This window comes from Canis lupus, chromosome X (genome assembly GCF_011100685.1).
Source record: "Canis lupus familiaris isolate Mischka breed German Shepherd chromosome X, alternate assembly UU_Cfam_GSD_1.0, whole genome shotgun sequence".
Taxonomy (NCBI): Eukaryota; Metazoa; Chordata; class Mammalia; order Carnivora; family Canidae; genus Canis; species Canis lupus.
Window position 1 is genome coordinate 19,919,536 of NC_049260.1, and position 288,358 is coordinate 20,207,893.

General features: G+C 44.2%; 4 protein-coding genes, 3 long non-coding RNA genes and 1 other non-coding gene across 15 annotated transcripts in view; 5 read left to right on the forward strand and 3 right to left on the reverse strand.

Moving 5' to 3' along the window:
• Nucleotides 1-26,619: 26,619 nt before the first annotated feature.
• On the reverse strand, nucleotides 26,620-46,800 carry LOC119878098 (transcription factor SPT20 homolog). The gene is made up of 4 exons (XM_038588771.1): nucleotides 46,718-46,800; nucleotides 43,713-46,563; nucleotides 41,996-42,113; nucleotides 26,620-26,815 (listed from the first exon to the last, which is right to left on the reverse strand). The coding sequence occupies exons 2-4, from the start codon at nucleotides 46,543-46,545 to the stop codon at nucleotides 26,620-26,622; spliced, it is 3,147 nt and encodes a 1,048-aa protein (XP_038444699.1). The 5' UTR covers nucleotides 46,546-46,563; nucleotides 46,718-46,800.
• A 19,923-nt stretch (nucleotides 46,801-66,723) lies between these two features.
• Nucleotides 66,724-72,497, forward strand: SUPT20HL2 (SUPT20H like 2). Its single transcript, XM_038588772.1, has 4 exons — nucleotides 66,724-66,806; nucleotides 66,961-69,841; nucleotides 71,411-71,528; nucleotides 72,440-72,497. The coding sequence occupies exons 2-4, from the start codon at nucleotides 66,979-66,981 to the stop codon at nucleotides 72,495-72,497; spliced, it is 3,039 nt and encodes a 1,012-aa protein (XP_038444700.1). The 5' UTR covers nucleotides 66,724-66,806; nucleotides 66,961-66,978.
• Nucleotides 72,498-78,506: 6,009 nt separating this feature from the next.
• LOC119868414 lies at nucleotides 78,507-151,924 on the forward strand. Its single transcript, XR_005386194.1, has 3 exons — nucleotides 78,507-78,865; nucleotides 148,428-148,584; nucleotides 151,633-151,924. It is a non-coding gene; the product is annotated as an uncharacterized LOC119868414 (long non-coding RNA).
• LOC119868413 lies at nucleotides 126,299-127,531 on the forward strand. Its single transcript, XR_005386193.1, has 2 exons — nucleotides 126,299-126,540; nucleotides 127,241-127,531. It is a non-coding gene; the product is annotated as an uncharacterized LOC119868413 (long non-coding RNA).
• On the reverse strand, nucleotides 137,977-138,063 carry LOC119868655. Its single transcript, XR_005386631.1, has one exon. It is a non-coding gene; the product is annotated as a small nucleolar RNA SNORD35 (small nucleolar RNA).
• Nucleotides 151,925-158,536: 6,612 nt separating the features above from the next.
• PDK3 (pyruvate dehydrogenase kinase 3) lies at nucleotides 158,537-232,834 on the forward strand. 2 transcript variants are annotated; one of them, XM_038587102.1, is made up of 12 exons: nucleotides 158,537-158,826; nucleotides 180,210-180,351; nucleotides 184,162-184,233; nucleotides 187,792-187,976; nucleotides 189,473-189,562; nucleotides 202,775-202,852; nucleotides 210,293-210,369; nucleotides 211,696-211,797; nucleotides 212,183-212,293; nucleotides 215,917-216,030; nucleotides 217,352-217,491; nucleotides 222,243-232,834. In XM_038587102.1, exons 1-12 carry the CDS (start codon nucleotides 158,721-158,723, stop codon nucleotides 222,271-222,273), a joined length of 1,248 nt encoding a protein of 415 aa, XP_038443030.1. In that variant the 5' UTR covers nucleotides 158,537-158,720; the 3' UTR covers nucleotides 222,274-232,834. The 2 variants fall into 2 exon arrangements, with proteins under 2 accessions (XP_038443030.1, XP_038443031.1); XM_038587103.1 differs by having other exon boundaries at nucleotides 217,352-217,483.
• Nucleotides 232,835-240,251: 7,417 nt separating this feature from the next.
• PCYT1B (phosphate cytidylyltransferase 1, choline, beta) overlaps nucleotides 240,252-288,358 on the reverse strand; it is a 131,512-nt gene continuing 83,405 nt past the window's right edge. For 5 of the 7 annotated variants that reach the window (XM_038587105.1, XM_038587107.1, XM_038587108.1 and 2 more), the window contains exons 4-8: nucleotides 286,213-286,364; nucleotides 283,455-283,533; nucleotides 272,694-272,836; nucleotides 269,871-270,059; nucleotides 240,522-244,089 (exon numbers count right to left, since the gene is read on the reverse strand). In XM_038587105.1, coding sequence (XP_038443033.1) covers nucleotides 243,877-244,089; nucleotides 269,871-270,059; nucleotides 272,694-272,836; nucleotides 283,455-283,533; nucleotides 286,213-286,364 — 776 coding nt within the window. In that variant the 3' untranslated portion in view covers nucleotides 240,522-243,876. The other 2 variants (XM_038587109.1, XM_038587110.1) reach the window with 2 other exon arrangements.
• LOC119868416 lies at nucleotides 244,795-276,842 on the forward strand. The gene is made up of 3 exons (XR_005386196.1): nucleotides 244,795-245,032; nucleotides 271,609-271,753; nucleotides 276,216-276,842. It is a non-coding gene; the product is annotated as an uncharacterized LOC119868416 (long non-coding RNA).

Below are 288,358 nucleotides of genomic sequence, written 5' to 3' on the forward strand. Positions count from 1 at the left end.
GCATTGAGTCCCACATTGGGGGGTGGTGTCTCTGTTCAGTGGGGAGACTGCTCTCTCCCTCTCTCTCAAATAAACCTTAAAATAGTGTAGCAAATTAAAAAGCTCTGTCTTCAAAGTCTCAATTTCTTTTCTCCCTCCGCCCATGTTCACTGTCACCTGAGCTCGACCTAGCTTCCTAGTTCACTAAGCAACATTGAAAGGATTAGAAGAGAAGTTCCACACGTTCCCGGCCCCACAGCCACCCTCCACCTGCATCTACGTCCCCTCCAATCAGACGGATGACTTGTTCATGCTCCTGGCTGGGAACAGTCCCTGCACCTGCGCACTAGACTCCATCCCACTCAAGGCCATGGCCATGGCGCTCTTCTCTCTTCACTGCCTCAGCAGCTTCCTCCTCCTGGGCCTTTCCCATCAGCATATACATGTGCTGTTACTTCTTCTCTACCAACTACTAGCGTGGCAGCCATTCGTGGTCTCTGGGATCCGGGCTTCTGTTCTTCCAAGAGCCCACCCAATCAGTTTTGTCCCCATCTCTCTACCAAAACTGCCCTGGTCACAAATGACCCCAGCTGCCAAGTCCAGTGGTCACTTTTCAGTCCTCAGCAGTGGCATTTGACACGTTGAACACTTTCTCCTTGAGACACTTTCTTCCTTGGCTCCCACAATACCCCACTCATCTCTTTCGTATTTTTTAAAAATATTTTATTTATTTATTCAGGAGAGACGGAGAGAGAGAGGCAGAGACACAGGCAGAGGGAGAGGCAGGCCCCACGCAGGGAGCCCGACGCGACCCGACCCCGGGTCTCCAGGACCACGCCCTGGGCCGAAGGCAGGCGCCAAACCACGGAGCCACCCAGGGATCCCCCTCGTCTTCTCTTTTTCGATGACACTTTCTCATCCCGTCGTTTGTGGGCTTCTCTTCAGCTTCCCAACTTCCGAGTGTCCGAGGGGCCCACAGTTCAATCCCCGGACCTCTCCGGCATCTGTTCTCACTTTCCGGGGGATTTCATGAGCTATCCCAGGGCTCTGAACCTCGTCCATATGCTGCTAACTCTCCAACCGATGCCTCCAACCTGGGCCTCCCTCCCAGACTGCGGCCCTGCACAGCCAACTGCCTCCATCTCCACTGGTGGGCACCCCCATTATTTGTCCCAGACAGAGTCTCTGCCATACAACACCCCACTCCAAGCTACTCCTGCAAACCTCCCCATGTCGGTGAATGGCAGCTCCAGTGGTTCAAGCCAAAAACCTCCGTGTCTCCCTCCACTCCCTCCCTTCTCTCACAACCACATCCAGTCTGCCATGTCCGTTCTGGGCTCCACCTCCACACCGCACAGAATTTGAGGCCTTCTCCTTGGCCTTTCTCCTTCCCCCGACCGCGACCAGGCTGATCCGAGCCCCTGCCACGTCTCCTGGCTTACTGAAGCGGCCTCCCAGCGGCTCTTCGTCCTCAACACACTAGCCCGTGATCTTGTGAAAATCGAAGTCAGGGGCGCCTGGGTGGCTCAGTGGTTGAGCGGCTGCCTTCGGCTCAGGGCGTGAGCCTGGAGTCCCGGGATCGAGTCCCGCATCGGGCTCCCTGCAAGGAGACTGCTTCTCCCTCTGCCTCTCTCTGCGCCTCTCTCATGAGTATCTAAAAAAAAAAAAAAAAAATCGAAGGCAGATCCATCATCCTTTGTTGAAACCCTCCCTACCCTTTTACCCAGAAGAACTCCGAGGCCCCACGAGTTCTGCCCCTTGGCCTTCTGGTCCCTTCTCCCTTCCTCTTCCCCCTGTTTGCTCGCCTCCAGGCATATTGCCACTCCAAACCTTTGTGCCTCCTGCTCACTCCGTTTTTCTCCTTCCTGGAATTTACTTGTGTGGCTCACCCCCTTTCTGATTTTTTTTTTCTCAAAAGCCCCCTTCTCAGCAGACTGAGCGGAGCAGATCACCCTCCACAATGTGAGTGCTGTTGGTGTGCAAAGTGGCCCCTGCGTGAGGGGGCGACGGGAGACAGGAGAAAGAGGTCGGCCGTTCCAGGTCTGGGTGGCAGGTCTAATAAGCAAGGGGAGCCTAGGAGGCTTGGCTGGGGCGCTGCAGGACGAGATCTCCACACCCCCCGCCAGAATCTTAGGAGTTGATGTAGAGGCTTTAATGGGACTCAGCCACGTATCCAGTCCAGACGGGCTCGGAAACACCTTACCCTTTCAAGGGTGTGCCCTTGAAACTGGGACCCGTAAGCAGACCGAACATTCCAAGGACAGGGGAGGGAGCCCGCTTGAGGGTCACCTGGCGGTCATGTCCTCTGGATGACCTCCTCCAGCAGGGTGGGCCTCGTTCAATCAATTGAAGGCCTTAAGTGAAAACGACTGGGGTCCTCCCAGGAAAAGGAAAGCTGCCTCCAGACTGCATTTGGCCTCAAAACTGCAACATCAACTCTTCCCTGGGCCTCCAGCCTGCTGGCCTGCCCTGCGGATTTCAGACCTGCCAGCCCTGTAATCACGTGAGCCAGTTCCTTAAACTCTCCTCTTCCTTCTCTCTCCATCCTGTTGGTTCTGTTTCTCTGGAGAACCTTGAGGAATACTGGTTTTGGTTCCCTGGCCAAGTTAACTACAATTTCAATATTTTATCTCCTGACATCTCCTATTCCCCTTTCCCTGCTTTATTTTTTCTTAGGACATGTCACTATCTAAGCATACTACATATTTTACTCATTTATGTGTTGCCTGTAAATGACTAGGATGTAAACTCCTTTGTAAGTGTATCCGTTTGGGGATTCCAGAAGATCAAAGTCACATATATAAGAAAAATGAGAAAATACATTTTAGCCTCTGTCTTCTATGTAGTGCTCAAGAAATATTAGTTAAACTAATGAATAAAAAAAATAAACTAATGAATAAGTGAATAAATCAATGTATGAATCATTGATTGAGTGGATGACTGATAGGGAAGTGGCCCCTGAAATGGCACCTACCCAAGCCTGTGAAACTTTCAGCAATTCGGTGGCACAAGAGAATGCCCAGTGCCCTTGCCAGGCTGACACGATTTGCTGCCCCGACATGAAGCATGCCATGACCCATTGTGACTCTAATAGCTCAACTGAGTCACAGCATATTCCCTTTTTTAAAGGCCCGTTTTGAAGAGGGAGGGGAGTATTCCCAGAAAAACAACTGCTAAACTCTGCTATCTTCTTTTTTTTTGGGGGGGGGGGCAATTTTAGAATTGGCTTTTATCTATTCCCAGCTCAATGAACGGGAGTGAGAGAAGCCCCCTGAGTGTGGCTGGACTGGATCTGCCATCGGGGCAGGGCAGGTGTCATTCCAACTTGTAATCTTAAGAGGCTGCATTTTATCCAGCGCGGATCTGTGCTCCAGTCACAGCACATCTTAACTGACTTAATTCCCGTAACAACCCTAAATGGTAAGAACTGTTAGTGTCTTCCTCCTCCCCAGTTCACAGGCAGGAAGCAAGCAGCTGAGAGCTTGGAGCTCACACAGCACTACTGAGGGTTGGACCAAGGGCCCCAGGACCCCTGCTCTTAACCATGACTCTCTAGGAAGAAGGTGTCCTCAGCCTGTTACTGGCTGAGGAAATAGGTTTGTAAGGGTCAGGGTGGGCAGAGGTGCTGAGGATCCTTATGGTTTTGTATAGGACTTGACCAGAAAATCGTAAATTTGCCAACCAGGCAATTAACAAATATTTGCTAAGCATGCGCTATGTGTTTGAGAGAAAGAATAAACTTCAGTCAAAGCAGTTCAGTGGCTCCTTCCATGCCCCGGATGCTGCTGCGAATCACGAGCAGGTGAAACCTGGCCCCTGATCTCAGCGCTTCCACTCCAGTTAGGAACACAGAACGGATGCCAAAGACCCACATGATGAACAGAGCGAGGCGGCAGTAATATTGGAGACATCCTGACAAAGCAGTGTCCACATGTCTGTGACATGGTGAGTTCCGAAGCGATTGGAGTGGTAGGCGGACGTGGCAGGATTTGGTCAGGGCGTACGGATCTGGGCAGGAGACACTGCAGGGCTGGGCCCCCCTTAGGAGCAGCTGGAGAGCACAGCTGTGCACAGGGAGGTTTTCTCAGAGCCAGCGGCGTGGAGAAAAGCAAGAAAAGCAGCTGGGGCCTAACTGAAGTTACTTAGGAACGTGGCCCTGGACTATGATCATTGCTTCTGATCCAGAGCCAGAAAATTCTGAAATTTGGGGGAGCTTATAAATTCTCCTTTCTTTGAAAAAAAATTTTTTTTTGATAGGCCCACCAGACTAAGGATCAAAATACCTAACGGTAGCCAGAGCTTCAGTCCTTATTAATTATGGGATATCGGGCAATTCATTTGGCTTCACCAAGCCTCCATTTCTTCACCTGACAAATGGGGAGGATAATGTGAACCTGCTCACAGGACGTCGTGAGGACCATATGAGCTCATGCTCATGAAGATACACCATAATTCCAAAGTTCTCTATAGCTTCTAGAGCATATTTCGTTGTAACCGGCATGAATTTGCCCACAAACTTAAGGATTTGAGCACGTGAAGTCTCTTTTTATTTCCAAATGCAGTTAAGATGGATTCAGGACCCCATGTGCCAGGTGGAGAGGAAATCCAGTGTCAAATGTGCTGGCCCTCCCTGGCCCTCCAGGTGGCCTGAGGACATTGCAGGCCTCACAGTGTCCCAAGGGAAGATTCTAGTTCACTGGCACTGCCACCAGGCTACATGCTGCCTCCTGCTGTCAAGAGGAGCACCAGTGCTGTTGGCCTCACCGCTGTGGCATTTCCTGGGCCCAGCTTGGTGTGTTGTGCTTCCTCAGTGATTTGCTCACCTCGGGCTACTTGGCTCGGGCCACACAGGCTTCCATTGGTCACAGGTCTCTGCGTCCAGGCGTAGGTGTCCACACTCTGTGACACTCACGGCTGATACCCTTTATCTAGCTTTCGGGGTGGCCACGGGGCCAAAGGGCTCCTCTGATGTCCCCCAAAGGCAACAGACAGGCCATAGCTTCTCTCAAGACTCTGAGCTTGTCTTCTGCATTTTCCCCCCATCCTACCAGGCACTTTCTCTCCTTTGACCCTTAAACACACGAGACTGCTCCATTTTCTGGATACCAGCAGTTAGTTTGCTCGGATAAGACTTAGCCTTTCAAAGCACAGTAAGCTTATTTATATCATAGATTTCCCCCCCTTTTGAGAATCATCTTCCCTAAGGTGGCTGAGATGACTGACGAGCCAGCTGAGTCCCAAACCCAAGTTTCTTCTCTGACAGAACACTGCTCTATGTGTGTCGTGTGTATTTTTCCTTCCACCTCTTCTCTTGCCTCCCTGCTTTGATATTTCCTGTGACATTCTGGGTTCTATGGATTTTTCTGCAGCTTTTGTTACTATAACAAAAGCAGACGCACTAAGAACCTGGTGTGAATTAGCCTCATGTATTACCCCTTCTCCAGGACAAGTGACGTCTCAGAATTTGGCTCCAAAGGAAAAAGCAATTTTCCACAAGGCTAGAGCTTAGGCTTTAAGCCTTCATATGGTGTCCATTTTAAAAATAGCAGCTTTATTGAGATATAATTCACACAGCATACAATTGACCCATTCACAGTGTACAATTCAATAGTTTGGGGGCACTGGGAGGGCTCAGTTGGTTAAGTGTCCAACTCTTGCTATCAGCTCAGGTCTTGATCTCAGGGTTGTGAGTTCGAGTCCACTTTAAAAAAGTATATAATTCAGTGGTTTTTAATATATCCTGATATGTGTAATCATTACCAGTCAGTTTTAGAACATACGAATCACCTCAAAAAGAAACCATGTATCCCCTGGTTAGCATCCTTCTCCCTCCCGCCACCCCATCCTTCCCAGTCCTTGGAACAATTAATCTTTCAGCCTCCATAGAGGTGCCTATTCTGAACGGTTCGTATAAATGCAATCAGAGTACGTGGCCCTCGGTGACTGATTTCTTTCACTCATGTAACCTGTTTGAAGTTCATCTGTGTTGTAGCGTGTGTCAGCACTTCATTCCTTTTGGTGGCCAAATAATATTCCATTGTATGGATAGACCACACTCATCTGTGAGTGGATTTCTGCATTGTTTCCACCTTGTGGCTGTTGTGAATGGTGCTGCTGTGACCATGTGCGTACAAGTTTTTGTGTAGATGACAGTTTTCATCACATGGCATACATTTTAACCCTTTAAACGAAGTGCTTTCTAAAGCAAAGTCTGCCCAACCCTACGTTCACAGTCAGACTGTGTGAGAAATTCTTTACTGCCTGCCTCATGGCTCCGAGCCCTCACTGCTCCAGAAGTGGATGTTCTTGCTTTTTCTTTGCTGTCAGGCCAGGAGTGAGTATCTCATAATTCTGGATCAATTTCTTTGCCTTTTGCAGTCCTTTTTCAGCTAACTTCCTGTTATTTTCCCTAAAAGTGGGTAACAAACTTTGTCAGAAGTATGTATAACTAAAGCACTGATAAATATTTAGCTCAATAAATCTTTGTTAAATGAACAAATAAATGGCATAAAGAAATCAGTGGTCTCTCGGGTCCTTCTTCCACAGACCAAAATGCATGAACATCATGACAATAATTTCAGGGGCTCTGAGGCCCCTCTTGCCTCTGCCAGGGACAGTTGTGTTCCAGGGAGTTGAGGTTGTCAAGAGAGCAGCTTTCCGAAAAGCACAGCAGTGCTGTATCCATTGTTTTGCAAAAGACAGAAGAATCGTAAAAAATTAAAAAGGCAATTTTGGATTGGGAGTTGGAGACTGAGATTCTGTAGACTGACCAGTGGCTACCAGTATGACTCGGGGAAGTCAAGCACCTCTCTGGGCGTCTGTTTTTTGGTTTTTAGTGACATAAGATTGGATTAATGGTTCTTAACTATTTTTTGCTTTGCAAAGTGCTTTGAAATTCAGATGAAAGAAATGAACTCTCTCCTACGCAAAAATCTGTGTATGGTTTTCATGGTCTCTCTGTGACCCATCCCCAACCCTCTCAGTTAAGACCCTAATATCATGCCCTGGAGGATCACTGTGGTCACTTCCCATTTTAAGTGATGGAAATTTCAGAAATTTTAAATGTCTGCTTTAGGAAAAATGTGAAGGGTGTCGAGTCATTCCTAGAGCCTTTAAATTGTATGACTTCAGGAAACTTACTCAGAAACTCTGTTCTAAATACAGTGTTTTAAGTTTAGAACATGAAGTCTGTTTCTCTGCTGGGAGCTCATTTACAATTGTTAGTTCTCTGAGGTAATTTTTACATAAGAAGGAATGTGCTGCTAATGTTTACCTGGTAATTCTATAATCAACTAGTTTACCAATTGTGCCCAAACAACCAAATGATTAATTCACTTTGAAGTGGTTCTGTTTCAGAATGGAGGCAGCTGGGACGCGTGGGTGGCTCAGAGGTTGAGCATCTACCTTTGGCTCAGGGCGTGATCCCAGGTCCTGGGATCGAGTCCTGCATCGGGCTCCTCATGGGGAGGAGCCCTTGGCCTATGTCTCTGCTTCTCTCTCTGTGTCTCTCATGAATAAATAAATAAAATCCTTAAAAAAGAAAAAAGAGCAGAGACAGCCAAGTGAGAGACTGTGGAGGTGGCTGAGTGCATCTGAATCCCACACACAGGCTTCTGTGTTGCCGTCTCTTCCTTCTTTTGTCCCCCTTGCTCTAAACCCAACCTTAACCCCCTAGTGAGCACCTTTCCGCGCTGGGCTCCAGTAGATTCCACCGTGCTGCCCTCTCTGGGGCCCTAGGTGTGGCCTCACTCACTGGCTTAGCCAACCAGTCCTTTGGGTCAAACCAATGATGTTTGGCCGCTGGCACCCCTCAAGCGGCCTTGACCTCCACTCACAGTGAATGACACCTTTGACTCTGGGGACAGCGCTCCTCCTCGGAAGCTGTCATGCCCCAGGACTTTACCTGGAGAACCTGAGCAACTTAAGGCAGAGTAGAAAGGAGCTAGATAAATCTAGAGCTTTCGCTTCTGAATTCCAACCAGCAAATGGAAGCCCCTGGTCCTCCTCTGGCCCATGGGATGAGGACGAGGGAGCACAGTGGCTGCGGAGAAGTCAGTGGGGGACTGGAGCCCTTCCTCGGTAACAGGCACCACTGAGGACGACGCTGGAATGGAACAACGTGGAATTCAATAGCAATGTACATGACATGCAGTGGGAGCCAGATGACTTCACCACAGCTAATGTTATTACAGTGAATATAAAAGGAATTAATGATTCACCATGGAGTTACTTTCCTCCCTGCCCCCAACACCTTTTCTTCAGCTTTAACAAACTGGTCTGGAGCCAAGTGCGACATGAGTTTAGTAATGACTTTAAGCACCATTTACGCTGCTATCATGGCAATTTAAATTGTCACTTTCTATTAAAAGGTCTACCTCAGAATGGTTTTAAGTGAAAGCGTTCCACACTGACAGTGCAATTAAACAAGAAAAAAAAAAACCCTTTCTTGGGATGTCAGCGCAAACGCATTTTAAATAGTGGTTCAGCAGTGCCTTGCTAATTTAAACTACAGTATTGCTTTCTATTAAAGAATAGAAGCTGATTTAGGCTTTTCTCCCCTCCCTGTACTGTGTGACAGTTTGAATTGGCATCGTGTCCCAGTCAAAGCCCCGATGTGCCGATGGGGTCTCTGAGCCTAAAGCGTGCCCCTCCCAAGGCAGGCATTAAACCGAAAGAATTTACTCATGTGATGGGGAAGCATCACCTCTCCCAGCACCAGCTTTTAAAATTGCCCTTTTCTGATCCAGTGGCCTTTTTCAGCCCGTGGTCCACCTGCTTATCAGGGACACATCTGCTGAGTTCTGGGGCCGGGGAGGGGGCTGCTGCAGGGACTGCTTTATCAAGGTGACAACTTCCTACTTCGAAAACGGATGATCAACTCTAGAGAAAATTTAGTGTGGAAAATAATTCTGAGTACAGGTGGGTGAGTCTCTCTCTTTCAGATTTCTGAGTTTAGATCTCGAGGTGCTTTATGCATTTCCCCAACCTCTTCTGCAATTCAGCCGAGGAAAGACAATTCAGGCACTTTAGTCTTTGAATACATTTTAACACGTAAACGGTAACGGAGCACAAATGTTGAACGTGCCAGTACAAAATAACACGTTTTCCCCACCTCATTTGTCTTCTGGACTCCTGTAGCCCCAATAGTCCATAATTCCCCGGCATTTGGCTTAGATAGATTCCAGCTATCAGAGAGAATAACACAATTACATTCTTAGATGTTGGTGCCTTAAATTAGAAGTCGAAGAATATTTGAACAGCAGGAATGGCTGGCATTTTATTTTAATGGTCTTGAAGCGCTTCCAGCCTCTCCGAGAGTACCTGATGTCATGAGTAATAGTCTGGCTTTGAAGCACATTAGCCTTACCAGAAGTAAACGAGGCATAACATTTAAGTTGCTTCTGTTACATTCTCAATTGATAGAGTTATTGCTCTGAAGGACACCAAGATAGCATCTTGAGAAAAGTGTCCCGATGATGGTTATAGAGATGCAATTTTTTATGTCTACACAATTACATTTCTAACTTTACCACATTCCACACTTGACTGCCATGGAAAAGATGATCGATGTAAACCCGGTCCTTACGAGAATACTACATAAGCTACCGGGATCGAAACTCATTTTTATTTTTACAAATTAGGCAAACTTTCTCTCAGTTCCATTTTCTTCCTGTTAACGTAACAGACGTTTGTATTTCACCTCGGGGTGACTGGAAACCGAAGAAATGGCCCCGCTGATTTGGGGGCGGAGGGGAGGCGAGAAAGAGCCGCCTCACAAAGCAGTATTACTTGTTGAAAGGTGGAGGTCTGAGGCAGGGAGAGATGAAGAGAGAGTTGGAGAAACTTGCCTTGGAATACTGCACCTAGAGAAAGTGGAGAGATCTTTGAAGGCCCTCCCTCCGGGGGGGGGGGGCACCTGGGTGGCTCAGTAGTTCAGCGTCTGCCTTTGGTCCAGAGCGTGATCCCAGAGTCCTGGGGTCGAGTCCCGCACCGGGCTCCCTGCATGGAGCCTGCTTCTCCCTCTGCCTGTGTCTCTGCCTCTCTGTGCCTCTCATGAGTAAATAAATAAAATCTTAAAAAAAAGAAAAAAAAGATCCGGGGAGGGGGGCAGGGTGAGGGATGTCCCCTTGCGGAGGGCTTCTGGAGGCAGCTGGAGTTATAGACTGCCCACACTGTCATCAAGCAGATTCAGGGATCCCTGAGAGCAGGTTCTGGTGTCCCCCGTCTCTGTATGTCCTGCAGCCCCTGGCCCCGGGGCCAGGAATGGGGCAGCACCCAACATCCAAATAGCGGCTCTCAGTTGCCTTCTCTCTCTGCCTCCGATCTGGAGGATGAAATGGACTTGGGATATTTAGGTGCTCTGGGATAGATAAGTGGATCACTCAAAATTTTAGTATCCTTTTGTGACATTGCAGGCATCGTCCCATGGACATTTTCACAACACGGTCTTGAATGGCTGGCCGAAGGTGACCTGGAAAGAGGACGCTTATGTGTAAATTTAGGTTTGAGGAGAGCAGGGAAGAGAAAACCATGAGGTTGCTCCTGTCAATGGCACAGACAGCCACAGGCTGGGCTAAGCTACCGGGTGTAGCCTTGCTACAGATCAAGAAGCACATTCCATCCCTAGTTAGGGACACTCCCAGCTGTGGAGCACAGAGCTGGAATTAGAGGCCAGTGGGTGTCAGTTCTCACCAATCCACTTGGCTAGCTCCATCTCCTCCTCCCACGAGAGTCTTACCTTTTTCTGCCCAACCCAGGACTCCTTTCAGCTTTCCAGCAGCATTTGCAGGGTCACATGGATAGGCTCTTTCAGGACCCTGGAAGTGTCATTTATTGAAGTAGAGTCCCAAACTTACTAAAAATGCCAGAATTTCCTTTGCTGGCTTTCTTTGTACCACTGTCACCGTTGTCAATTTCAAAACATTTTTGTCCCTCCTAGAAAGAAACTCATACTCTTTGGCAATCTGCTCCCCCACTCCAGCCCTCCCCCAGCCCTGAACAATCCCCTAATTTACTTTCTATTTTTTTTTTTTACCTAATGGGGACAGTGCATGTAAATGGAATGATATAATATGCAACCTTTTATGTCTGGCCTCTCTCACTTGGCTTTCTTTTTTCAAGATTCATCTACGTTGTGGCATGCATCCACACTTCATTCCTTTTTATTGCCAGAGATTATTCCATTATATGGATATACCACATTTTGTTTATTCATTCATCACATAAGGAACATTAATTACATTTGGGTTGAATTGTGTCCCCCCTTCCCCCAGCGAGGTGTGGAAGTCCTAACCCCCAGAACCTCAGAGTGTGACCTGATGTGGAAGCAGGGTCATGGCAGATATAATGAGTTAGGATGAGGCTGTACTGCGCTAGGATGGGCCTTTCATCCAATATGAGAAGAGACATGGAGGCATGCATGCCAAGGACAACACTGTGTGAAGGCAGAGGCAGGAGTGCAGTGATGTAGTGGAAAGCCAAGGAACACCAAGCCCCCATCAGAAATTGGAAGAGGCAAGGAAGGATTCTCCCCTAGGGTCTTGCAAGGGAGCCTGGCCCTGGCATCACCTTGATGTCAGACTTTTATTAGCCTCCGGAACCATGAGAGAATAAATTCCTTAATTTTAAGCCACACAGTTTGTGGTACTTTATCATGGGAGCCCTAGGAAACTGATATAATGGGCATTTAGGTTGCTTCCATTTGAGATTTGGTTTTACTATCGTGTACGTAGTAGGTAAGAAAGAATGCTCTTAGCCCATGTCTAAGCTCTTAGAATGTCTAAGCTGATTCACACAACAAGCATGTGAGGTAGGTCTAAGCCTTCCCATTTTTTCCATCAAAAACCTGAGGCTCAGGGGTGCCTGGGTGGCTCAGTTGGTGAAGGATCTGCCTTCGGCTCAGGTCATGATCTCAGGGTCCTGGGATTGAGTCCTGCATCGGGCTCCCTGATCAGCAGGGGATCTGCTTCTCCTTCTACCTCTGCCTCTCCCCCCTGCTCATTCTCTCTCTCTTTCAAATAAATAAAATATTTTTTTAAAAACCTGAGGTTCAGAGAAGATGGGAAGTCACCATCCCAGGATTTAAATCCAGGCTTTCTGGGCAGCCCGGGTGGCTCAGTGGTTTAGCGCTGCCTTCTGCCTGGGGTGTGATCCTGGAGACCGGGATCGAGTCCCACAGAGTCCCACATCGGGCTCCCTGCATGGAGCCTGCTTCTCCCTCGGCCTGTGTCTCTGCCCCCCGCCCCATGAATAAATAAATAAAATATTTTAAAATAATTAAAATAAATCCAGGCTTTCTGACTCTAGTTTCAGTGCTCAGTAAACCAGAATGCCAAGCAAGTTATTTACAGCAGGAGATACAGCTATGCCACATAGCTCATCTTTCCCTAAGGAAGATATCCTAGCAGTGACAGTAGCTAGCATTCCCTGACTATGAAGTGCCAGGCATTGTGTTAAGTACTTTTCTCACAGGAGGCAGACACTGATAGTTGCCTACACAGTATCTTCTTCCTTATTAAAAGAAATCTAAGCTGTCCAGGGTTGTGACCGTGCTGGCTGAAGACTACATTTCCCTGCCTTTATTGCCAGCAGTGGTGATCAAGTACCACAATTCTAGGCAACACAATTTATGTAGGAGTTGCTATGGATCTCCAGTGTGGCAGAGATAGCTCTCCCTGCAGAGGTCCATGCTCCCCTTCCATGGCCTCGAGATGTTGCTGGGAGGAATTGTTCATTGAGGGTCTATATTTTCTGGATCCCTTTACATTTCTGTGCACCCAGGCAACTGAAATCTGGCCAATAAAATGTGAACAAAAGTCTAGTACTTCAATTCTAGACCTGATCCATAAGCCTTTCTACACACTTCCCCACGCTCTATCTTCCCTCTTCTGCCGGCAGAATTTCGTGCCTAGTGTGACCCTGGAAGCCCCATATTCTAAATGGGTTCTTACGTGACTGCACTGAGCCAAGCGGCAACCTATCCTTTTCCCCTAGCCCCTACCCTCCACTATCAACTGACCTTGGCAAGGATGAGAAGTAAATGCCCATCATGTTAATCCACTGATAAGTGGGTTTTTTTTTTTTTCGTCATAGCACTTAGCCTGCGCTGACTTAAACATGTGGGAAAGTTTTTGCTCTCTTGATTCAATCACTACTCTTTCCTCCTTTTTGCTGTTAAGGTTATGGGTGTGATGGCCGAGGCCACAGTAGCCATCTTGGGATCATGAGAGAAAGATCACAGGAACCAAAGACCTCACCTCCAAAATCTGTGAGCCCTGTACCCAAGGCCAGCAACTATCTACCCTGGGCTTCCTAGTGAGTGAGAAAAATGAATCAGCTGGTCTGCTGGAGCTACTATTTATTTTTATTTTAATTCCACTACAGTTAATATATTGTGCTCTATTAGTTTCAGGTGTGCAATATAGTGATGTTGAAGCTACAGTTTAGTCACGGATTCTGTTGTTTGCAGTCCAGTACAATCCCTAACTGATACAATCCATTCATGCAAGTAAGCCTTACCCAGCTCTTCAGAGGCAAGTGCTGTTACTATTCCTATTTTACAATAAGAAGTTAGGGTCACCTGGGTGGCTCAGTCCAATGTCTGCCTTGGGCTCAGGTCATGATCTCAGGGTCCTGGGATCCAGCTCCGTGTTGGGCTCCCTGTCCAGTGGAGAGTCTGCTTCTCCTCTCTCTCTCTGCCACTCCCCCTGCTCATGCTCTCTCTCTCTCTTTTAAGTAAATAAAAAAATCCCTTAAAAAACAAATATTTTGTTGACAATCATACAACTAGATAAGCAGCAAAAACCAGGGTATGAATCCTTAGGCCATAGAGCCAGAATATTAACCAATATATCATATAGCCTTTAAGGAAGATTTTCCTAAATATGTCGCTTGTTTATCTTATATGACATTGTTCCATAAAAACTCAAAATCCTACACCCAAATTCAACCATTTATTTTTTATTCAAATATATTGATGGGTCTGTTACTATAGATTCACATGTCACTGTTGGAAGACAATGCTTCACGAAAGTGAGCATAAGGACTAAGAAACAGGCTGCTTCATCAATGCAACATTTAATCAGAACTATATTATCTTTTGAACTTGCCATATGAGCAAGAAGATAAGATTGATCATATAACAAAAGAATCTCCTAGTGGCTGAGTCATTAGGTTGGAACAAATGACTCAAAGGCAACAACTGAAAATAATCCATCAAGCTTTCATACTTAATATGCACTTATTCTTTTCTTAATCTAATTCTGCTCTAAGAAATAATTTGTCATGCTTTGATGCCTAAAATACTCTTTTCTTGATCTCAATCTCCTTCTGTAGCATAAAAGTGCTTCTCTTCTTCCCTTCTCTCCCATACTATGCCACGTGAATGTCTAGAAGCTTCCAGGAATTAAAGAGTCAGCCCAAAGCCTGGACTCTCCAGAGGTAAACTAGGTGTAAGGAGCAAGTAGAAAGACAGCCCCCCGGAGGGGAGGAGCATGACCTAGTAGATAACTTGAGGTGGCTCCCTAGCCAAGAAGCCAGTGATTCCCCTCGTCACCAGGAGTTGTCCCTTTAAACTCCTTCACTCTTGGGGCATTTCAAGGTGATATCCCTTGGAGGGAGTGTTTGTATGCGTATTTCTATCTCATTGCCTCCAGGAAGCTGTCTGGGGTTGAGGCCTAACCCAAGCTAGGGCAATCAGAATCTCTCTCGGGCAATGGGCAACGTGAAGGTTCAGTTCCGTGAGACCCAACCCCCATGTGGGTTCTAGCACAGCACAGATATAAAAGCTCAGAAACCATGAGTGGCAGGTGTGCAGAAAGCTGATATGCAGAGAGAGAAGAAAGAAATGGTTGTGCTGAGAAAAGCAGGAGGGAGGGAGAGAGAGAGAAGAAAGAGAAATACCCCCAGCTTTCCAGAGACTTCAGTTTCCTGATTTTAGTCCCTTTCTGTGTTCAGGGCTTAGGTTCCATAAGGCAGACGGAAAGCCCTCTCATGGATTCTTGTTTTGGTTTGTTAGCTTAAGTGGGTTTTTGTATTTGTAACCAGAGTCCTAATTGGTGCACATTATGAGAAGGACTTGAGTGATAATTGTGTCAGCAAAAGCTAATGGTCACAGTGGACACATTAAGTGAAAGCTGACATGCCTTTTCTCCAAAGCTGCAATCAACCCTTAATCCTGCAGAGCTGCATTACCTCTGATACGGATCACCCAGTCCCTTCCTTCTGCTCCTCTTTCCAGTCATTCATTCGATGACTCCACAAATATCTGGAGTGTTCCTACTGCGTGCCAGGTATGCTCTTAGGGGCTGGGAACACAGCTGTGAATCAGAGAAAGTCCTTTCCTCATGGAGCTTCAATTCGAGTTTGGGGGGAGAGAGAAGACAAACAGGTAGATAATTGTTAAAGAGGAAATACATAGATGCAGCAACAGAGATAAAATCGTCAGGGAGGACCTTTGTGGAAAGGAGTGGGCGACAGGATAAGGGAGGCAGCCGGGCAAGGCACCAGAGAGAGCCCAGAGCAGGGCAGAGCCTGTCATGCTCCGGGAATGGGTAGCAACTAGTGTGACTGGATCCTGGTGAGGAGGAGGAGAGGGACACAACTCCCGGCTGGGACACAGCAGCAGCAGCCAGTTCGCATGGTGATGGTTGAGGAGTTTGGATTTTACTCCACTTGAAATGGGCAGCTACCGAAAGGCTTTCAGCAGAAAAGTGGTTTATAAACCACCATGTGGGAAGATTACTCTGGCTGCTGGGTGTGTGGAATGACTCGAGTGGGTGAAAGCGGAGAGGGAGGCTAATGCATTTGGGAGGCACCGCAGCGTGGAGGTGCGACTGCCTTGAGGGCTGGGAGCTGGCTGGGCGCTGGCAGGTGGCTGTGGGCGGGGTGAAAAGCTGGTGACCGGGAGTTCCCTCCTGGACGCTGAGTTGATTAAAGGTGAGGGCGAGTGCAAGGAATTAGGTGTGAGGGATGATGGGAAGGAAAGAATCAAGGTTGAGTCCAAGTTACTGGTTTAATAAGAGAGTAGATCTGGGGGGGCCATTTCCTGAAACGGAGGATACTGGACAAGGACCAGTTTGGAAAACTGGGAGTTGTTGTTGTTTTGCAAGGGCTCACATTTTGGTGACTACCCCCTGCTGAGGTTGAGGAGGGCAAGAGTATCATACTCATTCAAACGGAGGATAATGTATGTGTTCCAGAAGCCAGTCCACCAGGGCAGTCTGAACTGCAGGGGAGGTTTTCAGTCTCTAAAAGACCGTGTGGACCGAAAGTTAGGTTTGCATCTCTGGAGGGGCGGGAGTGGAGGGGAGATAGAGACACACACAGACACTCGAAATCACACAGAAGAGAATGTGAGGCTTGTCAAAGATTATTTGTCATGGGCTAAATTATCTCTGATAGAAAGAGCACAAATTCTATTTAAAAGACAGGCAAGTATCAAAAAAAAAAAAGAAATCTTAATCTTACCATTTGGAATGATGTGGATGGAACTAGAAGGTATTATGCTAAGCAAAATAAGTCAATCAGAGAAAGATAATTATCATATGATTTCACTCATATGTGGAATTTAAGAAACAAAATAGAAGATCATAGGGGAAGAGAGGGAAAAATAAAATAAGATGAAATCAGAGAGGGAGAGACAAACCATAAGAGACTCTTAACTCTACGGAACAAACTGAGGGTTGCTGGAGGGGCGGTGGGTAGGGGGATGGGGTAACAACTGGGTGATGGGCATTAAGAAGGGCACATGATGGAGTGAGCACTGGGTGTTACATGCAACTGATGAATCACTGAACTCTACCTCTGAAACTAATAATAAAAAAAATAAAAAAACACACGCAGGTATAAAACCAGTTGACTTACTGCGGTGTACACAGTTGCAATGTGTGTACCCCATACACAACATACAGATTTCAAAGGTTGTTTGCAGTTGTGATTTTCAGAAAGCAGTGGCTCTAATCTGGCTGCACATGAGAATTTTCTGGAGAGCAGTTTAAAAAGACCAATGTCGAAGTTTCACTCAAGACCAGTGATTCAAAACCATTGGGGTAGGGAACAGCTACCAGCACACAGTTTAAAACTCTCCTCGGGTTGTTCCAAGGGATAGCTACTTCATGAAAACCATTGGTAAAAAGCAATTTAAACATGACTCATGACGTTTGAAAAATGGTCGTTTTGGTAAGCTGTTAGCCTTCAAACAATGATTCTAAACTAAGCAATATCTTGCACCCAGATAAGGCACAATTTGTCTTGATTTTTCTGAGTGCTTTTTCATACCACGTGGTATTGTGTCCCTCATTCCAGTGCAACTTTTCAGAAGGAAATCTCCCTAAAGTAAAACCCACCAGCCAATTTGTGTCCAGACTACCAGTTGATTTATGACTTCATGTATTACTTTTCAGCTGATTGATTCTACTAGAGATGGAGCCACCACTAACCATGAAAAATTTATAAACTTTCCTCACGACTTTGTCACATGGAAGCTTCTGGTCGCCCTCAGTTTGGAACACTCAGAGGCTTGCAGAGCAAGCTGTTTTCATGGTCGAGCGTTTCACACAGCCTGGTTGAGGTCAGAACCACATTCCTGGGAACATTGCCCCTGCTGAACTATGAAATTTCCTGATTAAGGAAATGAGAGGAAATAAGGCATTAACTAGCACCTACGCACAGCACACAAACTTGAGGAGTTCTTTTTTTCTTTCTTCAGGAGAATTAAAAACAGAAGATGCTGCTGTTACAATTCTCTGAAATAAGACGACAAAACCAAGGATGAACATTTAACAGCTGTTTTGGAATGGATTCTGGGAATAAACAAAAAGCTGCCTATGGTTTCGCCACAGTTAAAAAGCACAGATTTGCTGTGATTCATACGGTCTATAGCTCGTAAGCTGAGCCAAAGAAATGATGCCAAGAAAAGACAATGACAAAGGGAGAGGCTTAATCATCATGACAGTTGCAATTATAATTAAATGTAAACTTGAGAAGAGGATTGCTTCACTCTGGCAAGAAGGCCAAGGTTTGGTGGAAGTCTACAGCAAGTGGACCAAAGGCTGTTGTTAAATTTCTTTCTCTACTCAAAGAACTTCCAACTTTTACTTATTATTAATATTTATAAAGTACAAGAAAAGAAAATAATATTATTTTAAAGCTGGCATGAGACTTCCTCTTAGAATGTCCCAGGCCCTCCCTCCCCCCCCAACTCTCTTTTATTTTCTGCCTGCTTGCCTTCCTTAAATTTTAAAAAATAAGCCAGTTTAGAGTAGAAGCCGAGATATCAGAGGGAGGAATGCGAGCAAAACTGCCTGGATGAGACAGGAAAGGAGTTTGTGTTTTGAACCAGATGGGAAAGGACAGAGCCAAGTAAAACGAGGAGAAAGTGGAATGAGCAAGATGGCCAACGATTGGGGGTGCACTGTGTAACCCCCAAATCTTTGCGAAGTTCCAAACATACAGACTGTTTGTGCCGGGGAGGTGGTTGGGGATCTTGCACAGCTTCTGGCAAAGCATCTGACCTTTGGCAAGGAAAGGAGTCAGGAACACACACAGGAACAAGTCAGAACCAAGAAAGAGGGAGTTGAGAATTTGCAGGACTCAGGGGGAGGGCTGTGGACTCTCATTGTGAAACTTGTGGTTTCAGCCAAGTTTACCTTCATCTCCCAAGGACAGCCAGGCTTCATCTGGGATATATTTGCAAGAATTGGGAGTTTTCCTTTTAAGCTATGTGGCTACGAAGCCATGAGTGGTTTTTCACTGAGATCTCTGCCCTAGATTTTAAAACTCATACCTGGAATGATGATTGAGTTTCTGTGGGGTGCGTGAATCCATGATGCCCACTTCCCAATTCTGACGGCATTAGGTGTCAGTCCAATAGGTGAGACAATATTCATCATCTGACAGACCACCAGTCCACCTACCTGGGACCTCTAGAAGCATACTGTGTGCTTTCTTTGTTTAAGGCATGGTGCTAGACACTTGAGTGTAAACAAATATGCACAAGACATGGATCTCAGGATCTCAAGGAGCTTAGTGTCATAATGACAACTGTAGTGGGTTGAATTGTGCCCCCTACCCCTTTAGGGTGGACCCTAAATCCATGTCTATAAGGGACAGAAAAGAAGACGTAGAGAAAAGATGTGAAGATGGGGGTGGAGAGAGACTGAACTGCAGCTGCAAGCCAAGGAGTGCTAAGAGAGGTCGGTAGCCACCAAGAGGCTGAGACAGTGGCATGGAACGGATTTTCCCTTGGAGACTTTAGGGGGAACCAGCCCTGCCCACACCATGATTTGGGACTTCTGGAACCCAGAACTACGAGAGAATATGTTACTGTTGTTTGTTTTGTTTTTTAAAAGATTTTATTTATTTGACAGAGAACAGAAGGAGGTGGGGCAGAGGGAGAAGCAGATTCCTCGCTGAGCTGGGAGCCTGACATTGGGCTCAAACCCAAGACCTTGAGATCATGATCTGAGCCAAGGGCAGACACTTAACTGACTGAGCCACCCAGGCACCTCTATTGCTAGTGTTTTAAACCACACGGTTTCCTCAGGAAACTAATAAAGCCCTCCCCTCTACTGAAATAGCTAGGTGCCATTATCAAAAAAAAAAAAAAAAAAAAGAAAAAGAAAAAAAAAAAGGAAAACAAGGGTATTGATGAGGATGTGGAGAAGTCTGAACCCTCCGCACTGTGGGTGAGCATGTAAAATGGGGCAGCCACTGTGGAGAACAGTATGGAGGTTCCTCAAAAATTAAAAGTACATCTACCAAATTGAACACCAATAAAAAATAAATTAAAAAAAAATAAAAGTACATCTACCCTATAATCTGGCAATCCTACTTCTGGATATCTCTGAAAGACTTCAAAGCAGGATCTCGCAGCACTGTTTGCACACTCACGTTCATCACAGCATTATTCACGGTAGCAAAGCAGTGGAAACAATCCACTGAAATGTCCACGGGTAGATGAATGGATAAAGAAAATATGGGGCAGCCCGGGTGGCTCAGCGGTTTAGCGCTGCCTGCAGCCCAGGGTGTGATCCTGGAGACCCAGGATCGAGTCCTATGTTGGGCTCCCTGTATGGAGCTTGCTTCTTCCTCTGCCTGTCTCTGCCTCTCTTTCTCTCTCTGTATCTCTCATGAATAAATAATAAAATCTTTTCAAAGATGTGGTCTATACATATAATGGGATATTAAAATTAATTAAAAAGAAGGAAATTCAGTCACATGCTACCACATGGATGAACCTCGAGGATGTTATATTAAGGAAAAGAAACCAGTTTGCACGGGGACACATACTGGATGATTCCACTTATGTGAGGTATCTAAAGTAGTCAAAATAATAGAGACAGAAAGTAGAAAGGTGGTTACCAGGGGCTGGAGGAATTGGTGGTTAATGTATATAAGGTTTCAGTACTGCAAGATGAAAAAGTTCTAGAGATCTATTGTGCAATGATGTGAGTATGCTTAACACTACTGAGCTGTACACTTAAAATGGTTATCATGGTAGATTTAATGTTAAGCATTGTTTACCGCAAAAAATATAGCTGATTACCAGGCATAAAGGGGGAAATGGCCACAGTTAGAGTATAGTAAGGTGCTTTGGAAATTTGGATGAAGAAGAGTTGACCTAAGGGTGGTGGGAGTGCAGGAGAGGAAGCAGCCCAGAAAAGGTTTCATGGCGATGGCAACAATTGTGATGGATCTTCAGGGACGAAAACAGGATTTTGGCATTCAGGGATGGGGGCAGATGTGGAGTAGAAAAAATCACTTACATGCAGATGGCCAAGTTGAGTACCAGAGATGAGTGTGGTGCCCAGGACTGCCGCTAGCTGTTATGGTGCCTCTGCGCAGAGCAGAAAAAACGCTGCTTTCTCCTGAGTACCTGACATGGCAAGCAGCGCGCAATCAGGTTTCAGCCAGGGATCCCTTTGCAGTTCACCTTCTGCAGAATAGAATTAGTTGTCATAGGTCCACACACCAAGATAAGCAGCTCAGTTTGGGGCATAGTGAATTCTATGTCAGCAGGACATCCAGGTGGAAATAGGAAGCAGAAAGCTGAAAATGTAGGACCAGTGTTTGGAGGGAAGTTTAGGATTATAAGTGTAGACTGGGGAGTCACTTTCATCGTGTTAAAACTTTAAAGAATTGGTCATATGGTACCAGGTAATTCCACATCTATTTCCTGTGGAACGCTGCTGGGGCCACCAAGGAGGCAGACAGCGCCCTCTGGTGGAAATATGAAAACACTCCTTATCAATACTGCCCACCCTCGCTAAATTATTTTGAACAAATACAGTTCAAGATCATTCTGCTTGAGCAGGTATCCCTTGCTGCCTGGAGTCTCGCATGGGTCTGTTTAGCCCTGGCTGTGCCAGACACTGGGACTTCCCTCTCCTCCCTGAAACTGTATTCCTGCTAAGTGTGTCTGGGTCCAGCAAGAAATCAGGCACACTCTTCACACTATTTCACACTTAGGTACTGAGGGTGGTTGGACTAAGCAGAAATTACCAGAAGCCGGGCAGCCTGGGTGGCTCAGCGGTTTAGCGCCACCTTCGGCCCAGGGTGTGATCCTGGAGACCCGGGATCGAGTCCCATATTGGGCTCCCTGCATGGAGCCTGCTTCTCCCTCTGCCTGTGTCTCTGTCTCTGTCTCTCTCTCTCTTTGTGCCTCTCATGAATAAATAAATAAATAAAATCTTTTTTTAAAAAAAGGAAAAAAGAAATTACCAGAAGCCTTGATACTTTGCCCCTTAGAGCCTAGAGACCAGCCAAGCCTGGGAAGGCATTGTCCCTGGCCCTGAGGGCAGCAGGTAAGAGCAGAGGTCCTAAAGGTTGTTTGGTGAAGCTGCTGTACAGTTAATAGCCAGCTACATCTCCACAAACAATTCTGTGTCAAGCATTATTTTTTCCCTACTTTACAGTTGAGGAGACTGAAGTTCAGAGAGGTTACATAACTTTTCCAAGGCCACACCACTAGTAAGAAATGGCCCCAAGCAGAACTGTGTTTTTAAGTTTAAGATATAATTCTAAGCTCTGTAAAATGCAGTGGTTTTTAGTACATTCACAAAGGTGTGCAACCATCATCACTATCTCATTCCAAAATGTTTTCCTCACCTTAAAAAGGAACTCTCTACCCCTAAACAGTCACTCCCCATTCTCCCGTCTGCCCAGCCCTTGCCAACCACCAATCTGCTTTCTAGACACTTCATGCAAATGAAATCATGCAATGCGTAATCTTTTGCAACTGGTTTCTTTCACTTAGTGTAGTGTTTTCAGGGGTCACCCATGTTGTAGCATGTGTCAGTGCTTCATTCCTTTTTATGGCCGAATATCTGTTGTACCGACAGGACACAGTTCTTTTATCCACTAATTGATGCATGTTTGAATCATTTTCACTTTTTGGCTATTATTATCAACAATGCTGCTATGAACATTCATGTACAAATTTTTGAGTGAGCACATGCTTTCAATTCTCTTGGGATACACCTAGGAGTGGGGTTGCTGGGTCCTACAAGAGCTTTATGTTTAACTTTTTGAGGACCTGCCAGATGGTTTTCCAAAGTGGGTGCACCATTTTACATTCTCACCAGTGATAGGTGAGTGTGCCAATTTTTTCACATTCTCCCAAGCACAACTGATTTTCAAACTCACTTACTTCTTCCTTCCTTAAACATGTATTTATTGTTTACTGTGTACCAGGCACCATGCCCAGCTCTGGGAGTTCAAAGTTAAATATGCCTCCTGCATCCATACTCTAGAACTCCTGAGGCCAGGGGAGACATGGCATATTTATTCTTTTTTTTTTTTTTGGCATATTTATTCTTGCACAAGGGTCCCTGCTGCATGCACTTTGCATGGTTGTCCCAGCCTCAAGTGTCACTTCTCACAAAATATAAAGATGAACTGTTAAATTCATGCTGACAACTTAAATTTTTTCTTTATTTAGAATGACGTTAAAGAGCAAATGACACCATGACATGTTAGAGAGAGAGAAAAAAAAGAAAAGAAAAAAGAAAGAAAGAAAGAAAGAAAGAAAGAAAGAAAGAAAGAAAGAAAGAAAGAAAAGGAAGGTAGGCAGACATACTGTGGAAGAAAGGAAAAAGCTCTATACTTTAGCAGCTGTAACGGCACTCATTTGCTGCCTTTTGAACAAGGGGTTCCTCATTTTTGTTTTGCCCCGGCCCCCACAAACCCAGGCTCCATACCCGGCCAAGGCATGGAGTACTACAGCAGGAGCACTCTGCAGAATCATATGGCAAAGGGTATGGATCCAGGGAGGGGTGAAGAATTGAGCCCTCTGTGTCATTTGCCACAGCCTACGTCTGATGGCCTGGGAAATTATTTTGTGAGGACAGCAGGGAGTGGAGGCTCTCAAAATGCTCAAATCTGTAAGGTTTCTTCTTGAGCGTGGCAAAGGATGACATCAGGTTCGGCAGGAACTGTTGGCCATATGTAGATTCTATTTTATGTTTATAAATGCAATCTAATTTGGAGCCAATTGTTTATCTCTGAACTTCAAACACAGGAAGGTCTTAGCTGGTCTTGCTCACTGCCGACATCCTTGAGACGGTTGTTTTGTTAAAGGAGACCATAAATTATTCTGGTTGGAGAGTCGCTTGAGCAGTGAGGCAGGCTGGCTAGAGGCGACAGTAGAGGAAGTCAGAGAGAATGACTTCTTCCTTGTCCCATCACGTTGATAGTCTCTTCTTTATGTAAGACTTCCTTACTATTCTTTTTGTTTCCTAATTCAATTTCAATCATTTTTGTTGTAAATGGACTCAGAAATTTGGTGGGAGATGCAGACACATGCCCAAGGTAACTAAGCTAGTAACCAGAAGACCCAAGGCTAGAATCCGTATCTTCATAGCTTTCCTTTTATTTGGAGAGAATTGCACTGTATATTTATGGACTGTTAATCAGCTTTGCAAATATTTTGGGGCAAGGTGGGTTTTTTTAAAAGATTTTATTCATTCATGAGAATGAATGAATTTTAAATATTTTTATTTATTCATGAGAGACACACAGAGAGAGGCAGAGACATAGGCAGAGGGAGAAGCAGGCTCCAGGACCTGGGACCAGGATCACAACCTGAGCCAAAGGTAGACGCTCAACCACTGAACCACCCAGGTGTCCCTGGGGCAATGTGTTTTTATTATTTTGGTCTTTTTTCCACTTCACTAAGATATAAACTTTTGTCCAGCCCAAAAAAGTTTAGTTTGCAAAAAAAACGTTATCATGGATTGTTTAAGACTTTGAAAAAGTTCTTCCTTAGCAATTCTATTAACCATTAGACAAGAAATTAGAGAAACAACCCCTCTGTCTGCTTAATTCAGCTCTTCACAAGCATTTCACTTAGGAATATGTGTTTCCAGCCCAGAAATGATTAGTAGATGGTTAAATTACAAGAGGAGGGAAAATTAACATTTTGAATGAAAGGGTATATAATGAGAGATTTTGAAGTGGAAGAAAATTGCTCACAAAGAGATAGGATTTTGAATGAGACAAACTGGTCTAGCTCTTTATGTGCATTACTAGTTTCAATCATTACATTTTGAGGTCCTTTTCAGTTCTGGCCAGTCTTAACCGGCTGAATGCTGCAGAGGTTTGCTGGAGTTACACTGCTAAAAATAGAGGTACAGGTATCCCCCGCTTTTCAAAAGTTTGTCTTACAACACTTCGCTTTTGTGAAAAGCCTACATTAATACCTGTTTTCCCTAACCACAAGAAATCTGAAGAGGATTTTTGCTTTAATGGAAAAAAGGTGGAATGTGAAACTAGGGTTCAGCATTTGTGTCACAGTGAGCCTGAAAGAGGCAGCTCACACCCTGAGTGGCAAGAGGGGCCCCACCAGGCTCCTTCCCTGGAAACTACACTTGGCATCAAGCTGCCAGAGCTTTGAACTGGGTCTGTTAGTACCTGTGCTTTATCTCGATTTATTTTGTGGATCTATCAATAAGATGTGTCCTAAGGTATCAGAAAAGCCTAATAGGTTATTTTTGGGGTCAGAGAATGCTCAAAAAATTTTCCATATAAATTAACAATAATTGCTTCCCCAATTTATGCCATTTTGGCTTACAAAAGGTTTAATAGGAATGCTCTACTTTTGGATAGTGGGGGAAATGTGTACGTTGTCCAGATAGTTTCCCAAGAAGGTGTGCAGCCAATTTGATGGTATAGAGGAAGGATAGAACTACTCTGTCTTCCTTCTCTCTTTTATTCCTTTTCTTATTATTGGGCCCAGAGTGCATCTGGTCTGTAGGGACATGTGCCTTTGCCTACAAGGACAGAAGGTTCTGTGGCCTGGGAGAGCCAGGCAGAACTCTGGCTAACTACTCAAAGAAGCTCTAAGGGGTCATGGGGATCCTCTAGGTAAAGCCAGGCAACCTGGTTAGGTGTATGGTTTTTCAACATATCAATATGAGACAGCCTCTTTGGAACTTGATCCTACTAATGTGGTGACCACAGAAATCATTGAAAATTCTCAGGGGCAAAATACTGGAATATTTTTCATTTATCCACTCATCTCTCACATATCAAGCAAATGCCTCACATCTGCTGGGCAGGAGACACCTATGGGAGCTGCCCAGTCATTCTGGCAAATCCACACACCTGGAAGGGTGAGGGGCTCGTGGGTGACCCTCAGCTCTGAGGATGGGCTGGGGGGTCAAGACTCTTCTCTTCTGGGCCTCTGATGGACCATTTTGAGGTGGATCTTCTACAGGCCCTCAGGTGGGCCCCGATGCAGATGAGCCACCCTTGCAGAAAAGGGATTACTTTCCCCAGTGAACTACCTGTCTGTGTGATGTGACCATGGGATCTGCATTTGGAGAGAATTAAAGCTGAGACTCAGCATTTCCATCTGTTCAGGAAAACTGGATAAGGGCAAGGGCATAACTGAAATGTACGTGCCATCAGAAGAGACTGGCAGACATACAGTAGAAGCAGCCTGTTCCAAACACATCCAAGTAGATTTCGCAGGATCTCCTGGTGCATCCATGAATGACCCTTGGTGACTGATGCTGCTGTTCAAGGGCAGAACACCCTAACTTGTGTGGACCTGGACTCTATAGGTTGACATCCTGCAAGGGCACTTGGGTGGCTCAGTGGTCAAGCATCTGCCTTCAGCTCAGGTTGCAATCCTGGGGTCCTGGGATTGAGTCCCACAGTGGGCTCCCCACAAGGAGCCTCCTTCTCCCTCTGCCTGTGTCTCTGCCTCTCTCTGTGTGTCTCTTATGAATAAATAAAACAAAAAACATCCTGCAGGCTGATTTAGTCTGTCCTTGGCCTAAAAGAGGGACGAGAGTGAAAAACAGCCCTGCTGGCAGCTTGGGCGTGATGTTCCCAGCTGATGATAAATAGCATTCACAGAAGATAATGTCCAGGGAAGGCCACTCTGTGACCACTTTGGGAACTAGACAGAGACAAGGCCTCTCCTCAACCAGGAAAATGATTAATGATCCCCCACCTCTGAGCAATGAGACTCACTGCTGCTCCTTTACCAACGACAGTTGTAGCCTTTTCTCAATTTTCCCACCTCTTAAATAAAAATGAGGTCACCTGATGACTATATTGCTTCCGCCTCTTGACAAGTAATTCAGAACATGTCCCCACTTCCTTAAACTCTCCTTAGAATCCCCCAATACTTGCCTAAATCCTGCAACAACCCCTCCCCACCCCTTCCTGCCATGCCCCGTGGTTCCCAGAGTGGGCTCTTCCAAGCTGCAGCCAGAGACCTGCAGCGGCCTGGTCTTGACCGCAGGTGCGTTCCTCCTGGCGTTCCGTCGCTAGGCACCTGTGCCGGCTCCTCCGGTTCATTGCCAGCTGATTAGCCTTGGAAGCGATGCTAGGGTAAAGAAAGCAAATGTCACCATTTACAAATGTCTGCTGGTTTTTTTTTTTCTCTCTCCTCTTTATCTGACATAAATCCCGTCCTTGCCTTTGTTACATGGAATTGATCTGTTCCGTGGCTCCTTTTGTATACATGCAAAATACTGTGCTGCAGTGCCCTTCTGTGCTTCTCTGCATCAGTTCCCACTGTCAGTTCAGACGGTTACTGAAAACATGGCAGCAACAGTGGGGTTTCCCTGTAGCTCCACATAGTGGATACCTTCCATTTCATAGCATGCAGCTCCTTCCAGTGCCCCTCCACTGTTTCTTCCGACATGGGCTCCAACTTTTGCTTAACTCTCTTCTCCTCTTTGCAGCCCACCAGAAAGCAGGCGGACAAAAAGAATCCCCAAACTCCAAAACGACATCCAAAAAGCCTCCAACTTGATTTGGCAGAGTGGTTTCCCTCCCACTCAAGCCTCTACCTTAATACTTTGCTTCTTTGCAGACCTAAAGGCTCATTAATGAATGAGAAATGGAAACTAACCTGAATCCCCAATAATAGAATAGTTAAGTATAGTGCATTGGCTGTGTAGACTATCTTCCAGCTGTCAAAAGAGGCAATTAAGGCAATCTAGAAACAAGGAAAATTGTTTATGAAAAAAATATTTATGAAAATTAAGCATAATACAACAAATGGTGAATAGCGTGATTACAACTAGGTAGCAATCATCTGTGTGTAGCTCAGGGCACCTAAAAGGGGTACCATTCAGGATTTATACTAAGTGTGACGTGATGGCATGAGCAGTAGGCCTGTCCAGGCTCTATTAAATGAGGGACAGGGATCCCTGGGTGGCGCAGCGGTTTGGCGCCTGCCTTTGGCCCAGGGCGCGATCCTGGAGACCCGGGATCAAATCCCACGTCGGGCTCCCAGTGCATGGAGCCTGCTTCTCCCTCTGCCTGTGTCTCTGCCTCTCTCTCTCTCTCTCTCTCTGTGTGTGACTATCGTAAATTAAAAAATAAAAATAAAAAAAATAAATAAATGAGGGACAGAGGAGTCTGATGGAGAGGATCAAGGCTTGGAACTACAATGAGGTGAGTGAGGCACCTGCACAAAATTTAACAGCGCAAACAAACTTCAGTAATCAAGACAAAAGTAATTTAATGTATATTTTCAAAAATCAGAATTAAGGCAAAAATATATAAATCTAGAGTGAGCACAGTATCAAAAATTTACCTGCTCTTGTTTGGCCCAGAGAGTGAGTGCCTCAACTGCCTCATCCTAGTCCCAGCCCTGATAAGGACAGTGACTAGCCATGTAGGGCCATTGGTCCTCTCCCACCATTAGGACTGAGCTGCATTGAGAATGAGGGCCACTCCTTACCCCTAAAGGAAGGAGAATCCAAATGCACACTTCGTTAGGGAGCGGTAGGTCAGCGGAAAGATGTTTCCATGTCGTGGAATGTCGACTTGACCTTCTAGGAGCTTGGGCCAGGACAAGAAGATCTAGCACATATAAGTGCCCCACCATGCAAATCTCCATAAAGAACTACTCTACTCAAATAACCTAGTTGAGTGACTCTTGGAGATTCTTTGAGTGTGAAATGGAGGCATGTCTATGAATCAGAAGCAGCAAAGGACATCACTATAGCAGCCTAGGGTCTCTAGGGGGTACCAATCTCCTTGTAGGAGCGGAGGCCGAAGGATTTACATTTGTGTGAAAATATGTGCAGAATACCGGAAACTAAGGAGCTGGAAGAGGGGCATTTGGAGATATTTCTGTATATTGTGCAGGTTGGCGGTGGGGGCTGATCTAGAGAGATACAGTCTTGTGATTGTTGTAAACCTCTTGAGCAGCCAGGCTGGGGTGGCCTGTGAAAAATCAGATTCTGTAGGCAGATAGGTAAGGGGTATGAAAACTTGTAAAGTTTTCTTAGTGCTTTAATGTGATCTTTTCAGTTAATAAAAGGGAAAATGAAGAAATATCACATCCACCAAGTTACCTATGTAAACTTTGGCACAGTAACCTGGACTTGAGCAAACTTAAATGACAATATCTCACATGATCATCTGAGCAGGTAATCTGTGAGGTCTTCTCAAGATCAAGGTCATAGCTTTCCTTATGGTGTTCTGACTAGAAAATGCTAGGTCAGGTTACCCTGAAGATAAAATGCCTGCAAGGATGAGGCCTAAAATAAACATTCTGCATTTAAATTTAAAACAAACTCAGAACAATAGCAAACTATGGCCAGTGATTCTAATGTGTAGTCAAGATTGAGAAAAACCTGTGAGGCCAGTGCTGTCCAACAGAACTTTCTGCAAGGATGGAAATGTGATACCCATGCTGCCTAATAGAGTGGCTCTGGAGCACTGAAATACAGCCAGTGCGACTGAATTTTTAATTTTGTTCAATTTTAAGCAATTATAGTTTAACTGTCAGTAACTGCATGTGGCTCGTGGTTCATGGCTTGTGGCTGCTGTATTAACAGTGCAGCTCTCCTTGCACTCATGTTCAAATTTTGGCTGATGTTGGGGCCACCTGAGGAACTTGGTAAAAACACAACGGTCCAGGCTGCATCCTGCTTTAGCAATCCCAAGACTCTGTGTTCTTTATTAGCTAACCAGGAGATTTTCTGCAGCAGCACTTGGCAGACTTATTGGTGATCTTGGCAAAATGCAGATTCGGATTCAGTAGGTCTGCGATGGGACCAGAGAGTCTGCATTTCTAACTGGCTGTCATTGGTGCCCATGCTGCTGGTCGGGGGACCACACTTTGGGTAGGATGGCTCTAGATCCTGATCTTATTTGTTTCTTCTTAAGATAAATTCCAGAGTGGATGCTGTTATCCATTTTTGAACATTTTTCTTTTTTCTTTTCTTTTCTTTTTTTTGTTTTTTTTTGAACATTTTTCTTAAATTGAGACATAATTGCTATATAACATGTTAAGTTTAAGGTGTACAATGTGTTGATTTGATACATTTATGTATTGCAGTGTGATGACCACCATAGCTTTAGCTAATACCTCTGTCATGTCATGTAATAATTATTTCTTTTTTGTAGTGAGAATATTTAAGATCGAATCTCTTAGCGATTTTGAAGTCTGTAATACAGTATTATTGACTACAGTCAATATGCTGTGCTTTCACTCTTCGGAACTTTTTCATCTCCTGGTTGCAAGTTTGTCCACTTTAATAATATCTCCCCAGCTCCCCCACCAGGGGGAAGAGGTGTCTGGGACACCAGCTCCTCTTTGACTTCCCTCCTCCTGTTAGAATCAGGCCAGCTACATTTCATCCCCCCACCCCAGTTTCCTACACAGTGAAAACACCAGGAACACCTGGAAGATTAGAAAGAGGTAGAAATCCAAGGTCGCAGTGGCATCCACTTCATGTCTGTATTTTGTGCAGTGCATTTTTTTCATAGTTTACTGGCTGTTCCAGAAAAGAAAGCCCTCCTCTCTCTCTCTGTTTCTTTATGTGTGTATGTGTGTGTGTTGAAAGGGACAGTCACTATGCTTAGTGAGAGTGTTGTTTGAAAAATAATCTAATTGCCACAGATGTCCATGTCTGAAAAATCAAAGCTCTGCACAGTTTATGGCACAGAAATGAGATTTGACCTGTATTTGTCATATTAACCAGTTATATTTCCTATAGATTTTACTAAAAAGTCCCTAAAATCATTGCTAGGACTTAACAATAAGTATAGATTCCCAATTAGTTAAAGAAGGGAAGAGGGGATTTTTAGTGGGTCAGAAACCTCACATTATCTTTTTTTAAAAAAGATTTATTTATTTATTGGAGACAGAGAGCACCAGCAGGGGCAGCAGCAGAGGGAGAGGGAGAAGCAGACTCCTCACTGAGCAGGGACCCTGATGCAGGGCTCCATCCCAGGATCTTGGGATCATGACCTGAGCCAAAGGCGGATGCTTAACTGACGGGGCTACCCAGGCACCCCAAAACATGACATTATCTTAACATGGACTGCCTTTTTAAGTCTCAGGAAGTTAAATAGATCTTTTGATGGGAAATCATGGGCACTCTCTTTTTATGTGGACATATCGGTATGTTGCACAGTGTCACCCATACACCAGATGGCTGCTCCTTTCTTAATGCCACTCCATTTAGATAAAAGAACCTAATTCTGCGCTGTGTTTCCATCACACTCTGCTACAAACTGCAGCTGCAGTTGTGTGGAAAGGCCGTGGTCTCCCCTAGCCACCCTGTGGGGAAGGGGCTATTGTCACCCAGGTCCTATCTTCTCTGACCCTGGAGCCAGCCATGGGTGGAGTCTGCCCAACCACTGTTGCTAGGGTCACCTTTACCTGTATATTGGCTGAGACTTCCAGAAATTACCATTGCCCACATTCCTGTTCTTCCTCTACTTCCTTGGTCATTCCTCAGGCTCCCATCTGAACTTTATCTCTTTCCAACCCAGAAACATTGGCACCCTTCCAGACTCAATCCTAGGCTCTCTTCTTTACATATTTAGCTGCTGTGTTGCTCAAGACATACCAGTTTTTTTTTAAAGATTTTATTCATTTATTCATGGGAGACAGAGACAGAGAGGCAGAGACACAGGCAGAGGGAGAAGCAGGCTCCATGCAGGGAGCCCGATGTGGGACTCAATCTGGGACTCCAGGATCACGCCTTGAGCTGAAGGCAGACACTCAACCGCTGAGCCACTCAGGCGTCCCAACATACCAGTTTTTGACACTTGTTTTTTTTTCTTTTCTTTTCTTTTTTTGTTTTTTTTTTGACACTTGTTTCTTGAACTGTGCCTTCAACTGTTCCACAATGTCCCTCTTCGGCCCTTGGAGATTCTTTCATTTCTTTCCCCCCATTTCCTTTTTTTTTTTTTAAGATTTATTTATTTATTCATGAGAGACATAGAGAGGCAGAGACATAGGCAGAGGGAGAAGCAGGCCCCTCGCAGGGAGCCTGATGTGGGACTTGATCCCAGATCCTGGGATCATGCCCTGAGCCAAAGGCAGACGCTCAACCACTGAGCCACCCGGGCACCTCTACTCCATCCTTTCCTTTTTTTTTTTTTTTCACTCCATCCTTTCCTGATAGTAATATTGTCATTTCTGGTTTTTATGGCATTGGCTTGCTATCTCGTATTTCTTATAAATGATTTTATGTTTGGGTTTGTTTTCATTTTTTCTTAGACTCATTTTGACATTTCTGATCATTTGCATTTACTAAAATGATTGATATGCTTGATTTTATTGTTCCATGTTGTATTTATGTTGCATCATTTTACTTTTGATGGTTCTTTTCCTTTCCTTTTGCTTTTGCGAAGTTGCTGCCTGTTCTTTTTTGTCCTTGTTAATTTAGAAATGCCATTGCACTTTTCCATTCTTTTAATGGCAATTTATTCTCTGGTATTCTTTTTTTTTTTTTATTCTCTGGTATTCTTAATTGGATATTTTTTTTTTACCATTATTTGAAAACCAGACCCCTCAACTCTTTTCTCACCAAGACAGACCCCTCAACTCTTTTGTCACCAAGACAGGTTTTTTCCTTGCAACCCTACTCCAAGAAGATGAGATTGTTAGACTATTTTAACTTTCCTCCCCCCACTGGCCTTAGTTGACAAATTTCAAATGTTCTTTCTCCACCCTATCTCTATGTTTACCACATCAATGCCTAAGTGACCCCGAAATAGTTTAGTTCTAGATTATTATTAAAATTACCATTGCAGCAACTTCTTTTAAGAATCCTTACCAAAAAATCCTTATCTAGTACTCATATTACATATTCCAAGATGTTCATTTATGATTGATTTAGATGAAACCACATATTACTTATTCTCAGACATCTAATCATTATCCATTTAAACTTTAATACTTGAGGCCTCTGTTTTTGTTCATTCGTCATTTGTTCATTCGTCATTTGGTCTCAAATAGGTCATGTGGTTGTTAACATTTTTTAATTCTTAAAAAATGAAAAAAAAATTTCATTTACCTTTTTTTGTTGATGGACGAATGAAATTCTGGCTGTATATAGGGTTCTGGGATGGTAGTCCTGCACTCTTGAAAGTCTAGATATTATTTCAACATCTTCTGTCTTCTAGGACTTTGTATGTTGTATTAGAGAAGTCCAACACTCATCTTATTTTCTATTTGTAGAAAACTTACTCTTTCTGAGTGGAAATTTAAGATTTATCTTTTAGGGATGCCTGGGTGGCTCAGCAGTTGAACGTCTGCCTTTGACTCAGGGTGTGATCCTGGGATCCCGGGTTCGAGTACCACATCGGGTTTCTTGCATGGAGCCTGCCTGTCCCTCTGCCTGTGTCTCTGACTCTCTTTCTCTCTCATGAATAAATAAAATCTTCATTCATTCAAAAATAAATAAATTTTATTCATTCATGAGAGAGAGAGAGAGAGAGAGAGAGAGAGAGAGAGAGAGAGGCAGAGACACAGGCAGAGGGAGAAGCAGGCTCCATGCAGGGAGCCCGATGCGGGACTCAATCCTGGGTCTCCAGGATCAGGCCCTGGGCTGAAGGCGGCTCTAAACTGCTGAGCCATCCGGGCTGCCCGAATAAATAAAATCTTTTTTTTTAAAGATTTTATTTATTTTATTAATGAGAGACACACACAGAGAGAGAGGGAGAGACCAGGCAGAGGGAGAAGCAGGCTCCATGCAGGGAGCCCGACGTGGGACTTGATCCTGGGACTCCAGGATCACGCTTCGGCCAATAAAATCTTTAAAAAAAAGATTTATCTTTTATTCTTGAGACTTAGAATTTCACCAAGGTATGCCTAAGTATGTATATCAGCTATTGCCAGAATGATGCTATGTAACTACCACAAAAATCTCATTGGCATTAAATTATAATTCTCGGTTACTCACACATCTACAAATCTAGGATGGGCTTGACTCTGACATTCAGGTTGGGCTCAGGTCGGCTTGATGTATTTCTCATCCTCCTTGAATCAGGAGCGTCCCAAAGCATGCTCTCCTCCTGGCAGAAAGCAGAAGGGGAGGATGTGAAAATAAAGGAAGCTTCATTTAAAATGAGGTTGAGGGATCCCTGGGTGGTGCAGCGGTTTGGCGCCTGCCTTTGGCCCAGGGCGCGATCCTGGAGACCCGGGATCGAATCCCACATCGGGCTCCCAGTGCATGGAGCCTGCTTCTCCCTCTGCCTGTGTCTCTGCCTCTCTCTCTCTCTCTGTGACTATCATGAATAAATAAATAAAAATCTTTAAAAAAATAAAAAATAAATAAAAAAAAAAATAAAATGAGGTTGAGAGGCCCTGAAGGGGGAGCTCTGGGCACGCCTGACTGGCTCAGCTGTGGTGTGTAATTCTTGATCGCAGGGGGGGTTGTGAGTTTGAGCCCCAAACTCACATGATTACTTAAAATCATTTTTTTAAAATGATCCTTAAAAAAATAAAGGGAGAGCTCTCATGCATGTACCATCCATTACAGCCTGCATAACCAGCAGCAAGAAGGAAGGTAGGAATTACCTTGACTAGGGAAGACATTTTGCACACAGGGTTTTCATCTTTTGCTTTAACCAAAGAGAAGTAAGTTCCCTTCCTGTCTCAGCAACAGCACTAACCAGGGCTTGTAGCCAATGAGAAATCACCACAACCTGAAACTCTTGTTCTCCAGGGAACTTCTGTTTAAAACAGCCCTCCCCACTTTCTCTTAAAACCTAATAAAAGGGATGCCTGGCTCAGTCTGAAGAGCATGTGACTCCTGATCTTGGGGTTGTGGGTTTGAGCCCCAAGTTGGGTGTAGAGATCCCTTAAATAAATAAACTTAAGAAAAATTCCAACCACCATAAAAAAAAAAAAAAAAACTAAGAAAAGCTGACCTTCCCTTCATCTCCTTGGGCTTACCTAGGGTTCACCATGGCTTGTATGTTTGGGTTTGTTTTCATTTTTTCTTAGACTCATTTTGGCTTGTATGTTCCAAAGTGCAATTGTTCTGTTATTCCTCAATAAACTAATTTGGCTAGTAAAATAACTGGTTTTTCATTTTTGAGGTTGACAATGGTGAACCCACTGTGCAGGTAAAATTCAGGCTTCTGCTTGTATTACGTCCATTGACCCAAGTGAAGCACAACCAACCCTAAGTCAGGAGCTCGGAAGTATAATCTGCTCCTCTGTGTTAGGTGAAAGGGAGGGAACTGGTACTTGTTTGCACAGGTAGTTAATCAGCTATAATTTGTAGATTACCTACTATGATTCTCATGGAACCTACTGGAAACTTGGTGTACTTTTTCAGCCTGCAAACTTGGGCCTTTGTTTTGTTCAAGGAAATTTTCATTTATTTGCCTAATTATACTTCTCCTCCAGCAGTTCCCTCTCCTTATTGATGGCCTATTTTTGCTTGTTATGTCTCCTAGATCTGTCCTCCACCAAGACTCTTAGTTTTTCCCTATAAGCTCCACATTTTTTGCATTTTGAGATATTATACTTTGAGATATTTCTTCTTACTAATTCTAGCTCCAAGAGTAGCCATCCTCTTCTTTAATTCATCTGATGTATATATTTTTTTAAAAACTATGTTTGTTTTTTTAAAAATATTTTATTTGAGAGATAGCAAGAGAGAGAATGAGCAGGAAGGACAGGGAGAAGCAGGCTCCCCACTGAGCAGGGAGCCCGACATGGGGCTTGATCCCAGCACTCTGGGATCATGCTCTGAGCCGAAGGCAGATACTTAATCAACCTAGCCACTCAGGTGCCCCGTATCTTTTTTTTTTTTAAGATTTTATTTATTTATTTATTTATTTATTTATTTATTTATTTATTTATTTTTTATTTATCTATCTATCTATCTATCTATTTATCTATCTATCTATTTATTTAGAGAGCGAGCGAGAATGAGTGGAGGCAGAGGGAGAGAGAGAATCTCAAACAGACTCCAGGCTCAGAGCAGAGCCCCATGTGGGGCTCCATCCCAGGACCCTGAGATCATGACCTGAGCCGAAATCAAGAGTTGAATGCTTAACTGATCGAGCCACCCAGGCATCCCCATCTGATGTTTCCTTAAGTTTGAAACCACAGCATCCAATTTCAGAGAGTTTGTACGTGTGGGAAGAGGTGTGCATGTATAGGATGACCAACTTACCCTGGTTTGCCGAGCACTGTCCTGGCTTTAGCACCGAAAGGGTCACATCCCTGGAACACTCAGTCCCAGGCAAACTGGGACAGTTGATCACCCTGATACTATACGTGAATCTCTTTAAATCCTAGTTTTATTTTTTTAATCGTTATCTGTCTTCTGTAGCAATTCTGTTTTTGCTGGGTGTCTGTCCTGTTTGATCTTTCTCCTCTGGCTGCTGGGAACTCTTAAGATGTCTGGTTATTTTTCTTTATCTACTGTATTGAGACCATTTGGGTCTCGCCTGTCATATACCAGAGCTTGAAACAAATTCAGCTACTAGCTTTATTGGGAGAGAGAAAAACTTACAAGGCCAGGATAGCAAGAGGAGAGAAGGCATGGATCCCTTTCCTCCCATCATCCAGCAGAGGAGAGTACCAGTGCCACCATACTTTCCTAGATACACAGTGTGGGTTCACGTTCCAATAGAGGGACCTGCATCATTATTGCTCTTCTTTAGAACAAGCATGAGAAAACAATTTTATCAAGGAAGGGATACACAAACTGCTTGGGTGCCATGCAGTCTGGAGCTAGACACTAGATATTTAAAGGAGTTGTCTCAGAATTTAAGCCATCAGCACCTGAGGTCTGCTGGGAGACACTTTTCCTGGGTTTCCCTTGTTTCTGCACATTTTGTGAACAGAGGCACTGACAGCTTTTATTCTGAGATAACTTTCCAAGGAAATTTGTGTAATGAACAGCCTTAGGAGACAGAGATTGTGTCTCCATATGGAGCCAAAGAAAAATTTGTTGACTGGTATCATAATGTCTCCCTTTAGGGCAAAAATTGGGCAGGTTTGCTTGCAGCTCTCTTTAAGATCCTGGTATTTCCTAAGCTTGGTTCCTCCCCTATGACACACCTCCACTGCATGTGCAGCATCCACTTGGGCCTGTCTCCGAGTTGCCCCAGTGGGACGTGGCGGGGCAAGAGAACCAACGCAAACATGAAGCACATGCTGCCTGTCGTGCTACGGGTAATAAAATCCTTTGCCTTTGACCCAATGTTCTTGTGATTTCTGCCAGCATCTAAGAGATTAAAGCAGACTCACTGGGATCCCTGGGTGGCGCAGCGGTTTAGCGCCTGCCTTTGGCCCAGGGCGCGATCCTGGAGACCCAGGATCGAATCCCACGTCGGGCTCCCGGTGCATGGAGCCTGCTTCTTCCTCTGCCTGTGTCTCTGCCTCCCTCTTTCTCTCTGTGTGACTATCATAAATAAATAAAAAATTTAAAAAAAAAAAAAAAAAATAAAGCAGACTCACTTGTTGGTTTGCAGGCAGGGGAAGTCTCGTACCCTTCCCAGTTCTCACCAGAGCCTGTTTTGGTGACATGCTGCCCCATCAGAAATCCTTCAGTGGAAGCTTCCTCCACCCTGCTCCCAGCAAACCAGAATGAGGTCACTTTGGGATAATTATGCTCATTTCACTATAGCAGATAACTGGCAACTCCAGGGTGGTAGATCATCTTTGACCTTTATGTGGAGAAAGTCCCACTGTACGATAAGGTCATCTTCTAAGTATGATTTATAAGTATTTTTAAAAAGATTTCATTCATTTGAGAGAGAGTGCATGAGCAGGGCAGGGAGTGGGGAAGGACAGAGGGAGAGGGAAAAGCAGATGTCCCACTGAGTAGGGAGCCCCACGTGGGGTTCGATCCCAGGACCCTGAGATCAGGATCTGAGCCAAAGGCAGATATTTAACCAACTGAGCCACCCAGGCACCCCTGATTTATGAGTATTTTTCTATGAAAATAGCTTTATAAACAGCGGTTATATCTAGCCCTAGTTATTCCCAGTCTGACCCTGTAAATTTATTAAGCAGCTCCAGCTTAATGGTTAAGATTATGGGTTCTGGAACCAGGCTATCTAGATTCAAATCTTGGCTCCTCCCTTAGCTAGATTAGTTACAGTATCCTCTCAGCTGTCTCACTTGAAAATGGAGTTTACAACACTAACCACCAATAGGGTCATTTTGAGGATTAAATGAATAATGCATGTCTTGTAAGCAGCTCCTTGGTGGGCTGCTGTGATAATCATTAAATAATCTGGCCGCTATGTACAATTTAAGCAAGCTTGATCATCACCTGTTGTCTTGCTTTTATGAGATAGAGTAAAATTAGCCTTGCTCTGCCCACTCCATTCTCCCAGGTGAGAAGGCCAGGCCTGGGGAGAGGGGTCTGCAGTTCTCCAGCCCGCCTGGGACTAGAAGAATGTTCCTACTACCAGGGAGCAGTATTATGAAACTTGCTTGGCCCACATCTAAATTACATTTTCTAACATATTAGTGTCACTTTCAAAGAGAATATATTGATGTCCAACAGTCTGACTCTGAATCTCTTTCAGTTGGTTCCAACCTATGGCAGAGATGGCACCAACACATAGTTAAATGATAGGCTGTAATCTGTCACTTCATCTGTACGTCTTGGGGTCTCTCCAAACATATGCTGAGCCCACTGTGGATGGGTCTTTGTCTTGTCCTCAGTGAGGCAGCTGAGAGGGCAGTGTGAGAAAGGACATGGTCTCTTACCCCAAAGGCTTAGGTCCAAATCTGGGCTGATCCTTGATAGGTAGGTGACCTTTAGCTCCCAATGCCTTGTTTCCTCATCAATAACTGTACCTTCCTTAGACAGTCCTTGCAAGGACTGAGTGGGAAGAAATCCTGAATTTTATAGCCTACGTGTTTCTCAAGATACAATTAAAACAGCTAAGTAGGGCAGGCCTGGTGGCAGCGGTTTAGCGCCACCTGCAGCCCGGGGTGTGATCCTGGAGACCTTGGATCGAGTCCCATGTCAGGCTCCCTGTGTGGAGCCTGCTTCTCCCTCTGCCTGTGTCTCTGCCTCTCTCTCTCTCTGTGTCTCTCATGAATAAATAAATAAAATCTTTAAAAAAAATGAAAGCATTAAAAAATAAAACAGCTAAGTACATTTATCCTGTAGATGAAATACCGAAGTTCTGCAGATGAAGGATTATTTTATGGAAAAAGATATATACTTGAAACACTACTGAGATTGTCAAGGACGTCCTCATCCTTAGTAGTGAGAAGAAACTCGGCTTCCACTAATGAATGGGTGGCCGGGATGCTATTTCAGGAGGCAGCACACAACAAAACCAAAGACAGGACTGGTATCGGTTGGAAGGTGGGAGAAGTGGGAACAGGACCCTGGAGACACCCTATCTAGCAAGGCCCCTAACATGTTCAGTTACCTGTAGGAAAACAAAAGTTTCTTAGGAGAAGTGAATGTTCCTAAGATTTTCTCAAAATAGAAATTGAGAATGGGATGAAATATTTTTATTTTAACTTATCATTTATGAGGTAAGTACACATTATCTGTGCAGATACACATCTCTGGACTTCAGGGGCGGGGGAGGGGCAATACATTTCTATCTGGAAACTTACCTCTACCAAGTTGTGGTCTGTGTTCTACTCGTGATAGGGTGACAAGGCACTAAAATCTCGAGCCTTCTGTTCCCCAATCTATTTATTATGTACTCATCTTTGCATATGTACCCTGCATTGTTTTATTGAGGCTTTATTTACTGGGAATGTAGCATAAATTGCTAAAGGATGAAATGACATGAGTTATAAATAAAACCAGATTCTAAAGAGCCATTTTTCTTTACTTTGGTATCTGTATTCTCATCCCAGCTGAGGCCTAACACATTACCAGGTATGTGAGAAGTCCTCCGTACACAGGTGAGTGAATAAATATACTGTGGGATTTTACATCAAGGGTGCTTACCCCTTCCTATTCATCCGTGTGGCAGTGGCATCAAATTACCAATACTGATGGGATGATTAAAAGGAAATGACCATATACCACAATGGTAATGTCACACAAAGCTGAATTTATTTACTGGCCTGGGAAGGAAGCGCCACATGACTCAAGGCCAAGTTCACCTATGTCTCCCTGTAGCATAACTGAACCCTAAACAACATAGATTTACGTCTCTCAAGTCCATTATATGCATATTTTTTCGAGAAATACCGTAGACTACGGTACATGTATTCTGTCCTCCTAATAATTTGCATGATATTTTGTTATCTCTAACATAGTTTATTGTAAGAACACAGCATATACTACCAATAATAAACAAAACGCATGTCAGTCGAGTGTTTGCATGATCGGCAAAGCTTCTGGTCAGCAGTAGGCTATGAGGAGTTAACTTTTTGGTTAGGCAAGAGATACAGACTTTTTGACCTCGTGGGGACTCGGCGCCCCTAACCCCCACACTGTTCAAGGGTCACCAGTACCGAGAGGGCAAAAGGAAAGAACTACATCAAATCAGGTGAGATTCGCAGTGCAGGTGTCCGGTTGATTCCTCTTACCGAGCGGTCATTACACTGGCTCACTCGTGAAAAGTGCAGGCACATGCACAACGATGTCCGGGACGGGTTACCTAAGGGCCCTAGCAGGCTCAGCGTCACGCACGTGGCAGAGCTGACTCATTTCTTGAAGTTGGTCGAAATCCCCCCTTACCGGGGCTGGGACAGCAGGCCCAGGACAGTCGGGGTTGATCAAGCAGGAAGCACCAGTTCCCTGCCTCTTTGTTCATCTCTTTTGGGCTGCCAGGCAACACCTCCCTTTTCTCCTAGGGCAAAAGGCAGGCAGCATGCATGTGTACATAGAAAAACACATTATCTGGCGACAGGGTGCCCCTTAGAAAACCGTAATGGAATGAAATATGAGAAGCTCTCAAGAAACTACATGTACACCAACGCTCCTAGCCAACGGTACTCACAATGGCCAAGAGGTGGAAGCAACCTACACGTCCACCAATGAACAACGGGTAGACACAATGTGCTATATGCACGCCAGGGAACGTTCTTCGGCCCGACTAGAACGAACAAAGCCCGATACGCGTTACACCACAGGCGAACCTCAAACACCTTATGCCCAGTGAGACAGGCCAGGCAAGGAAGGTCACGTGCCATCTGATGCCATCATCAGCAAATATCTACAACAGGGAAGTCCACAGACACAGGAAGCAAACTGGTGTTTCCGGGGCTGGGGGAGGGGAGGATGGGCAGCCAGGGCTTCCTGGCTCCAGAGCTTTCTTTGGGGTGACGAAACTGTTCTGGAACTGGAGCTGGCGGTCCCAGAGCGCTGGAAGCATAGTCAATGCCACTCAGCTGTACGCCTGAAACCGGTTACTCGGCGCTTAGGTGAACTACACCTCCAAAAAAAGAAAGGGGAAACAGCAAGAACTTCAGGGATATCTTGAGCCCCACTGAGACAAGCAAGCGGGGACAGACAGACACGGGGGAGCCGGGGCTGCTGAACAACTGATGGCCACCAGGAAGAGACAGGGAGAAAGAAACACGGGTGGAAGGGAATAAAGGGGAAAGGAGAGAAAATGAGTGGGAGGAAAGGGAGGTGGGCGGGGGTGACTGGGTGACGGGCACTGAGGGGGGCACTTGATGGGATGAGCACTGAGTGTTATGCTGTATGTTGGCAAACTGAACTCCAATAAAAAAAATATATTAAAAAAAGAGAGAAAGAAACGGGTGGATTCCGCTTCGGAACCTGACAGAGAGGTTGCCGACACTTGAAGAGCAAATAAAGCAAGCTCATTTTCGAACGCTTAGCTGTTTAGCGCCCGCAAATAACCTGCAGTTCTAAAGCAAGTCAACGACTGTACAGGGAGGAAGCGAGACATCCCACAAGTGCCTTTTCAAGGCCAGCTTGCACCTGGAGGAGAGGGGCTGAGCTCTGCGGGGCCTGAGGGGGCGCGGGGACTGGGGGGCACTGATGCTAAAGCAGCAGCCCGGGGCCACCACCAAGCAGGGCGCCCCTGAGCCACGCTGCCCATTGGGAGGTCTCCCACATCCTCCACACAGGCCTGACAAGCACATCACCTCTCGGTGGGCGTCACCTCTTCTCTCAAAACGCCTTTGTAAAAACTGCAGTGACCACACCGTGCACAGACCTTTTAGAGCACACACCAAGGCCATTCCTCTCAAAGCTGTCTCTGGTATTTAATAGGTCACTTCAGCACAGACTATGCACAGGGAAACCATGTTTAGAAAGCTACGACCTTGGCGTCCCACGCGACAACGTGGGCGAACCTTGAGGACGTCCCTTACTGGCTGCGCGGAGTGAGCCAGTCACCAAAGGACACGGCTGCCCCGCGATGCCGCTTCACCCAGGTACCCGAGGCGGTCCAGCTGCGGGAACCAGAACGGAGCACGGTGGGTGCCCGGGCTGCGGAGAGGGGGAAATGGGGAAATGGGGAGCTGCTGCTCCGCGGGGATAGAGTTTCGCTTTCGCAAGAGGAGAACCATTCCAGAGGTCCTTCACGCAACGACGTGAATCCAGTCAGCATCGCTGAACCGCACACTCAAAAAACGCTGAAGCCCGTACACTTCAGGTCAGGGTTTGTAACACATCTAAAAGTTTTCAGATAAAAAAAAAAAAATACCAGGTTTAAATGACTGCTAGTTGTCGTTTTATCGTTTTCGAGAAATTATAGGCTTTAGGACTTTATTTTTTTTTAAGATTTATTTATTTATTTAGGATAGACAGAGAGAGAGAGAGAGAGGGGCAGAGACACAGGAGGAGGGAGAAGCAGGCTCCACGCCAGGAGCCCGGCGTGGGACTCGATCCCGGGACTCCAGGATCGCGCCCTGGGCCAAAGGCAGGCGCTAAACCGCTGAGCCACCCGGGGATCCTCAGCTTTAGGACTTTAGACTGAACCTAGTGTGGAGCTGAGGACACCGCAGAACATTCTCCTAAAGAGAACTCAGTCTACAGCTACAACAACAAAGCAACACAATCCCAGGTTCTTAAATCGCTGCCTTGTTTCTACATAACGCTCATGAGGTTGTGCTTCCGTAGAGTTTAGACATCTCACCGTAAAATACCGATACCTTATGGAAAACAAAAACACCAAAACCACCCAACGTGAAGTCAAAAATCGGGAGGTCACCTGGGTGGATGCTCTGGTGCTTTTATTTATTTATTTTTTTTATAAATTTTTATTTATTTATGATAGTCACACAGAGAGAGAGAGGCAGAGACACAGGCAGAGGGAGAAGCAGGCTCCATGCACCGGGAGCCCGACGTGGGATTTGATCCCGGGTCTCCAGGATCGCACCCTGGGCCAAAGGCAGGCGCCAAACCGCTGAGCCACCCAGGGATCCCGCTCTGGTGCTTTTAAAATAGACAGAAAATAATGCAAGACTCAGAACTGGGGAGGGGAAGGCGGGTCTCTGGTCATTTTACCTTTGGACTGGCTTGCGGCCTGCTGGCCCTGAGGTGGCCCAGGCATCTGGGCTGCTACCATGGTCACAGCTGCAGGGCCCTGCAAGATTCTCAGCTGTTGTACCTGCTTCCGGAGCTGAGGCTAGGGCTGGGGCTGAGGCTGGGGGTGAGACTGGGAGTCAGACCGGGGCTGGGGGTGATACTGGGGCTGGGGCTGAGGCTGGGGCTGGGGCTAGGGCTGACCCTGGGGCTGGGGCTGGGGCTGGGGCTGGGACTGAGGCTGGGGCTGGGGCAAGGGCTGACACTGAGGCTGGGGCTGGGGCTGGGGCTGGGGCTGGGGCGAGGGCTGACACTGAGGCTGGGGCTGAGGCTGGGGCTGGGGCTGGGACTAGGGCTGAGGCTGCAGCTGGGGCCCTGCAAGATTCTCAGTTGTTGTACCTGCTTCTGGGGCTGGGGCTGGGGGTGATGCTGAGGCTGGGGCTGGGGCTGGGACTGAGGCTGGGGCTGGGGCTGGGGCTGGGGCTGGGGCTGGGGGGTGAGACTGGGGCCGGGGCTTCAGCTGGGGCTGACCCCGGGGCGGGGGCTGGCGCTGGCGCTGGCGCTGGGGCTGGGGCTGCGACGACGACGCAGGGGACAGCTGCAGTGCCTGCAGAGGACGAGGCTGGCTCTGCCCGGGTGTTCTCTGGCTCTCTGCAGAGCCGAGCTGTGCCAGCGCCGACACCGCTGCCTGGGGCTGCGGCAAACTGCCTTCTGCACCGAACTTCACGAGCACGGCTGGCTGAGCAGAAGAGGCCGCTCTTGGACTCGCCGCACCTTGCGCACTTGACCCCTGTGGCACTGGCTGCGGAGGGCCGGGAGTGAGGGCTTGCTGGAGTCGGTCCTGGGGAATCAGCTGATAGACCTTCTGCTCTGGCTGCTGCCCGGCGTTCAGAAGGAGCGAATCTTGCCGAAGCTCCAGGAGAGTCACTGGCCTGAGGCCTGAAGCGCTTTTTAAGAAAAACTGAACGCGGACCGGCGGCGCAGAGGACACTGCCTCTGGTGGCCGAGCTCCCGAGGGCGCGCTGCTGGGCTTACTTGCCGCAGGAGCCGCGGAGCCGGCGGTAGAGCCCTGCCTGGGGCTGCAGGCCCCCGCCACAGCCTGGGCTCGGCCGCCAGGGCCCGCCGCTTGGACGACGACGCTGCGGCCGGCGGACGTGGCCGTGACCGGGGTGGCCGGGCTGCTCTGGGAGGAGCTGGCGGGGGACAGGGTGGTCGTGGGCAGCCTGCTAACTCCAGCGTCCTGAGTCACAGAGGATTTCTGGGACTTGACCGTGACCGGGGTGGCCGTGGTTCTTGATGAGGAGCCGGCGGTGGGCAAAGCGCCTGCAGGAAACATGCTGACTCGAATCAGTTCCACAGCGGACTTCTGGGACTTGGCCGAGGCCGGGGTGGCCGGGGTGGCCGGGGTGGCCGGGGGCCTCTGTGAGGAGCTGGCGGCGGCCAGGGCGGCTGCAGAGAGCGCGCGAACTCGGATCGCTTCCCCAGGCGGCGGCTGGGACTTGGCCGAGACCCGGGCGGCCGGGGGCCTCTGTGAGGAGCTGGCGGCGGCCGGGGCGGCCGCGGGAAGCGCGCGAACTCGGATCGCGTCCCCAGGCGGCGGCGGCGGGGAGTCGGCCTCCCCAGAGGGCCGCTGGGAGTTGGCCGAGGCCGAGGCCCCGGCCCAGGCCGAGACCGGGGCGGCCAGGGCGGCCGCGGGAAGCGCGCGAACTCGGATCGCTTCCCCGGGCGGCGGCTGGGAGTCGGCAGGGACCCTGGGCGCCAGGGTCCCCTGCGAGGAGCTGCCGGTGGACAGGGCGGCTGCGGGAAGCGGGCTAACTCCAGGCAGGCCCACGGAGGGTTTCTGGGAAAGACTGGGTGGCGCCGGAGCAGGAGCGGGAGGTGGCGACTGAAGGAAGCTGCTGGCCTCCTCCCCTGGAGGAAAACTGTCACCTGGCCAGCTCTCTCCTGAGCTCCAGGGAAGTCTGATGCGCAGAGGTGGGTGTCTGACGCCCTTCCCCAGGACTGGAGACCAAACCGACACCGCCGCCGTCGTCGTCGTCGTCGTCGTCGTCGTCGTCGGCTGTTGCGCTGGTTTCCCGGGAGGAGGCCCGCCGGGGCCGGCTGAGCCGCTGGGGCCGGGTGACCACGCGGTGGCCGGGCCCCGGGCCTTCTGCTGGCCCACCGCCTCCGGCCGAACGACTAGCCTCCCGGCGTCAGCCTTGGACTCGGGCGGGACGCGGTTCGGACGGCCATCTGTGGCCGAGCGCGGAGGAGACGTCGGTCGCTCACGGCCGGCTCTGTGCCAGGGCCTTCTCTGTCCACAGAAAGGTGGGTTGCTCGGCGGCTGCGTGGAGGCCGGCTCCGTTGTCTGAGGCTCACGGCCGCCTTCATAGCCAAACACACCATCGTCTCTTACCTCGGGGGCTGGCCAGACCCCTGCAGGGGAGACGTGGCATCTGGCCGGCCTCTTCCCTCTGGCGTATTTCTGCACATCCACTTCAGAAGGGACGGCCAAGTCACAGGGCCTCCGTTTCCACAGATCCACACAGCTCCCTGCTTTAGAAATCTTGAGGTCGTACCGCTGCCCGGCTTGGCTTTGTCTGCTTTTTTTGCAAGAGGCCCATAGTCCCAGCTCGGGAGGAGGTGGGCATTGAGACAGCTCCTGCTGGCGAGTCAGAGAGGGTGCGGAATACCTCCTGAAGCTCCTTTTCATCGGGCGAGTGTTCATCTTCTGCTTGTTATAGAGCAGCCTGTTTGCAGCGCAGGCTACTGACAGAGAAGGGTCAAGACACAGGGGTTCGGCGGTGGCCAAGATCAGCTGGCTCTCAAGCAACAGTTTCTCTTCCTCGGTCCACTGCTGGCCGTCGCTGGTTATGGACTGCATGTCGCAGGCTAAGGTCTGCATCGTGGGGCGCAGGAGAACGTGCCTGGTCTGGTAGCCGGCAGGCTCCCCGTGGCTGCACTGCCTGTAGTCCCGTACCTGTGCTATGACACACCCACAGTGGAAAATGTTAACCTGAGATTGTTCCAGGAGATCCACCAGGGCAGGAGGCAACTCTTCAGCATCCAGGTATTCGAGCAGCTCGCCTTCCTCGTAAGGCAGCCGAATGGTCTCCGAGCAGGAGCCCTGCTTCCCCTCCAGCATCAGCGAATATCCCTCCCCTCCTGGGTGTAGGTTGACCACTAAACACGCCAACGACTCTCTCCTAACCAGCTTCTCTAACAAGTTCGCGTTGCTTCTCAGTTCCTCCGTAGCCTCGGGCTCTTTCCCACACTCTTCCACGTAGATGTCATAGAGCTTTTCAAACAGAGAGGCTGCCCCACTCGACGAGCATTTCCTTTTAGGAGGCCTCTGCTGGGCACTCGCGATGACATAGTCCGCACGGTCCAGAGCTCGTTCTACGGCCTGCTGCATCGTGCTGCAAAAGGGGCCCTACAAAGTAGAGAAAACGCAAGCGCCTTGAGGACTCTACTTCCATCTCTCACGTCTCGCAAGCGCCGCAGCTGCACAGCGGGAGCCACCAGCCTGACTTGCAAATGGTCGGCCAGAAGCCCGCCCCACGAAAGCACCACGCAACGCAACGTACCTGGGATTCGGGGAAACAGCTACACGTGTTGGAGCCACCAGGGCGCCGCCTCTGGAGTCGCTGGGGGCTGGGCCGGAAGTGGATGGGAGCCCCCCCGCCCCCCTCCCGGGCTCAGTGCCCCTGCCTCCGCCCCCCTCCCCGCCCCCACCGGAGCATCTGCTTGTGCGCACGTGCGCTCTCTGCAGGCCACGGGCGGGCGGGCGGGCTGCAGGCCTAGCCCTCCAGGCCTAGGCCTCCTCCTATTGTGGCCTCCGCCTGCAGGCCACGAGGCCCACCGCCCGCACCTCCACCTCCGCGGCAGGGCCAGACCCTTGCTTTACACTTAACGCCCAAGGCACGCAACCGATCCGAGGAATACGCACTCCCCCCCCGCCCCCCCCCCACACACACCCCGTAAGGTCCCGGTCCACGCCAATTTGCGCAGGAAGGCGGCTTCGGGGAAGCCTTGGAAGCTGTTCCTTTCTTTTCTTGGCCAGCGCTTCACCCACAATCGTTCACGGTTTGAGTCTCCTGTCGTGAACGGCAGGGCTGCGCCTGGTGCCCATCACCACTTGAACACACCCCACAGAGTCCACGTGTGTGGCTCCTGCCTACGTGGAGGCTCGCTGTACTTGGTGCAGGCGTCAGAATCCCTCCTTGAATCTTCCAGTGATCTCCTGCCTGGTGGTTGTCATGTGGATGTGCGCATCAACGTGCCTTCCTGATACTTCAGTATTTACCTCCTACTTCCCTGTGTAGCACAGTAAGGGCGTTTTGCAAAGGATGCCGGAGGCAAGTCGCGCCGGCTGGGAATTACAGTTCGGGATTAAACTATCGGTTTGAAATAAATAAATAAATAAATAAATAAATAAATAAATAAATAAATAAATAAATAAATAAATAAATAAATAAATAAATAAATAAATAAATAAATAAATAAATAAATAAATATCGGTTTCAGAAGCTGACCTGCGCGTGGATGGAGCTGAGAGCTATTGTCCCGGTGATGGCAGCGCAGTTCAGTGATCACTCTGACTTGTAGACCACAGCCAGGATCCCAAGGCTGGATTTGGAGGAAGGTGATTAGGTCGTAGGTAACTGATGGGCCCTCCTTTTCCACTGCCTCCGCTGCCTTGAGATGTGCGGGCCTTTGGGGACAGGTTTCATGTAAAACAGTCTCTTGAGGGGGATCCCTGGGTGGCTCAGCGGTTTGGCGCCTGCCTTTGGCCCAGAGCGCGATCCTGGAGTCCCGGGATCGAGTCCCAGGTCGGGCTCCCGGCATGGAGCCTGCTTCTCCCTCTGCCTGTGTCTCTGCCTCTCTCTCTCTCTCTCTCTGTCTGTCTCTCATGAATAAATAAACAAATAAAAGATCTTAAAAAAAAAAAAGAGTCTCTTGATATTGACCGGAGACATAGCGATATACAAGATATTCAGAGAAAAGTCTCACAAAGGTGAGGAAGCCAAGACCAGTGGGTGGGAGTCCCAAACTCCGCACAACTATGCAACCGGTGTGGATCTTGACCAATGGCAATGATGACAACTGTGTGGATAGTAGATTCGGTCGAGTGAAAGGGGATTGACAACTTTTCGCCGGAGAGCTCCTGAGAGATGGCCCTGTATGGGGGACAGACGGGAATACTTTTGTGCCGGCCCACCAACTGTCTTTGGGCAGATGGATACTTGGGGAGCGCCTCAAGGGGGCTTGAAATCAAGTTGAGTTCCTTAACTCTTTCACACATCCTCCCCGTCTCTCTTTTTTCCACCCCCACTTGCCCGAATTGAGGCTAAGTACGAGACTGGATGGCAAAAGCCTATTTTTCTATGCGGTAATCCAGCTCTCCTCCTGGAAAATAAGGAAGTCCGCGGCTTTTGCCGGGCGGCTGCTCCCGGCCCGGGGAGCGGACTCCCGGCTTCTTAGCACGGCGAAGGAGGAGGGCCCGGACAGGGGTGAGGCCACCAAGGGGGCCCGGGGCTCGAGGTTGAGGGGGTCCTGGCTCTCCGGGTGGCGCCGGTGCCATCGGGGTCGGTGCCCTACGTGCCTTGCCCGCCCCGCCTGCGAATAGGTCCCTGGCCGCCTGCCGCCTGCCTTCCCTCCCAGCTCATCTCTCTCCCCTCTTTCCCCCGTGTCTGTGCTCCGGCCGCAGTCACCGCAGTCACCGCAGTCACCGTGCCGCGGACAGCCTGACCCTTCCAGACACACACACACACACACACACACCCCAGCCAAAGCCTGCTGCTGCTGCTGCTGCTGCTGCTGCTGCAGAGAGGCCCCTCCCTGCTCAGGCCCCTGCCGTTCTCCACCTCTTCACCTCAGAGGTCCCGCCCTGACCTCTGACCTCGGAGAAGCACGTCAGTCTCCTGCTCTCCTGCTCGCTGCTGTTCCACCCAAGCACACGTGCCCCACGCCCTGTGAGGGCCAGCCACCACGCCGGAAAGGAGCCGAGCGTGCGCACCGTTTCTGCTCACCCTGTCCCTGGGTTCTCTGAGGGCAGAGGCGACGTCCCTTCCATCCTTGTGTGGTCACTGACTCGGGCGGCCTGCACTCGGCTCGAGGTCGGCACCGCCGAGGGAAGGGATGATCGACTCCACGCTCTAGTTACCTCAGCTCCAGGCTCCTCGGAATCTCGGCAGGTAGATGTATGATCCCCCTTTCAGAGACGAGAAAGGCACCCACAGCCAGGTCTCCTGGCTCTGGTGCTCTGGACCGTGCCAGGATTGCCTGAACCTGGGCACCTGGACACGCGTCGCGTGGGGGCTGCCTGCACGCTGCAGGCCATCCAGCAGCATAGCCTCCCCGGCACCATCCATCCACTGCTTGCCGATAGCCCTCACCCTCGGTTGCCATAACCAGGAATGGCTGGATATTGCCAAACAGTCCCGGCCGGGGGCGGGGGGCGGGGGGGGTCGGCAGCATCCTCTGCTGCTCGAGAACCACTCGACCGTAGACCTGCCCTGTACACCATGAGCGTGATTCGGATGCAGCCCCTTAGCCCACGTCCCGGAGTATTTGTCACCAGGCAGACAGGGGTATCTGCCACCCTGTCACAGGATGGACCAGACCTGCCGTGGCCACACTGGCTGTGTCTTAGCTTGGCTTTCCCCAGGAGTGTGCCCTGAGGAGAGGATCTGAGTGCAAGTGGTTCATCTGGGAGCTCATCCCCAGAAGCAGCGGTATGGGGAAGGGGATGCCTTGGGAAAGAAGACCACGACGGGCACGTCCGCGGGCAGAAGACCGCTGTGCGCAGCTGTCCCGGCTGGGGAGCTCCGGGAGGGGGCGGGGCGGGGGCGCGACAGTACCAAACAACTGTCAGGTTCTTCTCCCTGGCACTGTTCCCCGTCACTCCAGGTGGCCACCGGTGCTGACGTGGCCACATAATACCCTCACCCGGAGAGTCCCGATCGCTTGCACTAGTCCTCGGTCTGCGGAGGCAACGTTGAGTACCGTGGGGATTCGGGCAGAACACGGCGGCATCGGCTCCACCCACGATTGAAGCTGGGTGGGAGAAGCGGGCCGTTGCTCCTCAGTGCTGTAGAGAAACGTGTGCTCTGTGATATCATCTGGCCGTTTGGAGAGATGAAATGCTACTCCATCCGAGTGAAATGGGCCATTTCATGGGGGGGAGGAGTGCGTGTGGGGGTGGGTGGGCGTGTGAGTGAGTGTGTCAGCTCTTAAAGCCACCAGGGCGGGGATCCCTGGCTGGCTGAGAGGTTTGGCGCCTGCCTTCCGCCCAGGACGCAATCCTGGAGTCCCGGGATCGAGTCCCGCGTCGGGCTCCCGGCATGGAGCTTGCTTCTCCCTCCTCCTGTGTCTCTGCCTCTCTCTCTCTCTCTCTCTCTCTCTCTCTCTCTCTGTGTGTGTGTATCATAAAAAAAAAAATAAATAAATCTTAAAAAAAAAAAAAAGTAAAGCCACCATGGCCTCCAACCGAAGTGGTGGCCCTCACCTTACCCACCCCCCCAGGCCTCCTGGCCACAGGTGCACTGGACGAGGCTCCCACCCTGGCCTCGCGTCTACCCCTGCGTGCGTCAGTGGGCCTGGCAGCGCTTAGCGTGGTTCAGCCATCCCCCTCACTTGCACTCCCTAATTGCCTGGTCTTCCCACAAGATGAGGGGTTTAAAAAAGAATTGCTCTGAGTGCACACCGTCCTTGGAGCCCTCCAAGCACGTTAATGAGCACGCTGGCTGATTATAAGGACTCCGATGGCTGCCCTCCCCTACGGCAGCCTGACCTAGATGCACACGCTGAGAAAACTCACGGCCAGGCTAAGATATGCTAGTGGGAGAAGAGAGTTCAGTTAATTGCAAGATAATTGAGCTAATTTACAATTAGCAAACTGGTTTGTGCCATACCCATTGAGGTCTAGGTCTAGATTTTGCCACCTCTCCCCTGCTGCAGCTAATTAGAGGGACCAGCCACAGAATGTGGACTACAGGGAGCAAGCGAAGGTGAAGATACGTTGCTTGTTGGCCTCATCTCTGGTTAACCCTCCATCACTTGCCCCGAGACTGATGTGTCTCTCCTGTGATCAGACCCCAAGACACGTTAGAGCGAATCCCTGGCAGATGGATGCTGCAGCTCCGGGAGAGCGCAGGACTGGAGGCCCCTCCCACAGCCCATGACAAAGATGGGAAGGCAGACCTTACCCCCAGAAGCATCCTGCTAGGGAGAGGGCCCGCTGCAGTGGGATTTTCCAGTGGGGGGGGGGGCGGGGGGGGGGGGGAGATTGGGCTCCCAGTGCATGCCATGCTCCGCGTGCAGCATGGGCACGTGGGCGTCTATGGCCAAGGAGCAGGGTGGGAGTCAGTGGGTGGAAAAGCACTAAGGGGAAACGTCAGGGGGTATGGGGGATTCTGGCTAAACAGGCCCAACAGGATTGTCTGCTGAAGACAGGCCAGGGTGATCAGGCTGAGGCTGGGGGATGGTGGAGGATGCGAAATGGGATTGGGTATGGAGGGTGGGGGCGCTTCTGGTTAAACGGATGGAGCAGGGTTCTTGCCCAAATGGCCTCCTACAAGGAAGTGCCGGATGGGCCTAGGAGAAGGTTGGGGAGCCTGACTGAAGTTTGGCCAAGTAAAGAATCTCTGTCACCATCAACTTTTAATTATGAAAATGTTCCTTATTACAGTTACAAAGGGTAAGATATACTAGAGGAAGAAGAGAATTGAATTAATTGCAGGATAAATACCCTAATTTGCAATAGTAAACCGGTTTGTTCCATGCTCATTGAGGTCAAGTATGAATGTTTTTTATTAAGTGTAATATACAGAGAGTAAAATTTTCCTTTTTCAGTGTGCAGACCCGTGAGTGTTCAAGAATGTTTTCAATTGTGCAATCGCCACTGCAATCAAGGTATAGAACTTTTCCATCATCCAAAAGAAAAAAAATTCCCTCATGCATATTTGACGCAGATTCTCCAAGACCCAGAGGCCATATCACTTTGTCTTAATTAGTGTAGTTTTATAATTTATGAGTTTTGAATCAAGCAGTGATAAAACTCTCACTTTATTCTTTTGAAAAGTAATTTTGGCTACTTTCATCCTCCTCTTTCCAGGTACATTTTAGAATCATCTTGTGAATTTCTATAAGTTGGAGGCCTAACCCCTAGTTCCACTAATTATCTCTTCCCTTGATCAAGTCACTTAACTCTTTTGTGTCCCTGTTTCCTCATTTATAAATTCAAATGATGATGATGATATTTTGAATTTTAAATGGCAATCCATATAACCCTTGTCCATATAACTATTCCTGGCACATAGCAATCAATAAAGGTCAGCCATGTTTTTCCTTTACCACTGCCCTTTTGAGTCCCTTAGCATCCTTTTCTTTTCTTTCTTGGGGACAGTGGGGAAGTAATGAATGGTTTGAAGAGAAATAGTAACTTGTTTAGCACATTAAGTGGAGCCTTGTGAGGGCAATGGGTTAGCATGGGATGAGGTTGGGGACAGGAAACAGGTGATCAAGTGACCACAGTGACCTCGCAGCTGATGAGGTCAGTGTCAGTGAAGCTGGCAAGGAAATACTTGAGTTATTTCTCAGTTCAGCGGTACTTGAGAAGTAATTGGTTATAGGAGTTGAAAACAAGGAAAGAGTTGAATTTGGCTCGGAGCTGCTAGCTTGAAGAGATTGAATGGCTTCTCGTGGCTTATATGGTATCATATATAATTCACAATGTTTTTTTGTGTGTCAAAATTGTAGGAAGTTGGGGAATAATGCCATTCTTCAAAATGTAAACTGCCCTAACAGCAGGGATTGCTATTTTTGCCCACTATGGCTTACCCAGGGCATAGCACATGCCTTGCATATAACTAGGTACTTGCAGTAGACAGAATAATGGTCCCCCAAAGATGTCCACATCCTAATCTTTAGAGCCAATACATATGTTACCTTCCAGTGCAAAGAAGATTTTGCAGTTGAAATTAAGCTATAGAGCTTGAGATGAGATTATCCTTGTTCTCCTGGGTGGGCCTAATATTATGACAAGCATCCTTATAAGGGAAGGAAGGAAACAGGAAATTCAGAGAGAGAGGGAGACGCCAGAAGTTGCCTCACTGCCAGCCTTGAAGATAGAGGAAAGTGCCATGAGCCAAGGAACACAGGCAACCTCTAGAAGCTGGAAAAGGCAAGGAAATAGATTTTCCCTAGAGTCTCCAAAAAGGAATGTAGCCTTGTTGACATTTTAATTTTTGCATAGTGAGATCAGTTTCCAACAGTTGACCTCTAGAACATTAAGATTATAAATATATGCTTTTTAAAAAATATTTTATTAAAAATTTATTTATTTATTTATTTATTTATTTATTTATTTATTTATTTATTCATGAATGACAGAGAAAGAGAGGCAGAGTCACAGGCAGAGGGAGAAGCAGGCTCCATGCAGGGAGCGGGAAGTGGGACTCAATCCTGGGTCTCTAGGATCACACGGCGGGCTGTAGGTGGCACTAAACTGCTGCACCACCAGGGCCACCCAATATGTGCTGTTTTAAACCACTATGTTTGTGGTTATATGTTATAGCAGTGCAAGACAATGTGTATCTGTTTTATATGATAGATAGTGCTGAGAATTTGTGAAGACCTGTATTCCGCAGCTGCAGTTTGCTAAATCTAAGTTTGCAGAACTCCATACCTCTCTAACAAAACTTGGCTGTTTGCTAGCTGGAATTGAGAGGGAGAAAAGGTGCGTGCAAAATGTGCATGCTGCCTTTCCCAGAATGTCTGATGCCAGCCTTTTGTAATTCTATAAAATGTTTTGTTTCCAAAATCTCAAAACTCAGAAACAAGTAAGAGATTTAGGGTCTTTGGGGAATGCAAAACCAACCGCAGAAGAACAATATGGTGATAGGAACTCAGGCTCTGAAACCAGACAGGCCTGTTCCATATTCCTGGGTTTGCTCCAGTTCTGTGAGTTTTGATGAGTTTTAAAACATTTCTGAGTGTCTATTTCCTCAACTATAAAATTGAGACATTAGACTTTGAGAGATTTTGAGGTGTGCAAACAACTCTATACAGTGAGCACTCAATAAATGTTAGTCATTGGGGCAGCCCGGGTGGCTCAGCGGTTTAGCGCCACCTTGGGCCTAGGGCGTGATCCTGGAGACCCGGGATCAAGTCCCACATCCGGCTCCCTGCATGGAGCCTGCTTCTCCCTCTGCCTGTGTCTCTACATCTCTCTCACTCCCTGTGTCTCTCATGAATAAATAAATAAAATCTTTTTTAAAAATGTTAGTCATTGTCATTCTCTGAAGCTAACTGGAACTGAAGAGCTGGTAATCTCAGTTTTCATTAAAAACTTAATTTACACAATCTCCATTTACATCATGGGATTATCTCTGTCTCTGGTTACACCCAGGGCAGGGAGATGGAGTTGTGGATGTTAAACTGTGAATTGAGGGCAGAGAGGAACTGGCAGTGTATGTGTTGAGACAGTGACCAGACCAAATGGCCTACAGAAATGGAACATTCTCCCCGCCACCCCTACCCCCACCCAGACCTTAGGAGAAAATGGGAAGTTAGTAGCCTCCACCTCCTCTATCCAATCATCAGCGGCCTGTAAGAGGCACACCCTGAAAATATCATGAGCAAAATATGCCTTTTGATTTTGAAAGACAAGTCTTCTCTTTCCTCTGTAACTAAAATGTGCTGCCTAGAAGCCTTGGGGCTTCCTAAGATTTATATGAAATATGGCAGATATTCAAGCAAGAACTTTAAAAATCACAGCTTCTGCTTTTTTTTTTTTTTTCCTATTTCTAATTATTCCTAAGGTGAAGCGCTTATTCAGGTGTGGCTTACAGTCCATTAGAACCTCAATTAGCAGATCCTCAAAACACTAGAAAGAAGAAAATGAATGGACTCAAAAGGTATTCATATCCAGGAAACTTATCATGAAAACAAAATTTAGGGTCAGGATTCAGAAGCAAAGCAAAATCAGTGTCATCGTTCCAAGACTCAGTTATGTCTATTGTACCATACCTGCTGAGGTCAAAAAGCAGACTCGTGCTACCACTTAGAAAGATTTCTAAGGACAAGAGCTAAAATCAAAATCTTTTCATTATCCAACATCCAACACCTAAATGCATAGATTGCATAAGTTTACAAGAATTAGCAAATGTAGCTCGGAAAATGAAAAGTGTGCTTGGTGCCTAGAAAAATAAAATAAAAAAATAAAATTATATTCATATATATTTATACAGATATATATTTTATAATTTTATATATCAAAATCTAAAATGTTGGATGTAAATGTTATTTAGACACTATATATAAATATATGACATGTAAATATACATGGCAAATACAAAGATATAATAGAAAATAGCAGGCCTTGATGTATATATAATTTTAATATTTATATCAGTTTAACATTTGAAATTACATATATATTCAAACTCACTATTTTACCTTACCTGAAGAAGTTCCTATAGACAAAGTACCTCTTATTTAGTCATCCTACATTTTGAAAAGAATAAAAAAATATTTTTAAAAGAAAAAAATTGTGTCATCAAATCCATTTTAATAAGGCTGACTAATGTTACTAAGTATATAACACTGTCTAATACCAAATTACAGTCAAAATGCATTACTAAGAAAAGATGATAACCCCAACTATAATTTTAGTTTTGTCAGATATAAAAGCTGGATATGACTCCTGGCCTACATTTTTCTGGAAATATCGTTCATTATCTGTTCATCTGTCTCAGAGAGTCAATGCCTTGTGCCATTGCCATTTTGATAACAATCTGCTCCTTACAAGGCTGAGGTATGAAGATGTCATTTCTTATAAAAACCTCTCACATCCGGTGTAACCCAAGCGCTAGTTTCTCCCTACTCCCCTCAAAAGAGCACTTTTTTCTTTTATTTTTAAAGAAAGGGGGATTTGTTATCTGTCTGCTCCAAAGTCATCTACTTGGCACCTCCTTTTCTGCTTTGTGAGCTCCTGCTCTGGGCCACCACCTATGGCCATGTCTTCCTCCATGTGACAATGCTATCATGGAGCAGAGGAGGGTGATACTGGGTGGTCCACACTCCTTGTAAAGACCTGCCCTGATTCCCCGACAACAGCAGGTGAGAGCATGTTTTAAGACTTTACTGACCAGCTGGGGATAATTTAATGGGATCACGAAGTAGAAAATACTATTTAAACTGGATGCTAAATATGACTCCTCTCATAGTCCAGAGGGCATTAAACACTTCATTGTGGAGGGTAGGGTCCTTTTGAGGGCACATCCCAGTTCTCAGCCCTACTCTCAGGCCCATTTTCCTCTGTCTCTTCCAAAGAGAATGTGAGAGCCCCCTTCTTGAAATACAGTGTTCAAAGCCACAATAGAAAAACTCCAGTGCCCACCCTCAGGGTTAGTGCTGTGCTAGAGTACATCAACTTCTGTGGTGTACACTCTTTGAGCCCACCCAGGTCCCCTGGGATCCTGTCCACAGTTCCTCCACCCTTCTCCCCTGGCTTTTGTGTGCTTTTGCTTCTAATGACCTGTACCAGAGACTCTTTTTGGAAGACTACTCTTAGGTTATTGGAATAGCTTTGAAGAGCCAGAGCCAGAAAGAACCAGAGATAGACAAGGACAGGAGTGTGAATGCCCAGCTCCCTGGCCTGAAGTTGGGACAAACTCTGAGTCATAACTCACACTCCAGAGTTCTCCCCCAGGTTAGGCTGAACTGGGTCTGCCTGAGGTCACACTCTTGGCTTCCTCTCTTTCCTTGTCCTGCATCTGTCAGTCACTCCCTTAAAGGTCTCCCTGGAAGCACTTACTTCAAAAAAACACTTGTAAATGCATTCTTATTTCAGGGTCTTCTTCTAGGAAACAGACCTAAAGTACCTCTCCACCCATTTTCAGGTACAGTCAAAGGCTCTAAGATTCTTGAGCAATACATTCCCAAAGTCCAGCAGAGCGGCCCAGGGGCTCTGGTGTGATATGTCAAATCCTTTTGAGTGGGCTTTCCATCAGGGTGGGATGAAACTGTGCGTGTTTACTATTCTAGTTTCCAGTGGGTAAATTCTGAGCAAAATAAACATCTATCCCAAGGACAAAAAAAAGAAAATCTTAGCAATAGTAGATTCAAATTGTAGATTTAAACTTTCCCAAAACCAATGCAACTTGCAAAGAGGCACTTTACTCAAAATTAAATTATTGAATTAGGCTGAGCAGATTCTATCCCCCTCCTCTACTTCCTGCCCAGATACCGGTGGTACATAGAAAATGTGTGGAGAAAATAAGCCCATTATGTGCCCTGCGGAAGAACAAGCCATCTACCCTGAGGGCCATTTTTAGTAGTGCAAAGGCTCGATGGGGGCTTTGACATGAACAATTTTCTTTTGTCTGATCAAATGGTTCTCAAAATGTGGTGCCAGGACCAGTGGCATCAGCAGCATTGGGGACCTAGTTAGAAATGCAGATGCTCTGGACCCCACCACAGACCTATGGAATGGGAAGCTCTGGAGTTGGAGGTGAACCCAGTGATTTGTGTTTTAACCAGCTTTCCAGGGGTTCTGATGCATGCTTCAAGTTGAGGACCACTGCTTTGGTCCTCAGACATTTCCTCCCTTTAACCTTTGTAAACATTTTTTTTAATTCTCAGAGAGACAGTATGACTGGCTGTTACCAAGGGGTTTCAATCCTTGACAGGATCATCTATGTCAAAGAGAAAGGATGAGTAAAACCAGGGGAACTCTGTGAATTAGGAGGCCTCCACAGTATGTGACTATTGAATCTACCATTATTCCCTGCTCTGGGAGTCATGGACACAGTCATCTGTGATGTACTAGAATACAATGAATGAGGTCACCCAAATATAGTGGTCTCCTTGTGTGATTTCAAAAAATGGAAGCAAAGCACATTTCTCTGCTTTAAATTGTTTGGTACTGCCTAATGTTGAGATGAGTGCTAGTCCAATGTGTTCTTTTTTTTTTAAAGATTTTATTTATTTATTCATGAGAGACACACACACACATAGAGAGAGAGGCAGAGGCAGAGGCAGAGGGAGAAGCAGGCTCCCTCTGCCTATGCAGGGGGCCCCATGTGGGACTCAATCCCTAGGACTCCAGGATCATGCCCTGGGCTGAGGGCAGGTGCTAAACCGCTGAGCCATCAGGCGTCCAGTCCAATGTGTTCTTAAAACATGACTATACTTATCCCGCTTTTGTACATACTATTATAATTGCATATTTACTTTTTTTGTCCCTATACTGGAAGCATCTCAAAGATGGAGACTGTTTCTTGTTCACTTTTGTATCTCTAATGATTGTTAGGTGACCAATAAATAATTCTTACATGTTGAATGGGAAAAAAATATGAGCCATCAAAATGATGTAATAAATCCCTAACTAGAAGAAAGTCCTGAGATTAGGATTAAGGGTTAGTTTATTCCACTTACATAAGGAACTCAAGGCAGCTCTAATCTAGACCCAAGTAGACCCCAAAGTGCTTTGTGACCTGTAGTAGGGGAGAGTGACAACAATGGAAACATTTTGCAAAGGACAGGTCTCTTTTCTTCCCTTCCCTCCCTTCTTTCCTTCCTTTCTCTCTCCCTTTCTTTCTTTCTTTTTGGTGTTTGCAGAGCATGAACTCTCCCCGCCCACCAGTTATATTGAGATATAATTGGCACATAGCAATGTGTAAGTTGAAGGTGTACAACATCATGATTTGCTTACATATATTGTGAAATGATGACCTCAATAAGCTTAGTTAACAACCAGCATCTCATATAGGTACAAAAAAAAAGAAAGGAGAAAAAAAATGAGAACTCTTAGAATCTACTCTCTTAATAACTTTCAAATATATCACACAGAAGTGTTAACTATAGTCGTCAGTTTGTTCATTACAACCCCAATTCTTATTTATCTTACTGGTTTCGACCATCTTCCTCCAATTCCTGATCCCACTCCCCACTCTCTACCTCTGGTAACCACAAATCTGATTTCTTTTTTCTCTGCGAGTGTGTTGTTTTTGTTTTTATTTTTATTCAGATTCTACATATAAGTGAGATCAGACAGTATTTGTCTTTCTCTGTCTGACTTACTACACTTGGCATAATGCCTTCAAGTCTTATCCATGTTGTTGGATTCCTCATTTTTATGGCTGAATAATATTCCATTATGTTCCAATAATATTTCACCACAATTTGTTTATCCATTCATTCACTGATGGACAAGAAAGGTTTTTAATTAATGTTTTTAATCTTAAGTTGATTTTACCTCACAAAGGAGAAGTGTGTGGTAGCTTTTTCAGGCCTCAGAACAAACATTGAGTCATTAGAATCTAGTATTTTACTGAAAGGAATTTATACTATTTCCTGGGTTCTCAAGCCCTTTGTGAAGCTTCAGCTGGTGGGAGGACAGGGCAAGTTTTGAGGGAAGGGTATATGAAGACTGAAGAGTGACAATGTAAAGGCGCTGGGAGAGCAGAACAAATACAAGAAAGGTGGGCTTGTGCTGGGGGCAGGGCACCCTAGACCTCTGCCAAGCAGATACTTTGGGGATGGGGAGACAGAGAATGCTATACGTTTTTTTTTTTAAGATTTTATTTATTTATTCATGAGAGACACACAGAGAGACAGAGACACAGGCAGAGACACAGGCAGAGACACAGGCAGAGGGAGAAGCAGGCTCCACACAGGGAGCCCGATGTGGGACTCGATCCCGGGTCCCCAGGATCATGCCCTGAGCTGAAGGTGGTGCTAAACCGCTGAGCCACCTGGGCTGCCCGCTATATGTTTTATTTAGAAAGGGAGTTTTAAGTTAAGGACCATTTATTTTAAGGGACAGAAATGTAAAACTATCATTTAAATTGCCTTCCAGGAATGGAAGCATGCAGCTAATTTATAAGCAGAAAAAAGTAAAACACATAGAAGGAAACCATAATGTGCCACCCCAAAAAATGCCACCTTGGTGTAAGGCTTGTTTTAAGATGAAGGCAGTTAAGAAACTTTAAAGAAGAAAGAGTTCTCTGTCCTCCCAACATCAACCTAGAATCAGGGCATGAATTTCCCTTTGTGAAAGTGTTTCTCCTCCCCTCTCCCATTCTAGAAGAGAAAAACCACCTTTACCACTAAGACAGAAAGTCAGCCCTAGGATGGATCAGCATAACTAACCTTACTAAATATCCCTTATCTTTCATTTGTTGTCCCCATGTAGTTACTATCCCACAAATTACTGCTTGTAGGAGCCCAAACTTCTTTTCTTTTGTTTTGTCCCTTTTCCACAAATATATCTATATCTATATCTATATCTATATCTATATCTATATCTATATCTATATCTATATCTATCTATATTGTGTGTGTGTGTGTGTGTGTGTGTGTGTGTGTGTGTGTGTGTGTGTTTGATAAAATGCTATATAAGTCCCTGGGTCTAACTGCCTCCTTGGGGTTTTCACTTTTTTCTCTGTGAAGCCCCCATGTGCATATGTAATAAACATTTTATCCTGTTAATTTCTTTTGTCAGTTTAATTAGCAGGCCTCAGACACTGAATCTAAGAGGTTATAGGAAAAGTTTCTCCTATCCTACAATATTGTCTTGGATCCTAGAGAAATGGATTTTCTTCAGACGTGGAAATGAACACCATCAAGTTGGGGTTTTTTTCTCCACAAGTTCTGGATTTTGTCTTCCATTCCTTTTGTGTGTGTGTCCATCTTAGCGCTTACCTGGATTTTCCCAGTCACTGGCACCTATGTGATTTAGATCATTCCAGGCTTCCCTGTACATATCCCTTGGGGAAAATAATGATAAAGGAAATATGAAGACTTTGAGATTTAGGACTAAGTTGACTTTACTGCTGGACAGGAGAGGAGAAATCTGACTGAATACAGCAGGATTAGGTCCTGTGAGATAGAGTCCACAAACTGTGAAAGAATAATTCAAAGACAATTGAGGTCCTGAGGATTTACTCACATTTAAAAACTACACAAGGAAAAAAATTAAAAAAGAAACTACACAAGGGAAAGCAGACCACAAGGACAGTCTTTCAGAAAAAAAATAAGGATGAGACTTATAAAAGCAAAGCTGGAAAGATTCGTGAAGACTGATCGAACAAGACAAAACTTGTCAATTCAAGATTGGTTCATTGGGATGAAGCTGGTCAAGGGCCACTTACTGAAGCCCAAGTCTGGCTGTGGTTTTTAGGAACCGTGTGTAGTCACCAAGTCTGTAGGGTAACCCCAGATAATGTGCTTGAGTGTTAGCCTGCAAAGACTCACAGCTTCATCATCAAGACATTTTCCCAGAAGTTTTCCATTAAGTAGTTGTTCAGTTCATTTTAGTTGGGCCCTGACCACATGCCCTGTGACAATTGTCTGTATTCTCCCAGCTTAGGATCCTACAAATCTCTTATATTAAAGGCCACTTTTGTGACTTTGATCAGGAACATTTCCGTAATTGTGAGTTGATGGGGACAGAGAATTTTTAATATATATATACATACTTGAGGCCCAGTGAGGGGCTTAACCTCATAATTCAAAGATCAAGAGTCACATGCTCTATTGACAGAGACAGGCACCTCATGAAACAGAGATTCTTTACGTGGCCAAACTTCAGTCAGGCTCCCCAACCTTCTCCTAGGCCCATCCGGCACTTCCTTGTAGGAGGCCATTTGGGCAAGAACCCTGCTCCATCCGTTTAACCAGAAGCGCCCCCACCCTCCATACCCAATCCCATTTCGCATCCTCCACCATCCCCCAGCCTCAGCCTGATCACCCTGGCCTGTCTTCAGCAGACAATCCTGTTGGGCCTGTTTAGCCAGAATCCCCCATACCCCCTGACGTTTCCCCTTAGTGCTTTTCCACCCACTGACTCCCACCCTGCTCCTTGGCCATAGACGCCCACGTGCCCATGCTGCACGCGGAGCATGGCATGCACTGGGAGCCCAATCTCCCCCCCCCCCGCCCCCCCCCACTGGAAAATCCCACTGCAGCGGGGCCCTCTCCCTAGCAGGATGCTTCTGGGGGTAAGGTCTGCCTTCCCATCTTTGTCATGGGCTGTGGGAGGGGCCTCCAGTCCTGCGCTCTCCCGGAGCTGCAGCATCCATCTGCCAGGGATTCGCTCTAACGTGTCTTGGGGTCTGATCACAGGAGAGACACATCAGTCTCGGGGCAAGTGATGGAGGGTTAACCAGAGATGAGGCCAACAAGCAACGTATCTTCACCTTCGCTTGCTCCCTGTAGTCCACATTCTGTGGCTGGTCCCTCTAATTAGCTGCAGCAGGGGAGAGGTGGCAAAATCTAGACCTAGACCTCAATGGGTATGGCACAAACCAGTTTGCTAATTGTAAATTAGCTCAATTATCTTGCAATTAACTGAACTCTCTTCTCCCACTAGCATATCTTAGCCTGGCCGTGAGTTTTCTCAGCGTGTGCATCTAGGTCAGGCTGCCGTAGGGGAGGGCAGCCATCGGAGTCCTTATAATCAGCCAGCGTGCTCATTAACGTGCTTGGAGGGCTCCAAGGACGGTGTGCACTCAGAGCAATTCTTTTTTAAACCCCTCATCTTGTGGGAAGACCAGGCAATTAGGGAGTGCAAGTGAGGGGGATGGCTGAACCACGCTAAGCGCTGCCAGGCCCACTGACGCACGCAGGGGTAGACGCGAGGCCAGGGTGGGAGCCTCGTCCAGTGCACCTGTGGCCAGGAGGCCTGGGGGGGTGGGTAAGGTGAGGGCCACCACTTCGGTTGGAGGCCATGGTGGCTTTACTTTTTTTTTTTTTTTAAGATTTATTTATTTTTTTTTTTATGATACACACACACAGAGAGAGAGAGAGAGAGAGAGAGAGAGAGAGAGGCAGAGACACAGGAGGAGGGAGAAGCAAGCTCCATGCCGGGAGCCCGACGCGGGACTCGATCCCGGGACTCCAGGATTGCGTCCTGGGCGGAAGGCAGGCGCCAAACCTCTCAGCCAGCCAGGGATCCCCGCCCTGGTGGCTTTAAGAGCTGACACACTCACTCACACGCCCACCCACCCCCACACGCACTCCTCCCCCCCATGAAATGGCCCATTTCACTCGGATGGAGTAGCATTTCATCTCTCCAAACGGCCAGATGATATCACAGAGCACACGTTTCTCTACAGCACTGAGGAGCAACGGCCCGCTTCTCCCACCCAGCTTCAATCGTGGGTGGAGCCGATGCCGCCGTGTTCTGCCCGAATCCCCACGGTACTCAACGTTGCCTCCGCAGACCGAGGACTAGTGCAAGCGATCGGGACTCTCCGGGTGAGGGTATTATGTGGCCACGTCAGCACCGGTGGCCACCTGGAGTGACGGGGAACAGTGCCAGGGAGAAGAACCTGACAGTTGTTTGGTACTGTCGCGCCCCCGCCCCGCCCCCTCCCGGAGCTCCCCAGCCGGGACAGCTGCGCACAGCGGTCTTCTGCCCGCGGACGTGCCCGTCGTGGTCTTCTTTCCCAAGGCATCCCCTTCCCCATACCGCTGCTTCTGGGGATGAGCTCCCAGATGAACCACTTGCACTCAGATCCTCTCCTCAGGGCACACTCCTGGGGAAAGCCAAGCTAAGACACAGCCAGTGTGGCCACGGCAGGTCTGGTCCATCCTGTGACAGGGTGGCAGATACCCCTGTCTGCCTGGTGACAAATACTCCGGGACGTGGGCTAAGGGGCTGCATCCGAATCACGCTCATGGTGTACAGGGCAGGTCTACGGTCGAGTGGTTCTCGAGCAGCAGAGGATGCTGCCGACCCCCCCGCCCCCCGCCCCCGGCCGGGACTGTTTGGCAATATCCAGCCATTCCTGGTTATGGCAACCGAGGGTGAGGGCTATCGGCAAGCAGTGGATGGATGGTGCCGGGGAGGCTATGCTGCTGGATGGCCTGCAGCGTGCAGGCAGCCCCCACGCGACGCGTGTCCAGGTGCCCAGGTTCAGGCAATCCTGGCACGGTCCAGAGCACCAGAGCCAGGAGACCTGGCTGTGGGTGCCTTTCTCGTCTCTGAAAGGGGGATCATACATCTACCTGCCGAGATTCCGAGGAGCCTGGAGCTGAGGTAACTAGAGCGTGGAGTCGATCATCCCTTCCCTCGGCGGTGCCGACCTCGAGCCGAGTGCAGGCCGCCCGAGTCAGTGACCACACAAGGATGGAAGGGACGTCGCCTCTGCCCTCAGAGAACCCAGGGACAGGGTGAGCAGAAACGGTGCGCACGCTCGGCTCCTTTCCGGCGTGGTGGCTGGCCCTCACAGGGCGTGGGGCACGTGTGCTTGGGTGGAACAGCAGCGAGCAGGAGAGCAGGAGACTGACGTGCTTCTCCGAGGTCAGAGGTCAGGGCGGGACCTCTGAGGTGAAGAGGTGGAGAACGGCAGGGGCCTGAGCAGGGAGGGGCCTCTCTGCAGCAGCAGCAGCAGCAGCAGCAGCAGCAGGCTTTGGCTGGGGTGTGTGTGTGTGTGTGTGTGTGTCTGGAAGGGTCAGGCTGTCCGCGGCACGGTGACTGCGGTGACTGCGGTGACTGCGGCCGGAGCACAGACACGGGGGAAAGAGGGGAGAGAGATGAGCTGGGAGGGAAGGCAGGCGGCAGGCGGCCAGGGGCCTATTCGCAGGCGGGGCGGGCAAGGCACGTAGGGCACCGACCCCGATGGCACCGGCGCCACCCGGAGAGCCAGGACCCCCTCAACCTCGAGCCCCGGGCCCCCTTGGTGGCCTCACCCCTGTCCGGGCCCTCCTCCTTCGCCGTGCTAAGAAGCCGGGAGTCCGCTCCCCGGGCCGGGAGCAGCCGCCCGGCAAAAGCCGCGGACTTCCTTATTTTCCAGGAGGAGAGCTGGATTACCGCATAGAAAAATAGGCTTTTGCCATCCAGTCTCGTACTTAGCCTCAATTCGGGCAAGTGGGGGTGGAAAAAAGAGAGACGGGGAGGATGTGTGAAAGAGTTAAGGAACTCAACTTGATTTCAAGCCCCCTTGAGGCGCTCCCCAAGTATCCATCTGCCCAAAGACAGTTGGTGGGCCGGCACAAAAGTATTCCCGTCTGTCCCCCATACAGGGCCATCTCTCAGGAGCTCTCCGGCGAAAAGTTGTCAATCCCCTTTCACTCGACCGAATCTACTATCCACACAGTTGTCATCATTGCCATTGGTCAAGATCCACACCGGTTGCATAGTTGTGCGGAGTTTGGGACTCCCACCCACTGGTCTTGGCTTCCTCACCTTTGTGAGACTTTTCTCTGAATATCTTGTATATCGCTATGTCTCCGGTCAATATCAAGAGACTCTTTTTTTTTTTTTTTAAGATCTTTTATTTGTTTATTTATTCATGAGAGACAGACAGAGAGAGAGAGAGAGAGAGGCAGAGACACAGGCAGAGGGAGAAGCAGGCTCCATGCCGGGAGCCCGACCTGGGACTCGATCCCGGGACTCCAGGATCGCGCTCTGGGCCAAAGGCAGGCGCCAAACCGCTGAGCCACCCAGGGATCCCCCTCAAGAGACTGTTTTACATGAAACCTGTCCCCAAAGGCCCGCACATCTCAAGGCAGCGGAGGCAGTGGAAAAGGAGGGCCCATCAGTTACCTACGACCTAATCACCTTCCTCCAAATCCAGCCTTGGGATCCTGGCTGTGGTCTACAAGTCAGAGTGATCACTGAACTGCGCTGCCATCACCGGGACAATAGCTCTCAGCTCCATCCACGCGCAGGTCAGCTTCTGAAACCGATATTTATTTATTTATTATTTATTTATTTATTTATTTATTTATTATTTATTTATTTATTTATTTATTATTTATTTATTTATTTATTTATTTATTTATTTATTTATTTATTTATTTATTATTTATTTATTTATTTATTTATTTATTTATTTCAAACCGATAGTTTAATCCCGAACTGTAATTCCCAGCCGGCGCGACTTGCCTCCGGCATCCTTTGCAAAACGCCCTTACTGTGCTACACAGGGAAGTAGGAGGTAAATACTGAAGTATCAGGAAGGCACGTTGATGCGCACATCCACATGACAACCACCAGGCAGGAGATCACTGGAAGATTCAAGGAGGGATTCTGACGCCTGCACCAAGTACAGCGAGCCTCCACGTAGGCAGGAGCCACACACGTGGACTCTGTGGGGTGTGTTCAAGTGGTGATGGGCACCAGGCGCAGCCCTGCCGTTCACGACAGGAGACTCAAACCGTGAACGATTGTGGGTGAAGCGCTGGCCAAGAAAAGAAAGGAACAGCTTCCAAGGCTTCCCCGAAGCCGCCTTCCTGCGCAAATTGGCGTGGACCGGGACCTTACGGGGTGTGTGTGGGGGGGGGGGCGGGGGGGGGAGTGCGTATTCCTCGGATCGGTTGCGTGCCTTGGGCGTTAAGTGTAAAGCAAGGGTCTGGCCCTGCCGCGGAGGTGGAGGTGCGGGCGGTGGGCCTCGTGGCCTGCAGGCGGAGGCCACAATAGGAGGAGGCCTAGGCCTGGAGGGCTAGGCCTGCAGCCCGCCCGCCCGCCCGTGGCCTGCAGAGAGCGCACGTGCGCACAAGCAGATGCTCCGGTGGGGGCGGGGAGGGGGGCGGAGGCAGGGGCACTGAGCCCGGGAGGGGGGCGGGGGGGCTCCCATCCACTTCCGGCCCAGCCCCCAGCGACTCCAGAGGCGGCGCCCTGGTGGCTCCAACACGTGTAGCTGTTTCCCCGAATCCCAGGTACGTTGCGTTGCGTGGTGCTTTCGTGGGGCGGGCTTCTGGCCGACCATTTGCAAGTCAGGCTGGTGGCTCCCGCTGTGCAGCTGCGGCGCTTGCGAGACGTGAGAGATGGAAGTAGAGTCCTCAAGGCGCTTGCGTTTTCTCTACTTTGTAGGGCCCCTTTTGCAGCACGATGCAGCAGGCCGTAGAACGAGCTCTGGACCGTGCGGACTATGTCATCGCGAGTGCCCAGCAGAGGCCTCCTAAAAGGAAATGCTCGTCGAGTGGGGCAGCCTCTCTGTTTGAAAAGCTCTATGACATCTACGTGGAAGAGTGTGGGAAAGAGCCCGAGGCTACGGAGGAACTGAGAAGCAACGCGAACTTGTTAGAGAAGCTGGTTAGGAGAGAGTCGTTGGCGTGTTTAGTGGTCAACCTACACCCAGGAGGGGAGGGATATTCGCTGATGCTGGAGGGGAAGCAGGGCTCCTGCTCGGAGACCATTCGGCTGCCTTACGAGGAAGGCGAGCTGCTCGAATACCTGGATGCTGAAGAGTTGCCTCCTGCCCTGGTGGATCTCCTGGAACAATCTCAGGTTAACATTTTCCACTGTGGGTGTGTCATAGCACAGGTACGGGACTACAGGCAGTGCAGCCACGGGGAGCCTGCCGGCTACCAGACCAGGCACGTTCTCCTGCGCCCCACGATGCAGACCTTAGCCTGCGACATGCAGTCCATAACCAGCGACGGCCAGCAGTGGACCGAGGAAGAGAAACTGTTGCTTGAGAGCCAGCTGATCTTGGCCACCGCCGAACCCCTGTGTCTTGACCCTTCTCTGTCAGTAGCCTGCGCTGCAAACAGGCTGCTCTATAACAAGCAGAAGATGAACACTCGCCCGATGAAAAGGAGCTTCAGGAGGTATTCCGCACCCTCTCTGACTCGCCAGCAGGAGCTGTCTCAATGCCCACCTCCTCCCGAGCTGGGACTATGGGCCTCTTGCAAAAAAAGCAGACAAAGCCAAGCCGGGCAGCGGTACGACCTCAAGATTTCTAAAGCAGGGAGCTGTGTGGATCTGTGGAAACGGAGGCCCTGTGACTTGGCCGTCCCTTCTGAAGTGGATGTGCAGAAATACGCCAGAGGGAAGAGGCCGGCCAGATGCCACGTCTCCCCTGCAGGGGTCTGGCCAGCCCCCGAGGTAAGAGACGATGGTGTGTTTGGCTATGAAGGCGGCCGTGAGCCTCAGACAACGGAGCCGGCCTCCACGCAGCCGCCGAGCAACCCACCTTTCTGTGGACAGAGAAGGCCCTGGCACAGAGCCGGCCGTGAGCGACCGACGTCTCCTCCGCGCTCGGCCACAGATGGCCGTCCGAACCGCGTCCCGCCCGAGTCCAAGGCTGACGCCGGGAGGCTAGTCGTTCGGCCGGAGGCGGTGGGCCAGCAGAAGGCCCGGGGCCCGGCCACCGCGTGGTCACCCGGCCCCAGCGGCTCAGCCGGCCCCGGCGGGCCTCCTCCCGGGAAACCAGCGCAACAGCCGACGACGACGACGACGACGACGACGACGACGGCGGCGGTGTCGGTTTGGTCTCCAGTCCTGGGGAAGGGCGTCAGACACCCACCTCTGCGCATCAGACTTCCCTGGAGCTCAGGAGAGAGCTGGCCAGGTGACAGTTTTCCTCCAGGGGAGGAGGCCAGCAGCTTCCTTCAGTCGCCACCTCCCGCTCCTGCTCCGGCGCCACCCAGTCTTTCCCAGAAACCCTCCGTGGGCCTGCCTGGAGTTAGCCCGCTTCCCGCAGCCGCCCTGTCCACCGGCAGCTCCTCGCAGGGGACCCTGGCGCCCAGGGTCCCTGCCGACTCCCAGCCGCCGCCCGGGGAAGCGATCCGAGTTCGCGCGCTTCCCGCGGCCGCCCTGGCCGCCCCGGTCTCGGCCTGGGCCGGGGCCTCGGCCTCGGCCAACTCCCAGCGGCCCTCTGGGGAGGCCGACTCCCCGCCGCCGCCGCCTGGGGACGCGATCCGAGTTCGCGCGCTTCCCGCGGCCGCCCCGGCCGCCGCCAGCTCCTCACAGAGGCCCCCGGCCGCCCGGGTCTCGGCCAAGTCCCAGCCGCCGCCTGGGGAAGCGATCCGAGTTCGCGCGCTCTCTGCAGCCGCCCTGGCCGCCGCCAGCTCCTCACAGAGGCCCCCGGCCACCCCGGCCACCCCGGCCACCCCGGCCTCGGCCAAGTCCCAGAAGTCCGCTGTGGAACTGATTCGAGTCAGCATGTTTCCTGCAGGCGCTTTGCCCACCGCCGGCTCCTCATCAAGAACCACGGCCACCCCGGTCACGGTCAAGTCCCAGAAATCCTCTGTGACTCAGGACGCTGGAGTTAGCAGGCTGCCCACGACCACCCTGTCCCCCGCCAGCTCCTCCCAGAGCAGCCCGGCCACCCCGGTCACGGCCACGTCCGCCGGCCGCAGCGTCGTCGTCCAAGCGGCGGGCCCTGGCGGCCGAGCCCAGGCTGTGGCGGGGGCCTGCAGCCCCAGGCAGGGCTCTACCGCCGGCTCCGCGGCTCCTGCGGCAAGTAAGCCCAGCAGCGCGCCCTCGGGAGCTCGGCCACCAGAGGCAGTGTCCTCTGCGCCGCCGGTCCGCGTTCAGTTTTTCTTAAAAAGCGCTTCAGGCCTCAGGCCAGTGACTCTCCTGGAGCTTCGGCAAGATTCGCTCCTTCTGAACGCCGGGCAGCAGCCAGAGCAGAAGGTCTATCAGCTGATTCCCCAGGACCGACTCCAGCAAGCCCTCACTCCCGGCCCTCCGCAGCCAGTGCCACAGGGGTCAAGTGCGCAAGGTGCGGCGAGTCCAAGAGCGGCCTCTTCTGCTCAGCCAGCCGTGCTCGTGAAGTTCGGTGCAGAAGGCAGTTTGCCGCAGCCCCAGGCAGCGGTGTCGGCGCTGGCACAGCTCGGCTCTGCAGAGAGCCAGAGAACACCCGGGCAGAGCCAGCCTCGTCCTCTGCAGGCACTGCAGCTGTCCCCTGCGTCGTCGTCGCAGCCCCAGCCCCAGCGCCAGCGCCAGCGCCAGCCCCCGCCCCGGGGTCAGCCCCAGCTGAAGCCCCGGCCCCAGTCTCACCCCCCAGCCCCAGCCCCAGCCCCAGCCCCAGCCCCAGCCTCAGTCCCAGCCCCAGCCCCAGCCTCAGCATCACCCCCAGCCCCAGCCCCAGAAGCAGGTACAACAACTGAGAATCTTGCAGGGCCCCAGCTGCAGCCTCAGCCCTAGTCCCAGCCCCAGCCCCAGCCTCAGCCCCAGCCTCAGTGTCAGCCCTCGCCCCAGCCCCAGCCCCAGCCCCAGCCCCAGCCTCAGTGTCAGCCCTTGCCCCAGCCCCAGCCTCAGTCCCAGCCCCAGCCCCAGCCCCAGCCCCAGGGTCAGCCCTAGCCCCAGCCCCAGCCTCAGCCCCAGCCCCAGTATCACCCCCAGCCCCGGTCTGACTCCCAGTCTCACCCCCAGCCTCAGCCCCAGCCCTAGCCTCAGCTCCGGAAGCAGGTACAACAGCTGAGAATCTTGCAGGGCCCTGCAGCTGTGACCATGGTAGCAGCCCAGATGCCTGGGCCACCTCAGGGCCAGCAGGCCGCAAGCCAGTCCAAAGGTAAAATGACCAGAGACCCGCCTTCCCCTCCCCAGTTCTGAGTCTTGCATTATTTTCTGTCTATTTTAAAAGCACCAGAGCGGGATCCCTGGGTGGCTCAGCGGTTTGGCGCCTGCCTTTGGCCCAGGGTGCGATCCTGGAGACCCGGGATCAAATCCCACGTCGGGCTCCCGGTGCATGGAGCCTGCTTCTCCCTCTGCCTGTGTCTCTGCCTCTCTCTCTCTGTGTGACTATCATAAATAAATAAAAATTTATAAAAAAAATAAATAAATAAAAGCACCAGAGCATCCACCCAGGTGACCTCCCGATTTTTGACTTCACGTTGGGTGGTTTTGGTGTTTTTGTTTTCCATAAGGTATCGGTATTTTACGGTGAGATGTCTAAACTCTACGGAAGCACAACCTCATGAGCGTTATGTAGAAACAAGGCAGCGATTTAAGAACCTGGGATTGTGTTGCTTTGTTGTTGTAGCTGTAGACTGAGTTCTCTTTAGGAGAATGTTCTGCGGTGTCCTCAGCTCCACACTAGGTTCAGTCTAAAGTCCTAAAGCTGAGGATCCCCGGGTGGCTCAGCGGTTTAGCGCCTGCCTTTGGCCCAGGGCGCGATCCTGGAGTCCCGGGATCGAGTCCCACGCCGGGCTCCTGGCGTGGAGCCTGCTTCTCCCTCCTCCTGTGTCTCTGCCCCTCTCTCTCTCTCTCTCTGTCTATCCTAAATAAATAAATAAATCTTAAAAAAAAATAAAGTCCTAAAGCCTATAATTTCTCGAAAACGATAAAACGACAACTAGCAGTCATTTAAACCTGGTATTTTTTTTTTTTTATCTGAAAACTTTTAGATGTGTTACAAACCCTGACCTGAAGTGTACGGGCTTCAGCGTTTTTTGAGTGTGCGGTTCAGCGATGCTGACTGGATTCACGTCGTTGCGTGAAGGACCTCTGGAATGGTTCTCCTCTTGCGAAAGCGAAACTCTATCCCCGCGGAGCAGCAGCTCCCCATTTCCCCATTTCCCCCTCTCCGCAGCCCGGGCACCCACCGTGCTCCGTTCTGGTTCCCGCAGCTGGACCGCCTCGGGTACCTGGGTGAAGCGGCATCGCGGGGCAGCCGTGTCCTTTGGTGACTGGCTCACTCCGCGCAGCCAGTAAGGGACGTCCTCAAGGTTCGCCCACGTTGTCGCGTGGGACGCCAAGGTCGTAGCTTTCTAAACATGGTTTCCCTGTGCATAGTCTGTGCTGAAGTGACCTATTAAATACCAGAGACAGCTTTGAGAGGAATGGCCTTGGTGTGTGCTCTAAAAGGTCTGTGCACGGTGTGGTCACTGCAGTTTTTACAAAGGCGTTTTGAGAGAAGAGGTGACGCCCACCGAGAGGTGATGTGCTTGTCAGGCCTGTGTGGAGGATGTGGGAGACCTCCCAATGGGCAGCGTGGCTCAGGGGCGCCCTGCTTGGTGGTGGCCCCGGGCTGCTGCTTTAGCATCAGTGCCCCCCAGTCCCCGCGCCCCCTCAGGCCCCGCAGAGCTCAGCCCCTCTCCTCCAGGTGCAAGCTGGCCTTGAAAAGGCACTTGTGGGATGTCTCGCTTCCTCCCTGTACAGTCGTTGACTTGCTTTAGAACTGCAGGTTATTTGCGGGCGCTAAACAGCTAAGCGTTCGAAAATGAGCTTGCTTTATTTGCTCTTCAAGTGTCGGCAACCTCTCTGTCAGGTTCCGAAGCGGAATCCACCCGTTTCTTTCTCTCTTTTTTTAATATATTTTTTTTTATTGGAGTTCAGTTTGCCAACATACAGCATAACACTCAGTGCTCATCCCATCAAGTGCCCCCCTCAGTGCCCGTCACCCAGTCACCCCCGCCCACCTCCCTTTCCTCCCACTCATTTTCTCTCCTTTCCCCTTTATTCCCTTCCACCCGTGTTTCTTTCTCCCTGTCTCTTCCTGGTGGCCATCAGTTGTTCAGCAGCCCCGGCTCCCCCGTGTCTGTCTGTCCCCGCTTGCTTGTCTCAGTGGGGCTCAAGATATCCCTGAAGTTCTTGCTGTTTCCCCTTTCTTTTTTTGGAGGTGTAGTTCACCTAAGCGCCGAGTAACCGGTTTCAGGCGTACAGCTGAGTGGCATTGACTATGCTTCCAGCGCTCTGGGACCGCCAGCTCCAGTTCCAGAACAGTTTCGTCACCCCAAAGAAAGCTCTGGAGCCAGGAAGCCCTGGCTGCCCATCCTCCCCTCCCCCAGCCCCGGAAACACCAGTTTGCTTCCTGTGTCTGTGGACTTCCCTGTTGTAGATATTTGCTGATGATGGCATCAGATGGCACGTGACCTTCCTTGCCTGGCCTGTCTCACTGGGCATAAGGTGTTTGAGGTTCGCCTGTGGTGTAACGCGTATCGGGCTTTGTTCGTTCTAGTCGGGCCGAAGAACGTTCCCTGGCGTGCATATAGCACATTGTGTCTACCCGTTGTTCATTGGTGGACGTGTAGGTTGCTTCCACCTCTTGGCCATTGTGAGTACCGTTGGCTAGGAGCGTTGGTGTACATGTAGTTTCTTGAGAGCTTCTCATATTTCATTCCATTACGGTTTTCTAAGGGGCACCCTGTCGCCAGATAATGTGTTTTTCTATGTACACATGCATGCTGCCTGCCTTTTGCCCTAGGAGAAAAGGGAGGTGTTGCCTGGCAGCCCAAAAGAGATGAACAAAGAGGCAGGGAACTGGTGCTTCCTGCTTGATCAACCCCGACTGTCCTGGGCCTGCTGTCCCAGCCCCGGTAAGGGGGGATTTCGACCAACTTCAAGAAATGAGTCAGCTCTGCCACGTGCGTGACGCTGAGCCTGCTAGGGCCCTTAGGTAACCCGTCCCGGACATCGTTGTGCATGTGCCTGCACTTTTCACGAGTGAGCCAGTGTAATGACCGCTCGGTAAGAGGAATCAACCGGACACCTGCACTGCGAATCTCACCTGATTTGATGTAGTTCTTTCCTTTTGCCCTCTCGGTACTGGTGACCCTTGAACAGTGTGGGGGTTAGGGGCGCCGAGTCCCCACGAGGTCAAAAAGTCTGTATCTCTTGCCTAACCAAAAAGTTAACTCCTCATAGCCTACTGCTGACCAGAAGCTTTGCCGATCATGCAAACACTCGACTGACATGCGTTTTGTTTATTATTGGTAGTATATGCTGTGTTCTTACAATAAACTATGTTAGAGATAACAAATATCATGCAAATTATTAGGAGGACAGAATACATGTACCGTAGTCTACGGTATTTCTCGAAAAAATATGCTTATAATGGACTTGAGAGACGTAAATCTATGTTGTTTAGGGTTCAGTTATGCTACAGGGAGACATAGGTGAACTTGGCCTTGAGTCATGTGGCGCTTCCTTCCCAGGCCAGTAAATAAATTCAGCTTTGTGTGACATTACCATTGGTGGTCTTTGTTTATTTCCTTGTAATATTCCTTACCAAGGTGTGTACTTCATGGAATGTGTCTTTTGAGGATATTAACTACCTTTGTTTTGCGAATAAAAGTGAAATTCTTTTTAGCATCTTGAGAACCTGGAGACTCTTCTTAACCATACGTCAAATTCATCATCTTAGTCTAAATTAGATTCATGCAGCCTGTGTATTCATGACTTAATGACTGACCAACATGCAGTGGTTGTTTTAAAGTAGTTGGCTCCAGAATTTTCCCATGGGGAGCAAAGAAGATGGTCCAGGAGATGACCATCTAGGAAACTCCTGGGTGGGCCCATATAGCAGGACATGTCTGGCAATTGGGGCCTCTGTGACAGGCCGGAGTATCTCAACAGAATTGTATCTTTTTTTTTTTTTTTTTCAAGCAGAATTGTATCTTTTGAATGGTACTTGCAAGCGCAGAGAAGGGTCTGGTTCTAGGTCACTGCTATCCAATAAAAATATAATTTGGGCCCCACATATAATTTAAAATTTCTAGTCAGGTTTTATTAAATAAATAGAAACAGAAGTAATCACCCTTAATAATTTACCCAGTATATACAAAAGATTATCATTTCTACATGTAATCAATAATTTTTTTAAAAAAAGATTTTATTTATTTATTCATAAAAGACACAGAGAATGGCAGAGAGAGGCAGACATATGAGAAGGAGGCTTCATGCAAGGAGCCCGATGTGGGACTCGATTCCAGGACTCCAAGATCACGCCCTGAGCGGAAGGCAGACGCTTAACCACTGAGCCACCAGGTGTCCCATAATCAATAATTTTTTAAAGATTTTATTTGTAAGTAATCTCTACACCCAATGTGGGGCTTGAACTCACAATCCAGATGTCAAGAGTCCCAGGCTCCCCTGAATGAAACTGCTAGGCGCCCATATATCCTTAATGAGATATTGTACATTCTTTTATTTTTACTAAATCATCTTCAAAATCTGGACAGTTACAGCCTGTTTTAATTCAGATGCTAGATTTTCATCAGAAATACTTGATTTGAACTTAGGTTCTTATAAAATCTACAGTTGAAAATGTAGATTCATCTTCCAAGCATACGTACAAGTTTTCCAATAATTGGATCAAGTATCAGTTTTTAAATTTTAGTTAAAATTAAAGAAAAATTAGTTCCTCAGTCTCACTAGCCATGTTTCAAGTGGTCAGTTGCCACATGTGGCTGTTTGAATAGCGCAGTTCTAGAGGGACAGCAACAAAGGAGATCTTAGAAACTGTCTAAGGCCTGAAGTGGGTAACTGTGCTCTTTGAGAAAAGGCAGGAGCCAATCAGCGGAGCGCACAGTTGGAGGGAGCATGATCATGCTGATTCTGTGTGCTAAAGCCAGAGCTCCCAGAAATCCTCAGGGCTTCTGGTCACCTGCAGCAGCAGAGAGCAAGTGGCCCCCACCATGGGGCAGGGAGAGTAGTAGAGCCTGGAAAACAAGGGCCAGCTCTTTCCCAGGCTCTGCCCTGCCATATTCAAAATGCTAACGAGGAGGGTGGAAACCATCCCAATAGTTAATTTTAACTCACCTATCCCACCTCTGCCCACAAGGAGCTTGAAACCTGCAGGAATTCAACAGAGGGAACACACTACGTGCTCTTTCATTCCACTTCCCTGTTCATTTTCTTGGTCTCTTGCTCCTCAACCTACCTGAAGCCAGAGCAACCATGAGTTGGTACTGGGAGCTGCAGTGATGGGTACGTGGAAGCTCACCATATCATTTTATTTTGGCATATATTTGTGATTGGCTGTCTATATCCATTTGCACAGTGAAGTTCCTGATATTCCCACGGCCCTGTGACACACCTTGCCTCATGCCAACCTTTGTCTTGTGCCAGAGTCCTGCCTGGCCCTCGGCCTACCCTTGCTCCTTTCCTGCTTCACTCCCATAGCCGCAGGCAGCAAAGGGTGTGCGAGTTAATTGTTAAATTCAGTTCAACAAGTTCCTCATTAGGGACAAATTACCTGAGTTTGAAATCTGCTAATTTTCCAATCAGAGTGAGTGTTTGCACTTGTGATTTGGAAATAATTACCATATGGTAAAAGCAAAACCTAGGTGGGGATTACAGTAAAGGTGAGGGAGGACAGGAGCTTATTTTGGCATCTTCCCCGGTAACTCGAGTTAGCATATGCAGATTAGTTGAGGTGCCTCTGGGGTTTGGATGGGAAAGCTCACCTGTAGCACTGTTTTGCAAAGGCTGTTTACTTCTTGTGCTAATACTCCTGGAAGGTGACCTTGGCCTTAAAGGGAGATCTGTGTGGCCTTTATAGGCCTGAATTGCTTCTGGAAAGAGGAGAGGCTTGAATTTAGCTGTTTCGTCTACAAATACCTCTGTGCTTTTGCTTTAATTTGTCATCAGTCTAAAGCTTCTGCCTGAGTTACAAATGAAAACACTTCCTTGGGGGTGGAAGTGGGGAGTCTCCATGTCTTTTGGGTGATCTTGCAATGGATGGATTCAGGAAAAGCTCATGTGAAATCATTTGAAGAAATGTGGGATAAGAATGTGAAGTGTGGAAATCTGAGTAACTTTCAGTCGATTTCTCCCAGTCCCAATTACTACTGTATTACTAGTTCGGCACCCTTGGAAAGCCATGGGAAAGAATAGTCAGGGTTTTGGGGAATTGACAAGCCACTGCAGAAAAACCCCTGAGACTTTGCTTTTGAAATTTGGAGGCCAGAAGAGCTTGTCTCCCATGAGAAGGCAGTGTCCCCCTTCCTTCCTGGTAACTGGTGTTGTACAAGTTGTCAGGTTTCGCTTTATACCTCAGCTGACAGGAAACTCACAGCCAAATCTGAAACCGAAACCACCATGTTTACATTTATGGTTAGCACTTCAGCATACCTTGCTCTTTTGAAATGTTTGATTTCTCTTTTAGTAGTTCTTTTTTTAAAGATTTTATTTATTCATGAGAATACACAGAGAGGAGAGAGAGAGAGGCAGAGGCACAGGCAGAGGGAGAGGGAGAAGCAGGCTCCATGCAGGGAGCCTGAAGTGGGACTTGATCCCTGGTCTCCCGGATCACACCCTGGGCTGCTAAACCGCTGAGCCACCAGGGCTGTCCCCCCCCTTTTTTTAAAGATTTTAGTTCTTTTTACTTGTCTTTTGTCATAGACTACTTCAAATCTTTTGTCAAAAGAAACCGGCAACAAATGCCTCTGCACAGTTGTAAACAAATCTATAAATAGTAGCTTCTATTTGTTTCTATACATTGCCTCTAATATTTTTTTTAAAGATTTTTTTATTTATTCATGAGAGACACACACAGAGAGAGGCAGAGACATAGGCAGGAGGAGAAGCAGGCTCCCTGCAGGGAGCCCAGTGTGGGACTTGATCCCCAGACCCTCCCCCATCACGCCCTGAAGGCAGTCGCTCAACCACTGAGCCACCCAGGTGTCCCACATTGCCTCTAATCTTAATAACCTTGCCCATTAGGTATTATGATCTTCTGAGGACTGAAGAAACTGAGGATCACATAGGACTGGCCTGAGGCAATAAAGGTATTAAGTCGGCATCATTGGTATTTTCTGTGTCCTTTCCACATCCATGCCTGTGTCTGGGTACAGGTTGCTGATGTGTTGACCGGTCTCAACTCAGTGGTGGACTGCATACATGAAACTTGTTTTTTCCAATCACTGCTTTCAACCCTGTGGCACCACGCCTCCTTTCCCCTTCTTTCATGACCCCTTGGGCATATCTCGTAATTGTCAGGGTTACCTTGGTTGGTAAAGCTGATCAATCCCAAGTGCAGTTTTAATATTATTATCCTCTGGTCTTTGGGGCAGAGAGAGGAGGGAGACAGAGGACTTCTGGGAGACAGTCCTCCTCTGGCTCTAAAGCTCTCTGATCAGGGGATCCCTGGATGGCTCAGCGTCTGCCTTCAGCCCAGGGCGTGGTCCTGGAGTCCCGGGGTCGTCCCATCCCACATCAGGCTCCCTGCATGGAGCCTGCTTCTGTCTCTGCCCCTGTCTCTCTCTGTATGTTTCTCATAAATAAATGAAATTAAAAAAAAATTAAAGCTCTCTGATCTAGAGAGGTGCCCTGCAGGGTGGCGGGGTCTGCGCGCTGGGGGCTGTTCTGTCTCTCCTCTGGGCTCCTCCTCTGGGGCCTCCGTCAGCGAAGGGCAGCTGTGCCTGCTGACTCTCACGCCCTTCTCCCGGTTCTGTCTCCCATCTCCTGGGCACCTCCTAAGGAAGCCTTGTGCTCCTCCCTGTGCAGCCTTGGGAACTGCCTACGTCCTTTTTCCAGCTCTGCGGGCTGGGAGCCACGTTCCCATTTTCTTTCCAGGTACAGGACGCCTCGGTACTTTTTGAGCTTCTCGCGCTCAGGTATCTCTTGACCACAAGGGGGCACCAGACTCCAGGTTCACGGACTGCACACCCCGGAGCTATTTGTTCAGCCCGGGCAAGAATTTCCAAAGCGACCTCTCCCACGGTGGGCCCGCGGGTCTGTGCGGCTCAGCGAGGTTCCAGGCAGGAAACGGGGGGCCAACTTTCCTGTCGCACAGACCTTCCCGCTGTCCTCGAGCAGCTCCCTCAGGGTGCCCCCCCTTACACGTCTGTGGGTTTGGGGGAGCAGGAGGGCACCGCAGTGTCTCCTCTCCCCGCTCCCATTCTGCCCCAAGAGCAAGCAGCCTCCGGCCCGGGAACGCTCAGTTCCCCTCCCTCCCACTGCCGTCCCGTCGTGGCGACACAGCACGGTGGTGGTAGGCCGAAGGGGACAGTGAGCTGTGCCAGGGCCGGTTGTGCCATTTCTCTCAGTCCTTTTCTCTGAGCGGCTGCGGCTGCCGGATTGCCAAGTTGGAGCCCTTCTTCGGGGTGTGGGAGCCTCGGACGCTTCGGTGTCCGGCCGGGGGCTTGGGCAGCGCGGGGCCCGCGGGAAGAGCACCTGCGCGCCGTCGCCCGCACCCACGGCCGGGTCCCCTCCTTCTTTCCTCGTCTCCTCCGAACCTCTCTGGCTCTGCCCGCCCAGTTTCCAAAGGGAAAGGGCCGAGGTCTACAGCCGGTGGGACAGTTTTCCCGAAGGACGGTTCGGGGTGAGTTTTCGGCAGAGTTTAAGACTTGATTGACAAGTCAGCGGCGGAGGCGCGGGCAGCTCGGGAAGCTTTCGCCCCCCACCCCTATTATCGCTCTGGGGGGGATTCTTCGATTCTGGGGGGAAAAGTGCTGTTCCCTCGGAGGTGCAAAGTGGTGTGCAAAAATAGCTTCAACCCAAATCCCCTCCCGCCCCGCCCCCACCCAGCAGGCTTGCTCTCGGCTGTAAGCAGCTCTTCACGAAGCCTTGGAGCTTCTGTGCCAGAGGTGGAGGGGGAAGGGGAGATCTTAACTCTTATCTGGGGCTGTGCATCTTTTTCTTACTCTGAGAGACCAGAGTTATTCTGAAAGTATTATTATTTTTTGGCGCTGTTTGGAGAGTGTGGCGTTTGAAGGTGAGATTATGGAGGCCTATGGTTATCAGCAATGATGACGTCTAGGGTAAAACCATGGCAGTGGCCGCCTGTAGTAGCTAGTGAACACAATCATTGGAAGAGGGCCAGACTATTGGAAGACTCATCTATCTATAAGGACACTGAAATCATAGGGAATTCTTATGGTATAGTGATGAATCAGGCCCTAGAATCTTCAGAGCATGCAGGGAAGTTGACTTCCCACCATGTGGAGGGAGAATGGTTGGTGTTAGGGGTCAATTAGATCAACATATCCCTTGATGCTGGTTGTAGGACACTTCTTCAATGTCATCTTTTAAATATTGAGAGCATGCTTACATTGAAAGGCCTTTTGCGGGATCCCTGGGTGGCGCAGCGGTTTGGCGCCTGCCTTTGGCCCAGGGCGCGGTCCTGGAGACTCGGGATCGAGTCCCACGTCGGGCTCCCGGTGCATGGAGCCTGCTTCTCCCTCTGCCTGTGTCTCTGCCTCTCTCTCTCTCTCACTGTGTGCCTATCATAAATAAATAAAAGTTTAAAAAAAAAAAAAGAAAGGCCTTTTGCTTGATACTTTGGATGAGGAGTAAGGCACATTCTCCATCTAAGTGGGATTGAAGCTTATCCAGGGAAAGTAGTTTGTAACTACGTGAGGTGATAGATGGGAACTAAACATTGCGGTTATCATTTCACAATATATACATATGTCAAATTATTGTGTTGTACACCTAGAATGAATACAATGTCATATGTCAATCATATCTCAATAAAGCTGGAAAAAATAAAATCTACTCAGAGACAAGGGAAATACACACGAGTATAAATCAAGGCGACTATGGCAAGTATCATTTAAGATAAATCTTTCCGAAGGAATTGGGGAAGAACTCACAAAGGAGGTGACCTTTGGGTAGATCCTGGCTTGGATTTTGATAGGTTGAGATGACTATGGGAAGAGGTGTTCTTAGCAGAGGAACACTGGAGGATGATGTATGCAGAGGGGGAGCTGTCTGTATAGTATGTATAGTATGGTGTATGTGCAGAGGGGAAGTGAAGGATAAGCCTGGAATGATCGATTGCCTCCATATCCTGGATCTTCTCTTAGTAATTTAAATGAAACAAAGAGTCCACTGTTTGAATAAAGAATCCAAGGGAGGACAGATTTATAACACTTTCATGCCTGAAGGGAGAGAGAAATTCCAAAGCTCTTCCACTTAACAAAGATATCTGACAGATAAATTTGTCACTTTATGGGAAACAGGATTGATGATTTAAGTATTTTTATTAGCAGAGTGACACATTATTAAATAAGATGACCATAGCTGCAGACCTTTAGGTGTTATAGGTTCTATTTTGTAAGACATAGCAACAAACACTGATATCCAGGTATCTTAAGGGATACGTTTCCTTACAAATAACACTTTAAAGGACACTTTCATAGTAACAGAAAACAAAACAGGATCATGGCCTTTCACTCAAACCTCCATACTGGCCAGGAGAATGGGCCAGATATTTGAGTAAATGTTCCCAGTTGTAATTTCGTGACATGATTCTGGCTTTGTGCCACACAATAAGTGTCTGCTTCTCTGCACCTGTAGGAAAGGAACATTTTCTCTTTATCTTTCTGAGATTTTTCACCAGCAGTTGGGCTGACAGTTTTAAGATTAAGCATTAAAATTCCAAGAAGCTTAAATCTTAGAATAGGAAAAAGAAAAAGGTTATCGAGTAGGTGAACAAATTAAATATGAAATCGATAACATTAGGGTGAACCATGTGAAATTGTTGATATTTGACCATTTTCGCCCAATTAAAATGGCAGAGTTTCATATGGTTCAATCTAGTACCTACAGTTTCAGTCTTGAATGCCAGATGAAAAATGCGAAGTTAATTCGGTTAATACTGAGGAGCTGCCACTGGAGGAAAGTGCTGTGATTGGAGCTACCGTTTAGCACAGTTGGTCTGGTAGGAATGTGAAGGAGGGATTGGACTGGGAGAGACTGGATTAAATGTTACTTTAATACCCATCATACTTGAAATATACCCCTAGATCTGCATCCATAGTACAAATTGATGGAGAAGCTAAATTAGCTTCTAATTAACCTTCTAAGTTAAAGATTGAGAGTTTAAATGTCTCCGCAGTGATGGGCTACAATAGGTGGCCTGTAAAAATGGGTTTTTATGCTCCAGTAGAATCAAGTCTTGGCAAACTGTTCTATCAGCTTGATTAAAAGAAACACTTTTAATGTGTTTAAAATGCCTGGGTGGCTCAGCGGTTGGGCATCTGCCTTCAGCTCAGCGCATGATCCTGGAGTCCCGGGAATGAGTCCCACGTCGGGCTCCCTGCATGGAGCCTGCTTCTTCCTCTGCCTGTGTCTCTGCCTCTCTCTCTGTGTCTCTCATGAATAAATAAATAAAATCTTTAAAATAAAAATAAAAGAAACACTCGTCTGCCTACATCAAGCGGGAAAGGAGGCATCTTCAAATCTGTGGCTTTCCATGCTTGCCTTCCTATCATACAGCTCCCACAAAGCCTGCTGAGACACCCTTTCTCGAATCCTTTTGAGAAACAGGTTTATATCCACAGATAATACTGTGAATGGCAGTTGCAATTTTTAATACTTTTTTGAGGACAAGGCAGACTGACAAAGGAATAAAATCCCGTGGGAATAAAATCATAGGGCTTTTTGGGCAAGCCTGCAAGTCACAGAATAAGCTCAATAGCCGGGAATACTCTTACTTCGTTATTTCTCAAACTTTGGTGTGCATCCAGGATCACTGGGGGCCTTGTTAAAACACAATTGGCTGAGCCCCACCCTCTGAATTTCTGATTGAGTAGATCTGGGTGGATGAGGCCTGAGAATATGCGTCTCTAACAAGTTCCCAGCTGAGGCTGATGCTTTTTCTGGTCTTGAGACCACACTTTGAGAATATACTGCTGTACTCTCCGAGGAAAGGTCTGAATATGCCTGTGAGAAGGGGGCGCTACTTCTGAAGAAAGAGAAGCATGAAAGGTTAAAAAAGAAAAAAAGAAGGATAGAATACTCAGGTAACTGACGTCATTCAGGTTGGTCTGCATGAGTGAGCCCTGAGAATTAGCATTTCTAAAAAGTTCTCAGATACTGCTGCTGCTTCTAGGCCAGGGACCACCTGCACTCTGAAAACCACTGTCTGTGTGCCTATTACATGCAGTCCTCCAGGGTGAGTGCCCTATTTCCAAATTGACATCTGAACTATTTTTGGAGACCCTTCAAAAATTGGGTTTCTCTGGGCAGAATGCCAATTGTTTCCCAGTGTCAAGACCTTTATCTTAGTGAAATGGGTATAAAAACAGCGGAGGACCCTGTGGGAGTGGGGAGGAGGCAGGAGAGCAGTTTCATCACCTAATATTCTCTTGCTAGAGACCCACGGGTTCCCAGGTCGCCAGATCTCCAAAGCTAAATATATATCCATGTTGAATATCTTAAGCAATAGAGAAAACAGGAAAATATCAAAGGGGATGGTCAAGATACAATGTTATTAAGATTTTTTTTTTTTAAATCTGCTGGCTGTTTGCTACACTAAAACCTTCTGAAAGAGCAAAACTATGATCATTACTCTTTGACCTGGACATTCTTGGGAACAGGAGAGCCTGGGTTTTACAAGAATCAACCTGCCTTCTGGAACACAATTCACTTCATAAAAATACCATGTGTGTTTTCTTTGCTATTCCTGGGGCGGGGGGGAGTACCAGTTTCAGAATCTCTTCCTCTAGTTAAAAATGATGTTATCAGATATCTGCTTAATCAGTAACTGTAAAATACTATGTTATTATATCAAGAATGAGCTTGGAGACCTCAAAATGCCAAAGATAGTTATGGCAGAGAGTGAGGGCCAGAATGAATGGAGATATAAAAGCACCTCTATTTGTTCACATTTTGAAATTATAGGGTTTTGGGGAAAATATTATCCAGTCTTCCTGAGAACTGGCAGGATTCTAGTTGCTATACCTTCTTTGATGTGTTTTTGAAGCAAAGCTTAAATATAGTCATAAAGAAAGACTCTGGATCTTAATTTTTTTCAATTCCCATGATGACTTTAATGTGGTAGTCATTCATTGAGGTGATTAAGGGATTGAGTAATTAAAGGGGTAGAGTTTGCCTTAAAATCACTAGCATGACCCACAGATAGCATTTCTCCCTGTTATGTCCCAGTACCTAGGACCATGCTCCAAGTACAGAATTATCCTTGACTAAATTAGGCTCTCTGGACTACTGCTTCCCATTTCCCATCAGAACCTGTCTATGGAAGATGGATTCAGTTGCAGAAAATTAAGTATGAGTGTATGAATGATAGTACAAGTTTGTCTTTTTAGTCATCAGCTATATTGATTTTCTCAGCCATTATCTCTCTGAAAACTGTCTTTAGAAAAAGAACATCAGCCAGGTGCCCTTTCTGGCCAGTATAAGGTCAAATTTGCTTCCTTTGGTCATGGATAGAGAGCCTTTTAATCAAACTTTTCATTGGAGGAGTCAAGGTCAATGTCACTGAGAATCTGTAAAGTAGGTTTGCCAGATTAAGCAAATAAGAATACAGCACCCCCAATTAAATTTGAATTTCAGGTAAACAATAAATTTGTATTTTAGCTATGTCCCATATGCAGCTATTCAAATTTAAATTAATTAAAATTAAATAAAATGTAAAATGCAATTCCCTAGTTGCACTGGCCATGTTGTCAAATGCTACATGTGGCTGGTGGTTACTGTATTGGACAGTGAAGATTAGTGCACATTACAGAACATTTCCATCACCAGAGAAAGTTCTGTGGGACAGTACTGCTCAGAGTGAGCCAGGAAGAGATGTTCTTGGAGCTAGGTCCCTCAGCAGATGGTTTCGATCAGCAGGCTCTTGACATCCCATCTCTTTCTCCTTCACCGACGAAAATGCAGATGATCTCCAAAGACCACAGAGAAAGGGACAGTCCAACCTTGTGCCCATTTGTGGGGCTGATCACTCAGTCTCTGGGCAGAACCAGTTAAGTTCTCTGCCTAGCATTGCTCCTGAGAAAAACAGATCCTTCCTATTTGTGTGGGGCTTTGCAGATAATGGGGCACTTCTAAGTCCACATGGGATTTTATCCTCGAAGTAACTCTGGGTGGTAAACAGGCCCCTGAAAGACATGGGAACAGGAAAGTGAAACTGGTGCCAGAAGGAGTCGCCTCATGCTGTGGTACAGGATTTCACATTTGAGCAGGCACCAGAATTCCCCGGAGGGCTTCTCAAGATGCAAATTGGTGGGCCCTGCCCCCAAGTTCCTGGTTCAGTAGGTCTGGGCTAGGGCCCATGAATTTTGATTTCTCAGGAGTCCCGGGGTTCAAAATGCCAGTCCAGGGACCACGCTTTGAAAACTACTGCTATTGTGCCATGGTCCTATCCCAGCCTACTGATACAATGAGTTAGGGCTTTTTGTTTTCTCTGACCCGGTGGACTCCTTACCCTATTAGGACCATTTGACCAGCTGTGTCTGTTCACTGATTTGTATCATTATCACTTTTATCCTTTGTGCAGCTTTTATCCATCTGCTGGTTTGATAGTAAATCAGAGTGGAGGCATCAGCGGAGTCGAAGCTGACATTCTCTCCCTGACTCTGCATCGGACTGTGGTGTGCCCGGATTGTGATCTGGCCAAGCTCACTGGGTAGATATTTGAAGTTTTCATTTACCTATACACAAACTAAGCATCAGAAAGGAAAAAAAGGGATCCCTGGGTGGCGCAGCGGTTTAGCGCCTGCCTTTGGCCCAGGGCACAATCCTGGAGACCCGGGATCGAATCCCATGTCGGGCTCCCGGTGCATGGAGCCTGCTTCTCCCTCTGCCTGTGACTCTGCCTCTCTCTCTCTCTGTGTGTGACTATCATAAATAAATAAAAATTTTTTAAAAAGCCAAAAAAAAGAAAGGAAAAAAAAAGGCAATAACTTGCCCAGGGTCACAGACCTAGTGAGAGGTGGAACCAGGATATGAATCTGAGATTTCCAACTTCAGTTTTGGTACCAACAGATGCCCAGAGGTTTGTGAGAGTGTTCTGAGGTTTGGGATTTTTTTCAAATGGTAATGGAGTCTGTTATAATTTCAACTGTAAAGGCCTTAGATGTGGATTAGGTGTTCTCTGCAGTTTGTGGAGATTAGCTGGACCTGTTCGGGCATCAGCCCCTTGGTTGCTTTATCACCCTGCTGACTGCTTCGCATTAGGGTGGTGGTTTTCACCATTTTATGGCTTCCAACTATTTTTATTTTTTTTTTTTTAAGATTTTATTTACGAGAGAGAGAGAGAGAGAGAGAGAGAGAGAGAGAGAGCACTAGCAGGGAGGAGGGGCAGAAGGAGAGGGAGAAGCAGATTCCCTGCTGGGCAGAGAGCCAGATTCTGGGCTCATCCTAGGACCCTGAGATCAAGACCTGAGGCCCAAGGCAGATGCTCAACCAACTGAGCCATCCAGGTGCCCTGCTTTCAACTATTTTTATTCCCTTGTTTAACTTGTCCTCACAATGGATTATTGGTTAGAGAGAGGAGGCATCAAGAATATGAGTTAGAATAGAATGAGCTACTGAATAGTACACTTAAAAATGGTTCAGATGGTTAAAAAGAAGAGAATGATCTATTTATGAGGGACATAAAAATGATAATTCTCTATTTTGACCTCAGATCTATAAGTTATATTCATATTATCATTTCTTAATATATCAGGGTATCTCTAGTTCTTCTAAACAAAAGTGAAAAGGAGAAATTTTTATCCAGTTTGGCTTTTCCTTTATTGGGAATAAAATTATTCAAACCCACAGTGTGTTATTTCTGGAGAAGTACTTGCAAATAGCAGCCAGAAAGTGCTCGTGTCTCCTCTTTTAGAAACAAACCATGAAAATTATAATAATAAAGTAATTGATTTTTTTAAGTGCAAAATTCAAGAATTCCAAATACCAGGTCATGGAAGCTGTTCGGAAGGCGGTAACACATAGTTAAATTTCAGTCTAGATATTAATACACATTTGGGCCCAAACACAATATTGATGTGTCATTTTGAATTCGTAGCTAAGCCATGCTCTTTCTTGCATACTGAATTTAAAATAACTTAAGCAGCATTGCACCACTTGTTAAGTGTGGAAGAGTCAAACTTTGTCCTTGTATATTATGAATATTATTAAAGAATATATTAAAATAGAAATTATAAAACAGTCTTTTTTTTAAAGATTTTATTTATTCATGAGAGAGAGAGAGAGAGAGAGAGACAGGCAGAGACACAGGCAGAGGGAAAAGCAGGCTCCAAGCAGGGCACCCAATGTGGGACTTGATCCCAGGTCTCCAGGATCACGCCCTGGGCTGAAGGCGGTGCTAAACTGCTGAGCCACCGGGGCTGCCCTATAATACAGTCTTTAATAGTGTACTAATCTAGGGGGGCCTGAGTGGCTCAGTCAGTTAAGCATCTGCCTTCAGCTTAAATCATGATCTCTGGGTCCTGGGATTGAGCCCCAGGTCAGGCTCCCTGCTCAGTGGGGAGCCTGCTTCTTCCTCTGCCTCTGCTCCTCCCCCAGTTTGTGCTAGCTCTCTCTCTGTCAAATAAAGAAAATCTTGAAAAAATACATTTAAAAAATAGTGTACTGATCTAGGTTTATTTTTTAAAAGTTGCTTCTTCTTATATATCATGGTAAAGTAACAATGATTTAGCATTTTCATGGAGGCTGATGAGATGACAGATTACTATGAATGCACTTTATAAGGATCGAGACCCATAAGTGTGGGGGGACTTCTATGTAGAGAGTAGGTTGGTGTGTGTCTGACTGTGTTTTCTGTTAGTTGGGGCTTTTGTGCTAACATTTCTAGTACAAGTAATAGAAATCTAAATCAAGCCAGGTTAAGCAAAAAGAGGGGCTTATTGGCCCAGTAAACTGACATGTTCTCAAGGGCTCTAAGACATCCACTGTATCAGAAGGCTCTCTGTCCTCTCAGCTCTGCGTCTTTGTGTTGGTCTCTTTCTCCCCTAGATATTCTTCTGTGTAATTGGGGGAGTGGGCAAAACTCACATCATGCCGGCAGAGAAAAGACAGCGTCTCTCTTCTGTCCATGGACAAACAGATGATAGGAAGGAAACAGAGTAACAAGAGGAGGATACAATTCCGGGAAGAATCCCATTTAACTCTACTTGCTTCATGTCCCCACCTCCAGTGACTGGGGAGGTGGGCTGTTAGGACTGGCCAGGCCTTGATGACATGCCACCTTGTGGGGCGCTGGTGGGCTAGAGCCCATCACACAGTGGGAGAGAGGCAGCTTCCAGCATGAAGGGGCTGTGGAAGGCTGAAGGCAGGCTGAGGTGCTAGACAGAGACTGGCTACAGACAGTGGCTCTGGTATGTGTGGAGTCCGGATGCCTTCAAAGTCTCCAGACACCTTGGATGTCTGGGGGAAAACAGCTTGCGCTCCTGAGCTGGACATTCCCCATTTTCCCCTCCGGATCTCCTGGGGAGAATGGCTGCTTTCTGGTTGGGTCCAGTCAGCACAGACACCAGCAAGAGATTGGAGGCAGAAAGTGAGAGGTATTGGGGTATTCCGCCCCCCAACCCTGGCTTGCTTCCTGCCCAACTGGCTTGGCTACCAGCCAGCAGCCCTCTCCCTGAGCTACAGCTTCTTCCAGTTTTGGGTGACTTGCTCTGTCCCTTGCCCCTTGGGGCCTAGGAGGAGGCAACTTGCCTCGGGTGTGTCCCTACGCCTTGTGGATTGCCTAAATTTAACCCTGCCCTCCTGTTGGACTCAGGCTCTTCATTAGACTCCCCTCAGTTCCACTTCTAAGGGCACCGTCTCTTTCCTGCAGGACCCCGCCCTTCCTCTGCACCAGCACACTTCTGGTCCTCCCGGATCCTCTCTCGCAAATATTTCTGAAACATTCCTGCTGAAAGCTTACGTATTCATCCAGGTCCACCCTGCTCAGGACTGTCACCTCAGCTGCCCTTTGGCGGCCAAGGTTCATGGTCTTTGGATTTTTGCTCCCTGTGGCAGCAATGGATGCAAGCTCCTGCTTTTTTTCTCCAAAGACAAACTCATAATATTTAACACATTCACTGAAGGTGTAGGGGTAACCCAAAGAAATAAGGTAGAAGAGGAAAAGAAAAGAGTGTGAAACTCTCCCTAGAGTGTTGTGTGGTGCTTTTAGGAAGCACTCTCTGGGACCTGGGGCCCTACATGAGTCTCTTTCCCTGGGCCAGTTTGCCACCTGGCCTGTGACTTTGTACCTCCCACCTTCACCCTGGGAGTAGGCCTGATTAGCATAAGTGAGTTCTTTTGAGGCACAGTGGAGATGGTGTATTGGCAGGAACTGACCACTCAAGGTTTAAGGAATTTAACTGATTTTAAGAGAGGGGTGGACCCATGGCTGCTGCTGTTGAGTTCCTCCCTAGAGGCAGAGAGAATGTAGACTAGACGGTTAAAGACTGTCAGCTGTGTAAGTCAGAGGAAAATGCATTTAAAATACAAAAAAGGAGATCCCCGGGTGGTTTAGCGGTTTAGCGCCTGCCATTGGCTCAGGGCATGATCCTGGAGTTCCGGGATGATCTATGCAGTCCCTGCATGGAGCCTGCTTCTCCCTCTGCCTGTGTCTCTGCCTCTCTCTCTCTCTGTGTGTGTCTCTCATGAATAAATAAATTAATAAAATCTTAAAAAAATAAAATACAAAAAAAAGGGGGGAGAGGGGGCACTTTGGTGGCACAGCCGGTTAAGTGTCTGACTCTTGATTTTAGCTCAGGTCATGATTTCAGGGTTGTGGGATTGAGCACAGAATCTGCTTAAGACTCCTCCTCCATCTCCACTTCATGCTCTCTCTCAAATAAGTAAATCTTTTAAAAATATAAAATATGAAAAAAATTTTCTGGATCTGTCGCCCTGGAGATGCATGCAGATGGGGCCCAAGACCCGCATTTTGTTTTTAACCAGATATGTCTACAGTGAGAGTGAAAAAGTGTGTTGTGTAATTTTGTGTTAACTCTTCCATTTCCATGTCCTTTGTGGGCCAGGAACTCGGGCAGGTGGGTGCTGGCAAACAAGATGGGATATGCTTGGATGTGTTTGATACAGATAATGTTTCCGCACATGAAGAAGCAAGGCTGCAGCCCACAGAACTCAGGTGTGGCAATATTCCCTGGAAGCCAGAGGGGTCAGGAAAGAGCTTCCCTCACTGCATCCTCCAGCCTGCATCCCAGGCAGCAAATTAGGTCCTGCAAATTAGGGCCGACATGAATGGGATTTGAGTAGCAATGTGTAGGAGTCTATAGAAGCTGGCAAAAGAGAAATAATATTATTTAGTCTTCAAGAGAAAAATCAGCTATGCTAGCCTCTGAAGTAGCACTCACTCTCCAGTAAGGATTTTCTGCAGTGATGGACATGTTCTCTGTCTGTGCTATTCCATTCTGGTAGTCACTAGCCACAAGTGGCTGTTGAGCACTCGACATGTGGCTACTGAAAAGTGGGACTGAGGAAATGAAATTTTAATTTAATTAAATTTAAATTTAAATAGCCACATGTGGCTACAAGCTACCAACTTAGACAACACAGCAAAGTATGCAAAATGTATCTTGATTTAGGGCAGAGGACTAGGGGATTGACACAGGCTTGGGTTTTGCTCATAGTCTTGAAGTTAAGCCAGTGTACACACAATGTGGTTGTATAGTATTCAAGTGTTGGACAGCCTACTGGTTGTGGTGTGTGATGGTGAAGGACCAGGAGGAGGAAGAGAAAGTCTGGGGCTGTAGCCTGAACAGGTGGTTGAAGAAAGTGGACTGAGGACTAGGCAGGAGGAAATTAGTGAATAGCATGATTCACGATATAAAGGTACATAGAAGGGCTTGCCCCAGTCTAGGGGGAAGCTGCAAGTATATGACAAATTGGTCCCACCCTCAAGGGGCTTACCACCTTCGGGGTTGAGACCAGACCTATCCATATAAAGCGCATGGTGAGCAAGAAAGGTCAAAGTTATGCCAAGCAAATAAACACATAAATAAATACAGCGTGATCAGAAAAGGGAGAGATCCAGGTCAGCCACAGATATTAGAACCAGACTTTCTGGAAGGATTGCTGGTTGTGTGACCTTGGGCAAGTCACTTTCCACCTCTGTGCTCACTTTCCTCATCATGAAGTGGAAATGATAAGGGTGCCAATATCACAGGGTTGCTGTGAGAATTAAATGCTGTAACAGTCATGAAGTGCTTAGAACAATGTTTGGGATGCAGTAAGTGCTAATTAAGTCTTAGCTATTACTAGAGGGGACAAGAAATGGCAGAGGATGGAGAAGGGCATCAACTTTCACGACCTGCAAGTATGCAGGCATGTTCTTTAAATATCACTGAAACCACTTGTGAACAATTTGATACTGAGCAGAAATGTTATTTATGTTGTAATTAGCTATTTTTAAGTTCACTTGCATAGCAAAAGTCAGGGGGAGAAAAGTAAAATAGATTTCCGATAAATGTCCCCAGAAGTAGACCCTGAGACCATGATTCAGGTATAAGTGGTTTTTTGAGGACGAGCTCCCAGGGGCACTGGGAAGGGCATGGCAGAAGCAGGCCAGGGAAGGACAAGAAGCCAAGCAATGGGTGATCCTTTTTTTAAAAAAATGTATTTCCAGTATAGTTAACACACAGTGTTATATTTAATTTGAGGTGTACAATATAGTGATTCACCAGTTCTATACATTACTCAGTGCTCATCATGGTAAGCACCCTTAATTCCCATCACCTATTTCACCCATCCTCTCCACCTCCCCTCTGACAACCATCAGTTTGTTTTGTATAGTTAAGGGTCTATTTTTTTGTCTCTTTTTTGTTTTGTTTCTTAAATTCCACATATGAGTGAAATCATGTGGTATTTGTCTTTCTCTGACTTATTTCACTTAGCATTATATTCTCTAGCTCCATCTGTGTCATTGGGAATGGCAAGATTTCCTTATTTTTTATGGCTGAGTAATATTCTATTGTATATATACACCACATCTTCTTTGTTCATCTATTGATGGACACTTGGGCTGTTTCCATAATTTGGCTGTCGTAATAATAATGCAACAAACATAGGAGTGCATATCTCTTCGAATTAGTGTTTTCATGTTCTTTGCATAAGTTCCCAGTAATTACTGGTCATATGGTAATTCCATTTTTATTTTCTGAGGAAGCACCATACTGTTTTCCACAGTGACTGCACCAGTTTGCACTCCCACCAACAGGGCAAGAGAGTTGCTTTTTTTCCACATCCTCACCAACACTTGTTGTTTCTTGTATTCTTGATTTTAGCCATTCTGACAGGTGTGAGGTCATATCTCATTGTGGTTTTGATTTGAATTTCCCTGATGATGAATGATATTGAGCATCTTTTCATGTGTTTGTTGGCCATTTGTATGTCTTTTTTTGAGAAATGTCTGCTCATGTCTTCTGCCCATTTTTAAATTGGATTGGTTTTTTGTGTTGAGTTATATAAGTTCTTTATATATTTTGGATACTAACCCTTTATTGGATATGTCATTTACAAATCTCTTCTCCCATTCAGTATGTTGTCATTTAGTTTTGTTAGTTTCCTTTGCTATGCAGAAGCTTCTTATTTTGTCCCAATAGTTTATTTTTGCTTTTATTTTCCTTGCCTCAGGAGACATGACTAAAAAAATGTTGCTATTACCAATGTAAGAGAAATTAATGTCTGTGCTCCCTTCTAGGATCTTTCTGGTTTCAAGTCTCACATTTAGGTCTTTCATCCATTTTGAGTTTATTTTTGTGTTTGGTGTGAAAAAATGTCCAGTTTCATTCTTTTGAGTGCAGCTGTCTGGTTTTCCCAACACCATTTGTTGAAGAGACCTTTTCCCATTGCATATTCTTGCCTCCTTTGTCAAAGATTAATTGACCATATAATCATGGGTTCATTTCTGGGCTCTCTATACTGTTCCATTGATCTCTGTGTCTATTTTTGTGCCAGTACCAAACTGTTTTGATTACTATAGCTTTGATTACTATCTTGATATCTGGGATTGTGATACCTCCAGTTTTTTTATTCTATTTCAAGATAAGCAAGGGATGTCATGCCTGGGTGGCTCAGTCAGTTAAGCATCTGCTTTTGGCTCAGGTTATGATTCCGGGGTCCTGGGATTGAGCCCTGTGTCAGGCTCCCTGCTCAGTGGGGAGCTGGCTTTTCCCTCTCTTCCTCACTCATGCTCTCTCTCTCGCTCTCTATCTCTCTCTCAAATAAATAAATAAAATCTTTAAAAAAAAAGATAAGCAAGTAAGTAAGGAATGATCTTGAGTGAAGTCCCAGCCTCAGGGAAGCTCTTGAGGGTAAATTATACCCCAAGAGTTTATCCCAGATCCAAGCAAGGCAGCTGGGCTTTTAGATGCCCATGCCTGGCAGTCACTGGCAAAGCTCCTCTCTGGGAAACCTAAAATTCCAGGTATATCTGCCCTCTGCACAATGGGCGAAGCAATGTCAGAAGCTGGGGGGGGGTGGTGGTGGGCAGGAAAAGCACACAGAACCATGGGAAGGGCACACCAGAACAGTGAAAGGCCCAGAAAGAACAGAGGAAGCACTTGATGTTATCCACTAAGTGCTATGGGTTTTGAATAAGAATGAGCTGTTAATGTGTGGGAAATATCAGAAAGGGAGACAGAACATAAAGACTCCTAACTCTGGGAAACGAACTGGGGGTGGTGGAAGGGGAGGAGGGCGGGGGGTAGGGGTGAGTGGGTGACGGGCACTGAGGGGGACACTTGACGGGATGAGCACTGGGTGTTATTCTGTATGTTGGTAAATTGAACACCAATAAAAATTATTTTATTAATAAAAAAAAAGAATGAGCTGTTAAGTGTTTGGGGTAAATTGATGATGCTGATTGCTATCTGCTCACACATCTGAGTACCAGATCTCAAACTTCACACTAAGAGATCCCTTGAGGAATTGTTTAAAATGTAGATTCCCGGACCTCATCTGCAGACCTTCTGATTCAGTTGATAGTGCTCAGGAAAGTTCATTTTCAACATGCTCCCAAGGCAGATCAGATGTGAGGATCCTTGGGAACAAGTGCTTAGGGGCTGGTGGAGGCTGCAAGAAGGCAGTGAGGGTAAGGTGGTCAGGCTGGGTAGTAGGCAGGGTCCCCAGGAGGGCTTTATCAGTGCAATCAGGTGTCCACTCATGAACAAGCGTGGAAAAGCATGGAAACCACTTCATGAGACCCCCTTCCTGAGAAGGCTCCAAGTGAGATGGCTAGTCATGGATTGGAGAGGCTGCAGAACAACTGTCCCCACTAGTCATTCTGTGAGCCCTGAGGGAAGGGACAATGTGATTTCCACAACTACAATTAGGAGGTGTTTTAAGTTGAGTCCCCCAAAGGCCCTGAGACTAGGATTCAGGTGCAAGCGGTTTACCTGGGATGTGATGCCAGGAAAGCCTCAGCAGGGAAGTGAGGAAGAGACGAGAAGGGAAGGCAGTCAATACAGGGTAAGTGATCAGTGTCAGTGAGCAGGTTGCCACTGTGGGCCACCAGGTACAGTCCTGCTGGGGACATCTGGGAGACCATGTTGCACTAATCTCTGAATTGTCCCACTTGGCAGTGAGAGGCTTGGTTATTTTGCCATTACATCCCTTTTTCTTTTTTAGATTTTATTTATTCATTCACGAGAGACACACAGAGAGAGGCAGAGACACAGGCAGAGGGAGAAGCAGGCTCCATGCAGGGAGCCTGACATGGGACTCGATCTCGGGTCTCCAGGACCACACCTGGGCTAAAGGCAGCGCTAAACCACTGAGCCACCGGGGCTGCCCTACATCCCTTTTATTAATGGTTGAGGGCTGTTCCTTGGAACATCTGGCCTACCCTGGATTTGTAGGGAGCACGTTCAGTGGCTGAAGAAGCCCCAGCAGAGTTTCAAACACTGGCAATAAAACATTATCTACATGGGGAGCCTGGGTGGCTCAGTTGGTTAAGCGTCTGCCTTCAGCTCAGGTCATGATCCTAGGGTCCTGGGATCGAGCCCCGTGTTGGGCTCCTTGCTCAGCAGGGAGTCTGCTTCTCAGTCTGCTTCTTCCCCTGCTCATGCTCATGCCTTCTCTCTCTTTCTCACTCTCTCAAATAAATCTTAAAATAAAAAACTGTCTACATGTGTAGGACTGGTGAGTGCTGAGTCAGTCGGGCAGGACACCAAATGTGTCTGCTAGTGGGACTGGGAATTGTTCATGTTACTATAAGGACAATCTCTCACACTCAGTTGCTTGCTGCCTGCAGAGCTTGTGTGAGGTGGGTCGGCTTGTGTGCAGCTAGAGGGCAAGCTTTGTCTGCAGCGGTGCTCAGTTCCTCAGCTGTAGGCCCTGATGCTTTCAATTGGCCTACTCAGCCTGACGGGATTTCCAGAAAAATCTCAGCCAAAGAATTGTAAGAGACCCAGGCCTCCAGTTCGTGAGATTCCAGAAGACTTGCGCTGCTGGTGCTCAGGAATCAGTGTTCCAAGGTAAGAAGGAGGCCAGAGTTGCCACCCACTCCCTTGTACGTTTTTTTGTTCACTCCATTGATGGATCTTGGAGCCATGCCTGGTTCTCTGAAGATGCATCCTTGCCCCCATTGTGCCAGGCTGAGCCGAAGAGGAAAGCTGTGAGATGTGGCCAGCATTTGTGGCGTTCCTTCTGGAATTGCCTTTTCTACCCATTTCTTCCTAGTTTCATCTCCGGTCTTGATCATTCACTGCTATCTCTTTGGTTTACCTTTCATTACCTTGCGGTGGTGGTGAAGGTGTGAGAACTGATCCACCAATCCTAGTTGTCGTTAGGGAGGTGACAAAGTGATGGGAAACAGGAGAAAAAGGGGGTGCCTGGGTGGCTCAGTCGGTTGAGCCTCTGCCTTCGGCTCAGGTCATGATTCCAGAGTCCCGAGATCGAGCCCCGCATCAGGCTCCCTGCTTGGGGGAGAGAGCCTGCTTCTCACTCTCCCTCTGCCTGCCACTCTGCCTGCTTGTGCTCTCTCTCTCTGTGTCAAATAAATAAATAAAATCATAAAAAAAATAAACAGGAGAAAATGACAGGGACAATTTGACCTAGTCAAGAAAATGATCCCCAGGCATGTCCCCAAGAGTTTAGGAAAGAAGATTTGTAAAAACTTAAAAATATAAGGGCATGAGTTCATGGCCAGAAAGTCCAAAAGGTAGAGATGAGCAAGGGAAAATGGTTGCTAAAACTGTTCATAATACCGAGCCACACAAGGAGCTGGAGAGCAAACAGGCAGATCTAAGGCAGCCATCTAGGCTGCAGAGAGGGCTCTCCAGTAGCTTTGATTTTCAAGGGATATGTCTAAAAGCAGAAACTTGGCATCCTTAAAGGAAAAACACAGAGCATGCCATAAACTTATCAGAAATCAAAAGACTAGACTAAGCTCAGATCTGAGAATGATACTAATGTAGCTGTAAAAAAAAAAAAAAAAAAAAGCTTTTATGCTCTATTTGAGCCAGAAATAAAATGAGGAAAGAATAGGTCTGCTTGGGATGAGTGAAATGATTAAAACAAATGTCAGGGAGAAAGGACCACACAACTCCTGGTTTGTTTTCCCCTTTTTTATTATTGTTTACTAAGGGAGTGCTCTTTAAACTGGAAAGGGTAAAAGACCCTTGGTTAAACCAGAGGTAGGGGCAGAAATAGGAAAGAATCACTGCCGTGTATAGAACAAGATCAAGTCAGGAAATGTGCAGGTGGAAGGGACTGTCATGGCGGGTGGCGTATGCAGTTTTGTAGGTCAAGTTTTCAAAGAAGCACTGCCACAAACAAAGGGAGAAGGTACTTGAGAAATGGAGGTTCTGAAAACCATGGCACATGAATGAAAGCTATCGGTGTGGGGTGGGTTTAACCAGGAAACAGGGAGGCTTGGGGGAAGCACACCCACCCTAGCACCACATGTGCTACTGGATGCCATTTAGAAGAAGACTAGGCTGTGCTATGGTAGGGTAGGCGGTGGAACTAAGCTCAGGGGGTTGACATTCTAGGGAACCACAGTCCAATTCTATATTAAAACTTCCAAATATTTAGAAGCAATTACCATTGAACATCTGCCTCAAAGCAACGATGTGTCCACAACAGTGAAGTCCAAAATGAGAGTAACTGAGCTGGTCAAGGCTGTTGTAGACAGAATTTTTTTTTTTTTTAAGACAGAATTTTCTTACAGGGTATGAGGGTTAGCTTACAATCTCAAGCATTCTTAGCTCTTTTAGGCCCTGGACTCCTTTGAGAATCTCATAAAAAATAGGGATCCTCTTTATATGAAAATGCTCACGTGTGCCAACACACCACTTTTTATATTCAGTTTCAAGGAGTTCACTGTCCCTAAAGCAAGATCATGGTCCCCAGGTTAAGAAGCCCATAGCTCAAGGGATTCTTCTGTTTCTAAAATGCAGTGATTCTAAGTCCTTTCCCTAGAAGTTACATTTTTACATTTTCACAGATCTCTTCCCAGTAGCCTTTTGTGAACATTTCATGGCTCCATACCAAAAAAAATAAAAAGGGGAGCAGTGCTGATTTCATGAAACCAGCTGAGTGTTCAGGACAACCCAAGATTTTTTGTTTCCTAATGTATGATTTCCACCTTGTGGCAGCACTTCCTCTCAACACCTGTGTGTTCGACACTTAACATATTCGAGCCAATGCCAAGTCCCAAAGGTTCAACTCTCTAAATCTGGAAAGGACTGATTCCAAGTTGTTTGCCTTTTGCTTCCAGCTGTGTCTGCATCAGGTCAAAGCAGTGTTGTAATACATAGAAGCACCACCAGATGGCACCGTTGGGAAAGTCTTGCTTTGCAGTTGGTTTCTTAGCTCTGACGTCTATTCTAAACATAGCCCGGTAAAATGCTTGGGGAAGTGGGGAGAGAATCTGGAAGGGAGGAGGAAAAACACCAATGACAGGACAGCCCTTGCACTTTCCTGGGTTTTGATATACAGAGACAAGCCTTCATTACTTTCATTTCTTCTTTTGGAGGCTGATGCATAGATTTATATAATATATAAGCATTTCTTTCATACACATACATATATTTTCTGCCTCTGCTGATGCTCCATGTGATTTAAAAGCTGCTCATAATTTGGACGAAGAGCCTGTTCTTCTTTTGGATTGTAAACTTGCACATTCATCTTTTTATTGCGTCTGTCCCCTACTTTAGTTCCAGTAAGAATATTGAGTTTGCACAGAAACATCACAAAAGGGCTTTCTGGGAAGGGAAAAGCTCAGTTAGATCAGCTCTCTCTGCTGTGAACACTAGGCCAACTGGAAAGAAGATCAAAGGGAACAGAGAGGGCAGAGGTGGGCTGGGGTGGAAAGCAAGATTTTTTTTTCCAATTTTTTTTATTGGAGTTCAAGAGCAAGATTATCTCTGAAATTGACATATCTGTTCAATCTTCTCCCTTGCTCCTTCCAAATTTTTCTTAAAAAAGAGTTTTTAAAAACCCCGCAGTCATGCTACATGAAGCCTCATGTTTCCATTTCTTACTTTACTGCTTGGCGTGGTGCTTGCTGCCAGTTGGTGAACTTACTTAAGAGAGGGAACAGTGTTGATTAGAGTACAGTTATCTTTTTTAAAAGACTTTATTTATTTATTCATGAAGGACACAGAGAGAGAGGCAGAGACACAGGCAGAGGGAGAAGCAGGCTCCATGCAGGGAGCCCGACGTGGGACTTGATCCCAGGACTCCAGGATCACGCCCTGGGCCGAAGGCAGACGCTCAACCCCTGAGCTACCCAGGCACCCTTAGAGTATAGTTATCTTTGTTGAGAAAGAGACCTCCATTGGTTTGTGCTCTTTAGCAGGCAGCTAGCAGAAATGAGCAGCTCAAAACAGATGCCATGTTTCTTTGGGGCATGGCTTTGGCCAGCCCTCTTTTCATTTTTGTACCTGCAAGTGGAAAATCCCCACTTTAATGAGCTACATACCCTGTGGAAAAAAATGTTTGACATTACTCAGTAGAGGAAAGCCTTCTTTCCAAGTGTGAGAAGTAATGCAGAACCCCACTAAATTCAAAATGGGAGATTCTTTTCTTCCTATATTTTATTTCAAAGATAGTTCTGTTAGAAACCTGCCTTTTTGAGTAAAGAGGCATGAACAGAATTCCAAAGTGGTAGAGCTGGGAGAAAGCAGGCATATTGCCAGTTAGAGGGCATCTTTCTTGGCCTGGCTCTGCCGGGTGTTACATGGAATGCAGAGATTAAAGAGATACTGTTCCTCTCCTCTAGGAGCTTCCAACCTGGTGGGAAAGACAAACATAGAGAAACCCTATGTTATGCCTGGAATTACACTTGAGTGCCAAAAGCAAAATAAAAATAAAGTACAGCTCTGCTTGGCTGGGCAGGGCTGCAGCAATTGAAAATCTACTAAAAAGTAGACTGTTAGTGAAGTCAAATTATCCTTTGTCTTTGAAATATAAGTTACTGGCTGGATGTGGGCTATTTTTCTTCTTTTTTATACTTTTCTGTTTTTTGTAAAATTTCTAAAATAAGCATGCTTAGATTTTTTTTGCCCTCCTTATAAAAGAAAGTGAGAGTCTGAAGAGGAGAATGTATACCTTTTTTTGTAGTACTCATACTATGTTAACAAAAGCAAACACTTATTTGGTGGTTACTATGGTGCCAGGTACTGTTCTAAGTGCTTTTATATACTAACTCATCTAATCCTCTCAGCCACCTTATAGGAGAGGTACTCTTATTAAACCCATTTTATAGATGAAGTAATCAAGGTGCAGAGAAATTAAGTAGCTTCCCTGAGTTACACCAGGATTTAAGTGGCTGAGTAGACTGGCTCCAGAGTTTGCACTGCCAAGTTTAGCTAACATTATAGAGGAAGAGTTTTTCCTCCTAAACTAGTTTTCTGGGCAGCCCGTATGGCTCAGCGGTTTAGTGCCGCCTTTAGCCCAGGGCCTGATCCTGGAGACCCTGGATCGAGTCCCATGTCGGGCTCCCTGTGTGGAGCTTGTTTCTCCCTCTGCCTCTTTCTCTTTCTCTCTCTCTCTCTCTCTCTCTCCTCTCTCTGTGTCTGTGTGTGCGTGTGTCTCATGAATAAATAAATAAAATCTTTAAAAAAAAATAAACTAATTTCCTGGGTAACTGAAACTTGTCATTCTATCTCAGCATTGGGCTGGAGAATGACCCATTCCTGGAGAAGGATGGCATAGGAAGGGAGATGCTGGGATTGGAAAGTCATATCCAAATGGCTCAGTGACTTGGAGAAACCTCCAAGTGGAGACCAGAGAGTTTCCAGCTGGTTGGCTTTGCCTGGCGAAAAGAGTTCTGGTCTTATCTAGAAAAGCAGCTGACTCTGGGAGGGAATATGAAGGAGGAGTTGCTGCAGGTGAGCAGAAGACCCTAGAGAAAGGTATTGGGGTTGGGGTTGGGATCAGAGTCATGTAATAGGATTTCAGCTTAGAAGGCTGGCTAGAGTGGTGTTTGGATTGGCATTAGGGGTTTGGGTGATTTGAGTTAAGGTTTTGGGTTAGTGTTAGAGGTTTGGATGAGGGTTAGCTGTTAGGAGTTAGAGTAAGGTTTAGGGTTAGAGGTTAGATATTTGGATTAGGAGTGATAGTGAGTGGTAGGGTCCGGGAAGGCAGTCAACATCCAGTTCTTCTGAGGGCTGTGAAAGCTCTTGCTGCTTGTTGGGTCTGGGATAAGACACAAGAATCTCAGAGGGTTATTTTCCAGAGCAAAGCAAGACCCCAGACCAAGGAGGACCTCATGATTACAGCCCACCACATCAGGTCTCCTATACAGGCAGAGCTTGGGCATGAGGAGAGGTCCGGGTACAGTAACCGGGATGCACCCACAGTCAGGTGGCCTAGTGCAGTGGGCAGGGTTGAGCTGTAGGGTAAGATCCAGGGTAAGTTTCTATAATTTAATTTTTAATAATGACTGTGTTTAACAACTGGCCTGCCAAATTCCTGAAAATTTAACAATTGGCTCTTGCAAGGTGGTACAAGTCTGCTTTAGCACACCACTGGTCTGACCCCATATCCGATTCTTTTTATACTCACCACAGCTATCTCTACATCATGGAAGCTTCTAGTCATACCTGAACTTCCAGGAGGAAATTGGGTTCTTAGATTTCATCCATTTAGAAGGGAAACAGAAGTATGTCCGTCACAGCACTCTAGTTATGGGCATTATAGAAACAGGTATCCTACAATTTAGTAAAAAAAAAAAAAAAAAAAAAGGAAGAGGGGCTCCTGGGTGGCACAATCAGTTAGGTGTCTGCTTCTCAATTTTGGCTTGGGTCATGATCTCAGCATCATATAATTGAGCCCTGTGTGGAGCTCTGTGCTCAGTGGGGAGCCTGCTTTTCTCTCTCTCTTTCCCTCTGCCCCTCTCCCTGCTCATGTGTGAGCGTGCGCACACTCTCTCTCTCAAATAAATAAATAAATAAATAAATAAATAAATAAATAAATAAATAAATAAAAAGGAAGCAGAAGGGTAAAGAAGTGGTACATACATAACAATAGAATATCACTCAGCCATAAAAAAGAATGAAATCTTGCCATTTGCAACAGTGTGGGTGGAGCTAGAAAGTATAATGCTATGTGAAGTAAGTTAGCCAGAAAAAGACAAATATGTGATTTCACTCATATGTGGTGGAGGACGCATGCTGAAACCTCCTTCCACATGCAGTGACACCCGCACCGCTAGATATGCTGCCTATGCTGTGTGTCCAGGCTAGTCTTGACTGGGCCTGAATTTAAGAAGCAGGTTGAGTCTAGGTGTATCCCAGGTGTTGCTCATCCTCTTTGAACTAGCATGTAGACCTGGGGCATGTTCTGCTCGCAACATTGGCAGAAACACAAGGGGAAAAGCCCAACCATAAAGGTACATTTCAGGCCTTGTTTGTATTACATTTGCAGACATTCCATTGGCCAAAGTAAGACACATGGCCAAGTCCAGGATCAACGGGGTGGGGAAATATACTCTGCTTCTAGTGAAAAGAATTACAAAGCCTTAAGACAAGGAGTACGATGTAGGAAAGGGTAAAGGATTGAGGACAATAACTGCCATACCACATGTTTACCAAACGGAACCACCTAGGGATGAGCTTTTGCCCCTGAACTCATTATTCAAATCTGTTAAACTAACAAGCCTATATAGACAGAGAAAAAAGATAATTCCCATTCTAATGTACAATACCACAGAAGATAGAGCTCCTCAAATCTGGTATCTTTGAGCAAACCTTTTCTAGCTCCTTAAGGCTGTAACATACATATCTGAGAATGTGTGGGGACTGGCCCTTCCTCACATATCCATCATTGGTCAGCTATTTACTGGTCTGGCCAGTAATTTCCCTTATTAGATGCCTGTCATCCATCACTTTCCACCTGTGATGGCCACGCCCACCTCCATCCCAAGGGGTGACAAAGATTCTCTCCTTGATCAAACTTGAGTCAGTTTCCTCCGAGTTCTCTTTTTGACTAGGCCTTGGCCTTAGGCTTAGTCTTGGCCTGGTTAGTCCAGTTTTAGCAAGAATCCTGCTGAGTCAATTTACTGAAAACCCCCATCCTTGGTATCTGATCATCCTTGATTTCTGATCAAATTTCTCCATCTCCACCCTTGACATCTCTCATCACCCTGGCCTGCCTTCAGCAAGAATCCTGTTGAGTTGGTCTAGCAAAGATCCTGCTGGCCTTCATGTTTCTTCTTAGTAATTTTCTATCCACTGACCTCACCCTACTCCTTGGCTATAAATTTCCACTTGACCTTACTGTATTCAGAGTTGAGCCCAATCTGTCTTCTCTCCTGCAAAACCCCCATTGCAATAAGCCCTTTCTTGAACAGCCTTCCTTACCATCTTTTTTTTAAAGATTTTATTTATTTATTCATGAGAGAGACACACACACACACACACAGAGAGGCAGAGACACAGGTAGAGGGAGAAGCAGGCTCCATGCGGGGGAGCCCAATGTGGGACTTGATGTCGGGACTCCAGGATCACGCTCTGGGCCGAAGGCAGGCGCTAAACTGCTGAGCCACCCAGGGATCCCCCATACCATCTTTAACAAGTGTCCAAATAATTTTTTTTAACAGGAGTGAAGGAAGAAAGCAGGAAATTCTAGGGGCTGCAGTGTTATGGTATAGCGGGCACACAAAGGCTTAGAAGACCTGGGTTTGAAATCCATACCTTTGCTAACCAGTCATGTGAATTTGAGGGAACTTCTCTGAATTTCAGTTCTCTCATTAATGAAATGGAGATAATTCTACATATCTTACAGGATGTTGTGTGGTTTAAATATTCAGAGTTGTTAACACCTAAAATGTTGCCTAGCATGTGGAAGGCACTTGATAAATGGTTTTAGTTGGAAAATGACATCACCATCATGTCACATGTCACCATGCCACAACGTATGTTGGGCATATTTTCAAATCCAGATTGTAACTCCAAAACCTGTAGATGTGCATTAGACTGTAAGCCATTTTCCAGGAAAATGTCCATTGTCTTCCATGAAGGCTTAAGGCATAAGCCAGTGTCAAGATGTCCTTGACCTGCCCTATAAAGAGCTCAGAACTAGTTTTTCTGCACCTGGAGACCACCTAAGGGTCATTACACCCCTACCCTGGTTCTCAGCCTCTAATCTTCCTTCTTGCCCACAGCTGGGTGATATGACTCTACGCACAACACACACACACACACACACACACACACACACACACACACCCCTTTTCTGCATATGGGTACATTTTCTCCAAAATGGAGCACATGCTCTACGAAGGCACAGGCAAGGAATTCTGGGAGATGATGACCTTTAAGACTTAGAGTGACTCCTCACTGCCAAATATGGAATGAACTCATTTTCTACTGCCTTGAGGGGTAATTGTGCCTTATTAAAAATACATTGACAGCTGGTCTGAAGGGAGTTTGAAATAACCCTTGTCTCTCCAACCTTACCTGCAATTCAACTCTGAATAGAAAACAGAAACAGAATTAGTAATCCAAAAAGAAACACAGGGTTGAGAAAGATTGGAATACTAAAGGAAGGTCACTGGGCTCTTCAGAGGTGGTAAACCAGCCAGCTGGGGATAAAACTGGTGAAGAATATTCTGTGAATATTCCCATCTCAGTATTTCTACCTGACCCTACTTCCATCCTACCCCTTCCACAAAAAAGAGAGATCAGTCTTCCTTTTTGCTTCACCAAACTAATAATATACAGAGTTTGAAGGTTGCTGGTAGAGAGATGGGAAAATTAGCATAAGAAAGCCAAGGTACTATCAGCACCAAGCCTTCTTCCTGAAATTCAGGGTTAAAACCTATTGAAGTAGATCTAGGTGACACAGGGTACACACTGGTGGTAGAGAATGGCATCAAGGATCTTGCAATGCAGTTAGTATGCAGTGGTAGGCAAGACTGGAGCAGTGGGCTGGCTACAGCTTTGAATCAGAAGTGGTATTCCATACAACATTTTTATACTACCGTTGACTGTTTTCCCTGTGCTGTATTTTTCATCCTCATGACATTCATTCCATAACTGGAAGGCTGTATACCTCCCACTCCCCTTGCCCATTTTGCCCATCCCTCCACCACCTTCCCCATTGTATGGCGACAGATGGTAGGTACACTTGTGCTGAACATAGCATAATGTATGGAGTTGCTGAACCACTATGTTGTACATCTGAAACTAATGTAACAATGTATGTCAACTATACTTTAATAAAATTTTTTTTAAAAAGTGGTATTCCCAGGTCTAGAGCATGGGGAACCAATGAATTTGTGCCAGTGCAGTCCTTCTGAGGACAGGCTTAGCCTGGAAAGTGGCCATGTGGATAGGTCCAAAGAGCCCTGGCCACTGGATTTGTTCTTTTTCATATCATGCGACTTAGTCTACCACCCCTTCTTGGGGAGCTATAGTGGGAGCAAGTGGTCTCATCAACTGCACTGTTCTCCTGGCTTGGTGGTCTCATGGCAAACTGGTGGTGATTGCAGTGTTCTCCAATGTCAAGAGGGTTCTGACTCCCACAAGGAGAGGCAGGAATTTCCAGGCTAAAATCGCAAGGGATTATTTTTTTTAAAAGATTTTATTTATTTATTTGAGAGGGAGAGCACAAGGGGAGGGGAGGGGGGAAGAAGAGGGAGAAGCAGACTCCTTGCTGAGCAGGGATCCTGATGCAAGGCTCCATCCCAGGACCCTGAGATCATGACCTGGGCTGAAGGCAGACGCATAACCAACTGAGCCACCCAGGTGTCCCTTATTTTAAACTTTTGAGGAATCTATTTTTTCCACTATTTTTACAATACTATCAATGGTGTACACTACATCAATATCTTTGGGGTAAATATCCAGGGACACTCCCCAATGTTCATAGCAGCAATGTCCACAATAGCCAAACTGTGGAAGGCGCCACCATGTCCTTTGGCAGATGAATGGATAAAGAAGATGTGGTCTATGTATACAATGGAATATTACTCAGCCATCAGAAAGGACGAATATCCACCATTTGCTTTGATGTGGATGGAACTGGAGGGTATTATGCTGAGTGAAATAAGTCAATAGGTGAAGGACAATCATCATATGGTTTCGCTCATACATGGAATATAAGAAATAGTGAAAGAGATTATAAGAGAAAGGAGAGGAACTGAGTGGGAAAAATTAGGGAGACAAACCATGAGAGACTCCTAACTCTGGGAAACAAAGGGTTGCAGAAGGGGAGCTAGGTGGGGGGGATGGGGTAACTGGGTGATGGGCACTAAGGAGGGCACTTGATGGGATGAGCACCGGGTGTTATATGTTGGCAAATTTTTTAAAAAAGATTTTATTTATTTATTCATGAGAGACACAGAGCAAGAGAGGCAGAGACACAGGCAGAGGGAGAAGCAGGCTCCATGCAGGGAGCCCAACGTGGGACTCGATCCTGGGTCTCCAGGACCAGGCCCTGGGCTGAAGGCAGCATTAAACCGCTGAGCCACCCGGGCTGCTCAATATATGTTGGCAAATTGAATTTAAATTAAAAAAAAAGAATTTATGCAAAAAAGAATCTTAATTATATCTATACAGATTTGCCCAAGCAAAATAGAAAAAAGTAACAAAAACACCCTCAAAAACTAGAGGACATCTCACAAATAAATGTAGGAGAATTAAAAACAAAACAGTGTACAAGGGTTTCAGTATTTCCCTACCTTACTTAAATAACACTTGTTATTTTCTCTGTGTTTTTTTTAATAATGGTCATCCTAGTGGGTGTGAGATAATATCTCATTGTAGTTTCAATTTGTATTTCTCTGATAGCTCATGATGCTGAACATCTTTTAATATGCTTTTTGGCCATTTGTATATCACTTTTGGAAAAATGTCTACTTAAGTTCATTGCCCATTTTTAAATCAGGTTATCTCATTTTTTTGTTGTTGTTGAGTTATAGGAGTTTTTAAAAAATATATTCTGGATACTAACCCCTTATCAGATAGATGATTTGTATATATGTTCTCCCTTTCCTTAGGTTGCCTTTTCACTCCATTGATCGTACCCTTTGATTCATAAAGGCTTTTAAATTTGATGTAATCCCATTTGTCTATTTTTACTCTTGTTGCCTGTTTTTCTGTGTGTATATATGTCATGTTCAAGAAATTATTGCCAAATCTAATGTCAGGAAGCTTTTACCCTATGTTTCCTTCTAAAAGTTTTATACTTTTGAGTTTTACCTTTAGGTCTTTAATCCATTTTGAGTATTTTTTATAAAGGTCTACTTCATTCTTTTGCACATGGATATTCAGTTTTAACACTGTTTGTTGAAGAGTCTGTCCTTTCTCCATTGAATGGTCTTGGCACCCTTGTCAAAGATCATTTGACCATATAAGTTAAGAGTTTATTTCTGGGCTGTCTATTCCATTGATATATCTGTCTTTATGCCAGACCTCACTGTTTTGGTTACTGTCGTTTTTAAAAAAGATTTTATTTATTTCTTTGAGAGAGAGAGAGAGAGAGAGAGCATGAATGGTGGGGGGGGCAGAGGGAGAGGGAGAAGCAGACTCCCTGCAGAGCAGGAAGCCTGATGTGGGCTTGATCCCAGGACCTTGAGATCATGACCTGAGCCTAAGGCAGATGCTTAACTGACTGAGCCATCTAGGCGCCCCTGATTACTGTAGTTTTGTAATATGTTTTGAAATCAGGAAATAAGAGTCCTTCACATTTAAAAAAAAATTGTCCTTTTCTGAAAATTGTTTTGGCTGTTTAAATTTTCTTGGACTTCCATATGAATTTTAGCATTTTTTCCATTCCTACAAAAAATGCTTTTGGGGTTTTGGTAGGAATTGCATTGAATCTGTAAATTACTTCAGAGATTATTGACATCCTAACAATATTGTCTTCCTATCCATGAACATAAGGTGTCTTTACATTTATTTGTGTATTCTTTCACTTCTTTCACCAATGTTTTGTAGTTTTCAGTGTACAGGTCTTTCACGTCTTTGGTTGGGTTTATTCCTAAGTATTTTATGTTTTTTTGGTGCTGTTGTAAATGGAATTATTTTATTACTCTCCTTTTCAGGCTGTTTGTGTATAGAAATGCAACAGTTTTTTGCTGTTCATTTTGTACCTTGCAAGTTTGGAAACTTTGTATATTAGTTTTAACAGGTTTTTTGTAGGTTGAATCTTTATGGCTTTGAAGTACAGATTTTTACAAAAGATTTACTTATTTGTTTGAGAGACAGAGAGCACAAGTGGGAGATGCAGGAAGAGAGAGAGAGAATCTCAAACAGACCCCACACTGAGTACAGAGCCTGATGTGGGGCTCGATCTTATGACCCTGAGATCACAACCTGAGCTCAAATCAAGAGTCAGATGCTTAACCAACTATGCTACCTAAAGTACAGGTTTTTTTTTTAAACAGCCTCAGTGTAAGGAAAAAATATTAATGTATGACTGAAACTGTGAGTCTCTAAGTAGTTCTTGTGAAAGCAAGTTGAAACTTCACTAGAGAGGGACTTTGTCCAGATTCTAATAAACCTGAAATTCATGGCACCATCTCTAATTGTATAATGGTAACCATTGTCTGTTTTATAATGGAAGGAAGTGGGCAGACTTTTTCACTTACGTCTGTTAAAATATTCATGCATGTGACATTTTTGTTTTCAATGACATTTCTATTCCCTTACCCTTCTAGGGAGATTTCTGATAACCCCAAATAGTTTTCATCATGCCAGTGCAGATTATAAAGCACTGTGTTAGAGCCTCTGGAGATTTCTGATTATAGTGAGTGTATTGTATATGAGGCTGGTGTTTCAGGCTCACAATTACAAAATTCACAATAAGAATTGGTGGTGCTAATGAAGGAAAAGGTGTGACTTTGAGGTTCATCTTCTAGGTCAGTGCCCAGCATCTTCTGATGGTGGTTCTTAGACATGCTATGGAAGAAATAGCTAAAAATATACTTGAAAAATCTCATTGCAAAGTAGGAATCTCTATTTCAACAGATGCCTTGACTACAAACATTCTTCAGCTTAGAGATTGTTGGCATTCTCAGAGGTAAATGCACATGTGGAAGAAACAAAAACATTCTTTGAACTTATGACCCCGAGATCGAGACCTGAGCCAAGATCAAGAGTCAGATACTTAACTGAATGAGCCATCTAGACGCCCCTAAAAATTCTTATTTTGCTAAAATTTGAAAGAGTTCCTTTTAACTTTGCAAAATATATTCTGAATCCTTGATTATGAACCTTTGGGGAATTGTGGCAACATCACTGGGTTAATTTTAAACGTATCCTACTCTGACTCCCTTCAGAGTTTTTTAGTTGCCAACACCAGAATCCACTCTCTCTAGCTTAAGGGGTTTATTCAAAATATTAAATAGCTTTCAGAGTCTTGGAGAAGGTTAAGAGAATCAGGCTTGGAGGCTACACACGTAGAGAACAGGCAAAACTCATAATTGCTTCATGCACCCATTTGATAGGAACCTCCCTACCAATGTACCTATGACCTTAGATACACCATTCAGCTCTGAGTGCATGGCACTCAGCTCATTTTATCATTATTTTAAAAAATAACTGAATTTGGATTTGAAAACCTCACAACAGTCTTTAGTATGTAAGAGACTGTGAAATTTCCTTGCTGACTGAGTCTATTTGAGTTAGGCCAACCCCTCATTTCCAAGGGGAGGAATGGAGGCCTAACCAAATGACATGTCTCATACAAGGCCCGGGCTCTTGGGCCAGTATAGAGGGTGAGGGTGGGGAGGGGATGGGTCTCTTCCAGTCTATCAAGAGTTGAATTTTTTAAAAGGTTTTATTTATTTATTTATTCATGAGAGCAAAGAGAGAGAGGCAGACATAGGCAGAGGGAGAAGCAGTCTCCACACAAGGAGCCCAGTGTGGGACTTGATCCCAGAACCCCAGGATCATGACCTGAGCCAAAGGCAGACGCTTAACCACTGAGCCACCCAGGCATCCCTCAAGAATTGAATTAATGATGTTGTTGGCAGGCACAGATACCATCACTGGATTCCCTTCACTATTTTGTCCTTGGAAAGATGAGGTTTAGATTCTCTCCCCTACCTTAACCTATCCCTAACTAACTCTGGGACCTTGGGTAAACGATGCAATCTCCCTGGCTTCAGTATCCCTATCTCTAAAACCCCTGGAAAACCAAGCTTGAGCCTAACAATAAGTTATTATTAGCTTATTTTAATAATAATATTATTACTATTATTGTTATTGAGTGTTCCACTAAGCACCACATGTATGCTATCTCATTTAACCCTCATAACCACCCTGTGAAGCAGATACTTTAATTCAGTTCATTTTATGGATGAGGAAGCTGGGCCTACAGGGGTTCAGAACCTTGCCCAAGGGGGTAAAAATCAGAGCTCCCATTTGAGTAGAGCACTGGCTAACAGCAGGGCACCTGCTCTTAAACCCTGCCTCTCCATCTTTAGGGAAAATTTCAGCTTTAATACTATTGTTCTCTGATTCAACCTTGATACCTCAGTGGGAATTGAATAGCCTCTTTGTTTCCGTAAGACCTATAATTGCCCACCAAACTACACTCTTTCTGGTGTTGGCCCAGCATGATGTAATGACACTTGGCCCTAACAGGGAAGAGTGTGAGGATTAACGAGGTGATGATTAGTAAGTGCTTTGAGCCTCTTTAATAAAAGCTTGATCTTGTGGGCTTCCATATGGGAAAAGAATTGTTTTTAATAGGAGTGAGAAACTGATGAGCACTCAATAGCAAGAAGCATTTTGTTTTTAGATGGCGGTCTCTTAAACCAAGAGCTATCATTTTGTTTAATGATTTCCAACCTGAATGAGCAGTATAACAAGTGAGCCTAAAATCAGTTAGTCAACCAAAAGGCAAACATTTTTGTAACCAGGAGATAGGGGAGCTTTAAAGCCTATAAACAATATAATCGGAGAGCACCCCTGCCATTTTACCAACTGGCAACATAAAATACGTGGGTTTTAATCATTATACTGAGATAGCTGGAACAGCTAGCTGATAGGAAGCTTAAATCTACTTGATTCTCAGGGGAAAAAAATAAGCTTAAAAACCATGTGGTGTATTTATTTTATTTGTGTGTTTTCAAATCTACTGCAAGGGATTAAGAATTCAAACACTATAAACATTGCAGTCAAGTTACACCCTCTCCTCAAAATGATATGCTAAGCCCATTGGAAGATATACATAGGGACTATGGAAGTGACAATAAGTACAGGGGCCTGGCTTCCAGCTCTTGGCACACTCAAGGGAGCCAAGAACATTCACCTTGGACTAGGCCTTTGGTCTACTAACACCAATGCCATTCCTCTCTGGGACATTCATTGCTTTAGACATTTTGATGTTCCCCATGCATACCCCGATCTCCATAGGTCTCTCCTGCTTTCTGTCTCAAGGCACTTGGAACTTATCCTCATAACCTTACCATAATTTCTCATCATTACTTGTTAATGTCTGCCTCTCCCACCATACTGTAAATTTCATGTAGGTTTAGCCAACCTTTAATGCAGAGTCTGGTGCAGAATAAGTGCTCAATAAATATTTGTGGATTTGTGTATTCTGTGGGGAAAGGGGAAGAATGGCAAAGAAGCAAAAAAATTTTAATAGGATTTAAGATCTTCTTTCATCTTTCCAGTGTTTTCATAAAAATGCATGTTACCCAGCTAGATTTCAGTTTTTTTTTTTTGTTTTTTTTTTTTTAGATTTCAGTTTTAGAAATTTATGCTGTGGGAGTCTGTGTGTTCTTTACAGATGATCTGAGAAAGTTCGGAATACATTTCCAGTTAATCTTTTTTTTTTAAGATTTATTTATTTATTTGAGAGAGAGAGAGAGAGAGCGAGAGAGCAAGCAGGAGTGGGAAGAGCAGAGACAGAATCTCAAGCAGACTGCTGAGTGCAGAGCCTGATGGAGGGCTTGATCTCACAACCATGAGATCATGACCTGACCTGCAACCAAGAGTTAGACACTTAACTGACTGTACCACCCAGGCATCCCATCCAATGACTTTTTTTTTTTTTTTATCACCAGTGCACTCCCTGGCATGGAAGGAGCCTTTAGCAGAATTGGGATGTCTGTGACATTTGTCTTCAGTCCTCTTTTTTTTATAAGTAGGCTCCATGCTCAGTGTGGAACCCAACATGGGGCTTGAACTTATGACCCCAGAGATCAAAACCCAAGCTGAGATCAAGAGTTGGATGTTCAACCAGCTGAGCCACCCAGGTGCTGCATCTTCAGTTCTCTGATGCCACTTGGTTCATACTCAAGACCATATGCATCTAGTATAGTGGCAAAGCTGTGTGGTGTAGTGTCAGAAAGGTCTCAGTGCAAATCCTAGCCCCATTGTTTATTGGCTGTATGGTTTTAAGCTATCATGGCAGCCACAAAAGTGTTCCAGTTGGGCCTCTTGCTTTGGGAGCCTAATTGATTGGGGTTCCAGCTCCTACCCCTTCTAGATCCACTGCTGCATTCGCACCCAGGCTGTGCTTCCCTGCTAATGACTGAGTCAGTGTACTCGTACCGGCCATTCCTGAGACATGTGGGACTCTTCCTTTGGACCACTTTGGCTTGAGGACTCCACATTGGCTTGGCTGAGACTTTCCTAGAGTCATGCCACAGCCCAACACTCTTCCTTTGAACTTCTATTCCCTTTGTCTTTCCTCTAGGAGGGCCAAACTAGCATCACCATCTGACAGCTCGCCCTGCATTCTCCTGCTCCCTTCTTGTGAGACCTTCCGAAGTGCCCCCCCATCTCTTGCACATCCAATCCCATCTTGGCATCTGCTTCTCAAGACACCCAATGAATGAACAAAACTAGTCACTTAGCCTCTCTGTGACTCAGTTTCCTCTTCTATTAATTGGAGATTACATAATCTTCCACAAGGGTTGCAGTGAAGATCAACGTAAGTCTGGCATCCTGTCACACAGAAACTATCATTAATTCCCATCATTTTGCCTTCTATGGTACACCCTCCTCCTTCCCCTTGACACTGTGGCTATTGATGTTTCTTGTAGCTCTTCCCTTCAGGTCCCAAGGTATTAATTAGCTGATGGCCTCCCTTCACCTGTGCTGATATACTAATGATAGCAGTGTTTTAACTGTGGCATAACCTGTAAGTCATTCTAAGAATGGAATAGCATTAAAAAATCATGAAATGGTCACATATCTTTGTCCCCTTTCTGCCTCTTTCTGTTTCTACCCTCTCAGTGGTGGGAGGCATAGCCTTAGGCTATCTCTCCTCTGCCCCTAATAAAGCTTGTTGTCAGGGAGGACATACCAGCAGGGGCCCCTTGTGTCCACTCTATTTATCTGCCTATTCCTCCTGCCCATAGGATGGGCCTGCCCTGGGCAGCTGGGAGTAGGAGCAAAGAGGTTTTCAGTCTCATTGGTTCTAGTTGCCTTTCCATGTTGCTCTGGAACTTCCTTTTTGTGCTCCATTCTCTCTTTTTTTAAAAGATTTTATTTATTTATTCATAGACACAGAGAGAGAGAGGCAGAGACACAGGCAGAGGGAGAAGCAGGCTCCATGCAGGGAACCCGATGTGGGACTCGATCCCAGGTCTCCAGGATCACACCCTAGGCTGCAGGCGGCACCAAACCACTGCGCCACCGGGGCTGCCCTGTGCTCCATTCTCAAAAGACAGTCTCTCCCTTCTAGACAGGGCCTGAAGTCCTACTTGCAGAGCTGCAAAAGTGGTTAACTAAATAGACTAGGGCTTGCTTATCCCTCTAAGCACGCAGAGTTCAAGCATAACATGTAGAAGGATCTGTTTGGTAGATAGGATGGCCTTAGTGTAGACAAGTGTGGACAAAGTCCACTCTCTTTTCTGGTGCTTCAAAATGTCTCCTGTGCTTCCCAAACATGGCCCACAGCATGGGCTGACCCACAGCAACTCATAAATGACCTGATCCTCTAGGACAGACCTGGCATTAATTCATCTTAACTTTTGAACAAGGGCTACACTGAGTGTCATAGCTTCATTGGTAGCTGATTTGAACTTTCTGAACCTTCTAGAACCTACCTGAGAACTGCCATACCCAACCCTTCCTTTCAGTGTCTCCTGTTGCAGTTAGACTTGTCACAGTCTGGTTACAAGTTAGACTTCCAGGTGACATTTTCCAAAAACCACCTTCCTCTGTGTAGCTCAACAGCCCACAAGCTCCTTTACAATGAGCTGAGAGCACCATGCAATGCCCTTGAAGTGCACAGAAGAGACTACCTGCATCGTCTCTCTGCCATGGTAACACACTCTTTCCAAGGCCTTCAGGAGTCACATGCATGGGCTCCTTGCTCTGCCTAGACTTTAACAAGTTAAAAGTTTAAAAACAAAAGAATGAGACAGAGAGTAAATTTTGTTTAGTGTAAAAAGTCAAACCATAAATGAGCCTACATAGTAGACATTGTGGATGCCCCACCCTCATCTCTTAGACCTCACCATATCTGTGCACACCAGTGACTTCCTCCCCTAAGCTGCCGTGACTACGAGCCCTAACTTACCCAAGCACAAGGCAGATGGGGACTTAAATGCAGCAGGAGGGGCTCTCAACCAAGGCTGACAGAAGTTGGTGTAGAACTACTGCATCCTCCTTTCCCCCAGGGTGGGGCAGCAATACAGCAGCTTCTCCACCAATGTCCATTTGCCTCAGTTGCCTATAATGATGGCCTGCTCACTAACACAGCCTGTACTGGTGCTCTTCCCTGTCTCATGTCCCCACCACCCTCCCAGTGCTTCTTGGGTCCATGTGTCTAGCTACTTGTCACTCAAATCCTCATCTCCACTTCTGCTTCTGGGGGGACCCGACCTAGAATGGCCCATATCTGAAACAATATTCTCTGCAAAAAGCCTTTCACCTTGCTTACAGCAATGGACCCCAAATTTTTTGCTTGTGTACTTTCATTAGTACACACCCTTATTATGTCTGTACTTGTTTATATATGACAGACTATCATTAACCAGTATATTAAGTCACAGGCTATAACTTGGGTAGGCTTTAGATCCATATTTCTAGTAGGTACCTGGATAATTTTGAGTTCTTTGAACAACTTTTTAAAAAAGATTTTAAAAATTCATTTGAGAGAGAGAGAGAATGAGCTAGAGGGAGGGGCAAAGGGAGAGGGAGAAGCAGACTCCCGGCTGAGCAGGGAACTCAACATGGGGCTCGATCCCAGGACCCGGAGCTCATGACCTGAGTTGGACACAGACACTTAACCATCTGAGCCACCCAGGCACCCCTGAACAACCTCTTTTCAGATATAAATAGGTGGTATTTGGTTTGATGTCAAATATGGTTGACAAAGAAGGTTCTAGAAGGGGGAGAAATGCAACAACATTCATTACATTGTCAGAAGGAGAAATCTAACATTTTCTGATTGTTTGATTCTTCTTGCTTTATTGATATTTTTTTCCAGCCAGAGTTTCCTTTGTGGGATTCTTCAAAATTATGTATTTATTTTGTGAGGGTTGGTTTCATTATAACTATAGACTAGAATCTATAAACACATTTTAACCAGGCAGGAAAAAACTTTGAGATGTTACAAAATATTGAAAGCAAATGACGAGACTTATCATCTTATCATCCCCTCAATTGAGGAACTCCCACTCTATCTTCAAAAATAATTGGAGCATTGTTCTTATCTTGACTATCTGACCCACAGACAGGGGAGAGGGTGGCAGCATCAATCCATATATTATCCCCTAGTTGAGTTTCTTTTCTTATTCTTTGAATTAAAACCAAATCCAATAGAAGTTACCTTTTCTTTTTTTATGGTCAGCATATAGTTTATTTTGATTATGCTTTCTACACTGAAAAGAATGTATATCATCCTGTTGTAGGTATAGTTTCTTTTTTTTATAATAAATTTATTTTTTATTGGTGTTCAATTTACCAACATACAGAATAACACCCAGTGCTCATCCCGTCAGAAGTTACCTTTTCTTCCCCCACCCCAGTGGATCACCTTGACCACCCTCTGTGGTGTGTACCCCTTTACTTTGGAGGCCACTGGTATACTTGCATCCCATCCCCATTTCTTCCCCTATCCTTCAAGAGCCTTCTTGTCCTGCACCCATCTTCCCATACCTGCCCAGCCTCTCCACAGAACACTCTGCTCCAGTCAGCCCAGTCTCTTCCCTCCTCTAACCCTTTGTTTGCTCCCAGTCGTGGTGTGTGCCCTTTCTCCTGCCCCATGCACATCCACGTTATGTTCATCTTTCCCATGGGTTTCTGCCCAGCTATTCCAGCCTGGAATGATCTCACTTTGCTCCTAATCCCTGGAACACGTCTAGACTTCACTGTACGTTTTTTTTGCAACTTTGCACCTACTTATTTGTCTCTGTAGCTGAACTCTAACAGCTGCCCACAGGCCAGAGCCACCTGAGTCTCTAATAAGCCACAGAGAAGTTGGAGAGCTTATTAGAGGTAACATGGTTTTTATTAGGTGGTGCATCCCCAAAGCAGCCCATAGGCCTGAGGATCTTCTTGGACTCTTGCCACAGACCTTGCTTTTTGGCTCTCCCAGTGTCTGTCTCCTCTGGTGACTGGTGGGGACTATAAACATTAATGGATCTATGGCACAGAGGTATTAAGGAAGCCACGGAGAAATTGCTTTGACTTCTACCTGAGAGGGCAGGATGGTGCCAGGCTTAGGGTGAGTTAACCTGCATTTCTCATGGATTACAGCTTTTGTTCTGCCCTCCCAGCCTGAGCCAAACACATTCATAATGACTTTTCTTTAAAAGAAGCCCATGTTTATTTTTAAAATTTGATCTCCCAAAGCACTGAATTACCCCCCCCTTTTTTTTACAGCTTTACCAAGATATATTTCACATGCCATGTAATTCATCCATTAATGTATACAGTGGTTTTTAGTATATTCACAGCATTGTGCAATCTAACCCTCTGATGACCATTTTTTAAAAAGATTTATTTATTCATGAGAGACACAGAGATAGAGAGGGGGGGCAGAGACACAGGCAGAGGGAGAAGCAGGCTCCATGCAGGGAGCCTGACGTGGGACTCAATCCTGGGTCTCCAGGATCAGGCCCTGGGCTGAAGGCGGCGCTAAACCCCTGAGCCACCCGGGCTGCCCTCTGATGGTCATTTTTATGTGTCAACCTGACTTGAGTCAGGTTAGGCTACAGTCCTCAGTGATTCAACTGAACACTAATCTAGATGCTGCTGTGAAGGTATTTTGTAGATGTGGTTAAAGTTTGTAATCACTTGACTTTAAATAAGGGAGATTATTTTAGATAATCTGGGTGACCCTGATTCATTCAGGTGAAAGACCTTAAGAGCAGAGCTGAGGTCGCCCAGAAGAGAAATTCTGCCTGCAGCTGCGAGCTTTGGCTCATGCCTGAGTTCTAGCCTGGTCTTCCTGCCAGCCTGCCCCGTGGGTTTCAGAACTGCCTTGCTGACCCCCACAAGTGCACAGGGTGTTTTCTTGCACTAAATCTCTTAATATATATCTCTTGCTCGTTATATGTTTCTGGTGGAACCCTATCTGATACAAACCCACTTACATACATACATATATATATATATATTTATTTATGATTTTATTTATTTATTCATGAGACACACACACACACACACACACACAGAGGCAGAGATACAGGCAGAGGGAGAAGTAGGCTCCATGCGGGGAGCCTGATGTGGGATTCGATCCCGGGCCTCCAGGATCATGCCCTGGGCTGAAGGTGGCGATAAACCGCTGAGCCACCCGGGCTGCCCCAAACCCACTTTTAGAATATAAAAACAAATTTCCATTTTCAATAGGAGTCTGCTTTTCTTCCCTAGGATACCTTACAATCTTCTGTCCTTTTGTTGTGTGTTCTTATTTATTTATTATTTTAATTATTATTATTTTTTCAAATGGTAAGAACATTTATTGTAAAGAGGGTCTAGGGTTTCCATGGAAAAATCAGAATATCTGAATACTTACAATTATTTTAGCCTTTTTTAAAATTCCAGTATACTTAACATACAATGTTACATTAGTTTCAAGTATGCAATATAGTGATTCACCAGTTCTATACATTACTCAGTGCTCATCGCGATAAGTGTACTACTAATCCCCTTCCCCTATTTTACCCATCCCCCCACCCACCTCCCCTATTGTAACCATCTGATTGTTCTCTATAGTTAAGAGTCTGCTTTTTGGTTTGTCTCTCTCTTTTTTCCTTCTGTTTGTTTGTTTCATTTCTCAAATTACAAATATGAATGAAATCATATGGCATAGGTCTTTCTCTGATTGGCTTATTTTCCTTAGCTGTTATACTCTCTAGTTCCACCCATACTGCTGCAAATAGCAAGATTTCATTCTTTTTTATGGCTGAGTGATATTCCATTGTATATATACAGCATATCTTCTTTATCCATTCATCTATCAATGGACACTTGGGCTGCTTCCATAATTTGGCTGTTGTAATAATGCTGCAATAAACATAAGGGATGCTCATACCCCCTTCGAATTAGTGTTTTTGTAATTTTGTGCACAATGGTTCTTTTTTCTACACATCCTTTCCAACACTTACTGTTTCTTGTGTTGATGATTTTAGCCATTATGACAGATGTGAGGTACTATCTCATTGTGGTTCTGATTTGCATTTCCCTGATGAGTGATGTTGAGTATCTTTTCATGTGTCTGTTGGACATCTGGATGTCTTTTTTGAGAAATGTCTGTTCTGTCTTCTGCCCATTTTTAAATTGGATTATTTGTGTTTTTTTGGGGTTGAGTTATATAAGTTCATTTATCAGATGTCATTTGCAGATCTCTTCTCCCATTCAGTAGGTTGTTGTTTAGTTTTGTTGGTTGTTTCCTTTGCTTTGCAGAAGCTTTTTATTTGGATGTAGTCCTAATAGTTTATTTTTGCTTTTGTTTCTCTTGCCTCAGGAGACATATCTAGAAAGATGTTGCCACAGCCAGTGTCGGAAAAATTACTACCTGTTCTCTCTTCTAGTATTTTTATGGTTTCGGGTCTTTCGTTTAGGTCCTTAATCCATTTTGAATTTATTTTTGTGTATGATGTGAGAAAGTGGTCCAATTTCATCCTTTTGCATGTAACTGTCCAGTTTTCCTAACACCATTTGTTGAAGAGACTGTCTTTTCCCCATTGCATATTCTTGCCTCCTTTGTCGAAGATTAATTGACCATATAATTGTGGATTTATTTCTGGACTTTCTATTCTGTTCCTTTGATATGTGTGTCTGTTTTTGTGCCAGTACCATACTGTTTTGATTACTAGAGCTTTTTAAAAAAGCTTTTGTTTATTTATTCATGAGAGACACACACAGAGAGAGGCAGAGACATAGGCAGAGGGAGAAGCAGGCTCCCTGTGGGGAGCCCAATGCCGGACTCAATCCCAGGACCCCAGGATCATGACCTGAGCCAAAGGCAGATGCTCAACCACTGAGCCACCCAGGTGCCCCTGATTACTACAGCTTTTTAAGAAAAGATTATTTATTTACTTATTTATTTATTTGGCAGAGAGAGAGAGAGCACAAGCAGGGAGAGTGGCAGGCAGAGGAAGAAGGAGAGGGAAAAGCAGGCCCCTGGCTGATCTAGGACACCATTCCCCGCCACCCAGCCATACAGGGCCCAATCCCAGAATGCTAGGATCATGACCCGAGCCGAAGGCAGATGCTCAACCAACTGAGCCACCCAGGTTCCCCAATTACTACAGCTTTGTAATATAACTTGAAGTCTGGAATTTTGATACCTCCAGTTTTGATTTTCTTTTTCAAGATTGCTTTGGCTATTCAGGGTCTTTTGTTTTTGGATAGTTTGTTTTAATTCTGTGAAAAATGCTCTTGGTATTTTGATAGGGATTGCATTAAATGTGTAGATTGCTTTGGGTAGTATAGACATTTTAAAAGTATTTGTTCTTCCAATCCATGATGATGGAATGTCTTTCTATTTCTTTATGTCATCTTCAATGTCTTTCAACAGCGTTTTATAGTTTTCAGAGTACAGATCTTTCACCTCTTTAGTTAAGTTTATGCCTATGTATTTTATTATACTTGGTGCAATTGCAAATGAGGTTGTTTTCTTAATTTCTCTTTCTGCTGCTTTATTATTAGTGTATAGAAATGTAACTGATTTGTGTACATTGGTTTTGTATCCTGCAACTTTATTGAATTCATTTATTGGTTCTAGTAGTTTTTTGGTGGAGTCTTTGGGTTTTCTATATGTAGAATCATGTCATCTGAAAATAGTGAAAGTTTTACTTCTTCCTTACCAATCTGGATGCCTTTTATTTCTTTTTGTTGTATGATTGCTGAGGCTAGGACTTCCAGTAATGTTGAATAGAAGTGGAGGGAGTGGACATCCTTGTTTTATTCCTGACCTTAGAGGAAAAGCGCTCAGTTTTTCCACATTGACTATGATGTTAGCTGTGGTATTTTCATATAAGGCCTTTATTACATTAAGGTATGTTCCCTCTAAACTTACTTTGTTGAGGGTTTTTATTATGAATGGATGTTTGTGAAATACTTTTCATGTATCTATTGAAATGATTATATGGTTTTTATCCTTTCTCTTGTTGATGTGATGTATCACATTGATTGTTTGCAAATATTGAACCATTCTTGAATCCTGGGAATAAACCTGATAGTGGTGATTTTTTAAATGTATTGTTTGATTCAGTTTGCTGATAGTTTATTGAGGATTTTTGTATCTATGTTCATCAGAGATATTGGCCTGTAGTTCTCTTTTTTTTGTGTTGTCTTTATCTGGTTTTGGTATCAGGGTAATGCTGGCCTCATAGAATTTGGGTGTTTTCCTTCCTCTTCTGTTTTTGAAATAGTTTGAGAATAAGAGGTATTAACTCTTCTTTAAATGTTTGCTAGAATTTACCTCTGAAGGCATCTGGTTCTGGACTTCTGTTTGTTGGCAGTTTTTTGATTACTGATTCAATTTCATTGCTAGTAATTGGTGTATTCAAATTTTCTATTATTTTGGGGATCCCTGGGTGGCTCAGCGGTTTAGTGTCTGCCTTCAGCCCAGGGCGTGATCCTGGAGACCCGGGATTGAGTCTCACATCGGGCTCCCTGAATAGACATTTCTCCAAACACGGTATACAAATGGAAAGATGCTCAACATCATTAGTTATTAGAGAAATACAAATCCAAATCACAATGAGATATCACTTTGTTCCTACTAAAATGCCTGTAATAAAAAAAGACAATAGTAAGTGTTGGCAAGGATATAGAGCAATTACAACCTTCATATACTGCTAGGGGAAATGTAGAATGGTACAGCTAGCTGCTTTGGAAAACAGTTTGTCTATTTCCCCAAACGTTAAATTCAGAGTCACCATATGACCTAATCTGGAGAGTACTCTGACACCAATCAACCAATTCTTCAATTCTCTGGACACCAACTGGGTGTCCAACAATTCATTTTTGACACTGTGTGGTGTTACTGTCAGATTCCACATATTTAAGGATTTAGTTCTGCAAGACTGCTCCCACTGCAGACGCCAGTTGGAAGTCCCATGCCATACTTACTTCTGAGTGACTGCCTATAAATCAGAGGTTCCCATGATCCTCTCCTCAGATTCAGTAGATTGCTAGAATGGTTTACAGAACTGAGAAAAATGCTTTATCTATGTTTACCACTTTCTTACAAAGCATACAACTCAGGAACAGCCAGATGGGAGGGATGTGTAGGGCAAAGTGTGGAGAGAGGAGTGGGGAGCATCCATCCAGCAAGTTCACATGTTCACCAACCTAGAAACCCTTCAAATATCGTATTTTGAGTTTTTATAGAGCTCCACCTCTAGCACCACCTCCCCTTCCCATGGATCAGTGAGTGGGACTGGAATTTCCAACTCTGATCACTTAACCTTTTTGATGACCAACCCTATCTTATGGCCATCTAGGGGTCCCTTCTTAAGTCACCTCATTAGCATAAGCTTAGGTGTGATTTAAAGGGGCTTATTATGAATAACAACAAAAACATACTTCTATCAGAAAATTCTAAGGGTTTTAGGAGCTCTGTACCAGAAACTGTGCACAAAGACCAGGTATGTTTTTGTATTATACCAAATCTAGCAATTCCACTCTAGATGTATACCCAGGAGAAATGAAAATGTGCATCCACACAAAAACTTCTATGTGAACTTTTAGAGCAGCATTCTTTATAATAGCCCCAAAGTAGAAACAACCCAAATGTCCACCAACTGATAAATGGATAAACAAAACATATCCATACAATGGGATATTATTTGGCAATAAAAAGGAATGATGTTCTGATAAATGTTATAATGTGGATGACCCTTGAAAAAATTTTGGTAAGGAAAATAAGTCAGACACACAAAAAACACATATCCAATGATTTTATTTACATGAAATGTCTCAAATAGGCAAGTGTGTATAGAGGCAGAAGGTAGATGAGTGGTTGCCAGGGGCTAGGACCATTGGGAGGAATAGAAGGTGACTGCTAATGGGTATAGGGTTTCTCTTTGGGGTAATAAAGTGTTCTAAAATCATATTGTGGTGATAGTTGCGCAACTCTGTGAATATTCTAAAAAACAGTGATTTGTATACTTTTAAGTAGGTGAGCTGTATAGAATGTGAATTATATCTCAATAGACCTGTTTTTACAAAGTCCAGCAACTTGGCCAAGGGCAAAGAATTACTAGTAAATAGCTGAGTTGAAACTTGAATACGAGTCTGGACTGCATGCTCCCTTTCTGTCTGTCTAACTTTTTATCTCACATAAGCCTGGTATATTTATTATCTCAAAAAATCATGTGCATAGAAAAATAGTAATATGTATTACATATATAAAAACATTTTATCATCCACCTTTTTAAAAAAAGACTTATTATTTATTTGAGAGAGAGACAGAACAAGTTGGGGGAGGGGCAGAGGGAGAGAATCTTCAAGCAGACTCCCTGCTGAGTGCAGAGCAGGGCTTGATTCCACAGCCCATGAGATTATGACCTGAGCTGAAACCAAGAGTCAGATACTTAAGCAACTGAGCCACCCAGGCATCCCTATCATCCACCTTTTTAAAATTAATTTTTTATTTTAACCTCAGTAGGGTTAACATACAGTGTTGTATTCGTTTCAGTTGTAAAATACAGGGATTCAACACTTCTGTACATTACCCAGTGCTCATTATGATCAGTGTACTTTTTTAAAAAGATTTTATTTATTTACTCATGAGACACAGAGAGAGTGAGAGAGAGAGAGAGACGGAGACACAAGCAGAGGGAGAAGCAGGCTCCCCGCGGGGAACCTGATGTGGGACTCGATCCCGGGACTCAAGGATCACACACTGAGCTGAAGGCAGACGCTCACTCACTGAGCCACTCACCCATGGTGTCCCATGATCAGTGTACTCTTAATCTCCGTCACCTATTTTACACCCCCCCACATACACACACCTCCCTTCTGGAAACATTCAGTTTGTTCTCTGTACTTAAGAGTCTGTTTCTTGTCTCTCTCTCACTCTCTTTTTCCCCTCTTTGCTCATTTGTTTTGTTTCTTAAATTCCACATACGAGTGAAATCATATGATATTTGTATTTCTCTGACTTATTTTACTTAGCACAACACTCTCTAGCTCCACTCATGTTGTTGCAAATGGCAAGATATCATTCTTTTTTATGGTAGAGTAGTATTCCACTATATATATATATACTACACCTTCTTTATCTATTCTGTAGATGGACACTTGGGCTGCTTCCATGTCTTGGCTATTGTAAATAATGCTGCCATAAACATAGGGGCACGTATATTTTTTGAATTAGAGGTTTCATTTTCTTTGGGTAAATACCCCATAGTGGAATTACTAGATCCTATGGTAATTCTATTTTTAATTTTTTGAACAACCTCCATACTGTTTTCCACAGTGGCTGCACCAGTTTGCATTCCCACAGACAGTGCAAGAGGGTTTCTTTTTCTCCAACACTTGTTGTTTCTTGTGTTCTTGATTTTAGCCATTCTGACAGGTTGAGGTAAAATCTCACTGTGGTTTTGATTTGCATCTCCCTGATGGTGAATGATGTTGAGCATCTTTTCATGTGTTTGTTGGCCATCCCTTGTCTTCTTTGGAGAAACGTCTGGGCCCATCCACCTCTTTTTTACAATTTAAAATGGATTGTGGGCGTTTTTCCATGTCACGATATAGTCTCTGACAACATAACATTTTAATACATACATAGTATCTGATTGTGTGGCTGACCCTTAATTTATTCAACTGAGTCTTTGGTATTTGGGTGGTTTCTAATATAGAGCTCTTATCAAACTAACTGATGTAAACAGGCTGGTAAGCTTTTTATTTTTGATAGCATCCATGGCCTTTTTTCAATGATTGGAACAGGGTCTGTCTCTTTTAAACTTTTTACTAAAGCCCAAATGTACATACATAATACATATATATCATAAATGTAAAGGTGGACATATTTCAAAAACTAAACATACCCGTGTAACTAGTACCCAGCTTAAGAAATAGGACATGACCAGCACTTCAGAAGCTCCCTTCATGCTGTCTGCCCCCTAGGTCTTTTCTTTTTTCAATTAAATATCAGCTGGTAATATGTCAAATTGGCAAATCCAACATGCCCCCGTGGGATAGGGCCAGTAAAGACATCACAGGTTGCTACCGAATGTACACTCATGGCTCTCCCACTTTCAATGCTCTGGAATCTACCAACCTTAACTCTCACCTGAGTGTCACCTATACCCAGAGTTTCCACTTTTTAGGTAGTTTCCATAGCTGAGTGGGCTGCTGGCAAGTTGACTTGGCATGGGTATGTGGCATGACCAGGCATGTGGTGCCCTCTCCCCTGCCCTACGCACCTGATAAAGCCAAAAGGGAGGGCCTGAACATCTGAGCAATGGCCAGATGTTCTAAACCAGTGGCTTTCCAACTTGGCTGTGTATTAGAATCCCTGTGAGAGCTTTAAAATGTAATAATGCCTGGCTCCCACCCCCCCAGAGATTCTAATTTAATTGGTATGGGGTATGGCCTGGACATGGAGATTTAAAAAAAAAAAAATCCAAGTAATTCCTGTGTGCAGCAAGGACTGAGAACCTATGCTCTAAACTCAGATTCTTTTTTTCCCTTGTCAAATTATTATTTAAATTCTATTTATTTAACATGTAGTGTAGTATTGGTTTCAGGAGTAGAATTTAGTGATTCATCACTTACATACAACACCCAGTGCTCATCAGAAGTGCCCTCCTGAATCCCCATCACCCATTTAGCCCATCCCCCACCCACCTCTCCTCCAGCAACCCTCAGTTTGTTCTCTATCCTTAAGAGTTTCTTATAGCTTTTCTTTCTCTTTTCTTACCCCTTCCTATATGTTAATCTGTTGTTTCTTTTTTAAAGATTCCACTTATCCATTCATGAGAGAAACAGAGAGAGGCAGAGACACAGGCAGAGGGAGAGGCAGGCTCCCTGCAGAGATCCCGACGTGGGACTCGATCCTGGGTCTCCAGGATCATGCCGTGGGCCAAAGACAGACGCTCAACCACTGAGCCACCCAGGCGCCTCCTGTTTTGTTTTTAAATTCCACATATAAGTAAGATCATATGATATTTGTCTTTCTCTAATGGACTTATTTCACTTACCATCACATACTTTAGCTCCATCCACATCATTGCAAATGGCAAGACTTCATTCTTCTTGATGGCTGAGGAATATTCCATTGTACACATATACCACATCCTCTTTATACATTCATCAGTCAGTGGACATTTGGCCTCTCTCCATAGTTTGGCTATTGTTGATAATGCTGCTAAAATATCAGAATGTATTACCCCTTCAAATCTGTATTTTTATATCCTTCGGGTAAATATCTAGTAGCGCAATTGATGGGTTGTAGAGTAGTTCTACTTTTAATTTTTTGAGGAACCTCCATACTGTTCTACAGAGTGGCTGCACCAGCTCGCATTCTCACTAACAGTGTAAGAGGGTTCCCCTTTCTCTGCATCCTCACAAACATCTGTTGTTTCCTGTGTTGTTAATTTTAGTCATTCTGACAGGTATAATATCTCATTGTGATTTTGATTTGAATTTCCCTGATGCTGAATGATGTTGAGCATCTTTTCATGTGCCTGTTAGCCATCTGGATGTCTTCTTAGGAAAAATGTCTATTCACGTCTTCTGCCCATTTCTTAACTGGATTATTATTTTTGGGGTGTTGAGTTTGATAAGTTCTTTATATATTTTAGATACTTACCCTTTATCAGATATGTCACTTGCAAATATCTTCTCCCATTCCGTAGGCTGCCTTTTAGTTTTGTTGATTATTTCCATCGCTGTGCAGAAGCTTTTTATCCTGATGAAGTCCTGATAGTGCATCTTTGCTTTTGTTTCTTTTGCCTCTGGAGACGTGTCTAGTAAGAAGTTGTTATGGCTGAGGTCAAAGAGATTGTTGCTGCCTGTGTTCTCCTCTGGTATTTTAATGGATTCCTGTCTCACATTTAGGTCTTTCATCCATTTTTAATTTATTTTTGGGTATGGTGTAAGAAAGTGGTCCAGTTTCATTCTTCTGCATGTGGCTGTCCAGTAGTCCCAAAACGATTTGTTGAAGAGACCATTTTTTTAAATTGGGTATTCTTTCCTGCTTTGTTGAAGAGGAGTTGACCATACTAAACTCAGATTCTTTTTGGCGTTTGTTGGTGTGCTGTTTAGTGTCAACATCAGCTGAGGATTAAGCGCCACGTCTCATTGACTGTAATATTTTTGTAATTCACATTAGCAGTTTTTTTTTGCTTTCCTTAGAGGGTTTGTGCAACACTATTTTGACAACATGCCACTCTCTCTATAGATTGAACTGACAATCTCTAAGATGGTTGTGGATATACTGGGTCATTTTGCCTGAATAGGAATTAAGATGTCTTAAAACAATACGGAATTACAAAAGTCACCCCTTATGCATATTTGATATGCTTTCTTATGTATCCTGCACATGATGTGCTCACTGGAAGAATGTTGGCTTTGGATATGTATGTCACACAGGGGAGATTTGCAAAGCTGTGATGCCTTTCCATCTGAGTTATTCCCTGGTGATTTCTTGCAGAGGATACAAGCCTTTGGAAGGGCTATCCTTAGTCAAGGAGGACTTCCCCATAGAGGGGCCTGGACAGCATTGTTGGAAGATGATTAAAGAAAGCTTCTTTATAAGTTACCTTTAGGAGGGAAAACGAAATGTCTGGCTTATGAACCAAAACAAATGGGGTGAGTAGAAATCAGAAACTTAAAGTAGAAAAGAAAGAGAAAGGAGTTCAAGCAAGAAGAGAGATGAGTCTGGGGTAATTGGCACTTCCAGAGTGTGAAAGGTGTATGACCAATCTCCAGCAGAGGCAATGACTGGCTAGCTTACTGTTGGATTTACAGTAGAACCATTGGCTAGTATAAGCGGAGCCTGCCAGGTACTAATGCACAGGAATTGTGGGCAGGTGTCTTCAGTGTTAGGGTAATAAACAGTAAAAGCAAAAAGATATAGAAACACCTTCTAATTCCTGGGGAAATGTCAGCCTCTCTTCAAATTCACTCTTAAATGTCTACATGAGGATGCTGTTCCCAGGCTGGAGTTCCCAGGAGCCCCATCCTTTCCTGGGCAGTGCTCTGTGGATCCTGGCATGATTTCAAAGCAGTGGTGGATTTCAAAGCAGTGGTGGATTCTGTCTTGTATTTATACAACCAACAGAAAGAATCTATTTTAGAGAAAACAGGCGAAGAAGAGAGCAGTGGGTAGCAATTTCATAGCCTGCTCTGTAATTTAGTGTGGTGTTCTGTGCTGAAGGAGAAAATAATCCCTGTGTTAACAGACAATGGAGGACGAGAGAAGGAATGATCAAGCAATTTGGACCCCCGTCCTGTGAGTTTTCAATGTGTTGGGAAGGGAGGAAAAACTTTTTTGACTTTTTCTTGTTCTATTTTAACATCATAGAAAGACATTAGTTATTTGTGGAGTTTGATGCACAGATTAAGATAGATAGATAGATAGATAGATAGATAGATAGATAGATAGATAGCAGGACAGGCAGTGTATACGTAGATAGGGTAAGAGGAACTGAGAGTACTGGCCAAGGACATGGGCTCTGGAGCCAGACTGCTGCCTGGTATCGAGTCACAGCCACGATTAATATGTGACCTTGGGCAGGTTATATAACCTCATGTCCTCATCTGTTAAATGGGATAATAAGAGTACATACCTCATACTGGCACAAAGTAAGCCAGTAAATTTTGCTTTCATTGTATTATCATTAGCATAACTCACTGGTATATTAAGAGAGAACAGATGGGAATCATCTACCCTAGCCTGAGGAGGTCAGAGAGAATCACCTGCCCAGGGCACTGGAGGTGGTGGGCTGCGTTGAATCTCTGATGATCAATAGGAATTGGCAGGAGAGAGGGGGAGATAATATCCCCATTCCAGGCAGAGTGCAGTCTGCGGCTGAGGAACAAGGCATCTATAAGGAAGGTTTTTGTGTGATTTGTATTATTTGAGTCACTGTGACTGCCATGTTTGACAAACAGGTAAACACATGTATGGAAGTCACAATGTTTTTTTCTAGTCCACAGAATATGACTAGAGTGCAAGGGAGTTCAAGAACCTTTCATGATGTCTCCATGTCTCCCCGGGGTCTGGAGTCTACAGTTTGGAAATCATTGCTGGAGTCTCTTGTATCCTGGATCCAGGCCCGGCTTTCTCTCAACAGTGCTGTCCAGATGGAGAGCCACGGAAAGCTTTCAAACAGGGGAACCGTGATGGAAATAATTATTCCACGTCTATTTCAGTGAGCCTCCTTTCAGTGTGCCTTTATGTGTAGCTGACTCTAATAAAGCAAAAAACTACATTTCCCAGACTCTCTAGCAGCTGTGCAATTTCAGTTCCACCAATCAGATGTGGTCATGTGAGACAAATCCAGACTGCCTTTAAGTGGGGAAAGAGGCATGGTGGGAAGCTTCTGTGTTGCAGGTGTATCTTTCAAGAGGTCTTGTGTGCCTCTGAAGCCAGTGTTCCAATAGTGGTTTCCTGAATCCCCAGATCATATCTGAGGTTGGCAACCCTGTGGAGCCAGCTGTTGAAAGGGCACCTTGCCGATTTCCTCATACAAGTCCTTCCTGAGGGTGGTGGTTTGCTATCAGGGGAACCCAGTAGGCACATGTCTGGGGTTGGCTCTAACCTGGACCCAGATCCTGCTTTCTTTCTACCTTTAGCTAGTCCAGGGTCAACCCAGTTCTGTTTCTCCTTTCCCCCACCTGTAACCCTTCATTCAAGTCATGAAGTCATGGTCTCTCCTACAGGTTTGGGAAAGGAATCTCTGCCCTGGGTCAAGGTTATTTTCTTCCCAGAAGGCACCTGGGCTTCCTAGGCATACTTTCCCATACCCCCTTTATGCAAATTTGGTCATTTCCCTCCTTCACCTCCCCAGATACCTTGCCACAAAGTAATGCCACTTTGTGGAGGATGAGTGATATAGCCTTGGGGGGGTCATGCTGATACAACAGGCTAAATGATCTAGATAAACTAACCAAAATGACTGGACAGGAGTTTCTAGGTAATTTATAAACAAAACAAGTTGAGGCAGGAGTCAGGAGCTGTCTTCTGAAGTGGAAAGAATGATCCTTTCAGGATCTTGAACCAAACACTTAAAGAGAAGTGAGATGAGTAAACTGCAGGAGTGATCTGGTGTGGGGTGACCTACACAAGGCCTGGCGAGGTTTCCGGCAGTCCCAGAGACGGTCCCCATGTGCCCAGTGTGGGCTGTGCCCTGCACTCAGACACCTGGTCGAGGGCACTGAGCAGGAACTGCAATAAGGCTCATGCCCCACTCGCCACTAGGAGGGCCCCAGCGCGGGGCCGTGCACTTCATGAGGAAGCAAGGAAGCAGGGCAGGGCGGTGCCTTTTAAAGTGTTGTAGGGGCAGCCCTAGTTCCAGATGATGGGACAGGGAGGAGAGGCCCAGACACTGTTTATGTCAAAGACTTCTGACACCCAGAAGGATGTCTTCTCCGTGCCCCACAGCACCGACACCCCACGTGTAGAGGGGTGTCTTCCCAGTCCGCTGGCTCTGAGACACTGGCGTGTCCTTTCATGACATGATCACATGCAATGGGCAAGGTGGCAGTGGCTGTTATTGTTTCCTCTGCCAGATGTTTTCATGCTATAAAACCGCACAGTACGAACTCTACAATCATTCTTTGGACTTTAAAATTTGCTGAGGAAAGAGGAGGGTGTGGGGAAGAAGGGGAGGAGAAGACAGGGAGAGACAAAGTCCTCTTGGATCGCAAACAGCCTGTTTCCCTTCTAGAGTGACTAGCTGCGCCTGGTCTTTTGTTCCTTGCCTGGGGAACATGTTCAGCAAGTATAAAAGTGAATCAGGTTGTTTATAGCAAGGCTTTGAAGATTCTGGGCTTTCTGCTGTAATAGCAGTGCAGGCTGTGCCTTCTGCTGCCTGGAACCACATCCACCAGAAACAGACAACAGGTCTGACCGGAATGGGCTGCCCTCAGCCTGCTCTTACCTGGGCAGAACCTCCATGGGGAGTGGGGCGGAGCAGGCAGAGAAGAAGGATGTGTCAGCAGCAGCATGAGGCGCAGCCCCTGTGCACACTGGGCGAGAAAAATGAAAGGGCACGTGAGAGAATGTGGTAGGTAGAAAGTCCGCTTTAAGGGGTTGCAACCAAAAATGTAAGTCACTAAAACCACTTTTAAAAAAAGTGCCAAAGCAAAGGAAAATGCTGGGCGCAAGTCTCTTTACTCCATCTATCACAGATGCTCTGCCCCCCCGACTCGTAGTTCCCAGCATTTACCATTTTTGTGCACATGTGCCCAGCTTCCGATAGCCAGCAGTGGCTGCTAAGACCCGAGACTCTCCAGATTCAGTGCCCTCGCTTCTCAGGCGGGGTGACTCAGATGTGTGTTGCTGGCCCCCCAGGGTTCCCAGCAGGATTATGCTCCAGCGGCCCACAGTGGCAAATTGCCTACCAATACACCCTTAAGTGGCTTCTTTTCCTTCCCTTCCTCGCCTGACTTCCCCACTGCCATACTGATGTTCCCTGAAATCTCTTACTTGCATTGGAATCCTTATATCAGCGCCCCGTTCTAGAGGAACCCAAGCTAAAACATCCTCCTACCTTTATCCATTTTGTGAAAATCTGCTCTCTTCCCTTGTTAAGCAGGTTTCACTTTGCTCTAAATTTTTCATCTTCAAACTCATCACTAAGTTGGAGTGGCTCCTCTATCCAAACAACTTGTTTGATATAGGGGCATCAAGTTTTATTTTATTTTTTTGAAAAGACTTTCTTTATCCATGAGAGACACACAGAGAGAGGCAGAGAGAAGCAGAGACAGGAGCAGGCTCCCTGCTGGGAACCTGATATGGGATTTGATCCCAGGACCCTGGGATCAGGACCTGAGCCGAAGGCAGACGCTTAACCAACTAAGCCACCCAGGTGCCCCTCCTTTTGTGATTCTTAAGGAACTTTGCCAATGCTTTGATAGACTGTCATTTGTTGTATTAGCTATTTGTTCTGGTACCTGAATCATAGATGAACTTTCTCTTGGTAAATGTCTTTTCTGACAGATGATGTGAGTAGGGTTATGTTTTAAATATATTAGAGGAGGGAGATCCCTGGGTGGCTCAGATGGCTCCCTGTGTCTCTGCCTCTCTCTCTCTCTGTGTCTCTCATGAGTAAATGAATAAAATATTATATATATATATATATATATATATATATATATATATATATATATATTAGGGGAGGGATGCCTGGGTGGCTCAGCGGTTGAGTGTCTGCCTTTGGCCCAGGGAGTGATCCTGGAGTTCCCAGAGTTCTGGGATCCAGTCCTGCATTGGGCTCCCTTCGGGGAGCCTGCTTCTCCCTCTGCCTATGTCTCTGCCTCTCTGTGTCTCTCATGAATGAATAAGTAAACTCTTAAATAAGTATATTAGAGGAATTTTTTTTTAGAGATTTTATGTATTTATTCATGAGAGACACAGAGACAGAGGCAAGGGCAGAGGGAGAAGCAGACTCCCTGCAGGGAGCCCATTAGGTACTTGATCCCAGGACTCCAGGATCATGACCTGAGCCAAAGGTAGATAGATGCTCAACCACTGAGCCACCCAGGTGCCCCATATTAGGGGAATTTAGAATTCAAACTAATTTTCTTGTGAGTCCTTTTATAAAACAAACCCGAATCTATGAACTTTCATGTATTTTCTTTCCTTAAAGTGAACTATACCCACCTTGCTTTATTTTTTAAAGATGATGCTCAGCACAATTTAGTTTGTGTTACAGTGTGTTCCCCCAGCCCTTCCTCCAGCAGTTGTTAATCCTTGTGAGTGTTACTTAATGATGGGTAGGTCCCACACTACGGAGATAATGAGATCGTGAGTTTCTGTACCTCTCCTCGGCGCATAGTGAGTGCCTGCTTTGTGTGGGGCACCTTGAAGGAGCCAAAGATGAATAAGACCCAGCATCTATCTGCAAGGAGCTTGGCCTCGGGAAGAGGAACACAGTCCTGTAATCCTTTCTGGTTTTTTTTTTTAAAGATTTTATTTATTTATTCATGATAGACATAGAGAGAGAGAGACAGAGACAGAGACAGAGAAACAGAGAGACAGAGAGACAGAGACACAGGCAGAGGGAGAAGCAGGCTCCATGCAGGAAGCCCGATGTGGGACTCAATCCCAGGACTCCAGGATCACGCCCTGGGCCAAAGGCAGGCGCTGAACCGCTGAGCCACCCAGGGATCCCCCTTTCTGTTTTTTTTTTTTTTTAAGATTTTATTCATCTATTTGAGAAAGAGAGAGAGAGCATGAGCAGGGCAGAGGGGCAGAGGGGGAGGGAGAAGCAGACTCCCCACTGAACAGGGAACCTGATGCAGGGCTCAATCTCAGGACCCTGAGATCACGACCTGAGCTGAAGGCAGACCCTTAACCTGAGCCACCCTGGCACCCCACAGACCTATAATCCATAAATAATAGCAACCTGGTAAGAAAGTTCTACACAGAGTATTAGGAGACCACAGAGGAGCAAGTCTCTGACTCTCACTAGTAAAGGGTTTTAGAAGTGTGTGTAGGATTTTTTCAGACAGTGCAGATAAAGAAAATAAGAAAATTGGGGTGCCTGGGTGGCTCAATCAGTGAAGTGTCTGCCTTGGACTCAGGTCATGATCTCAGGGCCCTGGGATTGAGCCCTGCATCAGGCTCCCTGCTTAGTGGGGAGTCTGTTTCTCCCTCTGCCTCTGTGATCTTTCTTACTCTCACTCTCTCTCAAATAAATTTAAAAAAAATCTTAAAAAAACAGAAAAGAAGAAAATAAATCAGGGGAGTGTGATAGCAATGGGAAGACGGCAGCATTAGTAGAGCAGATGGGAGAGGCCTCTCTGAAGAGGTGACATTTATTTTTTTAAAGGTTTTATTTATTTATTCATGAGAGACACACACACAGAGAGGCAGAGAGAGAAGCAGGCTCCATGCAGAGAGAAAGAGAGAGGCAGAGACACAGGCAGAGGGAGAAGCAGGCTCTATACAGGGAGCCTGACATGGGACTCGATCCTGGGACTCTGGGATCACACCCTGGGCCAAAGGCAGGTGCTAAACAGCTGAGCCACCCAGGCGTCCCTGAAGAGGTGACATTTAAACTGAGACCTAAATGAGAAGAAAGTTTCAGCCACTCAAGGACCTGGTAGAAGAATGTTTAAGGCAAAGGAACAGCGAGCATTGAGGAGATGGGAGTGATCTCGGCTTGTTCAAGGAACAGCATGGTGGGAGTGACGTGAGTGAAAGGGAGAGGAATAGAGTGCATCTCAGGGAACGGGAGAGGAAAGTGAGGTGGCTCAAATGAAAGCCTAGCATGGCAGCTTTGAGAGCTCCACTGTTGCGGGAGGACATGCATCAGGAGCAGTTCCAAAGCATAAGATTGCATGACTTTGTCAACACTGCCTAGGAGCACTGGAAGTAGAGAAGGCAAATGGCTGGATTGATGTGTGGTTGGAGGTTGCAGAACAAATGTAGCAAATAGTGGGGTAAAGGAGTGGAATGTACTGGGAATGGAGACTTTGTAGCAGGCCAGGATGGATAAGAAAAGAATGGAAAATGGTAGATGAGGGTGTGACAAATGGAGAAAACAGAAGACTCTGGGATTGGAGGTCTCAGAGGCTTAATGGAGCATGTGAGATGGAAACAAGGTAGAGAGAAAGCTAGGAGGACAAAGGGTTTTACTCTGAGGGTGAGGTCTAGGTCCATTGCTGAAGTAAAGTAGAGATAATGGTTGAAGGTAATGATCAGGGAAGTGTGGTGCAAGATGGAGTGTTATTGGATCTCACCAAATCAAAACTTTTGTGCATCAGAGAACATCATCAAGAAAGTGAAAAGAACAGGGCACCTGGCTGGCTCAGTCGGTGGAGTGTATGACTTTTTATCTTGAAGTCATGAGTTTGAGTCCCACGTTGGGTGTAGAGATTACTTAAAAGTAACATCTTTTTTTTTTTTTTAAGTGAAAAGACAATTGACAGGGAGAAAATATTTGCTAATACTTATGTAATAAGGGACTGATATAAAAATGTATAAATAACTCTTACTCCTCAGTAATAAAAAGATAAATAGCCCATTTAAAAATAGGTTAACAATCTGAATAGATATTTCTCCAAAGACAACATAGGGTCAATAAGCAAATGAAAAGATGCTCAACATCACTAGCCATCGAGGAAATGCAAACCAAAACTACGAGATACTGCTTCACATCTTGTACTACAATGGTTATAATCAAGTAATCAGATAATAAACAAGTGTTGACAAGGATATAGAGAAATGGAAACCCTTATACACTGCTACTGGGACTGTAAGATGGTGCAGCTGCTTTAGAAAACATTTTGGCAGTTTCTTAAAGTGTTAAAATTAGAGTTACCATATGACCCAGCTAATTTCACTCCTAGGTATATAACCAAGAGAAACGAAAGCATATGCCCATACAGAAACTCCTACCCAAAAGTTCATAGGAGCATTCCTCAATAGCGAAAAGTGGCAACAACCCAAATGTCCATCAACTGACAAATGAATAAGCAAAATGTGGTATATCCATACAATACTGCAACTTGGATGACCCTTGAAAATGTTATGCTAGGTGAATGGAGACAGTTGCTACTTTAAATTAGTAATTGCTCAAAGTAGATTAGCGGATGGAAATAAGCATTTTCTTAATGAAACAGAATAGGCTAGATTAGATTGGACTAGATCAGATCTTTATATCCCAGCTCAAGTGCCATTTCCTCAGAAGTCTTCCCAAACTAGGTCAAATCCCCCTCTCTTGGAACCTGTCCTTGATAGCAGTAAGCACAGTTGGAAGTTTGCATTTATTTGCATGATGATTGGATGGACGTTGGAATCCCAGGATGTGAATATAAATGTGCCCTGTCTCCAGCACTTAGCACACAGTTGATGGCACCTAGCAGGTTATTTGTAAGTATCTGTTCAAGGAAGGAAGAAGAGAAACTGGTAAGTGGGGGGTCAAGGTTATAGATGCAAAGAACAGAGTAACCTAGAAGGAAAGAAATAAAATGGGGGATGTAGATGAGGTCTCCAGAATAAAGGTCTCTAAGACATTGTTTTTCAAACTGCAGGTCACAACACATTAGTGAATTGCAAAAATGATATACTAAGTTGTGGGCAGAAGTCTTTAATGAAATAGAATAGGGTAGGATAGAAAATATCAGAGGGGCGCCTGGGTCACTCAGTCGGTTAAGCATCTGACTCTATTTCTGCTCCTGTCATGATCTCAGGGTCCTGAGAGACCTGCCTCGTGCTGGGCATGGAGCCTGCTTAAGATTCTCTCTCTTCCTCTGCCCCTCCCCCTCCCCACCCCCATGCTCTCTTTCTCTAAAAAAAAGAAGAAAAAAGAAAGTATTAGAGAATATAGCATATACCAAGAGTAAAATTTTTCATGAAACTTTTGTTTCAACTATATATATATAATGTATATATATACACATATACATGAATGTATATGTGTGTATAATGTCATAATTCTACCGTATTTCAATTTTTAAAAATTGAAACACTCCTATATCCTCTGGTTCAAACATTCATAACTGTAATTCTTTTCTGAAGTACTGATCATTCTAGTGGATTCAGAATCAAGGACTGTGAATATAAGACCTTTGGTGGTTTGTACTAGCAATAGCATATTTATTTATTTATTTATTTATATTTTTAAAATTTTTATTTATTTATGATAGTCACACACAGAGAGATAGAGAGGCAGAGACACAGGCAGAGGGAGAAGTAGGCTCCATGCACCGGGAGCCCGACGTGGGACTCGATCCTGGGTCCTCAGGATCGCACCCCGGGCCAAAGGCAGGCGCTAAACCGCTGCTCCACCTAGGGATCCCAGCATAGCATTTTTAAAAAGTCATTTGTTAAGTAGAAATTAAACAACAAAAAAAGAAATTAAACATTAATTTCTCAAGTATAAATTGAACATTAATGGAATTTCTTAAGTACAAACATTAATTTGAGTTTTTAAGAATAAATTAAACAATGGTTGCAATCTCTATTAAGATGTTTTTCAGTCTCTAAAATGTATCAACAATTATGATTATTTCTAATCATTTATGATTAAGAAACCCAGGAAGCCAGCGTTTAGTTACGTAGCAAAATGCATGTCTTTAATTTAATTTCTCTTACCAAAGTTATTTCAAAATGGTTTAATTCTAAGATTTATTTGAATGTGTGCAGCATCAAATGTGCCTAACAATTCTTTCATTTGAGAACTGTGTGTGGCAGGAAGTCCAGGACCTTTGGAACCTTTCTGGTCTGCAAGGAATCCCGGCTTTGTCACTTACTAGCTGTTTGACATTTGACAAGTTGGTATATTGGGATCTTGGCTTCCTTGTCTATTAAACAGAGAAAATAATTTAGGTGGAAATTGCCTTTTGTAGAGGTCAAAATTGGTCAACTATCAGCAATTTCATGTGGCTCAACCTAATGATTATCTTACAGGGTGGTTGTGAGGATCAAACAAGACAATATTTGTTTAATACCTGGCACAATGCCTATTAAATGTTAGTATTCCCTTTGATGAAGGTGAAAAATACTAGTGTCATTGTTTAACTATCTTTTAAATTGGCAGCGTACACACTGGTCCCTTGCACATTATATACTTATTTAATTTGTGTCTTGCCTTGTTGCTGAAAAAATTTAAGGAGACTGGTACCCAGTTGGTACTAGATAAATATTTGGATACTAGTGAATTAATGTTTTCATTTAGTTTTGCTTCCTTGGTCATTTTTGAGTCATCACTTGGTACTTTACTAGAATCTGATGAAATGTTAAAGAGCCCAGTTTGGACTGTTCTTTTCCAAGAGTTTGTAACCAAGTCTTGTTTTGTACTCTAAGACGGGTTGTTCTTTCCTAGGCGCCAGACCCATGCAATGGTGTCTGGTGACTGTTTAACAACAGACTCTCTAGAAGCAAGGGTGTGTGGGTGGTGGTGAACCTAATATGTAGTATTGGCCAGTTTCCATGCAAATACTTACATCACTACTGATTTCAGGCTAGTAACTTGACATCACTCGGTGCACAGCTGGGAAGAGGTGAATGCAGCGAGCTCTTCTGAGCTAGAACCAAGATGCTCCAACCCCACCACTGGCCCCAAAACACATGAAACCCAACCTGAGGGCAGTGCTCTGCAGACTGGAACTCATAGTGGGTGTAGGAGTTTTGATTTATATTTATGCCGCTAATAAAGAATTTTCACAGTTACCGAGTTTCTTTTGGAAAGCACAACTAAACAGGATAACTGCAAAAGTAGAACAAAACAGTAATTACAATATTTATCATTACCCTACATCTGTATGACACCTTCTCATTAAATTGCTTTTCTTGATGAGACAACCTGCAGGGTTTTGCTCTTCTTTTTTCCTTTAGTCAACCTATTAATGACTAGACTACTAAGTAAGTATCCTCCCCAAAAATGCTATGTAGTTTTATTTATTGACTCTCTTGGTGATCTAACTGACTCAGATCTTGGGAAACTCGTTTTTGGTGGGATTGTAAAATTCAACTTCAATTTTTTTTTTAATGTGAGGGGGTATGAATCATAGTTGAGGGAATTGCTGAGGATATGGGTCAATTTTTGAGTGATGTATTTTAAGATTTTAAAAATGCTTCTGCAAATAAAATATTTTACTGTAAATCAGGTATACTAAATAGGAGATGGTAATGTCCCGAGGTAGGAGTGGACTTAAGAAATCAATAGTGGGGATCCCTGGGTGGCGCAGCGGTTTAGCGCCTGCCTTTGGCCCAGGGCGCAATCCTGGAGACCCGGGATCGAATCCCACGTCGGGCTCCCAGTGCATGGAGCCTGCTTCTCCCTCTGCCTGTGTCTCTGCCTCTCTCTCTCTGTGTGTGTGTGTGACTATCATAAATAAATTTAAAAAAAAAATAAAAAAAAAATCAATAGTGGCATTTTGTTGTCACAATGATTGGGGAGCACTATTGACATTTAAAGGCTGGGGTCAGAGATGCTAGAACTGGAAATCACCCCCTGTTCTGAATGACCTTCAGATATCCTACTGAACCATCATGTAGGTAAAAATAAGCCTCTAATTTTCTAGGAATGCAGGCACAGTATAAATTGAAGGATGCTTGCCTTTAGTATTGCTTAGAACTTTTCCAGTGTTGTTCACCATGCTGGGAAGTCATAACACCATGGGCAGTACTGATCTTGTCCTTCAAGTTGCCACTAAAGCATACCTGTGTCAGTCTTGGCCTTGAGCTGTCACTCACACCGATGCTATGATAGTGTAAGCATTTGGCTACTTTATTTTGTCTTCTAGGATTGCCATGTCTGAGAGTTTAATTTTGAGGTGTTTGTTATTTTATTATACATTACTTTCTTTTTTTTTCTTTTTTTTTTTTCATTACTTTCTTTCTATTTGTCCTTTTCTGCCAGGGTATTATGTTGATTTTTTTTTACAATTATGCATAGGGGTATGTGGTATTCCCTATGGGTTTTATTTCAGGTTAGTGCAGGAGGACTCCTGAATATATGTTATTAAAGGAATCATTGGGTCTGAGACCCAATAAGTAATCTAAATAACTAATCCTTAGCATAATATGACAATACCATCTTTGTTTCCAAGGTCCCCAGCATATCTGCCTGCCATCTGACATCAAAGAGTGGTGCATCATATTTCCTTGGCCTCAAGACTATAAGTAGATTGTTGAACTCTTGCCCCAGTCACTACCATTTGTGGCCTAAAATAACAATTGTATCCATTTTCTTTCTTCTTCTTTTTTCCCTTCCTGGCATCAGCTGAGCCATTGGTGTTACCGCTGCTGCCCACAGTGTCATCCACAGACTATCATGAGGAAAAACCATCATCTGCTGAATTTTATCCATTTTCTTGATCGGCACTTACAGTGTTGTTATTTGTTCATTAGAACATCTGGTGCCATCGTGGAAAAGAACATAGTGAAAAAGTCTAGTGGATCACATATTATGGCAGTTGTAAAATGAGGCGAACCTCAATTTCCTTGAGTTTTGAATTTGTCCCTGAGGAATTTGGAGGCCGGCATTAGCAAGCACACCTGCTTTGTCTCCTGCCATACATAGTAGCAATAAACACCCTGGAAAGAAAATAAGCACATAGTGCTGTGCACACAATAACAAAAATATATACTTTGAGCTGGATTCAAATATGAACCTACAGGTCATGTTGTCAACACAGTGAAAAAGAAAAAAAAAAAGCATCATCAGTGAATAAACCTGTAATGAGTATGCAGGGCTAACCTTTGGCAAGATTGCAAAGCAGCTGGTGTTTGTTTCCAGCACTTGTCTCTTCTTTCTCAGGTGCCCTTCCCTTCTCTTGGCATCTCCCCGGCCGGTGTCCACATGGAATCAGCATGCAATTTTGAGCTACTTCTGCTATATGCCAGGCAATGCGTTGCAATGCGTTAGGCACGACCAAATCCTTGTCTGATTTTGAGGAGTCTCCCTCTCAGAAGGAAAGGGGGTTGGCACACTTTCTTTCTTACTAACTCTAGGATCTTTTTAGAACAGACAGGCTCTTTCTGATGATCAGAAGAGTGGTTTTCCTGGACAGGCTGAAGTGACTGAGAAGGGGCAGGAGGGCTTCTGGGGGAGCTGGTAATATTGTGTTTCTTTTTTCTTTTTCTTTCTTTCTTTTTTTTTTTACTGTGATAAAACATTACACATCATAAAATTTACCACCTTAACTGTTTCTTAGCGTGTAGTTCAGTGGTGTTAAGTGTGTTCACCTTGTTGTGAAATAGGTTTCCAGAACTTTTTCATCTTGTAAAACTGAAACTCTGTGCCCATTAAACAATAACTCATTTTTCCTGTTCCCAGTCCCTGGTAGCCACCATTCTGCTTTTTATTTCTGTAATTATGGCTACTCTAGATACCTTACATGGGTGGAATCCTACAGTATTTACCCTTTGGTGACTGGTTTATATCATATAGTATGATGTTCATCCATATTGTAGCATGTGACAGGATTTCCCTCTTAAGGTTGTATTTTTTTTTTAATCTGAGTAGTTTTACTTTGGGAAAATTCACCCAGCTGTGCATTTACTAACTGGGCACACTCCTGTATGCATGTTATACTTCCAAAAAGGGCTTTAAAAATTAGATGGAGATAAAAATTTAAAAATCATTGCTACCATTTCTACTAAGCTATGAGTAACTTCTGTTAATGTTTCCCAGGGGTGTTTTAGAAGTACCAGTTAGAGAAGGCAATGCTTAACTCAAAGGGGGTACTTTGGAGAGTACGTCAGGAGAGATGGCTTGGGGCACCTGGGGGTCTCAGTAGGAGAAGCCTCTGCCTTTGGCTCAGGTCATGATCCGAGGTTTCTGGGATCGAGCCCCATGGTGGGTTCCCTGCTCAGCGGGGAATCTACTTCTCCCTCTGCACCCCCCTCGTGCTCTCTCTTTCTCTCAATAAATAAATAAAATCTTTTTTATTAAGAAGAGATGAGGGACGCCTGGGTGGCTCGGTGGTTTAGCGCCTGCCTTCAGCCCAGGGCGTGATCCTGGGATCAAGTCCCATATCGGGCTCCCTCCATGGGGCCTGATTCTCCTTCTGCCTGCGTCTCTGCCTCTCTCTCTCTCTGTCATGAATAAATAAATAAAATCTTATAAAAAAAGAAGAGATGGTTTCACACACGCCCTATTGAAATTTCACCTGATGTATGGCTCTGAGCCCCTTTATACAGAAGGCTGCTGCTGCTCATCACAATCCAAAATCACTAAAAATTAATGCCCTGCCACCACCAAACAAGAGCAGAAGGAAAAGGGGAAAAAACTGTCTTTAAGAAGTGCAATGGAATTGGGGAGAAAGCCCAATTTTAGAAAATTTTAGGAGAAAGAACAAAACCGTGTTGGGAGAATAAAATCAGGGTTGCCAGATTTAGAAAAACAAAAAGCCACACAGACAAATAATCTATACAGGACAGCCAGGGAAACTTGAATTGCAGATCATCAACAAATAGGTTTTTAAAGTAGAACTATGCTCCGGGGCAGCCCGGGTGGCTCAGCGGTTTAGCGCCGCCTTCAGCCCAGTGCATGATCCTGGAGACCTGGGATCGAGTCCCACATCGGGCTCCCTGCATGGAGCCTGCTTCTCCCTCCGCCTGTGTCTCTGCCTCTCTCTCTCTCTCTCTCTCTCTCTCTCTCTCTGTGTGTCCTTCATGAATAAATAAATAGAATCTTTAAAAAAATAAAATAGAACTATGTTCCATATAGTACATAGGACATTCTTGTACTAAAAATATATTTGTTGTTTATCTGAGATTCAACTTCCCTGGGGCACCCTGTATTTTACCTGGCAACCCTAGATGCAAGGGAAGGAAGAGGGAGATAAAATCACAGGGGACACAAAAAATGTCTTTTCACTGCAAGCAACCAGCTCAAAGCCAGATTCTCTGACAAGTACTTACCACCAGAAAATGTTCTCTGTCCTAAATGAGGGAAAGAACTTTCCACAAGGTATTGGTTTGATTTTGCAGTGAAGAAAGGATTAGACTTTTCTTGAGTGTCTTGCTAGGGGTCCAGAGTTTAATACAAATCTTGTCACATTTGCTATTTCCCAGAGAGCTGAATGACAGAATAGGATAACCTAGGATGATGGTGTGTGGGGCCATAGGTAGGAAGGGCAAGGTACTTCCTCTGAAAGACCCAGTGCCTGGTAGTGACTTATCTTGTCAGTTTTCATCTGAAGAAATTTTGATGGGTATAAATAGGGGTTGCCATTAAATGTACTGCATCAGTACTTGCGGCGGGGGGAAAACAAATTCCTGAACACTCTGCCCTCCCTATTCATCAAAGCAAAATAGCCCAAGATTCGCTCAAGGTGAATGAGGGCAGTTGTTCTGGAAGAGTTGGCCTTGTCACACAATTTCTGATTTGCTTTGAAGCCCTTCAGTTAAACCCTCCTAATTCTGAGTCAATGGAAGGGATAATCAGGCTTGATCAATGAAAGTTCTCAGGCTCATTGTTTAAAAGAAATAATTTTTAAAATTGTAAGTATTTAATAAGGATTAAATAATCAACAAGATGACTCTAAACTGAAGTTTTGCAAGGCCCATTTTAATGACTTGTTTTTAAATCAGAAGTATAGTTGCATGTAGTTAAAGGCAAATGTCCTTTAAACAGTTTGTTACTAGACATAGGTAAACTTGATGTTTTGTGATCTTTTTTATACCATTAATTGCTTTGTAAGCTTTTCTTTCATAGTGTTTGAAGTAAACTTTGGCCTAGCTCAGGTCGAATTATCACAAAACTTTAAAACAGTGAAGACTGAATTTATTACTTGGAAGCTGTATCTGTGACTGTTATCAACTGGATATGTAGAATCTTGGTTGATACTTTTTATGGCTTTATGAAACTGTCAATAGCCCTGGCACGTATGTATGTCCTTGGACAGTTTCCTTAGGTGTCTACAGCTCAGCGTCCTCATCTACAAAATGAGGGGGTGGACCAGATGATCTCTAGCCTCCAAGCTCTAAAACATCATGACTAGTTGATCACTCAAAGTGTGTCCATTTCAGGGATCAGTGACTTAGAACAACTTACCTAGACTTTCCTTGGTAGTGATGTTTATGATTTTAACAAATAAAGGTAAGAAGAGTATAGAAAAAGTGTTTTCAATTGCTTCTTGTCCCCTTGGAAATCTTTCATGGACAAATAATCAGAAGTTGGGGGGAAAACCAGAATACCCAGAAAGCAATAATGTCTAGAAGAGACCACGGATTGAAGAACTGAGATGATTACTGCAAGGGGAGTAGATGCCATGAGAGAAAAACATGCCTGTCTTTGCTTCCTCAAAACACCAGATTGAGCCTGCTGGGAACAAGAGATTCACTCCTCGTTAGGACACTGAGTGCTGCCAGAAGCAACATCTTCTGTTTGATTCCCGTAACAGTCAGGAAAAGCATGTAATGGAAGCTGTAGCACAAGACAAGACTATACCTGGGGCCGAGTGTTTCCACCCACCCCAACTCTGAGGTGAACAGTCTGTAGGTAGCACCTTGAGGATCAGGCTCTCTCATCTCCAGAGTCTCCATACTCATTAAGTCAAGTATTTAAGATGCAAATTATTTGGATCATGAAACTTCTTGCTTCCACACTCATTGCCAAATATTTGTGCACTTTCTGAACATTGTTGTACAAATTATAAATGTATCTAAAAATGTTCAACCATAGCTTCTTGCTAAGACTCTCCCACGTGAGACAGCTTGTGACCAGCCCCTCAGCCAGCTTCTTGAGAAAGCAGACAGCTTGGAAAGGAAACTTGCAGCTGGGAGGGTAGACTCTGGCATTAAACAAGGCAAGGTCACTTCACCTGCTTTACCAGCTTCATTCCTTCCCTGCACCATGGCTCTGCCTTCCTCACCAGGGGGACAGAAATCTGGAAGGATATTCTAAGTGCCCCTGAGGACTGTGTATATGTGGACACTATAGAGTACATGTGCATACTCGAGGACAGACTAATCAAAGTTAATTTACAAGGGGATCTAGGAGAAAGAGAGTTGTAATGTGGTCAGTATCGTGATATGTATACGGTGTATATGGTGTGTGATATTTTGTAGCAAAGTTCAGAATTTGTTCCAGAAAACTTGGCAGAAATTTTACCCTCTAAGGCATAGGAGGTGTGGGAAGCTGAAGAATGCCCTCCTCCAAAGCTGTCCACCTATTTATCCCCAGAATCTGTGTATATGTTACTTTACATGGTTAAAGGGACTTTGCAGATATGAGCTGCAAAGCTAAGGGTCTTGAGACAGGGAGATGATTCTGGATAATCTGGATGGGCCCAATGTCATTACAAAGGTTCTTATAGGAGGGAAGCCTCTAGAAGGCAGAAAATGTACAGACATAGATTCTCCTTTGGAGCTTCCAGAAAGAATGCAGCCCTGCTGACTCCTTGATTTTAGGACTGCTGACCTCCAGAACTGTAAGAGAATACATTTTGTGCTGTTTTAAGCCACTAAGTTTATGGCAATTTGTTATAGCAGCAATAGGAAAGTAATGTAGGAGGATTCAACAGGGTGTTTTCAATTCATCAAGAATGGTTTGGGGAGAATGTAGGGGTAATGGCAGGTAGGAATGTTCAGAAAGTCAGTTACTATACAGGGGTTTCTTGGGAGCCTGCTGTCAGCTAGGAACTGAGACCTCAGTTGTTGACAAATAGACATGGGCTCTGCCAATATGGAACTGAGGAAGACTGGCATTAAACCAAAAATTGCTATTAATTAACTTCAAGTATGCAGTGTGCTATGAAGTACTTCACAGTGCTCTGAGAATGATTAAAAGGAGATCTACTCCTTCTGGATGGTCAGAGGTTTTCCTGAGGATGTGATGTTTAAGGCAGACTCTAGGATGAGCAGGAGTTAGCTGTCTCAGGTCAGTGGGGGCAGAAGGGGCCTTCCAGACAGACAGAAAAGCTTTTCCAAGAGCTGTAGGCAGGCAAAGTGCTGTGTTTTAAGAAGTTAAAGTAAATCCAGTATCATTGGTGCCAACAGAATAAGAGCTAGTGATGTGCAAGAGGAGATGGATGACTAGGGCCTAGGTTAGGCAGGGCCTTCCAGGCTATTGAAGGACAGTGGTATGTCCACATTTATACTTTCAAAGATCACTTAGGCTATAGTAGATGAAAGAATGGATTGGGGGGCAAGAGAAGATACCAATAGACAAGCTATGAGGACACTGCAACAGCCCAGGTGAGAAGTAATGGTAGCCCTGGCCAGGATGGTGGCAGCTGGGATAAAGAGAAACAGAAGGGTTCAAGAGATAAATATATAGGACAGAGAATCAAAGGCTTAATGATTGAGGGAGTGTGAGAGGTGACAGAGAGGGAAATGTTAAGGATGATGGCCAGAGGGACATCTGGGTGGCTCAGTGGTTGAGCATCTGCCTCCGGCTCAGGGTGTGATCCCAGAGTCCCAGGATCAAGTCCGACATCAGGCTCCTTGCACAAAGCCTGCTTCTCCTCCCTCTGCCTATGTCTCTGCTTCTCTCTCTGTGTCTCTCATGAATAAATAAAATCTTTTTTTTTTTTTTTTTAAAAAAAAAGGATGATGCTTAGGGCAGCCCGGGTGGCTCAGCACTTTAGTGCCACCTGCGGCCCAGGGCCTGATCTTGGAGACCTGGGATCGAGTCCCACGTCGGGCTCCCTGCATGGAGCCTGCTTCTCCCTCTGCCTGTGTCTCTGTCTCTGTCTGTCTGTCTGCCTGTCTCTCTCTGTCTCATGAATAAATAAATAAAATATTTAAAAAAGTAAAAAATAAAAAGGATGATGCCTAGATTTATAGATTAAGCAACCCTGTCAACAGAACTTCCATTTTCCAAAGAAGGGAACAATGCTGGAAGAGAAGAATTTTGGTGGGAAGATGGTGAGTATGACTTTGGCCATCTATAACTTGAAGGGGTCACTGAGGCATTCAGGTGGAAATGTCAAGTAGGCATTTGCACACGCAGGGGCAGGAGATTTAAATGAGGAGTCAGAATTTCAAAGGTAAGAGAAGCCCTCGTGATAGTGGAGGTTGCCTAGGAAGGGAGAAGCTGGTAAGAGGAGGGCGTAGGAATCTCAAAGGAAGCAGAGGAGCAGAGGTCAGAGGAAAAGACCTGGGAGTGACTAGAAAACCAAGAGAAAAACAAGGAGGGTGTAGAGCTACTGAACTGAAAGGAAAAGAGAGTTTTTCAAAAAAGAGGGAGTGGCTGGAAGGTCGAGAAAAATAAGGACTAGAAAGTATTCCTTGGAAATGAAGATCATTGGTGACCTCAGCATGAATTGGGTGTGATGGAGGAAAGGGGACAGAACCTAGGAACTGTCATCTCTTCTAAGTGCTTCTGGCAGATGCTAGTGAGAACAATGTTTTCAGGAAAAGATAGGAACTAGTGAGACGTCCGGAGGCAAACTGTTGCTGGGGGTGGCTGAATTATGTGCACCACTGCCACCACCACTGTGCATGTGCACCAGTACCTTGCCTGCTCAGAAAAACACATGTAGGTGATGGACAGGACTCCAGACTGCTAGGGCCTTAACCACAACTTGTTCACCTGTCCCCTTTGGCCAGAGTCACCCCATCACTCCCTCTTTCTCTTAGCTCTCTGGTCTTTGCTTGTAGCCTTTTGTGTCTTCATTCTTGGTTATTCTGAGACTGGACCCATGAACTCACTGCTCTCATTCTTTCTTCCTTTCGTTCTCCTGGCGTTGGAGAGATTTTGTGTCTCCAGGGAGTCTGAATGAATTGACATTTCAGAGCAATTGTTTTTCATCCAGTGTGTATGTAGTGATTCTTTGTGGAACATGGCCAGTCCTATGAGCAGACAAAGAAAAATAGCATATTAGGTAAGTGACTTCATGGAGAAGTGTGAGGGGAGGATACCAGTCCCCTCCTTTGTGAGAAGGCAGGAAGGCTATTGGAAGAGCCAAAGAGTTGATCCGGGTTGAGGGTTCAAAAAATAGTAAGAGAAAATGTTCCTCTATTTTTTTTATTGTCTACTGAAATCCAGCTTACATGTAATTCATATGGAATTCCTTGACCGTGACTATGAGGTGCATAGAGGAGTCCAACCTCCTCCACTTTTATGAGGCAACAGAGCATAACAATGGGAACAGGTGTTCCTTGGGTTATGCTGCCAAATAAAACTGAGTACTCAAGACCAAAGTGACTTTGCTCTGAAACCAGAGCAACAACAGGAATCCTGAGAAGGAAGACACACACACACACACACACACACACACACACACACACTCTCTGAAAGAATGAGGCCATTTTGAGAGAAAGGAATAAAAGAAGAAAAGGGTTATATCAGGAGAAACAAAATACAGCTCTGACTCATGCAGTAAGCTTGAATGATGAAAAAAATAATTGGAGAATAATATCAGAGTTCTGAACTTGGCTTTGAACATGAATATAGCTTTTACTCGTACATTTGGGGGCAGTTATTCCCCTCCTTCACTGTTTCCTTCATCCTTCAGGTTAGGAAATTATTCCCTTGAGTGAAACAAAATTATATTCTCTTGTTTTCTGGGAAAGTGCGTGTGCTAACTCTTCCTTCAGGATCCGTTGAATAAGTTAGTAGCTGATGAAAGAAAGCAGCAGGTGACTACATTGGCATTGATAAATAATTGAGTATTGTAGTTAGGGTTCTTCTCAGAGACTCATGATCTTTTTTTTTCTAGAGATCAGCTGAAGTCCAGCCCTCTCACTTTACATATGAGGAACGGGGTGTGAAAGGATGAAGCAGTTTTCCCAAATCCACAGAGCTACCAAGCAGCAGATCTGGTCCTAAAACTTCGGGATCAGGTGTCTACTGGGCTATGCTGTCCTACTCAAATGTATTAAAACAGCCGCAGCACCCATAAGTGAAAGCTTTCTCGGTTCAGGAGGGTATCATCTCCAGTTCTCACAACAAATCTTTAAAGGAGGCTTTATCACTCCTGTTTCCTGGGTCAGAAAACCAAAGCTCAGAGAGGTTAGCTAACTCACCTAAGACCACACTGTCAGTAGAACTGTCTAATCTTGCCGCATGACCAAGTGTGGATTACCAGTACCTAGGGCTGATCCTTCACCTCAGTGGGGACAGGTGATAGCTGGTCTGGTGTCACAAGGAATGCCCAAAGGGCCACACAACCAAAATTATTGACCCAGTTCCTTGGCTATGGTGCTTAAAGGTTGAACTTCGAGTCACTGCTAGGAAGGAACAGAGTCTTGAGGGAATGGGACGCTGAGGAGTTATGTTTTCTTGGGAAAGGAAACTATGTGGAGCGGGATGCCTGGGTGGCTCAGCAGTTGAGCACCTGCCTTTGCCCTAGGGAGTGATCCCAGAGTCCTGGGATCGAGTCCCACATCGGGTCCCTGCAAGGAGCCTGCTTCTCCCTTTGCTTATGTCTCTGCCTCTCTCTGTGCCTCTCATGAATAAATAAATAAAATCTTAAAAAAAAGAAGCTATGTGGAGCAAAGGGGAACTTTTCAGGCTGAGTAGGATGATACTTGTCAAGTGGAGACAGGGGAGGGGAAGGGTTCTCTGGAGAGAGAACAGATATTGCCCAGCTCTGAAAGGTATTTGGAATGAGGCTGTATCTTTGAGTCCCTAATTGGGCTGGAGTATTTATGGAACTTTTTTTTAAAAAATATTTTATTTATTTATTCATGAGAGACAGAGAGAGGCATAGACATAGGCAGAGGGAGAAGTAGGCTCTCTGCAGGAGCCCGATGTGGGACTCGATCCCGGACCCCAGGATCACGCTCTGGGTCAAAGGCAGACGCTCAACCGCTGAGCCACCTAGGTGTCCCTATTTATGGAACTTGATAGCATGCATTTATAGAACCTGATGGATATGCTGTGACTGTACTATTTTCAAAGAGGGTCCATCATTATATAGAACTGAATTGATTGTAATCCTGGGCTGCAAATACAGAGGTTCATGCACGGCTCTCTCTTTACATAAATACATAAATAGGAACACTCATGAATCCAACATCCAAACCAAAACTAGAGCAGTCAATGAAGCTGTTTGACAATACCAGGTTTTGAAAAGGAGTATATAGGTTGATGGAACATCTTATTCATCCCTAGGAGTATAAATTAGTTGAATCAATTTGCATTGTTTTGTAGTGTTAAAGATTCTCTTGGAATCTGTAAACCCGTCCAAAAAAAAAAAAAAATTCACAGCAGCACTGTTTATTTGTAAATCATGGAGCTAAGTAGTGAATTTATCTTCCTGTTACATTTGAAAGTATCAACAAATACAGGAATCTTCCTTTTTTGAGTGGGGAAAGGCTAGCTCTTCTAACGGCACCTGCTCACAACCTCCTTCCATGTTACTGTTAGACAAAAAAGAAAGGCAATTCTTTATCACTTGTCACTAGTCATGTGTTTGTTGAATTGGCATCTCGGACTAGGGAGGTATAGTCATATTTTTAAATGAGGCTTGTCTGTGCAAAGCAATTTGAGTTTTATTTTTTTAATTTTTTGCTGTAACTTATTTTTTAAATTATATATATATGTATATATATATTGAAGTTCAATTTGCCAACATATAGTATAACACCCAGTGCTCATTCTGTCAAGTGCCCTCCTCAGTGCCTGTCACCTAGTCACCCCATCCCCCCACCTGCCTCCCCTTCCACTTCCCTTGTTCATTTCCTAGAGTTAGGAGTCAATTTGAGTTTTAGAGAACTCATCTGCTTGCATTTGTTTGGCATTGCTTCCTCTTCTTGTATAGGTCTTCAAGTCATGGCAGAGACAAAAGCTTTGGCAACTGAATAACACCCTGAACAATAATCCACTGTTGGGTTTCCTGGCTCTATCATACATCAGTGGACAGTCATGGGCAAGTTCCTGAACTTCTCCGAGCCTCAGGCTTTCTTATCTCTAAGTGGGTAAGTTCATGTGTGCCTTGGGGGACTGCTATAAGGATTAAAGGAAGGAACTGCGCGTAACTAGCTAGGGAACAGAGAAGCCCAGCAGCAAATTTTAGTTACCATTTCTTTCTTTTTTAAAAAGATTTTATTTATTTATTCATAAGAAACACACAGAGAGAGGCAGAGACATAGGCAGAGGGAGAAGCAGGCTCTCTGTGGGGAGCCTGATGCAGTACTCTATCCCAGAACCCCCGAGATCACACGACCTGAGCCAAAGGCAGACGCTCAACCACTGAGCCACCCAGGTGTTCCACAAACGTTAGGTACCTTTTCTATAGAAACAGGAGGATAGGGCAGCCTGAGTGGCTCAGTGGTTTAGTACCGCCTTTGGCCCAGGGCGTGATCCTGGGGACCCAAGATCAAGTCCCACATTGGGCTCCCTGCATGGAGCTTGCTTCTCCTTCTGCCTGTGTCTCTGCCTCTCTCTCTCTCTGTGACTCTCATGAATAAAATAAATAAAATCTTAAAAAAAAAAAGAAACAGGAGGATAAGGGACACCCTGCAATATATCTAGCACAGCACTTATCTCATTGAAATTTAACAGGAGCCCCAAGTGCGAGGCACAGATGTAATTTAACATTTTCTATAAGCCACACTTAAAAGTGAACAAACAAAAAAACCAAATGAATTTTAATAATATATATGATTTAGCCAGTTTAACTGATACATCTAACATGCTATTTCAACATGTAATCAATATAAAAATTATTGATGAGATAGTTTGTATTATTTTCCTTTTTCTGGCATACTGAGTTTTCAAAATCCCCTGTGAATTTTACACTTACAACAATCTCGGTTTGGATCTGTACATTTCAAGGACTCAAGAGCTCCATTTGGCTAGTGGTGCTGAATTGGGCATGCAGCTTTAGCCCTTCTAAGGAGATTGATTCTCTTTAGATTTTGAAATCTGGCCTTTTCAATTCTATTCTAGTACACATTCCAAACAGTGGGAGGTGATTGACCCCATTCCTTTTTCTTTTTAATATTGCTAATTTAGAGTTGCCTCATAGATGGGTCACGGGTCAGATTATCCTAGAGCAGGGGCCTCCAATCTTTTTGGGAGAAACGACTGTTTTTTCTTTTCCTCAAAGCTTTTAAACCTCCAGAAAATTAGGATAATTGGAGGGAGGGGAAGGTGAAAACAGTTGGGGCTGACAATAAAACACCTTCTGGAGAAAAGTCCTTCCTGGAAGCTACCCAAGCCTTCTCGATGGAAGGAAGTCTTGGTGACTTCAGAACTGACTCAAGTTGGCTGTTGGGTTCACAATGGGTGGTTGTGATGGTCGGTGCTGGGGGTAGGCTGCACCCCTGCCAACAGCTTGGATGGATGAGGGCTGTACTCAACTTACTGATGTGAGAAACGCCAAGTTTTCCAGATAATAGGTGGCACCTTAGATGTCAGAGTCCACTGCAAATAATGGTTCATGCTCAGTTAATTATGGGCACTAAGTAAATATTAATAGAAACTGATAAGATCATGATTTGGATGAAAACAGAAGAGCAGTAGATTCTGACAGGTTGCTGTATAATTAACTTTCATCTTTTGGGGTAAAGGAGAACTGAATAAGGCCATTCAGTTCAGTTACCTAGTCTGGCATCATATTTTTGGATCATATTCCCACCCAGAAACTCCCAGGGATATCCTAAATGTCAACCTAACCATGGTAATCACTCAAAACACTCTGTAGTAGTTCTTATTGGCATTTTGCTGATTCCTTCCAGACTTTTTCCATGAAGTTTTTGTGATCTCTTCGTAGCTGAGCTCAAATTTAATACATTATTTTGTATCTTGCTTTTACCCACTTAAAATATTTGCATTTTCCATGTTCTCATATAGATTTCACACAACACATTTTTAATGACAGTCTAATGGCCCACTGAGTGCTTGTGCCATAATTTACTTAACCATTTTCCATTACTGTCTTTTCCTTCTGATTATTATAGGATGTAATTTTGTTTCATAACTTGCACACAGGAAACATTACCTTTATTTTTTTTAATAAAATTAAACCTGCATTTGAATTCCTATGTGCATGGTGGGCAACACACCCAAAAGCAGCCATCAATGGGGAACTAGTTGCATGTGTATATGCAGGGTATCTGGACAACGCTTAGTGTGATGGCTCAGATACTTTTGACCCTAAGCAACACAGATCTACTCAACCTGGCCTAAACCATAAAGGAGATGTACTGGCCTGTATAACTGGGGGTTCAGAGGAAGCTTCGGGATTGGTTTGATTTAGTCACCTGAACATCATCAAGGACCCTGTTTCTTCTCATTTCTGCTCTCTACAAAGTCAGCTTCACCCTGGTCACGAGATGGTTGTCAGCTGATGCCACATGCTTGCGTGCATGCACTCAGAGATGGGGAGAAGGTAGAAAGAGAAGAGAGATTCTTCCAGAAACTTCCTCCCAATAGCAAGTATGTTTCTTTCACAGAAGCCTCCAGGAAATACTCCTCCTTTCTTATTGGCCTAAATTGGGTCATGTGCCCATCCCTGAATGAAGAGCTTATGGCCAGTGGCCATAATTTTTAGATTGAGCCATGTATTTCATTACTACAAGGGTGCCTGGGTGACTCAGTCAGTTAAGCATCTGCTTTTGGTCTCAGGGTCCTGGGATCAAGCCCTGCATCAGGCTCCCTCCTCAGTGGGGAGCCTACTTGTCCCTATCCCTCTACTGCTCCCCCTGCTTATACTCACTCATGTTCTCTCTCTCTCTCTCTCTCAAATAAATAAATAAAATCATAGACAAACAAACAAACCCAAAACATTACTGCAAAGGAGGCTCTTACCCGCACCCACCCCCAGCACGAATTCACTGCACGGGCAGTAAACAAAAGTGGGTGGTAGTTACCCAGAGAAGGGAGAATGCATTTATAGAGATTACCAAAATGTCTCATATCTTCCAAATTCTGTTTTCAGTCCTGCTATACAATAACAGCTAATGAACACCCTTAGGCACAGCAGCCCAAAGCCCAGACCTAAAGTCTCCATTGTCTTACAGGTCAGAGAAGATCAGCTACCTCTTTCACCTGCCCCTCCAAGAGGTGCAAGAACAAAACACAGATTTAATTTCTCCATAAATTATCCTGCCACACCATTCCTGTGCTTAAAATCTTTTCTGACCTCTTTTTTTGGGGGAAGAGAAAGACTACCAGTAGTATGATGAAAACCCTCCTTTGTTAGAAACAAAAGGACCAGGATAAATGGAGTTGAAGAGGATTTGCATCATCTAAAGTAGCTTGTCAAAAAAATCATGAATCTGGGCACTTGGAAAAATAGAGCTACTGCTTCAAATCACACACATATTTGATTAAAGATATAAGTTTAATAAAACTTTATTAAGTAAACCTTTCTTCTCTAGTTTACTCATCTTCACACTCTTAACTTCCTACTCTTCAAATCTAAAGGTGGGTTGGTGGATGTTGGACATAATCAAAATTTCCTTCAATAGGTTAATGAGTAAATAAATTGTGCTCCCTCCAGACAATGGAATATATTATTCACACCTAAAAAGAAATGAGCTATCAAGCCACAAAAAGACATGGTTGAACTTTAAGTGCATATTACTAAGTAAAAGAAGCCATTCTGAAAAGGCTATATGATTTCAACTGTATGACATTCGGGGAAAGGTAAAATTATAGAGACAGTAAAAAGATCAACACTTGCCAGGGGTTGGCAGGGAGGGATATATAGGTGGAGCACGCAGAACTTTTAGGGCAGGGATGCCTGGGTGGCTCAGTGGTTGAGCGTGTCTGCTCAGGGTGTGATCCTGGAGTCCTGGGATTGAGTCCTGCATCAGGCTCCCCGCAAAGAGCCTACTTCTCCCTCTGCCTATGTTTCTGCCTCTCTGTGTGTCTCTCATGAATAAATAAATAAAATCTTTAAAAAAGAAAAGAACTTTTGGGGCAGTGATTGGGCCAAACGCATAGAATGTACAGCCCCAGGAGTGAAGGGTAAACTGCGGACTTTGGTTCATAATGATGTGTCGATGTGGGCTCACTGATGGTAGCAAATGTGCCAGTCTGGTGCGGGATGGCGATGGTGGGGGAGGCCGTGTGTGTGTGTGTGTGTGTGTGTGTGTGTGTGTGTGTGTGTATAGGGGGGGGGTGGGAAAGGCAGAGGGTATGTGGGAACTCCCAGTAGTTTCCACTCAATTCTTCTATGCACCTAAAAATGCTTTAAAAAAATAATAACGTCTGGGGACGCCTGGGTGGCTCAGTGGTTGAGTGCCTGCCTTTGACTCAGGGTGTGATCCCAGATTCCCAGGATCGAGTCCTGCATTGGGCTTCCTGTAGGGAGCCTGCTTCTCCCTCTGCCTATGTCTCTTCCTCTCTCTCTCTCTCTGTGTCTCTCGTGAATAAATAAACAAAATCTTTAAAAAAAAATAAAGTCTGTTTTGGGGCACCTGGGTGGATCAGTTGGTTAAGCATCCAACTCTTGGTTTCAGTTCAGGTCATGTTCTCAGGGTCATGGGTTTGAGCTCCCTGTCAAGCTCCATACTCAGCGGGATATCTGCTGGAGATTCTTTTCCTTTCCCTCTCCCTCTGCCCCTTCTCCCCACTCACATGAGTGCTCTCTCTCTCTCTAATAAATAAATTTTTAAAAATATTTTTTAAAAAATTAAAAATAGGGCAGCCCCTGTGGCTCAGTGGTTTAGCGCCACCTGCAGCCTGGGGTGTGATCCTGGAGAACCCGGATCGAGTCCCAGGTCAGGCTCCCTGCATGGAGCCTGCTCCTCCCTCTGCCTCTCTCTCTCTCTCTCTGTGTGTCTCTATGAATAAATAAATTTTAAAAAAAATTAAAAATAAATAGGAGTGCCTGGGTGGCTCAGCGGTTGAGTGCCTGCCTTCAGCCCAGGGCGTGATCCTGGAGTTCCAGGATCAAGTCCCACATCGGGCTCCTGCATGGAGCCTGTGTCTCTCTCTGCCTATGTCTCTGCCTCTCTCTCTGTGTGTCTCTCATGAATAAATAAATAAAATCTTAAAAAATTAAAAATAAATAATTAAGTCTATTTTAAAGATACAGGCTGATATCAAAGAACATGGAATTGAGAGTCAGGAGACCTGGAGTCAAATTTGGACTGCCATGTACAAGCTGTGTAATCTTAAAATCTTTTAATCTTTCTATTTCTTAGTTCACTCACCTCTAAAATGAAGATATGATTCCTCCATCAAACCTACGTAAAGAGACAAACATAGGTCCTTTCACAGAGCACATAGCAGGTGCTTTTAAAATATGTCAATTGAGAGTAAAGAGAAAAGGAGGAAAACAGGAAGACGGGGAGTTCATAGCCAAGTCAAGTGCTGGTGGAGGCATTTTTTAAAACAAGATCCACCTGCTAGTGATTGATGGTGAGATAATCAGTGGTTATTTTTTCCCCTCATCTATTCCACTTCACTTTGGCTTTTGGTTTTATCAAATTATGATTTAATAAAATGTCCATTATCGCTTGAATTATTCAGAATACTACCCTTTGTTCCCCGTTGAGAGCCGACGGGAAGGAATGTGATTTGGGTAGTTTTGTTGTTCCTATTGTTGGTTTTCATTTATTTAAAAAATATTTGTTGTGGACCTAGTAAGTGGTACTGCTGCTAGACATGGTAGCCAAGCAGTGGATAGGCTAGACTTGGGCTCAGCCATCACAGGTCTTGTGTCTAGGGCGGAAGACAGACATTCATGAAATTCTTTTTTTTTAAAGATTTTATTTATATATTCATAGACACACACAGAGATAGGCAGAGACACAGGGAGAGGGAGAAGCAGGCTCCATGCAGGGAGCCCGATGTGGGACTCGATCCCAGGTCTCCAGGACCACACCCCAGGCTGCAGGCGGCGCCACACCGCTCTGCCACCAGGGCTGCCCCATTCATGAAATTCTAATGGTGTTTTGAGTGTTACAGTGAGAAGTACAGAGAATCAAGAAACAGTACAGCAGGGGGAACAAACTGCCTTCCTGGTCAGGGAAGACCTCCTTTGTCTTCTAAGTGCTGCTGCTGCTGCTGAGTTCTGAGGCATTAGCCGGAAGGAACAGGGAGCTGGGTAGGAGTGCTGCATAGGGTAGGAGGGCAGTTCCAGCACTTGAGCATGAGTCAGAATCACCTGCGAGGCATGCAGATGAGTTAACTATTACTGCATAACATAGATCCAGAAAGTAAGCAGCTGGAAACAACAAACATTTATTACAGCAAACTGTGAGAATTTCTGTGGGTCAGAAGTCCAGGAGCCACTTAGCTGAGTGGTTGTGGCTCAGAGCCTCTTACCAGGTTACAAGTCCAAGTGCGGGGGGCGGGCGGGGGGAAGCATCTGCTCTCAGGCTCACTCCTGTGGGCTTCTCCACAGGGCTGCCTCGCAGCAGGGCAGGGGGCTTCTGAGAGAGAGACAGAGAGGAAGGGAGAGAGAGAAACCCCAAGAAGGAAGTCAGTCTTTTTTTTTTTTATGTTCACTTTATTATTTTTTTGTAATACATGTTCTTTAAATGTTCAGTAGTTATTCTATGGTTATAAAATATTTTTATTGATATCTTATATATTTTCTTTGAATATACTTTATTTTACATTTTGTAACCAAAAGGTACTGCTTTCTCCTACCGAGATATAATTGACATATAATATTGTATATGTTTAAGATCGCCAACATATTGATTTGGTATATGTATATATTGCCAGATGATTGCTACAATAAATTTAGTTCACACCCATCAACACCCATAGTTACATTTTTTCCCCTTTTCCATAGGGACTTTAAACAACTCTTAACAACTTTTAAAAATCCTAGTTATAAGATAAAATAAGTTCTGGGTATACAACGTACAACATGATGACCGTAGTTAATACTGTATTGTATAATTGGCTTTATTTTTTTTTCAAACAGTTTTAGATTTACAGCAAAATAGAGAAGACAGTACACAAAGCTCCCATATGCCCTATACTCCATTTCCCTACTATCAATATCTTGCATTATATGGTACATTTCTTAACATTTGTGAATAAACGTTGATTTACTATTATTAAACACATTTGCTCCAAAGTTAATCTTTTATTCAGAATTCTGTAATTTTTATTTAATGTCCTTTTATCTGTTCCAGAATCCCATCCAGGATAGCATGTTATATTTAGTTGTCATGCCTCCTTTGGCTCCTCTTGGTGGTCACGGTTTCTCCGATGTTCCTTGTTTTTAATGACCTTGATAGTTTTGAGGAGTACTGGTCTGGTATTTTTAAGAGTGAAATTATTTTATAACCTAATCTTTGAAGTGAGATCTTATTGCTTCTAGCCATTCTATATTTGTTGGAAGTGAATTCTAAATCAAGCGTACGTTCAAAAGGAGAAGAATCAAACTCCATCTCTTGGGGAGAGAAATATCAAAGAATTCGTGGCCATATTTTTAAAACCCTCAAAACTTGTTAAGGCACAGATTTCCAGGCCCTACCCCCAGAGTTTATCATTCAGTTGGTCAGGGTGGGGTCCAAGAGTTTGTATTTCTAATAAGTTCTCAGGTGATGTTCCTACTGGTGGTCCAAGGATCTTGCTTGAAGAGTCACTGGAAGCCAGCAAACCTTGGTGTGTACAAAGAACTGAAAAAGTTCATCAAGATCTACTTATTTCTTTGAAGATCCTTCTCTTATAACTATAATCAGCACTGAAATCAACTCACTGGATTAGCTTCTGGATTTTGCCAGTTACCATAAGACTATTTGCTTAAACAATATGTATTGTTGTATGAAAGAGGTAGAACAATATTTTATGTTTCTATTAGACATGATTTATTTCATTTGATTGTCACAAATGCCAGGGAGAGAAATCAGGTATCTCCATCCAACATAAGAAGTAACTGGGACAGAGTAAGGCTAAGTGACTTGTTGAAGGCCACACAGCCAGTTGATAGAACAAAGCTTAGGGGACTGGGTCATTTGAGCCCTGGACCAGTGCAATTTTATATTACACCAGACTCTCTCATATTGTGTCCCAACTTCTAGGACCTTGCCACCTTTTGGAGAAGCATCAATAAAACTAGTCATATGATAGTTGAAGTAATCAAATCAACAGAATACGCAGATTTTGTTCACTGGAAAAGGGAGGAATGAAACAAGTGATGTGCAAGCTAGAAAGATCAGCAGCAATCTTCTGCTGCTTAGGTTGGGAAAATCTTCCTTTTTTTTTTTTTAAATCTTCCTGTTTACTGACTACAACTACTGCCACCAAGTACACTCTGCTTCCGGATAGCACTGTAAAAGTCACTGGAAGAATCACAGGCCACAGATTCTCTTTTTGTCTGCCCATGCACACCAACAGGATTGCTTAGCTCTGCTGGCCAAGTACCCAGCTAAAAGAGGTTGTCAGTATATCTCTTTTAGGCTTTGGTTAGAATGGAAAGGACATGGTAGTCTATGTGCCATAGCACCACCAAGATGACCAAGATGTATTTGAAAATGTAGAAGTATGGTCAGACCACTGGATGCCTTTGAGTGTATGTATTACTTTTCTTTAGATTCAGAATAAAGATGTAACTAGTAAACAAAGAATTGGGTGTGTAAGTACCCAATGAAGTCACAAATGTTAAGTAGCTACCCACCGATAATTTTATTTAATGAGAAAACCAGCCTAATTAGATCAAAACAGTGGTCTCCAGTGACATTTTTATCTTTCCTTAGAGAATATTCTACTTTTCCTTTTATTTGATGTTTACACGTTGCCAAAAATAAAGCAAGTTTTGGTGAAAATGGTTAAAGTAAGCAGTACTTCATGCATCCCCATTAGGAAATAATGAGTTCAAGGTCAATGGTATGCAGAGAAAAAAAATACCCGACACCTGGTGTAAGCATAGACTCATGTCCAAATGTAGTGGTGCTGCTGGTGGTGAAGCCTCAAAGAGTCAGGAAGCTGTCCTACGGTGGTGGTGGTGGTGGTGGTGATGGTGATGGTGATGGTGATGGTGATGGTGATGGTGATGGTGAGTGAGGGGGTATGAAAGCTAATAACAATGACCTTAAATTTGAGCCTTTCCAACGATAGTGGTGGTATGAAACAGTGACCTCACGATTAACCCTGCCCATTGGTGTGAGGGGGAGTATGGGGGAGGGAGGGCACGAAACCGAGTGTTAGTGATGTTAGAATTGATACTGTCCAACGGTGGTTGTGGTGGCCCAAAACAGCCAATGACTTAATTAATCTTGTCCAAAGGTGGTGGCCTCAGGTGGGAAGGTAGTGGTGGAGGGTTGGTGAGGAGGAGGAGCGGAAGGCCACGAAACAGTGAGTGACCTAACAATTCTGTCCAAAGGTGTTCAAAGGAGTGAGCAGGTCGGGGTAGGGAGGTAGGGGTGGAGGAGGTGCGGTGGGCTGAAACACAGTCGGTGACGTTACAATTAAGCCTGTGCAATGGGTGGGGGGCAGGCGTGAACCAGAAGCACACTGCCATGTCATTCTGCCGAAGGGAAGTGGTGTGGTGGTGGGCATGAAACAGCCACTAAAGTGGTAAAAACAACATGAAAATCAAAATGTAAAGATGCAATGAGTCCTCCGGCGCCGCAGCCGGCCATCCAGGGAGGGCCTCCCGGAAGAGGCGCCTGCAGCTGAGAGGGGCCTTGAACAAGGCGTAGGACTGGACTCCGGCCGTGGGCTCGGGGCCTCGTCGCAGTTCCACTGCCCCTTTGCCACCTTTCGGCCGCAAAGGACTTAGCCGGGGGCGGGCCGCGGGGCTGCCGCACTCGCCGGGCGGGGCTCAGCCCCAGGAGCGAAGGAAGGTGGCGCCGGCGTCCGGGCGAACTCGAGCAGAAGAAAGCGGGGGCGGCGGCGGCGAATCAGCGGCCGGCGCGTGCGACCGCGCGCCCCCCGTGCCCCCCGCGCCCTCCGTGCGCCGCGTACGTGCGGCGGCCGACTCCGCCCCCGTGGGCGGGGCCTGGGGAAGCCGCGGGCGGCCGGCCGCGGCCCCGGAGCTGCTGCTGCTGCTGCGGCGGCTGCACCCTCGGCGCCAAGGCCGAGGCGGAGGCCGGGGCGCGCGCCTGGCTGACGTGCCCGACCCGCGCGGCTCGGCTGCGCCGTCTCCAGCGGCTGCCCGGGCGTCTCGGCTGCTCTGTGCACGACCTCGGCGAGGATGCGGCTTTTCCGGTGGCTGCTGAAGCAGCCGGTGCCTAAGCAGATCGAACGCTACTCGCGTTTCTCGCCGTCGCCACTGTCCATCAAGCAGTTCCTGGACTTCGGTGAGTGCGGGACCGGGCCCCCCACGGTCGCCACGGTCCTCACAGCCGCGGGACGCCGGGCTGCTGCCTTTCAGGCCCGCCGCCGCCACCGCGGGTCTCCGCAGCTCTGGGCAAAGTCCGTGGGAACCGCGGGCGGGGCTCTGGGATGCCCGGGGGCTCCCCAGGGGACTCGGATTTCGGGGCGCGGGGGGGGCAGGGCCTGGCACCCGCACACCGTCCAGGGCTTTACCTGGAAACACAGAAACCGCGTCCGAGGACCTTCATCCAGGCAGGACTCCCCGAACCTGCTCTGGTAGCTTCGAATCTACTTGACACAGACCTCCCCGTCCTTAAAACTTAGTAGCGGAGTGCGGGTGGCTTTTTAATGGTTTTATTTGTAGATTCTTTTTTTTTTAGTTGTTGTTGTTGGGTAAGAACTGTTTAGAAACACCTTGAGGTCGAATAAATTATGCAATAACATTTTGTTCCTCTTTTGCCCTAAGGTGCTCCCGTGTGCCTGGAGCGGTGGGACTCCAAGTGTTGTCCTTTCCGTGTAATGTTAAAGCAGTTAGAGGCCTGAGCTGCAAACGCCTTAGATGCTGGGGAGGAGAGGACGCGTGGGCACCTAGCGTCAGAGCAGGGTCTGATACACCCCGGTTCATCGCGCCTCCCCTCTTGTGTCCCACCACCTTCTGCCCTGTCAAGTGGGCTGGTGGGCAGCTTACGCCAAGTGAGGCGGGAGCGCAGAAGACCCGGCCCTCACCTTGCCGGAGAGGCCTAGCTGAGATGGGAATAGATTCCACCACCTTATACTAACCGGATCGTGTTTCCCCAGAGTGGTGCCCTTTCAACCACAGAGCGAATACTTGCAGTTGCTGAAGGCGAGGGAGCTGGTTGTGAACCACCTGACAGTAAAACAAAAGTGCGCACCCAGGTATCAGAATAGAGCTCAGCATCCTCGAAGGGGAATAAAAAGCTCTTAAGGGAACATAATCTGACGTCTCTTCATTTCGTGACTTTTAAATAAATGTAAAGGGATGGTATCGGGTGGGAATAAAAACTAGAAGTGCAGAGGAGATAGAACGTCCAGGGAGGAGCTGATATGCAAGAGCTGTTGTTGCCTGTACTGAAAAAGTTGGGATAGGAAGAGAGGAATAGGTTAAAGTCGAGACCAAATTAAATTTTAAGAACCCACTTTGCCAGAGAATGATGAGGAAAGTCAAAGTTCAATGAGATGTTGATCTTTGCATCTTAAACTTCACTCCTGCAGGCTCTTCAGTAGTTAACCATCTCTGGCCACTTGTGAAAATTTTAGAGGTTTGAAGCAGCTCCTGACTTCAGGGTTTAGAAAGAAAATGTCAGGGTTGCTATAAATAGCATGTTTTCCATCTCTAATTTATGGTTTAGAGAAGATTCTGAAGCTATCAGCTTCACTGGGGGTAAACTGAGTTAGGTTTTCACCATAAAAGAAGCAAAAGGAATCCAGAAATTCCCAATTTCTTCCACCCTCAACATGGATGTGATAGTTCTGATAGCTTGGTGAAATTTCAGTTGATTTCGTTCTACAGCATCTAGTTTCTACCCATGTTAATAGGTGTCTTGGCAGGAATGTTACCTGAGTAGGAAAACCACAGCGGGAGATAGTGTTATCGTGGAAAGCCCATGGGACCAGTGTCTGGAAATAAATGTTCTAATTTTTGCTCTGCCACTAACTCAAGTGTGGCTTTGGCTGAGCGAACCTCACTGGGGTTCATTTTCCTAATCGATAAAAAGTGTGTATTGTATTAGGCAATCTCTAAAACACGACTCCTGAATTGTATTATTATAATTTCAAAGGACAAGGGATGAGCTTTGAAAAGAAAATACGACCAAATCTCCTGATAGGTATTTCCCACAAAAGGCTTCTGACCTATTTTGGGAGAGGTGGAGGGATATGCTAATCTAGGATAATGGAAGAAGCCTAATAATTGAAGTCTTTTCCTTATAAGGAAGCTCACAGGAGAGCTATATATAATTGTGGTGGAATTTGCTAGAAACTACGAACCCAGTTTGTAATATCCAGAGACAGGTGACGGGCAGCCTGTGTTTAATGACAACACCTAGAAGAAGAGCTGTCACAAAGGCCATCTCGACTTCTTCCTTTCTTTGAGTCCTTCTAGTTCTTGATAGTTCTGTTTTGGCAAGTAATGTAGGAGTTTGAGGATCTAGGATGGATGGGGGGATATTTTTAAGGTGAGGAGGAAGAAGAGTAAAGAGGCTTTATGACCCTTTATGACTGTTGAAAACTGCAGATGAAGGCCACCTCACATGCTTAAAGGGCCAGCTGTGGAGCAGCAAGTGACTGCATGAAGCCAGCTAGGTGGGAACTGTGGCACCCTCCCAGGTATGTGCTGGTTCCAGAAGGGGCAGGTGGTTGGCACCAATTCAGTCTGTTTTAAAAGACCTGAGACTCAAAAAGAGCAGATATGTGGACCGTGCTGACCTCCAGGCTGCTACTTTGTGACCTTTATGATTTTCTCCCTCACTGCTTTACAAACAGGACATAAGTTTTTGACTGAGTAACTGGACAGGGACCAAAGAAAGGATGTACATGGAATTCAGTGCTTCAGTATTTGTTATAAGCACATTAACAAATAAATTGTAGTTTCTGTGGCCACTGAAATAGCTTTATTATACTAATCTGTCCACACTAGTAAAATAAGATTATCTTTTTTAAGAGTGGAGATTAAAAGTGGTTGTTATTTCAGAAGCAGTGATTTTACTTTATTTTTTTTTAAGATTTTATTTATTTATTCGAGAGAGAGGGAGAAGCAGGCTCCATGCAGGGAGCCCGACGGTGGGACTCGATCCTGGGACTCCAGGATTGCACCCTGGGCCAAAGGCAGGTGATAAACCGCTGAGCCACCCAGGAATCCCTTGTTTTTTTTTTTTTTTTAAATGAAGTTCTCTAAAAAAAAAAAAAGAGAGAGAGAGAGAGAGAGATTTTCTTTTTGGTCTGAGATGGGAGTTACGTGGTTTCAAATTCAAAAAGTGCCAAAGGATAGAGACATACATACCACCTTCCTACTTTTGTCCACTAGCCCCTGCATTTTTTGTATAAACAGCAGCTTGTTAGAGATCTGTCTGCATCTTGCTTTTTAAACTCCATACCTTAGAGAGATTTCTAGATCTTCATCTACCGTACTTCCTTAGTTAGTTTATATGAGTGTTCTCTGATTTATTAGCCAACTCCCTCTTTAGGGCTTGTAGGTTGTTTCCAATCTTCCCTCTGGTGACCAGTGCTACTGGGAGTTGTGCTATACACACACCCTTCCGTGTGCATACGGTGTGTGTACGAGTACAGATATAGGACGTGTTCCTAAACCTGGGATCACTACATCAGAGGGTGTGTGCATTTGAAATTTTCCTAAGCATTGTCCAGTTCCTTTCCCTAGAGATTGTCAGTTTATCCTCTCTCTAGAAGTTCCTAAGGAGTGCCTGTTTTCCTCTGCTTTTACTAAATCATCATCAGACTTTTGAGAAGTGAAAAGTGTTATCTAGCTAGCATTATTTCTTCTGGAGTAAACAATTTTTCGGTTTGATTTTTTTTTTTATGGTGGAAAATTTTGAGCATATACAGAAGTAGCCAGAATCATATGTTGAACTCCCGGGTTCAGTATATTGATAGCCACATGCTGCTTTGTCTATCTTGCATGTATGTGCAGTCTGTTAGATTTTCTTATTGAAACCATGCTTGTTTCAGAAAACAACTTTTTTTTTCCTATATTAAGACCAATTTATCTTTCAGATAATCTGTTCTTTAAAAATTTGGTGGTGGGGTGCCTGGATGTCTTTGTTGGTTGAGCGCTGGTCTTGGTTTTGGCTCAGGTCATGATCTCCGGGTGATGAGATCGAGCCCCGCATTAGGCCCTGGTGTGGAGCGCGGGACCTGCTTGAGATTCTCTCTCTCCCTCTGCCCCTCCCCTGTAAAAAGTCTTCAAATAAGTAAATAAAGTCTTTTAAAAAATGATTTGGTAGGATCCCCCTGTGAAACCTTTTAAACTTAGTGTCTTTGGGGACTCTTACTTTTTGACAGCTTTCTGTATTCTCTGGTATTGATCTATATGGATTTTCTGTTCTAGAGTACATTTTGTTATATTTCTTTAGAAAATTATCCTAGTCATTGAGGTTTTAAGTCAATTTATAGCTGGGATAGTAATCGTCTATCAGTCTTAATTTTCTCTGTGGCTGTTCCTCTGTTTTATATTTGTTCTCCCCTCCCCTTTCTTTTTTTTTTTTAAGATTTTATTTATTTATTCATGAGAGACACACAGAGAGAGAGGCAGAGACACAAGCAGAGGGAGAAGCAGGCTCCATGCAGGGAGCCTGACATGGGACTCGATCCTGGGTCTCCAGGATCACGCCCTGGGTCGAAGGCAGGTGCCCAACCGCTGAGCCACCCAGGGATCCCCTCCCCTCTCCTTTCTTGATTAAATTATACAGTCATTTATGATTGGATACGTTTATTAGTTTTATGACTTTTGTTTTCTAGTTCATTAGTGTCCACTTTGACTTTGTTAATTCCCTCTGATCTCCTCAATCTCCTCCTGTTTATTTTGTTATTCTTTTTCTTCCGAGTTGGGCACTTGGCTTCTTTTCTGTTTTGCTGTTTATTTCAGTACTTGAGGCCACAGTTGACCCCTCTGTTACTCACTGCTTTGGCAGCTGACATGTCTGTATATGATCCTCTCTCCTCTCAGCTCTTCTGAATCTTCAGATTCTTGTTCTTCTGTGAACTAGGAGTTGTTGAGTTTTTAAGATTTCAGGGAAGTACATCCTGTATTTTAATTTTATGTTTAGTTTTGTTGCATTGTGATCATGAAATGTTGTCCGGATTATTTCTTTAATTTGCGGATATTTGTAGCCCAATATATGGTTATTTCCTGTGAAGGTTCCTTGGGCAGCAAAAAGATGATTATGTTCTCAGGTTACAGAGTTTAGTATACCATACGTACCATATTAATTATGTTCTTTAAGTTTCCTACACCTTTACTTTTTCTAATCTACTTGATCCATCATGACCTGGGAGAAGTTCAAGTCTCCTAATGGATTTTTTTTTCTCCATATCTCTTACAGTATTTCCTTGATACCTTTTTGCTGCTTAGACATTCTTTTTTTTAGACTTTATTTATTTATTCATGGGAGACACATAGAGAGAGGCAGAGAGGCAGAGACACAGGCAGAGGGAAAAGCAGGCTCCCTCTGGGGAGCCTGATGTGGGACTCCATGTGGGACTCCATGTGGGACTCCATCACAGGACCCTGGGATCATGACCTGAGCTGAAGGCAGATGCTCAACCACTGAGCCACCCAGGCGCCCCAATGCTTAGACAGTCTTAACTGTCATGTCCTCATTGCAAGATATACCCTTCAGCGATACAAAGTGCTGCCCTCTTGCTAGGGTATTGCCCTTTAGCCTAGATTCAACCTTATTTGATGTTGAGATCTTAATCCGTATTTTCCCCTTGTTTACATTTTCTGGTAGAGCATTGCTATTTTATTTTGTGGGGTTTTGTTTTCAGTCTTTTATTCTCAGTCTGAATTACTTAATTGTTGTCTTGAAATGTAGTTCAAAGTTGGGTTTGGCTTTGTGAATCAAACTTTCTTTTTTATGTGGTTAAACTTAACCAATGCATGTATTTGTTGATATGAAAGATCTGTCATCTCTAGTGATAAACATCTACATTTTTCTCTTGCTTTCTATTTTTAATACCTTGATTTTTCTACTGTATTATCTATCTTATTTGCTTTATTATAGTTCTTTTTAACAATTAGGTTTGAATTTTCGGTTCCTGTGATTATCGTAGGCCTTCGTCCCATAAGGTCACCACTAGCCACTTGAGCCTGTTTAACACTTGAAATGTGGCTAGTGTGACTGAGAAGCTGAATTGATACAGATTTAAATTTAAAGCTGAAACTTGATTCAATGACTTGGAAAACTTCTAACTATGTTTAGAGCAATTTAGATATGTGATGCTACCTTAACTGTAAATTTGATGAAATCTCATTATAGGTCAGTTATTTCTGATAGAAATTTAGGTTTTGAATTGAGTTGTGCTGTAAGATGCACAGTGGATTTCAAAGACTTAAGATAAGAACTGGCAAAATATCTCAATATATTTTTATATTCCTTGTAGACATGATGATGTTTTGGATACATTGGGTTAAATGAAATATAAAAACTTTCACCTGTTTCTTTTTGCATTACTGTGGCTGTTACGCAGTTGTCAGTTAGACATGTATCTCACATCATGTTTCTATTGGACAGAGGCTTCCCATAGTATGTATTAATTCCTTAGTAGGAGTGAGAGAAATAGCTCATTTTCGTGTTTGGAATAAGCATTTATCGATTTTATTTCTCTGTATAACTTTCACAATTTCCCCCCTCTGAACCTGTTATCCTCAGGATTTTTGGACTAGTGTATTGTCTTTTTTTTTGTTTTTTTTGTTTTTTCTGTATTGTCTTTTGAAGGGCAGTTCATGCTAATGGTGGCTCCTTATTACATTTGCAAAAGTGTGAGTTCTGTCTTTGCATTAAGTAGTTGCTAATGAGTGAAAGCTCCACTTAGTGGTATGAGGAAAGGAGAGTTTGGACTGTTAAGATATACATTAATGACGGAACCTCCTGAATCTTGAATGAGTTCATAGGAAATGATTCACATTTGCATTCGGACCTCCTGTTTCGTCTCTCATTCTCACTCTGGCCAATTCTGGTTCCCTCACTTATCACTTGGATTCTCTCCCTGCAGACTGGCTTCCCATTTGTTTTATTTCCTAGTTCCTTTGCACTTGTCTTTTGCACAGCTGCACTGGTTTCAGGGGTGTTTGTTTGCTCCTGTCCTCCTCTCATTTTTACTCCAAACCATCCCTTTACAGAGGGCGGCGCCTGCCCCTTCTTTGGAACCTCTCACAGCTTCCTCAGCTGCTTGCTCTCTGCAGTGTGGGTGCTCCCTGCTCCCTCATGGGTGATTACTGGCTCCATGTAAAGGTTATTAGACATTAAACACCTTCGTTGTTACGTAAGTTTAAACTTCCACCATGTCCCCACATTTAAATATAGCATCTCCCAAATAAAACCACCAGAAGGCAGGTTGTCTGACAACTCTGCCTTCTTTTCACAGAAAAGATTTCTGCCACCATCACGCTGCTTCTGTGAACCTAGGAGCCTTTAGCTATTAGAAGGCAGGTTTCTTTATTTTTACTGTTCTTGAGCTTTAAGGGCCGGCCACCTTCTGTTTTTCTTTAGAAAGTATTTTAAGATTCTGATACCCACTGAAAAGCTGGCTTTGGTTTCAAATGACTGCTCTTCGAAAAGTCTTGGTCTTTAAAGTCATTTTGCTCCTCGAAGCCTGATCACCACTGGAGAGAACAGGGATTTTGTTTCCAGAAGAGATGAAAAAAAAAATTTTTTTAAAAATTATCACAATAGGAAAAAGGAAAAACAATTGTGTTTTGTTTCTGAGTGTGTTTATTTTGTACCCATACATATATGTACATGAATCACCTTTTCTCCAAGCAGGAAGGTCTTTCTACTCTGAAGAGTTGCCAAGAATTAGACTAACCTGTTTGGAGACAGAAGCCAACTCTTCGGAATTAAAGAGGAAGAGAACAATTTCAGTTAGGGTCAAGATGTCTAACTTGGCTTCATGCATCTTGATCGGTATTTGGGGCCTTCATGACCCGCTAGAGTTGGGTTTCAATGTAATTTGGTTTATCAGGCTCTGGGCACCTAAGTTGTGGCTCTGGCTTCACTGTCTTTGCAGTTTTGTGTGGGAGTCTATAGTCTTGAAGGGGAGACATGGCCACACTTGCTGACCTACTGAAGGGTGGTAATTTGTTAGGCTGTTGGCGAGATTCGAGAAACATTGAATTTGTTACTGGATGGAATCAAAATATTACTGCTTTTCCTTTTCTTTTGTATCATATGGGCATTAAATTATTTGACTTATGTGGTAAGCTGAGGTCAGAGTTGGGCAAATGCTTTTGTTTTAGGAATACCATAGTGGAAGATAGGTTGTCAGACTATATGGCCCGAGGGCCAGCCCCCTGTTTTCTTTTGTTTTTTAATTCATAGACTTTATCCTTTTTTAAAAGATTTTATTTATTTATTCATGAGAGACACGCAGAGAGAGAAGCAGGCTCCATGCAGGAAGCCCGATGTGGGACTCATCCCGGGACTCTGGGATCATGCCCTGAGCCAAAGACAGGTGCTCAACCGCTGAGCCACCCAGGCATCCCCATAGACTTTATCTTAAATAGTTTTACATTCACCACAAAGTTGAGCAGAAAGTACCAGGAGCTCCCACATACAGCCCTTCCCCAAATACAGCCTGCCTTGCCATCAACATCCTGCACCAGTGTGTGCCATTTGCTAATAATCCATGAACCAACATTGGCCCATCATTATTATCCAAAGTCCATAGTTTATGTTAGGCTTCCCCTCTTTGTGTTGTACAGTCTGTGGATTTTGACAACACTCATTTTGGTCAATTAAGTTTTGTTGAAACATGCCCATTTATTACATATTGTCTGTGGTTTCTGTCCCTTCACAACAGCAGAATTAACTCTTTGGCCCACAGTGCCAAAAATGTTTATAGTCTGGCCCTTTACAGAAAGTTTTCGACCTCTGGTCTAAGTTAATTGTACCCTATTAAAGTAGCTCACAGTGATTGCTCTTAATTTGCATTTAAATGATGAAGATCTGTTTCTCCCATTTGCTAGTGAAAGTAAATATTGGCTATCCGGAGCATAACTTGGAGTTAGCGGAGACTTTTTCAGGTGGTCTACATAAGGTATGTGCCCCTGAGAGGAATTACCATGTGGAAAGCAAAATTCAAGTGTACTAGTTTCTCCACAGCCCTGCCACACTGAGGTTTTATGATTTTAATTGTATAGTAGGTAGCATAGAAGCTAAATGTTTTCCTTTTTTTCCTGTGTGGGTTTATTCTCTGCATTTTGTGTATAAACTGTCCTTGACCATTTACTAACTGGAATCTGGAGTTTTAATCATTTGCAAGAATTCTTTGTATGTATTTGGCATGGTAACCTGTTGTGCGGTGTAAATACTGTTTTCCACTATGTTCCCTTTTTTGGTAATTAGTATATAATTAAAGACATTTGGAAAGAATATCACCTATAATTCTTCCATCCATTTTTTTGTGATAGCCTTCCAGCTTTTGCCCACATATTTGCTTATGTTAATACTGACTGCTGGTTTCCTTTTTATTTAGTGCACAGTCTGAATTTTTATATACTCGGTCATTTACAGTGCTTTTATCATGGTCAGATTTATCACCTGTAGCATTTTGCAAATCATTACTAAACCCCTCTGGAATTTATTCCCATTTCTGACGGGGCTTTTGTAGCTGAGTCACTTTTACTCTGTTCTGTTGTTTAGTTGCATAGCAACAATTATTAAGACCTCAAATCTTTCTTTGTTGTTTCTGTTTTATCACATGCTAAATTCACAGGGTAGTTTATATTTGTGGATTCTATTCAGTAGGACAGCTTTTCTGATTTTAACTAAATATATGTTAACTTTTGCCTTGTAATTTGTGTTGAAATTTGGTAAGGGCAGTTTCTTATTATTACCATAAATTTTTTTTAGAAATTCTTGCTGTTCTTGCCCACTTACTCTTCCTGGTAAATTAGTTAACTTACAGGAAAATGTGCTAAGGGGACTGTGAGTGGCTTACCGGGCATTAGTTGAAACTAACCTGGAAGCATTCAGGTAGCCCATTTCACTTTTATGGTGGCGGTGGGGCAGTCAGTTTACCTCTATACTTCTGGGGGCAGAGCTGGATTTGATTGAGATCTCTGGTGGTATCCTTCATATCCCTCAAAGAGAACCCTATTCCTGGTCAGTGTCTATCTTTACTGAGATTATTATACTTTCTGCCATAATGAATGGCAGAAAAATTACAGCAAACTATTACATTTACAAAGGTCTATATTTATATTCCCTCTAATTGAATAGTTGGGGTTCTAACTGAATTGTAGATTATTTCCTTAAGCATCACACAAGCAGTCGTGATTTTATTTTCATTCTTGGACTTGATATGTGATTCTGCTTGGCCATTTGAGTTGTACCAGTGTTGCTTGCTTTCTTACTAGGGCATGGAGGTCAGTATATAATAGTTTCACTGTTGGGAATAAATTATAAGTATCTCTCTAACATTTTCCTGGAGCAGGAAGTTAAATATTTCCCAGTGTCTTCTTGGCCAGAAAACAGTAGGGCCCTTTGAAATTTGTAACGTACCTTTTTCCAACAAATTGTTGGGTTTTCACAGACCAGAGCATTCTCCTCGTTTCATCTGAGCCTTTCCTTGGATCTGTTCTGGTAGAGTATAATGTTTCCTTAAACTTGGGGGCAGATAGTCCTTGTATAAATTTGGTTGATTCCTCCTACTTTTGATGTTAAGTAGAAAGCAAAATGGTAATTGCCATTTTGCTTTTCCCATACTGGTCAGGTAATGTGGTCAAGCGAGCACTTTATTTCTAATCATCCCTTTAACTACTTGCTCATAGTGAGCGTCCCTTTCTCTAGAAACTGCCCTTTGGACAGAAGGAGGCCACTTCTTTGGTTATCATTCTTTCTGGATTCTCTGCCATGTCATCTCAGGCCTACATACTCATATTCCTGCTTCTTTAACCCCAGCTTGGCTTCAGTAGAGCTGTTCAAGAAGAAAATTAAAATGGACTCTCCAGAAACTGAAAAAGATTCAGCTAGCGTTTTCTGAGTACTTGCCAACACTAAGTATAAAATATAGTATCATGGAAGTCTCACAACAGTTGCGCCATGTTACAAATTGGGAAACTGAGATTCAGGGCAGGTCAAACAGTAGAGCCAGGGCCCCTCTGACCTGCTCATCTCACCGGCCTCTGTAGCCGAGGATGTAGACCAGGATTGGGCACAGTGTGGGGACCCACTAGAAGGGAAGGGTCCACCAGTGTTGCCACCTGTCAAGAGTCACTGCACCCTCAGGTACAGCCATTTCCTCTATGGATGTGGCCAGCAATACTTATTTTTCCCATGTAGGATCATCTAGAGGGGAAGGAGAATAAGGATGCTGGTGACGCTGAAAAGTCTCTTAAGACTATGAGGGGGCAGCCCAGGTGGCTCAGTGGTTTAGCACTGCCTTCAGTCCAGGACGTGATCCTGGAGACCTGGGATCGAGTCCCACGTCAGGCTCCCTGCATGGAGCCTGCTTCTCCCTCTGCCTGTATCTGTCTCTGCCCCCCATCCTTTCTGTGTCTCTCATGAATAAATGAATAAAATCTTAAAAAAAAAGACTATGAGGAATTTCTTGGCCAGTTTTCTGAGAGGCTGAACCAAATCTCAGACATGAAAATAGAGACCAAAAATAGATGGGTAAATAACCACTTGTCTGAGCCTAAGGAAGTTGTGATTTGTTCTCCCTGGTTGGATTTTTTTGTGTGTGAATCAGGTTACTCGGTGGTCTTTAGTCTTGCTGCTCCTGAGAATAATCTGGGGTGTGCCTAAAACTAGTGGCACCTGCCCCTCATTGAGGCCAATTAAGTCAGTCTCTGGAGGGAGGGGCTCCCGGGCTGGCATTCTGGGTGACTCAGGTGACTGTAGTGTGTTCAGAACCACCACATTGGACGCAGTAGATTTTTTTTGCCTAAGCCTAAGGGTTGTGAACCCATTCAGGGGATGGAGTGTGGGAGATGCTGAAGGTTGACACTTAAGTAGTTGGGAGTTCATCAGCGTTACTTGAACACCTGGATGCAGAATGAAGTGGAAATTAAGCTTTAGGAAATTGTCCAGGTATAGTCCCCCACTACCTTTGAGAAACTTACAGATCAATGAGAAGCAGGGGAAAATACATAAATTTGTATGTGCTAGCCAAAATTTATGAGGCCTGTGACTTTGTGGCATGCTTTCCTGCCGTCCCTACCTCTCCCTTGAAGGTTTCTGTGTAATAGGGGTGGTTTCGGGGAATGTGTGACATGTTTACCTTCTTGTCCTTCATCCAAAGTGTCCTTGGAGGGCAGCCCGTGTGGCTCAGCGGTTTAGCGCTGTCTTCAGCCCTGGGCCTGATCCTGGAGACCCGGGATCGAGTCCTGCGTTGGGCTCCCTGCATGGAGCCTGCTCCTTCCTCTGCCTGTGTTTCTGCGTCTCTCTCTCTCTCTCTCATGAATAAATAAATAAAAAATCTTAAAAAAAAACAAAAAAGCCAAAGTGTCCTTGGAGGCTTTCTGGGTGGAGAACACAATTAGAAGAACACATATAAAAGTGTGTACTGTTTTTCTTGATTTCTGGTTCTTTTTCTTGGCTGCCTACTCGTAGCAGTGCTCTCTCCAGATTGTCCCAGAATTGACATATTAGGCAAGATTGGTGTAAGATAAATAACTGTATAGAGATACAAACCAAAATTTAACCCTCTCAGATTCACCCAATGAGAGCTTAAACCTAGAGATCATCTCTCCAACCTTCCCAATTTTATATGTGGGCAAATAGAAATCCCAAGTGAGGAAGAGACTGCCCGAGTTATCAGCTAGTTGTTGACATCTTGGCCACCTCTTCCAAGGTGAACCAGAAATTATTCTTTCTAAGAGGTGAGGGGAACTTATATTTGTGTATCACTCCCTGCCAGGCATAATAGTAGGCAGATGTAGCTGTAATTCTTCCATCATCCAGGTGGAGTAGATATTTCCATTTCTTGGATGAAGATGCCAAAGCTTAGATGATTTAAATATCCTGCCAAAGCAAAGTTAGGGGCAAAACCACACTTAAAATTCCAGTAGATGGAATCTTTATTTTCTTTTCTTTGTTTCTTTTGAGATGAGAGAGAGGTGTAGGAGCAGAGGGGGAGAATCTTAAGTAGGCTCCACGCCTAGTGTGAGGCTGGAAGTGGGGCTCAGTCTCACAACCCTGAGATCATGAGCTGAGCCAAAATCAAGAGTCAGACTGAGCCACCCAGGTGCCCCCTCAAATAGATGGAGCTTTTAAACCTGTGCTTTTTTTCAGTTCAACATAGTAAAATATTTCATTTAACGTAATATGCCACTACCCTGATCTACTTCTTTCCAGCGAACGTAGTCTCTGTTAGTAATGCCAAGGTTTTGTCTAAATTTGTTCCACTAGACAATCAGGAAATTGCACACTCTAATGCTCATCTAGACTTATCATTTCCAAACTATCAGACTGATTCCTACTTCATTTACTTACACTGAAACAATTCTCACTCTGAGGACCACCACCACCTGTTAGCCTGCTTATTCTCTCTGGGTATATAAGAAGCAATCTATGTGGACTTGTACCCAAGTCTTAATTTCTGGTGTCTACCAGCAGTGTGAGTGTGAGCAGATCACATAATTCAGTGTGTTTAGCTATGTAATAGAAATGATAGCATCTAATCATAGACTTGTAGTACTGGTGAAATTGAGAACATGGGGCACAATGCGTGGCACATGGTTGGTGTTCAGTAGATGTTGGCTCTGCTTTTATTATGGGAAGTTAGTGACACAGCATTTCCTGGATGAAATCAGCTTCCTGCTAAGAATAAAAGCTGCATAGAGATCTCTCAACCTTGAATGTTAATTATCTTAAAGTTTGTTGGCTGAAGGTCCCAGCTATAAAAACTGATCATTTTCCAAGAAACATGGCACTTTCAGTTCATTTGTGCTTTGAGCCTGACTGGCTTTGGATCCCCTTCATTCACTGTAATGGTTAACTTAACATTTTGCCTCATTTAACCTTGAAGATGAGTACATGGTGACCTTTACTTAAATGTTCCTGCTTCCATGACAATGGGGCATCCTGGAATTTACCAATCCACCATTAGGACTAGATTCTAAAGCCCCTTCTGGAATAAGGTTGATAATGAGTCTTTGTGGTAGCTTCGGCTACAGTTGTTACTCACATGCTCTAGCATGTCAAAGCTCTGCTTGCGATATCAGTTCCGAACACATCCATGCCTCTTCCCTCCACTCTCTGGCCTGATGCATCATACTGACAGTTACTGCACTTTATTATCACCTTCCTCCCTACCTTTGGCTCCTCTTTCCCTAACTTGAAGGATTTACAACCTCTGACCAAATATATAGAATGGAGTGGTCTGTCTACAAGAGGAGTTTATCACTACCAGCAAATATTATCTTGCATCCCTGAATTTTATTTGCTATAGTGAGTGTATGCTAAAACTCACTAGGTATTTTGATTTTGAGTTCTAATCAGGACATGTCTATTAAATACCTGCAGTGTGTTGCATATTGTGCTAGTAGACTCTTCAGTGTTGTGAGGAATCCTGGGACCTACAGGGCAAAGAACTCAGTGAATGGGGGGACTGGCAGAGGGGTTACCCAGGCAGAGGACACAAATGGTGGTCTCACAGTGAAATCTATTGCTTTGGCCTCACCTGGCATACAGAAGGTCAGGTTTCTCACTAATCTGTTTATGGACACATATCTACCTTCAAAGAGCAAACCAGATTCTAGAGAGAGGATGAGAGCAGTAGTGGATGTTACTCACTTCCCCTCAGCACACAGGTAGATTCCCCTCAGGGAAGGTTCCACTAACCCTCACCTACCTTAATTAAGAACCCCATCATGATCACCTTGTATTCTTTTTTCCTATAAGAACAACAAAAATCATTACATGAGTCTCCCACCTCCATTACATATGGTAGCACATTCTATATGAGATTTTTATATTCTTTTTAGAAAATAGAATGGCCCTAGTTATTGGAAGACCTTTTTTAGAGGACTGCTTTTAAGGGGCTCCTGGGTGGCTCGGTCAGTTGAGCGTCCTACTTGGTTTTGGCTCACGTCATGATCTCAGGGTTGTAAGATCGAGCCCTGTGTTGGGCTCTGTGCTCAGCTTGGAGTCTGCTTGGGATTTCCCTCTCTCTCTGCCTCTCTCCCCCCTCACACATGCTCTCTCTTTCTGTAGAAAACAAATAAATCTTAAAAAAGAAGACTACTTTTAAAAATAATCTTTTGAATGACTGGATATTCCCCCCATGTAAATATACAATATTGTAATTTATTTTACTCTTTCCCTTATTGTTGGATATTTAGGTTGTTTACCATGTCCCTACGAAACCTTTTATTTGAAAAAATTTGGAAAAGTTGTAAGAATGATACAGTTAACACCCATGTTTGGCACCTAGATCCACCAGTTACTTCGCCATATTTGCTTTTTACCTTTACCTTCCCCACCCATCCCTCTTCCTGTCTCCTTTCTTCCCCCTCTCTCTACACGTGCTTTTTTGCCTGAACCACTTGAGAGTAAGCTATAAATGTCACGGCTTCCGCTAGATACATAAGTATGTATATCCTAAGCGTAAGAGTATTCTGCTAATAACTGAATATTCAAATTTCCCCCCATGGCTGGTGGCTCTGGTATTGGACAGCTCAGGTCTAGAACATACTCAACAGGCACTATGGCCAAGGAAGCTGCTGAGCTAGATGCAGTAGAGCCCAGGAGGGGCTTCTGCCTTGGTAATGTATCATCGATAGAGGGTGGGAATGACAGGTAGGGCTGGCTGGCTGAAAACCTTCTGAGAATGACCTGGAAGCCTGGAAGCAGTAGGGTCACCTGATCCTCAGAACATTAGTAGGCAGCAGTTATCTGTAGGTAAAGCAAAAGGCTGAAGGAAGCTCTTCTCTAATGGCACTGAGTGAACTACTTAAGGAGAATTAGGGATTCTGGTGTGGTGTTGGGACCCCACCAAAAAGCACCCACCTAGTAACCAGGTATTTGGAGTCCTCACTTAGTTGGTGTTTGAAGGCTGCTTTACTCTGAAGGATTACTGCACAAGTGTAGATCACCAGATGTCTGAGGAAAGCCACAGTGAGAAAGAGAAGCTAAGATAAATACATTGTCCCCGAAAGATGACCACACAGGAAACAAGTTCAGGCAATAAAAGAGTGCTTTAAAATGTAACTTGAGAAATAAATTATCTTCTGCACCTCCTCATGAACATCTTAGGGCAGGTTGTGCTTTGTAAAGATGGCCACAGTGGTGGTTTTCTAACATGTGCCCTTGCCAGCCCTCCCTCAGGAGAAGGGGGAATCTGTTCCCTTCCCCTGGAGTCTGGACAGGCTTTGTGACTTCTGAGCCTGGGTCATAAAAGGCCATGCAGCTTCACCTTGTTTCCTGAAGCCATGCAAGAATCCAGCTAACCCCAGGCCGCCATGTGAGGTAGCCTATGAATGAGGCCACCAGGTGTAGTGCTCTGGCAGGCAATCCTAGTTGGCAAGTAATCGGCCCAAGGTTCAGACTTAAAAATGAGGAGCCTTCAGAAGCTTCTAGTTCCGCACTGTCTAGCCACTGCCCGCGCCCCACAGCCCTAGCCTTTAAGTTCCCAGCTGAGGTCCCAGACAAGCCATCCCTCCTGTGTCCTGTCTGAATTTCTAACCCATGGCATAATAAAATAGACATTGGACTGAAAGAGGTAGTGCGATGTCTGGATGTTGTTGGGGTATTGAATTTGATAGGGAATGAGATGTGTGTGAAATCTCCAGTTTCGGGCTCTTTGGCTCTGAAGTTTCTGACTCACCATTAGTAATAATAACCAAACACAGTCTGGCCTAGAGTGGAGGCAGCCTGAATTGGTAGGCTCCCAAGTTACCTATTTTGATCTCTCTTTATATTCAGGAATACGTTTTTCCAAATAAAGGGAAACTGAAAATTCTCAAGCAGTGAAGTAGTATTTCTAGACACAGAGCAAACATTTTAAAAGTATAAGTGAAGCTTTTCTTTTGAAGGACAATTCAGTAATCATTGTTTAGCCATGGTAAGTCCAAAAATTAATTACTTATGATTAAAAAATTCAGTGTTTTCAAAAGATTGAAATCTTACAAGTGTAACTGGAGAAAACGTGGAGCTGTCCCTAAAATATTATTTTCTCAGTTATATTTTACCCATTTTGGCATGATTAGTGGTAAAAATACATTTGCAGACTCAAACATTTAATTGGCAGTATTTAGGGGGAAAAACAGCATCACTAGAATGAGCTGGTCATTCTGTTGGTTATTGATGCCTTACTCTAGTTTTTCCTTTTCTTACTGTCCTTTTTCACTCCCTGATTCCATTACTGCCTCTTCCAAACCATTCCCCACCAAGTGTTAGAACTGAAACATGTGGACAAAGATAGCCATCAGGGGACTCTCCATTGGGGGGGGGGCATGTGCTCAACCTTCTGCTTAAATTGTAAGATACACTATCAGGTCAGTTTATTAACTGAAAAAAATATTCTACTTCCTGTAAACTAATCAGAAAGAGGATTTAAGACTTACCAAATACACAGACCATTGTGGAAACCAGGTATAAAGAATAATTCTGAACTCTTGCTCTCAGAAGGCTAGTCAGATATTCCTTTTTTACTGGTAACTGTCACCAAGATGGCTCCCTGCACCTGCTTGAAAGTCATTTGTGTTTCTGTGTCTGTTCATTTTTATTAAAGACTTTATTTATCCATTCATGAGAGACACAAAGAGAGAGGCAAAAACATAGGCAGAGGGAGAAGCAGGTACCCTGCAGGGAGTCTGATGTGGGATTCGATCCCAGGACCCTGGGATCATGACCTGGGCCAAAGGCAGACACTCAACCACTGAACCACCCAGGTGCCCCTATGTCTGTTCATTTTATGTCTTGGTGAATGGAAAGTTATTTGGAATCTCTTTAGACAAAACAAATCATACCTTTTGGAAATGTAGTAATTGTCTTCAACTTCTCAATGAGAGGGCAAAGTATGAAAAACAGAATAGACTAGGGCGCCTGAATGATGCAGTCTGTTGAGTGTCCAACTTTTAATTTTGGCTCAGGTTATGACCTCAGGGTTGTAGGATCATGCCCCATGTTGGGCTCCACGCTTGACATGGAGTCTGCTTAAGAGTCTCACTGCCTCTCGCTCTGCAACCCACTCCCCACTTTCATGCTTTCTCTCTTTCTTGGATAAAAACATACATCTTTTTATATATATAAAAAAAAATAACAGAAGAGAATTGAAGGGTCACCAAATGAGCACAAAAACACTGAAGAAATACACACGAATGGAGTTAAACTAATGACTTCATTTTATTCATCAAGTCCCAGAATGTTCCCTGTCCCTCACCCACTCCTTCATCATCCACTGAACTGATGCTAGGAAAAAATGTCACTGGTAAAATTGAATAAGGTGAAGCATACAGAGAAATGCAGAATAAAAATAGAAAATCAAAATTAAGGAATGCAGAGAAGCCAAGTAAGTGGGGAAAAAATGAAGCTGAATAACTGGAAAGAGTCACTGGAAAATACTCAGTATGCCAGAAGACTTATAAAACCTGAAGCCTCTTAGAGGACATTCAATTAAAACCAAAAGGCTTTTTTTTTAAAGTTTACTTAAAAAAGAAAAAAAGATTGTTGGAACCCTTTGATTTAAACTGAGTATCCAGCATTAATACATAGGATAAAATACTTCCAACTTACATGAGCAAAACCACAGAAAGGTTATAAAAAAGTTGGACCTTTCATACTTATTTTTAGGTTCACTAATTAACTAAAAAAGGCTTACCTCCTTGTTTAAGCTGATGTATAATTAAGGTATCTGAGTACAAAGAATTCATCTCTAAAGCTAAATACGAATGTAGGAGGCAAAACCTGAGATTTTTCAGATAATTTTTTTAATAAAAACTTCTGAAAGTATTATCTTTCTGGCAAATCATTGAGAAACTACCATAGGTCAGGTACTCTTATTGGTGCCATGGGGGATACAGAGACAAAACAAGGCTCTTTCTATGCTAGTTCACAACGAGCTGATAATCCAAGATGACTAGAATAACTGCCTCCTGGTATTTGGTTATCTTCGACCATACCAAGTTGTTGAATTGTCTAGTTAGTGCAGAGTCGACTAATGTACACATCAAGGCCTTTTATTTTAAAATAAAAAGAAGTGGATAGTAGGAGCACAACTTAATTTAATCCTTTTTAATCCCTTTTTAATTATGTAGAATCATCAAATGAGCAGAGGCAACCGCACTCAACCAGAATGCAGCCAGAGCTCTCAGGGCTTAGCAAGTATCAGGTTATTTGATCTGGCACCCCGTGGCCTCAGGCTGTTCTGCTTTATCATCATTTGCATCATTAGTGATGGCTATTTAATGAGCCCCCTCTTCTAAATTTTAAGAAAGTTGTTAATGTTAAACGTTAAGCACTTTTTAACCCTTGCTACACCTCTGTGAAGTAGGTACTGTTCCCACAGCTGTCCTTCCCCCCCTCCCCGCCCCACCAGACGTAGAAGCACAATGACACTTGTCACCTGCCAGCCAGCTCCCACCTTTCCCATCGTGCCCTTTCTCTGACCCTGGGTTTCTAATTTGCTGCTCCTAATATGGAAGCTTAAACATGTAAACTTTAATGTCCAAAAAACTCAGATAATTTTTTAAAATCCTGCATTCATGCTGCTACTCACAGTTCCAGTCTGATCCCCGTGGGGCGCTTCTTCTTCTCCTCCGTCCTCTCACTTCCTTCTCCTGTAGGGAGAAGGGCAGCCTTCCTTCCGTGCTGGAAGAAAAGGTCCTCTCTATTTAACTGGGATGCAAAGTCTTTGTCGTGGTATGTGGAAAGTTAGATGCACATTTTACCTTAGATAATAACAGGTCCTTCATTTTGTGATGCGATTCCCTGTGGTTTAGGTATCAGCATCTTTAGTGCACTTAAAATGATTCAGCTCTTAGAATCCTACAGAACGTTTTTAGGAATGATACATATGATCTGAAGCAAAGCAGCCAGAGTCCTTTTAAATGTTAATCATCTAAAGCCAAATAAATGTGCATAGAGTAGATGATGGAAGGTCGTTGCTGGGATAATCACACCCCTTCTTCTTTACTGGGGGTGGGGGGGAAGAGTGGGGGACAGATCCTTGATGAATTAAAGATGCACCAGAGGCCTTCAGTGTACTCACCTGGGGTGAAGGAAGTAAGGGAGGGATTAAGACACCTTTTATTCTAACTTTTTTTTTTTTTAATGGAGAAGAGGGCTCAGGGGTCAGTGGACAAAAGAAAGGTTCTGCAGATGACTTTCTCAAGTGGGTTCTTTTATTTCTAGTCTTATTCAGTGGGGAGAGGAAATGAATAAACCAGAGCTTGGCTGCAAGTGTTAGCAAATCAGATTTACTTCTGTGTCTCTGGTTTGCGGCCTGCATCACATTTGGAAGAATGAGAATCTGGAGGAGAAAAGTTTTATCCAAGGCTTGCTTGTTTCTCTCTGGGCCTGGCCCCAAGTTGCCCATGTCCAGACAGCCTTCTGGCAGTACGGAACATCAGAAAGGCCTCTGGAATGTGAGAGAGTTGGGACGGACCCAGAAGTATCACAGAGGACAGAAGAAGGACTAATGTTTATTGATCGCCTACTTCGTGTCAGGCTCCGTACACATTAGCACATTGAGTCTTTACAAAAACTGAACTTCTGTCCCCATTTTACAGGTGAAGGCAGCTGAGACTTAGAGCAATTAAGAAGCTTACTGAAGGTTTTCTGCCCCCAAAATGGAGGAGTTGGGGCTGAAGCACATTTCTGTCCCCAAAGCCCATGTCCTTTCTACCATACCCCCACCCCCCAGCCATCATTGGGTTTACAGAAGGGCTTGGGGGTCATGGAACTACTCTGCTCACAACAGCTAGGGAAGGGGCTCGTGTTTCCTTGTTCTGTGTACCTTTTCTCTCATTGTGTCCTAGTTACGTATATTTTATGCACAAGCAGCTCAGGACAACCGACAGAAGATTCTGTGACCTCCATCTTTATGGCCAACACTAGGTCTTACCTTCTTGGACATGTCAGAGTAGATCTCTCTGTTTCTGAGCGCACCTGTGTACTGGTTTCTCTGGCACATCCTAAGGCCCCATGTCTCGATCCGAGCAGGTCTGTGGCTGCTTCCTAGAGTAACAAAGTTCTGATCCCTGGAGAAACACATTTGAAGGAAACCTTGGGAAGCAGTTGACACACAGGAGGTGAATATTTGTGGAATGAATGGGTCTGTTGCCTTCTGGAAACCCCTGTGAGTGGGAGTGGATTTGCATGTTCTCTTACTTTTGTACTCGACACTTTTCCCACAGTATTTATTTGAAAACAAATTCAGATTATATCCCAGGTCATTTTTCTATCACTATTGGTAACACTAGAAATGTATTTGTGTTAAGAAGAAAACCCGCTTTCAAGGTTGCCTCTTGGACTAAATGTTCTTTTTCTATTCTAATTAAATTATTTTCTTAAACTTGTATTTCAGAGGATAAAAATTTAACTAGAGACTGCAGGGTTGTTTAATTATTTTCTCCTCCTAACCAGTAACCGTGCTATCATGAGAGCACTTTATTATTCCATCTGTTAGATTATAAAATCATGGAACATTTATTGTCTTTTAATAGGGCGAGATAATGCATGTGAGAAAACTTCATACATGTTTCTGCGAAAGGAGCTTCCTGTACGACTGGCTAACACAATGAGGGAAGTTAATCTTCTGCCGGATAACTTGCTTAACCGCCCTTCAGTAGGGTTGGTTCAGAGTTGGTAAGTAAATAATGTGGCTTTAGATGGGTCTTCCCATAATGCTCTGAACACTTGGCATTGAGACCATTCTCCCTAAAAGTACATGTACTGCATGTGTGGGAATGAGTCATTCGGGATAGCTGCATTTTCCAAGCAATTAAAAGTTTGTTCCTCTTTTCTTTTCTTTCTTTTTTTCTGACAACTTAAAATTGTTTTAATTAAAAGACTTTAAAACTGTGCTAGACAGCTTTCTTGACTTTTCAAATTTTATTTTTCGGTTATAAATGTAACTGCTCACTGAAACAAAAATTAGCACAGAAAGATTTAAAGGAATAGCAACACAGTGACCCATGGGAACAGGTCTGGAGTCCTCTGGGTGAGGGGATATTGCCACTTTTTGATCAAGTCACAGCCTTGCTTCTTTTATTTTCCTGTTAGAGTTTCTTGTTGGCAGTATTTCTGTTAAAGAAAATTAAGTCATTTAAAGGGGAACCTCGGATTGTAAAAATATCAGTGCCTAATGTGTTTCACTCGCCCTATGAAAATTTTTTTAAAAACTCAACACAGTATGACAAAGTTCAATCGAGTACAGCTCTGATACTTTGGGCACATGTTATTTAATTGAGGAAGTTGAATTTGTGGCAAAACTCTCCACTAGGTAAGCAGGGGGAGGTTGGTGAGTGGTAGGGTGGAAGAGCCGGTGGCATATTTTCAGAAAGGGATTTGCATATGTCTGAGAAACACTTGCATGTCTCCTGTGTGTTAAAGCAAGGTCCAAGTCCCTGTGGAGAAAGCTGGAGGAGTCGGGGAGACCAAAAAGTGCTCTCTAGCCAGTACAGAGGCAGTGCTGTGGGCGCACAGAGGAGCGGGCAGGGGGGCCGCGGTGGCTTTGCACTGTCCCTGGGTGGGCGGTGGAGGGGACAGCGACAGGGACATGGAGAGCACTTCAGGGGAAGGGAACGATGTGGACAGATAGGAGAACCGAGCCGTTAATTAGTTTTCATTTAAAAGGTTAATGGCAGCCAGGCTTCTGCAAGGGAGTGGACGTTGAACAAGTTATTCCTCAGTAATACTGATTACAATCTGTTCTTAGGGCTAAGCACAAATTGTCTGAGAAGCAGTATACTGGGTGGTCTGAGCCATGGGGCACCCAGTCCCTGTCCCAGATGAGCCACGGCTCCTGCGCGTGGTAGGCTCAGGGGCCCTGGTGTGCAGGGAAGGTCAGAGAGCGGTCGTGAGGGCCTGACGTCCATCGTCTGTCACTTTCTGCCCCAGAGGCAGCATGTGTTCCAGCAGGAGCAGCAAGGACCTGTTTGCTTGTGCTTTCTTTCTTGCTTCAAGACCATCATCAGAAATTTCCCAGCAGAAAGCGTGTAGGCACTGTTGGGGTCATTGTGGTGGGAATCTGAGGTCAGCTAGATGACCTCCGAGTCCCCTGGGCCTGGTGGGAGTGACAGTTGAGCATCTGTCACTTACCTAAAGGTTCCTTCAGGGGCTCCAAAGAGAATTGCTGGCAAAGTAGGACTCAGATTAGGGGGTCATCTCTTTCTTTGGTCTCATGTGTCTTCTGTAGCCATTCCAAACACCTGCATGTCACTTTAAAAAAAAATTAAATTTTGAGCTAATTTCCTAGATAGCAGAAAGGTTTGCAAAGCTAGCAGCAAGAATTCCCAAATCCTTCACCCAGAGTCACTAATTCTTAACATCCAACAGCATTTGTTCTGCTGTTCTCCTTCATATGCACACTCTCTCTCTGGATGTGTGTGTGTGTGTGTGTGTGTGTGTACGTACATGTGTGTACGTGTACTTTTAGGGTATATCATGTGTGGTACACACATACCTGATACACATTTTTTTTCCTAAACCATTTGGGTTAATGGTAGACATCATGCCCTTCTACCCCTAAAGACTTCAATATATATCTCCTTAGAACAACTCTTAGAAAACCACAGTATGATTATCAAATTTGGGAGTTTAACATTGGTCCAGTAATATTTTCTAATGTGGGAGACCTTGTTCTCATTTCATTAATTGCCCTAATAGTGCTCATTTATTTATTTATTTATTTATTTAAAATATTTATTTATTTTTATTTATTTATGATAGACATAGAGAGGCAGAGACACAGGAGGAGGGAGAAGCAGGCTCCATGTTGGGAGCCTGATGTGGGACTCGATCCCGGGACTCCAGGATCACACCCTGGGCCAAAGGCAGGCGCTAAACCACTGAGCCACCCAGGGATCCCCTCTTTTAAAAAAAAAAAAAAACAATCCCCACCCCAATGTGGGAATCCAGTTTAGGATCACACACTGTGCTTAGCTGTCATTTCCTTTTCCTCTCAGAAGTGACTCTTACTCATCACAAGCCATGAAGCCCACCTCAGCTGGAGTGTGTTCTCCGGGTTCTCCTGACTTTCAGGCCAGGAAGATCAGCAGCATCTTTGGCTCCTCTCACCCATGACTTTGCTCTTTAGTTGAACTACCTCCTTTGGAAGGAATGGGTGACCTCCTTAGAACGCTGCTGGCGTGCGATGGGGTAGAGGGCCTTGTTGCCTATGGCTGACTTTGCCCTCTGACTTGGCCCTCTCTGAGTGGTTTGACCTGATGATTTCAACAGTGCCTGATCCATAGCCTGATTTGCCTAGAGGCTTTTAGAAAGTATATCCAGAGTTGAACATACTTTAGTATCACGCATCGTTATAAAGTTCAAGTGAGGCTGATTACTAAAACATTATTCCTGTTTATGTATTTATATGCTTCGCAGTCAATTTTTTTGTTACTGGAGTACCCTCATCCTCCCTCCAAAGCTGGATAGCAGGATTAGTGGTAATTAATTGTTAGAAATAATTATATTAAGGGATCATTCTTTCCGGGCATGTTCAGATCCAAAGCAGAGATGACACACCTCTGAGTAATTGGTATCTCTGAATCCTCTCCAGATCTAGCAGGGTCTGTCTGGATCTAGCTGCTACAGTAACGTGCCTCTCTGCATCCCATTTTTCTATGTTCTCTAGATATTTATTTTGGACACATTATTTCCCATACTGGCCCTGATTGAGATATGCAGCTATTTTTAATTCAGAAGCTGTTTCTGAGGACCTAAGAGGCATTCCTTCTCCTCATTGCAGTGATGATGGGATTAGTTTAACTCTGAGAAGGAACGTTTATTTCTAGTTTCTAAGTGCTTGGCGTGCACCTGAATATCACACATGTGTTTCTTACAATTTATATGCACTTCTTGGCTAATCAGACTGTAGATTTGGTGTATCAGTTAGAATATGTTTGTGAGTAGCAGAAAATCCAATTAAATAATAAATTGGCTCGTGTAGCCATAGGATGAGTTTTGGTGTGGGTTCAATTTAGAGATTCACGAGGTTATCATGGCCCTGTGTTCCATGGTGTCGGCTTTATTTTCAGGCTGGATTTCTTCCTGGTCACAGAATAGCTGCAACATTTCCAGGGTTCACTGTAAAAAAAAAGGGGGAGCAAGTTCATTTCTCTCCCAAAGACCCCCCCCACCAAGTCTTCTCTCTTATTTTACTGGGGCAGTGCCCCCATTGCTGAGCCAGTTCCTTTGTTCAGGGGAATGCAATGCAATGACAGGCTGAGGCCTAGACTGTTGGACTAGCTAGTAGTCGGTGACAAGAAAAATACCATTACCCAGAGAAAAATCAGGCCACCCAGGAGCTTTGCCTGGCATCAGCTTCCCCTGCAGCACTTGGGGGAGGGGATAGGGTAGATACCTGAGTGAGAATTTAGGGTACTCTTAGGAAGGGGGAAAGGAGGAATGGATGTTGGGCAGGCAATTAACACAGTAACTCATCTTTTTTAGGTATATGCAGAGCTTTCTTGAACTTCTAGAATATGAAAATAAGAGCCCTGAGGATCCACAGGTCTTGGATAAGTAAGTATGGTATCAAATTTACTTGAAAGTAAAAACATCCAGGTTAAAAAATGTTTTGGTAGATGGAACTCATGTCATTATGAACCAAGAAGTATAATTTGGATTAAAGCATTAGCTTTGTTCATGGGTAACAACTCAACATCGCATTTTTGAATAATTTGAGTTAATTTAACATACCACAGAAGGAATAATGACTCTTGAAATGACGTTTCTTGATCTAGTTCTTAATATTTTTGCTCATGGCGTACTGGGGCAGCCACTCACTATAAATATTGCAGTAAATGTTCCACCTAGTGGTAGTTTTAAGAATGCAGTGGCCTCTGTATAGACATGAATTTATCTACAGTCCTTTACCATTTTTTCAGTTAAAAAAATAATTTCAGTGCAGCCTAACAGTTGAGCTCAGAAAACCTGTAATGCTTTCATTTTGGAGTGGCATAAAAGAGTGCACTTTTAATATAATTCTCTTGCTGCTGCTATGCACAAAGACCACTAACTTCTCATGCTGATGGAAAATGTTTCTGTTTTTTTTTCATCTTCATTTAACTGGAAAACACTAACCCTAGCTCCCAGTGTGCTCTTTTACTCCCAAGAGAAATTCAGTATCCCCTTCTTATTACTTTCCCCCTGTTTCATTTACACACGAGTGAATGCACATGGCAGGTCTGCTGTGCTGTAGAATTTTTTTCTACATAGAAGCCTGGTCCACAAAGTTATGGCACCAAATCCCTTACACATAGGTGTCCCATAAAAAGAACTAAGAAACATTGTGTTATACAAGCAACCTTAGCTGGAGGCATTCAACGCAGCCCTTGTAGTTCACAGATAAGGAAACTGAGGTCAGAAAAGAGAAATGACTTGTCTAAAGTTGTGACATTTAGTTAGTAGTAGAACTGGATCTGTAAATCATTATTCCATGTCCTTAGTGCATTGTTCCTTCCAATGTACCACACTGCCAGAACTGCTGGTGTGAGCCTTGGGTAGCTAGCTCCAATTTAGTTGCAGATTAAAATATAAGGGGGAAGAATCCTGACCTGTTTTATACTTTGCTAGGTGTTTTGTTAATGGATTTGTCATTTGTGGAAGGGGGGCATCGCATTAGATCCCCAGATGCAGCGTTCTTCTTGCTATAGGCCATTGGTCTCATTTAATGTATTGAAATTAAAGGAATCGAATCCAGAAGCTTTGTTTTCTCAAATGCTGTTAGCTAGTAACAGTTTGTTTTGCTGACATCCTAAAAATTAGGACTGACTTCTCTAGTTTCAAATTTAGGGTATAGATTTGTGGAAGTAAATAATATTAAATTGCTGCCATATGTTTCCCAGAATCCTATCTCAGTTTCTGGAACAGGTTATTGGTCAGATGTAATTTATGGACATGAGCCCATTTTGGAAACTGCCAAGTACTGGATCCATTGTGTGTGAAATCATAGTGATAATCGCTTTCCCTCAGTGAGTTTTGATGACTTGCCCAGGTGTACACAGCTAGTTGGGATAGTTGGGGTTTCAGAAGCCCATTGCCCCTGGTGAAGGAAGGAAGGGAAGGTGAGCTGGTTGCTTTACTCAGAGTAGTAGGCTTTTCCAGCCCAGGAGGTGTCATGCAGGAATCCTGGGTAGGGAGATCATTTAAGTGAAGTGAAAGCAGCTTAGAGAACAGGCTTGTTTCTCATAATGATAACGTTTAGAAAACCCCAGAAGACCAGGAAAGCGTTCTGAGAATTGAGCTCTTGAGGCAAGTCTTCTCCTTTCTGATAAGTTGAGGTGCTTCTCTACTATAATGCCATCTTTCATTTTGGCGATATTGAATTTATAAATACGTTAGAAGGAACATGCTGTAGAGGACAAATTGTCCATTATCAAATTTCTTGTGAATAATTATGACCTTCCAGTTTCAGTGTTGATGGATTCATCTCTGCTGTCTTTGTGTGTGTGTATTTGTTACAGGAGTATTTCATCACTGAGAAATGTAAGACTATTTAGATAAGTGAAAAGAAAGTCACTCCAGATTTCCATTACCAGGGAACAAACACCATTAACATTTTCCTTCCATTCCATACTTTTCCCTAGGCATCCATATTTTCATATGTACACAATATGTTTTACAGAAATAATTGTGGACATTATAGATCTCTATACCATTATTAATGGTTTCAAAATGGTCCATCTACAGGTAAGTCATGTGATTTGACCTCCTGTCAGTGAGTTGTAGAATGGTTTGTATTTTTCTTGCTACTCTAAGCAGGGCTCTTAAGAACAGCTCTTAAATACAGCCTTGTCCTGTTATTTTCCTAGGATCAATTCCTGGGAGTGGAATGACTCTCTTTGGTCTTTTGATCTATGTTGCTAAATTGCCCCCGAAATGCATCAGTATGCTCCCACACTCTAGATAACACTGGTTATTCTTTGCCAGTGTGGTAAGTGGAGAATAGTACTGCATTGTTTTGCTTTTCTCTTATTATTTTGAAGGGGCAGTTATTGATACTTGCATTGCCTCTGTGGTGAGTTCCCCAATGATACCAGATCCCTTGCCTGGTTTTCTGTTTAGGTTGCTTATCTTTTCCTTTACTGAGGCTAGGAGCACCTGCAAATGTACTTTTCCCAGTTTTCACTTTATTTTTTGACTTTATAACGTATATCCCTACAGAATTGTTGAAATTCTGTGTAGTCCTATTGTTTGTTCATGGTTTCTACCTGTGGTATTAAGCTTAGAACAGCCGCCTTTACCCCAAGGCATACTATATTATATACTAATTCACCTAATTTATGTTTTTCTATGATTTCATTCTTTTATGTTTAAATCTTTTAATTAAGTTTTTGGCTTAAGGCTTGAAATTGGGATGTGACTTAAATTGGTAGCCAGCTGTCCCAACTAATTTGATGGTTTCCCTACTGATTTGGAATGTCACTTTATCAATATGCTAAATTTTTATGCACACATATTTGCTTGCCCTCGGGCCTTGTTCTAAGCTTTTTATTTGGTTCCATTGACTTGTCTTTCTATTCTCAGTTACCATTCTTAGTTTATTTGCCCTCTGTATCTTTATAGCAATATACCATAATGCTTGACTGGGTTTGTCTTAATTGTCTTTGTTCCATCTACATTTCACACTATATTTTACTGCTATGAGAAATTCATTTCAAAATTTTACTCTTAAAGAGTTTCACATTATTTATTCATGGAAGCTGTTGCTTTGAGACTTTATAATAAATCCATGGAAATTTGGGAGGATTGTCCTGATGTTGTCAGAAGAAATATTAGTGTGTTCTGCAGTTACTCAGCAAACATTTCTAGAACCTGTATTATATGTGATCCCTTTTCCATACAGTTAGTGGATTCCCAAGAAGATATTTGAACATTTTTCTCTTTACTTGAACCTTTTACTTTTTGTGTCTGTGAAAGAAGAATTTTGGTAGAAAGTTTCAAGCAAAAGCCCGTAATGATAATATCTCTACTTATAAAAATACCAGCACATAAATAGTGTGGAGACAGAGCTGGGAAATTTATGCATCAGCACATGAGATATAAAGACTGACCGCTTTTTGTTTCCCTCCCACACAGCTTTCTCCAAGTTCTGATTAAAGTCAGAAATAGACACAATGATGTGGTTCCTACAATGGCACAAGGAGTGATTGAATACAAGGAGAAATTTGGGTTTGATCCGTTCATTAGCAGTAACATCCAGTATTTTCTGGATCGGTTCTATACCAACCGCATCTCTTTCCGCATGCTTATTAACCAGCACAGTAAGTTGGGTTTTTGGTCCACTTTCGAAAGAGCGGCCAAAGTGATTTCTCCCAAACGTTTTCCTGTTGCTTCACTTAGAATTTACTGATCTGAAGCTTGGCCTGTAGAAATTTTGTTTCTAGTTTAGTTTTTCCTAAGTAAATCCTATCTATGAAAAAGCTATTTGTTAGTATTCTTTGTCAATGGAAATCCTTGGAACTTTGATGCTCTTATTAGAGGCAGGGGCTCTGCTTGCCTTTTAAGTCTCTGCCGTTATGTTCCTGGTGACAGTGTGTTTTACTCTTTATCCAGGATTTTACATGTTTTCCTTTTTGGTTTTAAAAACATCAATACAGGGAATATTGAACTGGCATTTTGACAATCTGAACAATTGGTCTTTAATTTCACAGTGATCACTGAAATCAAATTAAGCAAATTGACAAACCATAATCTCATATGGAGAGTTTTAGTCCACTCACCAGGATGATAACCAGAGCATCTCTACTAATTTGATTCATTTGGATTAGTGAATATTACACAATTATTACATGTGGATTGGTTCCAAATGTGTAACTTTTAAAAATAGAAGTGTACAACAGTTTATAGGAAATTTAAATGAAAAAAGAACCTAATTACTATTAAGTTGAGCTACTTACATAACTACAATTTCTTTTTGACCTAAATGTGTCTGTTTTCATATATATGTACATGTTTTTAGATGATTGAGCTGGTACGTGTCTGTTTTTCTTCCAGTCAGTCATTTGGAACTTTATGTATTGGCCTAAGGCCCTTATTTGTCATTTTTTATAATTTAAAACCTCCCCTATTTTATTTAAGCATTCTCCTTTTGTGGAATCTAAGCTATCCCCAATTTTTGTTTGATTTGGAAATAAGTATACCTATTAACATTTGGATTCAGATTACTTTTTTCTTTGGGGATCCTTTTGGCTTTTATTCGGAAATAATATTTTGTAAATCTTGTGCACTGTGGAAGTATTTGAATGTACTTTTAAAGATACTTGAACAGAAAAAGTACTTGAACAAATATTATTTGTGTATACTACATTGAAAAATACTCCCCGTGATGGAGGCATTTGAAATGTTCACAGTGAAGACACTTCGCAAGCCTGCACTAACAGTACAGACTGCATTTTCTAAATAAGTAGTGAATGTTGGATTCAGTGTCTGGAGTAGTACCGAAAAGGTGAGTAAACTTGGCGAAGGATGAAAATAACTTTTTCATCCAAGTCACACTGGGTCAGGGAGAAAAGGGTTGGACACCCGGCACGTGTCACTGCTTTCAGACCTGCTCACTGCAACCAGCAGATCTTAGAATGTGTCCTTCCTCCCCTGCTGTCCAGTAGAGCTGATCACCCATCATTGTATGTGTTCTATAGCTTTAAGTCACTGTGGATGCTACAATGAGTCTTATAAATAAGACAATCCTTTGAGAAGTTGTAAGGCTACATTGCCTGCTTTGTTTGTAATCTCTCCCTTCCCTTTTGTGTTTGTTTAGCACTTCTGTTTGGTGGTGACACTAACCCTGCTCATCCTAAACACATAGGAAGTATTGATCCTACCTGCAATGTGGCTGATGTAGTGAAAGGTAAGGAGACCATTATGATGTCAGTGATCGTAGTTTGAATAGAACTGTGGTTTAATTGAGGCACCTTGGCCATAGGGTTATGGTGCTAAGTTGTTTGCTGATTCATCAGGCCACTCTGAGCCCAAGCTACCTGTGCCAAATATGAGATGTTCTTTCTGGGCAGTTCAGGAAAAGATGCATAACGAGCAGTGTTTGAAGTGGGAGTTTCTACCTCATCGACTAGTTTTGTCTTAAACACTGAATGGTTGTTAGCTTAAAGAAGATTCTAAGTTTTGATTGCTACTGTTATTTGAAACTTCCAGAAAATGTAAATCTGTGTTATAAAGTTTGACCAAATTCACATGTCTATAAAATTCCAGCATCTCTCTGATGTGCACCCCGGGTTTGGGAGTCTGGGTGGCCTGTGAGCTTCACAGATTCACAGACCATTGGGCTGGATAGACACTGTTCTAGTAGCCTTAGGGTAGAACAGAGCCCCATAGCTGTAAGTCCCTAGTACCCAGGCACATGGAATTTGAACAGCAGTTTCCTCATTGTTCATTTCAGGTAAGTGTCACCTCCAGAAAGCCTTCCTGGTTGGAAGTGATCCACCAGGTGCCTGACCTTTTCAGTTTTGTTTTTTTTTTCAGTGACACGGTTACTCTGTGCAACTTCAGATCCCCAAACTACCCCTTCCCAAGATTGGATCTCTTGCTGTGGCCCTCCTCTCTCTCCTCTAAACACATCGCAAAGTTTTCATGATTGCAACTCTCCTGGTTTTCATCAAAGACCTTAGTTCCTTTTCTGAACCATGTAGCTCAGTAGGAAGCAGACGAGGGCGTTGTCTTTTTGGTAAAGCTCTCAAGCCCACCTCAAGCAGAGTGACCTTTGCTATTTGAGCTTAGAGGGCCAAGGAGTGTGGCCCAGTAGGTGTAGCCTCCCCAGTGGGAGACCAGACCTATAGCAGCCATAGGTAAGGAAAACCTGTGCTGTTTGTTTACTCTGGGCATCGCTAAACTAAGGGAAGAGGACTCAGGCATGGTGGCCTTAGCTCACCCAACGATCATTGAGCTGTTATAGCCTCAGTTTAGTTAGGATACATTTACTCATATTATTTCAATTATAAGGTTAATAGGCCCAGCCTCAGCTCCCTAAGAATCCTGTAGGTTGCTGGCTTACAAGGTAACCTTGTGGTTGATCATGACCTCAGCAGGCCCCAGATTGGAAGGGGAGCAGAATCAGTCTTGTCCTAGCACTTGTTCACCAGACCCTGGCCCAATATCTCTTATGAATCAGAAAGCCCAGTTCAGGTAGTTAACTGAATTTAGGGGAAAAGGCACAAATTCAGAAAGCAAAAGGGCATTATTATATACTGTATATGCGCTTTTCTTCTGAACTGTAAGCAATTTGAGGTCAGCTTTTGTGTTTTACATTTGTTTTATAAGTTGTACAGAATGTAGTATATACCTTTAAGATGGTCAATAAATGTTCCTTAATTTGATACATGTTAAACCTTTTTTGATAATTTACTTTTTTAAAAACTGCTTTAGGGGATCCCTGGGTGGTGCAGCGGTTTAGCGCCTGCCTTTGGCCCAGGGCGCGATCCTGGAGACCCGGGATCGAATCTCACGTCGGGCTCCCAGTGCATGGAGCCTGCTTCTCCCTCTGCCTGTGTCTCTGCCTCTCTCTCTCTCTCTCTCTCTCTCTCTCTCTGTGACTATCATAAATAAATAAAAAAATTTAAAAAACCTGCTTTATCGAGATCTAATTCTCATACCCTACATTTCACCCATTTCAAGTGTACACATGATTCAGTGTTTTTTTTTTTTAGCACAGTTGTGCATCCATCATCACCATCAACTTCACATCATCATTACCAGGGAAAGAAACTCTGTGACCACTGGCAATTGGCCCCCTGCCCCAGCCCTAGGCAACCATGGGTCTGCTTTCTCTCTATAGATTTGCTATTCTGGACACTTTACATAAGTGGAATCACATAAAATGTGGCTTTTTGTATCTGAGTTCTTTCACTTAGCAGAATGTCTTCAGGGGTCATCTGTGTGGCAATCTGTGTCAGTACTTCATTCCTCCTTACAGCTGAGTAACATTCTTTTGTATGGATATACTGCATTTTGATTATTCATCAGCTGATGGACACTTGGGTTAGCTGGGCAACCTTGAACATGTTACGTTAACTTCTTTGGGCCTCAGTTTCTTCATCTATAAAATGGTGCTTTTGCTAAGTCATCTTTATTGTAGGGTTAAATGAGTTAATATAGAGAGAGTTCCTAAAGCAGGGCTCGTACCCAGTTAGGACTGCAGGAAAGGTTATTAGCAGTAGTCCTTGGGCATCATATAAGTGCCCAAGGATTCTCATTTATGCCACTGATTATTTATAATAGATTGGTGCCTTTACTTTTATTTCTGGTATAAACTATGAAATCTTTTAAAAAGTCACTTAGGACATTTATAAGACAATTGGATATTTGACATTCAAGAAATATTGTTAATTTTTTAGGTGTGATACTGGTATTATGATCATGTTTTTCAAAGGAATCCTAGCTTCTAGGAAGGCTATTTTTGAAATATTACGCATAGTATAGAATGATATGTGGGCTTTGCTTCAAAATTACATACAACAGAAAAGACTGGGCACGTGTTGAAAACTGTCGAGGCTGGTAACGGGTATGTGAGGAGTTATACTGTGCTCTATGCCTTTGCCTATGCTTGCAGTTACTCATAACCACGTTGTAAAAACAGACTCATGTTTCTCATCTCATTGTTTCATCACATACGGTCTTTCATTCATTTTCAGAGAGATTTAAACCATGGATCAGTACAGTTAGATAAGTAACAGAGTTCTAGGCAACCGGTGGCACTCCTGTTGGGCCGAGAGATGAAGTGGACGCCAAGGTGAGTCAGGAAGTCGGGTCAGAGGAGAGGATGAAGAGGAGCCTGCTGCGCTTGACTCTTTAGGTGCAATCTTGCTGTCTGCACTGCTCTACTGGCCCTATTCTCTCCTCCCTGGTCCTGGCATGACTTGTACTTCCTTTGGGCTCTCTGACTGTCATCAATTTCTCGAGGGCCAGAATTGCCCTCACCACTTGTGCTTCGCTCTTAGGAATGGAAGTTTTGTACTGAAAACTAGCTGAAGATGATGTGCAAAGCAGTTCCATTGATCTGTGAAAGACAGAAAGTGAAAATTTATGCCTCCCGCCTACCTCACAGCCTCCTGATTTCCTGGTCCTTCGGAGTCTCAGTCTGACCACTGACCGGATCATGTGCCCCCGCCCCGGGCCTACTCACAGCTCTGACTGCTCTTTCTCTGGCCGGTTTCCACTTTACCCAGGGGCAGCACTACCGTACTGTAAATAAAGCTAAAACAATGTCCTCATGCAATCATTCCTGCCACTGTTGGCATAAGTTAGAGCCTGGATTCCTGGTGATGCTAGGTCCTATGAAAACCACCCCCTATGCTCTTCTGCTGCTCAGATTGCACTTACCCTAATACGCATGCTTGTATACACACTCCTACCCCACGCTCATGTGCAAAAGAGGAAGGGCTCATGTGCTCCGTGCTCCCCAACTGTATCTTTCAGAACAGGTTGTTCATTTTTTGACAGCCTCTTCCCTTAAGGAAATCAGCAGAAGGTTTCAGTTTCTGAAAGTGCATAAACACATCAGGCTACATTCACACAATCGACTTTTCTGCCATCCTTCATTCCCTTCACAGATCGTGCCTCCTGATACCCACAGCATGCTCAGTATGCTTGTGCACACTTTCTAGAATGTTCTTGTGCTGCTTTTACCTAGTGATGCTTACTAAGGGCCACTTACTTATCCTCAAACCATTGGTATAAGTTTTCCACCTGCTGTGACTACATAATCTGTTTAAATATTATGTAAAGTGAAGAAAGTTGAGTACAAAAAAGAGACTTAACATCCATTAAAATCCAGTGGAATACTTTGGAAAGACTTGATAAAGAAGAGTCTCTCAAAAGTGTAAGGAAGTGAAAGTAAACAGATAACTCTTAGGTTCCGGGGCAGCCCTGAGTAAAAAATCTCAGAAGGAATGTGAGCTCACAGTGTTTCACAAGTATTTTTTTTTTAGATTTTTTTAAAGATTTTATTTATTTATTTATTCATGAGAGACATACAGAGAGAGAGAGGCAGAGACAGAGGCAGAGGGAAAAGGAGGCTCCATGCAGGGAACTTGACGCAGGACTCAATCCTGGGTCTCCAGGATCAGGCCCTGGGCTGAAGGCAGCGCTAAACCACCGAGCCACTGGGGCTGCCCAAGTATTTTTAAGTTTATTACTCTTTAAAGGAATAGGGATTGGAATTCACAGATATATGTGGCATTGTTTATCTAGGAAAGATGACCTACAACCCTAAACCGATCCATAGTGAAGGAAGAGGCTATGGCCTTGTCTGAAAATGTTGGCAGAGGCGTCATTGTAGATTCAAGCGTGCATTTAAAGTTAGCATTTACAAAAAAAAAAAAAAGTTAGCATTTACAGTAATAGTCATACTTCGGGGCTGCCTACTTTATTCAGCATTTTTTAAAATAAAGATTTTTAATTTATTCATGAAATAGAGAGAGGCAGAGGGAGAAGCAGGCTCCATGCAGGGAGCCTGACGTGGGACTTGATCCCGGGTCTCCAGGATCAGGCCCTGGACTGAAGGTGGCGCTAAACCACTGAGCCACCCAGGCTGCCCTTTATCCAGCATTTTTGTCAGTCATCCAACTCCTGCTCCCCATTGGATCAGTTGAGAGGACTAATGCCATGTTATCAAAGTACTCAAAAGTGCTCATTGAAGAAAGTTTAGAAAAGGTGCAGGAAAAGAAAAGAATAAAAACACCTGTTTTCCTGGCTTAGCTGAGAATGTTGTTTTATATATTTGAGTTCCTACCACATTTACAGATGAGTACGCAACAGCAAATAGTCTGAGTACTCTTTGTGTCTACGGAATCCATAGCCTTTGTCTGTTTAACCTCCTCCAGCACTAAGGCCCATCACACTACTCGAATGGGTTTTCCAGCCAGGTGTGGACAGTCTTTATCCCTCAGTGTGGTATTGGCCTTAAATCAGGTCCCTTTCATACCATGGCAGATGGGCTGGGCACCCTCACAGGAAGCCAGGAGGTCTCTTCTCCCTGTAAACCAAAGCGCATTTCAACAGCTCTCGGTTTCACTCCCTCTGGGCAATTCCCTGAGTGTCAGAACACCCAACAGAGGCTCTTTCTGGCTCAAGGTAAGACTGAGAGAATGAACAAGGCAGAGAGCACTAGTGGTCAAAAGGCCTGCAGGTTCTTCTGTGCCTTCTGGCCAAAAGGCACCAGAGTCTCTACCCCCAGATGCCCCAGGAGCAATGATCAGAAGGTCTCAGGGGCTCACACCATATAGTTACCCCCATACTCCCACGTGCTGTCACAGAGAGGAAGGAATGCGTGTCAGGATCTTTGGACTCAGTGAAGTCTTACTGCTCCCTTCCTCTTTGTTGAGTAGTTGGTACGTTTTCATGGGCTTTTTATCTTCCTCAAGTCCTACTAGATTTCTCAGTTACTTTACTTGGTGTATCTCTATCTCAGATATTTTTTTCCTTTCATTTTGGTTTTGGAAGCTTGATGTGGAAGGAGTAGGGGTTCCGGGTTTCAGTGACAGCTCTCCTGTTGATTTTCTTGGCTGCGAAGGTCCTGCACGAGTTAAGCACAGTCACACATCCAGCCCACATGCCCTGTGTGTACGCACGTGTGTCTACGTACACACACGTGTGTTTCACAGCCTTACGGAGCCTTAATGAACCAGCGATGATGCCATACTTAGATCTCTTCAGACTACAGAACACTTTGACATAGAAGGGTAGGGACAGTGTTTTTATTTTTGACCAGACAGTTGTATAAATGTGTAAAAGTGGGGTGCATCTTGTATAACACTAATTAAATGCGCAGAACACTGAAGCTTGCCTCCTCACTGCTTACTTAGCACATTAATATCTACCTTTACACATCTGCAAATTATAGACTCATAGTAGTGAATGCTAGAATTAGTGTTGTAAAGCTGTTCCTATTATCCTCTGGGAGGTACCTTCCATTGTGACCCTTTTCTCTCCTTTCTTTGTGAGAAACCGGGAAATAAAATGGAAAATCCCGTGGTAAGATCATTTTAAAGGTACAAACTTAAATACTTGGTACAGAAGTCAGTTCTCACAGTGATGTTAGCTTGCCTATGTTGTTCCTACATGCTGTTATTGCTTAGCATAATAGCATACAAATGGTATCCTGAGAGCATGTCATTATGCTGGTTCAGAAATAATGTCTTGTATTCTCATTTAGGGCTCTTCAGGTTGCAAGGTACAGAGGTCCACTCATGTTAGCACAAGAAACAGATGTATTAAAAGAATCTAGTAGGTCCCATGGTAATCCAAGGACAGCAATCACATCACAGTTGGAGCTATAGACATTGGAGCTGGGATACAGAAAACAAGGTTGTTTTCTATGTATCTTTACAACTGGGGTTGCCAAGTCATGGCCACTCCATCTTTCTCTTGTCTGTAGGCTGCCCGACTTTAGGGCAGCTCGTTCAGGGCAATGGTGGGCACTCCAGGCCCTCTAGATCATGATAACTCTGTATCCTTTTTGTCTTCTGCCCTGAGTGTCTCGATCCTAAATTCTCAAAAAATGAATTTAGTTGGCTCAGCCCATCTTTTTTTCCCATGACCACAGGTTTCAGGATTCTGATCAACCTAAAGATTGGTTGTACTATATTAGATGTTCTGCCCCCACTTGTCTAGTTGGCTCTGGTTTGGAGAGTAGGAGAAGATCTAGTGCTAAAACAAAACTCTGGTTCCCCCTTGATGGGTTCTGGGTAGAAGGATGATAAACATACCTTACTAGAATTGCTTTGTACCTTAAAAGGATTTCTAAAGCTGCATATCTGTGATGACTTGGTAATGCCTTGTGGTCATCTGTTACCTTTTCTGGCAGTGGCTTTTTAAACTTGAGCTTGACAGTTTTTTTATATCCTGTTAGACCCAAGTTAGGGACCTTGGCACCTTCATGTTTGTTTTTTTAGCACTCACTCAAATTTATCCTTGTCTAGCCCCTTATAAGATATTTGTAAACAAATGATTGTGTGTATTCACTATAGAGGCTAATATTTGATAACAGAATTTCCTGGTGAATTTTGAATAGGAAAATCTTGTAGTAAAAAAGTCTGATAAAATAACTTCCATAATCTATTAAACATTCATGTGTGCTTTTTAAAGAAAAAAAAACCAACAACTAATTCCTGGGGAGTGCCTGGGTGGCTCAGTTTTTTTTTTGGCTCAGTTGATTGAGCATCTGACTCTTGATTTCAGCTCAGGTTGTAATTTCAGGGTCCTAGAACCAAGCCCTGCATTGGGCTCCACGCTTAGCAGGGAATCTGCTTGTGGTTCTTTTCCTCTTCCTCTGCCTCCCCTCCTACCCCTCAGTGTCTCTCTTTCTCTCTCAGATAAAGAAATAATAAATAATCTTTTAAAAAAAACCTAATTCCTGGCTAAGTTGAATCTGTTGAGCTACTTGCTGTGTGAACCTTCACCCTGCCCTTTTAAATAAAATATATTCAGGCTTATGTGTTTACAGTTTGAGTAGCCTGGGGAAGTATATATGTGCCACACCCACAGTTTTACTTTATGATCATTATTTTCCTTGAAAACAGATTTTGAAAATAACAACACTATGTTCAGCGACAATTATAGTCCTTTCCTGATCCTTGCTTTTAAAGATTGGTGGTAAATACTGGCCCAAATATATTGCAGATAAAAATGATTTGATAAATTATCATATTTCAAAATTTTGGTTTCTAATTTAGAAAAGGAAGTGTTATCTGAAATCTTACTATAAGTGGAACTTGTATTTTACTCTAGAATAAAGGAAATGAATAAATAAGCCAATAGTTGAATTTTGGTTATGTTGTTTTAAAGCTTTGTCATTTTTATGTTAACTTAAACAGAAATTATTTGGAGAGTAGGAGAAGATCTAGTGCTAAAACAAAACTTGAGTGTACGTGTGCTGTCATCTACCCCAAAACCCCATGATCACTCATGTCCTGGGAGAGACAGTGACAGACCTATCCTTGGCTTTCCAGCAAGTGGGCTCCAAATCTAGCTTCTCTTCAGAATTACTTGCTAAGTTTTTTTTTAAAAGATTTATTTATTCATTTTAGAGAGTGTGTGCAGGGAAAGGGAGAGAATGAATCCTTTTTTTAAAAAAAAGATTTTATTTATTTATTTCTTTATTTGAGAGAGAGAAAGCACAGAAGAAGAGGGAGAAGCAGGCTCCCCACTGAGCAGGGAGCCCTATTTGAGGCTCCATCCCAGGACCCTAGGATCATGACCTGAGGCAAAGGCAGATGCTGAACCGACTGAGCCACCCAGGCACCCGAGAGAGAGAATCTTAGCAGACTCTGCACTGAGGACAGAACCCAGGGCTCAATCTCACGACCCTGAGATCACAACTGAACGGAAACCAAGAGTCAGATGCTTAACCAACTTAACCACCCAGGTGCCCCTAAGGTCTTTAAAATATGGATTCCCAGGCCCCAGTACAGATCTACCGCATCATAATCTCCAGGGGCTCATTTTATAATCTATCCACTTTTTTAAAACTTGGTGATGAATTCTACATCCTGCCAGGTTTGGAAAACACTCTAGGCCTCAGTTCCCAGTCTGACGAAAAAGATCTGTCATCAGTATAACTGACTACATCTTGAGAACCTTCTCGGGGGCAGAAGGATTATTGCATTTAACAGTGCTCCAATGTTGGCTCTAGCCAGCCAGTGCTCTACTGACTGAGCCAGCTGAGCGCCCCCATAATGCAGTTCTTAATTACAGCATCTATATGCTATAATTAGTAGTATGGTGTAAAAATTCTTATTCACATGTGATTTTAGGTCTTTGTGTTTTAGGTTGGCTGCTGCTTTCTGGACTCTCATCTTGCATATGTTATATTTATGTAATACCTTCACTGTATAATGGTCTTATAATCCCATGCTCCTGGCCAAGCTAATGCCATGAGGAACTCGCCCATTTAGCGGAACTGGGTTCTTTTCCTTTTATAGTGAATGGAAGAATGATGTTTAAACGTCTTTAAAGATGTTATATACTCGGGGGAGTTGTTTTGTGGGGGCATGTCGGCTTTGTGTGTGATTAACAAAGCACCATTTTTAGATTTCATTATTTGTTGGCTGAAGGAAAGTGGCCTTGGAGGTTCTCGTCGGCTTTGTGCTATCGTGTCACTAGGTGGAGATGTAGCATTGTTTAGTGGTGTAGCCAAGGCAAAGAGTGGGTCCTGATTTCCTGTCTTTTTATAAAACTATTTTGCAGCTATTTGATGAGGTTTCTTCTACTTTAGGAAAAGCCTTGTAAATTTAGTATAATTCTAAATGTTCATTTTCTTTTATTAGAGTTTAAAAATCAATCCTACTTAAATGTCTGTTTTCACACTGATCAACTCTGTTTTGAAAAATATTTTTCCCCTCTTAATAACATTTCCCTTGTGCATCCCTTGTTACTTCATCTTGTCATAGTTCTTCTAATGTCTCTGTGATTCTTTGTATTGGTTTAATTCTAAAAGTCTAATAAAATAATCAGAACTTTTACTCTGGGGTCAAATATTATGTAAAATTTAAATTAGGTAACAGTATGAGGTAAATGAACCAAAATTTATAGTCTGAACATACCTGAATCTTTTATTTTAGGTTGACAGTGTCACATTTTAGTGTATTTAAATTCTATAGGGGTTACTTTCCCCCTCTTTCTTCTGTCCTCTTGAATCTTAAACCAGTATCTGCTCTACGTACAATATTGATGGGGGGGGGATATTAAAAAAAGTACAACCCTGTCTCCAAAGAGCTGGTGTCCAGTTGAAAACATTGCAAATGCACCTGTGAAGCATTTTAATTTTTTTTAAGGTATTTATTTATTTATTTATGATAGTCACAGAGAGAGAGAGAGGCAGAGACACAGGCAGAGGGAGAAGCAGGCTCCATGCACCGGGAGCCCGATGTGGGATTCGATCCCGGGTCTCCAGGATCGCGCCCTGGGCCAAAGGCAGGCGCCAAACTGCTGCGCCATCCAGGGATCCCCTGTGAAGCATTTTAAAGTAATCTGAATATCTGATCTTTAGAAACTGTGAAGATGGAACTTAAAAAAAAAAAAAACCACCTCGCTTTGGAAAAGATTCGGCTATTCCTCAAATGTTGAGACATTGTGATACCTTACGATCAAGCAATTTTCCTCTCCTAGGTATATATCCAAGGGAAATGAAAACATGTTCACCAATAAAACTTAGACATCAGTGTTCATAGCAGCATTATTCGTAATAGCCATAAAGTGGGAACAATCCAAATGTCCCTCAACAGATGAATGGATAAACAAAATGTGTATGTGTGCAGTGTAATACTATTCAGCTGTAAGGAGGAATGAAGTACTGACATATGTTGCCATGCGGATGACCCTTGACGACATTCTGCTAAGTCAAAGAAGCCAGACCCAGAAGGCCACGTTTTGTGTGATCCACTTATATAAAGTGTCCAGAATAGCAAATCTAGAGAGAGAAAGCAGAGCCATGGTTGCCTAGGGCTGGGGCGGGTGCAGGGAACAATTACCAGTGGTCACAGAGTTTCTTTCCCTGGTAATGATGATGTGAAGTTTTTTTTTGTTTTGTTTTGTTTTTTTTTTTTTTTTGATGTGAAGTTGATAGTGGTGATGGATGCACACTGTGCATCTGTGCTAAAAACCACTGAATTGTGTGCACACTTGAAATGGGTGACTTGTATGGATACAAGAATTATGTCTCAGGCTGTTTTAAAAATAAGTTATCAAAAAGTTTAACATTTATCCAAGGAAGGAATATGTATTGACCATCTAATAGGTATATACTAGGTTCTATACAAGTTACAAACCCAGTGTAAGACACAAACCCTGATCGCAGATTGCTTACAGTTCAATAGAAAAGGCACCCATGCAGTCGGTAATAATGCACTTGCTTTCTGAATGTTCCGTGTCTTTTGGAATGGAACTGCCTGATTTCTCTTCCAGCTATTTCTTTAATAGCCCTGATCTTCTTACCCTATGTCTTCTTTTCCTTGTAAAAGCAAACTGTTGCTCCTCAGACTTGGATAAATATCAGCCCCAACCTATTACCTTCAACTAACTTAAAGGATATTTTTAAGCTATGGTAGTGTCCATGAGTGTGTGGCTCATGGAAACCAGTTCATTCAGCAAATACTTACTGCTATTTCATTACAAATAATTGGCAAATCTTAAGATATTGAGCATTATTATTTTAAAAAATATATTCAAAAATTCTTTTTATTTCAGTTGAAGAACCGACATTGATATATTACTATTTTTAAAGATTTATTTATTTATTTTAGAGATGGAGCAGGAATGGGAGGGGCAGAGGGAGAGGGAGAGAGAATCTCACGCTGACTCCCAGCTGAGTGGAGCCTGATGCGAGACTTGATTTCATGACCTTGAGATCATGACCCAAGCCAAAACCAAGAGTTTGCCACTTAACCAACTGCGCCACCCAGGCACCCCAACATTGATATACTATTATTAACTAAAGTCTCTAGATTACATTAAGGCTCGCTCTTTGTGTTGTACAGTTCTCCTGGCTTTAACAAGTACATAATGACATGTATCCACCATTGCAGTATCCTATAGAGTAGTTTCACTGCCCTAAAAATGCCCCATGCTCTATCTATTCATCCCTGTCACTCTTATCTCCCCCTGAAACCCTGGAAACCACTTATCTCTCTTTTTTTAAAAAGGTTTTATTTACTTATTCATGAGAGACACAGAGAGAGAGGGGCACAGACATAGGCAGAGGGAGAAGCGGGCTTCATGCAGGGAGCCCGATGTGGGATTCGATCCCGGGTCTGCAGGATCACACCCCGGGCTGCAGGCGGCGCTAAACCGCTGCGCCACCGGGGCTGCCCACCACTGATCTCTTTACTGCCGCTACGGTTTTGCCTTTTCTAGAATGTCATAAGTTTTTAATGAAATATTTTTTTAATATTGAAGTATAGTTGATGTACAATGTTACTTTTTTGGCATTACAACATAGTAATTCAACATAGTAATTCTATACATTACTCAGTATTCACCATAATAAATGTAGTCACCATCTGTCACCATGCAAATCATACCCACAAAGAAATATCACCTCACACCAGTCAGAATCACTAGTATCAAAATGACAAGAAATAACAAGTGTTGGTGCAGATGTGGAGAAAAGGGAACCCTTATGCACTCTTTAGGGGAGTGTATTTGGTCCAGCCACTTGGAAAACAGTATAGAAGGTCCTCAAAAAACTAAAAATAGGAGTACCATATGATCCAGTAATTCTACCTCTGGGTATTTACCCAAAGGAATCAGGAGAACAAAGACAATGATTGGAAGATACATGCACCCCTACATTTATTGCAGCATCATTTACAATGGCCATGATATGGAAGCAACCCAAGTGTCCATTGATAGATGAATGGGTAAAGAAGGAATGGTATGTATATATATTATGGATATTACTCAGCCTTAAAAAAGAACGAAGTCTTGCCATTCAAAGCAACATGGATGGTCCTAGGGGGTATTATGCTAAGTGAAATAAGTCAAACAGAGAAATACAAATAACATCTGATTTCACTTAAATAGGAAATCTTAAACAGACTCTTAAATACAGGAACAAACTGGTGGTTGTCAGAGGGGCAGGTAGAGGAGGGACGAAGTTGGTGGAGATCAAGAGATACAACCTCCCAATTATAAAATAATTAAGTCACAGAGATAAATACTACAGCATAGGGAATATAGTCAATAATATTGTTAGCTACAAATATCTTTTAGCTGCAATTTAGCCAGATTGCATTGTGTTCGAAAGTACGGTCTTGGGTTTATAGATTTTCATGGAAAATGCCTTTTAGGAATATTTAAAAGCTAAACAAATGTATGCTTAGTATAGAACTGGCCATAGTGTCATTAGTGTGGTATTTTGATATTGTAGTGGTCATTAAAACTTTAAAGGTGGAGAGATTTTGGTTTAGTCATAATGATTTTATTATAGCCAAAAAAGACTATTTTTTAAAAAGCAATAGTTAATTCTAAGTCCATCAGCTTAGTAACTGTCCTGGTTTTATTTATTTTATCTGTCTGCTTATGTCTAAAGCTAAACTTTTTTCTTTCTTTGCAGATGCCTATGAAACTGCCAAGATGCTGTGTGAGCAGTATTACCTGGTTGCTCCAGAGCTGGAAGTTGAAGAATTCAATGGTAAAAGAAAAATACTTTTGATCTTAAATACAAGGAATTTGACTAAAAATCTGATGATACCTGAACTATATTTCAGTGAGATCTTCAAATTATGCTGCTTTTTTTTACCCTTTCATATCTTTTTAAAGACTTTCTATCTCTCTAGTCACTTAGGTATATTTTTGTAAGGAGTTTTTGTACAGGAGTATGTAATCTATTTCAAAAAAATTTCAAAAATCTAGTGCAAACTCAGAATTCTTGGAACAGAAGTCATCAGAGTAGAAAGTGCACAAACAGTTCTCAAAATAACAAATGGCAAGTAGTCAATAAACATACAGAAATGTGTTTAATCAGAGAAGTACAAACAAAAGTAAAGAAATACCATTTTTGTCTTTCAAAATGACAGTGCTCTAATGTTGTAATGCTTTGAATTGGTGCCCAGAAAAATACTCTTTCAAGAACATTTACACATTTCTCATATAAATTTAAATTAGTACAGCCTTTCAAAAAATGCTAGTGATGTCCTTTCTCTTGGCCCAGTAAATTAAATGCAGTAATGGTCATATTCTTTGATCCAGTAAATTAAACCTCAGAACATTTATTACAAGAAAATAAAGATGGGGCACCTGGGTGGCCCAGTGGTTGAGCATCTGCCTGTGGCTCCGGGTGTGATGTTGGGGTCCTGGGATTGAGTCCCACATTGGGCTCCCCAGAGGGAGCCTACTTTTCCCTCTGCCTGTGTCTCTGCCTCTCTCTGTGTGTCTCTCATGAATAAATAAAAAAAGGTGTACACAGATGTATGTACAAGAATAACCATCACAGTGGCTTTCTTATACAGGAAAATTAGAAACCAACCAAAGTTCTCCACAATAGAAGATTATTTAAATAAATTGTATGTCCATAAGATAGAATACTAAGCAGCCATTCAAAATAATGCTTCAAAAGAATATGGAATGTATGGAGAAAGTTGAGTGTTTTAAACACAGGCTATAAAAGTTTGTAGTGGTACAAGTTCAATGGAAATTATTTTGAAGGATTTATAGCACCAAAATGCACACAACAGCATTCTGGATTATAGGGTTATAGCTAATTGTTATATTAGTTATATGATTCTATATTTATTTGCACATTAACGTTATTGTAAGTTACAAGAGAGACATGTTCGTTGGAAAAATACAAACAGTACAAAACAGAGTAAGAAGTGAAAGTCCCCTTACTCTCTCAGGGCTGTACAGAGCTTGTTTTTTTTATGTAAATGGAGTTGAAACTATACATATTCTATCACTGGTGCTTTTCACTTCGCCTTGAAGATCTTTGCATGTATTAATATCATTTAGAGATTATCCACAGTTGTAGATTGCCATTATTTAGTCATTTACCATCAAACAGATCCTGGGGATTTCTAATTTTCCCATATTCTCTATAATGAGCACTGAATGGTGTGTCTGTGTCTGGAGTGGGGGAGAATTTGTGAACATGTGTAAGCATTTCTGTAGGTTGGGTCCCTAGAAGTGGAATGACTGAATCTTACCTAGGGTATGGGCATTGACAATTAAAGATAAATCAAATTCCCTCTCAAAAACACACCAAAAATGTATTTTGCTTATAATGAGATCAACACGTGAAAAGATTCGAGGCTCTTGTAGGACAGTTGCCCTGACATTGCACTAGAAAGTATGCAATCAAAGCTGCTTTCAAAGTCTGTTGGGTTCTTGGGAGAAGAGCTGTGCCCATATTTTGAATCAATACACTGCCAGAACCAAATGGACTTGGCTTGAGTATTCCTGAGTAGAAGTATTCTCTCTTCTTCTTCATACGGCTGGGTGAGGCCTGACCTCAGCATGCAGACTTCTCTTTGTCAAAACACGGAACTTCAGTTCGTCCGTAGTAGCCAATTGCTCTTTTGCGTGAATGGCCGCCTGAGTCATGCTCAAGGCCAGAGCAGTGAGCCTGCTGTCGCCGATTCCCGGATGCCAGCTGTGTCACACATATCTTCTGAGTGAAGCTATCACGCTGGGCAGCGCACCTCACCAGGAGAAGAGATGAACGAGTATTTCTGGCACCGTCTCGCATGATTTTTGAAGTCCCCATCACTGAGATAAATGAATGCCGGTAGTTATAGGCAGCCTCTAGTTTCCTGTTGGCTTGGGTAGCGTGTTTATGATTTGTCTTTGTGACTTCCTGAATGTCAGAGCTCTCGGTGGGCGTGGTTAAGGGCTGTGCTTCAGCTCCAGCGAGTTCCGTGTGAGAGATGCAGGTCAGAGGTTGGTCTAGAACACCCGTAAGTAGATGTCACTTCAGAGAGAGCGGGTGTTTGCCACAGCATGTCGGCGCTCTCGGGTTTCCTGGACGGAAATCCATCAGATCCAGACGCCCATGGATTCCTTTTCAGAGCTCATGTGAACTAGCCAAGCATCTTTCATGTTGCCTCCGTTACACCACAGGTGCCTTGAACGGTAGTTAGTAGTAGCACTGCCCTCTCTGCTCTGCACTTCGGAGCACTGAGGCTGCCACTGACCCGAAAGAACATGTGTTGCTTCCTGAGAATTGTTCCATTAGTTTGACATACCATCTTTTGTTCTGCATCTCTGGGTTTTTTTTTTTTCTTTCCCATTGTAGACCCCTGAAAAAGTAGTAAATAGAATTATGGAGCACATACTCCATGGAGAACACCAGGAGTATTTACCAGTCGTCACTAGAATTCTGGGTGCTGGGAGCCAGCTGTAATAAACTTTCTGTATTATCCATTTGATAACACTTAACAGGAACATTAAAAATAACAGATGTTTGTTTATCACATCAGGTTTCAGATTTTCCCACCTTGCCACCTGTGGCAGCCCACGTTGGTTTCTCCAGAGACAAGCATCTATTTCGTCACACTGGTTCTCGTTTTAGCTTTCTGATTCTCTTGAGAAATCACTTGCCAAAACATTAAGCAAAGAAACCTCTTTTCTTATCTGTTTTGGATCTTTGTGGGGAGGCAGCATGGCTCAGAGGAAAGACCTGAGCTCTGTAGCTAGCCAGGTGTGGGGAACATGAAGAACAGCTTCCTTGTCTGTAAGGTCACCTTGTGTGGTGATAAAAGGATACTGTTTCCAGGGCCTCAAATACAGCACCAGACACAAACAGGCTATTTTTAAAAGGGCGGCTACTAGAAAGAAGTCAGGGTTGACTTGGGAAGGATAAGATTTACAGTCACTGCTTGCATTTCTTCACCATTTGTAGATTAGTCATTCCTGTCAAGAGGTTTGTTTAAGCTTTGGGTTTGGTGGGCAACATGAAGACTTCAAGTCATATTCTATATACTTTGTTATAAGAGGGTTGGTTCACAGGGGCATCGGGTGGGGGCGGCTCACTTGGTTAAGCGACTGACCGTGGATTTCGGCTCAGGTCATGATCTCAGGGTTCTGGGATCAAGCCCCGCCTTGGGCTCCGGGCTCAGCAGGAATTCTTCTCCCTCTCCCTCTGCTCCTCCTACTGCCTGCTCTCTCTTGCTCTATCTCTAAAATAAATAAATAAAATCTCTTTAAAAAAAAAGAAGGTTCACAGAAAAGGGTCTGTATCTCTCCTGGGATCTTTGATTTCTAGTTTCCCCATATTGGATACTTTTGTGGGTATTTCCAGTCAGGGCTTCTCTACAATAGTTGAAAAGCCATTGCTGATAGCTCTGCTAAAGTTATTTTTTTAGTCATGACACCAGCCAGCATTTATTGACTACTTATGTTGTGGCAGGCTCTGTGTAAACACAATTTACAATTATCTCATTTAATCCTTATATTAACCCAGTGAGGTATGTACTGTGTACCACAATTATCTCATTTAATCCTTATATTAACCACAATTATCTCATTTAATCCTTATATTAACCCAGTGAGGTATGTACTGTGCCAATTTCAGATATGGAACACTGAGGCCCAGATGTTTTAAATACCTATCAATGTGTCGATTAAATGCCAGAATCAGAACTTAATCCCAGTATGACTTGGGACCACATAACACAGTGTGTGGACTGTTTCTGTCAGCCTTATCCATTGACTTTGGGACTTGATGAATCATCTCTAAGTGCCCAGCTACCTTTTCTCTTACATGCATTTCTTTTCTGCTTAACCTCTAGTTTTTCATTATTATAAGGAGAACTATCTGAAAATAAAATTCTTTGTATCCTATGCGGAGTTCTTTTGGTACCTATTAAATGTTGTTCTGGCTAATGGTATTTGGAATAATGATTCTGTAAAATAGAGACTTGATTATTTCTTGATTCTTGAGCATGAAAAACCTGGGCCATTTTTTTCCATGTACTTTTAAAAATGTACCCTTCAGTGGAAAATTCATATTGCATTTGTGTCTTAGTTTAGAAAGTTAACAAACATCTATTAAGGTTGCACAACATAAAAGCGTTTGGACCCAGGATTACCTTAAGAGTCATGGACAAAAGCACTGGACTTGGTTTTCAAAGGAAGGAGAGACACCTAACCTATAATGTTCCCAAAGAAAAGTACAAGTAATTGAACAAGCCTACAGATGACTCCTAGAGAATGTTGATTCAACTGAAAAGAAGAAAATTATCAAAGATTTGATTTGGAAAAATATTTGGACTGAAAAGGTTGCATTCAAAAGCCTGTTTATTTGGTTAATAGTGCCTTTTGGTACAAGATAGCCTGAGTGTTCAACTTGTTCTCGGGGCTCCGTTTAAATGACAATAGAGAAATGCAAAGAAAAACAGCCGAAAAACAGCCGTGAAACCAGAGGCAGTCATTGGTAGACCACTGGTCCTGCCTCCTGCCAGAGGGCAAACAGGTGGAAGTCCGCTGATTACCTGCCTGAGCAGAAGAAGCCACAAAGGAGAGGCTACAGCAAAGATGGAGCGACCCTGGGAACAGAGCCAGTAGGTGCAAAGCACTGGAAAGGGAAGCCAAAAGGTAGGGGCCAGTTGAAAGCTGGTCTAAGGCAGAGCAGAAAGGGGTGAAGGGGAGTGCTGAGCTCCAGCCATACTCTGCCTACAGTCCAGTCACAAGCATTTTCCCTGGGGCAAAAATTAAAATCAGAGAACTTTGTTCAAGAATAACTTTGGAAAGGTGGGGCTGTTCACGTACCTGTTTATAGTCCAATGTAAAGCCCTCTTCATTGACAATTTGGGGAGCCCTCTGGTCAGAAGCCAGCTCACTGTCTGCCTATCCTGAAGGCACTTGAGAAGTCTCGAGCAGGTACGCAGGGGTCCAAGTCAGCCCTCTCCTTTAGTTGAGGGCCCCAGGGGAAACAAATACCAGCTACCTCAAATGATTAATCTAGTTCCTCATTATTCAACACGAATATTACAACCAAGGTGTCAGATCTCAGGTGACAACCAGCACTTGATGAAAACCTCATTAGCATTAAACTTAGCAGCTGCACTGCTATGGCCAAAAGACCACCCCTCACCCCCATTCTAAATTCTGAGAAAAAATTATTTTGAATATAGAGTGTTGTACCAAGCCAAACCTTCAAGTGAGTCAGAGGTATAAGGATTGAGAAATATATTTCCCAAGTGTACCTTTCTGAGGTAGGCTACTTGACTGACTTGATGGTAGTGTATATAATATGTATATAAGAAATAGGGAAGAACGTACTAGAACTTCAATCAAAAACAGTTTGAAGATGATGACTCTGCAGCATGTTTGGAAGGCATTCAATTCTAATTTGGAAAATCTTAAAGAATGAAATGAATGCCGTGCGCTAGACTAGGAAGCTGAAAGATCTTAGTGATGTGCTAAGGAAAGCATGTTTTCTTGTCCAGTTACCCAAGAGGAAGTGTAGTTAGAAGCTTCAGGAAACACAACTGTAAGAGGGACATGGTCCAAATATTCAGTAGCATGATTTTGAAGAATTGTTGGAAGGTTAAGAGAATCCATTTCATTTTAAGGCTGAGAGCATTCTTCCTCATGTGACACCGGAGACATGTCATTGGAATCACAGGAAAGGAAATGTTCTACACCATCGTGGCTGCTCTGCAGTGATCTGTATTTACCTAGTTGTGATGTACCCAGCACTATCAATTTTCAGCTTTTTTAAAAAAAAAATATTTTATTTATTGATTTGAGAAAGAGTGCATACAAGTTGGGGGGAGGGACAGAGGGACAAGCGGACTTCCGATGAGCATAGAACCTCACGTGGGGACCCTGGGGCCATGACCTGAGCCAAAGGCAGATGCTTAACTGACTGAGCCACCCAGGTGCCCCTCCATTTTCAACTTTTTAAAAAAGAACGTATAGACAAAGTACAAAAGAATTCATTAGGATTACAGACCAGAATGGAAATACTATCAACCAAAAGACTAAAGCAGAAATAGTAGCAAGTGGCTGCCTCTGGGTATAGACTGGAGAATGAGATGGGAAATGGTAAGACTTTCACTTTTTTTTTATTTCATTCATTGATTGATTTTACTTAATAATTTCAAAAGTAACTCATGATCAAGGAGTTCAAGATTCAGAGTCAGAAGCTCTTGGTTCAGCTGACCAGTTTCAGGCCTCTTCTGTTTCAGTAGGCAAGTCACAGAGCCTTGGCACTGCCCATGCCCTTGCCCATAATAATGCCACCTTCCCTATGAGCCACACTGTGGTGTCCTGAGGGTTCACTTGGATAATGCATGCAAGCTTTCAATCAACTGCTAAGAACCTAACAAATGTTTGCTGTACTTTATATCCCGGTTACTTATTAGAGGAAGTAGTTAGGTTGAAGTGATAACATGGGCCACTGTGTCTGTGTTCTACTTGAGAACGTTCGCATAGTTTCAGTCTTTTAAGTGATTTTGGGTCATGAGGAAGAGGAAGGACCAAATCTTCCACCATCTACCCTGTAGCCCACACTGTACTCAGTGCCTGACATGAGATTCAGTGTTTCTCATATTTTCCTCCAAAGATCCCTGATGCAAGGAATGTGGATCTCTGTGGGTGGCAGGGGGAGGCCTATCTGCTAGCTAGTAGTAGAAAAGTTATATGAACCTTAGATTCTGCTCTGTAATATGTCTTGCTTGTTGAAATTGAACAGAAATTAATATTGCTCCTTAGTCTAGTGTGCCAAGAAAATACGCTCCCTTTCCTCTATGGCTTCACATTCCCCCTCATCGGGAGGAGGGTGTCCTCAAATTTGAAAAAAACTGATCAATGTCTAGATGACTTATATAATGCTCAGGATATTATGACATGCGTGATAATATTCCAGTGTTGATCAACTAAGGTTCAGAGAGATTGAATAACCTGCCCAAGGTCACAGGGCTGGTAAGTGAAGGAGCCGGATTTCTCCCCAGTTCTGTTGGACTTACAAGCATATGCTTTTGCTCAGCCTTGCCTTTAGAGGTGGACACCTAAATTAGCCTTTCACGTAGAGTTCTTTTTTATGTACTTGGAAAATAGAATGCCAGCAACATTCTTGACTTTCCTATAGTTTCGGTCCTTATTCATTGATGGTTTTTGTGTCTGTTTTCAGCCAAAGCTCCAGACAAACCTATTCAGGTAGTTTATGTGCCCTCACATCTGTTTCACATGCTATTTGAGTTGTTCAAGGTAAGTGGAATTTAAAAACATGGAAAGAAGTCTTCATTTTAAATTACTTTGATTCAGGGCATAATGGATTCATTAGATTAGCATAAGAAAAAGGTTTTTGCATAACCATTTTAAAAATTCTATTTCTGATACCCTGTGGGTTTTATAATTTGTACACTGTGAGATGAAAAATTGCTGTGTACAGTATGGTTTTCATGAATATTAGTACATATTGATTTTGAAGCTTAATTGTACTTTAGAGATTTTATGTAAAATCCATACTGTTTTTCCTTCAGTTATGAGATTAGAGATGCTTTTAGTTTCCAAACCTGGCAAAGGCTTTATTGATGGTAGCCAGATCAAAATAAATAAATGTTTTTGCATATTTATGTTTCTGAACATTAACCATGTTAGTGCATTAGCAGTTGTTTTAGTACTGAGAGATACCATAACCCTTTTACATATTTGAGTCCGTTCAGAAGATCTGATGGATGCAGAGGGGAAAGATAGGCAAAGGCTGGACCAAAAAAAAAGCCCCCCTTCCCCAACCAAAAAAAAAGAACAAAACCTCTTTAGACTCTTTACAGCTTAGCTGTTGCTTTTGTTAATCAGCAGCTCATGGCATTTATAAGAGCAGTATTATAGGCACAAGATGTTTAAACTAAAATTTCATTTCTTCCGATGTGTAAAACCCTAAATTGAACACCTGAGAAATCAGTTATGCTGATTTGCTTCCCAAAATTATAATGTTACTGATGTAACACTTGAAGGTTGAGATGGGCATTCAATTGTGAACTTTCTCTTCAACAGCTGTGGCTTTTTCAAAATTTCTTTTTAACCGACATTGCTTCTACATGGTTTTTTTTTTTCCAGCCAAATGATTAATTTTTGTGGGAAGCATGAATACTCTCAGGTTTTCCGCCTTCTTTAGAGGAAAGGTGCTCTGTAAATGCAGACTGATAAATAGGATTTAAAGTGCATCAATGAGCCTCTGCAGCCTCGTTACATGTGATAAAAACATTCCTCTTGGTTAAGAGTTGAATAACCTAAATACCCTAAAGCAAAAACAAAAAGAAAAAAGAAAGAAAAAAAATACTTAGTATGATGGATGATGGGAATAAAACTAGATGAAATCAAAATAAAGCATCGGGCAATTTTTCCTTGATCCAAACACACATTTAGCTAAGTTTTTTAGAGGAAAAAAAGTGGTATATAAATCCAACTAATATTTGCTCCACAAAAGCATTGTTGTGTAATAAGTAATCCTGTACTAGTTCCTTTTTTTTTTTTTTAAATTGCGGTTTGTGACTCAGCAGCATGCTAAAGAAAAGGGCCTTATTATTTCAGAACTCAATGAGAGCAACAGTTGAACTATACGAAGATAGAAAAGAGGGCTACCCAGCTGTTAAAACCCTTGTTACTCTGGGTAAAGAAGACTTGTCTATTAAGGTAACTGACTGCTTTATTTGCACATGTGCTTCATTAGTTATTTTAATAATACCCAGACATTGAGGAATCTAAGAGAAGAAAACAGACACTGAGTGTCTTATTTCTATGTACCATGTTAGATCTGTAGCTTCTTATCTCATTTAAACTTATTAGAACCCCAATTTTCCGGGAGCTGAATAAGACCTGAGCCCAAGCCTGTCAATCCCATTGCATTTCCTGCCTCCTTTGTTTTATTTTAGCTTGTTCACGGTGGAACCATATTTCACTGGGGGTTCCAAGCCCTTGTACATTTTAGTGTTGCCTGGTATATACGTTAATGAACTTCTTGCCTTGTAGTAAGAGATGGACTTCAAAAAAAAAAAAAAAAACCTTTTGTACATTACAGATAAGTGACCTGGGTGGTGGTGTGCCACTTCGAAAAATAGACCGCCTTTTTAACTACATGTATTCAACTGCTCCTAGACCTAGCCTGGAGCCTACAAGAGCTGCCCCTCTGGTAAGCATCTTAAAGTGCCGCTTAAGGAAGGACTGTTAACAAGAGGAGGGACTCTAACGGAGCAGGCTTTCTCCCTGGCTCCTAACACCAGCCTCTTTGAATTCGAATGTTTCCTGCATGATTTGGAGGAGGGGTATTTTTTATCACACTGCTACCGTCTTTGTGAATCCTTTAGACTTAGATTTCTTTTCCAGTTGTGTCTAAGAAACACTCAGAGCTGAGTACCTTACTTCTTAATATAGAGAAAAAAGCATTTCCTTTCGGTTAAGACTGCTGCGGGAGCACCATTCCCCGCCTGGTGCTACCCTTGGAGCGGGTGGAAGGTGAATAGCGGCTGAGCAGAGGAGCCGCAGAGCGTGTTCGGCTGCGGCTGCCGCATGGTCCTGGGCGCTTGGGCGCTGCGTGCTTTGGAGACCCAAATCACCCAGGGCCTTTGAACTTCCCCCACCACATCTGTTTATATAATTAGAATGTTAAATTATGAACACATTAAATATTTTTATAGTAAACAACGTAAGCAGGGAACATATAGGTGGCGTATGCATTTTCAGCGCCCTTTCTGTCTCAGCCCTGTTAGGCAGTGAGAAAAGCCTCAGGTTACCATGGCAGCATTTAGATCCTGCTAGGGCCACACTTTGTTCCCCTGCTGAGTGTTTCTAATTGACAAACAACAATTGAACCCTTTGTCATTAAACACAGCAACATATCTATCAGTCTGCAAAAATGGTTGAGGGTACAAATTAAGTTTCATTTTCAAGTCCTACCTGACCGATAAGCACATAAGATTATATTTTATTTGTATGAATAAAATCCAACACTATGCATCATTTATTCGAGACGGAGTTTGTTAACTCAGCGTGTTGAAAACGGAGAGAAAGTCATTTTTATAGGAGTCGAGAAAATTCATGAAAGATCAATTCTGAAAGGCATTGCCTTCACCAGGCTCTGGTACCTACTTAAATGTCAAAAGAAAAAGAAACACACTACAAGCAAATCTGGAGCCTTCCGTAGTTGTTTAAAAGGAACATGGATCTTCTCTATTCCAGGTCTCAAAATAGCATCCTGAGGACAGCTGTTCTGTCATAGTTTTTTAAAATGAAACTGAATTGACGTAAGACCTTAAAATATTAGGTATCCAACATCCCATTTCATAGATGAGAAAATCAGGCTAGCGCCTTGCCCAAGGTCATCGCGTTCATTATGGCACAGCTGGCACTGGCCACATCAGCATTCTTTCCCATGTATAATATGGCCTCTCCTTCTGAAGAAAGGCTTCCTCTGGCATCCGTCCCGGTTATAGACTGTCTTGAGCTTTAAAGTGAGCACATGGATATATACTCCTAGAAAATAGTTTTCTCAGCAGACACCTTCCTATGTTCTAGCTCTCTGCCTTGACACATGTATTTCTTTTTTTTTTTTTTTTTGACACATGTATTTCTTTTTTGGAAATGTCCTCCTACTCAACTCCTGTTGGATCCTTTGACATCCTTTGACACACTTGGGTGAACCTCACCAAATCCAAGTTAGAGACCCCTCTTCTTTGTTCTCAGGGCTTACCTGTCTCCTCACACCCACAACTGTTGAGCTCAGGCGTTCTGGGCTCTTCCCTTACAGTAGGCCTGAGGACGGGCTCCGGGCCTTGCGGGAATGTAGGAGGCAGATTTCCTTGGCCTCTCCCTGTAGTATTCTGGTTTCTTTGCTGTGGTGACACCATTCAGCATTATGGCTATTTTGCCCTCACTACCAGCCATAATCTGCCACAGTGACAGGGCGCTCCATCATACCCAACTCTTTGAGTTAGGACCTGCCTTAAGAAAGGTATCTAGGAAAGATGTTTGAAAATGATAGAAATCCATGTAACCTGGGAAAATTGCTGCTCTGTAGTAGCCCTAATAGCTTCCACTTACTTACTTTTACTAGGTCTTAGGCGCTGTGTCAAGACTTGACACTTACATTATTTAATCCTCATAGCGCTCTGAGGGGAGCTTTTTCTTCTATCTTCAGATGACAAAACAGTCTCAGAGAGGTCGAGTAAACTGCTCAGAGTGGATTTCTACTTAGGTCTCTTTGAGCCTAAAGCCCGTGCAAGCACTGCTCTACGAGTGCATCACCCCACTGCTTCCCTCATTCACTTTTTCAGTGGATTTCATCAGAGGGGCCAAAGCTTACACTACTGAGTTATTTCCACTCCAGAGTTATTGAAATTAGTCTCAATCCTTATTGTTCCTGTCACTATCTGAGACCTTTTCTTTTTTTCAACAACCTATTACATTCAGCGTTCTATAACAAAGATATAGGAAGGTACTGTAAATTTTTTTTTGTCTCTAAACATACGTGATCTACCATATATCAAAATATGTTAGCATTCCCAGAACCTTAGGAGGTAGACTCTCAGGAGATTTTCTTCTCAGTACATGTATTAGCCTCAGTACTGGTAGATTTGAACTCTTATGCTACTCAATTTAATTTTCACTTCAGAGGGCAAGAAAATCTGATAATGGAACTTCAGTGATGTGATTTAGTATTGTTACCAGTTCAAATTCCACTTGATTTGGGATTTACTTTAAAAATGCTAACAGTAAAAAAAAAAAAAATGCTAACAGTAGGGGCAGCCCGGGTGGCTCAGTGGTTTAGCGCTGCCTTCAGCCCGGGGTGTGATCCTGGAAACCCGGGATCAAGTCCCATGTCAGGCTCCTGGCATGGAGCCTGCTTCTCCCTTCACCTGTGTCTCTGCACCTCTCTCTCTCTCTCTCTCTCTCTCTCTCTCTCATAAATAAATAAAATCTTTTTAAAAAAATGCTAACAGTTGGGGGCACCTGGGTGGCTCAGTTGGTTAAGAGCCTGCCTTTGGCTCAGATCATGATCCCAGGGTCTAGGGATCAAGCCCCACGTCATCGGGTTCCCTGCTCACAGGAAGCCTGCTTCTCCCTTTCTCTCTCTCCCTCTCCCTGTACGTAATTGCACTCTCTCTGTCAAATAAATAAGTGAAATCTTTTAAAAAATGCTAACAGTTTGTTTTGAAATGCTCAAAAAGCATTAGTCAAAACTTGGGAGTATTTCTAATGTTTTCCAAACATAAGAGAAGTGTTTTTACAGGGTGAAAATAGATTGTTTGCCATAAATGAGCATATACATCATTGTAAAGGTTGGATCAATAGTTTATTTCCTTTAAACTTGAGTTAAGAATTTATTTTAATTGGGGTGCCTGGGTGGCTCAGTTGGTTGAGCGTCTGGCTCTTGATTTCGGCCCAGGTCATGATCTTAGGGTTCTAGGATTAAGCTCTGCACTGGGCTCCCCATTCAGTGGGGAGTCTGCTCAAGGATTCTCCCCTTCTCTCACTCGTGCTCTCCCTCACTCTCACTCTCTAAAATAAATGAGCTTTTATTTATTTTTTTATAATAAATTTATTTTTTATTGGTGTTCAATTTACCAACATACAGAATAACACCCAGTGCTCATCCCGTCAAGTGCCCCCCTCAGTGCCCGTCACCCATTCACCCCCCCGCCCTCCTCCTAAATAAGCTTTTAAAAGAAAGAATTTCTTTTACTCTTGAGTAGTCCTCATACCAAACATGTTAGCATTTGTGCCTGTCTCACTGTATTAATTTTCTTTTCTCTATAGGCTGGATTTGGATATGGCTTGCCAATTTCTCGTCTGTATGCTAGATATTTCCAAGGAGATCTAAAACTCTATTCCATGGAAGGAGTCGGTACTGACGCAGTCATTTATTTGAAGGTACTGTAGTACCTGTAGTTATATGAAGGCATCTTTACTTTTTAAAGCTTTAAGTTCTAATAATTAATGGAGAATAGCACTGCATCATCTCTTCAGTTCAGATTTACTTCAGTTTTATGGGAAAACCAGGGTATGTCCTGCCCTTGATTTTATGCTCAGATATAGCAAATTGTGAAACGCGGAGATGCAAGAACCGAAATACTGATTTTTAAAGCCATGATTCTTTCTTGTGATTTCTTTTAAATTGCATAACCATAACCATTGAAAGGACTAATCTAAAAGGAGACAGCTTTTTATAAACTAAAATGTTTTAGTCTTTTACTTTAAAACTTGCTGGCTTTCCCAGAGTTCCAAGAATGCAATAATCATAATACGGTGATATAAAAAGGCTGATCTAATAACAAAGCTTCCATAATGCAGGTTTTCTCATTCCTTGGTAGCATCAGACTTTTTATTTATTTCTAAACTCTGGAGAATTTGGAGTATTTTTTGAGTAGATCATACAGGCATGTAGTACAAAATTGAGAAGCTGCAAAAGGGAAAACTAAGCCTTTCCCACCACTGTCTCTGTGCCACCCGGTTCTCTTGCCCAGAGGCTACTGTGGTACCAGTTTCTCATGGAGCCTCCTGGAGTTGGTTGTACGTTGATAAATATACGGGGGAAAAATTTTTTTCCCACACAATGATTTCAGCATTTTGCCTTTTTTTTAAAGCTTTCCTGTATATCTTGGAGATATTGCTATAGCCATTCATATAGATCTGGTCATTCTTTTTAACAGCTGCATAATATGTTACATGTTGTATGGGATGTGGTATCCTATTAGCCAGTTATTTGAAGTGTTTATCTTAGATGCCCATGCATCTAAATGATGTGATATTTGACATCACTTTATGGGCTTATGTTTATAAACTTAGTATGTATGAAGCTTTATTTCTGTATGAGCACTCTGGCAGAGCAATTGACCAGTAGTGCTTGGCCTAAGACCATATAGTCAAGATGATGCAGTACCTCAAAGCAGTATTAACTGAATTAAATGCTTTTTCTTCTGGTTACTCTATGTGCTTTAGTACTGGTTTTTAATGAGTGAATGTTTTTGGGGGTTTTTTTTGGGGGGGGGGTTGAGTGAATGTTTTATTCCTTTAAAAGAGCTTTAATTTCATCTTGGCCGGTCTAAGTAAACTGTGAAAATATAATTTTAATATAATTCCAAAAATATGTATTAAGATTTCTAACATTTTAAATAGTCAAATTTGGGTTAGTATTTCATGTGAGCAAAATGACACCATGGATCTTCGGTGTATATTTTTGTTTTTTTCCTAGGCACTTTCAAGTGAATCATTTGAGAGACTTCCAGTTTTCAATAAGTCTGCCTGGCGTCATTACAAGACCACACCGGAAGCTGATGACTGGAGCAATCCCAGCAGAGAACCTAGGGACGCTTCAAAATACAAGGCGAAACAGTAACTTTCCACTTTGCCTTTTGCTGTAAAATGTCTGATTTTTCCCTAGAATGTACCAGCGAGATGATACGTTTAGCCAAGTCTTTGTGGTCTTTTTCCCACTGGAAAAGGAAAGTGATCTCTAAAGAAAGGTGGGAGCTGCTTTTTTTGCTCCAGCCAGAAGGGACAGCAAGGACTGGGTAGCCAGAGTAGCCCTGCCAGTAGAGGTGCTGATGTTCTAGGAGTCCTTACCCTGTGGAGCTATTAACAGCAGTGAGCAAGGTTTATACTGCCATAGATTTTATTTCAAAAGTAAACTTTGCTATTTGTCGTCACCTATAGAGATTGACAGGAGAATGTTTAGAGAAAGTCTGTGGGGGGTTGAATCAAAAAAAAAATAAAGGAGTTAGAATTATCGGTCAAGATAAACAAACTGGTTTATCCATACAACGGGAAAGGACATGTACTATGTGATTCCACTTGGTGAGGTGCCTAGCAAAATCAATTTCATAGAGACAGAAGGTGAAATGGTGGTTGCCAAGGGCAGGGGGAATGAGGAGTTAGTGTTTAACGGGTGTAGAGTTTCCGTTGGGATGATGAAAAAGTTCTGGAGATGGATGGTGATGAGTGGTTGCACAGTACTGTGAATATACTTAATGCTGCTGAGCCGTACACTGAAAAACAACATTTCTAACCATCTTACTGGATAGCAGTTTTGATGTATGGTTTACCATAATAAAAATGAAAAAAGAAGAAACAGAAACAATCACAAAATAACAGGTTTCACTGCTTTATGGTAATAAGAGCAACAATCTTCGGTTTCCAATTATTTTTTCTTTTCACAACTATTAGGCTCCAACTCTATTAGCAACAGTAACGGCTCTGTTTATTTAAAATAACCTTTTATTAACAGAATGGCAGTATATGTGCATTATAAAGAATTAGAAAATGTAAGTAAGCAAAAAAAGGAAACAGAAGCCACTATATTCCCACAACCTAGACATTACTGCTCTTACCACTTAGTGTATGTACTTCCAGATGCTCTGCTATTTGTATACACATGTACTTTCCCCCGGATAAGATCTACTTATTTACACTGTTTTACAACCTGGTTTTATTTCATTTAATCTTTTCTACCTTTCCATGTCAGTAAATTTCCATCTTGAAAATTTCCCTGAATTGCCCTAACCTGGATCCATTAGTTCCTGACTTGTATGACAAATTTGAGTAGATTCCAAATTGCTTTTAATCTAGAACAGTTTTGTTGTTGTTGTTGCTGAGAGACCATTCCAGTTGTCCCGCAAAAGTATCCCACCTTGATTGGTTTGGTTTCTTCTCTGACATGTCAGTTAGCTTTTCCGCCACTCTCCGTATTTCCTATAAACTGCAAGTTCATCTGAAGATTCCATGGAGCATTTTTTGCTAGAGTACCTCATGAGCACTATTTCAGAATCACACTGTGAGACTCATGATATCTGACTGATCCACCTTTAGTAATGTTAAGATTGGCGATGTTTAAAACGTTGACTGGTCCCTCTGTGGTATAGTTGTTTTCCCCTTCTCACCTAGAAAGTAATCTGGGGTGCCTGGGGGGCTCAGTCGGTTAAGCATCGGACTCTTGATTTCAGCTCAGGTCATGATCTCAGGGTCCTGGGATTGAGCCCCACGGTGGGCCCTGTGCGCAGCAGGGAGTCTGCTCGAGGATTCTCCCTCTCTCTCTGCCCCTCCCCAACTCATGTGTGCACTCTCTCTTTCTCTCAAATAAATAAATAAATAAATAAATCTTTTTTTTAAAAAAAAAAAAGCAATCTGTGTAGTATTATTTCAGCATAGTGCAACATCACCTAATAGTTTTTAACACCAGTCCATAATGTAGCCTCAATCAATCATTTTATTAATGTTTATAAAATAAGCTATTTCTTTTAAGATGAGTTGTTTTTAATATCACTCCTTTGACAGCTGACATTCTCCTGCAGAGTTCTTCCTCATCAATGCAGGCCATTTAGGTTCCTTTTTTTTTTTTAAGATGTTATTTATTTTAGAGAGAGTGTAAGTGGGGGAAGGGTAGAGAGAGAGAGAGAATCCCAAGCAGACTCTGCACTGAGCGAGGAGCCAGACGTGCGGCTTCATCCCAGGACCCTGAGATCATAATCTGAGCCAAAATCAAGAGTCAGATGCTTAACCTACTGAGCCCCCCAGGCACTCCTATTTAGGTGACTTTTGAAGTACAGTTCATCCTGACAAGGCAGGATAAGAATGTAAATCTTCTCTTTAATGACCAATTTTCAAGGTAAGAGGTTGAGTTAAAATCCACCTTAAATGGTAACAGATGAGTTTCTGGCTTTCTCTTTTTTGAGCATTATTATGGATAGTTTTGACTTTCCTCCAATAGATTTCAATTAGAACGTACCCACACACGAATATAAAGTCTTCAGTATATGGCTTGACACATTTTTGCATCTATATTTCCAGCACCTGAAAAGGCCTCTTCCTAATCAGACTCTTCTCCCTTTACCATCCCCCAAGGAGCCATTATTCTGACTCTGTCACCCATCCTTAAAACTAACTCTAGCTCTTCTTAAACTTCAAAGGAACATGTAGTATGTACTCTTTTCGTGTCTGGATTTCTGTGAGGTTCATCCATGTTACTGCATGTAGCAGCCAGCATTTGGATGATTAAATTGGCACACCATTGGCCATTGGTAACTAATTTCACGTCAGATCCTCTGTGTTCCTTTGCTAAAACCCCACGGATCTTTGAAAGCTTTTTCTGGCCCAAGATGATATCATGGTCCAGAGCACAATATAAGAAACATCTTATATCTTCCCTGCCTCCATCCTAGAATCAACTATTTTCCTCAAGAAGTCCTACTTGCCTCTGACAGGTTTTAGAGACCCTAATCTGGAAATTGAGAGTGTACGTTGTACCTTTTCTAGTCCGCTTTTCTGGACAGAACTACACAATGTATATTTTTAAGTCATAAGTTAATATTGATATTTTCAGTTTGATTTTAACATTATAGTGTTTCACCCAAATACATTTTAATTGTGTATATTTCTTCTGATCTTGAAAACCTTGATTATTAACGTAATGCAACAGAAAAGTATTTGTACGCAAATACAGTGGATATAGCTTTGTGATTTTGACCATTATAGTAGCATTGGTCTTTTCTGATAAATAATATAAAACTTATCTATATTGATTTCTTTTCTCTACGGAAGCATCATGATGGACCTCTCTATAGTATTGCTGAACTAGTCATTCATCTCAAAGATAAAATTTAGAGGAGTTTGGTTTGTGCACGTGAGTGCAAGCGTACACATGGGTGTGTATACATACATATGCATACCATCCCTGGCCAAGATTAAGCTAAGTCATCTTGAAACAGTTGGATCAATTTCCTTTGATTTCATTTTCAGTCTGTATGTCAGTCAGGTAACATATTGGGCATCAATGTGACCAATTCAAGCTATTGCTCAGATTGAAGAAGTTATTTGGGTAGTACAGAAGCAGTCTTTAGAAATAATATGGTCTGTTTGGACTGTAAAAGATCGCTTTAATTGAATCTTATATTAAATGTGATTTTAAGACTCTAAATAGTTTAGCAGGTTGTATACCTAATTAATTATGAGTCGATTTCTAATATATTATTAGACAAACAAGTTTTAGCAGAAAGCAGTATTTAAAATTGGAAAATGGTTAGCCTGATGATTAAAATTGTTAAATATACAAATAGGATAATTGGTGGCGATCTTGGGAAAGTATAGCTATGGTAAGTTCACTAGGTGAATGAGAAATTCTACAAAAATTTATTTTCTAATCAGATTTTTCTTTTTTTTGGCTTTTTAAAGTTTTTTTAAAAATATTTTATTTATTTATTCATGAGAGAGACACACACACACACACAGAGAGAGAGAGAGAGGCAGAGACACAGGCAGAGGGAGAAGCAGGCTCCAGGCAGGGAGCCCAATGCGGGACTCGATCCTGGGACTTCAGGACCATGCCCTGGGCCGAAGGGGCAGGTGCCAAACTGCTGAGCCACCCAGGGATCCCTTTTAAAGTTTTTATTTTAATTCCGTTTAAAACATGCTGTATGATATTAATTTCAAGTGTATGGTATAGTGATTCAACACTTTCACACATCACGTGGTGCTCATCACAATCTAATCAGATTTTTAAGAACAGCTTTATTGGGATATAATTCACATACCCCATAAAATTCACCCTCTTAAAGTGTACAGTTTTAGTGTATTCAGAGTGTGTGACCCTCACCACTGTCTAATTTTAGAATGTTTGTACCATCTCAAAAAGAAACCCTGTATCCATTAGCTTTCATTCCTCATTTCTAATCAGCTTTTTACCTGAGAACAATGAACTGTTTTGAAGTATGTATAACGGGACGCCTGAGTGGCCCAGTTGGTTAAATGGCTGCCTTCGGCTCAGGTGGTGATACCCAAGTCCCTGGGATTGAGCCCCGCTTCAGGCTCCCTGCTCAGTGGGGAGCCTGCTTCTCCCTCTCCCTCTGCCCTTCCCCCCTCCACACTCGTGTGCACTCTCTCTCTCTCTCTCTCTCTCTCTCAAATCTTTTTTAAAAGTATGTATAAGTAATTAAATGGTAATTCTTCTTCTGTAGTAATCATAGAGAATAATTCTGAGACAAGGTAAACCTTTTTGAATTATCACTGTAACTAAATGCTCTGAGTAAATCTTGGTTAAATAGAGAAGATTGTACTCAAACTCACTATGGATATTCCTGTTATTTTCTTTGTAGGGACAAGATCAAGACCAATAGAACTTTCTAGAGAAATGAACACTTCTGTCCTCTCTGTGAAGAAAGATTATCTTCTGCAAGTCAACCAGAGAGAACTCCTTTCCTCCACCAACTTTGAGCAAGGCACTATAGTTACTCCAGTGCTTGAATGTGTACTTTCTCTATATGAGCTGGATCTTTTCCACGGAAACTTTCCTGTAGCTGCTCCAGATCTTCACTAAAGTAGTAACTTGAATCATGTTTCATATACGTTGCTGTGGTTTGGTTGGCGCCTGTCGTAAGAGAGCACAGAGCCCCATTAGCACTCTGGTGTCCTACTAGCTCCCTCCTTATTGTCCTAGAGTTGAGTGTTTATATTCTCCCCGGGATCCTAAGCTCCTTCCGCATTCCAGATACAGCCAGTGTCCACTGCTACTCTTTGTGACCAAACACCATGTGTTTCCAAACCACCGACTAAGGCCTGGGTAGTCTGGATGTTGAAGACACTGGCAGAGCGTGTCTCAATAATTCAGTCCTGGGGCCCTTCCTCTCTCATGCGTCCTCCCTCCCTCTGCGATTTCAACCTCTGCGTTCTTCCATCTGGTCTAAGTGCGGCCACTCTCACATTAGCTCTTACTCTTTGATGCATCGATTTTATTTTGAAATTCACTTGTGTACTTCCATTCTGTCAATTAAAGCGTTCCAAAAGTTGTCTTGGAATGTCTCACTTACCTGCTTGGTTTCAAAGATCTTAAGTGAAAAACTTCTGGTCGTGATCGAGTTTGTGAGAAGCGGGAAGTGGAGTTTTTATGCTATGTAAAAATTTTGCCAGTCGACTTATGAGATTCTATCCCTTTGTAGTTTTCTGAGGAATTGCAAGTCCCTGGGTGATGCACTTTGCTGGTTGTCAGATCTGCTGCTGAAGGGAAGAAGTCTTTCTGGTTTATTTTGAGAAATGCCCTAGGTCTTCATAATTGTCATTTTCGTGAATTTTGGCCAGTTTTAGAATTGTCTATTTGATTCTCAGATTCCTTTACTTTGCTGCTGAAAGCTGGCCTGGGTGGAGGACTCGGGGTGAGGAAAGAGAAAAGCGGGGTTGTGTTTACCCTCAGCAGTGGAAGCCTTCCAAGAATCCAGATTAAAGGCAGTTTCTGTTGCTCCACAGAATGTGTTTCTCTTCACTGTAATTTTTCATATCATCTACTTTGGCTTCTGCCTTCTTTTGACGCCCATATGAATGCTTCCATCCAATTTTTAAGTATTGAGTTCACTGGTGGGAAAGTTGTGGCTTGTAGAGTGTCCCTCCCCCACACACACACACCGCTTCAGGGCCATGGTGGCAGCAGTGCGGTTGCCCTTGTCGTGGACTCCGTGGGGATCTCCAGGAAGAGTTGTCCTCTCACCAGCTTGTGGAGGCAGGTGGGGGGGGAGGCAGCTGTTTCTCCTCGTTCTGCTGAGCCTGATTTTGTTTCATTTCATTATGTTACCTGAGCTCGTGGTAGTTCCCCTGATCTTTAGAAAGGTCTCATCTCTTCTATCCTTAGAAGGATCTCATCAGAGAACTTGTATAATCCATCAGAGAAGAGAAAGATTGATGGACTTCTGAGAGAGGGGTGATGGGATGGTCCACATGGAAGCCTGCGGGCATGAGGCCTGAGGCCCATTCTCAAGAATGGGGCTGTTGCATATGATTGCTTCCTCATGTAAAAATAATGACCCTTTCCATTTGAAGTCCCTGGCTTTCTTACCGACGTTAGAGAGTGTATCATTATCTTACTAGGCCTCCATTTCTAACCATATACCTTTATACTTTCTTTTTTTAAAGAATTTATATATTCATGAGAGACACAGAGAGGCAGAGACACAGGCCAAGGGAGAAGCAGACTCCCTGTGGGGGGAGCCCAATGTGGGACTTGATCCCAGGACCCTGGGATCACATCCTGAGCCAAAGGCAGACGCTCAACCCTGAGCCACCCAAGTGCCCCGCCTTTATACTTTCAAGTATAAAATACCATGGGAGGAAGGAAGCCACAGGTTCAGGACCGGTCCCCTCCTGCCTCATTCTGGCAATGTGTTATTATGTGGTTGAGATTATTAGGTCCTCACCACAAGCTCCATGTAAGTGTTGAAGAAAAAAATAGGGTGTAGAAAAATCCTATTACATTCTTCCCTTTACAGGTCTTCTTTAAAAGTAAAGATTTCTTTCAGTGTCTTAATGACTTCTTTGGTAGTCCTTTTACTAATGGACTTTCTGGATCATTCCTATCCATCTGACCCCAGTAGTCTTGGCTCTCCCTTCTGCTTTCCGCATCAAGAGTTGAACTTTGCTCCCACAGCAACCGTAAGAAGAGCTGCGGGAACATCTTACATGCTCACAGCTTAGTGGCTCAGGCATTCCTTTGTGCTTCTTGTACATGGTTCTCTGAACCCAGGTGCATCTTTCTGGCTGTTTGTTGGGTTTGTTGAAGCAAATGGTCAAATTGCTACCTAGAGGTTGTAAAATAAATAGACATTGACCCTTTTCTAGCTGAATCCAATTAGTTCTCCCATCTCTTCTGTGTTTCCCTCTCATTAACTCAATTTTTAGTATTGGGGGACTACATCTACTCTTTGGCATGGTTCTTGGGACATAGTAAGGGCTTAATAAATATTAGTTGAACCAATAAATGAAAATTGACATTTACTTTGGGTGGTGGGCAACAACTTTCTAGTTCTTAAGCTATTTTTGTTTCCAAATGTGAAACATTTCAGGTCAGGAACTGTGGAAATATTGAATCTCCTTTTTATAGTGCTGAGAAATGACTAAAGCATAGAGAAATGAAAGGAAAGAAGTAGGGATGGACCCACAGGAGAGCCGTCTGTTTGTTTGTTTTTTGTCTCTGGGTGTCTGATTTTGGCTCTTCAATATAGTGGGTTCTTTCCATCCAGTCAAGTGAGACAATTTTATAGCCTTGCTTATAGACGCCAAAGAACCTTCACATTAAGCATCCCATTTTGATCCTTTTGAGTGCCGTGAGGCGGACCATGCAGGTGTTACTCTGTTCCTCCTAAGTGTTCTCAAGCAGTTCATTGGTCTGCCGAAGTGAAGGGAAGAACCAGAGTGAGTAGTTTCTAGGCCCATGCTCTCAGCGATGCACCAGGTAACCAGCATTATCTCTTTTGAGGAATTTCTTGAATGCCTTAACCCTCAAAGGTAAGATACAAACCAAAATGTGTCTATAGTGCAAGAGAATTGCATTCAGGAGAGGTTTTCTTTTGTGTGTTTTCATTTTGGGATAGTTAGTTGGAGGAGATAATCAAATGGATTTGGCAGCTCTTACCTAGAAAGACAGGCAACTTAGAGGGTATAGCTGTAGGTAATTACTAGAGTTATTTAGACTTAATTCTATGTTTCATTTAACTCCGTGTTCACTGCCAGCCCTTTCATACAAAGACTCCACGTTCGATACTTGCTTCTATCCTTTGGTGGCCTGGAGTACAGCTCCAGTTGGATTTCCTTGCATATTTACAAATACACTTCTGTTGCCATTCCTTACAAACAGTAACTTGGCTGCCTGTCAGATTCTCAGATCACATCCTTCCATCCTTGATGCTTTGGATGCATCACTTTATTGTCTTCCAGTGTCTGGTGGTGCTGAGAGGCCGGAGTCCAGACAGGTTGTTCTGCACCTTTTGTAGACGACCTACTTGTTCGTACGGGGTACTCGGGGTCTCTTGTTTATCCTTGAAATTCATGACTTCATTCGAGTCCGTGTCAGAATCGACAGTTGTCTCTTGGCCTTTTCTGTGTAATCCGTCTTTCGCATGATCTTTCCTTTTAGTGCTTTCGTCCCTTATCTTTCCTGATGCTGTGAATTTTCACCCCCTCAGGTCTGATCCTCCTGTTTCACTAACTCAGCCTTCTGCCATGTGGATGGTAGGCCTAGATGCTCGCACTGTGAGTTTCACTTCAGTTACAGTTTTATTTTTGATCTGCTTCTTTTCTTAGCTCTGCCAGCATTTTTCTTTCATTATGTTGTCCTCTTTGACTCCTTGTTTCATTTCTTGGAAGGCTGATCTGTGTTGTCTACAGTTTTTGTGGTTTCTGAAATCATTCTGTTTCCAGAGTGTAATTAGCTATCCTACGCTTCTTTTGTTCCTTTCCTCTGGGTTGTTCTGCCCTTTGATTGTTGCCCAAGGATCATGATGGGTTATCCTGCATCTTATTTGTCTTTGTGTGGGACCAGCGCTAGCTGCCCAGGAAGAGTGGAGAAATCCTCCTTTGACTCCTTTTTTCTCAAGCGAGAAGTGTTTGAATGGCCACCTTAGCACTTGAACTAGAAGGCTAGACATTTGATGGCTTGTAACGGTGGCGCCTGTTTTTGTTTTGCAGTCCACTGGCTGGATGTAGGGGAAGAAGGAGTGAAGCACAGCCCCCCTGGGACATTGGGTCTCTGAGTGCCTTCCAGGGGGTGCTACTGAATCCTCTGCCCCAGCAGGGGGTGGGGGGGTGCCGCCGGGTCTCACTGGGGGAAAGGGATTCCCCTTGAGTTTCCCTGTTTCCACTAGGTGTCGCCCTAGCAGGAGTGTGGATGGTTTGTACTTCCGCTGGCTGCTGGAGCTCTGCAGGCGGCTTGTGTGGCTGGCCCCTGAGTTCCTCTTTGCTCCGCACACAGATGCAGCCCCTGAGCTCTCACCTCCTCCCCCCGGCAGGCTTGGTTGTGGAAATGAGCCCGCACCGCGTGCGCTGGGCTTCTCCTGCCTGCCAGCGGCCCTTGCTTCTCCGGGCTAGGAGATGGTTGGTAGAGTCCTCTGGAAACCTTTCCTGAACTGCCTGGCAACTGTGGTCTGTTTGGCAAATGCGAGAATCCTCCTCTGATTAGTCTCCAGTGTTGTCGGATCTGTCCGACACTCCCCCTGGAGCCCTTGGTATGGGGTGGTGGCTTTTATTAGTCTCCTAATAGACCGCTTCTTTTTCACTTTTTGGATGTGTGTGTTGAAGGGCAGGAGCACTTAGATAAACATACATTTGTTCTTCCATCTTTCCCAGTGGTCCAGGTGCATAAACATTGACTTTGAAGATAATGTCCTTCATGGTCCTAATCTGTATGAAAGCAAACAGAAGGAACCAATATCGCTAGCGGGAGAGGACCATTAATAACTTAATCAATACAGGATTTTTGTTTGTTGTTCTCTGTGGAAAGATAACTTTTAACTCGGGTTCCCGTTCCATTGATTAGAGCTATCAGTACCTTCTGGTTTGAAAAGAGGGGACATCATAATGAACTTAAGCACTTATCAGCCACCGACAATTATTAATTAGTTAATTCAACATGATAGAGTATTTCAGACGAGCACAGAATCGGAGTTCTCGGCAGAGGTAGCTAACAGGTTGCTGGTCCAGCGGTCTTGCTGAGGGTACCGGGAGCTTGATGTGACACAGCTTTTCTTACCTGCCTTTTCGTTTCAGCCCATTTTAAAATTTGGTTCACTGAGAAATGGAGAGGAGCGAAGGCCTCATCAGGATTAGTTTCACGAGTATACTGTGACATGGTGTGTAGGCCTGGGGCCAGCTTGAGAGGCACCCGAGTTCATGTTTCCAGGGGGCAATTACAGGTGGACGGGGGGGAGGGGCGCGGGGGGTATTGCGGCCGTTCGGAGGGTTGACGTCTCCTTTCCTCGGTGGCCAGCATGTTCCCCGGGGGCCCACTCTCCCCACCTCCGGAGCCCAGCGTAACGATCTAGGAGCGTCAGTGTCAGCCTTGCTCTCGGTACCGACCTCCACCACCCAGTGCCTCCCCCGAAAGCCAGGTGCTTGCCCTGGGTCTGTCCTGGTGTCACGTGTAGAGCCGAACCCGCGCCCATGTGTCAGGATGGAATGAAACGCAAGTGGCAGGCGGAGGGTCGCGTCCGTTCCTCCTTGTGAACACCGAGCGTGTGCGGTGTGCCGGCCGCCGTGCTGGGCGCTGGGTGCTGGGTGCTGGGTGCGCGGCGGGGACCAGGCGAACAGAAGGCCCTGCCTCTCGGCCGCTCTTGTAGACGAAACAGACAAGACCTAGAACGAGGGACATTTCTAGCAAGTGGGGAGAGAAAGTGGAGCAGATCAATACAGTAGAGAAAAATAAAGAAGGCGAGACATGGGGCATGTTGGGGGGGCCTCAAGCCTTGTAAATGTTTTGGTCACGGACAGATGTGTTCCTTAGATGACGAAGTGTTAGCGATCCTGGAGTTCTTTTCACTTTTCGATCTGTTGCTGTGCGTTGGGAGAGCCCGGCTGCGGTGCCTGGTTGCGGGTGCAGCTCTGCGGGGGGCCCTGCCCAGGGCCGAGGGCGCCTCTAGGCAGGTAGAGCCCCGGGCGGGGTGGGGGGCACCGCGGTCCGGTGAGAGGAGTCAGCCTTTACTCTCCACCCTCACTGAACGGTGTGTGCTGCTCTTTGCTCATAACCAAAATGCAATGACAACAGGTTCCGGGGCTCGTTTTAGGACTTCAGAAATCATTATGTAAATGCACTTAGAACGGGGGGCATCACGCTGCTGGAGTTTAATAGCAGCTTGTCAAGAGGAGAGACCCCCATTACCACTTCCACACTGGTTTTAGAGGAAGAGGAAGGGATTGCCCGAGAAGGCTTCTCTCTCATGCCCTCGAGTTGGCATTAACCGTGTTCACCCCTAGAACTGAAGAAAATCAAATGACAGCAGTCACAGAAGCCTCCAGAAACCCATCATTCTGCCTTTTTGTCAGTCTCTAAAGCAGGGACACGAATTGCCCTTGATCCCAACACTGGGGTCCGTGTGGCTGTGACAAGGGCTGCTCTTTGTGTTGTGACACAGGTAGCTCTCCACACTTTCTGTGGGAACCGCAGAACTGCGGTGGACACTTTCAGTTGTTGAGGCCTACTGTGTCTGCTGGCCCTGTGGTGGAGGGTAGGGCCCGGGACCAGAGGACGAGGGATGCATTTAATTCTTCCCAGAGGTAGGGCCAATTTGTCACCCTTTAAATGGTCTTATTTGCATATAAATAATAGCACCTTGGGGCCTCACTCCTGAAAGCATCCAAATAAATGTCTGATACAGTTAGAGGCCTGCAGTAAGGGAGAGCCCCCCCTTAGCACACACGGGCGTCCTTGCAGCGCGGGTGTCCTCACAGCGCGTTGTAAGCCCAAAGCCCGTGATGCGGGCTGACTCTCTGGCTCTGCACCCTGTTCCCTCCAGTGCTGTAGACTCTCCAGGGGCAGTACGTCTCCTGCCTCCTGGCAGGAAGCCACTTCAGCCTTTGAGCCTTTGATTGAGGCTGCATAGCTCTGGAGAGCACTAGAGCTTGATGCCTAGAGTCCCGTGGTCCAGTGTAGACTGTTGGGCATATTTTTTGTGGGGTTTTTAGAAATGTTGGAGAACTGAGTAGATGGGTGGTAATACTGGGTCCAGGAAGCTCACAGTGAAAAGAGTATGAACTTAACCTGCAAAATATTTCTCTGTTCTATAAATCTCTCTGACATTTGGATTAATCAAGCATAATTAAATGTAGTTAGATTTTTGTCAGATTGTAGTTCAAAATAATATTCATCAATGGAGAGGGTAATATATTCTGTAGAAATTTTATTAAGCACTTTAGTTAAGCAAACAGTAAGGAGAACAAAATCAGTCTCAGGAAGGTTAATTACTAAAAAAATAGTATAGTAGATTATGTAAATCATTTTAATTTCGAATATCATGGCTTGAGCTTTAATTTACATAGAGAGGTATTTTGGATTTGCTTTTCATATTTTCCAAAAGTACAGAATTGCAATTGCATTCTTTAAAAGTTCTAATCACTTTAGGTTTCCATTAAGTTTGCTTCACTTTTTCGTGTTACGGTTTCCAAAAGAGAAGAATTAGGACCACATTCTTTAAAATGCAGGTAATTATTTCAGTCTTCCACTGTTTGTTTCAGCCGTAAGGACTATATTTTTTATTTCTGTACCTTTCAAGAAATGATCTTTTGAAGAGAAGTCTGAGGAGAGAAAATGGTTGTGAAAGCATCTTGCCATGCCTGGCCTTTCAATACTTATTGAAAGAAATTTTTTAGAAAAGATAAAACATAAAGTGCTTAGACTATTAAGATAAATCTTTTTATTTTAATAATTTCTTTAAAGGGAGAAGTAGAGAGACCAAAATGATTTTATATGTTATATATTTTCTTTGTACTCTGAGAACTACATTTTCACCACCTTTGCACATCTCAGGGAATAACCTTTTGATAAGAATCCCCACACAAATCCCCAAAACTGTATCACAGTGTATTCTGATTTGATAGCTCTTGTCTGAATTTCTAGAACTAGATTTTCAAAAGTATTGTCATCTCAGGAACACAAGATTACCTAAGAAACTTGAAGCTTACCCTTAACACTACTCAGATTCTGTGTCCGTTAGGCCTTTTCATAGTAAGTGACACCTAAATGTCCTTAGTTTAGCAGGTATACAAAGGCCTCTATCATACTTAATCTGAGATGTCCATAGAAAAAAACCCTACAATCTGATTTTGTTAGCTAAGTTTGCTTCTTGGCTTTCCAGTTTTCTACTAGATTCTGTTTTCTATTGGAATTGAATCCTTTGGGGGATAATAAAATTTGATTTAGAAGAACATTCCATTAAATACTTTTGACTTTTGCCCACCTAAAAGTGGCCTGCTAATTGGAATTCTGTGCATGACTTCTGAATGGGCCAGAATAGCACAAATGTCAAAGAGCATATACACCGTAAGCAGTGTGTTAGCAAAGTAAAGAAACATCCAGCTCCAGCACTTAGGGCTTGTTTCCCAGCTCTTTGGTTCCTCTTTGCCTTCCAAACTGGTCAAAATGGAATGCATATTACTGACAGAACTACTTAATGTTTTAAGCTATTCTTATCTTGAGATTCTTTTTGAGAGAAAAGAAAAAGAATCCTAACATTCAGTTCTAACTCCATTTTGGGTCTTCATGTGTGCCAGACATTAAGAAGACAAAAGTTCAATCTGATCAGAAGTCAAAGGCCTCTACCATTTAGCCCTGCCAAACGTAGCGTAGCTGGAAGAGTTTGTGAAAACAGGTAGGATGAGTGTAAGATTTCATATTGTCGTTTGCAATACATCATGGTACCCCTTTCTTCTAAATTCCATTTTATTTTTGTCCTTTGAACTGTTACAACCATGGGAAACCTCAATCAGTACTTTAAAAGGCACTATATTAAGAACTGGCGTATGCCTTTACCTCCAAAACTGCTGAGGTTACTCTCCGATGTGTTTAATTAGAACAAATGCTTTAGAATAATTACAGCCAAAGCCTGTAACCGTGGGGATCTGAGGGCACTGGAGACTGCCTGCCACTGAAGAGGGATCAGGGCCGAATCAGGGGCCTCACCACCCAGTGCCATCCGGAAGCAGTTTGCCTGGGTGGCTGGCGTCACTGGGTGAAACGGAAAACACGAGGAGCCTTGCCAAGATCATGCATCTGCTCCCTCTTACCTCGCCGCCTTTATAACTCTTCCCGGGGAGAGCATTGCATAAAATTATTCCTCAGACTAGACCAACCTAAATGTATCTTGACTCTGGGTAGACAGCCAAGGCAAGCTTGACCTAGAAAATATAAAGTACTATTTTAAAAATGTAAGTTGGCTTCAGGGTTGGAGGAGTCGAGTCCTGGTGGCCCTCCTCCACTTCCATCATGCTCATTGTTACAGCGATCGCTCCCTTAGGCTGCACTGTGCTAGAACCGAACGCTACCCTCTGACCCAAACCGGGGCTTGCGCCTGAGCCCATCCTGGACAACTTGATGCACGTTTTCGCAGAATGGAGCATACCGCCTTGGAGCCTTCTGGCTAACCCCAATCTCTGCCGAGTTCCTTAGTGTTAAAGTCATTTGAGGTTGTAATGGCTGCTTCAGGTATATATACACACACCACACCATCTGTTGCCATAAGTTCACAGCCTCACGAAAGTACACAAGTGCTTGCAACTTAAATATTTTCTAGATTTAGAACCCAAGTTGTGAATACTTTAAAAATGCTCAAACCAAATAAGAGAAGTCCTTTCAGTATCAAATATACCATGGTGAACATAGCTGATGCTTCATTGAAATGTAAAATTACTGGCTTGGCCTTTTTTTTTTTTTTTAATCGTAACTCTTCTAACGCACAAAAGCAGTGTCTACACTGGGAACCATAGCTGATTTGACAAGAGAAGAATATTAACTTATATGAAATAAAAGTTCATTACGATTTTTGTACCTGTAAGTCCAGATCTGACCTGGTTCACTTTGCGCATCTGTCACCTTAGTTACAGTGATAAATGCACGCGTGTATCCAGTGTTCACGAGCTGCCTTGTGATTCATAGAGTGAAGTCCAGCCCCCTTGTGTTCTGTGCTGTTCCGTGGCCTGGCTGTACACACTGCCATGAGTGAAGGATGACTTTGGTTTGAGGTCATTCGAAGCTTCACGTTCTGTGAAGAGAAGTGTTCTGTTGTGATGGTTGGGAAAACAACCAGAGAAGTGTGTGGCTCAGATCATGTTCCCCATGAGTTGCAGAGCCATCTGTGGTGTGTGTCATAGCCAAACTAGTCCTGGAGCACCTGGACAATTCTGTACCAATGTCATCGAACAATAAAACAGTAGTTGTGATTCACTGTGCGTCAGTGTGGTCTTTTCCTGAGCTCTGGCCTGTCTCATCCCTGCCACCTGTGAGCCTCGTCATCTCACTTCCTGAAATTTAATAAATGAGCAGCATTAAGCACCTTTGTAAGTTGCTGGGAAGGGGCAAGGATGCTTGCTTAAAATCTCATGAACCATTGGAGGAATAGGTAATTTGGATTCTTGGTAGCGGGGAACACCCTGTTTGCAAAATAAAGAGGCTGCTTAACCATAAATAGTTTTAACGATATTTTTCAAAATAGTGATCCGTGGATCGGAAAAAGGGGACCATATATTGTCTACACCAGGACACTTTTGACAGTGAAAAGAGCACTGTTAATAATTATACTGCAAAGCCTGTAAACAGATGTAAACCAGGACTGTGCTGGGCAAATTGGGCCTCCCTGGCCATGGACTGCCGGCACCAGAACGTCCTGAAGCGCTGGTTAAATGCAGATTCCTGGGCTCTCCCTCAGCTCCATTCAGATGCTCTGGAGTCCATATTTTAACAAATGCCACGGCGGAGGGGTGGGGGATTCTTTAAAAATGCAAGTTGAGGGGCAGCCTTGGTGGCTCAGCGGTTGAGCGCCGCCTTCAGCCCAGGGCGTGATCCTGGAGACCCGGGATCGAGTCCCGCGTCCGGTTCCCTGCATGGAGCCTGCTTCTCCTTCTGCCTGTGTCTCTGACTCTCTCTCTCTCTCTCTCTCTCTCTCTCCTCTGTGTCTCTCATGAATAAATAAAATCTTTTAAAAAAAATATAAGTTGAGAACTATTGCCATATGGGATATGCAGAAGATAACTTGAAATTTGCAATTAAAGGCCTGTTGGTTCCATGGTGTCTTTGGTGGAACTGGTGCGGCACTGACAGCAGAACCCAGTGCCTCCGAAGGCCTGTGGCTGCAATTGTGGCCTTGCTGAATAGCCAAGAGGTGTGGTCTTCATGTTATTTACCAGTGTGTCATTCTTTTACTAAACATTCAATGGTGAATGGGTGTCTTTTTAAAATTGAGAGCCACATACCTGCTGTGTTGTATGTTCATCACTAAAAAACAGGCCTAGACAATTTGATGCAAGAAACTTGGGTTCGAATGCTTCCTGGGGCATGCTGATATCAAGAAATCAGCACATGTGCCTTGATTCTGCTACCAGGTAGCTGCTAACTCTGCCTTGGTTTCCTTGTCTATAAAATTAGAGAGTTGGACTATATGGTTCCAAAGTTCTTTCCAGGTCTGCTGTTTTATGGCACTCCTTAAAACCTAAAATAGGAAGCAGGTACCAATCAACGGCTTTTATGTTGTGATATATTTTGCCCAAAGCATACAACAGCAGTGGCTCTTGAAAATTACTGTGGCTTTAGTTCGTATTTTTCAAGTATCTGTTTGAATTTTACCAAAAGTCAGCCACTGTGCTAAAATATCCTTCATGACTAGGGAATAGGGTTCTTGCCGCAGCCACTCCTGCCCCATTCTGAAATCATACAGTAAGTATGGTTTAGGCTCACAAAGAGACCCTCCAATTCAGCAGTCTGCGGTTCTGGGGAGCCACTGCAGTGCACTGAACTTCAGTGTACTTTGCAACTTCCTCCCCAGTCATTGTAAGGTTTTCCCATGACTTAATGCATGTTTGCAAGTGATTATCTGCTGATATTTGCAGATGTTCACTCCGTAGTAACACATAAACGTACTCTTTGGTAACATGAATAAACCGTAAGACGTCATGTAGGAGGGCTTGCCTCGGGGAAGGCTTCCTGTAGACCACTAGCCACCACAGGAACTCTGCGGTGATGGGGATGTTCTTTATCTGTGCTGTCCAATATGGTCACCACTAGCCACCTGAACACTTAAAATATGCTTAGTTCAACCAAGGGACTGAATTTTCCATTTAAATTGTAGTCATCTGGGGCAGCCTGGGTGGCTCAGTGGTTTGGTGCTGCCTCCAGCCCAGGGTGTGATCCTGGAGACCTGGGATTGAGTCCCACATTGGGCTCCCTGCATGGAGCCTGCTTCTCCCTCTGCCTGTGTCTCTGTCTCTCATGAATAAATAAAATCTTTTAAAAAAATAAAAAAAATAAATTGTAGTCATCTAAATTTATTTTCAAAAAGATTTTTATTCAGAGCATGCACAAGCAGGGGGAGGGGCAAAGGGAGAGGGAGAGAAAGAATCTCCAGCAGACTCTGTGCTGAGCAAGGAACCCAATGTGGGGCTTGATCCCAGGACCCTGAGATCATGACCTGAGCTGAAATCAAGAGTCAGATACTTAACTGACTGAGCCACCCAGGTGCCCTGTATTAATCTAAATTTTAAAAGCCACATGGGGCTAGTGGCCACTGTGTTGGATGGTGCAGCTCTAAATAGCCATTACGCGCTATTGAATTCTCCCTGTTAACGTCAGGCACCCGTCTTCACCAGTCATTGGGCTGGGTGCTTAACGGTACCTTTGGCATTTCTAAATGTTGGTCTTAAAATGAATCCTCTGCCCACTGCCCATTGATGACACTTTTATCACTGTAACAATGTCTTTGGATAAGCAAATGATACGTAGACCTTTACCTGTGATAGCTCTATCACAGATCATTTCTTGTCTTTGTCATATAAGCTGTTGATCACCAGCCTCCGAATCTAGTTACTGTCTAAGGCTCACTTTGTTCCCTAAGTTGAAGTGCTAAGTATAGTCCAGGGGGTCTCAACTTGGTCTTAATTGGAGCCTCTGAGTCCTGGACCCCACTTTGGATCCATTTCATCAGATGGTCTCTGGGAAATACGTTTTTTACGAGTTCCCTAGGTGATTCTAACGTGACTGGGTTGAAAACCACTGATAAAGTCCAAACGACAAACCCGTCTTTGAGGCCGGTAGGAGGCAACAGCAAATCCTGTCTCCATTCACACAGAGTGGATACCAGGGTCCTTGCAACTGTATCAATGTTCTCTTTAACAGGTAATTGGAAAATACCTGGAAGAGATAAAAGGCCTTGTTGATTTGAATTTGGGGCAACTGAGCAGCCTTGCTGTTTCTTACTGTACAATGAACTCCTAAGTTTAGCCAATGGTACTCTTCCTGTCCTCTGGCATTCTTGTCCAAACAGAATTTGCTAGTCCTTGAACAAAATAAACATGATAATGATTTTAATAGCAGTGATGGATGCAGAAGCTTCCACAACTCTGTACTAACAGTTTTATATAATAGTGTAATTATTTTTTTTATTTATTTATGATAGTCACACAGAGAGAGAGAGAGAGAGAGAGGCAGAGGGAGAAGCAGGCTCCATGCACCGGGAGCCCGATGTGGGATTCGATCCCGGGTCTCCAGGATCGCGCCCTGGGCCAAAGGCAGGCGCTAAACCGCTGCGCCACCCAGGGATCCCTAGTGTAATTATTTCTGAAGTTAGGGATGATTGTTGTCACCTTGCATGGTAATTGGAACAGAGCCACCTATATGAAAACTCTTTTCCTAGGGCTTCACCTGGTAACAAAATAGCAAGTTTAGGAGGGCAAATTCCACCCCATTATCCAGGTGAGAGAGGCCCGTCGATCACACTGCAATCAAGGAGTTTAGAGTGAGACCTCGGAAGGCCATGTCATTCATCCAACAGCTCCATCCAGAGAGCTCTGGCCCAAGCTCCGCACCTGTTGTTAAGGCCTTGCAAGCAAGTGTGTGCTGATGCCTTAGGACTTCGGTAGCTCGCCTAGAGCCTTATTCATGCATCTGGCTAAGGGGTAAATAAACCTCATCAGCCTCCTCCATTCAGCATCCTCAAAGAGTGGTCTCTAATAAACAGAAAATCTACTTAAAATTTACTTATTCCCCACCCCCACTCTGAGTTGGCAGTCCTTGCACTAGGAGAAGGAGCACCTTATACCCAAAGAGATTAGTAAAAGAATATGAAGTTAGATCATTGTAAAATTCTCTTTGGCAGAATCAGAAACTTGGTCTGATTGTTCATCAAGAGCTGGGATCCCTGGGTGGCGTAGCGGTTTGGCGCCTGCCTTTGGCCCAGGGCGCGATCCTGGAGACCCGGGATCGAATCCCACCTCGGGCTCCCGGTGCATGGAGCCTGCTTCTCCCTCTGCCTGTGTCTCTGCCTCTCTCTGTGACTATCATAAATAAATAAAAATTAAAAAAATAATATAAAGAGCTTGGGAAAGTTCAAAGGGAGGGCCAGTCAGAAGAGGCCAGAGTTGAGACTCAAGCTACTGAGCTGAAATTGGGGTGAGAGACAGGATCGTGTCCTCCTTAACCTTTGCATCCCTAGGACCTAGCAGCTCACTCAAATGTTTCTTTTTTTTTAATATTTTATTTGTTCATGAGAGACACAGAGAGAGGGGCAGAGACACAGGCAGAGGGAGAAGCAGGCTCCACGCAGGGAGCCTGATGTAGGACTCGATCCTGGGACTCTGGGGTCACACCCTGAGCCGAAGGCAGGTGCTAAACCACTGAGCCCCCCAGGGGTCCCCTCAAATGTTTCTTGAATGCTCCAGACAGGAATGTGCGGTAGGCCTTAAGTTAAAACGCTAATAAAGGCCACAACGAGAAAATGAGTTACTCCAGAAAGGAGCGTGGAGTGTTTTGACACCGGATGACTGGAAGTGAGTTCTAGCTTCAAGTGGCTGTGGTCATCACCCAAGGACCAGGAAAACCAAAAGTCAAAATCCAGACGGAAAGTAGGCAACGATCCTGCCTGTTAGAAACTGTGTTCCTGGGCTTGTTTCAGCAGGAACATATCCGACGACCAAAGACTCCGGTTAGCTGCCCTTTTGGCTTTGCCTTCTTGAGATAGCCAAGTATGAGTGGGAGGGTAGAGATCAGGGCAGGGGCTCTTACCCTCCCTTCGCTACCAGCCATGGCTCCGTGTTCGTGAGTTGAGGACCCAACGCGTCTCTCCTCACGGACCAACTAGCCTATGCTCATTTGGGCCAGACCTCTTCCATTATACCTAGTCCGCGCTTCTCTTGTGGACAAGAGTCGGGAGAAACATTTTAAGCAGGCTCATCATGAGCAGATACAAGAATGTTAAAAAGAGGACCATGAATCTATCTGCATGAGAGTTTCTCACCTCAGGAGCCGGAAAAAGGTTCAAGGGCTTGCGACGGTCATCTTCAGTCACCTGGTGGTAGCGCAACGGCTGCCCAAAGCTGTCCACGTTGTAATCCTCAGAATTTGGGAACATGGTATATCACACGCCAAGAAGGAATTAAAGTTGCGGATGAACTTAGGGCTGAGAGGTTTTCTTGCATTATCCAGGGGGAGCAAATGCAAACACAAGAGCCCTTACGAGTAGAAGAGAAAGGCAGGAGGCATGTTCGAGTAGTGGGATGTGAGAAAGGCCACGCTGTCCATTGCTGGCTTTGAAGATGGAAGGGGCCCACGAGCCGAGGAATGCAGGCAGCTTCTAGAAGCTGGAAAATGCAAGAAAACATTCTCCCCCAGAGCATCCAGCCCCGCCAACACCTTAATTTTAGCCCAGTAGGACCCATTTTGGACTTCCGACCTCCAGAGCTGCAAAATAATAAACCTGTGTTGTTTTAAGCCACTGAGTTTGTCACAGAAGTGGGAAACTAACATGCACCTCTTCAACTTCTTTCAATGATCGTTCATTCTCGGGTGCTGGATATGGAAAAAAAGAATCCCTGACCCTGTTGTGTTCATGTTGGCTTGTGGTCGGACCAGCGAGTGGCATCTTGTCAACACCTGCTGGGCGGAGCATGTCTACCAGGCAGGAAACACTGGTTCCCAACTCGAGCCGTGCAAGCAGTCGTGTCCTGCCACGTGCATGGCTGACGATGACAGGTTTTCTTTGAACTTGGGAGGTTTTCGAGTGACAAGTTCATTTGCAAGTATAATTAGCTGAAAAGGTCCCTGTGGAAAGGATAAAGTATCCCAACTCTTTCAGGTATAGATTCATTAATTCTTTGAAAATGGAAGGTTACATATCAAATATTTTAGTTATGTCTAATCTCTCCGTCAGAACTCTGCTTTTATGAAGACAGTACAGTAACCTGGCACATCAGTTCCTTTCCCTGCCCCCCAAGAAAGAGAATGAAGGTAAGGAGAGCAAAAAAATTGCTTGCAGGAGACATGTCAGGCCTGCACTGCACATATCTCAAGTTTTCCACATCTGGTCAGCAGCGGTTGAGATTCAGCTAATTCGTTTTTTTTTTTTTCCCCCTAGAATATAAGTTAGGGCAGTACAGCTGGGCCTGACAAAGATCAATTAGCACCCACAGGTATTTATGCTTTTAATGATATTTTCAGGTTTTACTGGTTTTTTACCTGATGATTTCTTAAAGGATTCGAGCACTGGCTATGTATTTTGGGGCTGATGACTTGTTATGCTTTATCCAAATGACATTTCGGTGGGAGTATTTCTGTCTGGCCCCTCCTGCTGAATACCTGGGGAAGTTAAACATTTGACTCCAGTGATCAACGAGGACTCCAGTACTAGGGGACTGTGTGTGTGTGTGTGTGTGTGTGTGTGTGTATGTGGTTTGTGTGTAAACATTTTTGATAGCGTACATTTTTATTCCAGGGGTTCTGTTTATTAACAAAAGCTAATTCTCTTCGGGGCAAATATTAGGGTTCTTCAATGTGAATTGTATTATGCTTGAGGATGGATTTTTCCATTGAGAGCATTTCTGAGGCATCACGAAGTCAAGAAGAAACCTGTGGCTGTTACTGTAATTACGACCTGTCGAGGATGTGTTTGATCTGGGTGCCCAAGCCAAGTACTACGGTCTGTGAATAAAAAGCTATTCTGTTTTTAAACAGATTCCCTTGCCGGATACAGGCCTGGCCGCGCCTTCTAGAGTCCAGGCTAACGTTTGGACTGTTGGCATTTCACCCTGAAACCTCACCGGATGGGGTTCATAGGAACTTCCCAGTGGGGCTCAAGGAGAGCCACACCCGCTCCCCTCCCGGCAGGCCAGCCGGGATCCCGATGGGCGCCTCCACCCCCAGTCCCCGCTCCCCTCCTATCAGAGGCGCCCCGTCCCCCAGACGTGCCCCTGGAGGCGCTGGCCCCGCCCCTCCCCTTAGGTACAGGTGTGAAGCAGCCACCAGGTGGCCACAGGAGGCGGTGGGTGGAGCCCGAGGGCCCGCCGAGGTGGGGGTGGGGGTGGTGGGGGTGTGGGGGCACTTCTCTGGTCACTGAGCGGAAGCCCCATCTCTGTGGCCTCATGTGGCCTCATGACCGCATCCCGGCTGGAGAAGGTAGGGAACCCGAGTTCAGAGGCCTTGCCAGGCAGAGAGCTCTCACCACCGCCAGCCCCCTCCCCCATTGGACAAAGGCAGACCCCGAGGCCACAGAAGTGAAGTGGTTTGGCGGGGGCTCAGGGCCAGTTAGCAGTGGAACCCGACGCCGGGTGGGGACCTCTGTTCCGAACGCAGTGGCACCCCTAAGGAACACGACAGGCCCGAGTGCATTAGGCATCCTTTTATTTATAAACAAGTTGGGAATGCTGTGGTGTTCGGGAGCCGGGTGGGTTGGGGAGGGATGAGGGCGGGGGCTGGAGGGCTGATTCCAGGGGTTGGCATAATTCAGCACCAGAGCAACTGCTTGGGCATAAGCTCTTACTTCAACCCAGACGAGTGTTGGTCTTCTTGTATGCACAGCAGTCCTAAGTACGTATGCTCTTCTTATGGCTTTGTCCCAGGACACGTCGCAGTGACACAACAAAAAACTCAAGTCTAGAGAGAAGTAGAAGTTGCAAATGCCTCATGAGCTTATTCTTTTTTTCTTTTCTTTCTTTCTTTCTTTCTTTTTTTTTTTTTTAAGTCTGATGGCCAAGACTAGTGCTGAATGGATGCCCGAGGAACAGGAACATCTCTGCTCCAAAGGGGCTCATCTGATTCAGCGGAGTCTGTGACCCCATTGCGCGTCTCTCTGGGGTGTGCCTGGCGCTATATCAGTCCTGAAGATGAAGAGAAAACAAACGCACACTCTTCCCGTCCCTCCGTCAAGGGATGGACTCACAGTGACTACAGCCCGAGGCCCGGAGCAGGACTGCACGCCCACAGAGCAGGTCGGAAGGCAGCCTCGGGTCTCAGGGGCTCCCCTCTCGCAGTGGGTTTCCTTCACTTCTCTAAGGTCCTGGCACACGGAGCGGCTTCCCGGCAACAGGCCGCTCAGTGGGACCAGGAGGTTAGAGCTCCCTGGGTTTTTAGCTGGTAGAAGAGCGAACGTTTGACTTCAGGGCCCTGGGATGAGGATGTGGCAGCCGATGCAGTGGGGCGGGGGGCTCCGGGGCGGACACCCACACCCCACCACCCACACTGCCCTTGGGTGGCCGTGGAAGGAAGCCTTTCTTCCTCACCTGTGAGGGGGTGAGCAACGCTTTGAAAGGGAGCAGAAAGTCACTGCTCCCCCTCTGTTCGCACCGGGCCGTCACCTGCCCCCTCTGCCATCCTCCTCAGCGCTGCTCTGCAGTCCTCGCCCAAGCCTCCCTCCCTTTCCAGGGCACGAGGGACCCCTCCCTGCCCCCCGGCGTTTCCGCTCGTCTCTCCGGGCCCGCGCATCATTTGTACATCTCACACCCGAGCCCTGACTCTCTCGTGGCCCTGGCTGTTGGCTGGTTGACCCAAACGAGGGGCACCCCCGCCTTCTCCTAGGAAGCGTGGGGGGGGGGGACCCTGATGGCCCGAAGCGGCACAGGCTGGGCTGCAGAATCCCCGCCCCCACTCCTGTCCGTGGTCTCGGGGCCTCAGGACAGCGGGGAGGTATCGGCGCACACAGGGGGAGAGTTAGGGTGGCTTGCGGGGGGCTTCGGCGCGTCCCCGGGATACACCAGGTGTCGCTCATCCCCATCACCGGCAGCTCGGGTGGCCCGAGTCGAATCCCGTAAGTGGCGCCTGTGGTACGTGGGGTGTAAGGCCTGCCACCACGGAACCGGCCGGTGGAGCCCGCGCGACCCGCCGCAGGCTCGGCCGGGTGACAGTGGGTCTGTCCGCCCTGGGCCGTGGAACAAGCACCAGGAGGCCCTCCCCTCCGGCTGCCCTGACAGCGAGGCCCCAACATGCTCTGGGGGCACAGACTTTCGGTAACGGCCGTCGCTCTCTCCAGGCCGCCTCGGCTCCTCTCTTCGTCCCTCGTTCCCCCACGTCGCCCTGCCTGGCTGTGCTCCTCCTCGCACTGCCCGCGGGCGGGTCCGGAGCCAGGCCTCCGCCCCGGCGCTCGGGCCAAAGGGCCAGACGGAAACCCGAGGCCTGGCTCCCTGCGCTGAGCAGCGCTCTCGGCCTGGGCCACTGACCGACGCGTCCTCGCGGGCCGCCCTCCGGCCAGCGCTCTTGTCCCCACGCGGGTGCCCAGCGGAACTCTGCAGAGCCGGCCGGGAACGGGGCCCCCGCCAGCCGGCCGCGTGCTTTTGCTTCCCCGTCAACACCACTTAGCTCCAGGTGCGCGGGGAGGTAGTTCGACCCCGACACGAGGGGGAAAGACATGCCACCTTCCTTCCTCGGTTGCCCCACTTGTCACCACAAGGCTAGCTCCCAGGGCTTCTGAAAGGCGGTGTTTCTGCCACGAGACATGCTGAGCTCTGCCCACAGCGGCTGCTTCGGGCCTCTGGCTTCTCTGACAGACGGGCAGGGCCTCGTCTACCTGAGAGCGTGGTTCTACGCCCTGACTATACCTGCTCCTTTCCTACCTGTTAGTGGAGAGCAACTTCAAACAACTCAGCAGGAGTGCTTAGGCTCTTCATCCCATCTGGCAAAACCTAGGGCCGGGGGTAACTACATAACCACCTAGGCCATTTCAATGCGGAGGTCAAACTGAGGTTCCCACGGTGCTCTGGGGAACCCTCCGGGGCCTCCCTCCACCTCAAAACATTATGGGAGGCCATGAGAACAACATACTTGTTTCCTGGTCGGGACAAGACATTTGTACGGGGATCCAGGATGCGTTTTTGACAAAGTGCCCACGTCACAAGGGAACCAGGCAGTCCTTGAGACCCAGGATTGCAGCGGGGTGTTAGGGGAGCACAAGAGCGTATATCGTAAAAGGCTACCACCATATATTCATATTGCGTATGATACACACCCTGGATAGCATATTGGGAGATACATAGAACAGACACGTGCAGTAGCACCCCTACGGGTATACTATGTGGTTTGGTACATCGAACTGTTCACTTGAGGCCTATGAAATCGTTAACTGGTCAGAAATGGGAAAAGCCATTCGGTAGTTAGCATCCTTTAAGGAGACATCTGCCATCTGCTAAACTTGGAGCCAAAGCAAAGCAGTTCCTCCATTATATATATATATATATATATAATGTTTTTCTTTGTTGCATTTCCCACAGATTAAGGTAATTTCTGGAAACCATGAAGTCAAACCAATGATGAGAAAAGGACAGCCAGGACATATTAGGCAGGACATATTAGGCCTTACATGGCATTCTCCTTGACACAAGTGTCCTCTGAATAGGAAGTTACGGTTCATGCTAGATGACCTTTTATATATGTGGCCAAAGCATGTCTTCGTCTATGCACCACATTCCTAGAACTGGAAAGAATCGATGTGTTGCAACATCAGGTCTCGGGGGCTATGCTGAGAAGACTGGAGTTTCTCTTGAACTGGACTACTTCAGAAGCACTTTGCCACCTCTATCGGAAACAGCTTTATTCTGGCAGAGCTTGGGTGGTAGGAGGCAACGTGCAGGGCCCTTATGAGCTGGAAGTAGCAGATTGAGGGAACAGCCGCTTCCATGGGTGGTGTACTTGATAGGGGTGGGTGTAAGGACCAAAGCAGAAGACACCCCACTCAGTGCAAGTCTCCTGGGGGTGCTCTGCACCTTTTCTTAGCGAGGTTAAAGTGGAGTGGTTCTAGATGCTGCTAAGAAGGTTTGTCAAGGTTGTCCGGCTGGAAACCTCCATGCAGAGCCCAAGTCTTAGGCTGAGTGGAGGCTGAGGGAGAGCTGGTCTCCAGGCCTTCCCTTAGCTGAGCTGCAGCTCCTGCAACCATTACCCTTCCAACCCCACCCAGGCGTTCCCGGTGACCCCACCCTCGCCCCAGCCTGTGTGGTGTGGCCCTTGCTGTCTGCCAGCACCCTTTACTTCTCATCCTCATCCCCCTCACTCATGCTGCTGATGGAGGCTGAGGCTGCTTTGGGCGAGGATGGGGGTGAGGCCTTGTTCGGGAGCCACGAGAAGGTGGGCGACGGGGAGCGGGAGGGGGACCGGCTCCTTGTGGGGCTGCTCACAGGGCTCTGCTTCGGGGACAAGGCCTGCAGCATCCGGCTACTCCTCTCCTGGAACATCTGCTTCTAGAGAGAAATGGGAGAAAAGGCAATCTGTTAAGTCAGCCATCTGGGGTGGCAGGGAAACAAAAGGGAAAGGCAGGAGGGAGAGCTGCCACCCCACAACACCGCCACCCCACAGACGTGGCCTACAGTTGATGGCATCCAGGGAGCCATCCTGTGGGAGCAGCCGAGTGAAATTCCAGGCCAGTGAGCCGCAGACACAGAGACGTCCATCTCTGCTGGTTCTTGGGACTGTTTACTCCAGCTATGGAATTTCACTGAGCACTTATCATCTGCCAGGCGAATAGTAATGTCCTAGGTACAGGAGGGCAGTGAGGGGTAAAACCGAAATCCCTGTCCCCCTCCACATGACGAGGAATCACACAGTAACCAGAATGAACCAAATACGTGGATGTCAGGTGGAAATACCGGTTGTGAGAAAAAACAAAACAGGAGGCGACAGCAAACAGGGGTTGGTGGGGGGCAGCTGAGCAGCAATGGTAATGAGGGGGCTCAGGGAAGACCGCAAGGAGGAGACGCTATTGGAGCCAAGCCCTGGAAGAGATGAGGGAGGAGCCGTGTGAATGGAAATCGGGCAAACACACTCCGGACAGAGCACCCTGAGGAGCGAGCACGCAGTGCACGTCCAGGGAGCAGTAAGGAGGCGGTGGTGGTTGGAGTGGCTGGAGTGGAGTCACTGGGAGGGGAGGGGAGGAGAGGAGAGGAGAGGGGAGGCGTGTGGGGGAGGAGGCTAAGAGGAAGTCACCAGAGGAGGGACAGAACACTGTGTCACCTGGGCTCTTGTGGCCATGTGAGAACTTCGGCCTTTACTGTGAGAAGAGAAATGTCGGGAGAGCTCCTGTGCCTCTGGAGTTCGAGTCCGGACTAAGGACCGCTGCCCCTGGCTGCAGTGGGGGGCGCAGGAGCGCGGAGGATGCTGAAGCGCCCACGGCCGGGAGGAGACCAGGTGAGAAAATGGTCGGAGGCCGGGTAGATGTCCCCCCACCCCTTGGTTTCATCAAGGGACAGCAGACTTAAGGTAGAACTCAGCCTTTTTAGTCTTCAGTGGTATGAGTTTTGATAAATGCCCGCAGTTGTGTGACTGCCACCACCATCAGGGTACTAGGGGAGTTCCATCGGCCACCCCCTCCCCCCGCCTCTGGCAACAGATCCTTTTTCTGTCCCTCCAGTTTTGTCTTTTCCAGAATGTCCTCTAAACGGAATCATGCAGTATCACAGTCTGGCTACATTTTGAAGGTAGAGCCCACAGGAATTGCTGACAGATGGGATGTGAGGCGTGGGAGGGAGGGGAGTGACTCCAGTTTCTGGCCCATGGAACTAGAAAGCCAGCAGTGTCCTTTGCCGGTGTGGGGGACTCGGTGGGTAAAGGAGGTTTCGGTGGTAAGACAGACTTTGCAGATTGGGACCCCTGGTGACTACTGCCCGGTGCTTTCAGAACTGAGCCCTCCCCCGACGCTGTCCCCTTCGCCTGCTTTCTGGAGATTCCAGTCCTGGCCTAGCAGTGGTGCCCGCTGACCTGCCCTTCTGCTCTCTGCCTGCAGCTCAGCCCCCCATGTCATGCACGCATATTCCATTCCACCCACTTCTGAGCGCCCTGCCCGTGCTGCGGCGGGGGGGAGGGGGGCACCTGTGCCCTCATTTCTCCCTCGCTTGTCACGGAACCTCAGTCCCCAGCACCTCAGGCCAATCTTGTGATCCTAAGCCAGCCTCCAGAGCTGTTTCTCCTGTTTGCCATTTTAGACTTTTCTTGTCATTTGAGTTACTTTACAAACCATTACAGACCGCCCCCCCCACCCCGGAAGACTAGGTGCTCTACAGGAGATGCTTATATCCAAGCTGGGGCTTCGGTGATGTACAAGAATAGGAGACTGAGGTGGGGAGTAAGCCCGGGGAGCTGGTGGAGGGGTGACTTTCCAAAAAGAGGGCGCTAAGGAGAGAGAGTACAACCTAAAGTTCTTGGCATGACTGTAAGCTGAGTGCCTATGGGGTTGACTGTAGGCCAGGCCTGAACACCAGGAGGATCTGGATTTTTTTCCCTCCCAAGAGCCCCTGGAAGATTTTAACTAAAGGAGGGGTATGATCAAATTTGTGTCTGAGAAATACCTTTGGGTGGGAGCATAAAAGCAAAGAGAGAAACCATAAGGGAAAAGATTGGTGTCCGGCTACGTAAAAGTGTAAAACTTACATACCGCACCCTCCCCCAAACCACCATGAAATAAGGTAAAAGGCAAGTGAAAAACGGGGAAATTCTTGCAACATTTAACTATAAATAGTGGATTTTCTTACATAAAGAGCTTACAAATTAAAAAGAAGAATGTAAAAACATTCATAGAAAAATGAGCACAAGGCTTGGTAGGGCAATGCACAAGAGACTTACAAATGACCTATACAAAATGTTCAGCATCACTAGTAAACAAATGCAAAATAATTAAGGGAGATACCTTTTTTTTTTTTTTAAGAAGGGAGATACCTTTTAATACATCAGATTGTTACAGATTTTTTTAATCTTCCCAGCATGTAAAAAAATTGTTTTATTGAAATGTAATTGACACACAGCACAGTTTAAGGTGTATAGAGTAATGGTTTTACTTACGTGTATGATGACATTATTACCACAATGAGTTAACATCTGCCCTATAGATACAAAAAATAGATCTTTTTCCTTGTGATGAGAACTCTTGGGGTCTACTCTCTTAACTTTCATATATACCACACAGCAATGTTAATTATAGTCTTCGTGCTATACATTGCATCCCTACTACTTATTTATTTTACTTTTTGATCACTTTCAATCAGATTTTTCCTCTTTCACTCCTATGTCTCCCCTGGTAACCACAAATCGGAATGCCTTTTCCATGAGTTGTGGGTTGGTTTGGGTTTTTTTTTTTCCACTTGGGAGATGATGTATTTGTTTTTCTCTGACTTGCTTCATTTAGCATAATGCTCTCAAGAGCCATCCACGTTATCACAAATGGCAGGATTTCCTCCTTTTTAAGAGTTGACTGACCTTCCATTGTATACACATACTGTCCTTTTTCCATTCCATCCATTGATAGGTTGCTTCCATGTCTTGACCATTTTAAATAATGCTATGATTGTGGGGATGCAGATAGTGCTAAGACAGAGTTTTGTTTCCTTTCCTCCCCAAAGTGCAATTGCTGGATTGTATATATGGTGGTTTCAGTTTAAATTTTTTGAGGAACCTCCATACTGTTTTCCACCATGGCCACACCAATTTACAATCCTACCAACAATGCACAAGGATTCCTTTTAATCCATGTCCTCATTAGCATTTGTTATTTCTAGTCTTTTTGATGGCAGCCAATCTAATGGTATGAGGTAATAAGTCATTGTAGTTTTGATTTGCATTTCCCTATTGACTAGTGATGCTGAGCATTTTCTTTTTTTTTTTCAAAGATTTTTATTTATTTATTCACGAGAGACACAGAGAGAGAGAGAGAGAGGCAGAGACACAGGCAGAGGGAGATGCAAGCTCCATGCAGGGAGCTCCACGTGGGCATCGAACCCGGGTCTCCAGGGTCACGCCCTGGGCTGTAGGCAGCGCTAAACCGCTGCGCCACCCGGGCTGCCCCTGATACTGAGCATTTTCTCATGTACCTGTTGGTCCTTTGTATATCTTCTTTGGAAAAATGTCTATTCAGGTACCTAACCTGTTCTTCAATTGGATTATTTTGGGGTTTTGTTATTGAATTGTGTGAGTTCTTTATATATTTTGGATATTCACTCATATCAGATACATGGTTTGCACATATATTTCCCAGTCTGTAGGTTGTCTTTTAATTTTGTTGATGGTTCCTTTTGTTGTGCAGAAGCTTTTTAGTTTGATATAGTTCTACTTATTTTTGATTTTGCAACTTATGCTTTAGGAGTCCTATCCAAAAAATCATTGCCAAGACCCACGTAAAGGAGCTTTCCTCCTATGATTTCTTCAAGGATTTTTATGGTTTCTGGCCTTACATTGACATCTTTAACCCACTTCAAGTTACCTTTGGCAAATGGTGTAAGATAGGGATCTGGTTTTATTCTTTTATGTGTGAATATACAATTTTCCTAGCACCATTACTTGAAGAGACAATCTTTACTCTGAGTATGCTTGGCTCCCTTGTTTGGTCTTATATCTGAGCTCTCAGTTCTGTTCCATTGGTCTATGTGTCTTTTTTTATGCCAGAATTATACTGATTTCATTACTATAGCTGTATAATAAAGCTTGAAATCAGAAGTGTGATGCCTCCCACTTTGTTCTTTCTCAGGATTGCTTCGGGTATTTGGGGTCTTTTGAGGTTTCACATAAATTTTAGGATTTTTTTCTATTTCTGTGAAAAATCCCATTGGAACCTTGATAGGGATTGTATTTAATCTATAGATGGCTTTGGGATAGTATGGACATTATTAATATTCTTCTAATCTGTGAACAGGGGATACCTTTCCATTTTTTCTGTCTTTAATTTTTTTATCACTATTTTACAGTTTTCAGTGTACAGATCTCTCACCTCCTTGGTTAAATTTATTCCAAAGTATTTTATTGTTTTCATTGCTATTATAAATGGGATCAATTTATCTTTTTCAGATAATTCATTGTTAGTATATACAAATGCTACTTATTTTGTATGTTAATTTTGTATCCTGCAACTTCACTTAATTTGTAGATTAGATATAACAGTTCTTTGGAGTCTATTGGATTTTCTGTGTATAAAATCGTGTCATCTGCAAATAGACAACCTTCTTCCTTTCCAATTCTGATGGGCTTTTATATTTTCTTGCCTCATTGCTCTGGCTAGGATTTCAGTAACATCTTGAATAGGAGGAGTGAGAATGGGCACCCTTGTTTTGTTTCTGACTTTAGAGGAAAGGCTTTGAACCTTTTGTCATTAAGTACCATGTTAGCTGTGGGTTTGTTATCTACAGCTTTTGTTATGTTGAGGTATATTTGTTTTGTACCTAATTTGTTAAAAGGTTTTATCATGAATGGTTATTAAATTTTACCCAATGATTTTTCGGTGTCCATTGAGAGGATCATAAGATTTTTTCTTACATTCTATCAATGTGATGTACCATAGTAATAGATTTAATCACACTTGTATCCCCAAAATAAATACCACTTGATCATGGTAAAATATCTTTTTAATGTGAATTCTGTTTACTAATATTTTTTAAAGATTCCAGAGAGAGAGAGAGAGAGAGAGAGAGAGTGCGAGCAAACACATGAGTGCCCATTTGTGTGGGGGAGGGGCAGAGGGAGAGAGGAAGCAGGCTCTGCTGAGTGTGGAGTCGGACAGGGGCTTGATCTCACAATCCCAAGATCATGACCCCACCTGAAACCAAGAGTCAGTCAACCGAGCCACCCATGTACCCCCAGTTTACTAATATTTTATTGAGAATTTTTGCCTCTATATTCATTAGAGAGAGTGGCCTGTAGTTTTTAGTATTCTTTTTGGCTTTGGTAATGCTGGTCTCATAAAATAAGTTTGGGAGCATTCCCTCCTTCCATTGAGGAGTCTGAGAAGGATTTACATTAATTCTTCTTTAAATGTTCAGTAAAATTCACCAGCGAAGCCATCAATTCCTGGGCCTTTCTTCTGTGAGAGATTTTTGATCACTAATTCAATCTCCTTACTAGTAATTGGTCTGTCACATTTTCTTCTTCATTCTGATTCATTCTTGGTAGGTTGTATGTTCCGAAGAATTTTCCATTTCTTTTAGGATTTTCAGTTTGTTGGTGTATAGTTAACAGTAGCCTCTTAAGATCCTTTGTGGCATCAGTTTTAATATCTTTTTCATTTTCATTTGTAGTTTTGTTGATTTGGGTCCTTTTTTTCTTGGTTTGTCTAGCTAAACATTGGTCAATTTTATCTTTTCAAAAAACCATCTCTTAGTTTGGTTGGTCTTTTCTATTGTGTTCCTAGTCGCTACTTTGTTTCTGACCCAATTTCTATTATTTCCTTCCTTCTGATAACTTTGGTGAACTAAAGTGAACTTCTGTTCACTCTTTAGTTCCCAAGGCATAGCATTAGGTTGTTTGAGATCTTTCTGGTTTCCTGAGGTAGGCATTTATTGTTCTGAACTTCCATTTTAAAAAATTTGAGAGAGAACGAAACGAGCAGTGGGGAGGGGCAGAGGGAGAGAAAGAAAAAGAAGCACGCTCCCCACTGAGCAGGGAGCCCAATATGGGGTTTGATCCCAGGACCCTGAGATTATGACCTGACCTGAAGGCAGACACTTAACCCACTGAACCACCCAGGTGCCCCTGAACTTCCCTTTTAGAACTGCTCTGTCTGCACAAGTTTGGTATATTGTGTTTCCATTTTTGTTTGTGTCAAGATACATTTTTGTTTTCCCTTTTTAAAAAAATATTTTATTTATTTATTTATTCATGAGAGACACACACACACACAGAGAGAGAGAGAGAGAGAGAGAGAGAGAGAGAGGCAGAGACCCAGGCAGAGGGAGAAGCAGGCTCCATGCAAGGAGCCCGATGTGGGACTCGATCCTGGGTCTCCAGGATCAGGCCCTGGGCTGAAGGCAGCACTAAACCGCTGCACCACCTGGGCTGCCCATGTTTTCCCTTTAATTTCTTCTCTGACTCTTGGCTGTTCCATAGACCATTGTTTAATTTCCATGTATTTATGAATTTTTCAGTTTTCCTCCTGTTAATTACTTCTATTTTGAAACCATCATGGCCAGAAAAGGTACTTGGTATGATTTCAGTCTTCTTGAATTTGCTAAGACTTATTCTGTGGCTGAACATATGGTATATCTTAGAAAATGTTCTGGGGCATGTAGGTGGCTCAGTTGGTTGAGGAACCGTTTTTTGTTTGTTTTTTTTTAAACCCAGTCTTGATCTTGGCTCAGGTCATGGTCTCAGGTTCATGAGATCAAGTCCTGTGTCAGGCTCTCCACTTAGCAGAGAGTCTGCTTGAGATTCTCTCTCCCTCTCCCTCTGCCCCTCCCCCTGCTTGTACTCAAGCTTTCTCTAAGTAAATCTTTTTAAAAAATGTTCCATATGTGCTTGAGAAGAATGTGAGTTCTGCTGTTGGATAGAATGCTCTATGTCAATTAGGTCCATTTCGTCTATAGTGTTGTTCAAATCTGCTGTTCCCTTATTATCTGTCTGGATAATCTATTCATTCTTGAGAATGGGGTATTAAAGTCCCCAACTCTTATTGTATTGCTGTTTTCTTTTTTTAGCTTAGTTTTTGCTTTTTATATTTGGGTGCACAAACATTTACAACTACTATATCTTCTTTTTTTTTAAGATTTATTTATTTATTTATTCATGAGAGACAGAGAGAGAGACAGAGACATAGGCAGGGAGAAGCAGGCTCCTTGCAGGGAGCCTGATGCCGGGACTTGATCCCAGGACCCCAGGACCACGACCTGAGCCAAAGGCAGACACTCAACCACTGAGCCACCCAGGTGCCCCGTTATATCTTGATGGACTGACTTCTTTATCACTGTATAATAATAATTGTAAAAGACCTCTTTGTCTCATTTGTACTATTTTTGGATTTAAGTTTATTTAGTATGATAAAATATAGCTACCTCTACTTTTTTGTTTTGTTTTGTTTTTTAAATATCATTTGCTTACAAAATCTTTTTCCCATCCGTTCATTCTCTGTGTATGACTTTAAGACTAAAGTGAGTCTCTTATGGGCACATATCATTAGAAGTTTTAAAAATTTTATCCATTCAGCCATTCTATGTGTTTTGATTGGAGAATTTAATCCAATTAAATATAACTTAAAGCTATCATTAATAGGTAAGGACCTACTTAGTTTGCCATTTTATTAATAGTTTTTTATGACTGATTTGTAGAACCATGATTCCTTGTTTTGTATCCTGCTTTCTTTTTTTGTATTTCATTGTCTTCTGCTATCTGTATGGTTTGACTTCTTTATCATGTACTTTTGTGTAATTACTACAGGATTTACCCTTGTGGTTACCACAAGGCTTACATAAAATATTTTAAAATTATAACACCTTATTTTAAACTGATAACAAGTTAACCTTAATAGAATTTCTAAACTTTATGCTTTCATCTCCCGCCTCCTCACATTTTAGGTTATTGATGTTACAGTTAACATACTTTTTATATCATGTAACCAGTAATAGATTGTTGTTCTGGTTATTTTTACAATGTTTTCTAACTTTTAAATAGTTTAAGCGAATTACACACCATCATTACCACATTTCAGATTCTAATTTTGACTATATATTTACCATTACCTGTAAGTTTTACACTACCTTATGTTTTATGATGTTCATTAGTGTCCTTTTACTCAAAGAACTCCTTTTAGCATTTCATGTAAGGCAGGTCTGGTGGTGGTGAGCTCAGCTTTGTTTTTAGGGAGGAAGCCTTTATCTCTTCATTTCTGAAAGACAGCTTTGCCATGTATAGAATTCTTGGTTGACATTTTTTTTCCTTTCAATATTTTAGACATATCATCCTATTCTTTCCTGGCCTGAACCAATTGTGTTGAGAAGTCCCCTGATAGTCTCATGATGGTTCTGTGTATGTAATTTACCCCTTTCCTCTCGTTGTTTTCTAAATTTTCTCTTTGACTTTTGACAGTTACGATGTGTATCAGTGTAGCCCTATTGGGGTTTATCTTATTTGGGATCCTTTGTATCTCATGGATTGGGATGTCCATTTCTCTACTCAGGTTTGGGACGTTTTAAGCCATTACTGCTTTAAGTTTACTATCTGTACCTATTCCCTTCTCATTCTCTTTTCCTTCTGGAATTCCCTTAATACAAATATTATTTATCTTGATTGTGTCTTTACGTCCTGTATGTTTTGTCCACTCTTTTTTCATTCTTTCTTCTTTTTGCTACTCTAACTGGGTTATTTCAAATGTCCTGTCTTCTAAGTCACTGTTTTTTTCCTGCATAGCTGAGTCTTTTAAGATTTTAAGTAATTGCTACACCCCACATGGGGGTTGAACTCACAACCCCAAATCAAGAGTTGCACCCTCTACTGACAAGCCCAACCAGGAGCCCAGAGTCTCCTTTTGAAGCTCTCTGTTGAATTTTTTAGTTCATTTTATTTTTTCAGCTCTACAGTTTTTTTGATGGTTTCTATTTCTTTGTTAAACTTATTTTGTTTATGCATCATTTCCCTTTTTAGTTTTCTATGTGTTATTGCAGTTGACTAAACTTTAAGAGAATTATTCTGAAATCTGACCTTAGATAGCCATTTCTTTAATGCCAGTTATTAGAGCTTTAGTAGTTTCTTTTGTTGGTGTCATGTTTACTAGATTTTTTCATGATCCTTGATTCTTTACATTGGTATCTGTACACTTGCATAAGCAGCCTCCTCTTCCAGACATTATGAGTTTGTTTGGCAGAGGTAACTCTTTGCCAGTCCCCTCAGTGTGGGTTTCTGGATATGTTAGCTAGTAATGTCCTTGGGCAGGTGGAGTTTGCTATCAGGGTCAATTTCTGGGTGAGGCCCCTGGTTGAGCTCTGAGGTCGGGGCTATGGCCACTGGCTGAGGATGGTTAGATAAGACTGTTAGTTTGGTTCCTTACCCAAGTGTGACTGTTACCAATTGCCTGGGTTCCCTAGTCAGGCGTACAGGACTTACAGTCAGGCTGGCAGGACTCCATACTAAGCAGCAGGTGGAGCTATGAATTAGCTTCTCTGCCCTCTTGGGGCAGGAGAATGGGCCTACATGGCTTATTGTTCCAGGACCTAAATTAGGCAAGGTTAGGTACTGAATTCCCTGGCTAGAATGGGTCAACCTATTTTGCTCTGCAGATGAAGACCATCACGGGCAATGATCTCTGTTCAAGTGCAACTGTAAGTAGGCCTGTTGGTTGGGATACAGAGTGTTCTGTGTGTTCTAGTTAGGTTCCCTAGTCAGGCAGGCTGAAAATTGTATTCAGTGGGCAGGGCTATGAATTAGCTTATGTATCCAGGCACAGCAAGAGAAGTAGCTCCAAGGCCAGAAAGGCTTTCGGTTTGTGGTTTTGACTCAAGCCCGCCTATGCCACAAGTTCCCTGCCTGAACAGAGCCACTGGCTTTGCTCAGCAGACTATCAGCTCTGCCTGTTGGACTCTGTGCTTAAACGTTTCTGGGCTTTGCAGCTTTCTAGGTCTAATAGCCAAGCTTTCTGTTTGGGTGGTGCTGGGAGCTTTACTCAGCAGTGGATGGGGCTATGACTCATCTCCCTTGCCTGGGTAGGACAGTAGGGCCAGCTTCAAATAGGCCCCCAGTTTTTCCAAATCAGGCCTTCTGGTTGGAGCTGGGGGTGGGGGATGGGGTCAGGAGCTGCACTCAGTAATAGGTAGGCTATGAATTACTTCCACTGCCTGAATAGAGTCTGTGAACCCTCAACACCTAGCACTGGCTTTGCAGGCAATCAGCTCTTGTTGCCATACTCTTGGTTCAACTATGCAGCTTCCCAGTTGTTCTTGCCAGCCTTTCTGATCGGGCAGGGTTGGGAGGTTCACTCAGCAGTGGGAACAGAGGGCTATGACTCGGCTCCCCTTCCTGCCTAGAGGCAGACCAGACCCCAGGGCCAGAAGAATCTCTTTGAGAACCAGAATCAGGCAGACTTGTACTCTGCTGAGTTCCCCAGTCCAACTGTGCCACTGTCTTGGCTCTGCAGATAAGCCAAACCACAAGCTGGTACTACTGCTTGGGTGCTGCAGGTGGGAACTCAGTATGCCAATATCTGCATTGGTTGTTGGAAGCCTCTCCCCCTCAGATTCTCAGTGGCCAATGCCCACAGATTGCCTTGCAATTCCTGTAGAATGAGATCAGAGTGGGGAGCTCTCAAAAAGTGACCTACAATGCTGGGGGAGCTAGAGGTCCACCCTGGACTCTCTCTTCCCACTATAAAAACTGAAGGCTCAGCAGATCCCTCTGTGTAATGTTGGGCTGGCCTGGGTTAGAGGCAATAAGGTCTGCACGTAGCCGCCTCAGCCCCCTATTCTAGGATTCTCTCAGTGGAGTCTTGTCTATGAATAGTTGTTAGTTCTTCTTGTGAGGGGGAGCAAAATCAGGAATGACTTATGTCATCATCTTGGTAAGCTTATTCTCCCAAGATTTTTTTAAAATTTGTAATGGCCTGTGCTGGTAAGGGCTCAGAAAAAAGATCCCACTCCTGTTACTGCTGGTGGCAGGGTAAAATAATGGTGCCTTTCTGAGGAGTAACTGGGCAGTAGGTGTAAAAACTTTTTTCCTGAGCAGATAATCTGAGATGTAAATAAATACTCTTTGGGTACACAGATTTTCATTGCAGGGTCATCACAGACAAAACTGCAAACCCCTTCGGTAGGTTAGAGAAATCTTGCACAACTCTGAGGTGATACTTTAGGCAGCTGATGAAAATCCAGTGCTTAAAGAATATTTAATAATGTGAGAATGTTCATGAGCTACTGCATGGTAAAAATGACTTGGAAAACTGTATGTTCTGCGTAACCCCCATTTTGTGAAACATATACATGCAGATGGAGAAAAGATGGACCCAATATCCCAGTGACTACTCTGGGCAGTTGTACTGCAGGTGATTTTTAGTCTCTTCTCATTGTTTACTTTCTAACAGCTCTGTAATGAACACATGTTACTTTTATCACCATAAGGAAGACAGATGACTGAGGCAAGAAGGTGAGGCCACAGGGCCCTGCCTTCATGACACAGGTAAGAGAATGGTAGAGCTTCAGGCACTTCAACAACTCCCCGCCCCACAGTAAGCTCTAGCCCATTACTTTTTAGGATCTCAAGTTTTCTCTAGCAAACATAATAGAGATGACTTGCTGATCACTAAAAACCTTTGCAGATTTAAAATTCCACAATTCTAAGAACCTACCAATTATTCACCTTCCATTAAAGGCATTGATAATTCTGCCAAAAGACATCCAACCCCCTCAAAATCAAACAAAAAATGCAGTAGTGCAACATCATTACCTTAGAGGAAGCCCATTTATGAGACAAAATCAAATGCCAAAAGGATAGGGTGGCCTATTATTAATAGCGACATTAAAAGAATCCTTGAAATTCTAGCAGTCATTTGAAAATAAGTATTTTTATTACTATAATCTTTAAGTATATTTATAGTGGCAGCCATTAGCTCTCTTGCTGTTAATGGATTGTCAGCATTTCCATTAGAAGCTCACTTTGTAAGTAATCTACAGCTTGCTACTGTAGTTTGACTCAAGCTCATAACTGAGAATATTATGCCTAAGGTAATGCAATAATTTGAATCCTTAATGATAAACAATGGTGTCACACTTCATATAATGTGATATCCATGTAAAACAACTCCAGGTCTCAGTTTGCAAGCCCTGTGATCTGTTTCTGGTGCATTATGATGCATGATTCTTCTGCAAAGGAGTTAAATTGGATCAGGTCAGCAGTTTATAATGAGCTTCCCGGGAAGAAAAGCACTTTAGGAATATGAAAATAAGACCACGGCATGGCATTTTCATAAAGAAAAGGCATTTAAATTGTGTCTGTAACTGTATTAAGATACTTCCATTTATAAAGTTTTCTCCCAAGAAAATAATCCCATTTACTCCTGTCCCAATAAAACTAAGTTTCTACTCCTCCTACAAACTCTTCCTTTTTAAGAACTTCTTCATATCTACTGAGACAGTAAATGTCCTGACAAATGCCTTCCAAGGTTTCAAGATTTCAGAGAGATTCCACCTTAACTGCCACAAAAAGAAATGAAAAATATCCTAGTTACATCTGCTTTGGACTTCTGGTAAGCACTGTGGAATTCAAAGAGTTTGTTTCAGCCAAATCAATAAACAACAAAAACTAACCCTCACAATGCCTGACATATGCCTAGATGCTGTTAAAGGGCTTTAGAGTGTGCAACAATTTCATCCACCCAACAACCCTACAAGGTGGCTGAGGCCACCCAGCTAGGAGGTGAGCTCTGCTCCTGACCAACTCTCTGTAATTAGCCACTTTCATAGTAAGAAGCTTTTCTGTTGACTCATTTACTTGTGCATTTCTTGGAAGACAAATTTTTGAAACCAACTGTTAAAAAGCTTCAAGTAGGAAGTTCAGTCCACAACTGAATTTTATGTTTTGTAAAATCAACATAGTCTTAAACATCAGCAGTGCTACTAAGATGATTATATATATTATTTACATATGTTATGTTTTTATATAGTATATAATAACATATATAAGTATTATATATTAAATATAATTCTCTTTACACATGTATGCATGGTGTAACAAGCGCTGAAGAGAATGTGGAGAAATCAGAACCCTTGTGCATTGCACTGGAATATAAAATGGTGCAGTGTAGAAAACAGTATGTAAGTTTCTAAAAACATTTGAGAATAGAATTACCATATCATTTAGAAATTCCACTTCTGAGCATATAACCAAAAAACTGAAAGCATGAAATTAAACAGAAATTTGTATAGTGATGTTCATAGCAGCATTGTTCATAATAGCCAAAAGATAGAAACAATCCAAATGTCCATTAATGCATGAATCAATAAACAAAATGTGGTATATGTAAATAACATCCCATTATATATGTGTTTGCATGTATATATACATGTATATATGTATACGTGTATGTATACACACAATCTGATGTACATTTATTTTCCTCAACTTGCATGGAGTATTTCCAAGATGGATGTTGAAAAGAAATATTTTGTGTATTACAAAAAATATTATGGAGGGTTTCCTGGCATGGAGAATCTGAAAGTTGACCACTCATTCCAACAAACATTTACTGACAGCACACTATTCATGGTTCAGGCATAAATCTAAGCCCTGAGGATATTGCGGGGGAGGGTCTATGCTTATGTTTATTTTTTATTGATAACATTAGTCTCAGGGGTATCACAGGATGACTCACATATTGTGATCACCACAATTGGTCTAGTTAGCATCTATCACCATATATAGTAAACGTTTTTCTTATGATGAGAACTTTTAAGATCTACTCCCTTAGCAAGTTTCTAATACTCAATAGAGTATTAGACTATTATTATATAGTCACAATGCTGTACATTACATCCCCATGATGTACTTTATAATGGTAAGTTTTTACCTTTTGACCCCCTTTACCCATTTTGCCTGCACCCACTCCCTGACTCTAACAACCACCAATCTGTGCTCTGTGTTGATGGGCGCAGGGGGGCTTTTTGCTTGTTTTGGATTCCACTAATAAATGAGATCACACAACATTTATCTTTCTCTAACTTATTAGAATAATACCCTCATGGTCCAACAATTTGTTGCAAATGCCAAGATTTACAACAAATGCCTTCTTTTTATGGCTGAATAATATTCCATGGTGTGTGTGTATATATATTTTTTCATTATCCATTTATACATTGATGGACACTTAGGCTGCTTCCATGTTTTGGATATGGCAAATAATGCTGCAGTGAACACGGTGGTACATCGATTTTTTCAAATTAGTGTCTTCATATCCTTCAGATAAATATCCAGAAGTAGAATTTGCTGGATCATATGGTAGTTCTATCTTTAACTTTTTGAGGAAATTCCATAGTGGTTGTACCAATTTACATTCCCACCAACAATGTACCAGTGTTCCCTTTTTTCCATATCCTGATCAACACTGTTAATTTGTCACTTTGATAATAGCCATTCTAATGGGTGTGAGGTGCTAGCTCATTATGGTCTTGATTTGCATTTCCCTAGTAATTAGTGTTGTTGAACATATTTTCAGGTCCTGCTGGCCCAGTATGTCTTCTTCGGAAATATGTCTATTCAGATCTCATGTCCATTTTAAAATCAGATTGTCTCTTTTTGTACTGTTGAGTTGTATGACATCTTCTTATTTTGATTTGTTAAACCCTTATCACATATGATTTGCAAATATTTGCTCCCATTCAGTAGCATACCTATGTGCATTCCTATGTGTGGAAGCTTTTTAGTTTGATGTAGTCCCACTTATTTATTTTTTACATTTGATGACTTTGCTTTAGGTGTCAAACTTAAAAGCCTAACTGGCAAGACAGATGTCAAGGAGCTTATAGTTTTTGTTTCTCCTAGGAGTTTTATGGTTTCAAGTCTTATATTCAAGGAAGATAGTGATCCAGTTTCATTCTTTCTGCATGTGGCTACCCAGTTTTCCCAGCACCATTTATTGAACAGATTGTCTTTTCCCCCATTGTATATTCTTGATTCCTTTGTAGTAATTAACCATGTATATAATTTATTTCTGGACTCTCTGTTCCATTGATCTATGTCTGTGTTAAATGCCAATACCATACTATTTTGGTTACTATAGCTTTGTAATATAGGTGAAATCAGGGAGCATGATGCCTTCAGCCTTGTTCTTCTTTCTCAAGATTGCTTTGGCCATATAGGGTCTTTTGTGGTTCCATACAAGTTTTAGGATTGTTGGTTTTTTTTCTGTAAAAAAAAATGCCATTGAATTTTGATAAGGATTGCATTGAATCTATAGATTGTCTTGGGAAGTATAGATATTTTAACAATATTCTTCTAATCCATAAGCAAGAAGTATCTTTCCATTTATATGTCTTCAGTTTCTTTTTTTTTAAGATTTATTTATTTATTCATTCAGAGAGAGCAAACAGAGGCAGAGACACAGGCAGAGGGAGAAGCAGGCTCCATGCAGGGAGCCCAATGTGGGACTCGATCCTGGGTCTCGAGGATCACACCCCGGGCTGCAGGCGGCGCTAAACCGCTGCGCCACCGGGGCTGCCCTGTCTTCAGTTTCTTTAAGTATAGTTGACATATAATATTTTATTTCAGGTATACAACACAGTGATTCATCAGTTATATGCATTATGAAATGCTCACTGTAAGTATAGTCACTATCTGTCACCATACAAAGTTATTACAATATTATTGACTATATTCTCTACTGTACTTTTTATCTTTTGTCACCTAATTTATAACTGTAAGTTTGTACCTCTTTATCCCCTTCACATAATTCATCTGCTTCACTCCCAGCAACCACCAATTTCTTCTATGTATTTTTGAGTTTTCTTTTTTCATTTTGAATTTTAGATTCCATATAAAAGTGAAATCATATGGTATTTGTCCTTTTTGGTCTAACTTATTTCACTTAGCATAATACCCTCTAGGTCCATCCATGTTGATACAAATGGTAAGATTTCATTCTTTATGGTAATATTCCAGTGTGTGTGTATACATATGTGTGTATACATATCTTTACACACACCATATATTTATCCATTTGTGTATCAATGGACACTTGGTTGGATCCATTTATTGACTATAAATAATGCTGCAATAAAATAGGGGTGCATAACATTTCTCATTAGTGTTTTTGTTTTCTTTGGTAAACAAAAGTGGAATCACTGAGTTGTATAGTAATATTGATATTTTCACTTTTTGAGGAACCTCCACAGTTTTCTATAGTGGCTGTACCATTTACATACCCATCAACAATGGACAAGTGTTCCCTTTTCTCCACATCCTAGCCAACACTTGTTACTTCTTGTGGTTTTGATAAACGCCATTCTGACTGGTATAAGGTGATAATAGATCATGAGTAAGGTTGAGCATTTTTTCATGTGTCTGTTGGCCACATGTATTTTTCTTTGGAAAAATGTCTATTTAGGTCCTCTGATCATTTTTTTTATTGGATTGGGTTTTTTTGGTGGTAAATTGTATACATTTTTTACATATCCTTTCCAAATATCTATTTCAGTTCAGGAGGTTGCCCTTTTGTTTTGTTGATGGTCTCCTTTTCCATGAAAAAGCTTTTAATTTTGATGTTGTCCCATGTTGCTGTGGCAGATGTCAAAGAAATGACTGCTTATATTTTCTTCAAGGATTTTTATGGTTTCAAGTCTCCCATTGAAGTCTTTCATTCATTTTGAGTTTATTTTTCTGCATGGTGTTAGAAGGTGATCCCGTTTCATTCTATTGCTTGTGGCTGTCCAGTTTGCCCAGCACTTTTGGTACTTGATATTTTCTTTCTTTGTTCAAGTTCTTACTGTGTTCATCCACTCTCCTCCCAAGTTCAGTGAGCATCTTTATGGCCATACTTTGAACTCTTTATTAGGTAAATCAGTTATCCCCATTTCATTAAGGACTTTCTCTGAGATTTTCTCTTGTTTTTGTTTTGTTTTTTTGTTTTTGTTTTTTTATTTGGAGCATATTCCTCAATTTTCCTTGACACTCTGTGCTGGTTTCTATGCATCAGATACCATAGCCATCTCTGCCAGTGCAGAAGGAGTAACCTCATGTCTGAGATGAAACTTACCATTCAACTCTGCCATTGCTCTTGGGTTGTCTCTCAAGCCTTTGTGATTGTCCAAGCAGTGTATTTTATTTTTAGTGGATCCCAGTAGTGGAGGGTATACCAAGGCCTGTCAGTGTCCCAAAAGGGAGGATCTCAGTGAGCACCTAGATTCAGCTGACTGGAAGCCAGACTCTCAGGCAACAGCTTTTAAAGTATGCAAATACAGGCATATTTCAGAGATACTATGGGTTCAGTTCCAGATCACCACAATAAAGTGAACAATAAAGCAAGCCAAAAGAATTTTTTGGTTTCCTCATGCATACAAGTTATGTTTATACTATACTGTAGTTTATTAAGTTTGAAATAGCATTATGTCAAAAAATATAGAAGTCTTAATTTAAAAATACTTTGTTGCTAAAATAAGCTACCCATTTTCTGAGCTTTCAGTGAGTCATGATCTTCTTGTTGGTGGAGGGTCTTGCCTCGATGTTGATGGCTGCTGATTCATCAGGGCAATCCTGGAAGGTTGGGGTGGCTGTGGCAATTTCTTAAAACAAGACAACAATGTAGTCCCCTCTATTGACTGTCCTTTCAGCAACCATTTCTCTATAGCACACGATGCTGACAGCATTTTATCTACAGAACTTCTTTCAAAATTGGAGTCAATCCTCTTATATCTTGCTATGGTTTTCTCAACTAAATGTATGTAATATTCTAAATTGTTTGAGGTCATTTCAACAGTCTTCACGGCATCTTCACCAGGAGTAGATTTAATGTCAAGAATTGCTTTCTTTGCTCATCTGTAAGCAGCAACTCCTCACTTGTAAAGTTTTGTCAGGAGATCATAGCAGTTCATTCCATCACCAGGCTCTATTTCTAATTTCCTGCTATTTCCACCACACCTGCAGTCTCTTCCTTCACTGTCGTCTGAAACCCCTCAAGATCACCTATGTAGGTTAGAATCCACTTTTTCCAAATTTCCGTGAATGTAGATATTTTTTACTCCCATTGAATCATGAATGTCATTAATGGCAATTAAGATGGTAAGTCCTTTCCAGAAGGTTTTCAATTGACTTTGCCCGGCTCCATCAGGGGAATCACTAGCTCTGACAGCTATAGCCTTATGAAATGGGTTTCTTAAATCCTAAGGCTTGAAAGTCAAAATGATTCCTTGATCCATGGGCTGAAGAAGGGATGTTATGTTAGCAGGCATGAAAGCAAAATATACACCTCCGTCAGAGCCCTTAAGTGACCAGGTACATTGTCAATGTGCAGTAGTATTTTAAAAGCCATCTTTTTCCTCCCTGCGGACTTACAATATTCAGTAAACCACATAGTAAACAGATGTGCTGTCATTCACGCTTTGTTCCATTTATAGAGCACAAGTAGTGGAGATGTAGCATAATTTTTAAAGACTTTAGGATTTTTTGAAATGGGAACTGAGCAATGACTTTAACTTCAAGTCTCCAGCTAGGTTAGCCCCTAACCAGAGCCTCAGTCTCTATTTTTTTTAAAGATTTTATTTATTTATTCATGAAAGATACCAAGAGAGAGACAGAGACACAGGCAGAGGGAGAAGCAGGCTCCATGCAGGGATCCTGACGTGGGACTTGATCCTGGGACTCCAGGATCATGCCCTGAGCCAAAGGCAGACACTCAACCACTGAGCCACCCAGGCATCCCCCTCAGTCTCTATTTTAAAGCTTCAAAGCCAGAATTTCAACTCCCCTCTCTAGCTATGATAGTCCTAGGTAGCATCTTCTAATAGAAGGCTGTTTTGTGTATGTTGAATATCTGTTTAGTGTAGCTGCTTACATGCATTACCAGAGCTAGATCTTCAGAATAACTGGCTGCAGCTTCTACATCAGCACCTGCTGCTTCACCTTACACTTTTATGTTAGGTTCTTTCCTTAAACCTCAAGAACCAACCCGTGATAACTTCAGATTTTCTCTTGTGCAGCCTCCTCACCTCTCAGCCTTTATAGAATTGAAGAGAGTTAGGGCCTTACCCTGGATTAGGCTCCGGCCTAAGGGAATGTCATGCCTGGTTTGATCTTTTATCCAGACCACTGAAACTTTCTCAATATCAGCAAGAAGCACAGCTTTCTTATTGTTTCTGTGTTCACTTGAGTAGCACTTCAAATTTCCTTCAAGAACTCTTCCTTTGTATTCACAACTTAGCTAACTGGTGCAAGACCCAAAGCTTTCAAATACCTTCCTCACTAAGCTTAATCATTTCTAGCCCTAGATTTAAAGTGAGAGACTTGTGACTCTTCCTTTCACTTGAAAACTTAGAGGCCATTGTAAGGGTACCACCTGGCCTCATTTCAGTATTATTGTGTCTCAGAGAATGAGTAGAGCCAAAGAGGGGGAGAGAGATGAGGAAAAAGCTGGTCAGTAGAGCAGTCAGAACACAGACATTTATCAAGTAAGTTTACCATCTTATATGGGCACGATTCATGGTGTTCCAACACAATTATAACAGTAACATTCAAGACCACTGGTCATTGTAACAAATATAAGAATAATGAACATGTTTGAAATATTGCATGAATTGCCAACACATGACACAGACACAAAATAAGCAAATGCTGTTAGAAAAATGGTGCCAGTAGACTAGCTCAGTACATGGCTGCCACAATCCTTCAATTTGTAGAAAACACAGACTGCAGATAATATGAAGTAAAGCACAATAAAATGAGGCATGCTTCTGTATGCCGTCCTGCAGGGCTGCATGCTAAGCCCTGATGAGCACCAGAGTCAGGTCATCTAGAGGTGCTAGTCCATGGCAGTTGTTAACAGTCAGGGCACCTGACCAGTGTACAAGTTCCTTTCTAGTAGACACCGGTGACCTGGAGCAAGACAGAGGGTGAATGCAAAGATGATGTCCACTGGCCTTGTCCTTGGAGTGCACCTCATTATAGGTCCCTAGATCCGTGCCAAACCAAAAGCCTTGCTTAGGCCCCAATTCCTGGATAAATGGCTTCTTTCATAGAATGACTGAAGGTGTATTTCAGCCTAATATCTGGGCCATGCCCTCCCTGAAGGTGGTGGCTAGCCACCAGAGGTAGGAGATCAAGGAGTGCCCTTGGGTGACAGGCCCAGAGACCAAGACACCAGACACATGTACAATTTCCTTTCCAGGAGCTACTGATGCTCTGGTGGGTGGCAGGAATGTGAAGTTAGCACCTGCCCTCCAAGGTCTCTGGAGAGGATTATGATCAGCCCTTAGATGTATGTTTTGGTTTTTTTAAGATTTTATTTATTTATGAGAGAGAGAGAGAGAGAGAGAGAGAGAGAGAGAGACATAGGCAGAGGAAGAAGCAGGCTCCATGCAGGAAGCTCAATGCAGGACTCAATCCGGAGACTCCAGGATCACGCCCTGAGCCAAAGGCAGATGCTCAACCACTGAGCCACCCAAGCATCCCAAATGTATGTTTTAAACAGAAGCCTGCCCCTCCAGCCATAGCTATGAAGATAAGCTAAAAGGTTTATTTCACAGAAACATGGGTCTCTAACCTCCTGCTATGCCCTGGGGGTGGTAGATGGTTAAGAATGCTTTCTCAGTTGGTTAGTCTTAGGGACCCTGGAGCGGGAGTTGCACTGGCTACCAGATCCAGATCTTGAGGGGACCCCTAGATGGCTGCAAGATGGGAGTACCAAAGAAGAGTAAAGCTCCTTTATGGGAAATGCAAGTAAGCTGGAATGAGGTAAAGGGAAGGTGAAAGATGGTATCCGCAGGCCTCTGTTCCTAGTGACTAACCCAGTAGGCTCCTAGCTGTGTGTTAATTTAGATGCCTGCCTCTCAGGCCAATGATTTAATATAAAACATAAAATTGTTTCACAAAGGGATATTATTCAGCTTTAAAAAGGAATGAAATTCTGACCCATGCTACACCATTGGTTAAACCATGAAGACATTATGTTAAGTGAAATTAGCCAGCTAAAAGGACAAACACTGTATGACTCCACTAGAGTAATCAGACTCAGAGACAGAAAGTTAGAAGGGGCATTCCCAGGGATTGGTGGGGGTATGGGGATAGATGATATAATAAGTACAGAGTTGCAATATGGGATGATGCAAAAGTTCTTGAAATGGATGGTGGTGATGGTTTCACAACTATGAATATATTTAATGTCACTGAATGGTACACTTAAAATGGTTAAAATGTTAATTTTGGGCAGCCCCGGTGGTGCAGTGGTTTAGCGCTGCCTGCAGCCCAGGGTGTGATCCTGGAGACCCGGGATCGAGTCCCACATCGGACTCCCTGCATGGAGCCTGCTTCTCCCTCTGCCTGTGTCTCTGCCTCTCTCTCTCTCTCTCTCTCTGAATAAATAAATAAATAAATCTTAAAACAATTAAATATAAATAAAAAATAAAATGCTAATTTTGTTAGGGACATTTTATCACAGTTTGAAAAAAATTATAGTAGTGGACCCCACATCATATAAATCTGTTCTTTCTGGAAACTAACACATCATCGAAGTTTTGTTTTTTAAATAAATCTCCTATATTAGATGCAAATGCCTGTTTGGTTTGCCTAAAGATCCACCAGACTGATTGGATTGGGGCCAAGGGTGTTTGTGGTAGGGGATGAACTAAAAACTTGGGCCTGATGTAAGGTTATTCTCTCTTGGTGCTCCAGGAAAAGGTCCACATTCATGTTGTAAAACAGAATAGATGCAGTTTCATTTCAAACAGGAAATAAGTCTCCAGTTTAAAATCAAGTAAGGACTATAGTGGCAGATCATTCAAAATGATACTAAATATTTTTAAAATACAGCCTATGTAGCTAGGGCACAATATTTAAATGGAATATTTATCTGATGCTTTGAACAAAAATAACCAAGTTTCACTAGGAAGACCCTACCTCAAAAGCAAACCCTAAAAGCTGATGCAGTATCCCCTGATCCTGGCTCCATGAACCTGAATCCCTTGGAAATGAATGGCATTGCCTCCAACCTTCAGAATTCAGCTCTTTTAAAGCCCCTCCCTCAGGATAGTCTGGAAGTTTCATCTTTGAAAGACAAAGAGAGGGGTAATACCAAGTCTGTGTGGGGAAGGCTTCCATTTGCAGCTGGTAGGGTTACAAGCTGTCTTCTAAGTGTGAGTCAAGACTAGTTATAAGAATCAAGCAAAAAAAAAATCAAGTAGTTAAATAAATAGAGTTGTAGGTGCTAAAATTTAAAAATAACTTTTGAGCTCTTATAATCCCCCCAAACTGAATAAATGGGAATAAATCTTCTATTAAAGCAATTATGCAACCCCCAAGGCCTCACCTTCTGGATTTATTCACATCCTTGTGTAGTATAATCCCAAAATATACCCCAATTGTCTGTGTGACTATTATAATATAGCATAAAGGGACTGTCACTTCAGATGTTAGGTCTTAAAAGACTATAGCTTTTCTCTTGATTTCTCTATCACTCATTTGGGGAAGCCAGCTGCTCTGTCATGAAGACACTCGGGCAGTCTGTGCCTCCTGGGGACAGTCCTATGATGGATGATACAATGCAGGTCAGGGGAAAGAGGGTTGGCCCCAGGCTCCATCCTGGCTACCTCCAAATGCCTGCAAGACCATAGGGAACTTTCATAGTTTCCCTAGGCCTTTGTTACATTATCTAGAACACAGCTATAATACTCCTTTTATTATGTGATTAAAATGGGTAGGGTAGATATAAAAAGGTTTTTGAAAAGGTTTAACCTGCTATACAACTCCTAGACTGTAACAACATGGTCATCACCACCACTTTGCACTCTGCTGGAATGGAAGGAGTTGGATTTTCTATCACAGCTCTTCATTATCAAGCATGAGGTCACTTGGGGAGAATGAAAGACCCTATACTGTAAGGAGCAAACACAAATACTGCCTGGGAAAAGGTGGGCAGCATAAACATACAAGTCAGGTTAGAGGAGGTGGCAGGGAGTAACAGTGGGCAGTGGTGTGCACATGGCAAACTAGAGTTCATGCCCTCCCGGAAAGAAATTTTAGAACATTGTGGAAGGCCCAGCAAACCCATTCTGCCAACTGAATTTGATCCAAACCCCAAGCTGCACCAAGTCTTGTACTGAGCACCATAAGCAATAAAAGGCTAAGAGTATATATCTATATCAACCTATATGTATATGATAGTGATATCAATATAGATATAGAGGATTAAACCTCAGCATTGCAGATGCCAGAAGATTCTGTGAATAGGTCTCTCTCACACAACCATGCATCTATTCAATACAGACAAATTTATGGAATGCCCACTATAAAAAGTTACATACTATGCCTCAGACCAATTCTGCTGAACCAACTTTTGTACTTTAAATCTTTCTATTTTGTGCTTCTCCAAGTTTGGGTTATTTGTAACAGTACTGTATTTGCAGGTAATGCAGATCCTCTATTTTAAGAAATGAGTTCTAGTCCCAAATCCACAAATAAAGAATTATTATAATAATAGCATATTCATGAAAAGCAAATTACTTATCTTGGCGTTTAACATCCTTGTAACTATTCCTGTACTTTTAATGTCAACAGAAAAAAAGCAATGTCTAAGTCTGGCTGATATGGTAAATTAATGTTAATAACAGTTTTGACACTAATAGCAAGTTTTAAAAAGAAAAACCTCTAGACTCAAAGCTGGGTTTCATTTCTTAAAAATCACCTCAGCTAGCTGTCACCAGACTCCTCCAGAACAATTCCAGCTACTATTTCACCTTCACTGGGAGCCTGAGACAGCTAAGATCTATAAAGTTTCTATGAAATTTTATTCCTTCCCTGCCTCTGCTTGCTCCAAGTAGAGAAAGCATCCACCCTCTTGAGCTACAATACCAGGGCTTCTTTACAGAGACATATTTCTGAATCTCTATAAGGAAACCAATACCCACATGGTTTCATTTAAAAACCAAAAAAAAAACAAAAAACCAAAAAAACAAAAAACCAAACCACTAACTGTTTGCCCAGTCCCTGAACATTAGTTGTGAAAACGTGAACTATTAAAGTACACACTAAACTAATGGGAAATTCCAGACTTTATCTTATAGATGCCATGGAACCCCAGAGAACAGGTTCTGTATTTTCTCTTTTTCTCTTCATGTTCTTCCCTAGCACTATGCATATACAAGCACCTGAATAAATGGCCCATGAATTAAAGTGATTTGAGCTGAAAACTTGAAAAGGCCCGGGGAAAGTAAAAAGAAACCCAGCACTTGGCTCCTCCACTATTGCTAGCTCTTTCTAGAAGTCATTGAAAGCTCAAGCAGCCCCTTGCAAACCCTCTACCCCTCTCAGACTCAGCCAATAGGACCTGATTGGCCTGCAACACACACCTCTATAATCATTTAGAGGCCACTAGACTTTAAGCAAAGTATCTCTTCCAACTTCTCAAACATTGTTCTTTTTCTATTACTAATTGAGTGTTTTACTTTTAGATAATCCTATAATGAACTAGCTCAAATGAGCAGAGGCAGCAGTGACAACCCATCAATAAAATAATTAAGCCAAAGTGGATTTTGTTAGAGACTTCTCATGTCATAATAGGAAATCTAGGCTACTTAAAATCAAGGAAATCAAATGGAATCGCTTCATTTGGTTTTAAAAAGGAAGGCTAGGGACACCTGGGTGGCTCAGTGGTTGAGCATCTGCCTTCGGCTCAGGTCGTGATCCTGGGATCTGGGATCGAGTCCCGTCTCGGGCTCCCTGCAAGGAGCCTGCTTCTGCCTTTGCCTGTGTCTCTGCTGCTCTCTCTCAGTCTGTGTCTCTCATGAATAAATAAATAAATCTTAAAAAAAAAAGGAAGGCTAGCTTTAGAAGATCTCTTTCCTAGACCCCTCGTTAACGTTGCTGACAATACTGGTTCTTTACTCTTGAAGTACATGCACAATAGAAATACCAGTGGAGCACAAGGTGGTTTCCAGAATGTTCTTTTCCCTTTTCATACCTTTCACTCAGAATTATCTGTAAAATTTAGATGATACCCTCTGCACTTTCTGTTTTAAGATTTAGATCATGGTCTCAGTCCCCTAAGGCTTTTGCACTTTATCCCAACACACATATGCCATGGAAAAATGGGAAAATCAGGGCATGACAGGCACAGATACAGGGCAAAATCCTACCTCTTCTATCTCTAGAAGAGGAGGGTTCCTGACCAAAAAAACTAACCAAGGCAGCTAGGTTCCTTTTCCCCCTTCTCCTCTAGTGGATATCCAAGAGCCCATTATTAGTTTTATCTCCCAACACAAATTCCACACCACTGACTCACTTAACTCTTACCCCCAAGCTCTGCCTCATTTCCAACTGAGAGACTGAGATGAGCTACAAAACCAATCTCTGCAATAGCAGATATTCAACAATTACCAAATGGCTTCAAGGTCTGGACAAGAAATAGACTAGAACTGGCTTAGGGTGCTATCAGGTGCCATACTGAGGGATAAAACCAAAACTAAATAGATGACATGGACTTAAAGCTACTCAGGCTGATGCCCATACTGGACTGAGATTAATGGACACCCTGGAGTAGAACCATGAAAATGAAGAGAAACTGAAAATGCCCATCACCATAGGGTCAAGGGAAATAATTACATACCCATGCGCCATCAGGCCCAAACAGCTCCAGGAAGTTGCCAATGAATTCCCTCGACTTCTCTTCCCACTTTTGAATTAGATCATGACTCTTTTCTTCCACTCTGTTAACAAATTCCTTTGATCTTTCCTCCACATTCTTGACCTTTTCCTTCATCTTGTCTACCTGGTTTTGGAAACGGTACTTCTTCTCCTGGTCAAAAATTAAAGGAAAAAAAATTTATCCCAGAGGGCACGAGAGAGACCAGTCATTGACACTAATGGTCATTTTATTTCAACTTGTGTTTGTTCTTAACCTGAAGAGTCAGGATGTTGCTATTTCCAAGGGCTAGATTGACGGGAAGGCACATCTCTTGTAAGAAAAGTCATTTGTCATTAGTCTACTTGGATAAGTAAAGTGAAATACAAGCAATTTTAATATTCTCTTTCTTGTAAACATCAGAGTTGAAGTCACTTATATAAGAACCAAAAATATGTATTTGCTGTTTATTATAGGTAGCTATTGGGCAAACACACTCCCAAATTCCCCTGGGATTTTGACAAAAAGTATGAATTGTACATAGAATGGTCACTCAGAGGCTGCCCAAGTTCTCTGTTTTACCGGGACATTGTTAAAACCAGTACCAGTTGAAATCAGCCACTGGCTGGGTCTTTAAACCTAAATTTTAGTGGTACACTAAAATTTTAATCGTAATGATCTTTTCCCTTAAGCTAATTGAATGGCATCCATTTCCTTGGTGGTGAAGAAAGCTTTTGTCCTGATAGCTTCTCTGGACTGAGATTTTTGTCCTTTTATGTGCCCAGAAGGCCCTGTATGTTGGACAAGTCACAGGCCACACCTCTAAACTTCAGTTTCTTCATCTGTAAAATGGGGATAATTATCATCCCTACCTCATCGAGTTGCTGTAACAATTAGGTGTTTGGCACAAAGCCTGGCATTCAGGAAAAACTTGGTGTCTGTTGGCTGTTTGATTACAATGAAGCAGCGTAAGCATTTCATAGTGTTACCTGATGAGAGTGCTATCAAACCATGAAAATAACATGAGATGAAGGGTCTTCCCCTCCACGAAGTCATGCTACATTTCTCCTCACAGAGTAAAATAAAGTTTTTTCATCACTACATGGGACTAAAGTTCCTATCTCAGAATTTTTTGAGACACCTGAAATATTGCAAAACTGGGTCAGGATTCCCTGATTTAGACCTTCCAAACTTTCCCGCAGCCTCAGGGTGGGGTGGGAGCTACACAGGTGCTGCCACTCAGCGATGCGTAACGTAGGAGTCTTCAGAATGGCTCTCAAGGGCAGCACGGGACAGAATGACTGGCAGCCACGTAGCAGGAGGCTGCTGCCGCCTCCACCTGTCCTCTGCTTCAGGGACCTTGGCCAGGTCCCCTCTGAGCCCAGCTTTACTCATGTCTGAGTGAAGGGACTTGGACTGGGCGACTGGCCCCTGTCAGGTTCTGGGATTCATCTACGTGCTTGTCCGGCACATGGGACTCTGTGAGCGGCAGCCAGCCTTGTTATCACAGAAGGGCACAGAGTGCATCCACGGTTCCGTGAGCTAAGTGGCTTATCGAAAGGCCATGAGAGGAGAACGAGCACTAACTTTTGGAAATGGCTTGACATGCTTGGACGGCTGACTGGATTCAATTTAAAAGAACAGACAGTTTAATTTATTGAAATAACCAGGGCTTTATTCTCTGTAAGATACCAAATAATCACTTTGATGGAATACTTTTCAGCTGCTTGTTCTGGTGCCACTTGAACCCAACATTTTCGATTTTGTTCCCTGACTTGTGTGAAGCCACAGAGTCTAGACTCCCAATGCTCCCTGCCTGCTGAGGACAAATAACCACCACTGACTGACAACCCATCCTCGTCTAGAAGGTACCGATGATCGATTTGTGTAAGCTGCTGCATAGTTATGGCTGCACATAATTGTATGCATTGCGTTTTGCAAAAAGATCACTCTTTGAAAATAGAGTGTCTATTTTTGGAGGGGGGTTGAAATTCTATACAGATGAAGAGTTCCTGTTTTTATCAGCTTTGTCACCTCCTCGGAGTCCAGGCAAATATAGTTGTCCAGATGCACTAACATCACCTCTAGCAAGTGGACTGCCCTCTTAGCTTTGTAACAGCCTGCTTTGCTTGTTTTAAAGATTGTTTTAACAGTTGCTCTATTATTAAACTAACAGCAGCCCTGTGGGAACAATACGGCACAAATACAAAAGGAAGCCAAAGACTTTAGGCTTTATTTAAGCATCTGTAATTTCTCTGGATAATAATAATAAAAAAAAACTGCTGTTAAGGTTTCTAATGAGCATCTGTAAGGCCTTAATAAAAATTTTAAACTCATTTTCTCTGGTTTAGCTTTTCACTGCCTCTGCCTTCCTCCCTTCCTTCCTTCTCTTTGAGAGCAGAAGACAACGCTTGCCTCTCACAAGGGCAGATCTCCCAGATGCCCTTCAGTTGCGTCTGCGAATGCTAAAAAAGCGAGGCTGGAGCAAGAGGGAGGGAGACAGCCGCTGTCTAAAATGTGGAGCTCACTACCATGTGCTTTGGTTGACTTATGTTAGCCCTTCGGACACTGGTTTCTCCATTTGTAAAATGGGGATAATACATCCCTGGGTCATCATGTGGACTGAAGTGAGACAATAAATACAAAATATCAAGAACACGGAGGGGCACTGGAATTTAAATTAAAACTAAAAAAAAAAAACAAAACGTGAGGCATGTAGCAAGCACTCAACAAATGGTGGCAGTGCTGGTGTGTGTGGTGGCTGTCCACAGGTATGGGGTGGTGTTGGGTGGGGGGTGGCACGCTTACATTTATAAAGCTGACATTTAGTTCCTTGGCCGTGTACCCTCTCTGGAGGTTGCGTCGGGCATAGACATCATAGTCACGGACGATTCTGGTGATGATGTCTGATGTTGAGATGCCTTCCGTTCTCTGCGTTGGAACAAACATTCCTGTTCAAACAGTGAAGAGGAGAGAGAGAGAAAGTAAGGTGGGGTCAGCTGCCCCATGTTCTGTAATAGCTCTCCTCTCCAGGACAGAGTCGCAGCTCCTGGGGGCGCCAGCTGGCTGGCCCGGGCTCAGGTCTGTGCACCTGCTGCCGCCCACAGACGCTGCCCGCGCGCACCCCGGCCCTGGGCCGCGTCCTTCTCTTCTGCCCCGGCTCCCCCTTCCCTGCTCACACCAGCTGCGGCCTTCCTCCTCCTCCTGCGCCGGCCAGCTTCAAGCTCCTGCCTCTGCGGCCACTTTCCCACCAACCCCAGGCAGAAGCCACAACCTCCAGGATACAAACGTGTCTTCCCTTGACAAAGGCATTCTAAATACCCGTCTCCTTGTCAAGTGGCAACATTCTGAAAGTAGAGATTATGCCTCGGCTGTCAGCCCCCAGCTCAGTGCCCATTTCTGGCACATGGAAGGTGCTCGATAAATGCAAAAGAAATGAGTAAGTGACTAGAGAGCAATCAGTGAGGCAGTGAATTGGGCAGGTTCCCTGCTTCCCCTAAGCAGGGGAACTATATTTTTCCTCAGTTAAATGTGCATCACATTTAACTGAGGAAAAGACGTAGGCGGTACCGTGTTGTCATCTCTGATTTGAAGACCTGCCCTTGGGATGCTGGATGATTTTGCCTCCCTCAGAACGGTCTACTTTGGATGGTGGTTGCACCACTCAGGACCCTTTCATCTAGAACATGTGGGACTGGGCAAAAATAAGCACGGCGGCTGCCAAGTTCTAGTAAACCTTCCTTAATGTGCTCAAAGATATATTTGGGTGCGCCAATACAGGGCTGTAAAGAGGTCCCAAAGGTTATCGAGGCAAGTATGTGGTTTAATTCTTACCCTTCTGTCGCCAAGTGAAAGGACATGTTGGCAAATCGAAGTATTTCTACCCAGTATGATTGTGGCCAGAGGGATCAGGGGTGGGGTGGCATGACCGATGGGGCCTGGGGACAAGGGTGCTGGGTTCTTAGTTTGGAGATTTGGGTAAGACTCAGGCCTGAGAAGGCAAGTTACTTAGCCTCAGTCTCCAAATGAGAAATGAGGCAGCCAGACAAGATCCCTTGGGGCTCATGTGTGCCATCTCCCTTTCCCTCACTCCCCATGTCCAGTCAATCTTCCAGTCACCAGTCTACCTCCCAAAGGGCTCCCTGATTCACCCACTTTTCTCTATCCTCTGTCTAAAGCAATCTAACAACATCTAGTTCAAGTATTCCAGCAAGAGCCTCAAAACCAGTCTCTGGCGATGTTGAGGTTTGTCCCCTCAATCCACTCTCCACATAGCAAGAGCCACAGGGTGGTCTTTCAAAATAGAAATCAGAGGGCTGCCTGGCATCTTTCATTGGCCTTCTGCTGTCCTCGGTATTCAGATCCAAACCTGTACCTTGGCTCCGCAGCAGCTTGCTTTACCCCTTCCCTGCACTCTCTCCAGTCTCATCTCTGACCCACTCCCCAGCCTCACTGCCTGAGCAAAGGCCCCTGGGCTACACCACTGAAGGGGGTCCCATTATCATTGGATTTCCTGGAGCCTGCCTGAGCCCCACCACACTGGACTTCAGGGTCATGAGAGCCTCCCCTCCTTTTGCCACAAACATACTCTCTACCTGGCTAACTCTTGGTCATCCAATGGGTTTCACCTTTAGTGTCACTTCCTCATAGAGATCTCTTAACCTCCAGCCTGGCTCTTCTGGCTTCTTATTCCCTGCCATGGTCCACTGCTTTTTTCCTTCAAATATTCCAAGGTCTTTATAAAATAGCTTCTTCAGTAACTGCCTTCCCCACTTGACAAGAAGCTACATGAAGGAAGCATCTGCTCCAGTATCATTCCCCTCTATATTCTCAGCACCAGGTGCCAAGCAGGCACCATAAGAATATTTGCTGAATGACTGACGAGATGAGGACTGATGTCTAAGTGCCTTTCCAAATCCAGTTCTACTTCAATCATCCTTGATGAATGTTTTAGTCTTCCGGCTCCTGCTAGGATGGCCCTCTGAGCTCTCCCGTGAGATCATCTGCACATGCGTGGTATCAGCAGTAGGCTGGTGCCTCTGGTGTATGAGACAAAGCATCCAGTTTCAAATATTCTGTGGCTCAGAGCACAGAGTTGGCGTTTACTGCCAGGTGATAGAAAACGTCTATCACCTTCTGAGAATATGGACTCAAACACCAAAAACCAAATGGAAGGCAGAGGATGCAAACATCCAAACACCTGTATATAAACAGCACCCAACTGACCCAGCTGTGCAGGGTGCTCTGGTGGGTGGGGAACCCTGAGTGGTCCCAAGCTGGGGGGCTGAGACGACATCCACCCCTTGGTGGGAACAGTGGGGAGCTTTCTGGTGAGCACTGTGTCCCATCTTTCAGCAGGCAGATACTTTTCCCATGCCCCTGCTGCCTGGTGAAATGCTAAGAAGATTCTCTAGCTACTAACAGATTTGACCAAGTCACTTAGGCATCGATGACATGAGCTCACCCCTTCTGTGAAGCCACAGAGCAAGGTTTCCATGGCTGAGTAGCTGAAAGTTGGGGGTGGGGACAGACTTGCTTTGGCTGGTGGGGAGGTTGGTCTCTGAAAGAAGCCAAGCCCTCTGCTGACATAATGAGGCACCCGGCTTCCTCCAAATCCTAATTAGTGCTCTGCTAAAAATATTCAGTAATGAGCATGATCAGAGAACCTTTTTTATCATGCTTTTCCGAATTGCAGTGTTTGGTTATAGAGCTATTTTAAGAAGCAGCCAAGCACATGTTAATGAAGGAAACTTTCGACAGTAGTAGGGCAATACTAGCAGGATGATGAGGACTGTGGACCTGACAGTCTACCTCATTTACGCACCATCCTTTCATCCAGCTTTGCTGAAGGTTTTGACATGTAGCTCTGACAAGCAAAGCAGAGTGCTCTAAAGTTTAATTCATGCCCTTGCTATCTCTGGCTTCATTTAAAGTGACTTTTGACTTTCAAAATAGACCTGAATTAGAATGCAAAAGCCAAAATTGGATGCTTAGGCCATTTCTGAGCATCTTTCTCTCACAGTGAATTCTCCAGCCTTCTCTGCCATCGTTCTCCATTGGTGAGGAAATCAGCAGAGCAGATCAATGGACCGGTGTGGATGAAGAGTCACACCTAGTCTTATGCCTGTGCTCCCAGGACAAGTAGAACACCACCTGACTATTCGATTTGAAGATCGATTAAAGATGGGCATAATCCCTGTCCCACTGAATGATTTGCTCATAATGAAGGGAATGTGGCATTAGTGACACTGGGTGACTTCCCAAGGCTAGGGCCAAAGAAGCCTCGAGGCTTTTGTCACAATTGCTAACTCTCCAAATGTTTCTCCCTAGGACGTACACTCTTATAACCCAGCCACCATGCTTTCAGAAGCCCATGCAACATGGAGAGGCCACAGGTAGGTGCTGCAGTGTCCACCCCAGCTGACCTCCCTGTTGACCACCACCATCTGGGACCTCTAGCTCAACTGGGGCTTCAGATGACTGCAGTCCCATCCAACAGCTGAGTACAACTGTTTGAGCGACCCCAAGCAAGAACCACCTAGCCAAGCCTTTGCTGAAATCCTGCCCTACAAAAACATGAACAAAATAAAGTGGCTCTTTTAAGCCAGTAACTGTGGGAGTAATTTGTTATGCAACAATAGGGTGCTGGATTGCTTTGAGTTAGAAAAATATTGGACCTGTTCCTATACCCTAAAATCAGGGAAGCAACTTTTTCTTAGCTCACTAGAGGCTACTCACCCAGAAATAAAACCACCACTGAATGCATGTTTTTATTCTACATACTCTACAAGGTAGCTGAGAAACTGTCACTCCAAGAAACGCTGATTCAGTTCACCCTGGGTGAACCAATACCTGGTCTAAATTCTTGCTACTCTAAGTGAGGTCTATGGACTTGCAGTATCTACCAACCCAGGAGCTTGTTAGAAATGTGGATCTACCCTGAAAAAAAAAAAAAAAGAAATGTGGATCTTAGTCACCAGACCTAATGAACCCAAATCTGTATTTTAAAAGATGTTGTAGTTTGTCTCCTAAGGCAAAGAAAACAAAAGCAAAAATAAACTGTTGGGACTACATCAAATTAAAAAGCTTCTGCGCAGCAAAGGTAACAAGCAACAAAACAAAAAGAGAGACAACGTACTGAATGAGAGCAGGTATGTGCAAGTGACATACCCCATGAGGGGTTAGTATCCAAAATATATAAAGAATTTATACAGCTTAACACCAAAAAAACCCAAATAATCCAATTAAAAATGGGCAGAAGACATAGAGATGACCAACGGACAGACATGTGAAAAGATGCTCAACATCACTCATCATCAGGGAAATGCAAATCAAAACCACAATGAGATATCACCTCACACTTGTCAGAATAGCTAAAACTAAAACCTGAAGAAACAACAGTGTTGGCGAGGATATGGAGAAAAAGGAATCCTCAGATACTGTTGGTAGGAATGCAAACTGGTACAGCCACTGTGAAAAAGACTATGGAGGTTCGTAATAGTACTACTGAGTGTTTACCCAAAGAATACAAAAACTCTAATTCAGAAAGATAGTTGCACTCCTATGTTTAATGCAGCATTATTTGCAATAGCCATGATATGGGAGCAGCCCAAATATCCGTCGATAGATGAATGGATAAAGATGTGGTATATATGGACAATGGAATATTAGCTATAAAGAAGAATGAAATCTTGCCATTTGTAACAACACAGATGGATCTAGAGGGTATAATGCCAAGTGAAGTAAGTCAAAGAAAGTTAAATACCCTATTTCATTCATTCATATGGGGAATTTAAGAAATAAAACAAATAAACAAAGAAAAAAAGACAAACCAAGAAATAGCTAGAGAACAATCAAACAGTTACCAGAGGGGAGGTGGGGAGGGATGGGGGAAAGAGGTGAAGGGGATTAAGACTACACTTATGGGGGTACCTGGGTGGCCCAGCTGGTTGAGCGTCTGCCTTTGGCTCAGGTCATGATCCCAGGGTCCTGGGATCCATCCCCACATGGGGCTCCCTGCTCAGTGGGGAGTCTGCTTCTTCCTCTGCCCCTCCCCCTGCTCATGCTCTCTCACTATCTCTCTCAAATAAATAAATAAATAAATAAATAAATAAATAAATAAATAACATCTTTTTTTAAAAAATAAGAGTACACTTATGATGATGAGCACTAAGCAATGTACAGAAGTGCTGAATCACTACATTGTACACCTCAAACTAATATAACACTGTATGTTATCTGTACAGGAGGGGAGGGGAGGGGAGGGGAGGGGAGGGGAGGGCAAGAGAAGGGAAGGAAGATCCTGTAGGGATCTGTAGTCACATTTATGTTGGACAAGCACTGGTCTACACCAGGTCCTTCATGGCAATTTTAGGGAAGGAGTAGCCAGCTCACAGCTCAGATTTTACAAAGACTTAAAAAGGTAACAATCACTCCATCGCATAACCCATCTCCATGTAACTGATTCATCAGCTACTTTCTTCCCTCCTACCCCTGCCATGTTTCTCAGCAGCCTTCCAAGTCTGAAAGTTTCCAAGTATGGAGTTTCCTTTCTTGGAACTCCTTACAAACAAGATTGGGATCTGAGAATGTCAGGCCTTCCATTCTTACCCAAGGCTCCTGACCGCTGCAGGAGGCCTTTCTGAGAACATGGTACTGACCTGACCACCCGCCCTGCTGGGGGTAGCATGGAACTTCCCCAGCTACTTTCTGTTGATTCAAACCAACAGAAACACCATCAAGGAGACTAAGTACATTATAGATAGCAGAATAACTTTCTGAAATATTATCCAATGTCGTTTTCATTTCTGGGGATGACATCTATCCTGAGACATCCATCACCTCAGGGGAAAGTAACTGCAGCTGCAAATACAGGAGAGCACAGTCTGCTTCTGGCTTCTATAATGGGCTCTTTAGAAGGCTCATTTCAAAAAGAATGGTTATGAAAGGTAAGGCTTTCTCTTGAAAGAGCCACGTTTTGAGGACCACAAAAAGGATTTTCTAAATCCCAGAAGTGTCCCTTTAATTATGATGAGCCAGAGGCCAAGTGGACTCAGAGTGTGGAATATTTTCCTATAAGCCCTGAAGTGGCAGCTTCCTGCTCTCCGGGCGGAAGACAAAGACCTCTTTGCTTGGAGGGAGAACCCAGAGAGGGATGAGGAGGGGAAGATGAGAAGTGAGAGAATGTGAGACAATGTGAGCCTGTCCCTTTTCTGGACTCAGAGTCCCAGGGGCAGGGACAGGTAAGAGACCCCATTAGCAAGCCCAGAGCAGAGAGGTGGAGGGGGTACCTGGGAGGCTCACTTGGTTAAGTGTCTGACTCTTGATTTTGGCTCAGGTCATGATTTCAGGGTTGTGGGATCAAGCCCCACATCCAACAGAAACACCAACAGCATGCCCAGCATGGAACCTACTTAAGATTCTCTCTCTTAAAAAAACATGAGGGGGGTGGTGCAGAGCACAGGGGCTGGTACTCTGTTTACCTCCAGGACCGACATGGATCCCCCCCCCCCACAGCCCTCCAGTAGATTATGGAGGACGTTTTTAAAGTTCTCCGGGGGCCCTCTGGAGGATCACTGAAAACAGCAGGGATTTAAAATCAGCATGACTGAGGATCCCTGGGTGGCTCAGCAGTTTAGCGCCTGCCTTTGGCCCAGGGTGTGATCCTGGAGTCACACATCAGGCTCCCTGCATGGAGCCTGCTTCTTCCTCTGCCTGTGTCTCTGTCTGTCTCTCTGTCTCTGTCTCTCTCTCTCTCTCCCTCTCTCATGAATGAATAAAATCTTTTGAAAATAAATAAAATAAAATAAAATAAAATAAAATAAAATAAATAAAATAAAATAAAATAAAATAAAGTAACAGTCAGCATGACTGCTGGGTGGTACGCCTGTAGCACAGGCCATGGCAAGGACAGGCTAAAGGGGGAGGTGGCTGGGGAAGAGATGGAGGAGGTGATTGTCAGAAGGCTACGACAGGGGCCTGATGGCCACAGATGATGGCTGATCAGGTTTGATACCACACAGTGAAAGATCAGCAAAAACCAGTTCCCTACCCAATGCTGGGCCAATACATAGGCCCCAGAAATGTAGATCACCCCAGGAGAAAAGGGCCAAAAGTTAACTCTACATAGTCCCAGTGCAAACCTAGAAGGGTCTGAATTACTGTAAAGGTCAAGCCTGGTTTTTTTCCTGTCACCTGTGGAAATGGCGACTTCCTAAGGAAGTTCAATACAGAAATGACTCCTGTCCTACTCAGGTGATCCTTCCCCCACAAGAGACCTGCTCGTGGCACTTCCTTGATTCTCAATGGCATCTGGCTCCATGTGACATATAGAATTAAGTCTAAACTACCCCATCCTGTCAGACTCCATCTCTGCTCTCACCTCTACATACCCTATACTAGATGAACATTAATTTCCTCCAAATGCGCTGCACTTCTTCATGTATTCCCACCTTTGGACATGCCTCCTGGGCCTATATAGTACATACTCCTCCAGAGACTAATAATATTTTGATGTAATTACTTATGGTCTCTCTCAGCTCTCAACAGTGGCTGAGAGCTATGTCTTATTTATATTTGCATCCCATTTCCCACCCCAACAATTCCTAGCTTGTTGGACACCCTCAAGGAATTCCTGGGTTCACTAATGAGAGTCAAGACCACCCAAAGATGGAATGTCTGCCTTGGGACGTAGGAGATGGGAGCTATACAAGTACCAGTTCCACCAGGAAATGGCAGTGATGCCAAGGAGGGGCTAGAAGACTGGATTTGTGACCATAAGGAGCCCATCCTACCTCAAGAGTCTAAAAGTTCATAAGTACCAGGAAAAGGCTGCAGTGGTGGCAGGCTGAAGGTTAGGGATGGCAGGACCAACAGGGGTGGAGTTCCAGTGGTCCCTAGGAACAGGGGGAGATGGCTCTGGTGGGGGAGGCTCAAGTATAATGGGTATATTAGACTTCTTGAAATCTCTCAATAAAGCAGATGGTAACTCACAAGACTAGAGTGTCCATACATGCCAGATAATGGTGTAATTTATGGAAGAAGGTATGTGTGGATATATCTACAGTGCCTACAGAAGAGATATATGACAGAAAGCAAAATAGAAGAAAATAAACCAAGCCATTAAAAATCTACTTTGATGCCTACCTTTGGCCAAAATACCAATTTCAGCCCATCCTTTCCTCAAACTCTTCCTTACTCCAAGATTCTCAGGCAGCAACTAGCAATGACTATTTTAATTCTTAGGTGATTACTGGAAACTCTGTGACACTGACTAAAAACCTCAGCTCAGGAAAATAACAAATGTTGGGTAGTGAGTGTATAACTGAGACTATTATTCCGTTATACATCCGCCCCAAAAAGCAACTATAATTTGTGATTTATATTCTCTTCCCTTTTGTAAGATAGAGTGAGAAAAAATACAAATTCCCAGATAGAATTTTAAAGATCTTTTATTAAGATCATATTGTTTGTGAAACAAGTCAAACGGCAAACCCTTCCATCTTTTCCTGAGATTTTTTGGAGGTTATGGTGGTTTGGAATAAATTAACACATGTAGTCAGCATCTCCCGTTAATAAAGGGGTGAAGGGCTCAATGGCTGTGATACCAACGGAAAGCAAATAGATCAGATGCCAAGGTTGATATAATTATCCCCCAAACCACTCTTTAATCTAAGTAATTTGAAATTTGGGGCATGAGACAAGAGTGCTTACCCAAACTATCTAGGTAAATGGCTCTACTTCCTGCGTAGTGGGAAGAGCCCTTGCAGACAGAAGATCTCCGTCTCAAGCCAACTCCCGTCATACTCCTTCAAAGGCACCTGCTTGCTTCACCAGCACTGAATGAGAGCTGCTAACGTAGCAGGGCCTATGCTGGGGATGTGAGGATGGACAAGACATGGCGTAGATCATGGCACCTCATTCTAGCTAGGGACAGTCACACACACACACACACACACACACACACACAGATGCCATCAGAAGGGAGCTGAAAAGGAGGTCCATTTGCAAAGAATGTCTGAGTAGGGAGGGTGTGGAGGGGTAATGATGCTGAATTATGCCTCAGGGAGAGAGGGTATGTAATGGCTGGCTCCTCAATGGGCCTCAGAGGAAGGGCATGCCAAGCCTAGAGAAGAGGTAAGTGGGGGTATGTCTGGGCACCAGGATGGACTCATGTGCTGGAATTTAGGGCCTGAACAAAGCGGTGCAGAGCCCAGGCTCACAAGGTGGAGAGGCTGCGCAGGGCTAAGGGGCAGAGACCCCACGACAAAACCCAGGAGTGGTGAGAGAGACTGCAGAGAAAGAGAAGGTCCCAGAAGTGTCCCAGGAGCACCTATGAGAGGAGAGTGGTCCACAGGGTCATTATGTGCAGAGGAGGCCAGCAAAGAGGCCACTGGCTGTGCTGGTCCGCAGGTCAGAGCACCGAGGGGAGGACGGGGCAAAAGTCAGAGCGCAGGCCGCTGAGGGACGGCGGGGATGGACGCCTGGCAAGGGACACCCGAAGGCGGATGTGACTGGAGTGGGGGAGCAGAGGAAGGGTTTTGTTTGTTTGGTTTGTTCTGGTAGACTTTCAAATAATAGTAAGCTGAGAAGAAACTGCTGGAGAGTGGGAACCCTGCACAACGAAGAGAGGAAGAACAAAGGCAACGGGCTCCGGGGAAGGGATGAGGGGGGTTCGGGTAAAGACGTCAGCCTGGCCCAGAAAGCCCAGGGGGTGAGGAGTTAGGGCAGGAAGCAGAAGAGGGGGAGGCAAATGTTCTCAAGGAACATCGAGAATCCCATCAAGGCTGGCAACCACAGATCTGTTTCAATGCCTGATGGTGACTTCCCTCAAGTGCTCACCAGCAAATAGGAACAGAACTTAACAAAGGGATTGACCCCAGGGAGTGTGCAATGGAAGGAAACTCGGTAACTCCCTGGGGCAGCCTAGTGTCTGACCCTCAAAGAAATGCTTAGTGACACCTGGAACAACTTCCAAAGCTCAGGCCCCATGTCTGCCCTCCACGACAGTGCTTAACAGTTTGGGGAAGGAAAGACTTTACCTGCATTCCCAAATATTTACCTATTCTTTTTTTGCCTCTGCATGTGGTACCTGAGGATATTACTATCATGTGACAGGATGACAGATGGCAGGACTGACTTTGGAGACAAGGAGTCCAGATCGTTAATTACCCAGTTATCTGTCTTCTGGAAGGAACTTCCTTGGAAGTATAAAATAATTTCATTCTGAGGACCTGAACGTGAATGAGGAAAATGAGTGCCCTTTAAATAATAGGGTCCTAGGATTTTAGTCTGATGAGCCCTAAAATTGAGCCACAAACTAGAAGGTGGTGTAGCAGTGGTACACCAAAGAGGACTTTGGTGCTCAAGTTACTTCTTCTATAAACACCTAAATGCTGTCTATCCTATGACTGAGCCTGAGCACATTATCAACAGAAGCTTGTAAAGGCTACTTGGCAGACACATGAAGTTCCAGTGCCTTCCATGTTTATGCTACCAGACTAGGGCAGGTGTCTCTTATCCAACCTGATGGTCACCATGCAGTGGACAGGTGGGCATGGGGGGACTCACCTGCTTCCTTTATATGCTTGTAAACATCATCAGAGCCCGCAGAAGAGTAGGGAATGTCATCATGCGCCACAAAGTCAATCTGTTGGAGGGAGAGAAGAGTGATGTCACCCCAGGGATGGATGAGCATGCCTGAGATGTGCAAATGCCTACTTAAACAAAGCAGTCACAATAAAGCAGTTGAAATAAGCAGTTTATAATGCGCATCTGAATCCTTGGCTGAAAGGTACTGCCAACCGTCTCTATTTCCAGAGATAAAAGGGAACTAGATTGGTTGGTCTCCTTCGCTGGTCCCTTTCTCTTTCCTCTGACAGTGGGCTTTCTAGGCCTTCTGTCCTTCTCCCTTTAAACTTTCTCCTTCGAGACTTCATCCATCCTTCAGATTTCAATCACCCTTGCTACAATGAGGAAGCCAAATCTCCATTTCTTGTCCCATAACGGCAACAAGCCTTCACACTTAAGCCATGATTTATGTGGTGGAAACAAATTCACACCTTTCTTCTTATTTGATTTCTCGTCTAACCACGTTTGTAGGCAGGTGGGGTCCATACGACTGTTACTGTTGGGACAGAAGGCTGCTGAATCTAGCAAGCTTGTCATATTTGCCCCAAGTCACCCTTTCCTTTGTTTGCCACCCCTTGATGTCACTTTAAAATCAACCTATTTGAGGGGCACCTGGATGGCTCAGTTGGTGAAGCATCTGCCTTTGGCTAGAGTCAGATCCCAGGGTCCTGGGATGGAGCTCTCCCCCTGCCCTTACCCCTGCTTATGCTTGCTCCCTCTCTCTAATAAATCAATAACATCTTTTAAAAAATAAAAACAAAATCAACCTGTTTGAAATTTAATTCCACCTGAGAACTGGTGTCCCCGCCCAGCGGCACCTCCACTTTTCCATGGTATCTAGGCTCCAAACACCTTAGAATTGGCCTTCTTGCCCTACTTCCTCCCGTTTCCACAGCACAAAGGCCGCAATGCCCATTGGGGTGTGCGCGGGCATGTGAATGCACCTGCTCTCATACGTGCCCATCATGGCCTCTCCGTGGCTGCTACACCACATCCAGGACCCTGCCACCTAGACTACTGACACCAACTTGTACCTGACCCTCCTCACAGCTGGCTGTCTCCTTTCCAAGCCATCCTCCTGTCATGTGGGGGACAGGTCCTTCTTAAAAGATTTTCTTTGTGTCATCCTTCCTCCTGCTGATCTTCACTGGCTCCCTATTTCTTACTCCATCAAATAAAAATTTGCTGCCTGGCTTTCGAAGCCCTTTGTACCAAGGCTTCCCTCCACCTCAAGGGGCAGTTTACAGTAGCAGTTGGATCTGCCTGCACCACCGCTTATTAGCTCCTATAACTCCTAGATTGGTGGTAAGAATGACCTTAGTATTTCTGAATATTGGAAATTGCGACATTCTGAGGTGGATCGCTCTTGGTGGGGGTGTCCTGTAGGAGGCTTAGCAGCACCCCTGGCCTTTACCTGCTAGATGCCAGTAGCACGCCTCTAGCTGTGACAACCAAAAGTGTTTGAAGACACTGCCAAATGTCCCTTGAAGGCAAATTCAAGCCCATTTGAGAATCACTGGATTGAATGATATAATGATGTAAAGGTGCTAAAAATGATAACTAGTACACAGTAAGCACTCAATAAATGTTATTATTAAATTCATTTTTAATAGTTCATCCTCCTCTCCAATATATAACAACAACAGCGACAACAAAGTCTCAGAGTAGCCATGAGATTGAATGTGATTCATGGGGGGTAGGAGGGCAAAGCCCTCAGCACAGTGCCTGGCACATGGTGAATAACAAGTGGTGGCCATGGATGCCATCATTGGTATCCCCATCATGCCTGGCACAAGATGAATATACAATAAATGCTTAGTAAAAATGTGTTAGTGATTGCTGGAAGTAAATCATATTGTAGTTTCTCCTTTTGCTTTTTATTCTTGCTGGGAAATTATCTCCTCTGCTATTACCCATGCACATTTATCAGTGTTCTCTCTTCTCTTCTCCAACAGGAATTTAAAAATAGAAAAGAAAACTCTTAGAACAGCTTCATCTTGGGTTTTTTTTTTTTTTTTTTGGTACGGCTTATAAAAGGAAAGAATAGCTCCTAATGTGGGACTGGTAGGGAGATACAAAGCACATAATTTCATGCAGATCAAAAGAATTTCTCATGTTTTCAACTAATAAAAATCTTGTATCAGTAGGAGTCTCAGTGTCACAAAATCATAGCTTTAAAGCTCTTTCCTTAAAGGCTGACCTGTGCCTTTTGAGATACAATGCGTATTCCTTTGTGCCAGGAAAAGATGCCTGTGAATATACAAGCATCAATAATGATGATGGTGGTGATAATGACGATGACATTTTGGAGCTCTGGCTATGGGCCAGCTAGTGTTCAAAGGGTTTTACTTACATGATCTCATTATATTCTCAAAACAGCCCCATGGGGAAAGTACCAACATCACCCAGGTTTACAGCTCAGGTAAATGAGTTCAATACCGTACTCAAGGTCCCACAGTTAGGAAAGGGGAGAGGCCACACTTGGACGTGGGTGGTCGAGCTCTAGCACCCATTGTGAGGCAATGAGAGGCTATTGGTCCCCGGGCCTGGGCAGAAGACAGGTGCTTGATCAAGTGACACCACATGACACTTCCTGAAGTTACTTCTTGTAGAAAGTGGAAGTTTCTGGGCTTTCTGCATATAGACTGCAGAACCAGACTCTAGTTCTGCTATTTAGAGAACATGGAAGAATAAGTACCTTGTGTTTTTCCAGAAATTCTGGAGTGAGTGTCCATGGAGCATCTCTAATGACTTCATCCACATAGCGACAGTGTCTGAGAGCTTCATATCTCTCTGCTTCGTTCATCACGGTGAAACCTTTGAATTTGTGGGTAAGGTCATCACTGCAAACTGAAACAGACGTATGCATTAAAGGCTGCTACGTGGCCCAGGCCCTGCTTGCGGCCATCCTAGTACATAAAGGGCTTGTTCAGCAAAACAAGCGGACTCAGCCTTACTTGGTACATGATGTAATCAAACTTTTTTTTTTTTTTTTTTTTTTTTTTTACAGGAACCAAGCATCAGGGAAGCAAGGCAAGCTGAAATTCAGCAGCAATTGAGAATTCCATTTTAGTGCTAATTTTGACTTCATTCTCTGCTGCAACTTTTATCAAAATTATTCTCCACACTACCTAATGGGACTTCTGTGTCTTTTATTTTCCTATGCTACCCTTCAGTAAAAATTACTATTCAGGAAAAAAAATGGCCAAATGAACAGAGAGGGAAGAGAGAAAAAAAGGAAGAGGCCTGAATTTTAGAAGGTTTCAACTATCATTTCCAATTCCCTTGCTAGATCATTGTACTTAGTAACACAAGTGTGATTCTTTTGCATGTGTGTGTGCACATACATACCCACCCACCCACACACACACTTCTGTTCCATGGATTGAGGTCCAGTCACTACACATCAGGCCACACAATCAAGAGAAAGAAGTCATAAAATAGAAGATCTGATTTAGTAGAACTCATCTTGTAACTTTCTTATCCTTTCTAGATCTCAGGTTTCTGAATCTCCAAATGGGAGTTAGTATCATCCACTATCAACCTTAGAAAGGATTTTTTGAGGATTTACATAAAAGTGCTTTGAAATAGACTGAACGAGAATATCATCTGTTATTCTATCCAGAATGCCTTTTTTTTCCATTGGGAAAGGCAGCTTTCCTACGTGTCAGGAAGAAATGTCACTGTGAGTCCCATTTACCAATATCCTGTTGAAGGTCCCACTACAGCCAAACTACCCTGACTGCTGCTCCTTAAGAAGTTTTATGTACACACGACAAATTTACAAAATTTAAGTGTTCAATATAGATTTTAAAAACAAAAATACAATTATTTTCTCAGAACTCAAGGGTGACCCACATCCAGAACCAAATCTAGCCACGGAGTAGGTGCAGCCCACAGCCACAGGCAGTGTCCCCGCCAACCTCCCGGGGCAGCCCTCATACCCCTACCTCCAAGCCCCATGTAGACCTGCCGCCTCTGCCCTCAGAGTGAGCCCTGAAGCTCACCAGCACCCCACCTTCTCTCCCCTGTTACCGTGGCAGCCTCCCAACTAGTCTCTTTATCCAGCCTTGCCCACCCATGGCAGCCTCTTCCTGTTGGCCAGAATCATCCCCTTAAAACCTGTCTGGTGGTCATTCTGGGGTTCAGAACCCTTCCCCGTCTCCCCCAGAGTAAAAGTGAAACATTTCCAGCTGCCTACAGGCAACCACGACACCCACACCTCAGCTCATTCCTGGTCCTTGGACCGTGGCTCCTCTTGCATCCCAGGCCCTGGCCTCCATGCTGTGTCCTGTGTCCCGAAGCCACCAAGAACGCTCCTGCTCAGGTCAGGACAGGGCATTCCTGTTCCCCAAACCTGGAACACTTGTGCTCCAAATATCCAGAGAGCTCATTCCCTCCCCTCCCTTGAGGCTTCCCAGCCTTCCTACTGAAGTTGCCATTTGCCCTCCACCCCTCCCTGGCGGTTGCCATCCCTTATCCCTCTTGCCATGGCACTCCTCATCATGTAATTGTCTTATTTAATTTTACTGTCGATGTTCTTCTACTAAAACATATGCTCTCTGAAGACAGTGACTTGTGCTTCATTTACTGATGGCCCATAGCGGGCTCTTAACAATGATTTGTTGAATGAATTAATGGTGCCCGAAACATACAGATGCTCAGTTAATGTTGACTATGATTTAAAATACTATTTACCTGCAGGCACATTTTAACAACATATAATTAAGAGACTAGTATGTCTCTAGGTACACATGTGTATGCCTATACATCTTCTACATATACTTTTTTTTTTCATCTCCTACATATACTTTCTGAGATGTTATATAGACCTATACAAGAGC

Coding starts and splice junctions, on each gene's coding strand:
- LOC119878098 (XM_038588771.1), bottom strand. CDS start 46,545: ATGCAGCAGGCCGTAGAACGAGCTCTGGACCGTGCGGACTATGTCATC. Junction 42,114..43,712: donor GTCGCAGCCCCAGCCCCAGC/GCCAGCGCCAGC, acceptor CCCTCTCCGCAG/CCCGGGCACCCACCGTGCTC. Junction 26,816..41,995: donor TGGCTCACTCCGCGCAGCCA/GTAAGGGACGTC, acceptor TCTTTACCCTAG/CATCGCTTCCAAGGCTAATC.
- PDK3 (XM_038587102.1), top strand. CDS start 158,721: ATGCGGCTTTTCCGGTGGCTGCTGAAGCAGCCGGTGCCTAAGCAGATC. Junction 187,977..189,472: donor CATGCTTATTAACCAGCACA/GTAAGTTGGGTT, acceptor GTGTTTGTTTAG/CACTTCTGTTTGGTGGTGAC. Junction 210,370..211,695: donor TGCTATTTGAGTTGTTCAAG/GTAAGTGGAATT, acceptor TTATTATTTCAG/AACTCAATGAGAGCAACAGT.
- SUPT20HL2 (XM_038588772.1), top strand. CDS start 66,979: ATGCAGCAGGCCGTAGAACGAGCTCTGGACCGTGCGGACTATGTCATC. Junction 69,842..71,410: donor GCGCCAGCCCCCGCCCCGGG/GTCAGCCCCAGC, acceptor CCCTCTCCGCAG/CCCGGGCACCCACCGTGCTC. Junction 71,529..72,439: donor TGGCTCACTCCGCGCAGCCA/GTAAGGGACGTC, acceptor CTTTTTTTGGAG/GTGTAGTTCACCTAAGCGCC.